Source organism: Canis lupus, chromosome X (assembly GCF_011100685.1).
Source record: "Canis lupus familiaris isolate Mischka breed German Shepherd chromosome X, alternate assembly UU_Cfam_GSD_1.0, whole genome shotgun sequence".
Taxonomy (NCBI): Eukaryota; Metazoa; Chordata; class Mammalia; order Carnivora; family Canidae; genus Canis; species Canis lupus.
This window is the reverse complement of record NC_049260.1, coordinates 5,342,742-5,631,099: the sequence shown is the minus strand read 5'-3', so window position 1 is coordinate 5,631,099 and position 288,358 is coordinate 5,342,742. Positions and strand designations below refer to the sequence as shown.

At 42.9% G+C, this 288,358-nt stretch overlaps 1 protein-coding gene across 1 annotated transcript; it reads left to right on the top strand.

Moving 5' to 3' along the window:
* Positions 1-70,435: 70,435 nt before the first annotated feature.
* ANOS1 (anosmin 1) lies at positions 70,436-257,120 on the top strand. The gene is made up of 14 exons (XM_038586781.1): positions 70,436-70,642; positions 106,350-106,397; positions 176,219-176,281; positions 196,666-196,888; positions 204,846-205,030; positions 207,405-207,534; positions 219,819-220,024; positions 223,010-223,154; positions 232,791-232,937; positions 245,942-246,036; positions 249,539-249,710; positions 249,869-250,083; positions 251,980-252,121; positions 253,131-257,120. The coding sequence occupies exons 1-14, from the start codon at positions 70,436-70,438 to the stop codon at positions 253,187-253,189; spliced, it is 2,037 nt and encodes a 678-aa protein (XP_038442709.1). The 3' UTR covers positions 253,190-257,120.
* The last annotated feature ends 31,238 nt before the right edge of the window (positions 257,121-288,358 follow it).

The window sequence follows — 288,358 nt, the reverse complement described above, 5'->3', positions numbered from 1 at the left end:
AACCCCCAGTGCCCGTCACCCATTCACTCCCACCCCCCGCCCTCCTCCCCTTCTACCACCCCTAGTTCGTTTCCCAGAGTTAGCAGTCTTTACGTTCTGTCTCCCTTTCTGATATTTCCCACACATTTCTTCTCCCTTCCCTTATATTCCCTTTCACTATTATTTATATTCCCCAAATGAATGAGAACATATAATGTTTGTCCTTCTCCGACTGACTTACTTCACTCAGCATAATACCCTCCAGTTCCATCCACGCTGAAGCAAATGGTGGGTATTTGTCATTTCAAATAGCTGAGTAATATTCCATTGTATACATAAACCACATCTTCTTTATCCACTCATCTTTCGATGGACACCGAGGCTCCTTCCACAGTTTGGCTATTGTGGCCATTGCTGCTAGAAACATCGGGGTGCAGGTGTCCTGGCGTTTCATTGCATCTGTATCTTTGGGGTAAATCCCCAACAGTGCAATTGCTGGGTCGTAGGGCAGGTCTATTTTTAACTCTTTGAGGAACCTCCACACAGTTTTCCAGAGTGGCTGCACCATTCACATTCCCACCAACAGTGTAAGAGGGTTCCCTTTTCTCCGCATCCTCTCCAACATTTGTGGTTTCCTGCCTTGTTAATTTTCCCCATTCTCACTGGTGTGAGGTGGTATCTCATTGTAGTTTTGATTTGTATTTCCCTGATGGCAAGTGATGCAGAGCATTTTCTCATATGCATGTTGGCCATGTCTATGTCTTCCTCTGTGAGATTTCTGTTCATGTCTTTTGCCCATTTCATGATTGGATTGTTTGTTTCTTTGGTGTTGAGTTTAATAACCTACAGAATGGGAGAAGATATTTGCAAATGACATATCAGATAAAGGGCTAGTTTCCAAGATCTATAAAGAACTTATTAAACTCAACACCAAAGAAACAAACAATCCAATCATGAAATGGATTTGATAAGTTATTGTTGGATTTGATTTGCTAACACTTTGTTGGGATTTTTGCACCTGTGTTCATCAGAGATATTGACTTGTCAGTCCCTTTTTTTAAATAGTGTCTTTATCTGGCTTTGGTGTCAGGATAACAATAGCCTCATAGAATAAATTTGGAAGCTTTCTTTTCTTTACTATTTTTCTCAAACTAGTCCAAAAAATAAGATCCAAAAAATCCTATTTTGGGAGTTAGTTTGAGAAAAATAGGTGTTAACTCTTTTTTAAAATGCTTGGTAGGGATCCCTGGGTGGCGCAGTGGTTTGGCGCCTGCCTTTGGCCCAGGGCACGATCCTGGAGACCCAGGATCGAATCCCACATCGGGCTCCTGGTGCATGGAGCCTGCTTCTCCCTCTGCCTGTGTCTCTGCCTCTCTCTCTCTCTGTGACTATCATAAATAAATAAAAATTAAAAAAAAATGTTTGGTAGAATTCACCTGTGAAGCCATCTGGTCCTAGACTTGTTTATTGGGAGTTTTCTGATTATCACTGGAATTTCCTTGCTGGTAATCAGTCTGTTCGAATTTCCTGTTTATTCCTGATTCAGTTTTAGGAAGTTATATGTTTCTAGGAATTTATCCATTTCGTCTAGGTTTTTCAATTTGCTGGCATATATAATTTTTCATAATATTCTATTATAATCATTTGTATTAAAATTTTTAAAGATTTTATTTTTTTATTTGACAGAGAGGGAGAGAGTACAGGTAGGCAGAGTGGCAGGTAGAGGGAGAGGGAGAAGCAGGCTGAGCAGGTACCCTGATGCAAGGCTTGATCCCAGGACCCTGGGATCATGACCTGAGCCCAAAGACCAGCACTTAACTGACAGAGCCATCCAGGTGCCCTAATCCTATGCATTTCTGTGGTTTTGGTTATTATTTCTCCTCTTGCATTTCTGATTTTATTTATTTGAATCCTCTCTCTCTTTTTGTTGAGTCTGGGTAAAGATTTCTCAATTTTGTGGATCCTTTCAAAGAATCCCCTCTTCGTTTCATTGATATGTTCTATTGTTTTTTTAGTTTCTATTTCATCTATTTCTGCTCTGATCTTTATTATTTCTTTCCTTCTACTGTTTTTGAGGGGATGTTTTGTTCTTTTTTTTTTTTTTTCTTAAGGTGTAAGTCTGGGTTGTTTATTTGCAAGTCTTCTTGCTTTTTGAGGTAGGCCTGAAACTTCCTTGTTAAACTTCCCACTTAAAACAGAATTTGCTGCATCCCAGAGATTTAGGGCCATTATGTTTCCATTTTCAGTTGCCTGCATGTATTTTTTGATTTGCTCTCTAATCTCTTGGTTGATTCAGTCATTATTAGTAGCATGTTTAGCAGCATGTTACCTCCATGTGTTTGTGTTCTTTCTAGATTTTTTCTTGTGAAAATTGCTATTTCTTTTTGTTAGATTGACACCTTTTTGGTCATGTAGCATCTGTCTTTGTCTCTTGTTATAGTTTTTGTTTTAAAGTCTATTTTGTACTGTGTAAGTATACAACTTTGGCTTTCTTTTCAATTGATCATTGCTTAAGTTTGAACTCATTCTAAAAACACTAAATTGGGATGCCTAGGTGGCTCAGGGGTTGAACGTCCGCCTTCGGCCCAGGGTGTGGTCCTGGAGTCCCAGGATTGAGTCCCACATCGGGCTCCCTGCATGGAGCCTGCTTCTCCCTCTGCCTGTGTCTCTGCCTCTCTCTCTCTCTCTTTCTGTGTTTCTCATGAATAAGTAAATAAAATATTTTTTTTTAAATTTTTTAAAAATAAAAAAATAACACTAAATTTTTACTTCTACCCGCCCCCCCCCAGGTTTTAGGTATATGATGTCATCCTTTTATTTTGTGAATCTCCAAACTTATTTTTATAGATATACTTAATTTTAGTGTTTTTATGCTTCCAACTTTTCTTACTCCTGCTTATATTCTTTCTTTGCTTTCCACTCAAAGAATCCCCCTTCAGCATTTCTTATAAGGCTGGTATAGTGTGATGAATTCCTGTAACTTGTATTTATTTACAAAACTCTTTATTTCTCCTATTCTGAATGAAAGTCTTGCTAGATAGAGTAGTCTTGTTTGCAGATTTTTTTTCTTTTAGTATTTTGAATCTATCATGCCACTCTGGCTTGCAAAGTTTCAGCTAAAAAAATCAGTTGATAACTTTATAGGATTTTCCTTCTATATAAATGTTTTCTTTCCTCTTGTTGCTTTAAAAATTCTTTGTCACTACTTTGTTGTCACTACTCTGTTGTTTTAATTACTTGTATCTTGGTGTGGACCTCCTTGGGCTGATTTTGTTGGGGAGTCTCTGTGTGTACTGGATCTGGATTTCTGTCTCCTTCTTCAGATTCAGGAAGTTTTGTGCTATCATTTCTTCAAATAATTTTTCTTCTTTTTCTCTCTCTTCTCCTGGGATTCCTTTAATGTTATTATGTTTGATGGTATCATTGAATTCCCTTAATCTATTTTCATTTTTTAATTCTTTTTTCTTTTTTCTGTTCACCTTGGTTGCTTTCTGTTACTCTGTCCTCCAGGTTGCTGAGCTGTTCTTCTGCTTCCTCTAGTCTAGTTTTTATTCCCTTTAGTGTATTATTAATTTGACTTGTTGAGTTCTCCTCTGATTGGTTCTTTCTTATGTTTTCTATCTCATTGTTGAGGGTTTCACTAAGATCCCCCACTCTTCTTCTTTAAAGTAATGACCATTACTTTAAATTCTCTATCAGGCTTATTACTCATCTCCATTTTGTTTAGATCTCTGGCTGTAATTTTGTCCTGTCCTTTCATTTGGGACAAATGTCTCTGTCTCTTCATTTTGCCTAACTCTCTGTCTGCTTGTATGTGTTAGGAAAGTCAGCTCTATATCCTGCTGTTGATAGTAGTGTCCTTATGCAGAAGAGATACTGTAGTGCCCTGCAGTGCAATGTCCCCTATCCACCAGAACCTGGTGCTTCAGGGGTATCTTTATATATGTTGCATGCCACCTACTATTGTGGTTGAGCTGTGTTTGTCTTTGGCCCAGTCGTCTACAATATCTCTCTTTGCCTGTTGGGGGCAAGGTTTGGTTCCTGTGTTGTTAGTAGGCCTGTCTGAGGCCACCTTGGGGTTGAGTTGAGTCAGACCAGGCATTCATCTGAGATGTAGTAGCACCAAACTGCATGGTGCTTTCTCTGTGTTGTCTCTTGAGAAGCTCTTTGGTAAACAGGACCTGCATCTAGAACAGCTTCCTGCCCCAACCCACTGCTGGGGCCTCAGTCAAACTGGCATGTGTGGTTATCTTCCATTCTCCTTGGGGCAGCAGTCACTTTGGAGTTATTCTGGCACCTGTCAGGACTGCTTCTATAATGTCAGGCTTATGGTGCTACTTTGGATGGACTCTTACCAAGAGAGACACCATCATATTTAAATGGTGATGACAAGATGCCAGTGGAGAGGGGATGTGGATAATACAGCAGGGATAGGGAGGAGCTAATGATCAGAGCTAGGATGCTAAAGAGGTAGCTATTGAGGACTAAGGTTCATGGCAGTAAACATATTTATAAAAAGACAATGAAAGCAAAGTGTCCTGTTGTAGGTAGATTTTGAGGCAAGATGAAAAAGTGATTCTAACTATATCTTCTATTATTTTCATAAGCAGTGTTAAGTCATCTGCTTATGAAAGGGTGAGTGGGGAGGTCCCATGGCTGGTATGCTTGAGGGGAATGAAGTTCCTTGTCGAAGGTGGGAGAAAGAAGCAGGTAGAAAAGTGGAAAGGGTTGCAGGCAGGGCTCTGCATCCAGACGTGAGTCCAAATCCTCAGATGAACCTTCTATTATTCTCTCCCAGGTGGTTTTCACTTTCATTCATTCATGAAAATGAATGTCTATGGTGGGCCCATTGTGTGCTGGGCTATGAGCTGAGGATATAAGATCAATAGAACACCATCCTTGCTCTCAGGGCGATGTTAAAAAAAAAGAAGAAGATCATTGTGATGCCTTGTAGGAAGAGAGAAACCAGAGCCCCACCCAGAGAGGCATACACACACAGGGGAGTTTGAGACATTCTTTTACACTTTGCATGCACACCCTCCACACCCAGCTGGGGGGAGCCTTGCTGCCATTCTCCACATCTTCCCTACTCTCTCCTTCTTTAGGTATTAAAAATTGCATCCATTTCAAGATGCCTAACACAAACCTTCATGTGTCTTTCCTCTCATTAAGCACCTGGTGCATTGCTTTTCAATGAAGCATTCTTTATCACAAGGGAGATGAGGCAGAGAATGCTCAGGAGAGCTGGATTCCAAGGCAAGCAAAAACCAACAAAGGAAATCATCTAAGTCAACTGCTTATACGTCATCATTTCTGCCTGACATTTTCTTATCAAAAATAAATGATCCTAAATCTATTATGATGACAAAAACTGGAACAAGCATCAGAAAAACTAGAGGCAAAATCTATCCTGAAAATAATCACTTAATTCTCATATCCTCCCATCAAAGAACATTCAACACTTCTACTCAAAACAGAATGTCAAATCAATTAAGTGAATTGATCACCCCTTTCCAGTACTGTTTCATGAATAATGGAGCTGTATCTTAAATCAAAAGATCGTTTTCTATTCCAGGCTCACAGGGTAAAACCATTATACATAATGGATCAAATTAATTGAATTATTACCTGTAAAGTTACCAGTAATGGCTTGCACAGAGTTAGCTATAATCATTGTCAGTGGGATTAATTGTACTAATTCTATGTTCATTTTCCAAAGAAGCTATACAACATTGCTTCTTGGGATATTCAGCAAATGCATAGAGAATTAGAACCATATTTGGCAGATTGCTCCAAACTCTGTCCTGATTAGATATTCAAAAATTCACATATAGCAGCAGAAGTTTATGTCTTTTACAAGTTGAAGTGTCCAAAGTCATATTCTTACAAATCTTATACATACATTAGCCCCATCTCGAGGTTTTATTTCTTGTTATGATTGAATATCAGTCGAGATGAGGAATTTTTAAACTGAGTGAATTCCCATCAATTTGCAAAATATTCTGCAACCTATTAAGCCAGATGGAAGAATCACAGAGTCTCCTTGACCAAAAAAAGGTGAGAAAGGAAGAAGGGTAGGTTTATTTTAGAAATGGATACGTCTTTCTGAAGTTTAAGTAGATGGAACAAGAGAAGAGTGAAAAAGCTTCCTTAATCTGAAATCTTAATAACTGATATATGGCTGCAAGACCTTTACATTCTTAATACATTGCTTTAACAAAATTTGTAAAACCCAATTTCCTTGTTTATTTCGTATGCAACAAGTATTATCAGGCACCAGTTGCATGCTTAGTACTAGTGTAGGAATAGAGGGTAGAGAGACAAAGTTCCTCCCTCATTATAGTGTGTGTCTTGGGACAAGATGGAACATGTATAGGGGAGAGTGGTTTGGGCATTAGAGAGCCATACATGGGGCTCTGTGGGCTGTGTCATATCATGGCCACCAGTAATTTCTCTTCTGGCTGCCAGTATGCTCTTTGTGGACTGTGAGCTACCAGCCAGCCCCAGCTGACTATTCTAAATTGATCTCACTCAATGTTCGTTTGTTTTTGTTGCAAACACTTGACTGTATATCTTTATTTCTAAAACGCTTCTTTATTTTATTTCCCTTGCAAATTACCAGTTTTACTGTTGGTGTATTAACTTTATCTGCCCAGCTCACTTTCTTCTAAGAATAGGATCCCATCTTCTTTTCAGAATTTCTCCCCAGTGCCCCAGTGGAAAGCACTGTAATACACAAGGTCTGAACCATCTCACTATAGGTGGTGTGTGGCCCAGATCTGGCATTAATGGAGCCCATCATTCTGGCCACAGCCAGTAGTTTAGGGATGGCAGTATAATCCCAACCAAGCCTATCAGCAGTCTCTGCTTTCCATCCAAAAAAGTAAGAAAATTGCAGGTGTCTGAGTTCAGAGTGCTGGAAATCCTTGATACATTTCTCCCAGCTGCTAGTGAGAAGTCTGCATAACCTAGGACAGAACATTCAATATGTCCTAGAGAGAACAGCCATGTTACACTCTAAATACTCTGTATTCTGCACCCTTACCAGTTATTTTTGTCCTAAAAGTCTGCCTTACTTTTATAACACTTAGCAGTATCTGAAATTGTATTAGTTTTCTCCTTCCTTATTGACCTTTTTCTCCCTCTGAAATGCAAGCGCTATATGACATCAGGGATCTTTTGTTTTCTTTCTTTGTCCACCTACCCTTGACACCTAAAACTATGTGTGTTTCTTTACAATAATTCAGGATATTCTAAGGAAGGAAAGAAGCCAGTTCCATGATGTTTCTATACTTGATTATTGTAATATTAAAAGTAGATTTACTTTAATTTATGGTAGGTTAAGTCTATCTCATTCATTGCTGCTGGCAATGTACAATGATACAATCACTTTGGACAACAGCCAGTTTCTAATAAAATTAATACATTTCCATGGGACCCAGAAATTCCACTTGTGTGTATGTAGTGAAAATAAAAGAGTGCTCATGTCTGCAAAAAGTTTTATGAAAGATGTTCATAATGGCTTCATTAATAATAGCCTCAAATTAAAAAAGACCCAAATGTCCATCAATAATAGAATTGATAAACACTTTTTGGAATATTCATGCAGTGGAATACCACTTGGCCATAAGAACAAACTACAGAGAAGCATAACAACATAGGTGAATCTCTAAGTTATTATGTGGAGCTCAGGAACCCAGACACAAAAATTGCATACTGTAGGATTACATTTACAGGGAGTTCGGGAGTAGGCAGATAGATGTCAGAATGGCAACTCCTGGGGGTGGAGGGCAGGGTGGGCCAGTAGCTGGGAGGGGCAGGAAGAAACTTGCTAAGTCATGAAACTCTAGTAAATTCAGACTTGCATTTTACTGTATGAAAACTATTCATTAATATATAAAACACAGTAGGGAAGAAATGAAGATCTGTTATGTGTATTCTATCTCCCCACGTGCAAAAATCAGCTCTAGGCTAGTCTGTTTAACTGAGCTCAGCAGAGAGAAACCTCAATCATAGTGGCTTCTTTTTGAAGCCTCCCTGTCCTCTGTCATGGGCAAAGCTTGAGACTATGATGTTAGAATCAACTCATGGGGCCTTCTTAGAGCTCTTGAGCCATTATCCTTTCTAAAACCTGAAAATCTTTTCTGGAAAGTAGTGAATCTTTAGATACCATGTGCCAGGTGATTTAAACACATAAGCTCCAATTCTCAGAACATCCCTGAATGTTGGAATGATTAGTTCCACTTTCTCCATATGAAATTTCTAAGGAAATACTTGCCCTGGGTGATCCAGCAAAGGGGAAGAATGCCATATTCTAGTGGAGGAGGCTTTACCCCCAATTTCAGAGAAAGCACATCCATTTTAATTCAGAGTCCACAAAAAAAAAAAAAAAAAAAAATGACATACCTAGTCCATAGAATGGTTTGTAGGAATGATACATCCAGTATCCCTGAGACATGGAGGAACCAGAAGAACGGGAATTTACTTTATAATTTCATCTAGAGGAGACATGCTCTAGACTGTGGATTTTCCTTTGTCCAATTTTGGTAGTCAAATATATATGTATAAACTAGTCAAAGTAAAGGAGACATCAAAGGTGAATGCATTAACTGTTCAACGATCATTATTCCTATATGGATGAGTCCTCTTTCAGGGACACTTGGGTGGCTTAGTGGTTGAGCATCTGCCTTCAGCTCAGGGTGTGATCCCGGGGTCCTGGGATCGAGTCCCACATTGGGCTCTCCATGGGGAGTCTGCTTTTCCCTCTACCTATACCTCTGCCTCTCTCTCTGTGTCTCTCATAAATAAATAAATCTTTTTTTTTAAAAAAAGAATCTTCTTTCATTATGATGGGTTATAGTAACTCTTTTTTTTTTCTTTTTTTAGAGAGGGGAAGAGAGAGATCAAGGAGCAGCAGAGGGAGAGGGAGAGAGAGAATCTCAAGCAGGTTCTATTCTGTGTACAGCATGGAGCCCGATGCAGGACTTGGTCTCACAACCCTGAGATCATGACCTGAGCCAAACCTGAGTCAGATACTTAAGTGACTGAGCCACTCAGGCACCCCAACATTCTTTTTTTAATTATTATGATTGAGGTAAAGTATGTATCAATGCAATTGATTCTTGAACAATATGGGTTTGAACTGCATGAGTCCAGTTACACACAGATTTTTTTCAATAAATATGGTACAGTTCTGTAACTATTTTCTCTTCCTTTTAATTTTCTCAATATTTTTAGCTTACTTTATTATAAGAATGCAATACATAACAAATATACAAAGTATGTATTAATCAAACTTTATATCGTTAAGGCTTCTGGTCAACAGTAGGCTATTGGTAGGTAAGTTTTTGGGGAGCCAAAAGTTATACTTGGATTTTTGACTCTGCAGAGCATTGGTGCCTCTAACCCCTACATCGTTCAAGGTCAACCATATACCAATTTAACCATTTTGAAGTGCACAATTTGTGACATTAATTATATTCACCCTGTTGTTCAGCTGTCATCACTGTTTCTAAAATTTTTGCATCAACCCACATAGAAACTGTGTACCATTAAGCAATAATTTGCCATTTCCCAGCCCTAATAACCTTTAATCTAGTTCCTGTCTCTGTGGAGAGGAACAGCTATTTTTAATGTGATTTATGGGAGTTAACTAATTTCTTAGAAATAAAGGTTCGCTTTAAAACCCTTGGTTTGAGATGCTAAAATTAGGGTCTTATTGCTTCCCTCTCTGTCACCATAGACATTTTGACAAATAACTGAATTACTATGTCATAAAACACTAACATTTCCAGGAGAGAAAATAACATCTTTTCTCATCTTAAAGGGTTGTTATTTCCCTGGTAGAGAGACACTGTTGTGTCATGTATGTATGTGAGTGAGTGAGTTGAGTGTGTGTGTGTTTATGTGCGTGCATTATAGGTATACACAGTAGAAGGAATTATCTTTGGTTTAGAGATCTAGCAGATTTTTTGGTATATAAAAATACCAGAAAAACGATTTCTTTGCCAAATTCTAACGTTACAAGTAATTGTGGACAAGACGACACCCACCTAGTCATTGGCACTAAGCTATAAATAAGCAGTATTCTTCATTCTACAGCAAGCATACAGCGAGAAGTCCTCATTATCCTCATTTCGCACAGTGAGAGGGACAGGCATCACCCTGTTATCTTCAGCTACTCTTAACAAACGGGCTGGCATCTCACAGAGAAGCAGAAATAAGATTTTTTAAAACTCTCACTTCTTGGAAGTCCATAATCCATTTCCAGTATTTAAAGATGCAACAATTTAACTCTTTTTACCTGAGACAGAGTCCTGATGTTTAGAACCAAAGCTAAAGGCAATAATCTCATGACAAAGGAGAGTAGCCTCATTAAAGCAAATCTCTCTGCTTCAAGATTTCATTCTTTAGACAGTTTGTGTTGCATATTAATGATGCCATTTTGGATTTCCTGTTTTGCTCATGTATCTGACTACATATTTTCGTGGCAGATTGACAATGGTATGATTTGGGTGTGCTGACTTGCCCCAGGGAGCAAGGAGATTAATTTATAAAAAGACACTAACATAGGGTTGATTTCTCCTTGTTGTCAGAAATGCTCTCCGTGTAGTTTCTTTTTCTCATTGTTATCTCTGTCGTTTTCATCTTTTTATCAACATACCCTTATCACAAACGTTCTTTTGTGTAAAGTAGGCAAGCTGTCAACATTTCCTCATCTATTGGTTTGAATACGAAAAGGTCTTTCTAATATTCCAAGATTATTTCAAACTCTTGTACCTTTGGCTAATTTAAACTTAGTATTATTGCAACTGAATGTGACTAGTTATTGCATCAAATCTCAATAATCATGTTAAATGTAAGATTCATTCATCTCTCCCAACCTCTGTCCTTTCTAGTCATGCCTCAGGGGGTCACCTCAAGTGGGGAACTTATTTGCTGCGTTTAGTATTTAACAAAGCAGTTGAATGCGCATTGAATTCAGGCCTCTAGAGAGGAGTTTATTCATCCTTTGCCAAACAATAGCCTTCCCTTTTAAGGACAAAGAGCATTACTAAATATTTCTTGGCCTTCCCACAGTGTGTGCAGGGTTACTCTCTGTGGAAATAAGATGTGAGTATAAGGACATATATAATCTCCAAATGGGAAACTTTGAATTACAGAAGTGTGTTAAGATGGACAATATATATATATGTAGTTTTTGCAGGCCTTAAAAATATCTAGTCAGTATTCCTTATGTTTTCAGAATATGGATTGGTTTCTAGAAATGCTGTATCCCTTGAAATTTTCATGAAGGCAGCTGTACCGTAAAGGGAGGTATTCTGGGGGAGAGGAGAGAATTAGTTCCCATGGGCAGTTGATGTTGCCTGGTACTGTTCTCCCATAACGAAACATTGTTTGGAGGGCCAACTAGTAAGTGAGGCAAGGATGTCTCTTATTAGCACTAGCAGCTGTAATCGACCTGATTTGGGAAGAATAACATCACCTGTAACGAAAATCATACTGGTTCATTCGGAAAGGAAGATTGAAAATGAGCCAGTAGAGTATCGTCAAATAGGGTTTGCAGAGAAATGAAAATATGACCCTTTAGTGAAGGAAAGAGCTTTCCAAAGGTCCCTTTCTTTGACAACATCAGAATTCAGGACTTAGTGACAGTAAAGCAGGAGAGCTAGGTTCTGGTCTCACGGAGACGAAGAATGAAATCTCGCGGACAAAGGAGAGTGAGTAAAGCAATAGAAGTTTATTATGCAAAGTTACAGAAAAAGTTCTCAGGAGTGAGAGGGGTCCTGACAGGGTTGCCCACGTTGGCCTCTGCTGACAGTCTTTTATTTAAAACCGACCAGGGTGGCCTTATCATTTTTGTGATGTCCTGGTTTGAGTAAGGACTGGTGATACCATCTTTCATGACTTTCTGTTGGGTCTGGTTATTCTTTGTTGGTCACAGGTGACTGTCATAAAAAATATATCTTCCCCATCCATACCTAAGGCAGGATGGTCTGGTTTGTTCCCTTACCTCTGGGTTTCCTTACACCTCAGCATTTTGGGAATTTTCTTTATGAACCTGATTCCATGGCCTCCTACCTATCTCTCCCCTACTTAGCCCTACCTGTCTCTTACTCAACAGCATGGGAGCCTGGTGGATGGATGTCTCCTTTAAGCTCTTCCTATGGAATACTATCATATTAAGGCATGATGGGAATTAGGAAATAGAAGCCAGGGGGAGTATGCCAACTTCAAGGGACCACCAGAGGTCAGAATCTAGTCTCAGCCACACATGCTAGTGAAGGACTTGTCAAGTGCTATTAGAGACTCCATTGAATTGTATGTAGTAGAAGAAAGAACAAAGTGAGTAGCACTTCACAAGACCAGAAGACATCTACAGCTCCATTGCTGTCCGCTATGAACCCTGTTCACATGGCCATTGTCATCCACATCCACCCAAACAAGGATGGGTAGATGGTGGAAATTTTCTCATTTCTGAGCAGAGGTACATAAAATAAAGAATGGGAATTGCTGCTGATTATCACTTCTCCTTTTTTACTCATCATACCAACATAAGTAACCTTTTCTCCATGTGCTAATGCCTGGTATGAAATGTACCCAATCAATTTTAACCGTATTTGTGCTTCAAATAAAGGTTGAGTTGAGATAGGCTATCTGTAATCATCCAACTACTCTGGAAGCCATTGGGCAAACAAGATATAAATAAATGTTTGTTAAGTGATTCAGTATGCATTTACTGACCACTAAATCATTGGACTAGAAGTTCTTTAAAAGCGAGACATATCTACTGTTTGATATTGTATCTCTAGTACCTTGCATTAGGGCACCATAATATGTTCATTATGGGAGTATTGGTTGAGTATAAATAACATGTTCTTGTGTATCTGATAGAAAAATAAGTAAATGAATGCTATTCTCAAGGAACCCTCAGTGTGTGTGTGGGCGGGAAGAGGGGTAGGTAACCAGCCTCATATAGTTAATAACATATCTGTACTATAAAAGATTATGGTTTATAAATGGCAAACAACAGAAATAGGAGGAAGGCTTAATTCAACATTGGGGAGTCGAGACTGTACATGATTAGGCATGAATTTGAAGGGTGAATAGAAGTTCATCGATGAGAGGAGAGAGAGAAGGCAGATTTCCAGGGAGAGCAACTACATGGAAACCTGAGTGCGAATGGTTTGCTCAGGGAACCGTGATATGTCTATCATAGCTTGAGCCCAGGATTTGCAAATTGTAGCAGTTCCATATTGAATAAAATTGCAGAATATGATCAGAATTTTAATTTTCCTAGGGCTTCATCCTTTTTATTCTGTAAGATTCCATTATATCATATGTGGGGAGAGCCCTGATTTAGGGAGCCAACTATGGCTGTAATACAGATGAGTCATAACCAGTATCTGTAGTAGAGTATGGGAATTATTTGGGGGATGAAACAATTGTACCAAAAAATATTTTGGAAATAGAATTAACCAGACCATGTAATCTATGATTGATGAAGTGAAGTAGAGGGAGGGGTCTAAGTTGACAGGAGTTTCTTTTTCACTCTAGGATATTTTTGCCCTTCATTTACCTGTATATCTATACCATCCCTGGAAATGCAGGTTAATTATGGTGAAAAGACTAGGGGATTGTAGTAACTAACAGCCAGTGGTTGATACACCCAGTCAGAGTTTGTTGAGAAAATACTACTTACAGTTATGCCAAAGTCTTAGCCCAATGAAATATGTCCCATGAGTGAGTAGAAGATTTTTAATGAGTCAAGAAGGATCTTCTAGAAAACCGGGCAAAGAAATAGTTGAAGTTTTGATTAGAGAACTAATTTCAGAAGTCCTAGATAATTTTAACAGCCAGGCCATCTTTTCACCTAGAAGATTGATCAGTATATTGTCGTAACAGTATACAACGTATAATTTATCTAACTCTGGAAAGAAAGGAGATCTAGTTGTCCTGAAGAGTGTAGGATGAGGTATGGTTCTTGCTAACAAGGCTAGGAAATGGACAATAGGACAGACCCAATTTGTGGAACATGTCCAGCAGAAGAAAGATGGCATATTAAAAGTTACAAATACCTTAGTAACACAAAGGCCATGCTCACAAGACACAAGGAAACTGTAAGAAATGAAACATAAAACATAAGACGGTAAAATCTAGAAAACAGTTGACTTATGATTGGAATGTAGAGGTATTTCTCATGGAGTAGGAGGATGTAGGTTGTGTCCTAAGGAGACACATCAGATTTCTTTCTTTCTTTCTTTCTTTCTTTCTTTCTTTCTTTCTTTCTTTCTTTCTTTCTTTCTTTCTTTCTTTCTTTCTTTCTTTCTTCTTTCTTCTTTCTTTCTTTCTTTCCTTTCTTTCTTCTTTCTTTCTTTCTTTCTTTCTTTCTTTCTTTCTTCTTTCTTCTCTTTCTTCTTTTTTTCACATCAGATTTCTTGAAAAAGGGAGACATAGCACAGACACACACACGTGCCTATGTGTGTATATACATATGTGTATATATAATTTGTAAATGCATATTCTACAATTACACTTTTTTGGAATTTTACATTCCATTAAAGAAGAGCATGTCATCTTTTTTGTTTATTCATATAAGACCTATTTCATTATATTTCTTTTTCCTTTAAATGCTTGAGAAAACTGAGATAAATTTGTATGGTTTAATTAGCACTATACATGAGTATATGGTCTTGTGTTTTTTTTTTGTTTTGTTTTGTTTTTTGTTTTTTTTTTTGTCATTTTAATGACCAGTTTCACTCTGATAGTCTTCTTGGGTTACAAGGATACAAGCCTCAAGGACTATTTCACGTGTAGTGAAATATTTGGCCAGAGAGTATTAAAAATTTTGAAATTGATTTTTAAATTCTAATGTCATATATCATTTAGCTACAGAAAAGCATTATCATTATTAGCTACCTTATTCTAATGAAAAGCAAACCTACCAAAATATTTTGGTGAAGTAAAATTGCAATGATACCAGTTTTATGTTGAGCAGTTAAAAGATTATTGTGTTAATCAAGTGCAGTAAATTGTGATTTTTATAGCTGTTTAGCTAATATGTTTAAAGAGATCTGGGATACTTCATAGGACAGCTTTTCAGAAGAAATATTAAATTTAGAAAAATTTGAAAATGTCACATAAATTGAGGGGGAGGGGCACCTGGGTGCCTCAGGGGTTGAGTGTCTGCCTTCAGCTCAAAGTGTGATCCTGGGGTCCTGGGATCAAGTCCCACATCGGGCTCCCTGCAGGGAGCCTGCTTCTCTCCCTCTGCCTCTCTGTGTCTCTCATGAATAAATAAATCTTTAAAAAAAATAAATTGAGGGGTAAAATCATACAACCCCATAGACAAATAAATTGACTTAAAAATTCCAATTTATAAGGTGCAACTTTAAATTTTAGAAAATCAAGAGCAAAGATATTACCTAATAAAAACATGATGCAGTTCTCATCTGTCTCTTGTGAAACCTGGTCTAAAACAAGACTCTTACTCTGGGGTGGAAAAGGGTCTATAGGGGAATTTTGAGGCCTTAAATTATATGCAAATTTTGTGTCCTTGTGTTAGAAAAATGTCCAAGCCTGAATGGATGTTTAAATATTTATTCAGTATATGTTTTCTTTCTGCCTCTGTCTCCCCATCACCTCACACTGACTTCAAAATATACTGGAATTCAGTTGTTGTTGAATTAGCGGATGGAATGGCTAAAACTGGGAATTAAAGAAATAGAGTCCAAGTTTATAAGAAATAGGATTATGTCATTTGTTAAAGAAGATATTTAGCAACAGGGGAGGTGATTTAGGGACTGGAAAATTTGCAGAGCACCAGATAAGAATGGAAGCAATAGGGTGTTTTAAATAATGCATGTATGTAAGTTTATGACTTGATGGATTTTCATGACTGTGAACTTGCACATGCAGCCACCACTCAGATGAGCTAGCAGAACATGGTCATCTACACAGACCCTTCCTCATGCTCACTCCATGTCACTGACCCCCTCCCTTCACAAAGGTAACATCAAAATTGACTTCTGACACTAGAAGTGACTTTTCTTTGTTTCTCATTTTGCATTCAAAGAGAGCAGCATACAATATGATCTCTTTGTGTTTCTCTTCTTTCCTTTGAAGCTAAGTTTGTGAGATTTCTTCTGTGTCACGGCTTATGACAACACTTCCTTGATTCCATTACTGTACTATAGCCTGTTGTCTTAATCATGCCACCATTTATCCATTCCACTGCTGTTGGGCATTTGTGTTATTTCTCTGCTTTTCTCTTATACAAATGATGCTTCTCTGAAAATTCTTTCTTTGTTGATTTCTTTTTTTGTTGAAGTGAAAATTCATATAGCATAAAATTAACCATTTTAAAGTGTACAATCCGGTGGCATTTTGTACATTCACAACAGTGTGCAACCATCACCACCCTGTAGTTCTAAAACATTTTCATCATCCCAAATGTTCAACATATCCTTCTGCATCTTTTTGCTAGCAGTATGCATTCATTTCTGTATATTTCTGTTCAGTGTACATGGAAGTATAATTGTTGGTCATAGCTATGTATGACAATAATAAAATTCCCATATAGCTTAGATATTTTATGGAATAATACTCTCTGGGTTTAAAAATAAAATTGTTCATGGGGCACCTGGGTGGTTAAGTGTCTGCCTTTGGCTCAGCTCATGATCCGGGGTCCTGGGCTTAAGGCCTGCATTGGGCTTCCTGCTGAGCGGGCAGTCTGCTTCTCTCTCTCCCTCCACCTCTCCCCACCGCTCATTCTCTCTTTCTCTCTCAGATAAATAAATAAAATAGTCTTAAAAAATAGTATTGTTCATTATAGACCACTTGGAAATCTTATAAAGTTTTTATAAATTAAAAACTAAAAATCTTCTGTAATGCTCATATCCAGAGAGAGCCACTAATACTGTTTTGGGGTGTCCTAGTTAGTTTTTTTTTTTTTGTGCATGTTTCACTTACAGTTTTTAAACCATTTCCTTGTACTTCACAGTGAATTTTGCTGTATAGCTATTCCTTTGGAAAATATTTTTGATGATTGAATAGTTATACCATTATACATATATAATATGGTTTGTTATTTTTGGACTTGCTGGTCAATTTTATACTTTCTCTGTTTGAAATATCAATGATGTGAATCAGTGTGCACCTGTGTTTGTGGGTGTATATCTCTAATTGTTTTCTTAGAATGATTTCATAGAGATGGAATCTCCAGGATGAAGAGTATCACCAAACTTACAGTGCTGTTTGGTATTTATTTCCACATTGCCCACTAGAAGGATGTATCGGTTTGTGTGTCATATTAACAGTAGATGGAACCTGGGAAACACCATTTCCCCATCTGGACTATGCTGGTGGATTAATAAAAATTCTGTGGCAATTTGGCTAACATAGGTCATACTGGGAATTATGTGTCTCCTAAAATACACCAGCCAGATTGTTGATGCAGAAATGCATCACTTTCCAGTAGTAGAGATGAGAACAGGAAGTTTAAAATATATTAGAACAGTTCAGAAGAAATATCGTGCTGAACTGTTTGTCAGTGGAAATGTTTGTTAGCCTAGGGGTGAATGGAACATTGTAGAATTGTCTCCTATGCCCCCATTCTCATCTAAAACATTTACTAGCATTTTACTATCGATGCCAATATTCATGCTGTGCCCATAGCTCATTAGCTATTATTTAAAATATAACTGCCTCAAAGAGTGTACAGTTTAGTAGGGCGATCTAACTTTAAGCCCATAAAAGGGTTATAGAATATTGCAGAAAATAAAAAAGAGTTCAGGATCACAATAGTAGCATTTTCATGAGGTCTTCTATCATAATAATCACATGAGTTCCCAGGGCCAATGACTATCATGACAAAGGAGGACAAATGGGATCGACAAGGAAGGAAGGGAAGGGGAAGGGGAGTATACAATGTCACGATTTGGTGCATGATGCATAAATTGTGAAAGCATTACCCCCTCCCTAGATAATACATCAAACACCTCACATATATTCCCACCTTCCTCCCTTCCTTTTTTTTTTTTTTTTTTTTTTTGTGAGGACAGTTGTTTTACTTTCTTAGCAAACTTCAATTATACAACTATAGTCACCATGTTATGTATTAGCTTCTCACATCTTATTCATTTCATACCTGAAAGTTTGTACTCTTTACCAACATCTCCTTTTTTCCATCCCTCAACTCCTGGCAACTACTTTTCTACTCTGTTTCAATGAGTCAGCTTCCCCCCCCCCCCCCTTTTTAGAATCCACATATAGGTGAGATCATGCAGTATTTGGCTTTCTCTGTCTGCTTCTCCAAAAGGCAGGAGTGCCTTCTTTTTTAAGTTGCATAAACCAAGAACTTTGGAGAAATGCAATTAAACCTTTGTTCCCTTGGATCTAAGGATTGACTTAAAAAAAAAAAAAAGTTTGTTTATTTATTTGAGAGAGGGACAGAGCTCCTGCAAGCAGGAGCTGAAGGGCAGAGGAAGAAGCAGATTCCCTCCCTATTCAGCAGGTAGCCTGACATGGTACTTGAGGTACTCGATCCCATGCCCCTGAGATCGTGACCTGAGGTGAAGGCAGATGCTCCAGGATTGACTTCTTTTAAGATCTAAATTCTGGCAGTTGATGACGGGTTAGGAAGAGAAGGAACACATTGACGTTAACAAGTTAAGAGCACATTAGTTTATAAGATTGCTCTTCTCTTGTGGGCCAGATCTCAGGTAATGGTGAGAAGGAAAAAGATGGGATGCAGAGGGAAGTAAACTTTTGAGGCATAGTGTGGCTAGGTGATTGTGAGGTAGACACAATGGACAACAATAAAATGAGCCATCGGGGAAGCTAACGTTCAAGGGTCAGGAAGAACAGTAATGATGCAGAGACAAAAATATACCTTTTACTGATGTAATGATTTTGCCTGTGCTTACCATGGTCATCACCATGATTGCCCCTGAAATGTGTAAAAGTTCCCCTGTGAAGAGAACAGAAGGGAGGTAGTACTATGCCAAATATTTATAGGTCTTTGCAAATTTGCGTGTGTGCACCTGTTAGGGAAATTATGGTAGAGTATAAAATACATTTGCATGTGCACAGCAACTAGGTAAATTATGAAATGCATCAGAGAACAGGTACAATAGAGTTCAAAATGCTACTTCTCGGGCCCCTGGGAGGTTCAGTGGTTGAGCGTCTGTCTGCCTTTGGCTCAGGTCATGATCCCGGGGTCCCTCTGCCTATGACTCTCTTTCTGTTATGAATAAGTAAATAAAATCTTTAAAAAATTTTTTTTAAAATGCTACTTGTCACCCTCCCCTCTTCCCTGCTAAAAGCTTTACTGGTCATCTTTAGGGTAGCAACTATTTATTCAGAAAATTAATAAAGGAGAGAAAAATGTCACATTTATCCTGACTTCCCTGGCTGGATTGTACTTTATAATAACCAGGTAGTCAGTGGTAGAAAGTTATTCTTTGCAGAGAGTCACATGAATAAATGAAGGAAGAATAGTAGAATTAGAATGTCTTGCTTTGCCACCTCTAATGATACCATACATCAAGACAATTATCATCATTGGCTACTGAAACTGTCAGGTGAGAGATCGACAGAGTGCTTTCACGTGGCTTCATCAGTGACCCCTCCAGAGTGGCAGGTCAATCTTATCAATATTCCATGTGCCTCCTGCTGGGATGCAACAAGGAGTACCTAGCACCCCCAAGGAAATATTCTTGCCAAAGAAATTAACCGTGTATCTAATCAAGTTTCTAGAGCTATTCAGCCTTTCTATACAGATACATGCAATAAGGGAGCATGTTAAAAATTACTGCGAGAATATCAACCTTAGGGCAGCTCCGTGGCTCAGCAGTTTAGCACCACCTTCAGCCCAGGGTGTGATCCTGGAGACCCAGGATCGAGTCTCGAGTCGGGCTCCCTGCATGGAGCCTGCTTCTCCCTCCACCTGTGTCTCTGACTCTCTCTCTCTCTCTGTGTCTCTCATAAATAAATAAATAAAATCTTAAAACAAAACAAAACACAAGTTAAGGCATGAAATATTTTTTTTAAAAAAAGAATATCAACCTTCAACACCTAGAATGTGGGACACTTTGTAGGAAAAATGACTCCGATTCTTAAAGAAATAAATGACACAGGAAAGAAAAAGACTGAGGGAGCTCTCACAGATGGAAAGAAATGCAGGGTCAATCATAGGAATCCTGACTCAAAGTAGCTGCAAAAATCTCATCTTCTTGCAGAAAGTCAAGAAAAAAAAATGATCATGACATATTAAATAATACCATGAAATAGCCATTAATTTTGTTTGGTGTGATACTTGTAGTTTAAAGTCCTTTAAACTACAATTTTTTAAAAAGATTTTATTTGTTCACGAGAGACACAGAAAGAGAGGCAGAGACACAGGCAGAGGAAGGAGAAGCAGGCTCCATGCAAGGAGCCTGACATGGGACTTGATCCTGGGAATCCGGGATCAGGCCCTGAGTTCTAGACAGATACTCAACCACTGAGCCACCCAGTCCCATGTAAAGTCCTTAATTATTAGAGATATATGCTGAAGAAGTTCCAGGCAAATGATGATGCCTTGACTAACTGTTCCACTTTGCCTGGGACTGAGTGGATTTCTGAGATATAGGGTTTTTGCACTAACATCGGGACAGTCCAGAGCAAGTAGGGACAGTGGGGCACTTGATGCCTGAGAGTCCTTTTAAAATGTTTCACCAAAAGGGCGCCTGAGTGGCTCAGTCAGTTGGCCATCTACCTTTGGCTCGGGTTGTGATTGGGGGTCTTGGGATCAAGCCCCACATTGGGCTCCCTGCCTCTTTGGGGAACCTGGTTCTCCCTCTCCCTCTGCCACTCCTCCTGCTTGTGCTCTCTCAAATAAATGAATAAAATCCTAAAAAATAATAATAATAAAATAAAATGTTTTCACCAAAGGAAAAATATGTGGGGAGGGTCTGGGAAAATGTTCATGATAGAACTGCAGTGAATACCTAGCAGTTTATCATCATCCTAGGCTGTCTATTTTAGGTTATGTTTGAGAATTTCTGTTATGCTAAAAGTAATAAAAATAATAATGACCTTCACTTTTAGTAGTGTTTTGGAATTTGAAGGCTGTGTTTTCTCTATTTTCTCATTATCTGGGGAATCAGATGGTCAAAATGAGAAGGAATCTGGGGAATTTGTAGGTATGGTGAAGGCCACTCAAAGTTTGTGTTATGGTGAGAACTTTTGGCAGAGAAGTGTAAAACTGGGGTGATTTTCTCCTAGCTAAATCCTATGTATTCAAACCCACTGAAGACACCATGGAAAGGCCTCTTTTACCAGTTAGACAACAGCAAGCTGAAGAAAGAATTTATTTTCAGAGAACATTATTTGTATCTGAGACTTGGCGTGGGCACTTACTGGAAATACAGGGCCAATATGCTGATACAGCATCTTTCGTGAAGGAGTGCTATCAACAGCAAATTAATTCTGTGGTGCTGGATCTGAAGCAGGCAGCAAACGGATATTTCTGAGCAACAGAATTGTATCTTTTGAGTTCAAATGGCAATTGAATGGCACAAGGGGAATTTTGAAAGGAAAGAGACCCTTGCCAGAGAACCTGATGTTTGATAAGTGTTTAGATTATACATCCTGAAAGAGGCAGCCCAATGCCAGGTTCCCAATGTCATGTTAAAGAGGTACCATACAACAGTGGCAGGAGATTACCATCAGCCCCAAGTATCCTGTTTCTCATTGGATATAAGTTGACACTCTATTACTTACTTAAATAAAGAGAATGTGAGAAGAGCAAAAGGAAACAAAGCAACAATGCCTAAAAATGACAGAAGCAAGTTAAGGAAGTCTGGAGGAGACCCCTCGGCCTGCTCCCCAGGCGGCCCCGCAAAGGAGGCCCGACCATGACCATGCCCTGTGTTCGCAGACCCACATCATCCAGAGGCCTTGTGCACCCAAGCAGGCTTGTGAAAGGGCTCAGTTGCAGGAGCACACTCCAGGTCACCCATCGCTGCCTACCAGTCTTCTTGGAATTCTGTCCTTCCAGCTTGCATCTGAAAATCTACACACTGACCCAGGCCCCACATCCATTTCAGGTGCAGGAAACCACAAAACATCACATCAGAACAGGGCAGCAGAGCAGAGTAGTGACTTGAGCTTTGTATCTGAGCTGCCAGTGGTACCCCGGGAGAGGAAGTGCTGGGATTCCGGATCACTTAGGGGAATAGCCAGCTTTGCTGTATTTTGCTGACCAGAGACTCTTTCAAAGTCCATTGAATGGGATGAAATATAACCCTTTATTCATGATGGCATGCAGGTGAGAGCAGCCGGGTTTTTGCTTTTGGGAGCTCTCCGTTTAATACAAAGTATCATTTGTTCAAAAAGCTCCGAAAGCAGGTTCTGCCTTCTGAAGGTCAGTTTGCAGAGTTGGGGGATTTAAGTATTCACCGCCCATCACCAGGGCGGTCTGGGACGTGCACAATTCCCAGACAAGTGCCAGCAACTGTGGAGAAGCTTGCAGGGAGGAAACACCAACCAACCTATCATTCATCACCACCACCATCATCATCATCATCATCATCATCATGACTAGAAGAAATCAATGCCTGGAGGCTCCATGCCAGAACTACAAATAAATAGGGACCTCAAAATGGAAGGAATCCAGGACCAGCTCTGTCCAAGCAAATGACAGAGCATAGTGAAAGGATGTGAGTTTGGAGCTGGAGTAGGATGGAGAACCGGAAAGAGGACAGTGGGTGGCAGTGGGCTATGGTACCCTTCCTCTCAGGCCAGCTGACTTCCTGGAGGGCCTCGCTGGGCTCCCAGAGCAAGCATGATTGCAGAGGAGGAGACTTCCATCCTTGGCACCCTTCTTCAAGACTCCTCTGCTCAGCTGGACTCTGCATTCCTTTAAGAAGGAGAACATTGGGGCGCCTGGGTGGCTCAGTTGGTTAAGCGTCTGCCTTTGGCTCATATCATGATCCCAGGACCCTGGGATCGAACCCCCACATCAGGCTCCCTGCTCAGCGGAGAATCTGCTTTACCCCTCCCCTCTGCCTGCTGCTCTGCCTACTTGTGCCATCTCTCTCTGTGTCAAATAAATAAAATAAAAAACTTAAAAACAATAAAAGGAAGAGGTGGGTCAGTAAATACTTCTTAAAAAAAAAAAGAATGTATACCCAAAAGCAGCATGCAGGATTAGGTAATATCTATGGGAATTGTGAAAACACACTATTTACTGAAATCCCAAGATTCACCCTTTATTTGCTCTGTGACCCAAGTCACGAAACTTCCTCGTAAACATATGAGGATAATACAGTAAAATTTACAAGTTCTTTTGTAGACTAAATGAGATAGTAAAGCACAGACCTCTATGTGCTAAAATATCCTTTTATTATTAGTTTTTTAAAAAAATTATTTATTCACGAGACAGAGAGAGAGAGAAAGAGAGAGGCAGAGACACAGGCAAAGGGAGAAGCAGGCCCCACGCAGGGAGCCCAACATGGGACTCCATCCCAGGTCTCCAGGATCACGCCCCAGGCTGAAGGTGGCACCAAACTGCTGAGCCATCCAGGCTGCCCATCCTTTTATTAGTTAATATAGATAATATATAAAATAACATAGACAATATATAAAATAATATATAAAATCTAGTCTTAAAGGAAGAGATCATGAATATAGAACTGTCTTCCCAAAAAAGGTGTGACTTGCTAATATTTGATAAGGCAGCAAAGTATAGAAAGAAGAGTCTCCAAAGCTAAAAAAAACAAAACAAAAAACAAACCCTAATTTCCTTAGGGCCAGCCTCTCTGTGGAAGGATTCATACACAATATACTTATTTTAAGGAGGATCCCAACTAACCAGCAGTAGTAGCTAGAGTCATCATTGATTGTTGTCATTGTTTTAATGAGCCTCCTCTGTGTGATATGTAGTCCGTGAGTGAATTTCACTAGCTCTTTTCATTCTTGAGAACTAGGTAGCTGAAATTATATGTTTTTAGACAGAAACAGTCTAGGCACTGAGATTTTTTGGAAAGAACAGCTCGTGAGGTCTGACTGGCTTCACAGATACAAAACTTTTCAGTCAACTCTGACATCCACAGAGTGTATACAATTTTTTTTTTTTTTTGGTATCAGTTATGGAATATGTGGTCCTTTCATAAATGCATGGGTAGTTTTCATGGAATATATAAATGCTGCAAATAATCATCTGCATGTTGGTTTATTGGGCTCAGGTAAAATTGCACAGTTTTTTTATTTAAAGGGAAAAGACAAGCCATAATGTGCTAATATTATATGCTGGTTTGGCAATTTTACTATTTATTTATTTTTCTTCATTTTCCCTTTGACTCTCTGTCAATAGAAACTTAGGCAATCTACCTATACGGTACTGCCTTAATAAATAAGAAAAAAATTAAGAATTGTGCACTACTTTTGAAGTGAACTATATAGGAAAATTAGTTACATACCTAAAGTATAGACAGAATTCCTGATTTAAACATCTGTACCTATTGTCAATACTGATTTTAAAGTCCCCCAGTCCACGCTGGTTACTATAGAAACACCCAATTTTCCTTCTGCTTGGGGATATCTGGGAATTAAAGGATGAAGATAGTGCCATCTTGTGTTGCATTTCTTAAACATTATTCAGCTGCCCTAGAGGAAAATGGAAATAAATCTTCAAATTTCCAGCCCTTGGGTTTCACTAAGTAAGGAAAGCTCTTAGATAAATGCCTTCCTCTGTTCTTCAAAGGAAGAAGATTATAAATATATTTTAAATTCATTTAATGAATATTTAAATTAAAAATCCAAGAAGCATCTGTGTGATCATTTCTCTTTATACAGAAGAATTACTTTTCAAGTCTGGCAACGCAGGATTTTTTCACCTTTATCTCACTGCATCAAAATATTACTTAGTTACTCCAGTAACTTGGGAATTCTTATTTAAAAGCTGTCAATGCTATGACTAGTATATATGGATTTGAAAAGTTGATGTTTAAAATGCTTTGGGGGCTGCTAGAGTAGAAAAGGCAGGAGGACCTGGCACAGGAAGGGATCTATCTCTGCCCATCTGTCTGGAGCTCCATATGGTGTTAGGGAATTGGGTCAGCCTTGTACACGGGTGATCTTCAGACATTTTTTCTTGAATATTCCCAAGAGAATCTTGCCAACGTGTACAACTTACAGCACACTTCAGTTACATGTTAAATTTTACATCATTTTAACTAAGATGGAAGGGATTAAATTTCTAGCATGCTGTGGAAATAAGCGTCTGAGCAAAAAACTGGAATGCATCATGCATCACTCTTTTAAACGTGTGTGATGTAATCTATTACTACAGAAATTGGATACCTATTATAATTAATTTTAAAACCCTGAAAAAGATCTTCTTTAATGGGGTAATTTTTAAGATTTTATTTATTTATTTGAGAGAGAGAGCACATGAGCAGGAGGAAGGGCAGAGGGAGAGGACAGGGACATGATCCCAGGACCCCAAGGTCATGACCTGAGCTGAAACAGATGCTTAACTGACTAAGCCACCCAGATGCCTCTAATGGGGAAATTTTACATCATTTGTTTCCCTCTTTGAATTTTAGGTTTTTTTTTTTCACTCTCCTCAGAGAACTTTATCTTAAAGTAATATTTGATGCTTGAAAATCTCTTACTGATAACTTATTTTACTTTCTGCTGTAGCCTGTGTCCCCTCAGAATCCCTATGTTGAGATATTGTTAACCCCCAATGTGATGGTATTTTGGAGATGGGTTTTGGGAAGTGCTTAGGTTATGAGGATGAAGCCCTCATCAGTGCCCTTTAAGCTGCCTTGTCCTGCTACCGTGTGAGGACACAGCTACAAACCAGGAAGAGGTCCCTTACCTGACCATGCTGGCAACCTGATCTGGGACTTGCAGCTCCAGAACTGTGAGAAATAAATTTCCAATGTTTATAAGCTATCCAGCCTATGGTATGTTGTTATAGCAGCCTGAACCAATTTAAGACAATTATCTGAAACAAAACTGTAAATTATTTTAAATATTACTTTAAAAAAATGTCTTGGAACCGTAAGATTCTAAGAGTTTTTTTTTTTTTTTTTAAGATTCTATTTATTTATGAGAGATACAGAGAGAGAGGCAGAGACATAGGCAGAGGGAGAAGCAGGCTCCCTGCTGGGAGCCCATTATGGGACTCAATCCAAAGACCCTGGGATCACAAACTGAGATGAGCCAAAGGCAGATGCTCAACCACAGAGCCACCCAGGCATCCTTAAGAGTTTTAAAAATTTCCTCTAACTTGTGTTATTATTACACTTATTATTGTTACATAATTAAAGCAACATAAATGGACATTGTTTAATTAAGACATAATTAAATGTAACTAAAATGCAAATATCAATAGTTGTTAAAATAAAATTTATTTAAATGAATCCCTTAATAAATGGAGTTTTTCCCCACGTGATTTAAATTTATTTGTATATCCGTATATAAAGGTTTCTCAGCTTTCATACTATCAACCTCTGGGGCCAGGTAATTCATTGCAGGGCATAGGGAGCTGCTCTAGGCATTGGGGTTTTTTAGCAGCATCTCTAGCCTCTTCCACTAGATGTCAGTAGTACATACCCATTTGTGACATCCGAAATTGCCACTAGAGATTGCCAGATCTCCCCTGGGGAGTATGCCCCCTACCAAGAACCCCTGCTGACTATTCAATTATGTCATCCTTCAATTTTGTGAAAACAAACAGTTGGAAACATTGATTTTCAAAAGGATTCATTACCCATGACTATAATCATTCATTTTCTCAAATTCTCATCATTAAACCAAAAGTAGTTATAACAAGACTTATAAAATGGTCATTAATTTTACCTGCTTTTTTCCTTAGAGGTCTTTTAACCTCAATAAATACAGAATTGAGAACAGTCTGTATTGTTGAATTATAAAAAAAAACCTTTCCCAATGCTTTATTTTTTTTTAAATAAAAATGTGCCTTACATATGTTCTTGTCAAAACCTTGGATCATGTATAAGGCTTTCTGAGTAAATGGAAATTTCCACCATGTAATGTAATTAGCAAATCAGCCCTCTTTTCAAAGTAATCAACCATACTGACTTCCTTTCTGTCAAAACACTCAAATGAAATAGTTCAATTCAAATAAATGAGTTAATATGTGTTTCAAAGAACATCATAAGACCTACTAAGGAATAAATTACTGTAGACATTTGTAAGACTGATTACCAAAAGCAGTAAAGAGCTAATATAATGAATTTATCCATTTTTATTATAGGTTATATAAACAAGAATAAATCTATATCCTGTTACTCATTATTTAATTTGCAGTAATGCAATATGATGTGTTGTATAAAATTGCCAGTTCTTATTAAGCAAAGGATATGATAAATGACATAATATTCTTTTGGTAAATATATGTGCTGGTGTTAGGCTTTTAGGAATAATTAATTAAGAACAATCTATAAAAATTCAGACATAACTCCATTAATTCCGTTAGACGTCATGGTCTTATTTTCCTCTTTATTTAATGAGAGATGAAGGGCCCAAAACTAAGAATCACTACAGCCACCTGTATGCTTTATGTCTTATTAATGAAAAGTAGTATATTTATAAGATGATATTAACATTAGCATTTTATAAGATGAAATATGATAGGATTGACTGTAATTAAAGTAAATACAATATCCCTTGTTTTGGTAAAGTAGGTTTCTACTTGTATTGGATAACACGTCAAATCTCAAAGAAATTCCATAGAATTCTTTTTATTATTGGACAGGTATTATTAATTAAAAGTAATGTGAAAATTATGTACACCCAGATACCTGCCAGTTGCATTTAATAAAATCAGGATCACTTTAAAAAAAATTTTGTTATTTCAGAGAGAGAGAGAACAAGTAGGGGGAGCGTCAGAGGATGAGGGAGAAGGAGGCAACCCACTGAGCGGGGGTGGCTTGATCCTAGGACTCTGGGATCATTACTGGAGGAGAAGGTAGATGCTTAACTGAGCCACCCAGGCACCCCTATAATCAGGATTAGTAATCTGTATTGATTTAGCTGCTTGAAGATGTTCTTCTTTCCAATTCATGGCACCATTGGACTGTGTGTTTGAAAGTCTCTGAAAAGAATTGTTTACATTGTGATACATGGGAAAAATAACTTCTCATTAAACATTTTAAAATAATTTTCTCTTTGCTTTGTTACCAGACTTTCTGGAAAGGCCAGAAAGTGAGGTTGTTAAGGAAAACTGACATCAGTGTCACACTACTCACCTACAACATATCTCCTTTGGAACATTAGGCAGGGCCAAGATTCCTCATTTCTAGCCTTGCTTCTGTCCCCAAATGGGGGCAGAGTATGATCAGAGCCCAGATTTTAATGTTTCGCTTTCCAATCAACATTTTACATTCACTTCCAACTTCCAAAATTTGTTGAAATGTATACTACTGTCTCTTCCCCATTCTGTTTGTCATTATGGGTGAATACATTGATGTAAAGGCCTTCGTTGTGAGCTTTCAACATGCGAGACATGTGTGTGGTTAATCCATCATGGACAAGCAGACCTCTTCATCTTTCCAACCCTCAAAATTTAGATCTGATTTAACAAGCTGGTTGATTTCATTATTAAGTCCTCTTCACTGCATTTACAATGGAGAATTTGACTTTTACAGTATCACCAACCAAAGCTTTTAAGTTTCTTGCCTATTCTATTAGAGTAGCTTGACAGCATGTAGTAATTCTTGAAATTGCTTTAAGTTCCTCCAAGTAAAGTCTTATCACTTGTGTAAGGAGCTACCAGCAAACTCTTCTTTTGCCTATTAGGTCAGGGGTTGGCAAAGGAGCTGAAGGTCAAATCCAGCTAGCCTCCTGTTTTTATAGTTTTACTGTGACACAGTCACACCCATTCCTCTCTGTGCTGTCTGTCTGTGGCTGTTTTGGAGCTACAAAGGCAGCATTAGGTAGATGTGGAGACTGTATGACAACAAGGCTGAAAAGATTTACTATCTGCCTCTTCACAAAAAATATTTGCTGGTTACTGCCTGATAATTCTACATGGTGCTGCTTGTTTGCTGGCTTAGTCTGTGCCAACCTGGATAAATTCTATGTAGGAGACTTCAGATGCTACCATTCCGGCTTTGGAAGATCTTTCTGACTCTCATATATTTACCATGCTGTATTCTAGCTATGCACATTAACATGTGTCTGGCATATGCAAGTGAGTCTTTCGTTTTGCAGCTGATCAAAGATTTGCTTTGATCAAGGGGATTTTCCACCCAAGTCCTCCTTGAGTTAACAACAAATAGTACTATTGACTTGTATCCTATTAGTATTTTGTTATTTATAAGAAATATTTATTCATTGTCTTCTGATGCTTGCTCTTTTATTTTTTTTAAAAGATTTTACTTATTTATTCATGAGAGACACAGAGAGAGACAGAGAGACAGAGAGAGAGAGGCAGAGGGAGAAGCAGGCTTCATGCAGGGAGCCTGATGTGGGACTCGATCCCGGGTCTCCAGGATCAGGCCCTGGGCTGAAGGCAGTGCTAAACCGCTGAGCCACCCGGGCTACCCATAATGCTTGCTCTTTTAAGGACATGTACAATTTGTACTTATCACTAACCTTGCCAGATTCAACAAATAAAAATATAGGATGCCTACTTGAAGTTGAATTTCAGATAAACACCAGATAATTTTTTGGTAAAAGTATGTTTCATGAAAACATAATTCAAATTTAATGGCGTGTCTTATGTTTTACCTGACAACCACATTTGTGATTTAAACTTATAGCATAATGTTCACTATACTTCAGTAATCATGTTTTTTAAAAAATACCCCCTAATTATCCCAAATATAAAAAGTAAGAATAAATAAGTGTATAGTATGTACGTTTTCTAGGGTGGTAGAGCTCTGGGCACATACCTCAAAGACAAGAAGTTGACTTGAACTAAAATACTGAAAACCCCATTTTCACAAATGCGTGCTGTTGTGTCAATTGATGCCAAACATGGAAGAAACAGGTTTACACAGATAGTAAGTAGTTGAGTCCTTATTGGGCGGGATTTAGGCTATAACCCAGATTGGTTAAATATTCCCCACGCTAAGGCAAACCAAGGAAGGAGCCCATACCCTGGAGTCAGGAAATTAATCTAGAATCTAGCATGGGGTAGGTGCTCCGTGAATAATTGTTGAATGGTGTCTGAATAGTAAACACTCATGGAAGCAAAATCAAGGTGTAGGAGTGTGCCGAAATTGGCACAATGTATAAAGAACTACTGGGTCTCAGCCATGATGATTGCATGCACATTTCTGCCAGCACCACTTGGGTTCCTATCTCGCTAAGTTTTTTTTATCCCCTTCCTAAATCTATTCAACACAGTTTCTTCTCAGGTAACTCTCCAAGACTTTGGGTTTCAACTAGATGTTAGCAAAAGGTTTTTAAATATATATCTTTAATTTTTTATTCATTAATGGTAGCATTGATAATGCCTCACTCACAAGAATCATATATTCTATAAATTGTACTTTGAAATATCTTGCATGGGGCTCTACTTAGCAACCCTGCTTGATGTTTACTTCTAAGACTATTCATTTGGTAAATATCTAATTAAACTTGTTGTAAGTACAAAGGAAATAAGGGTTAGTTGGTCACCGGTGTTTACATTAGATTCCTTGAAAGCAAACTTTGATGTTTAAGTGGCGGAGTGAGGTTATAACAGAAGGTTCCTAATGATATTGAGATGATTCACAAGCTCATCACTGACTTTTCTCTCCTCTTCCACTTTTCTCAGCCCTTCAGCTACCTACCCTTCCAGCATGGGGGACTTATTTATCTTTCATAAGCTGCATGAGACACCTTTATCTTTATACTGAATCTAGGCCTTTCACAAATTATAGGTTTTGGTTATATATATTATCCTTAGAGTCAAAATAAATGATTATGGATATTTCTAATGACAGTTATTCATGGAATCAGCTCAATAATGGAGGGCTGTGTTGGTTTCATTGAGGCTCTGTTTTGTTTATATTGGAATAATTTTGTGACATAATAATATATCAAATAGGATGCTCTAGAGGGTGATTTTAGGGAACTAAGGCCAAAAGCTGTCCCAAGGGCTTACATGCAGTTTTAATAATATTCAGCCAAACACATAATCAGATGTTTCTCATATATTTTCAAAAGTCCCATATGGTTTGAAATGCCTGCCAGATTTCTCTGTTTTGATAAACAGAATGACATTTATTTAAACAGTTCTGAAAAATATCTTCGTTGTCTATACTCAGGAGACTTAATGAAGTCTCTGTTTGAGGCAATGAAATGCCACATTGCCTGGACCTATCCTATTGATAATTCTGATTTTATACCTCATATGTCATTCTAGGGAGCCCCAAAGGGTACTACTCTTTACCAATTTAAGGGTTTTAAGCCAAGAATGGTTGATAGCAAGTGTCTGTGACCTCAGTGAATTGGCATTGATTTTTTTTTAAGTGATTTGTTATTTGTTGCCCATGAAATGTGGTACACTCTAAAGAGGTTGTTAGTTTAACCACGTGACATATAATATATTTATCATAAACTCCAATTAATAGAAGTCCAAACAGAATGACGGGAATGAATTGACTAGGAAAATTACTGAACTCTTGAGGCATTGTTAGGTTATGTTGATATATTTCTTACATCGGCTCTATGGGTCACTGCACCTAGTTATTTAGATAGCAAGGAACTTTAATGGAAGTGAAAGTCCCTGTCCTTGAAAATTCGGCTGTTTTTGTTTTGTTTTGCATTTTCTCTGTCAACCTTCCCCATCTTTGAGGTTTGCTTTGACAGCTCTGAAGTTTGGGTTATACATAGTAATATACACAAAGTAAGGAAATAATTAGGTTGTGTGATACGTTTTCATCCTGAAAACTACAGCTTTAAAATATTACTATAGTTTTCCCCAGTCCTTGCCTGCTGACTGCCGGTTAACTAGACCTTGGGAGCAGAGGGGTAGGGAAGTGCCCATGCTAGCACCTACAGCTCTGCTTCTTCTATTGTCCCACATTAGGATGAAGTACAGCTGAACAAAGGGTATTTCCCCATGCTATCAATAAAGTATGGAAAAGGCTTTTGATTTCAAACAAAGCACTGAATACTTAGAATTGTGGGCTGTTGCCAACTACTGAAGGAAGTCTACACTTCAATTACTCTCATAGAAACGTGGGCAAGAAATATCATGGTATCAGAATGTCCAGGACTTGGAAAATGTGGATTTATCCGCCTAAGGCCAAGAACAATCCAGAGAATAAGCTCTGGTTGGCACCTCACAGAATGTATTTCCATGTTGAGTTATTGTGCCAGGAGTTTCCAAGATTTTGAAAGTGTACCCTTTGTTCTTTGTGGCTTCACTTTTGTGAAATTGGATGCTTGCAAGCTTCATTTCAGCATTTGGCTTCCGTATTTTCATCTATACCACTTTGAATGATAATGTTTAAATCATGTTAGTGAGTCTTTAATGAGAAGCTTCATAATAATAAAAGTATTTATTTTACCTTATACCAATACTTATACCAATCAAGTTGCTACCTTTTTTATTAACTCTTAAAGATTATTCTGGTGGCACCTGAGTGGCTCAGTGGTTGTGCATCTCCCTTTGGCTCAGGTCATGATCTCGGGGTCCTGGAATGGAGTCCTACATCAGGCTCCCTGCGGGGAACCTGCTTCTCCCTCTGCCTAAGTCTCTGCCCCTCTCTCTGTGTCCCTCATGAATAAATAAATAAATAATCTTAAAAAAAGATTATGCTGGAACTTTCCTTTTCAATATTCAAAATATCTTTTCAAAAGTATCATGGTATGTTTTGATACAAAGAGTGTGCATTAGGTAGTTTTTGGTAATTACTAAAATTAAGACTTATCTCAAGATTATTTCTGCATTCATACAATAAAGCAAATTTCAAAAATAGACCTAACTGTATTTTCAAATAACTACTGGCAAGTCCATCTGCTAACAGAGATCGAAATTTTCTATTTTAAAACCACAGAATAAAATACCATTTTTAATTTGAGATTGTCTAGGGCATTAAAAGGAGAGGAGGAGAGTGTGTTGATTTTGGTCGCATTAGAGGAGCTGCAAATATTGGAGCTAAAAATTTGTAATAGAAAGATTTGATATCTTAAAAAAAGAAAGATTTGATATCTGACTCAAGTACTCTGCTGTTGGGGATCCCTGGGTGGCTCAGTGGTTTAGTGCCTGCCTTTGGCCTGGGGCGTGATCCTGGAGTCCCGGGATTGAGTTCCACATCGGGCTCCCTGCATGGAGCCTGCTTCTCCCTCTGCCTGTGTGTCTGCCCCCCCCCCCAATCTCTCTCTCTCTGTGTCTCTCATTAATAATAATAATAATAATAATAATAAGTACTCTGCTGTTAACAGATCAGAGACCTGAGTCTAGGATTGGGGATAGGGGGAGTTTTCTGATTTCCCCTGGAATGAAGAGACAGAAAGGGCTTTCAGGTGATGCCTATTAATCAGCCCACTCCAGTCTGACAGGTGCACTGTTGTTGCTTGCATGGCCTTCGTTTGTTTCAGTTCCCTGGCCACTGAAAAGCTGTGATACTGCTTGGGAGAAATTCATAAGTTAGCTTACACTTAAAGTAAGAATGTTAGTTGGTCTAGATTTTGCAGAGTTGGAAAAAATTAATTTTGACTAATTTCATAAGAAGGGAAGACCAGATCTGTAAAAAAAAAAAAAAAAAAAGGAGCCTTTATTATGCAAATGCAACTCTCAGAAACAAATGAAAAAATAACAATATGAAATAATGTTAAAGAAAAAGGTAGGAAGTAATTCAGATAATCTCCATATTTGAACACATTATTTTCTTAAAAAGATTTATTTATTAATTTTGAAGAGAGAGAGAGAGCGCAGGGGGACGGGCAGAGGGAGAGGGAGAGAGATACAAGCTGAAGCAGACTCTGCAGTGAGCACAGAGCCCAATGCAGGTCTCCATCTCATGACTCTGAGATCAGGACCTCAGCAGAAACCAAGAGCTGGACACTGAAATGACTGTGCCACCCAGGTGCCCCATGAACACATTATTTTTTATACTAAAACATCTGACTACATTGCTGAACTCAAAATACCTGAATATGTTGCATAGAAAAAGGTTTTGCAAATCTTATGAAAATGAATAGCCAAATAGAATTTTCTGCTCACATTTTTTACTTATCTTCATAATAAATTTTTGTTTTGTAATGTGAGTAACAGATTCATTGTTCACATTGTCCAAGATACTTGACTTTTTTTTTTTTTTAAAGATTTTATTCATTTATTCTTGAGAGTCGCAGAGAGAGAGGTAGAGACATAGGCATAGGGAGAAGCAGGATCCCTGTGGGAAGCCCGATGCTGGACTCAATCCCAGGACCCTGGGATCATGACCTGAGCCAAAGGCCACTGAGGCACCCAGGCATCCCAAAGGTACTTGACTTTTAAGAAATCTTCCCAACACTGATGGGGTAGTGCATGGTCTTCACTATTCTCTAGCAAAGACTGGTCTTACTTTATGCCTGGAAACACTGAACTATAACCCCAACAGGTATGCATGAAAGACATAATGAGTTAACACTCCTTGTATTTTCCAATAAACTTTTCCAAACTAGAATATACATACATATATATTTATAAGCAGAATTGAATTTTAAAGCAAGCACAGAGGAGAAATATATAAAAGTACTGGATATATTATTACCTTTTAAAATAGCCTTACTTGGGATCCCTGGGTGGCGCAGCGGTTTGGCACCTGCCTTTGGCCCAGGGCATGATCCTGGAGACCCGGGATCGAATCCCACATCGGGCTCCTGGTGCATGGAGCCTGCTTCTCCCTCTGCCTATGTCTCTGCCTCTCTGTCTCTCTGTGACTATCATAAATAAAAGAAATTTAAAAAAAAATAAAAAAATAAAATAGCCTTACTTGAAAAGACCATCATTCTATGGCAAATGGACCCACTTGATCCTATAGTAACTATGAGTTGGGTGTATCCCATTACCATCAGCAAGCCAGCTTTAAGGCAACAAGACAGAAGACCCAGGTCACCTCTGGAGTTCTTGTGGCCAACTTAAGTGGAAACAACCAGCAGGAAATCACTAGACTTTTCTGAAGAAGAAATGGCAAAGGTCTTCCAGTTGGTACCTTTCAGTCCTTTTTGCTTGGAAACAGCTATAGATCATATATCTTTTGTAGGAAAATGAATCTAGAGTGTACTTTGAAAGAGAGCTGGGCAATTAACAAGTGGCAACATCAACCCCTAGAATTTATCTAGTTTTTTATTGAGCAACATTTAATAGAAATTGTGTAAGTATACCGTATAAAACAGAGGCAAGCAGAGGACTGGATGTTTCTAGTCCATGCAAACCCATCGTTCCCTAGTAAAACCCCTGAAAAACACCTGCCCAACTACCTGCTGGTTTATTACAGTCCCTGCATCATCGCAGCATATCCAAATGGTTATGATTACTGATAAATATTGTTCGTATTAAGATCTGAAGATAAGCCTGACTTTCTTTACTTAATTAAATATGGTAATAAGCATGTTACATAAATTAATGGACTTTTTTGCATGTAAACTTTTCTTGTAATAGCCCCTTGAAGAGTAAGAACTTGAAAAGAATGATAATTCAGTGTCTTTGCAGCTAAAAGGATTTTAATGGTATTTCTTGACATTTTTTTGGCTTGCAAGTGGGCCACGTCACTGAATGCAATGTGCACAGGGACATTTACTTGTCATAGCATCTTTGACAAGTGAAATTCCCCCATTAGACTATAAATAAAAACAGCTGTGCAATCTCAGGCAAGTTGCATAAACTGAAGATGTATTGAATTTAAAAATGAAACAGTTATTGTGGAATTAAACTCCTTCAGCTTTTAAATACCATTATAGACAATTTAATAATGCATTTTAGACTAACAGTGGCTTTTCACAAAAAAAAGTAAAATAAAATAATAAAACAAATAGAGCCCAGCGGCTTCCAATTTCACCTTAGAAAATTGTTTTTGTTGTGAATCCTTCCCAATTATTGTTATGAAACAAAATGCAAAACCAAAAAATATACATAGAAATTCCATTGATAAGATTATTAAATTACATATTTGATTAGAGCTGTTTTAAATTTAGATCATAAATCAAGTGAGATTGAGAATACATCAACTGAAAAGCTAAGTTTGAAAATGTTAAACAGTCTCTCATCATTTAAATAGAAGCCATTTGTTATTCAGAGCTCTCTACTGATGCCGTAAATATTTTATAAATGATAACATACCAGCTTACTCTCTTGAGAGCTGAGCAAAACTCTCTTAAAAATCTGGGTGAAGTAAGTGTCATTCATTCAAGTACAACGTAGAACTAGAGAGAAGTCATTAGAACAGTTTTAAAAAATTGTATGTGGTAGAGGAAGGAGAAATCCTCCAATCTGGTAAACGGGTCCTGCAAACTAATATATAGTTTTCTAATAAAGACCAGAAGGATATAGTCCATGACATCATAAATTCATGGGACTTTTAAGATTAAATTAGTCTGGCCAGGCTTCTCCATGTAGCAGAAACTCCAAGACACTTCATTATCTTGCCTAAGGTTGCAGAGCTAGTTAGCAGCAGACTCTGCTATACCTGATTGGTTTTACTGTAATATCAGAATATATACATTTTAATGTGAAAGTTTCCCAAAATTTTTATTGATCTACCTACAAATGATATAGTTGGATTCCTGAAGATATCTCAAATTTCTTTTGTTGTTTGGTTTTTACTCTAGTTGTGTTTCCTTTGTCTAATTGACCCTTTACACTGAGTAGTCCCTGGTACTGTGGGAATGCTAAGTAGGAATGGGTACTTGTGCATGTTTCTGATAGAGGAGAAGTTACAGGAACTCTGGAGCATATCCACAGAGAAGAATGCTTTCTCATTTTGCCCCCAAAGTGCAGCTTCTGGTGCAATCCATAAAAATAGTCGAACATTGCTTTCAGAGATTTTCTGAGGCAGCTGATGGTCATTGTTTTCTCTCTTACTGACGTTGAAGATCATGAAAGTAGATCTCAGTCTCCTGCGTATTTCACACAACACCCATCCCTGTGCAAATGTCCCTTTGACCCTATCTAGTTGAGCCTCATGTGTACATCCCTCAGCTGTGAGAAAATTGGCCAAGAGGAGGCAAAATTCATCCTTCACCTAGACGAATGGTTGGGTTGTGCTGATAAATTATCCCTGCATTATAAATGTCTGTAGGTTTCTATATGCAAAGGTAAAATTAAATCCAGCCACAAAACTACATACATACTTTGAGCCAAAAAAATATATAAATGAAGCAGAGATTTTCCTTTTGTTTTCATATAAAGACGAAATTGTTTAGGTAATTCTGGTGATGGCACAAAATTGACACTTTGAAGCTCTTGGGCATTTGACCTGGAGAATACACATAAGGGAAGAATTAAAGAGTACTAATGCATCACTTCTCTTTTTAATTGTCTTGTCAAGCATTCTAGAAACATTTATCAGCTTCATCTTTATGATCAAGATTGATTTTCACCAAAGCCTTCAGGTAGATGAAGTAGATATAATTGTTCTTTTTTTTTTCATTCATGTTTACTGAGGGCTGCAGCAGGCAATGAGGACATTCAGAGAGGAGTCTTGTCCCTAGTTACTGAAGTCCGTTAAAACCAGGAACATGGTATTTGACATCTCTTAAACCGTAAAAAGGTGACAAATACTCCTTTTGATCATTCTTTTGGTGTCCTACAAGCTCATGGATTCAGCCTCTGCTAGTTATCTAAACAAACCACTTGGTTCTGGACACAAGTATCATCAGACATAATCTAATGGCATAGGCCAGATGGATTAAGAGGGAGGATCATTAACAGTGTTCTAAGATCAGTGTGATTCAAGCTCATATGAAGCTCAGGAGATGAGATGTCACGAGAAATATATTCTTTAAAAAGAACATCTGTTGGGAAAGGCAAGAGAGACCACTCTTAAAAGGAGATGAATTTAAAATATATTTTCTCTGCATATAGAAACCATTTGTGGGACCATTACCTATCTATAGAAATGGGAAAATGTTTAAAACTAATTTTTAAAAATTGTATTTAATAGTAATATGGAAAACTGAGAGTAGGGTGAGGAGCAGATTTGTTTTTAGAGTTGTTTTTTTCTTCTTCCTAAAATGAGAGGGACTGTCACTGCCAATCTGAAAGCTAATGCTGGAAATAATTCAGAGTTATCCAGGGACACCTTTGTTCTTGCTAGGAGTTGACATTTACAGATTTGCAGAAGGTCATCTTGTCCCTTAGGCCAGAAGACAGCATAACATTAATTTCCCTACTTAATTAAATCAACTCCAAAGGAACAAGTGATCCAGGACTGTTGCCTAAAAATTATTACCCAGTTTGGAAGAGTAATGGAGTAAACAAGAGAACATTATTTGTTAATGTCAGTGAAATAATAAGATTGTGATTTTTGTTCCCAGAAGACATCATTACCTAATAACACTCAGTGCTGCGTTTCCAGCATCAAGGTAGGAAGCTTATGCTAAGGTCAGTAGACTAGGTTAAAAACATTTAATTGTTATATGCTGCCTGATGTAGTTGCAACTTTCTTTATCATCAGTGTTTTTGGAAACCTTCTTTATATGTGAAATGAGGTTCAGATTAAAAAAAAATACAAACCTCTCTGCTATATGGAATTACTCTTTTGGTTGGTCAAGGGTTTTGGGCCATACTATGGTTTTAAAAGTTCATTCTCATCATCAACTTGACCAGATGTTTTTTCCCATTCACTTAAACTGTATTTTAAAAGCTTCTGATTAATTCAGAATTAAGTAGTGATTGTCTATCACTTCTAAACATACGACTTACTTGGTCCTTCAGAAATGAAAGGTTTTGGGTTTTTGATTGTTTACTTGTTTGGGGGGAGTATGTTTATGTGTGTGTGTGTGAGAGAGAGACAGACAGACAGAGACAGAGAGAGGGAGACAGCACACGTTATCTGTGGCAAGATGTGTGAGATATTGTCTACCAGGGAAGTTCATTAAGGAATCAGCACCCGGCGTTTTAACTGGGGAGTTGATTACTTAGGCACTCCCTGCCTAGCATGTACCAAAATTTCAGACTCTCAGAAGGAGAGCAGGTGTTCACCATAAAACACATTCTTGGTACCAACAATTTAGCATGGTGAGCCATTCTTACTAGAGAATAGTGACACTATTCCTGAACTCCCAAGTTCCCAGATGCCAACCAAGGAGAGCTCTAGGAGAGCTATCTCATGTCAACTATGTTAATAATACTTCTCTGCAGAACCATCATGTCCCTTATGTCTGACTCCTGCTTATACATACCTCCATATCTGTCCCCTTTCATGGACTCTTAGGCTTCATCCATAGGCACCACTTCCATTCTCTAAGAGTACTGTATTCTTTCCTACCTGTTCACTGCCTCATACTCCTTCTTCTAGATGTGATGTTGTGGAGATGGCTTATACCTTGGTAAGCCAATCCAAAATAAAATACCACGCAGCCACACAAACATGAGTGAGTCAACACAAGGCCAGTGTTCTTGAACATTGATGTTTGGAACATTGATGTTTTTGGGCATAAATGTCATGTGTTGTTTTTGAAACAGGTATGCTCTCATACAGGTTTTACTATCACTCCATTTCCTAGATGATGCCATTAGGATTTCCTTCTGAAGCTTGTTTCATTTTCTTCTCATCATTCTTCTAAAAGGATGAACTAAATTGTGGTTATATAATAACCAATTATTGCTAGAAAATATACATTTTATATATTTCTTTTGATTAAGGAGATTTACACTTCCTAAATTGCTACCATCTTTAGGGTTTTTTTCCCCTTATAATGTGAAATTCAAACATTAGATTGTTTTTGTTATAGTAACTCATCTCTTCATGGAATACTCATCATTTATCCTCAGTGATAAATCTCAAAGCATAACAGAGTGACAAGTGTTGGTAATGATGTGAAGAATTTAGAACCCTCAAACACAGCCAGTAGGGATGTAAGATGGAGCAGCTGCCTTGGAAAACACTTTGGCAGTTGCTCAAAAAGTTAAACACAGAGTTACCATGTGACTCAGCAGTTCCCCTCCTAGATATATACCCAAGAGAATTAAAAACATTTGTTCACAAAGAAACTTGAATGTGAATGTTTGAAGCAGCATATTCCTCCTAGACAAAAAGTGGAAACAACCCAAATGTCTATGAACTGATGAACAGAGGAACGGAATGTGGCCTATTTATACAAGGATATATTATTCACCCATAAAAAGGAATCAAATATGGTTTCATGCTTCAATACCAATGAACTTTGAAAACATTATGCTAAGTTTAAAAAGCCAGCCATAAAGCTTGCATGTTATATGACTCTACTTACATTAAATATCCAGAATTGGCAAATCTGTGGAGACAGAAGGTAGATTTGTGGTTGTCAGGGGCTGGGAGGAGGAGATGGAGAGTGCTAATTGGTACAGGGTTTCTCTTTCGAGTGATGACGGTATTCTGGAATTAGAGTAGTGAGGGTTGCACAGTCTTGTGAATGGAGTAAAATCACTGAACTGAACGCTTTAACATGGAAGATTTTATTGTGTATCAATTATGTCTCAAAAAAATGGGAAAAAAATCAAATCATGAATTTCCATTTGGAGATAAAGTAGAAACTGTCTTAAGTCTCTCTGTGAAGTCCTTTAAAGAACTTTACGAACAGAGGGCCTAATGAAAATTTTACAGAGAAATGAGAACTGGAAATCAGTGTCAACCCCACTTAATTCCAACAGTCATGTGATTGTTTGAAGAATCGTTTGATACAGCAATTAGTATTTCAATTGTCAGAGGCCCCAGTCATGGCTAACAATGCATGGTAATGTATAGTTAGTGATCTTGATAAAGTAAATAGCTTTCTTCATGTGAGTCTTCAATATGCTTTGAAATATCACAGATTTTTTTCACAGATGCATGAAATAGCAGGAGGCAAAGACATATTGAGGGCATTTGGAAATTCTCACTTTCTCCTATCACTCCACCAATAAAAGTAAAAAATGTGAATGATGATGTATGGGTAAAGCTCATGTCTTTCTCTGTCCTTACACTCAATTGAAATGCTGTTACATTTTTCACTCTTGTTAGCTTTGGTAGCTTGTGATCGAGCCAAAAACAATTGCTCAGACAGAGGAATTACTTTAAGCAATGCCATAGTTAAAATTGCATTTCCAGTTACTGCTTTTTCAAGTTTGATGATATTGTTAGACCGTGAGGCTATTTCCTCAGTGTTTATTATGCTACTTGAAGAAATATAATCATCCTTCCATATTTTTCCATGCTTGTGCCATTATTATTTTTTTCTTTACTTTATTTACAGTTCATGCTTAAGATTCTTTCTCTTTTGTGCTGTGCTATTTGATAAAGTGAGATAGCAACAGACTACTTCAGCAATAACAGGGGAGCAGTTGGAATACTTTGAATGCATAACCAGAGTACTGGTAGAATAAATTAAATGTCCAGAAATGATGACAGTTTTTAAATGATCCTTTTATTGGGGGTTTCTATTTTTATTAACATGTTACAAAATTAGACATGCCCATTACAGGAAAGTAAGAAGAAATATTTATTCATCTACTTAAGGAAAATTACTAAATATCTACCATCTGGCAGACTCAGGGAATAGGAGGTTGAATAAGGCACACAAAAGAACTCTTAATTATGGAGGCGTCTGCTACATGCCAGAGGGGGCCCTCCATCTGGTCAGTGGGTGCGCCCTGGTTCCCCGAAGCAGATGAACAGGGACTTCCCCTTACTTTCTTTCTATAGCTCAAAGATCCCACAGTTTTACTTGACCCAAGAGTGAAACTGTGCATAGGTACCAGGAGCACAAATTGTAAAAACTTATTGTATGGTCCATGTTTATTAATTATAATCCCATAAAACTGTAAATCAATGACCAAAAAACCAGGAAATATGAATTACTTGGGAATTTGGGAATACTTCAAAAGAAATCTGAATCAAAGCATAAATCAACATATTAAGGATGGGATTAGATCATAGTTCCACCTCCCACAAAATCCTTTACAGTAAAAGACAAGGTAAAAAATTATTCTAAAATGGTAAGAAATTCTAGAAGACAAACATCAAAGACAAGATACATGTACAATCTGGAGAGCCACTGCACACAGCTTTGGATTGCTTCACATAAATAACAAGAACAAAACTTTCATTTCTTGCTCTGTGTCCATTACGGAGTTACTAGCATCGTTCTGGGGAGAGGATGGGGAGAGCAGGACACCATTTGTCCACCATTCATGATAGAGGAAGGTGTGGGTACTTAACTCATTGGAATATTCCATAGGATCAGCATTTAATGGCCATAGACCTAGCATTTAAGGTCTGTTGTCTCGGTTGATTCTTCTAACGGCCTGCAAATGAAATATTATTAGTATCTGAGATGTGAAAACAGATGGATAGAGAGCTAAGTATTTTGCCTGAGAATGAAGAGCGAGTAATTGGTAAAGATGGATGGTTGAAGGGCACCTGGGAGGCTCAATTGGTTAAGCATCTGCCTTCAGCTCAGGTCATGATCTAAGGGTCCTGGGATGGAGCCCTGCTTGGGGCTCCCTGCTCAGCAGAGAGTCTGCTTCTCCCTCCCCCTGTTCTTGTGCTCTCACTCACTCACTATCTCTCTTTCTCCCTCTCAAACAAATAAATAAAATCTTTAAAAAAAAAGATGGACATGATTGATATTTAATCATCATGACCGATCTATCTTTGTGTGTACTACACTTTCTTTCATCTATGTATGGCAAACACCTACTAATTCATGTAAGACCTAGGTCAAAGATTTTATATGTCACCTTTTCGTTTGGTTCTCAAACAGACTTGTTTTCCTGTCTGTCATGGTTCCATCCCTCTCACACCACATATGGTGGCTATTTACTTACCAGTTACCCTCAGAGGAGACATTCTGTTCATATTCATGGTTTTATTCCTGGAACCTGGCATACTCCCAGGCATACAGGAGGTGCTCAATAAACATTTGCTAAACAAATGGTGGTCAATTAGAGGAATAAATGTTGAATAAACATGAATTCTTCATTCTCTGTTTTTCTGCAAATACTAGAATTAAGTTTACCTCGTTAAAACATTGCCTTGAAATTTATTCAAACTCCCCATTTTTCTATGAATTAACCAGAAACCCTTTGATTTTAGATTTTCTCTAATTAACGAGTGATGTCTCTTGTGAGTTATATCATTTCAAAATCAGTGCAGAGAGTTGGTGTCTGCTTGCGGTGTGAAGCTCATCCTGCTTCCTGTATAGTCCTTACACATTTGCATCAGTGTCCACTGTGCAAAGTAAGTGAAATCACCTTCTCTTGCCTCCAAGTATGCCTGATTCAACAGGTCACTTGGTGATTATCTTCTACCTGGGATCAAGATAAAACATGTGCCAGAGAAAGATGTCTCCTAGAGACTCTCGAGACGGGCTAGTTATACATAAACAAATAAATTACCAGAGCAAATGCCCCGACCTTTTAGAAAGAGATTTGTTAAATGGGTTGAGAGTGAAGAAAATCGATTCTTGTTGAACTGATGAATGTCCCTTCTAGATAGTTTACGTTGCCATTAAAGCATGAAGTTGCCATTTTTCTTTATCTGTCAGCTACTTATTTCCTGCATGAACTCTTCAGGCTTTCTAAATCATATCTGTTGGTCACTTGCCAAATGCTTGGCTGTTGGGTACATATGGAATAAATTATCCAATGAAAAACATCTTGAAAATGTCCAGCTATTTTATCAAGTGCACCTGTACATCTTAAAATGACTATAAAGAAACGTCTACCTAGCACATTGGACACAAGATACAAAGATCTCACATAGGACAATAGTAACTAAAGTTTGGAATGATAACTCAACTTAAGAAACTTCAGTAGTTGGAGAGGGGTAAGTCCTCAGACCGAGTCTTGAAATTCTAATAGATGGCAGGCAGTATACATATGCACATTGGCGTTATTCTTCATTTTAGGATAGAAGGAAGGGGAGTCATAGAGGGGATGGCATACCCAGCAGGAGAAGGAACATTTCCCTAGCCATGAGGAAGGCTTGCCGATCTGAGTTTTACAAACCTGTGTTAAGTGTTTTCCTGTAGAATCCTTGTCAAGGCTGCCTGTTTGGTGAAAGCTGTGTCCTCAGGCCCAACATAATGGCAGGATATTAAACATTTATTGAATAAATGTATTTCATTGCTAGTTCGTACCTTTGCACCTCCATTTAGGATCATTATTTCCTGCACACCTCTCTCATCAATACCCCTGTAGGGATTATCTGCATATTTTAAGAGGAAAGCCTTCTTTCCCGGGGTATACTCTTGGAACCTCCCTTGCAGCCGCCATGGGGAAAATCTCTCCATCTTGTCTTTGCTCTCTAACTTGCATGTTGGAAACCTTTATGACACTCTTGGTACACTGCCTTGGTATGCTTGACAGCCTGTGCTTCTTCCATTTTGTGTGTCTGTTTGGATTCCTAGGGTCTATCACCCAGTTTTGTTCAATAAATACCAATGGATGAGCGGGTGAACGAGCGAATGAAGATAAGATATCCTTTATTGCCTTTTCTCATTGAAGTACATCCTTGTTCTATGTCTCTGCCAAAGAAGTGCAAGTTCACTGTTTAGCAAAACTAAACAAGGTCTTACCACGTGGTAAATGTGATCCAGCAGTTGTGCTCCTTGCTATTTACCTAAATGAACTGTTAAATTGTATTCTCACAAAAGCATGTATGCAAATGCTTAAGCAGCTTTATTCATAATTGGCAAAGCTTGGAAAGAACCAAGCTATCCTGCGATGGGTGAATGGATAAACTGTGGTACATCCAGACCGTGGTTGCCAGGGGTTAGGTTATAGGGAGGAGGGGGATGAATCAATAGAGCAGTTAGGAGTTTTAGGGCAGTGAAGCCACTCTATATGATACTATAATGGTGGATACTTCATTATAATTTTGCCAAAACCCATAGAACATACACACGGTAACACATGTACCACTCTGGTGGGGGGTGTTAATAGAAAGGCTGGGCATGTGTTGAGGGAGGCATATGGAGTCTCTGTGTACTTTCCACTCAATTTTGCTACTAACCTGAAACAATTCTAAAAAATAAGGTCTACTGAAACAAAAATGTGGAGAACCCAATTAAATGTAAATTTCAGATAAACAACAAACACGTTTTTAGTGTAAATATGTCCCATGCAGTATGCGTGGTGTGCATGTGCATACAGAAGCACCTTAGCTACTGCTACCTTTCATTTATCTCATTTGAGAACTTGGGGCCCCTGGCTGGCTCAGTCTGAAGAGCATATGACTCTTGATCTCGGGGTTGTGAGTTCAAGCCCCATGTTGGGTATAGACGTTACTTAAAAATAATTAAATTAAATCTTTAAAAAATGAGAGAGAACTTCCATACCATGAAGTTCACCTATGGTGAAGTATGCAGTTTACTGAGTTTTAGTGTCCTCACAGAGGCATTCAGCCATCACCCTCTGTAATTCCAGGGTTATTTTGGTACACGCATGAGCAATCACTCCACATTTCTTCCTGCCAGCCCCTGGCAACCACTGTTCTGCTCTCCTTACCTGTGGATTTGGGGCTGGTTGCTATTTGAGGACCCCTGGGAACTTTGGGAGTCTCTGCTTCCATGTCCCCTCATGCACACACAAGCAGGTCATTCCCAAGGGCAAAGGGAGGCTCTCTATTCTGGAGTTTCTGCAGAACTCATTTTTGGAATTGAAATAACTCTGAAGGCCCTGGCTTTGAATCTCACATTGATATCGTGGCACTGTCTCTTCAAATAATCCATGAATTTTCACTGTGTAAAACATGCACTGCTCAGTCTGGGACTTTAAGGAAATCGATGAATCACGATACTGACCCATCACATTTTATTTCTAGCCTCGTTGGTGTATACAGTAAATCATAGTTTATATTCTTTTCTGAATATTGTGTAGTTACAGACTAGAAAAAGGTATACTTTTTCTCCTTCCTTCCTTCCTTCCTTCCTTCCTTCCTTCCTTCCTTCCTTCCTTCCTTCTTCTGGCCCTCTGGCCCTCTGTCCTTCCCTTCCTTCCTTCTCTGTCTCTTTCTATTGGATCTTGTAATTCTGAAAAGAGGAACCAGGAAATTAAAAGAGTTTGCATTGAAACGCCTTGACGTAGCGTGATTCAAGAAAATGTCCTTGGGCACAATCCTGATGAAGACCCAGGTGGGTCCCCCTCACTCTGTCATGAAGGCCCGGCAGCTCCGACACCTGTGTGCCTATTCTTTCTTTTGGCAGAGCATGAAAAGCTTGGCTGCAATCAATCACTGCATAGCCTGAGACATTGAGGATCAGATAAGTTTTATGATAGAAGCATATTTAGGCAGTGATGAAGAAATGTGCTTTTTATTCTAAATGTATCACATCTGGATTATACTTTGCCAAAGTACAGTAATGTTATAATTAAGAATGAATTTGAGTTCTTACAGAATTCAAAACTAACAAGAACCATGATTAAAAACAGATGAGAGTGACAGTTCACTAAAAAAGCTAGCACTTTTATTTATTTTAAAACTATCGTTAAGAAAAAGGCTGTGGCCACAGTCAAATACTCTGCAGTTAGAATCAAATGCTTTTCCTTAACGCTGTTCCTGCCTCTGGTCTGTTCAGAGGGCTTTAGGAGCATCTTACGTTGGGCAGCCTGGGTGGCTCAGCGGTTTAGCACCATCTTTGGCCTGTGGTGTGATCCTGGAGACCTGGGATCAAGTTCCATGTTGGGCTCCCTGCATGGAGCCTGCTTCTCCCTTCTCTGCCTCTCTCTCTGTGTGTCTCTCATGAATAAATAAATAAATAAAATCTTAAAAAAAAAGAGTATCTTGCATTGAGGAGATGTTCCTATCTGTAGATGAGTAAGCTATGCACTCGTTGGAGGTGTCTGGCTGGCTTGCTCAGTGGAGCATGTGACTCTTGATCTTGGGGTTGTGGGCTTGAGCCCCATGTTTACTGTAGAGATTACTTAAAAAATATTTCTAAAAATGCCCTCTGTGATGAAATACAGTGTATTAGTGGCCTGCAAAAAACTTCAGGAACTCCCTTTTTTCTTTAAAGAACTGTTTGTGAATTTTATATGCTTGAGGACAGTTAGAGTAACCTCATCAACTTGGAGCAATGTAAGGATGCAATAACATCAAATGTTTGACCAGATAACTTCCTCGCGGAAGCTGTGTAACAGTCCTGGGGCTGCACATGGGAGTATCTGACCTACAGACGTGGTGGGGGAGTGTCTAAACCACTGTAAGACAGCAAAGTACTTGTGGCCACATCACTACGAGGAAGTGCTATGTGCAGTTGTGACAAATCATGCTGGCCTGTGCCACAGAGTGTTGATGCCCCAGTATGGGGCGCTGGAGTCCATTAACAGAGGCAGATGCTGCTGTGCAGAGTAAACCAAGCCATATGGTCGCTCACTCACTAAGCAGCAGCATGGTGGCCTCTGCCAGTTTGGCTTGCCACCCTTCCACAGATTGGCCAGTGAGGAGACAGGAGCCCAAATGGATTCAGACAGGAACAGGCAGCAAAAGGAAGGTCAGCATGGTAGCAGCTGTCCACAACTCTAGTCTCATTGGACAACACAAAACCAAGAGGGCCAGGTGACAGATGTCATGAGCTGTGGGTGGCTGCACATGGGGAGACAAAGGAGAGATGACCATAAAGTGGGACTGGGAAATGCCTGACAGCAGCTCGCCACCCAGCCTTATCTCCCCTGGCTCCAGAAGGAATCATAGGATATTCCATCAAGCCATGGGTCAGGGAGTGGTCAAGCTTTGCCTGTGTGGCCCATGAGGAGACATGCAAAGTGCCAGGACACCACAGTGGAGGAGGCTTTTCCCTACAGATAATTGATCGGTGTCAGAGGAGGGGATGTATGCCTCCACGGTCCATGCTGCACTGTGTGGGTCCTCCTTAATCTATCAGAAGCATTTGAATTAGTAATTCTACGAGATCTTCTGAAGCCAGCATTGGCTAAGGGGGTGTTAAGTTTGCACGGAGATCTGTGCTAGTGAAAGCTGGGGCCAGAACTCATGGAATCTTGGTTATCTCTCTTGGCTGTTCATTCAGGTCTGCTGATGGTAACACCCTGGACAATAGGGTAGAATAGTTCCTTCGTCTTCCATCCCCTCCCTCTCCTGTTCTGTCATCCTGTATCCATTTCTGTGTTTGTCCATTAAACACCAGCACCCTGAAGCATGCCTGGAACCTCAGGGGAATGACCTTCCCCATAGGTGCCTGAGTCCTGAGTACTTCTCTTTTCCTTATAAACATCCATCAGCCGTTGTTGGCTGTTGCAGGATGCCCAAGACTGAGTAGAAGGCAGTGATGGAAGATGTGGTTTCTAGAGGTTTGGTCGGCCAGGTGCCTGCCCTGAGATCCCACCACAAGCTCCCTCCACTTGGGATTCACATGTGGCTATGCAGCTTCAGCTTTTCTGTGTTACCAACCAGGTGGATTTTTCTTCATTCATAGACTTGTGGGTTGCCAGAATTCTTGTGCTGTCATATTGTAATGTGGAAAGTGCAGTGTGCATAATTTTTAATATTTTCAGTTCATTCATTTCATCATTAAATGAGCATTTATCAGGTAACTATTACATTCCAGGCATTGAGCTGGATGATGAGGACACAGAGATAAATTTAATGTGTCTCTTTATATAATTAAAATCTCATGATAAATTACTTTGCCATATGTGGCTGTGATTCTCCTGTACATCTGATTATAGCTCTTGTCTACAGTGGGTGATTTATAGTGCATCTCTCATATGCTAATGAAGAAAACCTATAAAACTAGAGCTTATCGGCTAAACCTATTGAGCTGCTAAGTTACTTGGTTTTATTATGTGGTTAGTCATGAGCATATCATTGTTCACTGCCTTGCTTCACTCTCTGACCTGACTTCCAAGTCATCTGCTAAAAAAGCAGAAGAAATAGAATTGTGTATTTCCAGATCTACTAGGAAAACAGAAACTACTACTCTCAGCATTTAAACCAGTGGGAATTTAATTCAGGAAGGTGGTAGAAGGGAATAGAAGTACTAAACAGCTAATATGGGATGGTAAAGCAAAGCAGAGAATGACCTCTACGAGCCACTATCACTCCTAGTGGAAGGAATGAAGGAGGCAGTGATCTCCAGTTGCAGGGCCTTCCTGTAAAATGATCCAGGGGCACTTATGAGTACCTCCCATTGGCCAAACCCAGCTGAAAGCCTGAGCATAGGAGAACCTGGGACCAGCTTTCGGGAATCAGCCCTAGGAGTGGTGAGGTAAGATGGTGCCATAGACTAGACTGAATGTGTCCCCCCAGAATCCATACATTGAAACCTGACTTCCAATGTGACGGTATTTGGAGCTGGAGTCTTTGGGAGGTGATCAGGTCATGGGTGTGGAGCCCTCAGGAATGGGATTAGTGCCTTATGAGAGAGACCCCAAAGAGTTCCCTCACCCCTTTTGCCATTTGAGGACCCAGAGAGAAGACAGCCATCAGGGAACCAGAAAGTGGTCCTCACCAGACACCAAATCTTCTGATGCCTTGATTTTAGACTTCCAGCTGCCAGAACTGTGAGAAATAAATGTTTATTATTTAAGCCCGACCCAGTCGATGGTAAGTCTGTCATAGCAGCCAGAACAGACTAAGATAGGTGGGTACAAGCAATGGAACAAATGGACCAAGATTTCTGCCCTTGTGGAGCTTATGTTTTAGGGAGACTTAATAAACAGTAGGCACTATATATTGTTATAGTTATGTTTTACATTATTATTATACTCTACATAATGATAAATGTATGCTGCAATTTTTTAATCTTTAAAAGGGTGGTGAGTCCCATGGGAGAAAAAAGTACAGCAGAGGAAAGGGATCAAGAGTATCAGCATGGGGGTAGTTCCCAGCTTTAGACATGGGGGCAAGGTAGGCTTAGCTGAGGAGTTGCACCTGAGCCAAGAATAAACAGGTGATACACTGGTTTTGTAAAATGCTCCCACCAGTGGGTTTTAGGTGGAAGAAACGCAAGAACAAAGATCCTAAGGGTAAGCAAGCTGGGAATGTTCCAGATTCTTTTTTTTTTAAGTTTATTCATTCATTCATTCATTCATTCATTCATTCATTTATTCATGAGAGACACAGAGGGAGAGGCAGAGACACAGACAGAGGGAGAAGCAGGCTTCCTGTGGAGAGCCCGATGTGGGACTCAATCCCAGGACTTCGGGATCATGCCCTGAGCAGAAGGCAGACACTCAACTACTGAGCTACCCAGGTGCTCCCCAGATTCATTTAAAAAAAAAAAAAAAGTCTGAAAAGGTAAAGCAAGATCAGGTCAGAAAGGGGAGGAGCACCAGGTAACACGCCATGGAGAGAAGTATGGGCAGTTGTAAAGTAGAATCATAACCTCAATTTGGTCCAAAGGATGTAAATCCCATAAATATAACAGCAGGGTATATGAATTACACAGTCATTTCATCTGTAAACATGAAAATTTGTCTAATAGTCTGTTAATACTTCCTGAGTTCTTGTTCTGTGTCAACAGTGGCACGTGGTTACACAAAACCCTGCTTTCATGGAGCTTACATTCTCATTGAAGAGATACAGAACAAACAAGTAAATAAAACAGATGTACCAATAAATAATACAACCTCAGGCAGAGATAAGTGTTAGGAAGAAAAATGAAGCAGGATTTAGGACTGATGGGTGTTGAGAGTATATATATTACTAGAAATGGAGAAGTCAGAAGAACCCGATAAGAACATTTTTCTCTGCTTACACAATCCATTTTATAACTTTCTTTTGGTTGTGCTGATGATAGGGAAATGACAACCTACTCATATACCATGTTTTATATATTGAGACTTTTGAGGAAATGTGCCATTTCTCGTTGCATGACATTCAAAATGCAATACTCATGAAGATTAAGGGTGCCTCTGTTGTGGTTTGCAGAATTATTTTCCCTGGGGCAAAGACTGAGACGGTGACATTTAAGCAGAGAAATGGAGGGGAAGGGAAGAAGCCGTATAAAAATGTCTTTGGTGTGGGCAAGAGCATTGCTAATCCACTGACGGAGGAACAGGCTTGAACTCAGCAAGAAGAGCATTGGGGCTGGAATGGACAGGACAAGGAGAAGGCAGGATCAAAGAGGATGAAACAGATCAGGAATAGCTGTGCGGGCCACGGAAGAGAGACTGGATTTAATCTGCAGTGATGGAAAGCCGTGGAAGGGTGGGTGTGGAGGGGAGGGGAGCGCCATCATCTCCTTTGCTCGCTCTGCTGACATTGACCAATAGTGTGAAGGTCAAGTGCGAAGAAGAAGGACCCTCTAGACAGTGACTGAAGTAGTAAACAGGAAAGAGCAGTGTCAGAGATCTGTGCAAAACAATATGGTTAAAAACTAGGGCCATGGTACACAGATAAGAGGCAGACCAAGTGGTTTGGGGACATTAAGAATGCTATTTGTCCTTTTAGTTGTTGTTGTTGTTGGTTTTTTTTAAAGGATTTTATCTATTTTGAGAGAGTGTGAGAGAACACAAGTAAAGGAGCAGCAGAGGGAGAGGGAGAAGCAGAACCCCCATTGAGCAGGGAACCAGATGCAGGCTTGATCCCAGCACCCTGAGATCACGACTGAGCCACCTAGTCCTTTTAGTTTTCTTGATTGTTTCCCTCAAGTGCGGAAGCTTTTTATTGTGAAATATTTCCAATAGTTTATTTTGCCTCAGGAGACATATCTACAAAAATGTTGCTCTGGTTGATGTCAGAGGAATTACTACCTGTGCTCTCTAATAGGATTTTTATGGTTTCAAGTCTCACATTTAGGTCTTTAATCCTTTTTGAGTTTATTTTTGTGTGCGGTGTATGAAAGTGATCCAGGTGAATTCTTTTGCATGTAGCTGTCCAGTTTTCCCAACATCATTTGTTGAAGAGACTGTCTTTTTCCCAGTGGATATTCATGCCTCCTTTGTTGAAGGTTAATTGACCATATAGTTGTGGATTTATTTCTGGGTTTTCTATTCTGTTCCATTGATCTAGTGTCTGCTTTTGTACCAGTACCATACTGTTTTGATTATTATGGCTTTGTAATATAACTTGAAGTCTAGAACTGTGATACCTCCAGTTTTGTTTTTCTTTTTCAAGATTGCTTTGTTATTTGGGGTCTTTTGTGGTTCCATACAAATTTTCGGTTTGTTTGTTCTAGTTCTATGAAAATTGTTATTGGTATTTTGTTATAGTTACATTAAATCTGTAGATTAATTAGGGTAGTATAGACATTTTAGCAATATTTTTTCTTCTGATTCATGAACATGGAATGTCTTTCCTTTTTTTTTTCATCATCTTGAATTTCTTTTATCAGTGTTTTATAGTTTTCAGACTACAGGTCTTTCACCTCTTTGATTTAGTTTATTCCTACTTTATTGTTTTTCTTGTGGTTGGAAATGGGATTGTTTTTTAAATTTTACTTTCTACGCTTTGTTATTAGTGTATAGGAATGCTACAGATTTCTGTACTTTGATTTTGTATCCTGTGACGTTACTGATTTCATTTATCACTTCTAGTAGTTTTTTAATGGGATCTTTATAGTTTTCTACATATAATATGTAAAAGGCAGCCTACTGAATGGGAGAAGATATTTGCAAATGACATATCTGGCAAAGGGTTAGTATCCAAAATATATTAAGAACTTATACAACTCAACACCAAAACCTCCCACTAATAATCCAATTAAAAATGGACAGAAAACATGAACAGACATTTCTCCAAAGAAGACCTATAGATGGCCAACAGACACATGAAAAGATGCTTATCATTATTCATTATCAGGGAAATGCAAATCAAAATTACTATGAGATATTACCTCACACCTGTCAGAATGGCTAGAATCAACAACACAAGAAACAAGTATTGTTGAGCTTGTGGAGAATAAGGAACCCTGTGGGAATGCAAACTGGTACAGGCACTGTGGGAAAACAGGATGGAGTTTCCTCAAAAAGTTAAAAATATAACTACCCTATCATCCAGCAATCACACTACTAGGTATGTATCCAAAGAATACAAGAACACTAATTCGAAGGGATATATGTGGGGGCACCTGGGTGGCTCAGTCAGGTAAGTGACTGATTTTGGCTCAGGGTTCTGGGATCAAGCTCTGCATTGGGCTCCTTGCTCAGCAGGGAGTCGGCTTCTCCCTTTCTCTCTGTCCTTCCCTCTGCTCATGGGTGTTCTCTCAAATAAACTCTTAAAAAACAAACAAAAAAACACAAAAGGACACATGCACCCCTATGTTTATTACAGCATCATTTACAATAGCCAAGGTATGGAAGCAGACCAATTATCCATCAATTGATGAATGGATAAAGAAGATATGATAGATAGATATCATATATACATATGATAGATAGATAGATAGATATAAAAATGGAATAATATTCAGCCATAAAAAAGAATGAAATTTTGCCATTTGCAATGATGTAGATGGCGATAGAGTATGATGCTAAGGGAAATAAGTCTGAGACTGACAGATACCATATGATTTTACTCATATGTGGAGTTTAAGAAACAAAACAAATGAACAAAGGAAAGAGAGAGAGAGATATAAACCAAGAAGCTGGCTCTTAACTATAAGAGAACACACTGATAGTTACTAGAGGGGATGTTGGGGTGGGGGGAGAATGGGTGAAATAGGTGATGGGAATTAACAGTACACTTATAACAAGCACTGAGTAATGTATGGAATTGTTGAATCACTGTATTGTACACCTGAAAGTAACAGGACACTGTATGTTAACTCTACTGGAATTAAAAATAAAACTAAAAAAATTGTAAAACAAACAAACAGGCAGAACCAGAAGAAGAAGAAAGAAGAATGTCATTTGCCCAACAGTTGGTCTGTGTTTTATACCAAGGGTTGGCAAAAGGCCCAGGTAGTGAATATATTAAGCTTGGTGGATCATAAGGTTTCTGTTACAACTACTCAAGCGTGTCCTGTAGTGTGAAAGCAGCCGTGGATAATATGCAAATGTATGGTAGTGGCTGTGTTCCAATAAAACTTTATTTACAGAAACAGGGAACAGGCAGGATATTTGGCGCTCAGGTTATAATTTGCTGACCCCTGTTTTAGACTCCTTGGTCACCTGTAAAATTTTGTGACCTCTGCGCCACAGATAAAATTGTGGCCATATGTGCTGGCCATCTGCCTGTCCAGGGGTCCATGTTTCTAGACATTTTAAGCTGGTCAGCAACCTCTCCTCTTGACTTCTGACTTGTAGTCACTTAATCTTCTAACTAATGTGATCCTTTTGAGTAGTTCACTGGGTTAATACCATTTTTCTTAGTGTTTGCTTTTTACTTACAAATCTTTTACTTCTGTGTAAGATTTTAATGGTAGCCTTTCAACTTCACGTCATTACAAAGAATGCCATGGGTGAATTTATTCTCCCTTTTCTTTTGTTTCATCTTACCACTAAATCCTTTTGTTCACTTTTGGTGTCTGGAAGGATGGTTTAATGCAAAATGCACGGGACTTTGGAGTAGTGGGAGTTGGATTTGGATAACAATTCTGCACTTACCCACTGTGTGCATTGGGCAAATTGCTGAATTTCTCTGAGCCTTCATTTCTTTATCTGCATGGCTCAGAAAAAGATACTTCTTTTGCAGTCTAATTAATATTAAACGATAATCCTAAAGTACCAGGCAATAAAACAACGTAAGACTTCTTTCTTAACAAAAATGAAGTCAAATGAGAGGGTGCTAAACCCCATGGAAAATGCTAAGATTTGTGAAACCTCCAGTTAATACTTTCCTACTATATATTTTCATAAAGTTTCAGTGGCTTTTTAATTTAACTGTATTTGAACATTATGCAAATAAGGCAAATAAAGTGCTAGTAAATATTTAGAAAAGATAATAAACTACTTGATTATTCTTTGGGAATACAACATACAGAGCAGGAAAACCACATCTTCTAAATTTTTCTTTAAATGTCATACTGGGGCCTCTGGGTGGTGCTATCAGTTCAGCGTCTAAGTTCTTGTTTCAGCTCAGGTTGTGATCTCAGGATCATGGGATTTGGCTCCTCGCTCAACACAAAGTCTGCTTAGACCCTCTCTCCCTCTGCCTCTCCCACCTTCATGCATGTACTCAGTTTCTCTCTCAAATAAATAAAGAAATATATTTTTTAAAAATGTCATACAAATTTGGGGCACCTGGGTGGCTCAAAGAGTTGGGTGTCCAACTCTTCAATTCAGCTTCAATTCATGATCTCAGGGTCGTGGGATAAAGCTTCAAGCTGGGCATGGGGGCTGCTTGGGATTTTCTCTCTCCTTCTTCCTCTGCTCCTCCCCATCCTCCACTGCCACTTGCACACACTCTCTCTCTAAAAAAAAAAAAAAAAAAAAAAAAAAAGTTGTGCCAATTTATGGGGCTCAACAGAAAAAGTGAATAGCTCTGTAAGAACAGAGGTTTTTATTTTTTAAAAATATTTTATTTATTTATTTTAGAGAGTGAGAGAGAGAGAGCTGGGGGAGGGGTGAAGGGGAAGGGAGAAGCACAGCAGATTTTGCACTGAGCCTGGACCCTGATGTGAGTCTCTATCTCACAACCTGAGATGATGACCTGAGCCAAAACCAAGAGTTAATTAATAGCTCAACCAACTGAGCCACCCAGGTGCCCCAAATTAGTATGACATTTTTAAAAAAAAAGATTTCTTTATTTGAGAGAGAGAGAGAGAGAGAGAGTAAGCATGAGTTGGGGGGAGAGGGAGAAGCAGACTCCCTCTGGAGCAGGGAGCCTGACACAGGGCTCAATCACAGGACCCTGGGACCAAGACCTTAGACAGTGGCAGATGCTTAACCAGCTGAGCCCCCCAGGTGTCCCAGAGATTTTTAATACAGCAAAAAAGGTATAAGTCATCAAACTCAAAACATTTTAAACCATCTCCTAGTACTTCTAAAATAGATAGAAAGGCAGGTCTTGCATTTTGTAGCTATAACCATATACATTTAATCTCATAAAAAGCACCATGGATTTTATTTTATGCTTTCCTAGTGGGTCATGTTAATGTGCATAAAAGTCCTACAAACCGAGCTAATAATGATCCCTCAACATCTTTATGTCCTTAGTTTCATTACTTTATTTTGAACCAACAGTTTATTTTTCACTTAAATTTCACATTTGCTAGGCTAGTCATTTAGCACAAAAAAATAAAAATCAATACAGTCAATGTAATTGTAAAGTCTGGGATGATGGTTCTAGCATTGCCTTTAAAATATCTTCTGGAAATCTTCTAAGACTAGAAATAAATAATGGCAGCATATTCAACCAAGAGACAGAAAATCCATCTAAGTTGTAGCCAGGTTGGCAGTAGGAGTAATACTTGACCACAGAGTAGAGCTGAAGAGTGCTTGAATGCCACGTTACATAGTGCAGCCCCAGTATAAGGATTTCAAAGAGAATAAATCTCTTAAGTTGTTTTTCTAGCTTTTGCTTTATTTTACAGAGATTTTCCTTCCATTCTTCATTCTAAACAGGATTTTAGCATCCCATGACAAATGTGGGCTCTTTCCTTATATTTTCTCCTGTCTTTGTGGAAGATACCAGAGTATAGGCAAATTAAGCTGGCCACAGAATAAAAGCAGACAGCAGGTACAAGACAGCCATCTTTCCTTGAACATGGTCATGGCCATTAGTCACTCCTGGTGAGTTTTCTGAATTGTCGGTACTACGTATGTTGGTTCTGCCTACAGCAGGGGAAATTGCCAACTCCCTCAGAGTCTGGGAAGGGAAGCAAATGAGAAACAAAGAAACCTATTGAACTCTACTTCCCTTTTACCTGGCAGAAGAGAAGGCAAGTGGTTGGAGAAGCAATGCTATCTTCATTCCTAACCCCAAGGCAGACTCCTTCTGGTAACAGAGGTGAAGATGCCAGTAAATTAAGTGTGTTGGTAGGAGGCTGAGGAAGCGTTAGGTGGGAGTGAGGTTGTAGCATGGGAGCTGTCTACAGCCTTCCTGGGAGGGGGAGTGGGGGAGGCTTTTATCTTTACAAGAAGAAGTCTCATTGAGGCCATTTGAAAAGGGAGTGGAGTGAAGGTAGAGTAGGGGTGGAGATCCAGAAGTGCAAACCAGAAGAAATGGAAAACTTTCATATTGGTTAATTTTAAATTAAAAACATCACCCAGAGCATCATTAAAAAATACCATCTCTTGCTCTTTTTTGTGTGATTATAGGTATATTGCTGCTTTAACTGAAGAACATGTTTATTTGTTTGGTTTTTCTCAGAATTAAAGTATTACTGGGATATTGTAACATGAGAATTGGTTACATAGTGGTTTTCAAGGGGAGCACTTTTGTCCCTTGAAGGGAACACTTGGCAATGTCTGGAGACATTTTTGGTTTTCCCACTGGCACGCTGCTGAACATCTACAGTGCACAAGACAGTTTCCACAACAAAGGATGATCTGTCCAAAATGTCAGTGGTGTTGATGTTCAGAAATGGTGAGTTTCTCACCATATTCATCAAATTCTCATGATTTTTCTCAAAAACATAGTTAGAATTTAGGGACAAATATTGTTCTTGATTCTCAACTGTGCTGGTATCTGAATCAACTAGATGCTTTTAAAAATACTGATTCCTAAGCCACTCCAGACAATGAAGATGTGCCAGGCCCTGGGCATCTGCATTTTATATTATAGTTGTCACCAGTATTGAGCAGCACTGGTTCAAATGATATAACACAGGAAACCAAAACCACCTATAGCTGATCTATCTTATCTGCATGGAAAGTATTGGCAAATAAAATGATATAGTTCTCCCACTTAAATGAGAATGTAACAGATATCAGTACCCCATGGCTTCCTATGTGGTTGCTGACATTTTGGTAAATATTTTCTTTCACTTAGATAAGGAAAAATGTGCTTTAAAATAATATTCCTGCTCTTAGATAGTTCTGGAAGAGAGCAAAAATATTTTATTTCTTCATTTTGATATGTTGGTAGCGATGGTTAACTTCTAAGTCCATTTCTTTATAGTGAACATTTCAGTGACTTAGAGATACAACATCATCATCACTGATTTATAGAGTATTGCACGGTATTAGTGTGCTAGACTGTAAGTCTAAATGTAAGACCATTATTATTTCCCTATCTAGAAAAACTGAGACATAAAACCCTATGCATTAATGATGTAAAAATAACCTTTAGGATAGTTAGTTGTGGTTTAGGTTTAAGCATTCTGATTTTTGATTTGTTTATTAGTTTATGTACTTCCTTTTCCATTAACTAATGTAGTGAAAGTGTGCAAGTGTTGTGTGTGTGTGTTTTTTTTTTTGTTGTTGTTGTTGTTATTACGAGGTTAGAAAAAGAAGCAGAAGTTCGTATGTTAGGATTCTCCAGAGAAACAGAACCATTAGAAAATAGATAGATAGATAGATAGATAGATAGATAGATAGATAGACAGATAAAGAGACATAAGAGGAGGTTTATTATAGGAATTGACTCATGTAATGATGGAGGCTGGGAAGTGCCACAGTCTGCCATCAGGAAGCTAGAGAACTGTGAAAGCCAGTGGTGTAATTAGGTCCAAGTACAAAGACATAAGAAGTGGGGGGCAGGTAATGTAAGTCCTGGTCTGAATCTGAAAACCCAAGAACCAGGAGTGCTGATGTCTGAGAGCAGAAGACGGAAGTTTCAGCTCAAGCAGAGAGAGAGAGAGAGAAAATACCCTTCCTCTGCCTTTTTGTTCTAATTAGGCTCTCAGTGGATTGGATGATATCCACCCATATTTGTGAGAGCCATCTTTACTGGGTCTACTCACTCAAATGCTAATCTCTTCTGGAAACATTGTTATAGACACACCCAGAAATAACATTTTGCCAGCCTTCTGGGTATCCCTTTGCCTGGTCATGTTGGCACATAAAGTTAACCATCACAGTTCATTTATCATATTAATAAATCACCTTCCAGTAGCATGAAAAAGATCATTTTTTCCCTCAACTCACCCAGTAGTCTTACCTAAAAAGAGTCTTTTCTAAAACTCACCCAAGTAATTGAAAAGGTAGGTAAGTCTAACAAACATAGAGAAAACAATTCAATAATGTAAAAGTAGCCCCCAAACCTCAAATGGCTGATGGAGCTAAAGATTGAGCTTAGGTTAGGTTATATCTGGTATAGATACAGGTTAGGAACATAGCTTTCCCTAATATTACATTACTCAAAACCTGCCCCAAATCCATGGATCTGTACTAACGAAGGTTCAGGCTTGTGATGCTCTTTTAATCCTTCCGTCGTCTGTCATCTCATAACCCCTCTTGTTTACCTTCATGCTTGCTCCCCATGTGATCTCATTCAGCCCAGGGGTTTAAATATCATCTGTAGATGATGATCCTCAAATCTTCATCTGTCAGGAGAGTGAAGAGCTGACAATCAAAGTGTCCCCTATCAGTAGGCAGCCACGGGCCCATAGAAACCATATTCCTGACAGTGGATTCCACATGCTGGTTCTTTAAACCATTGAGTTCTTCTGTTTCCCAGTAAGCTGGCATCCGCTCTCCTCACTTCGTACCTTCTAGCCTTCTAGTCTTTCTGAGAGTGACCTGTTGTTTTACTAGGGATTCGAAACATTTCATTCTCAAGGTCAACAGTGGAACACTACCTTCTGTTCCTTATTATTCCCAAGAATAACATTCAATTACTAAATCCTATTCTTCTCTGACTTCACACCCAGAAAAAAGAATTGCTTTTCGACTCATTCTTTCAACAAATAATTCATTTCATATTGCTATAGAAGCCTTGGTCCCTGAATTGTTGCTCAAATGAACACGTCGTGTCTGGCACTGTTATTTTTACTTCATTATATTTTTTAATTAAATTTCAGGAACATAGAGTTGGATACATTATAATTCCTGGTTCATCACATTTTCAACATTGTTCCAAATATGGCCCATTTTACATGTTCAACTAGCTATTTAATTCGTTATTGTCAATATTGTAATGGATAGCAGCCGATCCCATTACTGGCAACAAAAGCTAGGTCTTTTATAACCAACCAGTCCTCCTGCTTTGTCTACCATGACCCTGCAATCTTTGTCAATTATTTCCTTTTCTTTAAAAAATATATTTATTGCATATATATGCTCACTAGTAAATATATTTTTTATTCCTGTTACTTTTCACCTTGTGACAAGGATATCCTGCCATAAGTACCCTGTTGGCAATTGTTTTCACTTTTTGGTCTATGACTAAGGTTGATCTTTAACACATACATCTCAGTAATTATTCTGACAACTGTATACTGTTTTATTATGCGAATACATCAGTTTATTCATCTGCTCTCCCACAGATAGACGTTTTGTTGGTTTCAAGGTCTTGCTAACATGAGCTGTCCTGTAATGAACGTGCTTGCCCATGGTTTGTACAGTACACATGCAGTAGCTTCCCTTGGGTTGTGTGAAAGTGTCATTGAGGAATCACCAGCCATGGGATTGGTCAGTTGTTTAGAAATGATGCCTGACCCTTTTCCAGAGTCATGGCATCAGCTTATGCTCTACCCGCCAATGTATTAAAGCTGCTGTGGAGCCTCCCACTCTCAAGGTTGTATCATGATCAGACTTTAAAGCCTGTACTCTGGTCTTATTTTAAGTATTCCTTTACTGACCACCAGTGATGCCTAATATTTCTTCATACATCTTTTAGAATATGTGTTTCCTCATCTGTCCATGCCTACTCAGAGCTTTTGCTTCTTTTTCTGATGATATCTGTTTGTGCTATGTTTTCCTATTGATTTGTAGGAATTAGTGCGCTAGTCTTCATTCTAACGTTTTGAGAGTTGTGTGTATTGTGAAAATATGTTCTACTCTGTAATGAGTTCTTTAAGAAGTTTCCGATGAACAGTATGTCTTAATTTTTTTCTTAATTTTAATATAACTAAATAGAACCATGTTTTGTTTTTGTTTTTTAGTTAATGCATTCTGTGTTGTATTTAAGAAATCTTTCCCTAGCCCTGGATTCATCTTTGATCTGACTCTGATTTGTTCGCTTATGTAACATAATGGTTTGAGCCCTTCCTTCCTTAATTCCCTGGGCCTCATTCAGGTTTTGCTGGGGGGCATATCAGTCTTGCCTTCTGAAACTCTTAGTTTGAAGTTGCTTCACCGCAGACTGAACTTCAGGCCTCATTCCAGCTGTCCGAATCTGGGGGCAAATACTGGGGCTGCCTTCCAGCCCTTGGCTGCCCCTTGTAGACAGCTGTTAACTGGGCTTGCTCCATTCAGTCAGACAAATTGCATGCTGGGAAGCAGAGAGCAGAGCATGGGGTGAAGAATTTCCATTTGTTTCAGGTTTTCCATAATTCCAGGTAACTCTTATGCTCTTAGTGAACTTCCATATCATACTTTCAAAAACTTTGTGTAAACAAAGGAACAAATTATTACTGCATAAAATACGTTGAACTCAGAAGCATTATACATTAAGTGCAAAACCAGACCCAAAACTTCATCCCTTTTGATTCATTTATAGAACATTCTGGAAGAGAGAAAAATAGAAGGACAAAAATCAGCTCAGAGGCTTGGGGTGAGGGCAGGAGATTGAGGCAGGCATGAGAAAACTATCTGAAAACAGAATATTCTATATCACAATTGTCTTGGTGGTTATACAACTGCTTATTTGTTAAGCCTCATCAATTATCCCTTTAAAATTTGTGAATTTTATTTTGTATCAGTTAATTGTACTTTATATTTACCCGAGAGCTGACTAAAAAAGAGTTAAATAAGAAAAACAAATGCATAATTTAATTCTTCACAATGTAGTTTTATGTAGCAAACACTGATTGAGTCTTAAAGAACATGTTTAAAATCAGGTAGAGGGTTTGACCAGGTGTCAAAAAATGACTCTGGTGTTCACATCTGCTGTGTGAGTTCTTTTGGATAATATTCTAGGCTTAAATGCTTATCTTGAATTCTCTGGAGAAGCAGATGGTGTTGCCCTGGGCATTTTAATCTGTCATCATTTGTATATCACCAATCCCATTTTTGTCTCATAAGCTGTTTTGATAAATCATTTTGGAAAGTGGATTTGGTTTTCGTGTTCAGAAACTAATGTCTACTTAGAAGTCACTTAAAAATCATTTTTACCTTTTTTTCCTTTAATGGGAATATACTCTTCTAAACTATAGGATGATTGCCTAAATGCAGTGGTTCTCAGCTGGGAGTAGTTTTGCCCCCTCCCCCAAGGGGACACATGGTTATACCTGGAGATAAAACAGATTGTTGAGGTGGGTGAGATGCTCATGGCTTCCAGTGGATGGAACCCAGCTAATCTCCCATGGCACAGGACAGTTCCCCACTGCAAATCACCCAGCCCAAAATGTCAGTAGGTTGTGAAACCCTGCTATAAAGTTTATACTAAATAGAAGAGTAATTAAAAACCAAAACAGGGGATCCCTGGGTGGCTCAGCGGTTTAGCACCTGCCTTTGGCCCAGGGCACGATCCTGGAGTCCTGGGATCGAGTCCCACATCGGGCTCCCTGCATGGAGCCTGCTTCTCCCTCCTCCTGTGTCTCTGCCTCTCTCTCTCTCTCTCTCTCTCTGTCTATCATCAATAAATAAAAAAATAAATCTTTAAAAAAAAACTTATTCATTCACTTCTTAATGCTGTATCTATCTTGCCTGGTTTGAGCACTCATTACTTATTGAAGGACTGTACCTAGTCCTTTTGAAATATCACCTGAAAATAATCTGGCCAGTTAGTTTCCACTAAGATGTCTATTTTACAAGGGGAAGATAATAGAGATGTAAAAAAGTGAAGGGATTTGCATAGGAGACACATCCCTTGGGGCACTCAGTCCGTGAAGCAGCGTGACTCTTAGTTTCAGCTCATGTTGTGATTTCAGGGTCGTTGGGATGTCAGGTTCTGTGCTCATTGTGGAGTCTGCCTGAGATTCTCTGTCCCTCTTCTTCTCCCTCTGCCCCTCCCACTTGTTCTCTCTCTCTGTCTCTCTCAAATTAATAAATCTTAAAAATAAAAAGGAGACACATCCATTTTGCTGCAACTCAGACTTCAATACTGGGTTGATTCAAATTGATATTCTTCACCCTTTCTAGTCCTTGAACAGTATTATTTCTCATAATCACTTACTATCTGAGTAGGTAATTATGATAAAGTCATAACTGGAAAATTTTTGTGGATATAAACCTCTAGGGCAAAAAGTGTTCGGTATTAAATTAACAATAAAAATGTGCACCTACGTCTTTGAAAACAGAAAAGGCCTTATTTACATGTCTTCCATTGTGCATAATGCCAGGAAATAGTAATTCATGTAGGGATACCTTACTAATGTGAAAGAGTTAGCCAGCTCTCCAGTTATCCCTCTTGTTGTGATTCACTGGCTTACTACATATCGCTGATGCAGGTACATGTCAGCCTGTATGATTGCTCTCAACTGAACATTTTTCCTAGGACATCCCTCACATTATGAATATCAAGATGTTGAAAATAGGGGTGCCTGGCTGGCTCAGTTGGTTAAGCATCTGCCTTTGGTTCAGGTCATGATCTCAGGCTCCTGGGGGAGGAGTCTGCTTCTCCCTTTGCCCTCTGCTCCCAACTCATGCTTGCTCTGGCTCTCTAATGCTCTCTCAAATAAATAAATAAAATCTTAAAAAAAGAGTTGTTGAAAATAAATTTCTCACAGGTGAATGTTAGCCAACTATCATCATCCAGAATGGTAGCTTCTGATTATTTGCAGAAGCAAAAGGGATTGAATACATGTCCCTTCTTTCCTTTAAGTTCTTTTTGAGCAGAGAAGTTGTACCGTGTCATTGACTACTTTGTCTACATGGTGCAATATCCAGAAGGGCCATAAGAAAAGTATTCCCACTAGGAATCCCATTAAGCAACGGGACAATTCCATTTACCATCTTCGATATCTGACTGTTGTCCATCTGTGTCTCAGGGAAGCACAGACTGCTGAGGGAACAGAGCAAAGTGAGCTCCTGGCCTTGGCATTCCTTCTCTGGAACTCTAAGTCAACATTTTGTGCCAAAGGGAGAGTGAGTGTGTGAAGAGGGGTGGGCATTGCGAAGTATAGAAGCACCTGGAGAGAGGAGGGAAGGGATTGATATTTGCTTTCTGACTCCCTGAAATGACCAAACTCAGTTGGAGGGCAAAATATTCTCCAGCCGGAGCGAGTTAGCCACTGCAGGAAATCCCAGGAGTAAACCAAAACTTTCTGTTTTTGTTCTGTGTTGGTCCTATGGGATGCTTCCCAACCACCCCCCTCCCGCCCCTGACCCAGTGGATTCGGAAGAGGAGTGTTAGTTCACGTGTTAGTTGCACTCATTGGTCTATTCACACTGTGTCTGGGTATCACGGTGCTTCTCTCTTGTCTTAAATGTATTTACCTTAATCTCTTGACTCTTGGTTCATCTTGTCTAAAGTGGACCGTGAGCATTGAAAGCCTCTTCTCCCCTCACCCCCAAACACTGTAGATAAAGCCTGCCAACTTTCTCTGCATTAGTTTCCCCTGGTGGTGAATTTTATTCACATAGTCTCATATTTTGGTGAATCTTAAGAAGCAAGCGATGTGTAAGCTGCAAAGGTGTTCTGAACCGAAGCTTCTTCAGATATAGCTCACACACACTCGGCCCTTGTCATTCACTGTTTTAGGGAATAGGTTGAAAACTGTTTAAAAGCATAGAAAAAATTCATTTGAAGACTACTACGCTCATTTCCGTAACTTATTTCAGTGTGATTGCATTGATGCAGGAAAGCCTGCCTGTGTTTCAGTCCACACTATTAATTGTGAACACTGCAGGATCATCCTAGTCAGATTCATGCTCTAGAGTTGACAATGTAGTCCTAAGATTAGCTTATCACAGATGAGGGACTCTGTGGCCGCATTTTATGAATATGGCCAGCATGTGGCGCTGTTTCCTGTTAAAAGCTGCCTTTGTAACTTTTCAGAGCTCTCCAAACCTATGGCATTTACAGTGGTCAATGTAAATTTCAATGCAGTTGAAACATCAAAGAAAAACCCACTTAAGTCTTTACACAGAATAGAATTTCAGTATTTCTGAAGAGCACCTGTAGATTTCTTTTCATGTTTAGGAACGAACAGAATAAAAGTACGATTGTTTATTAAAACTTTGTTTTAGAAAAGCTTTAAAAAGTGTGATTTTACAAAATTTTAAATACGAATTTCACTGAAAAATGCATTATTTATTTCATATGAAAACTAGACCAGTCATTAAGAGGGAAATCAGTTTTTTAAGTTATATTATTTTTAGACTTAGTAAAAATTGTATAATTTCGATTTCTTTTAATGTACTTATAATTCTCAAATTATATGTTGGGAGCAAACCAGTAATATTTTGGTTATGTGAAGAACTGGAAATCCACAAGTTACTTTTTATGTTTTAAATAGTTTCCTGCATTTGACTATTAAGTAGTACTTATTTTTTGGCTATATGTATGTTTTTCAGTAGCCACAGTTAGATGAGATGATGTTGGGATGAGGCTAAAATCAGTTCATTGCCTGGTTACTGGGACAAGTGGTCAGTTTTACTGGCTTTGAACATCCTTTGAAAACACTGGGTTTCTAAAACCCAGCATTCCTGGCATGGTCCAGCAGCCATTATGCTCAGGAAGACACTAAAATCAACAGAGGTCATTAAATGTGCTATAGCTAAAAATTAGGAGGGAAAAAGCATTCACAGTTGAAATAGCACAGTCACCATACAGTTGCTCCCTGAAACATGAAAATGCATATTGATACATTATGTTCTTTAGTAGTTCTTTTAATTTTAGTAATTATTGCAGTGATAAAATAAAACTTCAGTGGTGAGATCAGCTAGAATAGGTTCTTACATGCCTGCAGAACAGGTGCCAAATTTAATACTAATAGGTTGATGGTGACTTTGGGGGAAGTGAGACAAAAGAGCAGGGAGACCAGCTCCTGAAAAGAATTAGTCGGTTGAAATCATGTTTTTCGACAATCCTTTGTATATTTTGCCCAGAAAAGTTTTAGATTTCATTAAACTACTTTTCAGTGCACAAAAGTAATAGCAGTTTTCTGAAGCTTCTTAATAAAATCTTAGTAAATATCAAGGTGATTAATAAAATTGATACCTTTAAACCTGTAAATGCAGCAACTGAATTTTTATAATCTCACTGAAGAGGACAATGTGTCATATGCTTAACTTATCCCCAAATAGGATATTGACATTGCACAATGATTTAAAAAAAAAAAAAAAGCGGATGATTGCAAATGAATGTGAGTGTCCTTTTCTACAAAGTACAATATTTTCAATGGCCCTAATGCAAAAAGTTATCATTTATATTTTTAGAACTTTATTTATTTATTTATTCATGAGAGACACAGAGAGAGGCAGAGACATACACAGAAGGAGAGGCAGGCTCCCTGTGGGGAGCCCAATGCAGGGACTTGATCCCAGGACCCCAGGCCTATGCCTTGAGCTGAAGGCAGAGATATTCAACCATTGAGCCACCCAGGCATCCCAAAAAGTTATCATTTTCATTTGTAGAAGGATGACATTGGTTGTCGGGAACTAGAGCAGTAAGAAGTACCATAGAGGTTCATCCCATTCTTGCCTGAAATCCTATTACAAAAGATGGAAATCTGATATTTATCCATTCAGTTGTTAACTGCATCCCATGCTCCCCATCTCAGCATTTTTTGCCTCTTAAGGGCTCTGAATATTCCCTGGATCATGCAATTCCAAGCTAAGCAGAAAGGATAAAGGCTGGAGAAGGATAGCATAGTTAAAAAGAGTCCAGAAGGGCAGCCCTGGTGGCTCAGCTGTTTAGCGCCGCCTTCAGCCCAGGGTGTGGTCCTGGGGACCCCGGATCGAGTCCCACATCAGGCTCCCTGCATGGCATGGAGCCTGCTTCTCCCTCTGCCTGTGTCTCTGCTTCTCTCTGTCTCTCATGAATAATAATAATAATATCAAAAAAGAGTCCAGAAGAGTCTTCTTCCCAAAATTTTGAGAACTTAGTCTGCACATGTAGTTGTGAGAATGAGTCAAGGCTCTAGCAGGGGGACATTTCTTGGTTTTCTCAAATTTTCTTTTCCAGAAGTCAATTGCAGTTTCTGAGACTAAGTGCATGTTATTATGTCATCAAATGAAGGCAATTAAATTCATATGTGAGTGGGTTGTTTTCTAAATCAATTATCTGTAAAACCTGTCCCTGGTTCACAGGCAATAGGAACATTAGGTGTAGTTTAAAAGTTGAGATTCCAGCACCCTACCCCAGATACGGCTGAGCTGGAATCTCTGAACGTGGAGTCCTGAAGTGTATTTAGCAAGCTTCCCAGAGGGTTCTTACTCTCTGCTTAAAAATAAACAAACAACCCAAAAAACAAAAAGGGAAAGGAAGAAGAAACTCATATTCTAAATAAATTGCAAGGAAGAACATAGCTAACTTCGTGGAAACTGTGAACGAGGGCCTTATTTTGTGTGTTTCTTCTAGAACCTGACCAAGGTGGGCCATACAGTTTGGTCTTTGTTCACATAGATAGAAATGAGTCAGTTAAGACCCTTTTCCATTGTCCTTGCTGGATGGGTGTTTTGTCTATTTGAAGTCAAAGTGAAGTCAATATAAGGTTCATTTCTTCTCCAGACTAAATTCAGACCATGGGGTTCAAGTTGACATTGAAGAAAGGCTTGCTAGCTCTTTGTTACCAGTGCACCTGGACAATTGTCACCCACCCATTTATCTACCATTCCTTCTATACACTTAGAGTTCTCTTATCATGTGGTGGATCTTCATGACCTTTGAGAGCTTAGCCAGTCCTGTCAAAAGTTAGGGAGCTTCCATGAGCCAACTTGCAGGGTGAACTACATCATAAACTGGACACATGTAAGCAGAAAAAAACCCTTAGATTTCAGCTGTTACTCTGATGTGACCGAGATGTTTTCTTTTTAAAAGTTACTTTAAACCAAAATTAACATAAATAACATAAAAAAGGCCAGCAATTGCTAAAACAGGAAAGCAATATGACCGCAAGTATGATTTTAACATATGCATAAGGTGGCCCTATATGTTTAAATCTCAAGCTTTCTGTTCAACCGACTAGATGTTCTCTTTTGTGGTTTATTAGAAAATGCATTTATTCATGGAAATGAATATGCTGTGGAACCCATATAAGTAGCACACACACTGCTTTAAAAAAATACAGTGATCGCTTTGAACATTTAAAGGCTGTTTTTAAAAGCTCAGCATGCTTGTTCTTACGATTTCACTTTCTAGAGTATAAGTTTCATGATACGACATGCAAAGTTATAAATCAAAGATACCATAAGAAAATGTAGGCATGCGTTATATCCTTACCTTCACCAACACTAGGTATTTGCTTAACTTTAAAACTTAAATGCAATGGAAAGCTCTGATACAGCTTTTGGAAATGTTTTTAGTCATTTCCAGTGAAAGTGATAAGATTTAAAAGACAATTTCTGTATTCAGACATCACTCCTCCATTCACTGCTATGAGGCCATATCACCTTCCAGCTTGGGGTCACCATGGTTAGCTTCTTTGCTCAACTCAGTATTACCTGTTTAACATACTTTAAAAAGATTTCCGTTCACAATTCTGAGCATCTTTTAAACTATTGAGCTCATGCCTAAATTTTTTTTATGTCTTTTGCTCAAGTGCAGTATTGTGACACATAGAGCTGGCTGCATTAACTCAACCCTTGTTCAAAATTAAAAATCAAGATGGTGACAGAACATAAAATCAAATGTGGGTCCTTCTAGATGGCCTCCGTATGGTGGTACGGGTTGCACACTCCTGAAGCCAGTTCTTCCTACAGAACCGTTTGAATGAGCCCACTCTGATTTTTAAAAATTCATTGAGAAACACACTAAGCAAAGAATTCTGTTTGGCCTTGCTGACTTAATTATGTGAGGAAATATACATAGAAGATGATATGTATTGAAAAAGAACCATAGGTGTAATAGGATAACTGTAGATGGTTGTTGTCATTATAATTTAACAGGAAGACCTTAAAACCACAGAGTGGAAAATGTGTGGAAGAATGGGGATGTGGGAGGGGTTGGAAATTGGAAGGAGCCTAAGTTCTATGTGAAGAAGAATCCCACTTTGTGATGTATCTCCGGGCAGGTTGATTGCATCTAGACATTAGCTGTGCTTGGCTGTGTGCTTGTGGAGCTACTAGGTTTTGGAACACATAAGTGCCATTGGGTATGAGAATGTGGAGAGGTCAGGACACAGGAGTATCAGGTGGTCAGCACCCGAATATGAGTGTGCGTGGGTCTTTGTGGTAAAGAAATAACCCCTTGCGTCAGGCACGGCCTTCAGGATCACAGCTCTGTCTCGGGCCTCCTAGCTCCTTGCTGTCACTTCCCAGTGGAGCTCCGGGAAGCATCACCTTTGTTATGGGCGGTGTATTGCAGGTGCTGCCACAGCTCCTTCGTGGCACAGCCCCCTCTAGGGACGGGGAACATAGGTGGCAGAGAGCATGGGATAAGATTGGAAGAGATGGTGGGGCTGAATCTTGAGGCCTGGGGCAGATACAAGGGGAAAAGTTGGAGGAAGATTTCTGTTTTGAGTAACTCACCCTGGGAGACTAATGTTTACCAGAAGAACCGACACCCAGGGAAACCAGGGGTGTCTACCTAAGAAATGTCACCTGCCATGTACTCAGATCGGTTTCCAGGTAGTATTAGGGAATGAAGGGCGGAAGGAGGAAGGAAGGAAGGCGGGAGGGAGGGAGGAAGATGTCAGTCAAATGTGCTTGCCTGGCTTCTGACTCGTCTTATAACCGTTTCAGTTGTTCCTTAGCTCCTTCCACTACTTGGGAAAAAAGGCAATTAAAATATGCGAAAGTACGAGCGAAGCTTGCACCCGGGGAGGAAGCCTACGACGTGCAGGCGCTGCGGCCTTCCGTGGGTGGGCAGGTGGGACGCCCTTGGGGGCCCCGAGGCCCTCCTTTCCAAGAGGGCACCTACATGCCAGGCCCGGGCTCGCTCACACCTGAGCTTTACCTGGATGGCGGGGCGGGGGGCGGATGCGGACTGTGGGGGCGCCAGCGTGGGAGACCGGCCACCCAGAGTGGGGCGCCCCGAGGGGACCGGCGGGCGCCGCCCTGCCTTGCAGCGCGGGGGCTCGCGGCCCCTCGGACCTGCCCACGGCCCTCGGCCGGCCCCCCTGTCACTCACTTTCCTTGCAGCCAATGGCGCGGCCGCCTGTCACCCTCACCCCGCCCCCGAGGCCGGCGGGGAGGAGGTTGGCGCGGCGGGCGCGGGGCTGGAGTTGAATGATTGAACTTTCCAGCGGAGTTGCGGCGGCCGCGAGGTTCCCGGCAGTGCGGCCCCGGCGCGGAGCTGGGAGCCTCGGCCAGCGCCCGGCGCCGCGCCCCCGACCCGCAGCCATGGTGCCCGGGGCGCCCGGCGCGGCCCTGAGCCTCTGCCTCTGGCTGGCGGCCTCCGGGGGCTGCCTGGCTGCCGGCCCCGGCGCGGCGGCCGCTCGGCGGCTGGACGAGTCCCTGTCGGCCGGGAGCGTCCAGCGCGCCCGCTGCGCCTCCAGGTGCCTGAGCTTGCAGATCACGCGCATCTCCGCCTTCTTCCAGCACTTCCAGGTACGGGAACCGCCGCCCCCGGGGCCGCGGGGCCGCGCGCCCAAACTTCTCGCCCGGCTTGGCCGGCGGGTCCCGCTTTCCTGCCGCGTGCGTTTTGCAGCCGGGGCGCTCGAACCCCTCCGTTCCGGCCGCCCCCTTGCTCCCGGGAGGAAAAGGAAACCCGCAGCATCTTTCCGTAACTGCCCCCCGCAGCGGGAACGCGGGGCGCTCGCCCTCCGGGCCGAGGCGGGCCGGCTCTGCGGGTGCCGGCGCGCGGCTGTGCGCGTCTTACTTTCCCCGGACTTCCGCGCGCGGGACGCCCCGCAAGGTCCCGGGTGCCGCCAGCACGGAGAGCGAGGCCGGCGAGGCGCGCCCAGCTGCGCCCCGGGACCCGCGCCACCCGCCCAGCCCCGCAGGTGCCCGCGGCCGACACCTTTGTCTCTGCTGAGCGGCGCTTTCGCGTTCGGCGGGCCCGGAGCAAGCGGCGCACCCTCGGAGCCCCAGGCGGGTCCTGGGGCCAAGTGGTGTCTTCCAGAACGTGTGCGTTGGGGAGGGGGCTGCTGGTAGCTGTGCGCGCCCCAGCTCGGAGCCCCGGAGCCTGTAGGTCTACTCAGTGGATGGTGTGGACAGTCAGGGAACGGATGCAGGGATCGGGGCTTACAGGGCCGTGTGTGGATGGATGCTCCGACAAGCGCCCTGGGGTCAGTGACCCCCCCCCCCCCCGCCCCAGCCCGAGTTGGTCCTTGCAGCTTGCAGGTGGGAGAGCGTGTGTGTGAACCGAGGAGGTTTAGGGGGACGCACACGCGGAGCCTGTGGATTACCGGCCCGGTTGAGGGGAGCTCAGCGGCCAGGCTCCCCGCGGGTCTGGCGTGGGAACCCGCGATGCCGGGGACGCATTCACGCGGCTTGCGGATTCTGCGGAGGCGCGGCCGGTTGCCTTTCCCAGCGGGTCTCTGAAATCGTCCACGCAGACGCCTTATTTCTCTCGAGTGCCATCGTTCTCTACCTGGCCCTCTCGCCTCTATGCTTAGCGGCTCACCTGTTCCAAGACGCTAACTCACTTCTGGCCGCAGGGAAAACTGCGGAGGCTAGATGGGGACCCAGGACTCTTTGGCAGGTTCTTAAGATAAGCCCTTTGACCTTAGAACTAAACTGGACGCCCCTCCAGCCTGGGCAGGTTAAAGGGGCTTTCCCAGGGGCCCTGGGAACTGAGCTGTGAGAGGAGGCGACTGTAGCGACAGACCCTCCCTGTAGCCTTCGGGGTGTTCATCCTGGCCTTAGAGCTAATGAAACCTGGCGCCCAGGGGCACCAGGACTCAAAGTCGGGGTCTTCAGAAACTGCCCCAGCCCGCCGAGTTTGCGTGTGCCTGAGCGCGCGTTCTCAAGGAAGCAACACGTTAGTGGGCTTCGGAGAAACGGGCACCCTCTGCGGTCCTCCGGATTCCTCCGGGAAGGGGGAAAGCGAGTGCTGCCGTCCTGAACTGAAATTACGCGGACATCCTGGAGAGGGCTCCTCCCCAGCCACCAGGTTTCAAAACCGCCGCCCCTGCCCTGCCCTGCCCTGCCCTGCCCTGCCCTGCAAGTCACTCTCCTGAGAAGATGCTACACTATTGTTGAATCCACGACAAAACCCAACAGAGCAACCCATTGCTGGAGAGAAAGAGTATCTCTTCTTCCTTTCTTCTCTTCTTTCTCTCTCTTCTTTTTCTTTCTAATTGAATTGTCAGTTGCTGTAATTTATTTGTTTTACAGTTTAAGCGGCTAAAGAAGCAGTTTAGATCAAGCCAATTCCCATGAAAGGCTTTTCTTGTGGTCTCCTGGCATGATTTCTCTTCGGAAGAAAAACTGCTGACAGAGTACACATTGCCAGACAACCCTGATTACATTTTAATTAGCTGGGGTGGGATACGCTGCAAATTACTGTTAGGACTTAATAACTGCTGTTTTTGCCATCAATGGCCCAGCCATTTGTGGAGGTTTAACCCTAACCTGGTAATGCCTATCTGATTTACCTAAATTGCAGGGATTATGCTTTCTTAAGATTTGAAAAGGCAGCAACACACTCTCCTTCTAAATCCTCCAGCCTCCCTGTCCCTCCCCCTTGTTAAATAATTGGGAGATGATGGAGGAGTCAGGCTGCTGCCAGCTCCTTGCTGGGCACGTGGTATCTATTAACAGCAAAGGCCAAGGCTGGAGGAAGCCTGTGGAAGAGCCCCTTCTATCAGGGTCACCCCACCCCCTGGTGCAAATGAGCCCAAGCAGAAGGCTGTTTCTGGAGCAGGTGGCCATTTTCAACTTCTTTTACACAGTTTTAGGCATCTTTTTAAGGATGGAAGAAGGCTTATCTCCATCCTTGAGGCTAGCGAAGTGTGCAGATTCTTAGGTGTGACAGCGGCCAGGGCTCAGCTATGGAGACCCCAACCTACGCGCTCGTGGTGTAGATGGAGACTTGAAGCCGCTAGGGGCAGTGCCCTAGAGTAGCAGGTCTGCAGAGGCAGGTGGAACCTAATTGTCTCTGTCCCAATTCCACATGCTCTCTAGCCTCCCAGCCCTGCAGTGATGAGGCTGTAGGGATACAGGTAGATAGATGGTGCCCACCTGGTGCCTTTGCTTCTGCAGTGCTGGGCAGGCTTCACCTGTCCACTGTGCAGCCATCAACTGGGTCCCAAGGGACTCAATACTAATGCATGGGGATGGCAGTGGTGATGGGGGAATTCCTGAAATATTTGGCACAGCCCCTGACATGGAAAACTTCAGAATTTCATACTAAAGGGAGATAGGTGGGTGAACTGCATCAGGTTGCTACTAAATGCTGGCCTCATTCATGAAAAGAAACAGTACAAGTTAGCACCTCACAGGATATCCATTCCTGGCTCTGCGTGCAGGGCATTTGGCACATTGCCATTTCAAGTTTGCCCATATCATATACACAATGTTGTTAAAATCCCACGAACAGAGACAGTAGGGAAGGACATCTTCTGTCTGTGGAACAAAGATGAGATCTGGGCTGTGGGGTATGGAGCAGGGATGTGGGCTTTGCAGCCAGGCAGGTGTGCTCTGCATCAGCTTTGCCACTTTGTAGATGGGTAGCTGGGGCAGACCACCTTCTTGAACTTCCAGCCTCCCATGGGACAGAGGTACCTACCTGGCAAGGTGGAGATCATAGACCATGTTGGGGATAATGAAAGTGATGGTAGCAACGGAGCAAACACTGATTGGAAGATTAGTAAGTACAGCCTCTGTACTAGGTGTCCTACAAGTCCTGTTTCATTGAACCCCACAGCAGCCATATAAGGAAGGTACTATTTGTTTCCTAATTGATAAGCAAACAGAGATGCTGAGAACATAGGTTACTCACACAACTAATAGACAGTGGAGTTGGGTCCCGAATGACAGTGGCTACCGGTTTTTGGTTTTGTTCTTATTTTTGAGTTTTATTGGTTAATTGGTTTATTTACTTCAAGACTAACTACCTAATAATTCTTGGGACTCAGTGCAAAATGAAAATGTATAGTCCATTCTTTCAAATAGCAAGAAAAAAAAGAGTTAAAGGTGCTTTTCCTTCTTCTGTGGCTCTTTCCATTTGTCATGGTGCTTCAGATTTGCTATTCCGTGCTGTTCTCAGTAAAGGAAAATTTAAAAATTAAGTTTTTGGTATGGATTTTGCACTTCATCTTTATATTATTCAGTGCCGGTTTTACGTGCAAACCTCAGAGCATTTCACTTGTATGCAGAATCACCAGCATTTCACACTTTGTATTTCCTGGCTCATGCCTGGAGAGTGCCAGATGCATACATGCTTGCTCAGCCATAACACTTGCTTGGTACTCTCTTCTGCAAGCTTCTAGACCATTGCATTGTACTTTGTTTTAGATGTTGTCCTCAGAAAGTTGAGCCAGGGGTCTCTCTCTCTCTCCCCTACTGTTCAAATGACAGCCAGTGGCAACTGCCAAGTCTACTGCAGCCTCCTTACTGGATGCAAGTACATACCTGTACCAGGGATGGGCTTGCTCCCTGAAAGTCTTGGACTCTGGCTGCCCACCCACCAAACACATGGTGTTGCTTCCGGCATGAGTTGAGGGCAGCCACCACTGTATTCTGGGATGCTGTGGCTCTTGCATGCATCAACCCTCCTTGGACCTTTGTCCATGTCCCTGCAGGGTCCAGAGTGTGACAGTCATTTTGGGGCAAGAAGTAGGAAGGGAGAAGCTGGGTGAAGACTGGGGTGCCAGGGGCAAAGGAGTGGGTAGTTGAGAACTTTTCCTGAGGAAGTGAAGGAACAGTGGGAGGCAGGATCATGTGTGATCTGAGGCTCCAAACCTCCAGAACAAGCTCCAGTATTCCATCAGACTTCTCATATGAAACATGAACTCAGGATAAAAACACTGAGATTTCAATATGGTGACCCCAGAGCATTAAGCCCCAGGTACTGTCCCTTTGAGCATGGACCACATGCATTGATCATATGTCCAGGAAGCGGCCCTGGTGTGGGTTTTTGTATTTCAAAGGTGCAGAACACTTGGGAAGGCTTAAGCCCACTTGCCATGGAGGTTCTTCCTAGAGTTTTCCACAGCATCAGAGCTTATGATGTTGACCAGCGTTCACTTGGAAAGAAACTCTACACTTGTTTTTTCAACTTCCTTAGGATATTAAAGAAGAAGGAAAGGAGGGAAGACTGTGTCTGAAATAAATTCCTCTTCAGCGAATCTCATTTAACTTAAGAGTGACTCCCTCTCTTATGCTAGTTGGGATATTCCTAGAGGAGCCCACTGTTGTCTCCCTTGGTCCTGTGCATTATGGCAAGCATGGAGCTCAGTCTCAGAGCCTTAACGATAGAGTCATTTCACTAAGTATTAGAAGACTTAGAACCTGCGCTTTCCGTGCTCTAGAGAATAGGACTTGGGAACAAATAGTAGCCCATGTGCAGCAGAGGAGGGGGGAGTGTGTCTGTTTCTTTGCCAGAACTCGGCCCTGCTTGGGGAAACAGTGGACCTTCGTGTTGGAAGATAAGTAGCAGGTTGCTGGCAGCCTTGGCCCCATGGGTCTAGAATTTTATTAGTGGTAAGAGATTCTTGTTTAATGGGACATTATTCACCCTATAAAGTACCACTGATAGGCTCGCTTAGGTAGCTGATTAGAGAGATCAGAAGCTTTTCCTAGCAGTAATTGGAAGCTGTTTGTTTTGGCAGAAGGGAGAACTAAGCTGGTGATTAGCTCATTCTACTTAGAGGACCAGCTTCTCCTCCAAGAAAAAGTAAATAAACAATTAGGGCATCAAAAACCCTTAGCTGCCACGAATCAGCCCTAGGCTCACTAACATTTGGAGGAGCACTTTTGTGGTGAATATACCCAGCCCTGGTGTGTCACTTTGCCCTGCAGTGAGTTGAAGTTACACGCCAGAATGGCCAGGCATTTAGAGAGTCTCCAGAAGGAAAGCCATTCTCAGCTTTGGCCCTTCTATTTCCTGGTCTGAGTCCCTGGGTCTCTGGCTGTGTTTCTAAGAATTTCTGAACTTAACCAAAACTAAACAGGAAGCTATTCATGGCAAATTTTTGTGTTTTTTAATTTTTTTAAAAAATATTTTATTTATTTATTCATGAGAGACACAGAGAGGCAGAGGGAGAAGCAGGCTCTCTGAGGGGAGCCTAATGCAGGCCTAGATCCCAGGGCCCTGGGGATTGTGACCTGAGGCGAAGGCAGACGCTCAACCACTGAGCCACTCAGATGGCCCAGGTTTTGTGTTTTTTTAATGTAGTGTTTCTCTTGAATGTGATGTAAAAGTCGATCTTCTTGTATTGTAGAACATTTTAGAAACACATTAAAAAACACTTATTAACTTGTTCATTCCTTTGTGTACTATGTCATTAAAGACGCATATATATGCTTTTATATATGTTTATATTGTATATATTTATATATGTTTGTGCGTATTTCATACAATATCCTATATGCGTGAATGTGGTTGAGGGCCTAACTTAGACTTAAAAGTTAATGTTGGTGTGTTTCCACATAAAAAACTGAATCACAAATTAGGAGGTTATTTTTTCTTTGAAATGGGTTCACCAGATTGCATTGTATAACCTGTCCTTGTATGTTTCTGTGACTGGGTATAAAAGTAGGGTTAGGGGGCACCTAGCTGGCGCAGTGGGTAGAGCCTGTGACTCTTGATCTCAGGGTTGTGAGTTTGAGCCCCACGATGGGTGTAGAGATCAATTAAAAATGAAAAATAAAAAAACCTTTAAAGCAACTGTAGGGTTAGAGAAACTTATGAAAGGGTTAGTGGGCTCAGCTTGTATTAGTTCAGACATGGAGAGGTTCTTTTGCATCACTTGGCAATGCTTTATAGAATTCTCTCACACAATTTTGAAGGTGGGGGCTTGGGACAACAATCAGTGCAATATATTGATATTATCAAAATACATTTTACATATGAAAAACGGGAGCCGGAAGATGGCCAGTGCCCCATCGCCATGCCCTGGTGCGGAGCACTGCAGGACTTACTTTGGAAGACCTGTTGAGCTCCAGACCTTTCACGTTCCAGCGCTGGCTGCCTCGCACATTTCTGTTTCACTTATTCTGGACTCCGTGTTGTGGAAGTGTGTAGTCAATCAGCATATGGCATTTATTAAGTATGACCTAGTTTTTCCTCTTTACATTAATCAAAGATACCCCTAACTCTTTCAAGCTTCAGATCAGCAGGAGGTCGCCCGCATTACGGAGCAGACTGATAAAGCCGCTTCCTGACCTCTTAGTTAACCGTGTACCATCATCTTAGGAGAATGTGTAACTTCTTCTGGATTCTCTGAAATATTGGAACTGGGTCATAGACACCTATTCCTTCTCAGTAGATGCTTTTGGTGACCTTCTGTCCCTCACCTCCCTAACCCCCAGCTCCTGTCTCAGCTGCTAATGGCTTCCAGCTGCTCCTCGCTTAGAGCACAGCCTTCTGCCCATGGGCATCATCTTGCCAGCAAGGCAACAACCCTCCTCCCTCCTTGGGGGCGAATCTTGCCATGGTCTCTGTGCTGGCAGCTATGGGAGGCTAGCTCCCTGCTGGAATAACTCTTGGGTGCAGTTTGTGCTCCAGAGCATTGCCTGGGAGCAGGCTTCCGCGGGCCTCCAGCTGAGATCCCTTCCCTGCCTCGCTCGTTCTCCTGCTTCCTTCTCTCTCTTGGCTTCCCCCAATTTATCACATATGCAGGAAGCCCCTTTGCAGCCTCTGCTTTGAGGGCACCCGATCTCAGACACCTACCTTCAGAGATACCTGATCGAACTCTATACAATTGTTTTTAAGATTGCACAACTTGGTGCTTTTAGAAATGACTCATTCAAGCACATACAGATGGTAGATAGAAGCAGGGAAAGAGAACCAGCTTTCACAACTCTCAGCTCAGACTTTTTCCCACTACCCCTTTAAAAAAACAATCTTGAGATTTTACACAAGGTAAAAAAAAAAACCTTCTAAATGAAGAAGCACTTAGAGTCGGAACATTTTGTTATTTGCATTTAGTTTATGTCTCCTGATGATTTCGGTACAAAGATTTCAAATCTTGAGCCTGATAGGTAAGCGCATCATGCTCCCTCATTGGCCATGTGAAGTGTACGCACTGTTTAAGCAAGCTTGAAATAGTTACGTGGCTGTTGGACGATCAGTGGGGTAAGGGAACATTGTTAACCACAGTACCCCCTGCAGGTCTAGGAAGATGAAAAGCAGGACCAATTAGTGCAGCTATTTACCAACTTTGGATTTACTCAGTGAGCAACCAGGGAACCACATCCCCCTAGGACCCAGAATAGGCTCTATATCCTTAGATTTCATATGGTGAGTGGAAGCATTGGTTCCACACGGTGAGTGGAGGCATTTTTCCTGGTGGTGGAGAAGGTTGGATGAAAGTAGTAATCCTTCGGGTGCCTGGGTGGCTTAGTCGGTTAAGCATCTGCCTTTGGCTCGGGTCATGATCCCTGGTCCTGGGATTGAGCCCCATGTAGGGCTCCCTGCTTGGCCAGGAGTCTGCTTCTCTCTCTCCCTGCTCATGCTCTCTCTCTTGCTATGTCTTTCTGTTAGATAAATTAATAAAATCTTTTTAAAAAGTAGTAATTCCTTGATAGTAATTAAGTAAAGAAAGGAATATGGGAACAGTGTTGTGGCTCATTTTAATGTAAATAACAGACTATGTAGATGCTCATTTTGTTTCTCCCTTAAAAAAAAAAGTTCCATTTATTTCAGCTAATATTGAACAGGATGGGTTGCAGTAGTTTCAAAGATGAGATTGTAAGATCCCTGCTCATGAGGATCTTACTGTCTAGTAGGGGCTAAGACTTGTAAACAGACAGCTTTGGTCCACACATGACTGCAAGGATAGTTATTGGTGTAAGATCTCTGAGGAAGGAGCTTATCCCTATTGAGGAGAGTGTCCAGGTGACAGTTGAGCTGAACCTCAGATATTGGGTTATTCTAATCCAGAGCAACCAACATGAGTAAATGTGGACTTTGGTCTGTCTGTTGGGGACTCTAAGTGTCCGTAATGGACCTGATAGGGTGACAGGCCCTCAGCTAGCAGCCAGGGTTTAGAACTTGTCCCTGGGAGCTGTAACAAAGCTCACGTCCTTTGTTCTACAGATCAGGTTAAAAACATGCGCAGGCCATTACACTTAGAGGTGTGTGTACAGCTCTTCTTGCTGGTTCTTGCTGCTCTGGTTGAGCCATAGGCTACACTACTGGCAGCTCTGCTGCTCTTCATTTGATCTTTATGGAGATCTTGCCAGCACCCCTAAGAAAGAGCCCCCCAGATGAGCATAAGAAGGTGGAAGGAGGCTGCCCATTCCATCTCCTTGCCATCATGCTTATAACAGGACCCTGGTCTGAACTTGGGGTGGACCCAAAGTAAGAAACTCTCCTGAACTACTGAGCCACAGGTTAAAATGTATTTAGCATTGCATTTTATAGTGTCTTGGTGTTGACAAAGTAGTTTCACATAAAATATCTGTTTGACCTCCACAGCAACTCTGTGAGGTCAGGAGTGTTATTTTTCTTTTACAGATAAGGAAATTGAAGGTCTGGAAGTGAGGTAACCAAGGCTTTATAGCAGAACCTCAAGCACTAATTGTCATATTCCCAAATATTTATACTAAATGACCCTGCTTCTCAGGATGTTAACAGTGAGAGAAGACAGAGTGGAAATATCAACTGTAATGTAATTGAGAATCATGGAGTATTTAGGGGAAATATTGCTACATTTCTCATTGGCTCTGGAGGTACCGCTGCATCACAGAGTGGAACAGTTGTGGATAATTGGAAGATTAATGGAATGATAGAAAAAGCCTTAAAAAATACCAGCCCATCTACACCCATCTCTTGTCCATTTAACCATCCAAATATTTCTTCCAACCAATAAAAATCTGTCAAACATAGTCATCTTTCAAATATCTTAGGTTCTAGGGGACCTAGCATAAGTGAGATGTACTTCCTACCCTCATAAACTTTATTGTCTGCTAGAGAGAGAGAGAAATGTTGAAGCAAACAGTTGTAAAGAATTTTCAAGTGAAGAAAGAAACTATTATAATCGCACATTATTTAAAATCTTCCTTTATGATGGGACACCTGGGTGGCTCAGCGGTTGAGCATCTCCCTTGGGCTCAGGGCGTGATTCTGGGGTTCTGGGATTGAGTCCCGCATTGGGCTCCCTGTGGGGAGCCTGCTTCTCTCTCTGCGTATGTCTCTGCTTCTCTCTCTGTGTCTCTCATGAATAAATAAAGAAAATCTTTACGACCCAGCAATTGCACTACTGGGTATTTACCCCAAAGGTACTGATGTAGTGAAACGCCAGGACACGTGCACCCCAATGTTCATAGCATCAATGTCCTCAATAGCCAAACTGGAAGGAGCCACAATGTCCTTTGACAGATGAATGGATAAAGAAGATGTGGTCTATATACACAATGGAATATGACTCAGCCATCAGAAGAGACGAATACTCACCATTTGTTTTGACAAATGGAAACAGTGGATGGAACTGGAGGGTATTATGCTGAGTCAAGTAAGTCCATCGGAGGAGGACAATCATCATATGGTTTCACTCAAATGGGGAATAGAAGAAACAGTAAAAGGGATTATAAGGGAAAGGAGGAGACCTGAGTGGGAAAAAATTAGAGAGGGAGACAAACCATGAGAGACTCCTAACTCTGGGAAATGAACAAAGGGTTGTGGAAGGGGAGGTGGGTTGGGGGATGGGGTCACTGGGTGAGGAACACTGAGGAGGGCACTTGATGGGATGAACACTGGCTGTTATACTATATGCTGGCAAATTGAATTTAAATTTTTAAAAATGTAAAAAAAAATCTTAAAATCTTCATACATGATGGTTTAATGCACAATCATAGTTTCTTAGATGAAGAGTTGTTTTTCTTCTAGAAATGGATTTTGTTTCTGTCCACCACCACTTTCACTTGTCTAGCAAACAGCAGAGTGTTACTGTGATCCTTGCAGAAATGTTTTGGGAACGGCCAGGCTCCTTAATGTGGTGGAGGCTGGTTTGCTCTCTGAGAGTAACAGAAGTCTTGGGACTTCAGCCTTGCTCTTGCTTCTTGGCTGCCATTGCACTTCTGTATGGTGGTGGGGTACATTTGGAGTATTCGCAAGTGGTAATTGTAGCTCATATGTATGTGACAGCTACTCTCAAGAACTCAGTGTGCCTTCTGTGCTTGCTCTCTTTCCATTTGTTTTGGTTCTGGGAGTATGTTTATACTTTATGATCCTTTCCAGCATCTGTGTAAGATATAAAAATTGGACAGTGAGGAGGGCTGCACATGAAAAGAACATGGTGACAAATTGGGGTTCTTTCATACACCAAGTGCTCAAATCTATCCTGAGGGTAATCTGAGAATAGCCTATCAAGAGGGAAGGAAGAAAACTAAAAAAAGAACTAAAAAAAACAAAAACAAAAACAAAAACCTTTAAAATCACATTGTATTTACATTTTTGTTTTAAATTATAACATTTATCACTTAATAAGTTTTTTACTGTCCAAGTTATTAATATCCTGTCAACTGGAGAAAATATTATGTTACTGTGACCTCAGAAATAGATAATTTTGTTTTTCATATTGCCTTCTTTCTTTGAAAGGTAAGGTGAATAAGTTGTTAGCACTTAAATCGTATAATGTATGGTGATCCAAATCTTTATCTTTGGGAAGTGCATTTTCCTACTTGGTATGCACAGGATCTCAAAATGCATGTTTCCCGGGATCCCTGGGTGGCGCAGCGGTTTGGCGCCTGCCTTTGGCCCAGGGCGCGATCCTGGAGACCCGGGATCGAATCCCACATCGGGCTCCCGGTGCATGGAGCCTGCTTCTCCCTCTGCCTATGTCTCTGCCTCTCTCTCTCTCTCTGTGACTATCATAAATAAATAAAAATTAAAAAAAAATTAAATCAAAATGCATGTTTCCCTTAATTTACTATCTAATCATCACTGATGGTTTTAAAATTTTCATACTTAATGTCTGTTATGTCCAAAGAAGTGATCATAGTATGAGTCTAAAAATAAAATATAAAAGAGTCCCTTTAATGAAACAAGAAACATTAATTTTGCAAAGTAATTCGTCACTTTCCAAAAATGTCATTAATCACACCAGCGCGTGGGACCAGAGAAATGTTGGGACATCATTTACTTATGAACTTCAGAGATGTCTTTTTCCTTATTTTTACACCTTTTTTCAAACCACTATAATATTATAATGCATTAATAATTCATATGTTTGAAACACATGAAATTATTTTTGGTGTTCCTCACTCCCTCTAATGCAAGTGACGTGCTTATCTAAAAACAAACCAGATGGGTTACATTCTTAGTTGGGAGGTTACTTACTGACAGCTCCTCTAAAAGAAAGGCTGAAACAGTTAAGAAAGTCTAAATGCAAACAAAAATAACGCTTTGAGGTTAAAGGTGATTTTACCTATTCACTGTGTTCCTGTTGGGTTAGTGTAAGTGGTTCATGCAATGTAAGTGAATCGACTCTTGTTTAATTTTCTGGTAACACATAATTGAGAGAGACAGCCCTTTTTAGACTTAAATAAATGTCTGTGCTCCCGTGTTTAAATGCCTACACAACTGGAAGTAATGGCACTCCTTCGAAATGTATACTGTTACACTTTGTGGACGGCAAAGATTGACAAAGGGACATGCAAATGTAAACTGCCAGGAGAGATTTAAAAGAGGGTACGCACCTTATATTAATATGTTGTCCTGTGCCCAGGGCCAGTTTCCCAAGTGCTGTTCTAAGAAACCAAAAATGCCAAGGAACTTGGCATTTCAGGGCCATTAGCTTGCTTTCCAGCAGGAGCAGATCCTTGCAGGATGCAAATACCAAGACCCTCTACAATCATGAGGGAATAATAATAATAATAACGGGACGCCTGGGTGGCTCAGCGGTTGAGCATCTGCCTTCGGCTAAGGGCATGATTCCACGGTCCCAAGATCGAGTCCCACATCGGGCTCCCTGCATGGAACCTGCCTCTCCCTCTGCCTCTGTCTCTGCCTGCCTCTCTCTCTGTGTCTCTTATGAATAAATAAATAAAATCTTTAAAAATAATAATAATATGCCCCACATTTAGAGATGTGGAAATGTTTTCCGACAAACCTCCACACAGTTTCTTTTTGAGTTAACTCAGATTCCCTCCACCTATTCTTCACAGCAAAGCTGCTTATTTTTAGTTGGCATCCCTTGCTTGATGGCCGTTTCCCCCAGTGGGCAGTGTCTTACACACGATAGAGGAACAACCTCTTATGAAGAAGACCACCCCAGCCGTGTGGAGATCCGGTGGTGGCCAGGCCCCTGGGTTGAAAACCAGTCTTGCCTGACAGGCCTGCTATATAGGTGACTCAAGAAAAGGGAAAATTAGAGATTGCATCATAGCACAAACTTGGGGCTTGCTTTCTAGAGTTGAAGTCTGTTAATGATAAGAATGCCAAGTTTACACAGAAGTTACTGATTCCTTTTTTTAAAACAGAATTATTTATTTATTTGAGACACCAACCAAGCATTTGTGGTGGGGGCAGGGTAGAGGCAGAGAGAGAGAATCTCAAGCAGACTCTGCACCTGGCCTGGATCCTGATGCAGGGCTCAATCCCACTATCCCAGCTGAAACCAAGTCGGATACCTAACCAACTGTGCTACCTAGATGCTCCTCATTACTTTCTGAAAGAAGGAGAAAAACTTGGAGGTAGGTTGAAAGCAGTCATTGTTTGAAAGTGGGCATTTTGTTTCCTATTTTCTCTTCCATGTTTTGGGCTCTTGCAGCTCATTGGAACCAAGAACATTGCCCTTATAGTCTAACTTATGTACCCTACAGTTCCTTTCTTCTTTCCTGGGCCAGAGTGGGCCCTCAGCAGAGATTTGGTGGATCTCCCTCCAGCACTTCTTTGAATAGAAATGCAATCTCTCTTTCTGTTTCCCTCCCCTCTTTTTATTTTGACACTTGGCTGTACCATTTTGAAAGCAGTACAGCCAAACTCATTTGCTCATCATTCCAGAAATGGCCTACATCTGGGAAGTTATTTTCCCATTGGGCCAGAATCTGAAAGAAAGTAGGGAACATCTTTCCTGTGTTGTTGTTGTGTCCACATTTTTGTATCCGGGATTATGAGATCATGTCCTCACAGCTGCAGAGAAATTAAAAAAATTCTGGACAGAATGTATTCACTTGTTAAATATCACTCTGATCGTAGGATAACATATTTAGAGGTGAGACTATTTTACAACAGACTTCCATTTGTATTTTGATCCTTCTGTTATTCAGGAGCCGTGGACTTGTATAATATCCTTTAACACATTTTTAGTAGGGCAAGATTTGTATAGCCTAGTCCCATTATTTACTCCACAATTTCATAAAAACAAAACAAAACAGGAGACTCCTGTTTTGAACAGTTATATGAAATTAGGGCTAAAATATTATTTTAGGGGTGCCTGGCTGGCTCAGTTGGTAGAACATGCGTGACTCTTGATCTTAGGGTTGTAAATTTTAGCTTCGCGTTGGGTGTAGAGATTACTTAAAAATCTTTTTAAAAAGTTTTTATTTGCATACATGTGTCTGTATGTGTATTTCCATATGTGCCTAGTTTAAGGTTTCTCAATCCTGACGCTATTGATATTTTGGGGAGAATCATTCTTTGTTGTGGGGCTGTTTTGTGCATTTTAGAAGTTTAGTACATACCCTTTCTTGTGTTTACCCACCGGGGGCCAGTAATATCCCTCCCACCTGAGTCATGAAAAAAAAATCTATATAGGTATATCTCCAAACACTGGAATCAATACATGCCACAGGGCAAAAATCACTCCTGTTGAAAGTCACTGGTGTAATTTTAACTCTTTCTGCTTTACATTTCTCTTAATTTGTGTGTCTCTAGTTCAGTATCTGTAGCTAAATATGGGTATCTATACCTAAACACACACATACATGTATGTATACATGAATCTTTTATCACACATTCATGTGCCCTGTTTGAAGGATTAAACTCTAATGCAGAAACTAACAATTTGATTGCATTAACCATGTTCTGTTTCCCTTATAATTTGGGAGTTGGAAAGGTGTTCATTGATGTCTCCATTTGAGAATTTAGAAAAGACACTTGTTTTTATGAAATGCAATTAGAAAAAAAATGCTTTGCTTCCATTCAATGGCAGACATTCTTTTGAAAAGTAACAGTTGCATCTTTAATAACGCTGATTCTACACTGAATTTCACTCCAGAAACCAATATTGCACTGTATGTTAACTACTTACGATTAAAAAAAAAAAAAAAAAACCCGATTCTGAGAATATAACCTAGCATTTGTGGATGTGATCCTTTAAGAAAACGTGGGGCTTATTTTCCAGTCATGAGCAGACTGAAGTTGGTCATGTTGCATCTTTTCCTTCAAATACCCGCTAATTAAAAATTTTTTAATTTTGTGAGCTTGTCCTAAAGTCTGACTTTCTTGGAACTTCTTCACAAGTAAACGGCCTTTTTTTTTTTTTTTTTTTTAAGAGGTTCTGTCTCTGAACTTTCTTTCAGACCATTTCCCTGCTATTTGCTCAAATTTCCTCACTTAGAACATGGTGGCAGTGAATGGGTAGAACTGATTCACCACGCTACACTACGATGGAGTTGAACCAGAGCAGAACTTCTCATGAGGTAGCTCCCCAGAAGTCTTGGCTATTGTGGTTTAGATGAGTTAGGCACCGAATGAGAGTGCCTGGTGCTGAAAATTTGGGGCCTCAAAAATGAACATGTGTACCCTCGATCCTTGACACCTCATAGTCTGGTCTGTGAGCAAAAAAAATAAAAAAGGAAGTAATTTTAACAACCTGAGGCTGAAGACCTCAACAGACACTTCACCAGAGGAAAGTATACAGGTAGCAAACAAGCATGTGAAAAGAAGCCCCGTGTCATATGTCATTGGGAAAACACACATTAAAACCAGGATGAGATACCACTCCACGCCTGTCAGAATGACCCAGATCTGGAATTTGGACAGCAGCAAACACTGGTGAGGATGTGGAGCAACAGAAATTCTCATTTGCTGCTGGAAGGAATGCAAAATGGTGCAGCCACTTTGGAGGACAGCTTGGCCATTTATGTTAAAAAAACAACAACAACAAACAAAAACAAAAACATAAGAAACAGCAAGCCCAAAAAGGGAATCATTTGCCTTCCAGGACAGCAAACCAAGACTTAATTACAATTTCAATGTATCCCAGGACTGTGAGCTTTTAATAGAGGACCTGAAATTTCCTCATCAGCTCTAGTGAGGTAATCTACATGATAAAAACTCTCCTATTCCCTTCCCCACAAAAGGAGGATGTAATTATCCTTTCTTCTCCTTCCATAATAACTTCCTGCTCTACCCTTTTCCTATGAAAACCTTCCATTTTGTGTGATACCTCAGAGCATCTCTCTTACCAGGTGGGATGCTGCTTAGGTTCATGAATTGCTTAATAAAGCCAATTAGATCTTTACATTTACTTTGTCAAATTTAATTTTTTAGCACAACACTAAACACACTCATTTGATCCAGCAATTGAGCTCCTAGGTATTTACCCAAATGAATTGAAGATTTCTATTTATAAAAACTTGTGCATGGATGTTTATACACCTTTATTCATAATTACCAAAATTTGGAAGCAAACAGAATGCCTTCAGTAGGTAAATGGAGAAATAAACTGTGGACCATCCAGACAATGGAATATGATTCATCACTAAAAAAGTAATGAGCTACTAAGCCACAAAAAGACATGGAGGAAACTTAAATGCCTATTATTAAGTGACAAGCCAATCTGAAAAGACTTAATACACAATGATTCCAACTATGTGACATTCTTGAAAAAGCAAAATTCAGGAGACAATGAACAGATAAGTGTTTGTCAGGTTGGGGTAAGAAGAAGGAATTGGGTGAGCACAGAGGATTTAGGGCAGTGAAAGCACTTACATGATATTGTAATGGTGGATCCTCTGGTGGGGGTGTTATTAATAATGAGGGAGGCTGTGCAGGGGGCAGAGGATGTATGGGAAATCTCTGCACCTTTCTTGTAATTTTAGTATGAACCTAAAACTGCTCTAAAAAATTAAGATTTATTTTTAAATTTTTAAATTAAAAATTTAAAATTTTTAAATTTAATTTTTTAATTGCAAAAGCTTACCCTTTGAAATTTGTTTAAGAGTGCTTACTTCTGTGGATAAAGAATGAAATTCAGATGTCTTATATGCGTTCATTGGTTACAGATTTCCTATTCCCTTATGATCCATAAGAATAGATTCAGTAGAATTTTTAATTGAAATTTGAAATCCTGGATAAGTATTGTGTTAGGAGAAAAGAGCATTGAATTCTAGGTCATCTATTCTAATATGAAAACATACCTGACTTCCCAGATGCTGGGTGCTTAAAATTCTGCAGATAACACATTTTTCTTGGAATTGATTTTTTTTTTTTTTTTTTTTTTGCAAAATGCAGCGTTTTCTTGGGGTTATTGCTCTTCCTCTTGTATCACATTTAATTCATCATGTTTTCTCAAGTGGTCTCTCATTAAAGCATGCTATCTTTTGAAGTTCATATTAAAATAACCCAGAATCATGATGAATGGCTTAGAATATCATATAAGTCAGAATATAATTGACTACAAGGTGCTTTATTTTAGTTTGATTAATTATTCTGCACTCTCTAATGAATAACACATAAGTTAGCACAATGAAAAAGCATATATCACAAGTAAACAATGTGACAAAAATCTGACTTAAAGTCAATTAGAATGGGAAAAACATGTAGTTCTAGTATTTTTTTCTCTCTGCTTAGATTTTCCCCACTACAAATTAAAGTTGACTAAACTAAATCCTGAATCTTCCGGCCTATAAGTGTATATCAAGGTGGTAGATTTTGCTTTAGTATTAGAGTAAGTACTTCTGGGACTTAATGTATTCTAAAACATGTCAATAAACTCTTCTGTAGGAATGCAAATGGAAAAAAAATCATTCTCTTTTATGAGGCGTTGTATGTTTGTGCAAGTAGAAATTTTCAAATGGTTCTAGTTGTAATAGCAATAGAATGCAACTCCTGCTATCTGGAAACATCTTCTCTCTGGCTGCTGTTAATACTTGTGAGTAATTAGCTTGATAACTTAAAATTAATCCTCTCCTGGTCAACATGCCAGAAACCAGGCAGTAATGTTCCTTGTGGGAACTGCTTATTAAGAACAACAGATCACACCTGTCAAGCTTCACAGCTGTCAAGCATCTATTTTGAAAAATAGTAGGGAGACTTGAGAGTACCTTTAAACTCCTCTTTCTTTTTGTCCTATTCTCCTGAGCAATAAATAACTTCTTCCTAGAGTTGCTTCCTATGAAGATGCCCATAGATGGAGGTGAGGCCAAACAGGACTGGAGGCCAACTGGCCACATCTGTGTTGGATGTCATCACCTTGAGCAATCTGTGCAGACACAGACTTGACCTGATTTAAAATTGTACACGTGTCTGTGTACACACATATCCAAATGTCAGTTTGTTGTAGGATGCAGAATGTTGTCTTTTTCAGTAACTGGAAAGCTGTGAGACACCTAAAAGCTGGATGAAGTACTCCATTTACTTAGCAAACTTGGGGAGAAAAAGAAAGAAGCATTTGGAGTGATATTTCTTGGAATCATGGGTAGCAAACTAAGATGAATTATTTTCCCTTCCCATTGAGGTTCTGCAGCTTTAGTGAAGGTCACAATCACCCGGCAGAGCTTTCAGCACACAGCTTACTGTACCTGCCTCCAGAATTTCTGATTCTGCAGGTTTGGAGTGAGACCGTAGAATTTGCATGTCGGACAAGCTTCCAGCCAGTGTCCTCACTTTGAGAACCATGGCTATAGACTTCTCCATGCACTAGGTTTCTCTCTAGTGGCTCTCTCTGCTCAATAAGATGTGCCAGGTTCTCACATTCAGCCCTTCCATTCTTGGACTCTTGGCCCCTTCATTCTTCTCATCTGCCTTCCTTCATCCAAGGTTATATTGACTTTATTAAGGTCTAGCTTATGATCCTATGAAGAGTCAGAGGTGGCTCCCTTGGTAGAAATGTTATTGAGGACACACTCAGTTTTACTATATAAGGGAGAGGGTTGGAATAGCTGTTGGCTGCTTTCTCTTTTGAAACCTAGGTTATGGTTCTAATTTGTTGATGGGGGAAGGAGGCCATTAATGCCTCCTCTGACCATATGTGTTCAGGGATGCAGGTCTAGGATGAAGAATCCTTAAGGGGAGACTTAAAGAGGATAGTTGGTAAGTAGTCAGGGTCCAATTTTGAAAGGAAGTAAAGGACATAAAGTTGAGGGTATGGACAGTAGAAAAAACATGGTTAAGAATAGGCTTATTACCTTGGGCGAGAACCATCTCATTGTGAATGTGTGCTTGTTCCACACTTACTTAAGTGGACCTGGACTGTTTGATCCAAAACAGTCTGCATTATGCTTAACAAATGCTACCTTTTTTTTTTTTTTTAAAGATTTTTAATCTATTTATTCATGAGAGACACATACAGACAGAGAGAGAGAGAGAGAGAGAGAGAGAGGCAGAAGCAGGCTCCATGCAGGAAGCCTGACTCGGGACCCGATCCCGGGTCTCCAGGATCACGCCCTGGGATCATGCCCTGGGCCGAAGGCAGGCACCAAACCGCTGAGCCACCCAGGGATCCCCAACAAATGCTACCTTATGATGCAAACATATGCTCTAAGAATTAAGTACTTTATGTAAAGACAGACAAGGGACAAGTTGTTGTCAGCAAGATGGAGAGACAGATGGATCAGAGTGAGACACTGTGCTCTGACATATGCCTGTGGCAGGGAGTCCAAAGTTAAAGAGTAAACACTGATAGTAATTTTTGAAGCCCGTGGGAAATGTGCATGAAAATACTAAGTCAGGGATTCTCAACTGAGGTGCAGGTTGGGGTGTGGTTCAAACAACATAGCATTTGCCCCATGGCTTTAATTTATTTTTGTCACTGGTATGGTTTGAATTGTGTCCTCTTACTTCCCAAATCCGTAAGTTGATGATCTAATCTTCAGTACCTCAGAAAATGACCTTATTAGTAAAAAGAATTGCTGCAGATAGAATCAGTCAAGATGAGGTCATATCTGAGCAGGGTGAGCCCTCAATGCAATGTGACTGGGTCCTTATAAAAAGGGGAAACTTGGACACAGACGTGCATAGATGTGAGGCCATGAGTAGAGACCCATGAAGATTAGACTGGCTCCCATAAGCCAAGGAAATGTGGGAAGTTAAGAAAGGCATGGAATGGATCCCTCCCCCTCCACCGAGCCCTCAACGAGAACATGGCCATATCGACATCTTGATTAAAGATCTCTAGACTCTAGAATTATGACAGTCAATTTCTGTTGTCTAAACCACCTAGTTTGTGGTACTTTGTCGTAGCAGCCCTAGGAAACTTATAGTCACTATATTTCATTTTGAATTTTAAATAATATTAAGAATAGTGTGGCATTGTGATTTATTTATTTATGTATATTTGGTAGTTCAGGTGACCAAAATATATTTCTCATCTGTTTGGTCTTCATCCACTGGTTCCTGGCTCCAAACCCTTGAAATTTCCTGTGACAGGAGTGATAGAGGTATTTTCTGTTTTGTTAATGAAGTGACTGTTGGAAAGCCCTTAAGTAAAGTAAGGATGGGGGCCAGTTGCTAGTGGCACCATCCTGTGAATAGAGAGTTGGAACTTTCAACCCTCCCCCTACATCCAGGAAGGGGAGAGGTGCTGAAGATTGAATCAGTCACCAGTGGCCAATGGTTTAATCAATCATACCTATGTAATGAAGCCTCCGGAAAAACCCCAAAGAGGAGAGTTTAGAGAGCTTCTGAGTTTGTGAACACATGGAGGTGAAGAGCCTGGAGAGGACATGAAAGATCCATCTCCTTTCCCCATACCTTGCCCTAAGTATGTCTTCTATCTGGTTGTTCCTGAATTACAACCTTTTATTAAAAGACAGTCATCTGGTAAAATGTTTCTCTGAGTTCTGTGAGCTGCTCTAGAAAACTAATCAAACCCAAGGAAGGGGTTTTTGGAAACTTAGTCTTTAGCATGATGGTCAGAAGCACAGGTAATAATCTGGACTTGGAGGACTGAGCCCTTTACCTGTGGAATCTGATGCTAGCTCTGAGTGGACAGTGTCAGAATTGATTTAATTCTCCAACACCCAGCTGGTGTCTGAGAACTCAGTGGTGTGTGGGGGAAACCCACACTCCATCCCACACTGGCATTGGGGCAGGAACTCAAAAGAAATAGTATTCAGTGTTACTGGATTTTCATGTTCCCCAAAAGGGGGGTGATGGGTAATGAGTTTAATTTAGTGCAGCACTGCATTGAAGACCTGTACTGATTTTATAATTTATGAGGATATTGTGTCTTTGGAAAGACCTGAAACAACGAAATAATGTAGAAATTCATAAGATTGATCTTCCTCATAAGCAATTGAGAAAACCATTTTCTTTCTTATTATATCAAAACTTGAGGGTTCTTAGAATTCTGACTTCTCCATAGTTACTTACATGAGCCACCCAGGACTCTAGACCTCCCCGAGACCTTCTAAATTATTAACAGTCCCCACTTTTGTGTAAATCGTTCATTTTGATGGACTTTGCATCTTGCCAGCTAGACTACCACTTTGACTTCAGATGATCACAAATGGTCTTCATAAACATCTCCGTGACCATCTACAAAAACACTCATCACTTTAGAAAAGAAGAAATTGATTTTTTTGAAAGCTTGCTATTTATGATGTGACCTGGAATGTGAAATAGGTTCTTGTGACTCCACATTAGGCATGCTTTCTGTTAGAATATTCTTATTTGTTTGAATCAGCAAAGTGTTGCACATTTTTAGCCTTCCTGGGTTTGATCTACACAGGGAGAACGTTGGTCTCTGTTAACTCCTAAAATTCTCACAATGACCTAAAATGTTCCTCAGAATCTTGTGTTACCAATGTTGCTGATGGCTTTCACATACCATTCAAATCTACGATGATGAATGGCCCTGTGTGTCCAGAGAGTCCTGGGTGGGGTAGTTTTGGGGTTTAGTGCTATCATTGGATGCTTAGATCCTCTTTCCCAACCCATTCTGTACTTTCTTTCTCCTCATACATTGGTGAGCATTTTTCAGAAAAATTCCCCATATCACATTCACTTCCAAGATGTGGGTTGTTTACATCATCATCTTGGTCCTACCACTCTGAGTATTATGGAACTTGATAATGTCTATGTGGTCTTCCTTCTTCATACTCACACGAGGTGGATCCTGTGTTGCCCCATCCAGTTTTGACTTTTTTTTTTTTTTTTTTAGGTATTATAAATGTTTTGGAGAGAGAGATGAGAGGATTTTGTTAATTAGAGAATAGGGTATTAGCAAGCAGAAAGTCTGAACTTTAAACTCCTCACTCCTTTACTCTTCATGCATTTGAGAGGTTTTAGTAGGGGTTCAAGGATGGAAAACTCAGAACAGTGTAACATGTCACCGAGATGCTGAAACTCTTTCCCTTGGAAAGTTCCTTGTATTATAAGACAATTACATGTCATTAACGAGTTAGATTTGTCTTTTTTTTCAGCAAGAAGATGGATTAAATGACCCTCAAAGATCGTCAGTGATTTGTAATTATATGGTATCGTCTGATTTGTAATTACATGGTATACAGTTTACAAACATTTTGAGTGGGTATTTAGAAACACATTTGGAGTCCCTTTTCTTGTCCTGGTTGTGTTTAGAGAACAGGCGTGGCCATGTTTGGATTGATCTTCTACTTTGACAGAGAGGAATTGACAGCTGTGCCCACCGATGCAAATGCTTGGCGTAGAGGTGACCATTAGTCATAATGTAGAAGGTCTCAGAGAGGCCTGGAATCCTTCTACATGGTTCAGCCGTTTACCTGTGGAGAAGTCAGAGTTCTCCCTCAAAACATCTGATGTAATAATGAGTTTTCAGTTGCTATGAGTAAGGGCAGCATATGCACGCTACCAGGTAGGACAGCGTTGAAGCCTGATGTAATTCAGAGAGCTTATGTGGCTTTGAATTTTGCTAGAATTTCCCTTGATGAACTTTCCACTTTGTTCATGTTTAAAGCATCCTACAATAAAAACACAGCAGCAGCAGCAGCAACAATCAAGGAAAGAAAAGACCAGAGGCCTCCTAAACATTGCTGGTCACTAAAGGTTCAAGTACACTTGAGCGCATTGTAAATTTGCGTCCCATCATTGTCTTTCCAGAGTACTGTAGCAAAGGATGTAATTAAGAATTGTATAAAATTATGTGTTTAAATTGCTTTTCCACATTGCTCTTGCATTTTTTCCTGCTTTGATAATGATTTTAATTCTTATTCACAGGAATTTTGGAATGGTGCTGACATGTTTTTTTACTAAAAGGATTTCTGTGGTTTCTTTCAATTGTTTGGTTCACAGCCTCACAACAGAGTTGCTTTTAAATGCACAAATGAAAAATAGCCGCCAATAACAAGTTAAAACATATTGAAACAACGCTATGGTTTTCTTTGGTGAATACTTTCAAGAGAATACAATTCTCTTAGTTTAGGGAAAAGTGTATCGACCTGAAATGAAGTTGTCACACATCCTAAGCTAGCTTGGCCCACTGAGGAAGAATTTGTGGGGACTTAATGAGATCTGTTTTTGGGCAAGAATGTTCAGTAGCTCACCTGCTGTTTCCTGTTCCACCTTCATCTTCTCCACTGGAAGGGCTCACTTCTGTGCAGTGCTTCTGCCCTGCCACCGCATGGTTCATTTCTTCAACACCCTCACCTTTTTCAAGTAATATGCTTCATATCTACTTGGCTTTATTGTAACTTGGCTTCTTCCAAAAGCCTCTTAATTAGAGAAAACCCTTTCTTTCCTGATGGACATATATGGGAAGGTGATTAGTTTTCACACATTGTGTTATTCGTGGAGCATATTCTAAGCTTCTGAGATCTGAGCTCAGGCTTGATTGGGTGATGTTCCCGGATCAGCCCCTAAAGGACTAGCATGGGGCAGGAGTTGGGCTGTCATGCATTTGCAGCCACAGCCCCAAGTGGCTACCACAGTGTGATCTGGAGCGGGGGATGCCTTGGAGGTTGTTCTGACAGGGACGAGGAGGTTGGGCCTTTGTACCACAGCACTGACTGGTTACTCGATATGGGCTTCTCCCTGGAGTGTGGTGTAGGTTGGTAGCCTCTCTTCAACCAGGTACAGTTTCCAGGTGGGGAGAGGCAGAGTTTACCTATGAACTGTCAGCACTCAACACTCTCAGTAGGAAAGTGCATTTTAGCCATGGGCGCGTGGAGATACCTGGGTAGTGCCTGACAGGATTCGCTACAGACAATTTCTCTTTTGTGTAACAAGATTCTCCCTTTGGGGTCGAAACAGTCCCAGCTATTGGCACACCAGGGATGTATCATCCACCCGAACTCTTCTCCTTTACATATTTTAAACTTTATTTTCCCACTCTGACCATAAACACTTAGCATTTTCATGCTTTTATTTGCTTTCTACAACTGTTCTGTTCTACAACTGCTGTGTATCTTTCATCACTAGACTTTCATTCCGTAATCTCTCAAAGTTCAGGCACTCTGTTGTCCTGGTGTTTACCACATGTGTTACATTATAAGAAACATTTGGGGGCATCTGTGTCTAGAGATTCCAGGGTCAGATCTAGATCTACTGAGTCCTTCCTGCAGAGAACCTCATTGTCTAACTGATTCCCCAGGTGATTCTTTGAACCATCAGGTTTGGAAGCACTGTTACACTGGCTAGTCCTCTTTTAATTTCCTGTGAAGTCTTATCTAGAATCCATGATGCATCTTTGTAAGAATTTTTGTTTTTGTTAGTGGCTTTATTTATTTATTTATTTATTTATTTATTTATTTATTTATTTATTATCTCTTTGGGATTCTCTGGCTATAAATTTCTAACTCTGAATCCATCAATCCCTAAGGCTGCCTACTTGGATGTGTCATTTCAGTGGTGGGTAGTGCTAGAGAAAGTCGTACAATCTGGGGCACCTGGGTGGCTCAGTCAGTTGGACATCTGACTTTGGCTCAGGTCATGATCCCTGGGTTGTCCTGGGATAAGGCTCTGCCTCAGGCTCTGTGTTTGGTAGGGAGTCTGCTTGTTCCTCTGCCCCTCTTCCTGCTAATGTGTGCTCTCTCTCTTTCTCTCTCTCTCTCTCAAATAATTTTTTTTTTTTTAAAGAAAATCACACAATCATGGAATGGTGTTACTATGAATCCCCATAGCTCTCAACCTTAGATATATGTCTGTACCATCCACCAGTCCTGCCAGGAGAGTTCAACTTGCTTCAACTCCCACATTCCTTTAGCAACTAAACCAGATGTTCATTGCTCCCTTCCAAACCCCACCCCCTACTCATCATCTCACTTCTTTTGGAAAATTACCTCAGTTCCAATTTCATTGAGAAAAACAAATAGAGCAAGAAGCACTTTCCATCACAATTCATGTCACTAGAAGTTCTGTGCGCACATTCCATGTTAGAGGTCATCGAAACTCACATTGAGTTTATTTTTTTGTGGTCTGGGTAGACCTCCATATTGCTGCTGTAAATACCCCCCTCCTTATAACCACTCACTCTCTATAACATACTGATCAGTTTAAGAAGTCATTCACTAATCATTTCCTGAATGCAGATTAGGGAAAGCAGGGGCAGCCCAGCCCCCAAAAGAGTTACTATCAAATTGTGTTGGTATAGAGAAGAAAGGGGCTTGATAGAGAGCCAGCATAAGTCTATAGAGGAGATTTTAATGAATCTAAGAAGTCACGGGTGAAACATCCATTTTTATGCAACATTAAGAAATAAAAAAAATTATAACAAAATCATGATACAGACTCAATGATTTTTTTTAAGCTTTTATTTATTTGAGAGAGAGAGAGAGAGCAAGCATGAGTGGGGAGAGGGCTAAAGGGAGAGTGGGAAGCACACTTCCCACTGAGCAGGGAACCCGAGTGGGTCTCCATCCTAGGACCCTGAGATCATGACCCAAACCAAAGGCAGACGCTTAACCGACTGAGCCACCCAGGTGCCCCATTGATGGTCTTTGATAAAAGAAGAATCATTTGGTCTCACTAATATCCTGTTGTTTTCTAATACCTTCTATCTGGCCTGGGAGGTTTGGTGATTTCTTAATGTGTTTATTTGCATTTGGTGACTCCTTTTGTTCATATATCAGTAATCATGTGACACAGCTTCATCTACTGTGCCATATTGCTTGCTTACATCCTGTCAGGTATTGGTTATTAGTTTCAAGAAAATATGAAAGTTTAGTCTTGTGGCAGTGAGTGTTTGGCACACTTCATTCTTTGCATTTCTGTGTACACTGTAATTTTCCCCTTCAATGCCAAATCATTGTCTAATTATATTAATCACATTTTACATGGCAGTTAAACCCAACATATGTAGAAGCAACCATGTACACAACTCAGTTTAGTTTAATTGATGACAGCATTCATAGCTATGACCAAGGTCACGTGTGTGAAATGTTGACCACTGTGTCATGACTGCTGCCTGGCCAGTAGTCATGGTGTCACATCCACCACAGTTGGGGAAAGATGTACCCTGACTGCAGAGACAATCAGGTTGTGGGTCTCAGTGAAGCACAGTGTCTCACAGCTTTGCCCAAGGTTGTTGAAAGGACATGTCCTATGTCCAGAAAAGTGGGTCCTGGGCATTAATCTTGTTTGTGGAACTCATTGCTCGTCTCACTTCTGCCAGTCTTTCTTTCTGTGCTTTGACTCTAATTACTGTGGATTACAGCAGGTGTAGCTGGGATACTCAAATGTTAGTGGGGACCCCATATCCCAGATTGGACAGTACTGGTGGTTGCCATGGAGACTGAGCTGAAGCTATATAACTGAACATAGCATCCAAGGTTCAGACACTGTTACCTCTGCATTCAGACACCTGCTAAAGACCACTGATATGCAGCCCACTGATCTGATGACAGCCCTCATGCCAGTGGCTTTTGTATGCTTGGGCTGCAGTGATCATAATTGGTGCAGATGTGCCTGTGCCTTTTGAGGTCAAAAACAAAATCTGCTTTTATATGAAAATATGATCTTATATTATTTTGTATTTAAAAGAGTCTTTAAATCTCATGTTTATGCTCAGAGACCCAATAAGCCATTTACCCCAGACTTTTTGGACTCTTTCTCTCTTTCTTCCCTATTCCATCCACTTCTCCCCTACTGCTCCTCATTTTCTCCTCTTCCCAGTTTTGTCTTTCTCAACATCACTCAGACACAAATTATTAAAGTCAGAAAAGCTTCAAAGTAGGTGTGGCTGACTATGATGCCTACCTTAGGGAGCAGGTGGTCTTTCCTACACAGCCCAACACCTCTGCCCTGCTGGAGTGGCCACTTTATTTCCACAAGCATGTGTTTACTTTCTAGACAAATCGATATAGTGACTGGTGAGAAGTTTCTGGAATTGGAGGAACTCACAATTAATTGACATGTGAAGTAAACATTTCAGAGTAATGAATGGGAAGCAGTGAAGGAGAGTGACATTTATAGACACATTTTTTTTAATTATTCAGGTTTCCCATCAACAATGCTTTAGATCTTCGATTTATTGCAGTCACTCTCTTCTCATGCTTCCCTTACTTTGTCAAATGAGTCATTTACTAAATTTTAGCTATTATCTTTAATGCTCCCTCTAAACTTACTGAAGGCTAGATTTATTTCAGCACAAATCATTCATTTCGTCTCGAAATCTTCTAGGGTTTTATGTAATAATGTTGAGATGATACACCTTACTAGAGTTACTTCCTGAAGATATACATTATAATACCAAATATGGCTTAGGGAATACATATCTGAAATCATAAATGTGGCAAGAGTGATTTAGTAATTAGCATGCTCTCATGGAGGAGATTCAAGTTGGTAAGCTATTGGTTGAGATGTCCTAAGAGAAGCCAAAACTTCTGATCCTATCGTGGGTCCCACCCTTCTCATAGGGACATTAAGGAGTAAAAGTTCTGGGGGCACCTGGGTGGCTCAATGGTTGAGTGTCTGCCTTTGGCACAGGTCGTGATCCCTGTCAAGTCCCACATTGGGCTCCCCACAAGGAGCCTGCTTCTCCCTCTGCCTATGTCTCTGCCTCTCTCTCTATGTGTGTGTGTGTGTCTCATGAATAAATAAATACAATCTTTAAAAAAAAAACAGTAAAAATTCTGTCTTGATCTAATGCTCTCCCACATATAGAACTCATTAGAATATTCCTTGTCAAAATTCATAGTAAAATGTTAATAAAATGTAATGTTTTCCCATATGGCATAGTCTGGCACTTGCTGTTCTATAAATTTTCTTTAGATAACTTTAATTATGTGCATCTGTAAAAAGATAATTAACATGACTATTTCTAAAATAATTTGTATTTGATCCTGGATGCAAGTTTTTGTTCCATTTTTGATATTGCTATGCTGAATCTCTTGAACTCTATAGGAAACAAAATAATGAACCTACTTCCTAAATATTCCTCTCAGAGAAGGTGAAAAATTTGTCTGGCTCAGTCTACTTATTTCATTCTTTTCAGGCCCTTATGATCTAATGATTAAAGTGTAAATTATATGACTCCCTATTCCATTCCATTATATATTGAATTAGTAATGTTTGATAAGGTTGTCAGGGAGCCAATGGTAAGCCAGAGATACAGATAGACTCTAACATGTTCTCATGAAGTAAAAAGAACATAAATACATTTATATGTGTCCATCATGGTAGAGTGTTTTGGAAGACAAGGGCAAGGAGCTTGCAAGAGTGTGTGTAATGGGATCTGTGATAGCGGGTAGTGGTCAGGGAAAGCTTCCCAGAAGCAGTGGCATTTGCAGTGACCTGAAGGATACATGGGATTGGTATGGTGGAGGCACGAGTTCTGGGTGGAAGGGACAGTACTTGGAAAGGTTCTTATTCCCAAGCAAGCCGTTGGGCATGAAGAAGTGAAACGACAGTGTGGCCAGGCGTGCATTCCAGTGCTGGGCACAGGGAAGGGCTGGGCATCTGGAGAGAGGTACACGTGTATGGCCGAATGTTCTACAGGATTCAGTTCAATGTGATGTATTTGTAGAACCCAGAGAGAATTTTTTGACAGAGTGGAGGATGAAAGGCCATTTATTTACTGAGGGTGATCCATAACATTTGAAAGAAATCCTACTTATGAACAACCGACATAAACACAAAGCTTTCTTTTTTTCAACTCCTTTGAAGTCGATTGCATTTTTTAGAGTACTTTCAGGTTCACAGCAAAGCTGAGTAGAAGGTACAGTGTTCTGTAGACTGGCTGCCCCCACAGATGCATAGCCTCCCCTATTATGGACATCCCTCACTCGTCCATTTGCTGTGTCTGTGAACCTGCAGTGACACGCCGTTATCCCCCATGTTCATAGTTGATGACAGGGTTCCCTCCTGGTGGTATACATTCTATGGGTTTTGACAAATGATAAAGATGTGTACTCGCCATTATTATATGAGAATAATTCCACTGCCTTAAAAATCCTCTGTGTTCCATCTCTTATCCTCACCCCACCTCCGCCCTGCCTGCCAGTGATCTTTCTACCATCTCCTACTTTTGCCTTTTTGGGAGTATTTTATATTTGGAATCATATAGCATGGAGCCTTTTCAGATTAGCTTCTCTCACTTAGTGGTATACATAGAAACGTCCTGAGAAATATTTTGAATGAAGTCTGTAGACGAGATGATAACTAGCAAAGATTCATTTAAAAAAACATTTCAAGCCACAGAAATGCCTTATCTCAATGTCCTATCTATCTTTTAGCTGCTGTTGAATACGTGAGAAAGTCCCAAGTATATTGACAGTAGAAAAGCACATCCTTATAATAACAAATGAAATCGAGTGTATTATTCCAAGTTCCAAATTAATAGGAAGATATTCTGGATTAAAATGAATTCCTGAATTTTAACCCATACCTTCATTTTGTTTTTTAAATTTTTTTATTAAAGTTTTGTAATCTCTACACCCAACATGGGGCTGGAATTCACCGTTCTGAGATCAAGAGTCGCAGGGTCTTCAGCTAACCCTGCCAGGCGCCCCTCTGTACCTTCATATAAAAAAACCTTACATTTAATATGAGAGCAAAATTGTCAACTGAAAGTCGCAGCTGATTATTTGTAGCTTTATAGGGTTGAATAGTAAACATTTGGTCTGTCGAGGGTTTTCTGGGATAGTTTCACTTTCCTATCCTGCAATTGGACAATAGTGTTGTGTTTACAAAACTGCATATTTATCAGTCCTTGTTCTATTTCTACACCTGGTTATGTTAAAGAAAATAGGAGGGATCTGTTCTAATTCTCTTTTCTTTTTTCAAATGGTTGTATATAGATAGCTACTTTTCATTTATCTTTATCCTTTCCTTTTGGGTTGTCTTTGAGTGAATGAAGTGTTTTCTTTGCTTGAGGCTTTTGAAGAATTATTTTTCTTTAAGGAAAAAAAATCAAAAAGCTAGAAATGGAGAGACTTTGAAAATGTCATTGAAATAATGTCCGGGTGCAGTTGATTGAACTTATATAAACTCTTTGAAAGATGGATTGATGAGCATTCATGTTTGATCTAGTTAAACCAATAAAATACAGGATGTAATCTTTATATAATTACAAAAGTCCCACTGTCTGATCCTACCTGGAGGTTACAATAATGATTGAACAGACAAACGCCTTTCTTGTCTGATGTACTTTGACTCTTTATCTTTGCTGGCTTTAAGCCAGAACAAGACTGGGTTGCAAATACTGTATTTTATTTTTGTTGTCAAGTGGCTTAACTGGTGAAGGCTATTGTAATCTAAGAACTTCCCCTGGGGTGGGATGTTGAAATGTGCTGGATGCTTGTATTTTTCCATTACTCTTCTGCTCAAAGAGCATTACAGGTAAGCAACATAGGTGGATGGTGCAGTGTGTGTGCACCTGGCTGAAACACAGTAGCTGGAGTTAATCAGGGGGTTTACCAACATCCTTGATGCCATTAGGCAGTGTTCTTAGAAGTTCTTTGTAGAGATAAATAGTATGGCAAATGCTGATTGATAAAGGGAAAAGCAAAGAACAGCTGCAAAACCTTGACATGGCTGGGGGGGATTGTTTTAAGAAAAACAGGAAACCTAAAACCCAAAAAGGAAATGCAGACAGACCTATCTATGTACCTGTGTGTGTGCATGTGTGTTTATAGAAAATTTCTGCATGGAGAAAACTTCATGAATAAATTCAAAAGGCAAACGGTCACTGGAAAATTTTTCCAATACTTATTATAGACAAATGATTATTAAATATAATTGGTACTCATAGCTGCTACAATGGATTAAGGTTAAACAATCCAGAAGAGAAATTGTAAAATGCACAGACAGTTCACTCTAAAGGAAATGAAACTGAAAATAATACCTTTGCTCACTCATCATATTGACAAACGTGGCAAGATTTTTACCATCCAAGGAGAAAAGCATCCCTCTTCTGAGCTTCACTAATAAGATTGGATGGGGTTATACATAGGAACCGGGAGATTTTAAGTACAGGATTACTCCCCCACTCCTGAAAACAATCATCATGGCAAACAAAGTAACATCAGTCATAATGGACTTTTTTCATACATCTAACTGTGCCAAACATTTTGCTAAATATTTTACGTGGATTATGTTTTTAATCCTCCCAAGCATTCTAGGACATGCTGTCTTCAGTAACAACAAAAAACTATTACCACCGTACTAATCTTTCATGCTTGTTTGCTATTGCCCCAAATATTTCTGTATAATGACAGCTTTTCATTTTATGATTAGTGGGAAATTTTGCTTAAAACAAAAATGCTGGGCAGCCTGGTGGCTCAGCGGTTTAGCTCTGCCTTTAGCCCGGGGCCTGATCCTGGGGACCTGGGATCGAGTCCCACATCAGGCTTCCTGCATGGAGCCTGCCTCTCCCTCTGCCTGTGTCTCTACCCCTCCCCCCATATCTCTCATGAATAAATACATAAAATCTTCTTTAAAAAATGCTTTGGTTGAGGAAATGCATTGACGTTAATCCCCCCACCCAAATTGTAAACAGTTTCGGAGAGGCTCTACAGCTATTGGTTTGACAGGTGTAGGAGCACTGGGTTTCAGCATTGGGCTGGTGAGTAGATGGTGTATTTGCTGGGCAGCTGAAGGGAATCTCTGCTCCATTCTTGGCATTTTGTTGTTGAGGTTTGACCATTTTACCTACAGTCAGAGGAAACAAAAGGCTTCTAAGCAAGGTGTGCCAGGTACACGACTTCTTCTAGCCTCTATTTTTTTTAACCCTCTGACATTTACTACATAACAAATTTTATTTGTAGCAATAAGTCCAAATCCACTATAATCTGCTTTCTATCTATTTACCCACCCTCATTTCCTGTTCTCTGCTCCAACCCATCAATCTGATCTACTGCTTCCTGAACCTATGAGTCTCAGGACCATCCTAAGCAATTCTTAACTCCTTCTTCTGAGATCCTAACTCTGGAGATTCCTGCAAAAAACAAAACAAAACAAAACAAACAAACAAACAAACAAAAAAAAACAAAAAACAAAACACCGTAAAGCTCATCCTTGTTTAACAGAACCTTTACTCATTGTGGTGTCACAACTATGTTTAACTGTTTGCTTCATGGCTATAGATATCTTACTTGCCTTCTATGAGTCTCAGTTCCTTAACTGTAAAATGAGTAAATGAAGTTTATGTCCTCACGTGGGATGTGTGCGTGGGCTTAATGTGACAGACACCAAAGCAAGTGCGGCAGTGTAGATGCGGCCAATACCATATAATAATATTGATTGATAATAATCATGTCAAAGGGGTATCAACTCATCAGTAATACTTTATCAGCCACTTACTATGTGGCAGGCAGCAATTGCCATATCTGCTTTGCTACCGTAGGCTGCCTCTGATGGGAGCTAGTCCATTCACTAGTGTGATGCATTTAAGCAATGAGGAAAAAGAAGCCCAGTCTCCTAGACCATACTCTAGCTGAGGAGCTGACTTAAATAAATGTATCCCAGGATGCCTGGGTGGCTTGGTGGTTGAGCATCTGCCTTCAGCTCAGGGCATGATCCTCGGGTCAGGGAATTGAGTCCTGTATCAGGCTCCAGGTGAGGACCCTGCTTCTCCCTCTGCCTATGTCTCTGTCTCTCTCTGTGTGTCTCTCATGAATAAATAAAATCTTAAAAAAAAAAATAAAGAAATGTACCCCATCCTCTCTTGCCTTCGGATCTCTGTCTTGAGCACTGCAGCAAATACAGAGGCAGTTAGGGCACCCTGTATCCTCCACGGGTCCTGCCTGTGTGTCCAGGAAAACTTGACTTGGGAGGGACTGAGATAGAAGCCGGGTGGTATCAGGGTCCCCAGCACAAGGAGCAGGACCTTCTGACCTGATGCAAGGAGGGTGAAGGTCCTTAGACCATAACCCTGGTAAATAGGTTGTGTTAGTTCGGAAACTGGCCTTGGCCCAGGCTCCATGATCCAAGTTCATTCATTTCAGCCCTGAGTCCCTTTGGAAGGACCGTCACTGCTCACTGGGGAAGGACCATGGAGCACTGAGGTTGGGGCCAGGATGTGCTCTGACAGGCGTGGTTCTTGCAAGTTCCAGCAGGAGCCCTCCCAGCATGGGGCAAGGAGGAGGGGAACCTCCCCAGCGAGATGTTGAGGTGGTCCTCATGTAGGAAGTTCTCCAGAGCTGCCCCAGATGCTGCTCTCAGCTTTTCCGTAATGTGATTCTCCTTTGCTTTTTGCGGTCATCATCCAGTTTATGTATGACCATCTCTGAGTCTGCGTGACCCCCCTGTGAACTTTTAGTTTATCACTAAACTAATCCTTTGATGATTCTCAATCTGCACATAATGCTTTCTTTCTCGCAGCATTTCTACTAACACTTCATTCCTGGTACTTAAACCATGGCCACTATTTGTCCAGTTTTGACCTATACCCAGTCTAATTATTTCCCTAAGATAAATAAACCCTGCCCCAAATCATGCTTAATCTCATCCCAGGCTGCTCATGTCCTTCACAAGCTTCAGTCCTGCTTGTGTGGCCAATGAACATTGAGATGTAGTGAGAGAGGAGAGGGTCTACTGAGGATGTGCAGAGGTCAGTAGGGGGATGGTCAGGTTGATACCAGATTTGCTGAAACTGTAGGTATGGGTTGTGATTTGGGGGATGTAAGGCTGCAATGGAGAGTTAGGGCCGTGTGATAGATTTAATAGCTAAAGCTTTTAACATGGGGCTGCGGCCTTTTAGTCCTACTGAGCCAGTAGGATGAAGCTTTCTGCTCCTATACAGTTGAGATTGGTTCATTGGGAATCTTATATTATGAAGATATGTTATTGAAAGTGGGGTGTATTGAGATAGATTATTGGAAGCAGAATACAAAAAATTGTGATATGTCCATAGAAGGAAACCAGACAAAAAAGAAGTATTGATATTGAAAATCAAGTGTTGATTTTCAATGCAATATAGGCAGAGCAAAACACTATACCATTTAACAAAATGTGAAACATGATGCCATGTAGAAGAATCCAGACACAAAAGACCACATATTATACAATTCCATTTACATGGAATTTCCAGAATCAGTCAATCTACAGAGAAGGAAAGTAGATCATGGTTGCCAGGGGCTTGAGGGAGGGAGTGGCAGAGTGGCTGCTAATGAAGACAAGTTTCTTTCTGGGTTGTTGAAGATGTGCAGAAATTAGATAGTGGTGATGTTTGCACAGCCTCGTGAATATACTCCTTAGTATTTAGAATATACTTCTTAGTACAAACCATTGGTGTGTATACTTTATTTTTTTAATTTTTTAAAAAAATTTATTTATTTATTCATGAGAGACCCGGGGGGAGGGAGGGAGAGAGAGAGAGAGAGAGAGGGAGAAGCAGGCTCCATGCAGGGAGCCTGATGTGGGACTCAATCCTGGGTCTCCAGGATGACGCCCTAGGCTGAAGGCGGCGCTAAACCACTGAGCCACCGCGGCTGCCCGGTGTGTACACTTTAAATGAATGCACTTCATGTATATGGATTATATCTCAGTGAATTTGTTATAAAAATATTTTTTAAAGATGTATTGGTTTAATTTTCTCTGAACAGATAACACTCATTCTATGGATAGAATATGATGTTCTCAAAATGCAAAGTTGAGAGTTTCAGACAGAGGAGACGGGTTATTTATTTATATATTTTAAAAATTTTATTTATTTATTCATGAGGGACACTGAGAGAGGCAGGGACACAGGCAGAGGGAGAAGCAGACTCCCTGTGTGCCCACAGTCCGATGAAGGACTCGATCCCAGGACTCCGGGATCATGACCTGAGCTGAAGGCAGACATTCAACCACTGAGCTGCCCAGGCATCTCAACACATTACTTTATATCATACTGAACTGTGCACTTCAAAGAACTGGAGGCCATGGCATCTAAATTGTGGGTTGATGGCTTTTACTATATCTACCAACCACCCCAGCCTAGCACACTATGATGTAATATATCCCAGCCAAAGGAGAAGTCGTGACCAAGATGTTAGTCATGTGGAATGAGAGGTTTCCAAGCAGAAGTGCTAATGTTAGACACAATAAACCATAGTTGTGATGTTTGTTCCATACTGAGAGAATATCAGGCCATGCTAAATGATGTATGTGTATTATTTCCTTATGCCACTGACCTCATGCATGAGATATTGTTCTGTTTTACAAGATGGATAAAGTGTAAGGTATAAGGATAGTTAAGTCCCTTGTCCACAGTTACACATCCAGTAGTAACAGGGAAAGAGAGCCTTCTCAGATCTGACCTGCAAGCTCAAACCCTTATTCCTGTGAACTGGTCGAGATGAAAAGTCTCTGACTTGTAAATTTATCAAAACTGCTTACTACAGGAGAAATGTCTAGTGTTCATTTTCCTGCTGTATTTCATAGCTCAGCACACTGGGAGAGGACACTTTTCCTTTTAGACAGCTTGAAATCTTTATTATTTTATATGTCTTTGTGTCTGTCATGAAGTCAAGGGCAAAATTGGACATACATTAGAAACACATTTTCTATTTTGGGAAGAGAACATCAGGATTGCAAAATTGGTCTTTTGTTAATGATGATATTGAAAAATGACATTCACAGTACGTGTTATCAGTTAGAAAATTATTTAATGAACCAATATTTCTTTTTTTCTTTTTGCAGAACAATGGTTCCCTGGTTTGGTGCCAGAATCACAAGCAATGTTCTAAGGTATGTTCCCTACAACTGTGTCAGTATTTTTAAAAACTTAATTTTGGAATAATTATAGAGTCACAGGAAGTTTCAAAGACTGCAGAGGAATTACATGTGTTCTTCATCCAGTTTCCACCGACAGTTACACTTTACATGTTTGTAATACAATGTCAAAAGCAGAAAATTGACATTAGTACAATGTATGTACATCATTCTAGGACATTTCATCACATGTAGATTCAATTAGTGTAGCCACCACCGTAATCAAGATACATATATCAGTTTTTCTCTATCCCATCTTATTTCTGTCTCTGTAATTTTTTTTAATATATTTTTTTAATTTTTTATTTATTTGTGATAGTCACAGAGAGAGAGAGAGAGAGAATGAGGCAGAGACACAGGCAGAGGGAGAAGCAGGCTCCATGCACCGGGAGCCCGATGTGGGATTCGATCCCGGGTCTCCAGGATCGCGCCCTGGGCCAAAGGCAGGCGCCAAACCGCTGCGCCACCCAGGGATCCCTGTAATTTTTTTAATCCAAAAACATTTTAGGAGAAAACACATTCTGGTTACTTTCAGGCCCACCCCCTGATTTCCACGGAGAGGAGAGGGCTGGAGGTTGAATCAATCACCAACGGCCAATGATTTAATCAATTATGCCCAGTTAATGAAACCTCCATTTAAAACAAAACAGAAAAGGAGGTGGTTCAGAGAGCTTCCAGGGTGTTAAACACATGCAGAGGTAGATTCGGGGACAGATGGTGTCCCTGGAAACTCCTCGCCATGTCCCCCTGCCTGGTCCTGAGCATCTCTTCCCATACCTGTTCCTGAGCTAACATCATTTTATAATAAACCTGTCTAAACTGATTTAGTAAGTAAACTGTTGCTCATGTGTTCTGGTGAGCCACCCTAGTGAATGAATGGAAGCTAACGAGGGGGTCGATTGGATCCACCCATCTACAGCAGGTCCTGTAGAAACATGGGTTGTTGCAGAAGCATGGGTTGTTGCAGAAGCATGGGCAACAACCGGGACTTGTGATTGGCCTTGAAATGGGGAGGGGGGCATGGGAGCGGGGTGGGGACAAGCTTGTAGGCCCAGCCCTTTAGCCATGGGATCTGACAGTGTTGCAAGGTACATGGTGTCAAAATGGACTTAATTTGTAGGACACTCAGCTAATGTTGCAGAACTGGTGAATATTTGCAGAAAATGCGCCCAGTCATCCACATGCAAATTGGAATTGCTTGTAGAACTTCCAGAATTACTGGTTAAATAATTTGACTCTTTAAATTATAAGGTCTGTTTCCCATTTTTAGGTGGTACTTGCTGTGTACACACACTCAAAAGGTGTCTTTATATTCATTGATACATTTGATAGCATACATTTTACCTCAACCCTAAAGCATTGCAATTTTTTAAAAAAGGGTATGTATATCCTTTTATATATATATATCCTTATATTTATATATATATATCCATATATATGTATATATATATTTGTAACATGTAATATATAAATGAATAAAGTTTACCATTGGCTAAAAATATTGGCAACTTTGGGATCATAATAATATTTCATGAGATTTATTTCATCAACATTGCTGTTAGACCTAAAATTGAAACAGTCCTTTATTTTATAACTAAAACTTTATCTGAGCAACACATAATACTGAAATAGCATATTTATGGAGAACATTATTATTTTGAGAGGTCTTTCAAACATTATTTCACAGTAAATGATTTTAGAATAACATTTCTAAACCAAAAACTTTATTATAATGATCCATTCCAATATGCATGCATGCATTATGTCATCTAGCACACATGCATATTAGTAAAAATAGAACAGAGTTCTTAGGTAAATGTGAAATAATTTGGTGAAAGTAAGCTTTGCTTAGCTCTGACTTGCTAATTAAATCTTGAGCAGAATGAAATGTCAGGTTTATGGTACTTTTACTCTTTTTATGTAATAACATAAACATTTGTTTTGATAAGACATTTCCTAGGATCTATTATACTAATTGTTCTTCAGCTAGAATGTTGAAGAACTTGTTTATGTCACCATTAAAGGAAAGTGTGTGTGTGTGTGTATGTGTGTATATATACACACACACACACACACACACACACACACACACATACAGAGAGGAAAGGAGAGAAAGAGAGAATGCCATGAGGCTGATGAAATTTCCTAAGTAGTGTTTCTGTGCAGTTTTATATTAGTTGAGTATTATGTGAATTACCAGTATTATCTCTTATTTAAGTAACCCTTTTCTCCTTATTCCATTAAGAAATTAATTCTTTTTTATCCATTTAAAAGAACTTTGCATAGAAAAGTTTCATTTGAACTATGTTTTTCAGTATCCTAATTAAAGAACCCACCCCACCCCCTACTGGGCCTGCAGATTGTTAAACCATATCTTCTTATTGAATGATCAAGGCTGACATGAGAGACTGAATTTCACAAGAAAAGAAATAATTCCTTTTGCCTAAAAGCAAGAATGCGTTAATAAGTCTCAGCTAACGCCAACAGAAACTTTGGAATATAGTACAAAGCTGACATAAGTTAAAGGGTTGTCTTGAGTCTGAATCTTGGGGAATGAATCTTACATGTTAATCAAAGTTTATATCCTTTGGGTGTCATCACCACTGGATACATTTGCAGATAATTATACTTTGCATTTCTTTTGAGATTTGTAGAGCCTATATAAGTTTTTTGGTCTTAATCTTTAGGTTAATGAGGTGAAACGTGAGTGATAGAAACTCCATTTTACAGATGGGGACATTCAGGCACATAAGTATTTGGTAACAGTCCTGGAATCACTCAGCAGAGGGGTAGTAGGGTGCCAAAGTTTGGAACACTACCTTCTGCATTGTGTTGCTCAGAGGTGAACAACTTGAAAACCCGCTTTGAAAAAATATTGAGATAGGTGAGTACAAAATAAGACCTGGAAGTAATGATGATATAACTTCCTGAATATATTTGAAAAGATAAGGATCGCATAATTTTATGGAAACCACACACACTCATCATTTCTGGTTACCATCTACAAATATGATCTCTTCCTCCGATCTAACTGCCCTCCCACCTGCTCCTTGTCCAGTGTGCCATCATCTCTTGTCTGGACCATTCATGAGCATCATGTCGTGTCTCCCAGTTGCTGCTTTTGCTTCAAATAGTGTAGTCTCCCCAGGGCTCTGGGAAAGACCCTCTAAACTTATAAGTTGAGTCATACTGCTACCTTACGCCATTTAATATCTTTCCATCTTGTTCAGACCAAAACATTGGCCCTATGTCTCCACCTTTCTCTCCAACTTGACATCCTCCTAATTTTATCCCTTTGAGGCTGTTCTCTGCACCCAGAGCTCTCCTTCCTCAGACACCCAGTTCACCACCTGCTCTCATTACATCTCAGCACATGTGCACCTTCTCAGCCTTGCTTTCTCAGATCACTCCCTCCCTGCTTTACACGCTTCATTTACACCATGATGTAACATTTGGAGAGCCATTGCTTTATTCTTTCAGACTCTGTCTCCTTTACCAGAAAGTAAACTCTTTGTGGGCATCGACTCTGTCTTCTTTGTTCACTGTGGAGTCCTTTACTGTCATAGCTTAGAATGCTGTTTGACACCTACTAGTTGCTCAACATATATTTGTGATGAATGAAGAAATGAATAAATGAAATCTATATATTACATTTTATTCATGCCCCTGGAGCACATCTTTACTGCATTATCTTTATGAAAAAAGTCATATATAATCCATTTTGTATCTGTGTAACTTTGCAAGATTATTTATTATTCGTTCAGAAAATCTGCACCTTTGTCCTATATTCTGTTCTCCATAATGAAATCAGCACTACAAACACAAAAGTCTTTAGCACCACTCAACTCCTAGATCATATAGAGTAGTGACTTAGTGTCTTTGTAGATTTAGGCAGTGGTTCTCAACGTGGGGTGAGTTTGCTCCCAAGGAGACATTTAGCAATGGCTGGAGACATTTTTGGTTGTCACAGCTGGTGATAGAAAGCCACAGACATCAGATGGGTAGAGGTCAGGGATGCTGATAAACAATCTACAATGCACAGGACAGCCCTGCACAGCAGGAGTTATCTGGTCAAGTGTTCATCATGCTAAGGATGAGAACCCTGGTCCATACAATTTAGGTGTTATAAAATAAATTAGAAACACTGTTCTATCTTCACTAAAAATAATAATAATAAAAATTAAAAAATTAAAAAAACCCACAGTTCTATTCTAAGCAGTTTTACTTCCTTATATGACAGAAAATAAATGTATGATTTCCTGGGCATGTGGTATGTGTGGAGCGCTGTCAGGGGCTTGGTACCTATATGAATTCTAATTCTCTGCATATAAAGTAGGTGAGTGATGCTCTTTGCCTCCTAATCCAGTTTCTTTTCTACTAATCAAAACCTGGTTCCTCACCTGAGCATATTACCACCTAGAATTAAGCATCTGCATAATTTGCAGCAAAGAGCAAAGCTCTTTCCCAAAGCTTTTTTGCTGCTAAATATGGCCATCTAATTTATTTCTAGCCCATTAAATATACTTGGAATGATTGTGAAGGACTTTTGAAATGCCTCTCTAAAGGGAAGTGAGTTAGCTAGAAAATGTACTCATTGGCTCTTCCACTTTTCTGTCCTCTGCTGCATAGGATGCAGGGGCTCCAGCAGCTGTCTTGGTCCATGAGTTTAGCCTTAAAGGTGGAGGCAAGTCTGAGAATAACCAATAAGATATTTAGAAGCCATCTGGGTCTTTGATACCGTGGAGCTGCCATTACAAGTCCTGGACTTCTAAAATTATTTGCACATGAAAGACAGATAACTTCCTATGTTAAAGTCATTGGTTTTTTTGTTTTTGTTTTTATATTTTGTTGTTGTTCTATGAAGATGGACTTGTATGTTAGTGAACCTAGTCTTGATTTTGTAATTGGCATGATTATCTCTTTTTCACAGATACTTACTTAGGAATGTTCGATGATCTTGGTACAGTGTCACTCGGCTACTAAGTACTAGCAACTACCAGAGATGGAATTTGAACTGAGTTGTGATGGAATCAGAAGCCAGTTGTGATGCAATCAGAAGCCAGTGGTTTTCCCATTATATACCCCACACATTTGAAGTCTTAGAGAACCATAAAAATATTACAAGAGATCCTTTGCTCAGGGCAGCAGTTGATTGCCCTGGTGCTTTGGGTTTTTTTCCGAACCATTCTCATGGCTACTGTGAAATGTGTAGCTTCCTGGAAACATTGTGGCCCAACTCTAGGGCAAGAATCCTACCTTCTTCTTCCTTTTACATCTTCATTGTCCAATGCTAAGGTAACAAGATCCTGTCTAAAGATGACCCACTCAGCGGATTCAGCTCCATTCAGGGATACATGACAAAAGCCTAGAAAAAAGAATTCCTTAGAAATTCCTCCATTTGGGTGATTGTTCACTTTGAGAGGGACAAATAGCTCAGGGGAACATGATTTGCTATTGGGCATTCCAAAATAGTTTGCAAAATTGACGTCTGAGCTCAGTGTCAGGCTAGGACAATTTTGGGCAAACCTTCTAAATATATCAAATCTACCAAAAATGACACCTTTTAGAATAACTTACTTTCAGAACTTCACTTTTAGTAGTAACTAGATAATAAGATCACCTGGTAGACAAACCATAAGAGAATCTTAACTCTAGGAAATAAATGGAGGGTCGCTGGAGGGGAGGGGGATGAGAATGGGGTAACTAGGAGATAGGCATTAAGGATGGCAGGTGATGAAATGAGCACTGGGTATTATATGCAACTGACAAATCACTAAATTCTCCCCCTGGAAATAATAATACACTATATGTTAAATAACTTGAATTTAAATGAAATCTAAACAAAAAATAATATCATATGTTTCTAATTAAGACCATAAACATATGCCATTGGCATAAAAGAGAAGAAAAACATTTTTATATTCTACCTAAATAATCTTTATAATCAATTTTTATCTTAATGTTTTCATCCAAGCAATCTTAAATACGTTTTGGGATAAATACTACTTTGGTGCTATAAAAACCTAATAAAATGTCCTAATAAAAAATTCATTTTTGACAATGTACATAAGAACTTCTTTTAATTAATCTGTCTCTTAAATAACACATTTTTCTATACCAAATATGTGAATTTCCTAATTTTTTTCCCATAGACTGTAATGGGATGGCTGTTCAGGACTTTCATTTATGTTTTTATTGTAATATTTTCTTGAAATACATTTCTTTTTATTTTTAATTTTTTTGAAATACATTTCATTTACTTGTTCTAATAGAGCTTAATTATTTCAGTTGCAACAAATACTCATTGAGCATGTCCTATGTCCCAGGCCCTCGTGATTAAGTAATATAACAGCACATTTGGTCTTTACTCTTACTTTTTACCTTTTTGGCTTGCTGAGCAAATCCCCCTTTAAAAATCTTCATTCCTTTTAAAAAATTGGCACAGGATCCCTTAAGAGTCCCCAGTATTGTGTTGACAGGCACATAACGCACCTTTTCCTTCTTTCACCGGCGAGGCTATTTGTACGTTTTTAGAATCCATCCTTTCTCTGCTCTTTGCTGATCCCATAATTCTTTCCCAATTATAGCTCTCCCCTCTTTCTACCACCTGGATTTTCCTCTGAATTCATGCATTAACTGGTTATTATGTAAGTGAGCATGTTCCTTTCAGATTCTGCTTGTTCCTCTGAGGTTTTACACCCCGTAACTCAGGACTCACCTGAATGGAAATATTTGAGTACAAAGGACAGAACTATTTGAGTGAACCCCTGACTTCTAGATTTTAGACTGTGGTCAGAGTTAGATGGATGGAGGTGAGGGAAGGTGAATGATGCACACCACTGGGATCACTGTAGGAAGGATGGACAGAAGAATTCTGAATCCAGGATTTTAGGAATATTCCACGGTAATTCTTTCATAATGCAGATAGGGAATCTGCTCCTAGCACACAGATGTATCCTGCCAAAGGCGAACTCCACTTCAGTGGAAGGCCTTAATCCCAGAACCTATTTTCCATTTGGCATGATTTCTCTGAAGACCAGGGATGATTTTGAAGCATTTGCCAGGGGGCTTGAATTGGTGGGCAGGACACCCTGGTATTTTGTCTCATTATGAACCATTCTATCATGTCGAGAATATCTTTTTTTCTTTCATTTCATGTTAAAGATTTTATTTATTTATATATTTATTCATTCATTCATTAATTCATTTATTTGAGAGAGTGATTGTGAACAGGAGTAGGGGGGTGCAGAGGGAGAGAAAGAAGCAGGCTCCCCACTGAGCAGAGAGCCCAATGTGGGGCTCCATCCCAGGACCCTGGGATCTTGACCTGAGCCAAATGTAGATGCCTAACCAACTGAGCCACCCAGTCGCCTTGAGAATATCTTTTTTTCTTAATGGCTTCTTTTTTTTTTTTTAATGCAACATTCCTTTTTTTTTTTTTTTTTTTTAAAGGTTTTACTTATTTATTTGACACAGAGAGAAAAAGCCAGAGAGCATAGGCAGGGGGAATGGCAGAAGGAGAAGGGGAAGGAGATGGAAAAGCAGGCCCCTTGCTGAGCAGAGAGCCTGATTCTGGCTTGATTCCAAGACAGGATCATGACCTGAACTGAAGGCAGATGCTTTACCAGCTGAGCCACCCAGGGACCCCTCAAGGTGTGACATTCTATTAAACACAGTACAATGATACTGTGATTTGTAATACATACATATTTAGTCTTTGTTCCCATTTCTGGCACAGAGCTCCTAAAAGCCTTGACATTTCCTAAGTGGAGAGCACAGTAAAGATGTCTTTTGTTATATTAATGAGGTGACATTTGGAAAGCCCCTGAGAATGAAGGCTGTTTGCCAGTGGAGCCAACCACATGGCCATAGAGTTTTGGAACTTCTGGTTCCACCCCCATATGTCCAGGGAGGGGAGATGGGCAGGACTTAAGTCTTCAGTGGCCAGTGATTTACTTGATCACGTCTAGGTAATGAAGCCTCCTTAAAAACGCAAAAGGAGGGTTTTGGAGGGCTTCTAGGTTGATGAACACATTGGGGTGCTGGGAGAGTGGTGCCCTGGAGAGGACGTGGAAGCCCCATGTTCTTGCCCCAGTCCTGGCCCTGTGCATCTCTTCCATCTAGCTGTGTCTGACTTAAACCCCTACTGGTGATGTAGTAATCACCATGTTTCTCTGAGTTCTGTGAGCCACTCCAGGAAATGACTTGAACTCAAGGAGGGGCTTGTGGGAATCTCTGATTTCTAGCCAGTGGTCAGAATCACAGATGGCAAGCTGAGGCAGTAGGAGGACCAGAGTCTTACAGGACTTAACTGTGGGATCCGATGCCATCTCCAGGTAGGTGGTGTCAGAATGGGGCAGAATGGCTTTTTGGTGTAGGGAAGCTCATTCTCCACACACACATTGTAATTAGGGTCTAATACTTGATGTCAGGGGTCAGCAGAAAAGGCCAGATAGTAAATATTTTCATCTTTTGTAGCTCCTAAGGTTTCTGTGGCAACTATCACCTCTGCCATTGTACGCATGAAATCAGTGATCGATAATACATAAACAAATGAGTGTGGCTGTGTTCCAATAAAACTTTATTTATGGACGCTGAAATTTGAATTTCATGTCATTTTCACATATCATGAAATTTTATTTTTTCCTAACCATTTAAAAATGTAAAAACAATTCTTAGCTCACCAGCTGTACAAAAACAGGTGCCAGGCTGCATTTGGCCATTTGTGATAGTTTGCCAATCTGTTCTATGCCATTGCATTCACGTATGCAAAACCAAACTTAAACAAAACAATAAAATGCTTTCTTCTCTCAGCACAAAGACATATCTTGATGTATTCAAACTCAAACAAAAATGGACAGTTTCTAACATCATTTATGGAACATTGTTGGTTGGTGTGTGAGGATTTTTGAATGAGTGCATGATAAACAATAGTAAGAAAACGTCAAAGACATCATAGTTTTTGAAAATTCAGTGTTAAAATGGGATTATTAGAGCCAGCAAAAATTGTGAGGGACTTCAAAATGAGCAAAACAAAAACGACTTCAGAATGGATGTCCTCTGTTAGACCCTTCCAGGTTATCTCCATTGTTCCTTGTCTTTGAGCTATTTTCTTAGTCTGCAAATGGAAGAAAGCTGATAATAATGCAGATGATTCTGGTCCATGGAAATGCAAATGAATTGTGACCAGCGGAATGCAATTGATGCTCGCCCATGAATAGACCATTTTGCATCTATCTGTAAATCCGGTCCAGCATGTCTAGTTGTATGTGAATATATTTATAGTTACATTTCCTGGAATTCTCCTTCGAACCAAATGTGACATATTATTGGTCCTTGGAATATTTCCTGGTTTAAATCTAATCATCGACACATGTTCAGTTTGTGTTTGCACGAGGGTCATGCATTTACTTTATAAAAGATTCATCTTTTCACACTATGCTGTGTTGCTCTGTACCTAGGTATGGCACTCCGGGTGACAGCCCACCTGTCTGTGGGAAGCATGGTGCTCATCCTTCTCCTTTTGGGTGTTATAACTCACTCTCTTGCCGTGTTTCCCATTTGGTTTTGAGAGCGTGTGTTGAAAAGCAGTAATTTAGGGCCTGTCTTGGTGCTTTAGCGTGCTGCTTTCATCTCAGTGGGAGTTCACTTCTTACAAGGGCTCCAACTCCAAATTCTTCATCATGTTCCAGGTTTATTCAGAGCCAAATTTAGAGGTGAGGAATATTGGTTTTGCTTGTATGACCATTTGAACATCTGGACGGCTTCATTTGACATCTGTGAAATTTATTGGATAAGGGTCAAACCTCTGAAACACAGTGGAATGTGGCCATTGAAGGTTTTTGTTTTGTGTTAGATGCTTTCCATCATTTATGTGGTGAATCCATAGAGCCCAAGGAAAACATATCTTAAGGAGGAAAATGAGAAACTCAGGCACACATGGAGATGCACTGTGTCTGAATATCCAAGAACATCCTTTACTTTGCAACTCTAATAAACAGTGGATGAAAATTTCAGGTGTTTTATATAGTTTACAACATTTAAAGCCTATAGTAATACTGATGTCCTATAGTTTTCTCTGACTTTATACAATCAACTTCAAAGACAAAGTTGATGTATATTGAGCATCTCTTGCCTAACACACTGGTATCTCTTGGGAATTACCCACTATTTCAAATTTTTTTTTTTTTTTTTTTTTTTTTTTTTATTTATGATAGTCACCCAGAGAGAGAGAGAGAGGCAGAGACACAGGCAGAGGGAGAAGCAGGCTCCATGCACCGGGAGCCCGACGTGGGATTCGATCCCGGGTCTCCAGGATCACGCCCTGGGCCAAAGGCAGGCGCCAAACTGCTGCGCCACCCAGGGATCCCTACCCACTATTTCATACGCAAAGCCACCATTGGCAGTGATTGTCAAAGAAGTGTAGCTTTGTATCCCTGGAACAGATAGCTTCTTATCGAAAACTTCCAAGTGGTATGATGAGTTCCCTTTATTGTGGTACCAGTGCTATTTACATGAGTAAAAATCATGACATTCTTTCTTTTTTTTTTTTAAGATTTTATTTATTTATTCATGAGAGACACACAGAGAGAGGCAGAGACACAGAGAGAGGGAGAAGCAGGCTCCCTGCAGGGAGACTGATGCGGGACTCATCTCAGGACCCCCAGATCATGCCCTGAGCCCAAGGCAGATGCTCAAGCACTGAGTCACCCAGGTGCCCCCATGACATTAATTCTCAGGAGAGAATCAATAGGATGTCATGATGTGGGAAGAGAAGAGAGGCTCATTCTACCATTTCCTTAAACCAGTGGTAGAATTACGATGTACATGGAATGCATATGAGAAGAAATTGGTAGGTGCTTGAAGGTTGGGCTGGTGTTCTCTTGAAAACGCAGTCTGTACCTGTGACATGATATTAGCACGGTTAATACAGATTGTTGAATGTAAACTTGACTGACACTCTTACCACCTTATGCCAGAAAATGGCATGATTTTAGGTTCCCAAAGGTGAGCTTACCAAGAGATGTGAAGCCCCTTTTAAGGGATACTTGAGTCCTTGAACTTCACAGGCTAAATGCAGATAGGAATCAGTTGACCAACAAGTTTAGGTTAGGGCTCCTTGTGCAACCTTATTGTCAAGTACTCTGTCCAGTGTTGCTCTGAGGGAACATGCACAGGGATGCCACCTCTGATGTAAAGGCAGAGATGGAAAAAAAAGAGAGAGAGAGAAAGGTGAGAGAATACGAAGCAAACAAAAATAACTTATAAATGGGGTAAGTAAGCATCCAGAGTCAAAACTCCATTTCTTAAATGGTGAGGAAGCAGAGCTTAGCTGTGTGAGAAAGGCTGAAGGCTTCCAGCAGCGTCCCTGGTAGCGATAATGCAGGTGGGTCGAGGAGTTAATGGTTGAAACAATTAAGAGATTTGTGCCCCCTTCCGTCTGCCCCAGCCTCCTGGAATGCGAGCTCCCAGTTCTAATTGCCGCCTCCAGCATTGAAGGCAGCCTGAACTGGTGTCACCGATTTGCTTCTCCTCACATGTCATTCTTATGGTAAGTGTTTTCTGCCCTCATGCTGGGAACTTTTATCAAACATATTAGCGTGCTTTTGGGTGATCATTAGCCTGCAGTAGCTGGAACATTCCAGGCTTTTTTTTAACCTAGAAACTAGCCTGAAAGAACATGCAAAGCCTCCTGCTAGACTCAGAGCACAATCAACGTGTAAGGAAAAGAACAGGTTCTTATTTAGATTTAAATCCAACATGTGACATGTTAATAGCCCAATGTGTTTCCGATTTTCCATATCAATTTTTACGGGTGTGAAAGCCTCTTCCACCTGCCGGAAACTTCAAAGCAGAGACCCGTGGAAGGGAAAAAGCCACCTCTGTGTAAGTCCTTATTCGCACCCTTGCCTACTCTCTATTAATTTCTCCTCCTGTCCGATGAAAGAAGATGCCAACGAAATCTCTTACTTGGTTCACAATTGAAGAAGGGTTCCTGAAAGCTGGCTTTAGAAAGGGAATCTGTTTGAACATATGAAAAACATCTCAGTCAGGATGCATTACATGGTGATTATGGTCTGACAGATGTGTTGAGCTGTAATGTATTCATCAGAGGACACAGAGAGCATGGATGAGCGCCGATTGCTTGAAGATGTTGGGGTGTGATCTGGTGGCCTGCAGAAAGCACCAACAGTGGTGACTCTCAGGTTTTAGACAGGAAGCAGACGTTTGCGGGCATCATACACATGATCGTCCTTTGTTGCCCTACCTGCCCCAAGAAGGGTCCTTGTCAAAATATTCTCGGGGGGGGGGGGGGTAGGGGATGGGGCAAACACTCAATGGGATTTAGCCTGTCAGCATTTGCTTAGCTATGTTCATAATTTGGACTCTATCCAATAGGTAATCCTTGACTGGAGGGTCAAGTCTAGTTGTTTTACCTACTTATACACAGGATTTCCTCTCAGAAAATGTGACTTGTTGCTGGTGCATCATTTGCCTTGGAAACATGATTTCTTTATGTTTTTAAGGGAACAGTCGTTACAAGAAAATAAATCTGGGTTTTATTTATTTTTTTTAAGTGTATTTTTTTGTAATCTCTACACTCCACGTGGGGCTCAAACTCACGACCCTGAGATCAAGAGTCTCGTGTTCTACCAACTGTGCCGGCTAGGTGCCTGAAATCTAGGTTTCAGTTTCAACTCTGTTTATTACTAGTGAACAAGTATACACTCTTGCTATCTAACTTGCCTGAAAAAAAAAATAGGCTAATTTTTGCAAACTAATTTTCCTTTCTCAAAAGTTCTTATCTTTTATTTATTTGATTCAGGAGAACTTTCATCACCTTATAAATAATGACACCCAACTACAACTACCTTGGTATATTCATTTTGCAACTAGTTTAGGTCAGTGTGCTCCCTTGTAAGATTGATTGCTCAAAGCATGATGTTCTTTGGGTGATTCGAAGTGTGTGTGTGATGACTAAGCTGGACACATGTTTTAAGTTCTTTTTCATCCTAGAAATAAATTATTGTGGTCATACTATATGATATATAGAACTGAGGCACACCTTCTATTTTCTTCTGGGTTGAAAGAGAAAAATATTTTTTTTGTAAGGAAGATCTTTGTCAAGTACTCCCTTCGATGCATGTCTATGCAGAGGTTGCATTACCTTTTTACTCAAACATCTTTGTTAGGATCTTTAATTTTCACAGTGGATATTGAGCTAACAAAAGTCTGCTGGCTATGAAATGACAGTGACATGTTAACAAAGCCGCTCTACTCCTGAAACTCGCCAAGGAGCAGCGTATCAAACTTGCTGTAGTCTCGTGCCACCGGAAGTCACCAGGTGGTGACAGGGAGAAACAATCTTTACATATGCCTGCTGGATACATAGTTTCCACATGCTCTGCAATCTATGTCTTGATTATAGAACTAAACTTTCTACTTTCCCATCTCAAAACTGTTCTTTAATGAATGGTTTTTATTGAATGCATATTGTTGTAGTGCAGCCTATGTAGTATTTTCAGAAACTGTCTCCGACAGTTTCTGAGGCTCAGCCAGTCTGAGGCTCAGAGACCCCAGCCTTTGGGACTACCCTGAGGAACTCGCAGACATTGGTCTGTTATTCTATGGCTTCCTTAGAAGGAAACTTTAGAAAGCATTCATTGTGTTTGCATCATCAATACTCATTATGTTTTCCCTAGAAATTGGTAGGGTTTGGTAGAGTTTTTTTTTTTTCCCCTCTTGTGGATACTGTGTACCTTAACCAATAGTGTTTTCCCCTTGAGTTGGCTGTTAGAAAGCTAAAAGATAAATAAAATACCCTATCTTTAACAAGGGTACCGAAATTAATCACATATATTTTGGAAACTAGCATTTTCCTGACTCTACTTGTTTATTGTCTCTGTTTTTCTTTCCCTTCATCTTGGTTTTCTCACACACCTAAGATTTGTGTTTTGGCTGTATCTTATGGATCTTGGTCAATTGTTTTTAAATGCCTTTAAGAGTGAAAATAGCCATAGAAAAATTCATAAACCCATTAAACAACAACTAGAAGGTTGCCATATTGAGGCCAAAACATGCCTGATGAGTCCTTTGGTTTCTGGGACCATTTCATCCACAATTTCATAGTTAGCCAAGATGAGGTGACAAGACACCTGTATTCATGACAACAATCTTTCCACTGGGCAGTGATGATTATGGCATCATACTTGGAAAAGGAGCAGTGATTGCCACTTGTCAATTAGGTAATGGCTGTAACTGGGCAAAAGGAACAAGAAAAAGCAATTTAAATGATGAACCCAGGGGGAGGGCAGCATAAACGTGTTCTGATGGGAAATGAGGTAAGTGGAGCAAAGGTGGAAAGCTTTTGTTTGTGTGCACCCTTTGGAACCAAAGGGCTTTGGCCCTGTCTTCACAGATCTTAAGTCATAAATAGCAGAGGTCAAAGAATAGTCTTTAAAACTACACAATAAAGAAAGGACTTCTCTCAACTGGCTCTTTTCAGAGCATAGCTACCAATGTGGGTGAGTTCATTTTCTGTTTGTGTGGAGGAAAAAAATGACTTAAAGTGTGGACTTTGTAAAGATGTCTTTCTTTCTGTCTTCTTTCCATTATTATTAGTAGTAATTCTTTATGTTGATTTCTATGCAGAGCTTTCTCAATCTGCCATAGGCTATGGGAGTCCATACTGAAAATTTTAAACATAGAGAAATATATGTTGATAAACTGGGTTTTCAGCTTCTTTAACTACAGTGGAAACTCCAGTCAAGTGATAGTGGGGATCATGATGTGATTTTCATGATGGCAAGAGCTCAGTGCACGTCCACGCATCTCTTCGCTTTGGAAGACAGGTTGGGGATAAGGCAGAGACGAACAGGAGAAATTTGCTGGTGGTTAGAAAAATGGGATTACATGGCATTGCCTTATTAAACAATATGCATTTCAAGTGATTACAAGTGACTAATTCTGCATCAAGTTGCACAGAAGGAACACCGTTTACCGGAAGAACTCTGAAAGCGGCTGGGGCCAGGACAGGCCTTGCACTGTGCAAGCAAAGATCACTTTAAGAGTTCGGCCGCCCACAGATGTGGCCGATTCAGCCTTTTGCAGACTTTTCTCATGTGCCTTGATGGCAGCATTGTTGAGAGTAAAAGGGGAGCTGCCCAGCGCCGCCTGGGGACACAGCTCGTCTTGGGCTCTGCTTGCTGATGAAGGTAGGGCTTTGATGCCCGTACAGCTCCCAGTTCTCACAGCTGAAAGGTTGAACTTGGGCGGTTGCAGATCAATGAGCTGCGTTTCCCAAGAGAAAGTGCACAATGGCTCCAGGACTATTAAGCTGTGAAGATTCATGCCTTCGCGTTTGGGAGTGTGTGTTCAGCAACTTTTCCTTGGGGAGGGGAGGGGGGCATGTGAGCTTTGGCTTTTTACATCCAACTGTATGCACATTTTCCCTTTTTGTATGAGGAAATAATGCCTGCACTAAGGATAACCCTCCCCTCCTCCTAAATCCTTCCACAAAAAGATACTGATTAAGGCTGGCATTCTGAAGAACTAAATGCTTCTTTAACTTTGCTTTATCTGCTTCAATGAGCACAGTGTACCGAGTCCGGGGAATTCACATTACGGCCGCGAGCAGCCCTCCCTATTCTCTAGGGCTCTTTGGGCACAGAAATAATCCCTTCCTAGGATCTTTTGAGAAAGCAACTCAACTATGCAGGCTAATCAACTGTAAATCGTGGCCAACTCGAAAGTATTGCATGAAGTAGCATCGAAAAGTGTTCTGATCACCAAAGAGCCCTGTTGCTCCGTCTCTCTAAACAAGGATAGTCGTTCCAAGACCCAGGACAAATTCAAGGCAGACACTTCTTTGCTGTATTTTAAAGCTCCGGAATGCTCCCCTCCTGATCCCATCCCCACCTTTGTCCTATGCGCTCTGTGTATGTTTCCCTATTTCGTTTCTTTGTCATTTTGAGACAAAAAGGCAACGAAACTCCTTAGAACTTTTGTTTTCCCAGTGGTAATGGAGAATATATAAGGAAAAGTGAATTCTGATGGAATGTTAAATTGCATCCATTGGGAAGCTTTTCTGTGGTGCTTCTAAACCATTTCCTGCCCAATCCTGATGCAATATCTGGAAGAAAGAAATCACACCTCCATGCGTGTGTGCGGCTGTGCTGATATCCCCTGATGTTATAACGTTAGCTGTCATTCTGCTGAAAGGCTGTGTCTTGATCGAGACTAAGGCACTACTAGTTTCCTGCAGTCTCCTTGGCTGGCAGGATAATGTCAGTGATGCATGTATAATAGCATAAATCCAGTATTAAGACACTTAAAGAAGAGAATTGAAGCATCTCTTCCTGAATTACCAGAATCTAACAGAAATGGGACTGTGGCATTTGCTCTCTGATATTTGGAAGGTAGGGTGAGAAGTCTGATTTTGGCCAGCAAAGTGTCCCTTCGTTCCCTGCTGTGTTCCTCTTGCTCTTCCTTCATCCACATATACATAAACCGCTGCCGTATTTCTATTCATATGGGTCATTTCTGGTTGATGGTCCTCTAGAAACTCTTGGAGTTACCGTGTCTTACTTTGAGCACAGTTCTGCTGTTGGTGTGAAAGATGGTGAGTGGCATGGTGGAGAGTCTGGTCTTTGGCATCCAGGGCACACAGTGTGGCTCATGAGCTCCATTGATGGGGTCTGAGTTGCTTATTTGCCCTCACCAAACCTCTGTCTCTCCCTGGATTCTCAGTATTAATTAAAAACGTGAATATTCACTCCATTACTTGAGCTAAAAGCCTCAGAATCCCCCTTCGTGCCTTCTCCTCCCTTGTGTCCATCTTTCTGTAAAGTCTTTGACATTCATCTCTCAGACCATTTTGCATCCCCTCTGCTGTAGCTCAAGCATGCATCGTCCCAGAAATACAGTAACTTATTGAAATTAAATTGAACAAACTTAGCAATTAAGAACAAGAAAAATAAATTTTATTTTACCTTCACGTATTCCTTCTTTGATGTTCTAAACTTCTTTATGTAATGTAGATCTGAGTTCTTGACCTATATCATTTTTCTTCTCTCTAAAGAACTTTTTGACATTTCTTGCAAGGTAGGTCTACTGGCAACACAGTCCCTCAATTTCTATTTGTGTGAGAAAGCCTTGATTTCTCCTTATCTTTCAAAACTGAATTTCACAGGTACAGAATTCTAGTTGGTGGGGTTTTTTGCCCTCAAAGGTTTAAATCTTTTTATCTGCTCTCCTTGCTGGCACAGTTTCTGAGGAGAAGTTGGTTGTAATTCTTATCTTTGTTCCAATATAGGTAAAGTATTTTTTTCTCTCGCGGTATTCTCAGGATTTTTAAAAATCTTTGATTTTCTGTACTTTGAGAGGGAGATGCCAAGGTGTAGAGTGTTTTGTCCTGCCTGTTGTTCACGGAGCTTCCTGGATCCATAGGTTGGTGTCTGATATGATTTTTTCCTCAGCCGTGTCCTTATTGACCAGCATGTCCATCACAAAGGTGTTCTTCCTCTCTGTTAACAGGGTTTTCTTTTGTTTGTGTGTTGTTTTTGTTGTATCTCTAGCAGGATTTCTTTTTGGTTCTTTCTTGGGATTTTCATCTCTCTCCTGAACATCTATATGTTCTTTCATGTTGTCTGCTTTTTCCATTAGACTCTTTAGCATTATGAATCATAGTTGTTTTAAACTCTTGGTCAGGTAATTCCTGCATCCCTGCCATATCCTGTTCTGATGCTTGCTTTTCCTTTCAGATAGTGTTTTTTGCCTTTCAGTATGCCTGGTAATTTTTTCTTGATAGCTGGATGCGACCCACCAGGTAAAAAGGAACTGCTGTAAATTGGCTCTTAGTAGCGTGGTGGGGAGGTGTGTGTGGAGGCTTAAGTGTTCAACAGATTAGGTCTTAGTCTTTTACTGAGCCTGTGCTCTGGGCTGTGAACTTCAAAAGTTCTCCTCCGTTACATTGACAGAATGGCTAAAGCCAGTTGGCTTTCCCAGATCACGTAGGCCCTGATAATACTCCATCAGGGAAGGGTCTGCTTAACTGGGCTCCCAGAAGGCAGGCACTGCCAAGAACAGGCCAATCTGGCATATTTCAAAGTGGCTCTTTTTCCCCTTTGCCTGGCAAACTCTTGCGAGGATCTTTCTCCAATATTTGCTTGATAATCTGGTTGGGTTCTTACAGGTAAATTTCACAACATCGTGGGGCTTCCTTATCACTGGGTCCCCCTGAAGTTTTTAACTCCCAGATTCCTCATAATCGGCCTCCAGCAATTTGCCAATCACATTTCAGGTTTTCTTATGCCAGGACAGGTTCCTGAGATGCGTTCTGCTCTCGGTAAGCCACGATTCTCTGTGTGCATCTGTCCTTCTCTCCCATCTTGGGAGGAACACTTCCTTCTGTGTTCTCCCTTGTGTTGTGGATCTGAAAAGACTCATTTTTTCAAGTCTGTTTGGCTTTTTATTTGCAGTTAAGATAGAGTTATGACTTTCATGTTCCTTATGCGTGGTGCTGGAAGCCGGTGTGTCCATTTCGTGGATTTCTGCTGTGAGAGTCTTTTCCGTTACTGGTCAGATTGAATGTCTCTTCTGTGCAGCCTTTCCTGACCTTTATTTATATTTCTTCAGTCCTAGGACCAATTCATCATTCTCTGCTGTGTGCTAACAAGATGCTGTGTTTACATTTCACAGTCATTGTCCGTCTTGTAGGGTTTTGTTTCTGTGTGTTTGCACGTGGAACCTCATTACCAGTGTCCCCCTTTATTGTACTTTGTTTATCCTTCTTAGCTCACTTTACATTTGTCAGGCTTTAATTATGTACCATCCATGTGCCTGACCCGATGCTTGCGGAGAGTTCAGTAGGATGAGGGGATGGGGTGTGGGTTAGATAAAAATTTACTAGTCTGAATCAGAATTCTGAAATTCTGTGCTCTCAGAAAAACCCTGTGATCAGTATGAGTCTCTCACGTCCTTGACTTACATGAGTGGTAATTTGACATTTTTATTATTTTTAGATTCCCTCTGAAATGTGTTGATAGCAACTTTGGCTTGATCTTCAGTTATGAAGTTAATATCTTTCATTTGCTTGAGATTTACAGTTTGCAGACATCTTCACATAAATTAATACCATTTGCTTTTTAAAGCATCTTTCTGAGAAGGGAAGGGAAAATATTAACTTCCTTTGGCTGTTGTGCCAGATACGATGTAGAGAATAGCCTTTTGAAAGTCCCATGGCTAGTCAGATGTGGGGACGGTGAAATGGACCCCAGTGTCCATGGTAACTTTGAAAACGGGGGTGTAGGGGAGCCTGGAGGACAGGATCCTGACTTTATGCTAGTTGAAAAAAATGTGGGAAGGGAGAAATTTGAGGCTATGGTGATCCCCGCTTTTGGTAGTTTGGCTATAAAGAGAAGAGAATGAAGAAGACAGGATGTTGAGAGGCTGGATAATTTCTCAAATAGTGGATTTTGCTATATTCCCTGGAGGGCTTATAAATAAATATTCCTCTTCATATCATACTAGTTTGTATTGATACTGGTTTTCATTGCTCCATATAAAATTACTAGGTGAGTAGACTTGTCTAGACAGGGAATAGATTCTGTAGCTTGGCCTGCTGGCTAGGACTTGGCATTTGTGCTAATTTTGATGGGGTTAAAGAAAAAAAGACCCTTGGGATGGCTCTTAAAACTTCTCCTCCCACTGGCACTTGCTACTTCTCACTTCACAGCCCATTGGCCACACAAGTCACAGTTCCCCGAGTGACATCAATGAGACAGAGAACTGTATATAGTTCTGGTCATGGGCCATCCTCTTCTAGACAGGACATTTGGGATCAGCATGTAGTCTGCCTTGTAGGAAAATCACTTAGAATGATAAAATATTAGTTTTAATAGACATTTTTCAGATCTGCTCACATAATGCCAGTAATAGGATAAATTTTTACTTATTTGTATCTTCAGAATCTCAAATGAAAATGAACAGGTAGGAGAAGTGATTTTAGCATCATACCTGAGTCCTTGCATATTTAGCTGTAATGGAAAACAGTGCCCTGTTGCACTTTCATGGCTGCGAAACTACTCTGAGAAAGGAGAGCTTAGTGCAACTCAATTGGATGAAATACTGTAAATTTTTTAATGTGTGAAATTTCGGGCCATGTTTATTTAACAAAAGCTATATGCATCATGCTCTGCTGAAAATCCTTTTTCTATCAGTTTAAATTTTAAATTATTTTACATTATTCTGCTTATTGTCTTGGCATTATCCCAGGGATGCCACTGGGCAGTTCTCTGGCTTGGGCTGAATCTTTCCTTCCTTACACTACTTTCTTTTCCAGTCAAGAAATCTTATAAAGATGCATACATGTGAGATTTGCATTTTAGGTGACTAGTCGAGGATCTGCCAGGTTTATTTATTTGACATTTAATGACTGTTTTTGCCACGAGAGACTACAAATTACTGGTGTCATGTCATACAACATAGTACAATGGACATTTGTGTCAAGACCCCAGCTTTGGGGGTCACTCGTTTAGACCAGATTTTTTTTTTAACTTTAAAATGCATCCCCTGGAGATCTTGTCCAAATGTAGATTAATATTCAGCAGGTCTGGGTGTGGCTCAAGGTTTTGTATTTCTAAGTTTCTGGGTTTGCTGGTCTGTGGACTGTGTTTTGCATAGCAAGAGTCTAACCCACTAAGTTGAGAATATTGCAGCTCATGGTGGGGGCCGGTAGCATCACATCTAGAATAATTTTGCTAATTAGTGGCAACCGTTACTACATGTGGTTGAGTGAAATTTCCATTTTACTGTGTTACTATAGCTTTTTTTTTTTGCTCCTAATGGACATTAGTCTGTGCCCCAAGCCATTAGTTAATTTTATTTCACCACAAACTAAAATTCATTCAGACAAGCTGAGTTCCAGAAACTTTTATTGCCATTATTTTAAAAGGAGATACTGTGTCTAAGAGACAAGTTCCTTTTATGTTGAGGGAAAGAGTCTCTCATTGTCAGCAGTCTGCTCATCGACCAGAAAAGCTTCTTTGACGTGACTACAAGACAAATGGAACACTTTACACCGTAGGGTGGCATGGGCACAAGGCAGAGGAAGGGAGTGAGTTTAAGCATCATATCCACAGCTCGCCACGGGGAGGGAAGCGTCGGCTCTTTGCTCGTGTTGTGTTCTTTCCTTCGTACTGCTTCAGCCTGAGCAGAGGTGCATGCCGCTGGGCCAGTTTTTAGGGCTGCTTGTTTTCTGTTAGCGGGGTGCACTGTGAGATGAAACCAAGGTGTTTCCTGCTGTTCTCCTGCCCCGATGCAAAGGTGACCGTAGGTGTGAAGTGTACATGTTTACGTGTGTGTGTGCCCCGTGGCTAGCAGAGCTGCATAACCGTGCTGTTCATCTTTTCTTTTAGCCATGATAAAATATACAGAATATTAAAAAGTTCCTCTTTTAGGGGCGCCTGGCTGGCTCCATTCTTGATCTCACAGTCATGAGCTTGAGCTCATGTTGTGCATAGAGCTTACTTAAAAAAAAATAGTTACCATTTTAATCACCTTTAAGTACACATTTCAGTGGTAGAAGTACGTTCACACTGTTGTGTGAGCCTCCTCCCCATCCATCTGCACAACATTCGCATCATCCCAGACAGAAACTCTGTCCCACTGCTCACTCCGTCTCCCCCCAGCCCTTGACAGCCACCCTCCTACTTCCTGACTCTATGAACTATTCTACACTAGGTCCTCCATGTAAGTGCAGTCATATAGGTTTTGTCCTTTTAGCCTGGCTTATTTCACTTAGCACAGTGCATATCTTTTTTTTTTTTTTTTTTAAAGATTTTATTTATTTGAGAGAGAGAGAGCGAGAGTGAGAGCATAAGCAGGGGAGGGACAGAGGAGAGAGAGAAGCAGACACACCACCGAGCAGGGAGCCCAATGTGCAGCTCGATCCCAGGACCCCGGGATCCTGACCTGAGCTGAAGGCAGATGCTTAGCCAACTGAGCCACCCAGGCCCCCCAGCATAGTGCACATCTTTTATTTTTTTATTTTTATTTTTTTTAAAGATTTTATTTATTTATTCATGATAGTCACACAGAGAGAGAGAGAGAGGCAGAGACACAGGCAGAGGGAGAAGCAGGCTCCATGCAGGGAGCCCGATGTGGGATTCGATCCCGGGTCTCCAGGATCGCGCCCTGGGCCAAAGGCAGGCGCCAAACTACTGCGCCACCCAGGGATCCCAGTGCACATCTTTTAAAGCCAGGTTTTTATTCAGTTAATTATTATTTTGACTTTCAACTGTTGGAGAGTGTCATCATGCAATCTCTAGGACCCTTGAGCTAAGTACCCCATGAATCAGTGTTTTTGAACCATTTGTCCGTTGGAAAAGCCCTTGAACCTTGCAGATGCCTGACAGTTTTTGTTTCACATTAAAGTGAGTTGTTTATTTTGTTCTTTTGGTCACTGTTCACTCAGAGGCGCATTTTCCCTCCAGATTATATGACCCATGGAGTCCCAGTTGCTCCCAGAGTTAAGTGGTGTGTTTCCGATGTGGACTTTCATCTACTTTGGTGTTTACGTGTCTGTCTCCTTAGATAGATGGGAGTCTTCCTGAGATGAATGATTGTGGTTCCAGCCTCTCGGGCTCCTGGGAGCTCCTGGAAGGGTGGGTGGGGCGATCTCATTCTTTTCTGTGTCTTCCAGAGCCAAGATCGGCCACTCAGTAAAGTGTGATTGAGGCTTGGAGAATGTGTGATGGGAAGAATAGATGTGTTGGTATGCTCTGAAAGATGTCCTTTCAGTTTTTACAATAACCCAAGAAGTGGCTATGATTTTTCTCATTTTACAGTTTCGAAAGCTGGGTTCAGATGGAATGAGGCTTGTCCAGGTTTCCTGAAATTGGCTGCTTGTGGGCAAAATGGCAGGACTCTATCTCCAGAGCCCACACTCTTTCTCTGTACTTTAAATGACTTTCCCCGGCATCAGAATCTGTTAGTGGATTCACCCTGCAAGAAGTTGGAGGGGAAATACAGACTTTCACTGTAGTTCACCATCATGAGTATTGTTTCTTTCCAGCAGTATCTTGTCTAGTTTTTGGAACGTAGATCTGGAAAGACAGACATCTATGTCTGTTAGGCACTGGGGTTCAGTTGCCTTTGTGATTCCAGGGAGACTGTTTGTCTGAGATGCAATATTCCCTTTGAACTTGGACTCATTTTTGAACTCTCAAGGCATTTACAGGATTCCCTAACCTACCACAGTTATCTCGTTTTGACAGTTGTTTTTACTCCCTGAACTTTTCAAAGTATCCGATAAACCCTCGGAACCACACCCGCAAGGGCCTGGGGTTGGCTCAGAGTCCAGCGATAGGAATGAGGGGCGACCCGAGCAGGTCAGCAGTAGAGCTTGCGAGGTCAGGGCACTGCTGCTGCCCAAGAACAATCCGGACCTGCTCCTGCTGCCCGAGAACAATCGGACCTGCTCCTGCGTGGTGTGAGTGCTTAGTGGGGAGAGGCCTGCAGCCAGCGCGAACAGCTTGGGGTGGTTACGGCTGTTACTTCTTCCTTTGCTTCTGGACCTGCTGCTGGTACATATCTCTCTGTCTCATTATTCCCTCCCTGGGTGGCAGGTATGGATAGGAAACCCCTGTGGTGGGGTTTTTTTGTTTGTTTGTTTCCTTTTATTATTAATTTTGTACCTTTTAACACACTGCCAGGTTTGGATCGCCCTCACTGCTGTGAGTTGAAGACAGCAAATAATTATATGTAAAGAAATCGAAAGCTTAATTGTTCAACCTATCCTTAGCCCTTTCAGAAAAAAACATCCTGAACGTCCCTACGTATTTGTCAACAGTCTAGATTATATTATATAACAGTCTAGATAATAATCTTTTTATAAAATAAGTATCTTTTATTTTATAAATATCTTATTTTTTATTTATTTTATTTTAAGATTTATCCATTTATTTATGATAGACAGAGAGAGAAAGAGAGAGGCAGAGACATAGGAGGAGGGAGAAGCAGGCTCCATGCCGGGAGCCCGACGTGGGACTCGATCCCGGGACTCCAGGATCGCGCCCTGGGCCAAAGGCAGGCGCTAAACCGCTGAGCCACCCAGGGATCCCCCTATAAATATCTTTTAATTTAAATTAGATAAAATTTAAAATTCACTTCCTTAGTTGCACTGGTGCAGTGGTTTTCAACCAGAAATAATTTGGCTGCTTCCGGGGGACATTCAGCAACGTCTGGGGACATGTTTGGTTGTCCTACCTGAGAGGAGGAGGTGCTGCTGGCAGCTGGGGGGTGGAGACCAGGGATGCTGCTGCCCACCTGACACTGTACAGGATGCCACACAGAGTGGCCTTTGACCCAAAATATCAGTAGTGCTGAGGCTGTAGGAACTCCACGCTAGCACTGTGTCCACACGAGGCTGGAGGCTGCGATGCTGGGCGGCACCTACCCAGACCGCCCCGTGCTCACCGCCCATGGTTGCGTGGGACCACACGCCCACGGTGAAGGCGCAGGCACAGCCAGTGAGGAGGAGCGCGAGTGGGGAAGGGAGTTTCTTATCCCGTTGGTTTTTGGAATGAGCTGCTGTAGACTCTAGATTCCTTCCCCATCCACTGTGTGTCTGAGACCACCCCCCCCCCACCCCCCCACCCCCCCCCACCCCCCCCCACCCCCGTTCTCACTGAAGTCATGTTCTAGCCACGTTGGCGCTGGTCCCCATCGTTGGACAGGCACTTTACCATCATGTGCCTCGCTGAATTTCTGCAGAACTCTAGAACATGTAAGCTCTCCATTTCACAGACTTACAAGATTGAGAGGGTAGGTGATTGATTTACTCGGGCTTCTCACTACGTGAAGGAACTAACGGATTCAAAAAGGAAGGCGACTTCACGATGCCCACGCTACGCGAGTGGAGCCCGGGCTCCCGGCTTGGGAGTGCATGCCCATCACACTGTCTTCACTGCTTTCTTTGGCAAAGTTTTGAAGGATTCAAGCAGTCAGTGTACAACAGTAGAAACAGGTCAACTCTTAGAACCCAAAATGGTTTTTATATCTTCAGCTTTCCATGCCACTCTCAGTGGGAAAGCAAGATATGAAGAAAACGGGATTCTTTGTCCTTTGTTGAGTAAGTCTGAGACAGTTGTGGGTCTTCCCAAATTGACAGATGATGTTTCCCTAAATACCTTTCCTCTGGAAGATCTCATGAAAGAAGAGAAGACCTCCTTCCCCCTCCCTTGCCCTTTTTCAACAGAATTAATGGACAAATGGTACAACACTTAACAATAAGTATCAGCTCATTTGATTTGTTTTATTGTTTTTTTTTTGAAAGCTTTGATTTATTTAAGAGAGAAAGAAAGAACATGAGTTGGGGGTCAGGGTAGGTGTAGGGACAGAGGGAGAGGTTCATCTGCCGAGCAGGGAGCCTGATGTGGGACTCAGCCCCAGGACCCTGGGATCATCATGAGCCACCCAGGTGCCCCTCATTTTAGTTTTCACATTTGGAAAGGCCATTCCTCTAAACTAATTCGTGCAAATAAAGATAACATAACACATGTGCCATCTGTAGCTTGTACTTTCAAAACAAAAACAAAACTTTAAACACTTGTAGTTAGGCTGTCTCAACTGAAGGAAAGCTCTTGGAGAGGAAATCAAAATGTATTAATGTTAAACCACATACGTGGAACTCAGTACTCAACTTTAGCTACTTTGCCATTGGAGTTAAATAAAAAACTAGTCAGTCAAAACAGCATTTTGGTTACAACAGCAAGGAATATCAATTAGGACACCCAAGGACAGACTCCTCTTAATTATATCTGAACGGGACTGTGGACATGGAAATGTTTGGTTGAAGAGACCGAGGGACGGGCTTGCTGTATTTAAGCATCTTGATGGTTGCATTCCACCAAAGGCTAACAGCCTTGGCTATTTTCAGCTCCACCTTCACACAGAGCCTGCTGTTGTCATTAATTTCTCGAGACTATTAGGCATACGGGTGGACTGTCTCTGCACAGCACCCCGGAGGGAATTATTTCTGCAGAAGTGGTTACTGTGCCTTTCTTGGAGAGCCTGTGTCTCTGCTTTGAGAGTTGCAGGCAACATATGATCAACTTATGTATTTATGTATTACCACATGTTTTGGCCTAAAAATGATGCCTGTGAAAATGTGGAATACATTATGCTACAAAATACTTGGGAGCTTCTCTTTCTCTCTTAAGTTTGGAAAGGAAATTTGTGTTAGTCAAGGGGTGCCAAATTCACAGCTTTGGGGTTTTGAAAAGTTCCTTTCTTGACTAGGATGCATGGTAGTCCCAGCATGCTAGACTCCATTTCTGGACTTCCTTCTGTGGCCCACATATGCATTTCAGATCAGTTCTGGGAAGAATGGCTCCAGGATCAAGAGGGGGCTGAGGGAATGGGGATTTGCTCTCCCGTTACGTGGAGCTGACAGGGCAGAGGTGGCCTGGCAGGGAGGTTAAAATGTACGGATATTGCCGTTTGCCTGAGAAAATCTATTTGGCATTTCTCTATTGCTCCTGAGCTTCCATGCACGTTTCAGGGCAGGTCAGGGATTTCCATGTGTGGGTTATGAGTTTCATGTGAATGGGGCATGTGCATTTTATTAGGAACTCCTCAGGCTTAGAGCTTCATGCTCCTCATTTGACCTATCTATGTCTTTAAGACCTTAAGAAGAAGTACATGAGGCCCCACCAGCACTCAGTGAGTAACATTTATCTCAAGGCATGATTTTGGGAACTTGTTGATTTTATAAGTCTGATTTTACTGGATCCCAGAAATGCTAATATAACAAAACAAAGTAGCATTTTTTTCCTATGTCTTTTTTTTTTTTTTTTTTAAGATTTATTTATTCATTAGAGACATAGAGAGAGAGAGAGAGAGGCAGAGACAGGCAGAGGGAGAAGCAGGCTCCATGCAGGGAGCCCGATGTGGGACTCGATCCCAGGTCTCCAGGATCCCGGGCTGGGCTGAAGGCAGCGCTAAACTGCTGAGCCACTGGGGCTGCCCTCCTATGTCTTTTTTTTTTTTTTTTTTAAGGTTTTTGCTTCTTTATTCATGAGAGACACAGAGAGAGGCAGGGACACAGGCAGAGGGAGAAGCGGGCTCCCTGTGGGGAGTACGATGTGGAACTTGATCCCAGGACCCCAGGATCACGACCTGAACCAAAGGCAGACACTCAACCACTGAGCCACCCAGGTATCTCATTTTTTTTTCCTATTTCTAAACAAAAATTAACAAGAGAGTAACTTTTTATGAAACATAAACTTGGTTGAGACTTTGAGGACGTGCTTTTGGAACCCTTGCAACAGAGTCGTGCATTGATTCTGTGTCTCGATTTTCTGCCACATAGAAGTGAAGGGGCCCTACACATTCTTCCTGTGTTAAAAAAAAAAAAAAAAAAATCCAGACCATGAGTTTCTTGTTAGAAAGTAGAGAGATGAGCCAAACGGTCCTTACATTTGGCTTGTGGGGCCCTTCTTGGAAGCTTGTGAAGTTTCCTTTCCTGCTGGTGTTTGGAACTCGAAGAGAAGCTCAGCATAGAAGCTAGTTGACACCTTGGGCTGAGAGACAGCAAGGCAAATCTGGAAGGAAGAACGTGGTGTGGGTGGGAAGTTGCTCCTTGTTGGGGCCCACCTGCCCGGAAAGTGTCAACTCATTACAACCCCCTCAGCTCTCTCTGTACCCCTGCTGCCAGCTTCTGCACACATCTGCACATTTGACCCGTCCATCTCCTTGCACGGTGAGTCCACTCAGCCTGCGACGTGAGTGAAGCATTGATTCTGTAGCCATTTGGGGAAACTTACCTGATGCCATCCTTTAAAAATACAAGTTAACTTTCTTTTACTTTTTAAGGCAGAATGGGACTCACTACCCATTTATTAAAAGTTTCACAATCCTGGTGTGGAGGACAGTTTGGCAGGAGAGGTTGCCGTGTGCGGAGTCCTTCCGAGCAACCTTGTTGCCCGTGTCATCCTGGGTCCTGGGGGCTCACATATCAGCAGGCCTTCCTGAGCCCTTGAAACAACCACGTACTGTTTTTGACAGCATTTGGAAAACCTCTTCAGCTCTGCCTGACAGAGACTCTCCTTTTGCATGAAGCTTGTAATAATGGTGAACAGAAATGGGTAAAACTGCCAAGTTTCATTGTTCTGGACGTTTTTGAAGCGTCATCCTGTTGTATGAAAGCCCTTGTCGCTCTGTGGAAAAGAACAACAAAACATCACTCCTCATGACATCAATGAATAGAGAACAGAGCCAAATTTGGTGTTACATGCCACTTTTAAAAATACATTAGATTAGTGGGAGTTAGCTACGCACAAAGCTTTGAGTAGGGTTTACTGAATTCTCGCTAAAAAGATGGATTGATGGTGGGACAGTAACAATTTTAAAACATGGGTTTTATCTTAAAACTGGGTTACCACACCTTTATAGTTTTAAGTTAAAAGACATCTAAAGGGGCACTTAGGTGGCTCAGCAATTGAGCATCTGCCTTTGGCTCAGATCGTGATCTCGGGGTCCTGGGATCAAGTCCTATATCGGGCTTCCCCATAGGGAGCCTGCTTCTCCCTTTGCCTATCTATGTCTCTGCCTCTCTCTGTGTGTGTCTCTTATGAGTAAATAAATAAAATCATAAAAAAATAAATAAAATACATGTAAAATAACAAATGATTATAATGTAAGAAATAATTGCACGGTTCTGTTTTATACCATAGTATCCTTGCAGAAAGTTGAATAGTGCAGTGATACTCATAGTAATACTGACTTTGTACGTACTACCTAGATAGCATTGTGATTTCTTTCTTGGTTCTCTTATTTTACTAGATCTTAGTTGCCCTAGGGCAATGAAGAAAATGCCCTTTTACTCTTGTCTCCTGCTCTGTGAGATCATCTACTGTCTAATTGATTAGTTTTGCTGTTACCACCAGGATATCACTGGTGTTTAGGGTGAAGACCCCAGTTGATGAATTAACAGATTTGCAGATCCCTTCCTTGGCCAGTGAAGTGGGGAGGGTGTCTCGGTCTCAATTCTTCATCCAGGGGACAGGAGATAAGCCCCTCTGCCCACTGCTCCTGGCTCTCTGAAATGTAGCGGAGCTTGTTAGCAATGAATGACTCATGCTGGGAGCAAATGCACCCCTGGCCCCGACAGAGATTATAACACTGACCTCCGGTCACTTGACAAGAGAACTCTGTGGCGTGGCTCGACTTCCCACTGCTTCAAGCCAAGCCTAAATAGACTGTTCACGGAGAACTGGGCTGACAGATTAGGAATTTATATGCACAGATAGGGGCACGAGCAGCAGGATGTCTTCCCTGTAAGGCTCTCCAGGCAGTTTATATGCAGTGACCATTGAGAACTGACATTTTCCTAGTATAAAAGTAGGTCTGTAAACTCTCATGGCGTGACGGGGTGGGCTCAAGATTTAATTCTTTCTAATGTCAGGGCAGCCCTGTGAAGTAAACAGGGCTGTGGGGTGTGTGTGTGTGTGTGTGTGTGTGTAGCCATCTATGTCTGTGACTTCTCAGGGAAAGTGATTTTTGAATGTGATTTAAGAAAACTGATTTCTCTCACTGAATTTTTTTGTGAATGGTATTCTGTATACACAGTATTTATACACAAAATATGTAGCATCACAATACAAAATAAAATGAATATTGCTTTATTTGACAAAAGGTTGGTTTTTAGCAAGTATGGAGAAGTATTTCCTAAGACATACAACATACGTGACTCATGATGAGTTTGGACATTTGGTCGAGTTTACATTCCTGCTCAGCACTTCAGCACTGAGGCTTCAGAATGATGTTCTCTCTCTCTCTTCTCTCTCTCTCTCTCTCTCTCTCACTCAACCAGCAGGAAATTACTATGCAGAAGACTAATTTAGCACTGTGTCCCTCAGCAACAAGCAGAAAGGAAATGTAATTTGCACCTTTCTACAAATACCCTGTTATCTGATTTGCACATGTCTTGACCCACTTTTCTGGAAAAATATATTTGAAGTTGAATATTTAAATAAAGCAAATTTGTTTCATAGAGATGAAAACATCTTTCTGAAAAGTAAATCATTTGACTAATTATAAATACCTCATGGGATGAAATGGCAACGGTAGTGAGAACCTTGTATTTCACCTCTCTCTTCTGGAAGTGAGATTCTCTCGTAGTAGAACAGGTACTTTGATAATTATGTAATGAATGACAAATATTATGAGAAGGACTTTTCCTCTACCAGTGATGAAATGAACGAGGAGATGGTAAATACTTAGTAAATGAATGAATTCCAATGTCATATTTCTCATGCTTACTTTGAAAAAATTAATTCATTTATTCATTGATTTAAAATATTCATTTTCAACCTCTTATGTACTGTACCCTTTTTAAAAAAAGGTTTTATTTATGTATTAGAGAGAGACAGCATGAGCAGGAGGAGGCAGAGGGAGGAGAAGCAGACTCCCTGATGAACAGGGAGCCTGACATGGGGCTTGATTTTAGGACCCTGGGGTCATGACCTGAGCCAAAGGCAGACAGTTAACTGACTGAGCCACCCAGGTGCCCCTGTCCCATGCCCATTCTATGGAAGTTTGGCATAGAGGCATAGACTTTGTGTCCATGGAACAGAACGGGTATTATAGATGCTGAAGGAAGAAAAAGAAAGCAAGGCAGCCATTTCAAAAATGAATAGACATGCATCAAATATTTTGAAAAAAGAGTGCTATAATAGGAAAGATAAGAGAATGATTATTTTCTGAGGATGAAATTTCTCTGAAATTTTGAGGAGTAGGCTTAAGAACTTTCTAGGCAAAGGGAATAGCATGTGCAAAGGCACCGGGGCAGGAAAGAATTCTATATCTTTACAGAATTTTAAAAAGCTACCTTGGCGACTGAGACTTGGAAAGTTAGGCAGGGGCCTGACCTCCACAGGGTGTCAGAGGAGCAAGGATTCTATACTCTGTGTGAAGGATGAAGTGTAACAGGAGAAGCCACTGAGGAGTCATAAGTAAAGGGGGTATGACCTGGCACAAATTCTATTTGGGGAAGATTAACAGAGCTGAGAATGGAAATTGAGTGCATGTGTGCAAATTCAGGCAGAAACATGAGACTATGGGGAAGGCGGGGTGAAATAAGTGGATTTGGATTTTAAATCAGGAAGAATTGGCCAGGCTTGGACAGGGGGGTGTGAGGGGAGGGAAGCCTCCATATTCCAATGCCTGCGTTTCTTGGGAAGCTTGGGAGAAGCATGGATCAGTTACTGAGGTGAAGGGGAGGAGTGGAGGAGCTTGGATTTTCCTGGTGGGGAGGAGAGCTACACCAAAATTTCCCCATGGGCATGATAAATTTCAGCCTGTGAGATAATCAGGGGGAGCTCTTAGATAGTCAGTTGGGGAACTGGGATCTCTAGTTCAGAAACACTCAGGACTAGAGATGCAAATTGGAGTGATCCATGGTTGCATGATGTTCATGGCCACCTAGGAAAACCCTTGGGTAAGGCCAGTATTTGTTGAGAGTGTTTGTAATCACTTCCCTCCTGGGTATTTAACAAGCATTGTTGTGTTGATGAGGATTGGCATTTAGTGGAGCGTTGGCATAGGTGAGAAAGCAAAATGGTGGACAGAGTGGTGCAGCCAACTGGCAGAGGCTGGGGCAGCGCGGCATCCAGTTAGGACTCTTCCTCTTTGCAACCACTGTGTGGCCATAGCCACTCCCTTCATCTCCTGCCTTTTTCTTCCCCAAAACGAAGACTCTAAAAATCAAATTTTACTTTGCAGCCTCATGAAGTGTCAACCACATAGGGAAATCATGATTTAAGTACCTTTCGTAGCGCGTTATAGGTGCTGTCCTGGTAGATGCTTCGTAAACTCACAGGAAGAAGGAAGCGATGAGCCCAGATGCTGGTGACTGGGGGACCGTTCCTGATGTGGTTTCACTCCACAGGCACTTTCACCCCCCAATTTACACACAGGATGAATATCCTACTTTTAGCAAAGAAGTCATGGTAACAGTTGTAGTACCTATTTCCAGGGGGCATTTCTGGATCCGGAAAAGAGAAATGTTTTCTGTAATCTCTTCTTTCATTGATTATCTATTTGGTAAGCTACCCGTATGTCCCATGCATTTTTATGATACTGAATAATATATGCAAATAGGCATTTTTACCAGTTTTGCTAGTAAAATCATTAAAATAATGGTTTCTTGTGTACTTTAAAACAATTCTTTTTTTTTTTAAAAGATTTATTAATTTGAGAGAGAGACAGCAGAGAGCACACAGAGGGAGAGGAGCAGATTCCCATTGAGCAGGGAGCCCAATATGGGGTTTGATCCCAGGACCCAGGATCATGACCTGAGCCGAAGGCAGACACTTCACTGACTGAGCCACCCAGGCACCCCTAAAACAATTCAATATAGAATTCTGGTTTTCTTTAGCATCTACCGAGTCACCTCAGTCTACATACCTACTTTGAGTCGACATCAGTTTCAACATAGTTTTTTTTGTACTGATGATAGGTTTCTTTTTGGAGGTGTCATCTTAAATCCAGTGCCATATGTTTGGGAGTATTAGATCTTAGATCTTTTAAATTAATAGACTTATGGGTGTTGTTGTTTTTTTCAGTAGTTTCAGATTGACAGAAAAATTGAGCAGAAGATAGAGTGAGCTCCCATATACTCCCTTCCCCGGCACAGTGTCCCTTCATTAACATCTTGCCTTAGTGTGGTCCAATAGTTACAAATGATGAGCCAATGGTAATACATTATTGCCTAATAAAGTCCTAGTTTACCTTACCCTTGACTCTTGGTGCTGTACATTCCATGAATTTGGACAAATGTGTAACATCATGTATCCACTGTTACGATATCCCGCACCACAGTTCCCTGCCCTAAAACCCCCTGACCTCTACCTACTTACCCTCTCTTCTTGCAAACTCCTGACAACCACTGATCTTTCTGCTGTCTCCATGAGTGGCTATGCATTTTCACCCTCATTTTGCTTTTTTCCCTTGGTTCTCTGTGTAGCTACAATGAAAGAACTTGCTGTTATACCTTTGACGGATGAGGGCACTGCCGAGTGCCCCCTCAGCTTCCCACACACAGATTCACACATCTCCAATTACTGAGAGGTGGCCTTTCCTCCACTGACCTTCAGGGGAAAAGGCTGTCAGGAGACAGAGAAAAGGCACAGAAAAGCAAGGACAGGAGTGAAAAAGACAGTGCCATGTGACTTCGGACTTCTTCTGGGTCCAGAGACTTGATTTCTATACCTGCCGCCACCCCCCCGCCCCCAACTTTACTGAGATGTCATTGACATGTCACATTGTGGACGTTTAAGTATACAGCGTGGTGATTTGATCCATAGAATATATATCGTGAAATGTTTACCACAATAAGATGAGTTAACACATAGTTACTATACTTGTGGGTGTGGTGAGGGTATTTGAGATGGGTTATCTTAGCTGCCTTCAAGTATGCAATACAGCATTATTAAGTATAGTCATCATGCTGAATCCCCAGAACTCATAGCTGGAAGTATGTGCCCTTGGACCACCTTTCCCCGTGTTCCCTCCACACCCCTCACCCCAGCTAGATCTTTTTTTTTTTTTCTTCTTTTAATAAGTAGTCTTCATGCCCAGCATGGAGTCCAACGCAGGGCCTGAACTCAGAACCCTGAGATCAAGACCTGAACTGAGATCAATACTCAGATGCTTGACCAACTGAGCCACCTAGGCACCCCACCCCAGCTACCTCTTTTTAATGCCATGATGCTCCTGCCTCAACCCAAAGGTGTTGAATCAAACAATTTGGTTGTAGACAGGACAATGGAAGGCTCCCACAAAGCTGATTCACCTTTCCTGGGTTGATGTTGTTCTAGAAGCTGACACCCTGTACTTTGGATGATATTATCAATTCGGCAACTATGGACAGAGTGGTTCTTCTTGTTATTGTTGCTATAGCTTAATAGACCTAATGGACTCCTGGCAGTTGTAAGCACTTTGCAGGTATTAACTCACTTGGACCCTATGACGATCCAGTGAAGTAGTTACTGTTCTTTTCCTTGTTCTACGTAGGGGGAATTCTAAGAAAGACAGAGTCTGAACCCAGGACCCCTGGCTCTGCAATCCATGCTCTGACCTTCCAACCCTCCCCAGTTCCTTCATAACTCAGTCTTGCCCTTCCAATCCAGACCAGATTGGGGGGCGGGGGGCGGGCCTTCAAGAAAATGGCTGGTTCTCTCTAGTCTTTAGCAACTAAATTCCTTAACTTGCTCCCTGTCCCCCAGAAGAAACCCAGCACTTCCCTGATTATGTTCTGTGTCGGCCTGGCCTCATAGTGCAATAACATGGACGAGGGTGGTGACCTTTGCTCCCATCAACTCTTAGCTTCCTGCTTGACGTGTGAGCCCTGTCCTGCAGTCCCACTCATTCTCCAGAACTCTCATTTTCTATTTGAAAAGTGAAATGATTGGATGAGAAGCTCTCCTGAGGTTTTCTAGAAGATGAGGGATGACATTCTAAAACTTCCATGACATTATAGAGGAGTTTCATTAGTGCAGTACTGGGGAGGCTTGATTCTCTTGTAAAGTAAGTGTGAACTCATTTTTCTCCTCACTGTGGGCTTGAGTTTTGTTCACTATGTGCTAGAATTTTAAGGGTCAATTTCAGCAATGCTAAGCACAGGATGGCGTGGGGCTGGGTGAAAGAGTGTGGACACAGTTTATAATTTCCAAGCACACAAAGTTCTGTGCTATTCAGCCCAAGGGCATTGGTGATGGTTGAGATTTCTGTTCTTTGCACGAGTCCAGTTGGCCTAGAGTAGGATGTATTTTTGCCCCAGATGGCTCCTGCCGTTGGCACCCGGCGTGTTTGTTTGGGGTGGGGAGTGCGAGGGTGGTTTGCTGGCATGAGGTGATGCTGTCAGCTGTTGGGCATCTCTGGACCTCATCCCAGGGCATATAAGGTGAATTGAGTGGGGTGAGAGTTGAATTTTCCAGATATCAAGAAGTCTGGAGACTGCCCTCAAAGGGCACTTACCACAAGTGATGAAAATCTCCATGTTCTGGAGACATACCATCATTTCATTCAGTACGAAACCAGTTTTTCCTCTTTTGCTTCTTGGACATTGGAGAATACTGAGTGTTTCCTCTTAAGGATCTTACCATGTCGTAGATACTATGTTCCACATTTGGAATATAGAGATTCAGCCTTCCTAAATTACGCTGTGGCCAACTGTAATGATGCAACAAGACGCTTAAAGTTAAAAATTGAAAAATTTTTGACTCCAGTGTGTATGAGAGAGAGAGAGAGAGAGAGAGAGAGAGAGAGAGATTAACAGAATTTCCCCTTGGGTCACAGTAGAAGCATTATTTAATTTTTTATCAAAACATATATGATACAGGCAAATATCACCTAATACTGGTAAGTTTGAGAGTCACTGAAAAATGAACATTCCCAACCCTTCCCAAATTCCTTTACTTCCTTGCATCTACATTTTAATCTTTAAAATTTGTTAAATTTGAGGGCACCTGGGTGGAGCATATGACTCTTGATCTTGGGATCTTGAGTTTGAGCCCTACATTGGGTGTAGAGATGACTTAAAATATTTTTTTAAAAATAAAATTTGTTAAATATGAACAAATAGTGCTAAGTATGTCTTAGAGTATACAATGAGTTTGAAATTTTGGATCTTTTTGTTTGTGCTTTCCTGTCTGACTGCTTTCCCTCCTTCCCTCCTGCCCTCCCTTCTTTCCTTCCTTCCATTTCTCTGACTCTCTTTATGTTTCTGTCTTTCTCTGTTGTTGTCACTTTTTGTGGAATGTGTATGAGTTGGGATGAAAGGAATGTGTTTTCAGTTTTAAGGAGTATCATCAAAAGTCATCAGCTTTGCCAGAATGAGCGCGGTAAATATTGCCACAATTACCTGCTTTGATGTTTTGAAGGTCAAATTAAGTGACCATTTTCTAATACTAGTAACTCCTATAAGAGGACAATGTTTTTTAATAAACATCTACACGAATTGGGTCCCCAATATTTCAGTACCTAAAATATCCACATCCTTCTTGAGTAGGTTTAAGAAGGAGATAATTTGAAGTTCTAAACTCCCAATAGTTGGGGCACCTGGGTGGGTCAGTCAGTTAAGCATCTGCCTTCAGCTCAGGTCATGATCTTAGGCTCCCTGCTTAGTGGGGAGTCTGCTTCTCCCTCTGCCCCTAACCTTTGCTCATGCATGTACCCAATCTCTGTCTGAAATAAATGAATAAGATCTTTGAAAAAAAAAAAAAAACTCCAATAGTTGTCCTAATGAGTACATTGTATAAAAAAATGCTGCTTCCATAATAAAGGCAATACACCCCTTCAAAAATACGGCTGGTTCATTCAGTGGAGTGTGTGCCTCTTGAGCTCAGGGTTGTGAATTACACCTCACACCAGGTAGACAGATTACTTAAAAATAAAATCTTAAAAAAATATGTGTACAATGGAAATAGAAAAAAATGTCACCCATCATTGCACTATTCCAATATTGACATTTGGTGGCATCTCTTTTTCAGTCTTCTCCTACGAATGGGGAACTGTTGTTAGGAGAACTTCTCACTGGTGCTTGAGGCTCTTGTGGAACTGAGACAAGTTCACGTGTTGGGCACTGCTCTCTGTGGGGCCAGCTCTGGGAACCAGCATGGTTCTTCTGCATTTGTGAATCTGTACTCTGGTTTAAGGAAGAGCTTTATCGTCATGCTCATGTTTGTAGTATCAGGGTGGACTCCTGGATTCTTACTTTATAGAGAACAGGAAAATGGGAAGAAGAACAGATTTCAGTCTGTACTGTTACAACAGTGGGGAAAGAGCCCTCAGCATACAACGAGGCTCAACACCAAATCCAGTGAGGGTGAGTGGGGGTGTGTAGCCAAAGAGCAGGAGGGGGGTCAGTGGAAGCAGAATGACTAAGAGCAAACACCAGCCCTGAAGGGCGTTCCTGGCTACACCCACTTGACAGGATTCTTGCTGAAGGCTGGCCGGGGACTGGACGTCACCTGGGGGAGGCTGGGGATGAGGAATTGGATCAGATATTAAAGGTGACCAGATGGCCTGGATGAGGGGTCTGCTAAATGGATTCAGCTGGATTCTTGCTAAAACGGGGCTCTTGAGAACAGGCCCCACGATGAGCCAAGGTCAGAAAAGAGCTCAGAGGAGACTGACTACAGTTTGGTCCAGGAGAGAGTCTTGGTTCACCTCACTGCACTGCCATCCATCGCCGTGTTATCACCTTCAGTTTGTCACTGCCATGGCCAGCGACAGCCTCTTCAGCCACACTCTGGTGTCCTTTGGACTCATGCTTGTTAAGTTTTGAGCCCTTAGGAAATTTCTAGCACAGCAGGATGTTGCTGGCTCATCGTATTGCTTTGCCCCACACCTACGAGTGGGCATCCCTCCAAGGGGCCCAGGGAACATGCCCCTCTTCGGTTCATGTTGCTGTCGCTGTGGTGTCTACAAGAAAGCGCAGTGTGAGACAACATGTCTAAAAATACTTGCCTGTGTGGTCCTGTGAAAATGTGTCCCCAACGTGATAGAAGTCGAGTTCCACACAAAGGTAGATGGGGCTGGAGAACAGGATGTGAACAAGTCTGTGAGAGCAGCAGAGATGGAGGCCAGCACCTCTTTCCCTGTGGTCCTCAGGACCTGTGAGAACTTACCGTTCAGGAGAGCTTCTCCAGACACACCATGAGGTGCCTCTGGCGGCAGCGGTCTTTCTGCTCAGCTTACACCCTAATTGGTTTTGAGGTTGTAAATTAAGGTAATTTGGGTAAAGTGACTCTTTTTATAAATGAAGCCCAATTGAAAAGGTAAATGGGCATGTGTGTGTGCATGCACACGAGTTTAATATCTAGTGGCTACAATTTCTGTATTGTCTGGGAGATTACTAATAACTACTTAAAAAAAATCACAGCAAAAAAATTTTTTTTTTTACAAAATAAGTAAATCACAGCAGAATGTTTGCTGGGAAAGTGCCCCACAAATCCCATCGTGGGTGCAGAAATACCTGGTAATGATGTAGGTGTTCTCCTTCCCCAAACCAGAGCTCTGTTTTACTTGTTTCCTGAGTCCTGTCTCTCTGTGCTCGATGGTCTCACATCCTCATATTTCCCATATGAAATTGGAACTCTGAGTCATGCTAGTTTATGGCCATGTAGTTATGCAAATATTGATAGATTTAAATGCTTTATACACATACTTGCACATTGCCAATTGCAGGGGGAAGAGTCCCAAGTCAAATAATCCATCATACAAAATCAGTAATGTGGATACCAAAGTTTGAACAATGCAAGTATTTAAAAAAATTTCCCACAATACTTGGCATCAGGAATTAGGATACTGCATTTATTTTTTAGCAAAAGAGAACCCCTCACTTAAAGATTATAATAGGGTCTGGTGCAAAACGAGAATGAAGGCACTTTTAAAAATTAAGAACTCCAAGATGATGCAGGCCAAGCATGAAACCACGGGTGGTGTCTTCCAAACACAGAGCCCTGTGTTGACTGCAGAGACTGTACACTCATGAAGCCAGCCCTGCCTAAAATATTGACTGGCTATTTACAGAAAAAATCCTGTGATCCCAGCTTTACCTGCAGAGCTGAGAGTGGGGTCTTGAGCTTTGGGGACCTCTGCTCACCCTAGAAACACAGATGCGTCTGCCTTGAACATAATCAAAAGCTACTGGTACACAAGGTTTGTATGATTCACAGAGAACCAGGATTGGGTTGGCTCTTCTTTCTTGTTTGCCTTCATTGATTTTTTTCTTAGCTCAGCATGCCCTGTACGTTGCCTTCCATCTGCTCCATTTCTGATTACTGCTTTCAGCTATCCCATACCTTTCCGAGACCATCTTTTCTTTTGCTGATGCGTGGTGCCGTGGAAAGTGAATGTCCTTGCCCACCAGCTGCAGAGGGCAGGTCAAAGCATGGATGAATCTTGTTTGTCCTGCTCTCTGAGCAGTGCTGCTGATGGTGATGGTGGCCAGTTGTGTCCAAGACTGAGCCATCCCCTGCGGTTGGGATACCTGGACACGTGGGGGGCACGAGGACGGTGGCTCTTTATTATTTTCACTATGTCCGCAAGGCACTCCTGGTCTGTGCCAGCTTTTCATCTTACGATCATGTTGTTGAAAACCGACCTCTGTGCTTCAGAGCCAAAATGTAACATGAAGACAGAGTTTGGGATAAAGAACAATAGCTTTATTGCTTTGCCGGGCAAAGGAGGCTACAGCAGGCCATGGCCTTCAGCAAACTGCAAGGCTTCTTGGAGGAAGGGGCTGAGGATTTTATAGGGAAATACAGAATCTAGCTGATTTCGACAGGAATTGTGTGTGTGTTGCCAGCCTCTTTCATCCTGTTTTCAGGGTGGTACCGGGTTCTTCAAACAAAAGACTAGGAAGGAGGACAGGACGTTTGTGGAAGAGGAAAAAAAAGGTTACCTTAAGATTTTAAGTGATCTCTATACCCAGTGTGGAGCTCCAACGTGAAACCCCGAAATCAAGATTGCACGCTCCTGGAGGCGCCTGGGTGGCTCAGTTGGTGAAGGGTCTGCCTTCAGCTCAGGTCATGATCTCAAGGTATGGGATCGAGCCCCACATCGGGCTCCCTGCGATCTCAGGGTATGGGATCGAGCCCCACATCGGGCTCCCTGCTCAGTGCGGAGTCTGCTTCTCCCTCTGCCTCTGTGTGCAGTCTCTCTCTCTCTCTGAACTAAATACAATCTTCAAACAAACAAAACAAAGGATTTCATACTCTACCGACAGAGCCAGCCAGACGCCCCTAAGAGACTACTTTAAAATCAAGTTTTGCTGAAGCATTAGTGGAGCCATTTTTATTTTTGTTCAGTCTTATGCTTTTTAAGTGGTTTCACTCAGAGCTAATCCTTGATTAAAATCAAATAAGTAATAGAGGGACACCTGGGTGGCTCAGCAGTTGATCGTCTGCTTTCAGCTCAGGGCGTGATCCTGGGGTCCTGAGATCGAGTCTCACATCAGGCTCCCCATAGGGAGCCTGCATCTCCCTCTGTTTCTGCCTCTGTGTGTCTCTCATGAATAAATAAATAAAATCTTTTAAAAAGTAATAGAAACCCCAAATGTCTACTGTTTTGCCTGAATTATGCCGTCCCTCTGGTTTATATGTTGAAACCTTAACCCCCAGCACCTCAGCATGTGACTGTTTGGACTCAGGGTCACTTACGGGGTAACTGAGGTAGATCAGGTCATTAGGATGAGCCCTGATCCCATAGGACTGGGGTCCTTATAAGAAGAGATGGTGAGGACAGACACAGAGAGGGACGACTGCATGAGGACATAGGGAGGAGACAGTGTCTACTCCCTAAGGATGGAGGCCTGGAATAAGTCCTTCCCCCTTGGACCTTGGGAGGAACCAGCCCCTGATGGTGCACTTTCAGCCTCCGGAACTGAGACAAAGTACATTTCTGATGTTGACGCTGTCCAGTCTGTGGCTCTTTGTCATGGAAGCCCTAGGAAATGACATAGCTATCTAGTTCTGTACAGTTTCTCACCTGGCTGGTCTGTACACTGCTATAATCTGTCACAAATTCCTTAAGGATGCTTTAGCTTGTGGGGCGCCTGGGTAGTGCAGTCAGTTAAGTGTCTAACCCTTGATGTTGGCTCTGGACGTGATCTCAGAGTTGTGAGATCCGGTCCCATGTTGGGTTCCACACTCAGTGCAGGATCTGCTTGAGACTCTCTCTCTCCTGCTGCCTCTCCTGCTCGTTCTCTCTTTCTCAAATAAAAACATAAATCTTTATTTTTATTTATTTATTTTTAGATTTGAATTATTTTTTCATGAGAGAGACACAGAGAGAGGCAGAGACATAGGGAGAGGGAGAAAGAGGCTTCCCCTGGGGAGCCTGATGCAGGACTTGATCCCAGGACCCTGGGAACACGACCTGAGCCAAAGGCAGATGCTCAACCACTGAGCCACCCAGGCGTCCCAAAAAAGAAATATTTTTTAAAAAGAATAAAAGTGCTTTTAATTTGCACTACAGCATATTTCTTGTCTCTTCTGTGTACTCTTCAGCTTCCTGAACTGCCTGGCACGTATTACTCTCTGGGCCATTAGAGTGTTTATGATGCATGTATAGTGAAGGCCTCCAATTTTAGAGACACTCTCCACCTCTGCTGCATCGTGTATACACATGGAGTCGAAGCACAATTTGTGTACAAGATTGGAATAAAAAAAAAGATTGGAATACAGTGGTGGGTTGAGATATATACGGGTCACTGTTTTCTACAGCATTCTGGTGCATCACCATTTTACCCGCAAAACCAAAGGGGAGGACGCAGACATCTCCTGGTGTCATGTTAGGGCTTTTGAAGGTGTTCCCCAGACTGATTCCTTGAAGGAGATTGGGTCGTGTCCACAGTCATCCCGTTTGCTGGGTTTGTTGGGGTCCCGTCTCAAACGAGAATGCTCCTGAGAACAAGTATTAAATCAGTTCATACATTCCTGGAAGAAGTCCCTTCACCCGTCCAACAGATATTCATTGAACTATTACTGAATATCTTAGGCTCTGGGGATACACCAGACAACCTTTAAGCAGTGCCCAATCTTATGGTGTAAAACAGACAAGAAAGAGGAAATTAAAACAGAACCTGAAAATTGGCAGGAGTAAATGGACAGGGCAAATAATGGAAGCACCCCAGGACCCTGGGATGGGGTTGGCACTGACGCCCAAGGATGAGTTAGCTCGTTCAAGCAGCGGGAGGGCGAGGGCTTTGCCAGCATTCCAGGACAGTGGGTAGCGTGTCACAAGAAAACAGAACGGCCCAGGACACCTTTGAGGCATTAGAGCTAACAGCACAGTCCTCATGAGTTCCCAGTGTTTTCAAGGCGTGTGATACCAACTGCACATTCGAAGGTGGTAGCCCAGCGTGGCTGGAGCGTGCAGCTGCCCGAGGTGGTGAGTGTCTGGAGCAGGGCCCCTCCCTCGCACAGGGCTCTGTGAACCGCTGAGTCCGAACTTCGTGGTGGGCAGGTCCGTCCCAGGCGTGAAGGTGCTGGCTTCCGTGGGCAGAGTAGCTGCGAAGAGTGAGTCGGGAAGCCAGGCATTGAGGTCCAAGGTGCTCACAGCCACCCAGGTGGGACAGCATAGTGGCCTGCATGAGGAAGTGGCCCAACAGACAGAAATGGATGGATCCAGAGCCTGTTCCAAAGGTTTAGGGCCATCAAGGTTCTTAGCAGCTGGGCGAACAGGGTATGACCCACTGTTCTGAAACGTAGTAAAGAGAGCTGGATGCCTTCAGTATCACTGCGCAGGGCTGGGGGGCATCACTTTGTCCCCCATATACTGATGGGGAAAGGGCAGAGAAAGGCTGCACGTGGCGTTTTGGCAAGCCATTCTGTCTCCCCGGCCACTGCTGTTGGCCGGTGCTGCTGGATCCCTGCCACAGAGGGGGCAGCAGTAGGCTTGCTCTGGACCAGGAAGGCTTTCCCCGCAGGCTGGGCACTTGCGGGGATGCAACACGATGTCCCGTGAGGTGCTGCAAATCTGCAAGCAGGGGCTGGGGTGGATGTGGCAGGCAGAAACCCGAGAGGCCTCTCTCAATTTTCTGATGCCTTAATTCTCCTCCCTTCACCTCCTCCCGACATTCATCAAGTGCTGGTCCTGGCGAGGCAGGTGCTGGCACCTCTGCTAACGGAGCGGGGTATTGACTCTGGGGTTCTGCGGCCCGGAGGGTCAGCGTCACAGCTCCGCTTATTCCGCTCGTGTTCCTGGTGTTGGACTGGATGACATCCCCTGAAATAAAGCATCTTTTCTACTTTATCATAGCCCGTGAACTGCCTACAAGAGAGGAACTTGCTTTCTAAGGGCCAGAGCCCTGTTCTTCTGATGGTATTGAAACTGCTTTATGAGATAAAAAGAAAACAATTTTGAGGTCTGAGACTCTTTCCAGAGGTCAGAATTCTGCTAATGATTTCCGTTGATTTTAATAAACATTTGATGAGCACCCGCTGCCTTCTCAGTTCCAGGTTTCTGCTGTACTGTGGGGAGGAGGTGATGAATTAGACCAGGGCTTGGCACATTCTTTCTCAAAAGAACCAGCTAACAAGGATTTGGGACTTTTGTGGGATGTAGTGACTTGCGCTGCTGCTCGGCTTGCTTACTGATAGCCTGCAAGCTGCTGTAGACAATGTGGAAACGAACGGCTCTGTGTGCCAGTAAAGTCTTGTTTTTGCTGCTGATGCTTGATTGTTAGGTAGTTGTCACACAGTACAGAAATTATTCTTAAGATTTTTTTTTCAACCACTTTTAAAGGAACCCCTATGGTTTGATTGCGGGCAGTACAAGAACAGGTGTCAGGCTGGTTTGGCCTCCAGTGACCTTAGTTTGCCAGACTCTGAATGACACACACAGCCCCTGATTTTAAGAAGCTTATGGGCTATTCTAGAGGGATAAATAGATGGGTAAGTCATGTCGCCACCTGTGAAGTGAGAGTGGTAGTCATGGGACAGAGATCACAAAACAGGCCTCGGGCTGTTTGCTACTGAACATATGTGCAAGGTTTAATTCCTAAAAATCGGCTCCAGTTCCTACACTTGACGAATTCAGTGGAGATAAAAGCAAGAATCAGGGAATGCAATATCTTGTTTATTTGCTAAAAAAGGACTTTTTTGTGTTCCCATCCTGGCAAGTTCTTAGCAAAAGATCAGAAGTACTTTTTGTTGCTGAGATGAATATCTCTTCGGATAAATGGAATAAAAATAGACCTCTAACAAGACCACAGTTTGTTTATTTTTTATGGTGTTATGTTTCCTACGAGTATAGCACAGATTTATTTTGAGGAGGAAAGGGGGTTGTGTTTAATTTCACTGAATGCCTTTTGATAATAAATATGGTTTGTGAATACTGAACCAGTCAGCGATGCAGACCAAGGGAAGACAAGACACGGGGTCCGGCTCCAAGGACCAGGGGTATGGGCTGGGTGGCAGGGGTATGAGCTCCGGCTGAGGCTGTAAGGCTTGGAGTTGAAAGTTAGGTCAGAGACATGGTCCGAGGCTGAAGCCGACGTGTAAAGCCATGAATTTCATCCCATTCAGGATCAGTACCAAAAGATTTAGCTGGAAGATTCCCTGAGGGCTACAGCCATGTCTATTTTGGTCACCACTGAATCCTTAGCACCTGGCACCATGCTTGTCACTCAGTAAAATTCAGCTGGAAACCGAAGATGTTGGTCTCATGTCTACAGCCGTGTGTCATGCCAGCTCATTCTCTACCAGTGCACTGAATATTTATTGCATACCTACTGGGTGCCAAAGCTGTTATGGGCTCCGGTGATACCAAAATGAAAAAGTAGACGCGTTCCAGGTCCTCATGGAGCTACCTTCTAGTGCAGGCAATGCATAAAAAACACAAGAATCAAGTTTAAATATGGTGGTTGGTGTAAAGAGCCAGGGAAAAAAAACTAAGCCAGGTAAGAGGGGGTGGGATGGAGTTGGGAAAAAGAGAGTTCCTTCTGCAAAAGACAGCTGCTAAAGGTCCTGCATACTTGCACATGTAGCAGTGATGTGGAGGGAGTGAGGGAGACAGTGTGGGTATATTGGGAAGCATTTTGAAGGTGGTGCCAACATGACCTGCCACTTTACTTTACTTCCTGGGGTAGGCAATAAGAATTCATGTGAGCACTTCCTTTCAATCCAGGAGAGCATCTAAGCATCATGTACACCTGTTCATGGATGGCCATCAGCTTAGCTCTGTTTCTCCTGTCTTCCACCTCGAAATCACTGAACTTAAAACGGGTACAATGAAGAGATAAAGTCATGAGAAAAATGAGCGTGAAAGAAACAAAATAGTGTGAATTATACCAGTGGTTCTAAATGGGATGGAGACTGGCTGAATCCAGTTGGGCAAAGGACTGATTATGCACTCACAGTTTGGAGGACCTTTTAGAATTGAGGGTGTTGACTTTGCTTTGGTGAGATGCTGCCCTTTAGTGAAACATGCCATGAGAAAGAGCCTTATGAGCATCTCAATATTGCTACTATGAAGACACTCTTGAATCCATTCCATTTTAGAATGTGGTTTTTCTGAACTTCAGAAGAAAAATTCTTTTTAGTATTTTTTTTAAAGATTTTATTTATTTGAAAAAGAGAGAGAGAGAGAGACCACAAGCGGGGGGGGGGGGGGGGGGAGTGGCAAAGGGAGCCAGACTTCCCATTGACCTGGATCCCAGGACCCTAGAATTATGATCTGAGTCAAAGACATACACTTAGTATTTGTGCCAGAAAGAGTTGTTTCCCCAGACTACTTCCTTGCGTTCAACTTATGTGTGCTTGAGTTGTGCAGACTGATCAAGTTCTTTTTCTGCTGGGTAGTAGAAAGCTCAGTGCAGTATTCATGGCCTCTGTTCAATGAATGGTAAAGCCCCTGAAGAGTATAATTTTGTATCATTGGTTTGTCTTATTTCTTTTCATTAACTTCCAGGTTAGGTTATTTTTTTATAATTATGTGTGTCACTGTAGATCATTCCTACAGATGTAAGCCAAAGACTAAATGTACACCAGGCCAGAGCCAATGACCTCCCATTCTCTTGAGCTGCTGTCCAAAGGGCATGTCCAATGGGGAAATTTCACCCTGAGACGGGACCTCTGATCCCTGTGATCACTAATTGTGGTGGAAACTGTAGGAATAGAAATGGAACTCCAGCAAACCTACTAGTTAGATGGGAGTTTGCTTCATGTAGATACGATAGCGGTCTGCCTAGGTTTGTATGCACGACTTCCCACCTTTGAATGTTTTATTGTGTGACCTTGTGGGAGCCAGTGGAGAAACCTCAATTTGGGAAATTGTTTTCTTGATTTAATACCATTTTAAATGGTTTTTAGGGCACCCGCTCGAGAATTCCATAAAGCAGAGACCCGTCCCTCACACACACTCCTGTTCTAAATCAGGCAAAAACGACAAATTTGATGATACTCGGCTGCCTATTAGCTGAGAATATTGCTCTGAAATAGAGCTTGTCTTTAATTTTCCTCAAATAATGTTTTCCTCATCGATGAGGTGGTGGTTCCATTACTTTGCCACTCTCTGGCTAATTTTATTTAACATTTTCTACCCAGTTCTTCAGGGCTTTAACGTATTCTGTTCTCCTTTTCATGCACCCGGTGGTATTGGAGAGTCCTGGGAGGCTATTTGCATTGGTTTTAAGAGAGAGGGCATGGGAAGGCCGTCTGCTTTTGATGAGGGAACGTGTTTTGCGGCCCGAGAGGTGCAGGGCCTCCAAGCAGCATCTCTGAGCTCCCGGGCTGCTGGGACGGAGCCTTGCTTTCTGCTGCTCGGCTGCCCGGGTTCCCAGGGTCTCCCGCGCGCCCCATTCCTTCCCAGTATCTCTCTAGTCTGCAGACACTGTGTGCTTTCTTTCAGGTGTCACTGCGGATCAAAGCCACCCAAAGGACATTTGCATGAGAATCTGTAGAATGATTAATTAGCAATGGGCATTAGTAATTTTTCTTTAAGGCTTTGAAATGTCTTTCATTGATAAACTAGTTCTGTTAAGCCTTGACTCCTTTTCAAATGGTTTTCACCCAGTATTCCTTCTGTGACTACAAATTGGATTTCTCCCCCGTCTACACCTCTCCTATTTCTTTGATTCTGCAGCATGCTTACGAGTGGTTAAAAGGACAGCCTCCTGAGGGTGATATCATTATCGGCCTGTTTTACGGGAGTGTATCTTCGAGCATCTCTCTCTCTCTCTTTTTTTAAAATCATTCCTACAGTTGTTCTATTTGCCCCATTTTGTAGCTCTAAATTCTGACCATGCTCTTCCCTTAGATGCAAATAGACTATGATTTGGCAACGTCTGATTCTCACTTGCCTTTTCTTGATTATCCGAAAAGCCTTTTGGGGTGTGTTCATAAAGGGCACATGGGAGGTACATCAGCGGACACTGTCTCAGCAGGCTGTGAGGCAGCAACGTTAGCAGAACGCGGGGTTCTGTGGTCACCTGCCCCTGCCTGCAGAACTCCCAGGGCAGACCCCGCACACCTGGAGCCTCTGCACAAGGCCATCGCACTGCCTCTGGAGCAGTGGCAGCTTCCCCAGGCAGCTGTCCTGGGCAGCAGGTAAACCTAACAGTGGCCAAGCCTGGGCAACGGTAAAGCCTTTGCCAATATGTGACTGAGGTGTGTAGAACGAAAACTTATGTAATTAAGAGAAATGAATAAAAATTCATTAAGCTTACCAATTTCATACGTGAATGCATTGCGAGGACATCCGTCTGGGCCTTGGGGGGCTTCACAAGGATGGAGGAGCCCTGAATTTTCAGTGTGATCAGCTCCCTGGGAAATCTGCTTCGGCCCCTATGGGAGAACCCTCTGTGGCCTGCTGCCCCGAGAGGAGGTGCCCTGCAAGTGGTGGAGCTTGTGCCGGCAACACTGAAGGTGACTGACCATTCCCGTTTGTGAGAATTTTAAATTGTGGTACTTGGTCTTGTGAAGACCGAGGGTGATGGCACGTAATCCTGCGTGAACCCGTGAGTACCTCCTCCTCATGCCCAGTCTCCCTCCGGTTACCTCGATGAACAAAGGCAAAAGGCTTGGCCTCGTGGGTACAGGAGAAGAGGCCAGGAGGACTCTGGCAAAAGCTGGGGAGGAGGAGGAGGAGGAGGAGGAGGGAATCTGTGGCAGGTGTGTTCTCTGTGCGTCAGGAAGGCACCGCCACTGCGGGTGAACGCGTGGGACCCACAGAGGCTGGTGGTGCGGTGCTGAGACGCGTCTTCAGTCCTCCTCTGGTCACAAACAGGACGTGTTGCCTTGAGTTCATCGCATACGGATGGGCCACGGAATGCTCAGCAGAAGATGGGATTCTTCAGCCTCTCCGCTCTTTCTTCTGGCTTCTCCGTACTCTGTTTGCTTTGTCTCAACCTGGTCCCAACGATTCCATCGGTCTCTGCCTCTTACCGTTAGACACACGCGGATGGTTGCGGTTCTGTACTCTAGGAAATGTCTTGGGATTTCAGGACAGACCCTTTGTGGATACTCCAGGTGCTGAGGGGATTAGGTGTCATTCCTGGAAGAGGAGTGGTCTAGGGCCGGGTAGCACCTGTCCGCTGGTCCTCACGTCCTTAAAGCTTTCTCTGTTGGAGCCAGTGTAACGGCGGGTCTGGTGACGCGTCGGACGCTAACGCGGGACAGGGCCATCTCTTGGTTGGTTCTTCATGCTAAAGATCAAATACCCGGGGTGTGTGTGTGTGTGTGTGTGTGTGTGTCCATTTTCATTCACTGAACATCTAGAGTGCCTTCTTCTGTGTGGTGTCTCTTAGAATGCCGTATGTCCTCACATCTATACCATCACTTTTAGAGAAAGAAGAGATATACAAGAAATTAAAAAGGAGCTTATATGCTAATGAATCTGGACTTCGTAGAGAATCATTGGAGTATTTTAAAGATAATGTTGTTACTTAATATAAGTAGAGTAACATTTCTATGGTCCCTTGGTTTCATGAAGTGACAATAATTGGTCAAAATATAAAGAATATATTTAACTATTAATGAATTCTCATTCTTCACCTTGGCTTAGGTAAATAGCAAACTTAAAAATTTGCTTGTTTTGAAAAGAAAATTGCCTATTTTGAATTATACTTATTTTAGACTCTAGAACTCTTGCCAAGTTACTTCTTTTGAATGTTTAGTGGATGCTTCTTTTTAGCAGGTGATCTAATTAAATTTGTTTTCTTTGTTATGAAATTATCTTTATAAAATTATTGTACTTTAATATACTACTTGGCCCACTTTAGAAGCATGCAAATTATTTTCCACTATGAAGGTTAATCTGAGAACCATTTTAATTGGCTCGTCTGTCAGTTTGTGACATTATTACAACCTGATGAGCTTCCCTAGGTTTCAGATGCTTTGTGGGAAGTTTTGGTATTTGTTCCTCAAATTAGATGGCTGAGCTGAATAGGATAGGTCACAGTGTTGAAATGTAGTAAAATCAAAATGTATTTGGGTCAAAAGAGTATAAAGGAGAGAATTTTGATAATGTGATAATTCATTCTTTCCTCTGTCATTCATCTTAGTGGAAGTCTTAGGTCTTTTGTCAAGGAGGTTGAACACAGTAATTCTATTTGTTGACTGCTTATAACTAACAGAGAAAGTATCTCTAAAATAACTTCTAGCTGGAAACATTCTGTTCACTAAGAAAGCTAACAGATTTGACTTTTTTTGCATGAATATTCCAAAAGTCCCACAGAAATATTACTCAAAAAGCGATGTTGATTTGTGGAAATACTCTGTAAACCCTAAAGTTATTTTCAGATGTTAGTAAGAATTGTTATTGGTTTTACTTCTTTTCTTTCACCCTTTGAACTCTTACGGTGAGTTACTCCTGTTCCCACCTACTCGTAGCCCTCTGGCAGAATTTCAGTCTGGCTTCTGTTGGGAAATCCCTATCATGGGGACAGGGGTTCAGATTCAGAATCAGTAGGACTGCTCTGACTGCTCTTCCCCCGGTGGTGATGGTTGTGAGCTTATTTAGGGTCTTACCCTGTCGCCCTGGTTCTTAATGGGGAGGAAGGGGAGGTTTAGCCCTCCTCCCATCCCTCTGGGGGCATTTGGCAATGTTTTGAGACCTCGCTGCTCACAGGTGGGGAGGCAGATACTACTGGCATTTAGTGGGGAGAGGCTGAGGATGTTGCTCACACCACGGAACACACAGGACAGCCTCCCCGAACAAAGATTTATCCAACCCCAGATGTCAGTAGTGCTGAGGCTGAGAAACCCTGCCTGTTTTGACAAGATGAATAGTGTGTTTCTTACAGTGGCCTGCTCAGATCACCTTTTGAGGTGGAACAGTTTTCTCTGCAGACGGCGGATTGTGCTACATGGGGATCAAGCCCTCAACCCTGGTCTCATTAGAGCCTGAAAATGCTGTATGAAATATTCTCTTAAAAGTACGATTCTATTTTCAAGCTTCCCTTCTTGGCAGGCAGGGGTAGACTTTACTAATAATTGCAACCTAAAAAAGATAAAAAGCTTTCTTTCTATTGTAGCGAAGCATAGAAGGAAGATGGGTGTTGGTGCTTACATTTGTGTGCATAGTGAGGAATAGGACATCCTTTCAACGTAGCAAAGTACCTGAGAACCCTAGCAGGATCACTGGGCCTACAAAATGCACATTCCTGGGCCTGGAGATGTCTTTCTTGATTGTCTCGTGCTTATTACTGTTGTTTTCTGAACTCACCAGCATTTCCTTTGCTCACTCTTATTAACAACAACAACAACAACAACAAAATAGAATTTGTGATAGACGTGGTCATTTTGCTCTTCTTTCCCAGGAGAAGATTCTCCTAAGGCTTAAATGCTGTAGATACAGCTAGAGATATTCTTGCCTCTTTCGAAAAAGTAAATTATGGAGGCCTATTTTCCAGAATCAGAGGCCACCTGTATGTCTCTATGCAGCCTTCGAGTCCCAACCCTCAATCTTACTGTATAAGAAGAAGAAACTTACACAAGACTTACACATGACAGGTAGACCCAAATTTCTGGATTTACAAAGAGTTTGAGCTTATGTCTCTTTACTTACAAGTGAAAGATAAGATGAATTGCAAAACAAATGGTAAAAACAAAAGAGCTTAAGGACAAGATATTTAGAAGATGAGAAATATGAAAAAAGGAAGCAATAGTAAAAACACTGAGTGCAATCCCACAAATCTACCACTCTTTTGGTTAGGCAAGGTCATTGATTAAAATAAAGCCAACTGAAATGTCCAGGTGTCTTGCATTGAGATTCTGAGGGTCCACACAGGAAGCCTTTCTTTAGGAAGGCCAGCAGTCGAAATTTTTGTCAATTCACGCCGAAACATTGGCAGAAAGTCTTTCTGGTTCACCCTTCTGATTCAGGCAGGCATGGACATTCGTTGTGCAAACATTGTATGTTTGCAATGACTTCTTCTGGACATGTTGACTCCCCTCTGTCAACGTGAGGATGCACACAGCTCCCTGTTACTACTGTCTCATTGCACTTCTGGGGGAACTTTGAATGGTCTGTGGAGGAGCATGCATTTGAAATTGAGATCCCTTTGTGGTAAAAGCATTTCATTTCAAAATTATACGTGGGAAGTCCTAGTATAATGTTAAGGCCAAAAGGTACTCTACAGAGTGCTATTCTCATCAACCTAAATCTTAAAAAGAAGCAGAATAGAATAAAAATATAACTTAGAACAGGAGGGCCCAATTTATTAGTGCAACATCTGATTTAAGCCTAAAATTGTAGCCACCAGTATCTTGGGTTGTTACATCATTTTGCCAAATTGACATATTCGATCAAGGTCTATGATTACGAGATGCAGACACACCATTTTCCCCCCACCCAGTATATAAGCATGTTAGGAATCCATAAATGGGAGTGCCAATTCCTGCATTGGGTATGTGTAGAATTTATTTTAAAAGATTGATGGACTAATTGCATCCATCTTGCTGAAAGGAAAAACAAAAGGATCGCAAGAAGTAAGTTTAATGAGAAGATGAATGTTAAGGATTGCTATTTTATTTCATTGAACACTGCTGAGAGCCTCTTCTTTCCTCATTCCAAACATCTGATTATTCCCCCCTTACCAAAGATGAGCTATTTAGTTTGCAATGTATTGCTTTTATTTGCGGTGTGTATGTGTGCGTGTGTGTGCGTGCGTGTGTGTGCATGTGCATATGTGTGTCTGTGTCCAATTATGTTTGCAATGACTCTTCAGATTCATAAAATTTTTTATTTCTTATTGCTTTATCCCCTGAAAAATTCCTTACTCCTTGGGCATTCCATCTGTCTGACTACGCTACTTAGTTTCATAATTTAAAAATGCTTCTTCTTCTGCATGTAGGCTAAGCTTCTGAAGTAAATATCTAATCTTAGAACAGCATCAGAGAAGGAAGTATAATCCTGTAACAACGAGAAAGCATTGTTGTGTCAATTATAATTATATTAGAAAACCCTGTGTTTTCGAACTATTGATGTGAATCATAGTCACTGATTTAAGTTTTTAGGGGCCATCTCTACCCGTGGTTTCCTTCTGGAGCAGCAATCGTCATGGTAGCTTACAGAAATGATCGGCATTAATCATGTGCTCTAAAGCTTTTCCTCGTGGAGACTGTCTTAGATAGAATGAGCCCTTTATCAAGCTTGAATAGCAATGTCTGCTAATAGTGCAACAGGTTTCCCGTATCGAGAAGATTTCATTCCTGAATTCTCTGATTTTATTGCAAGTGGGGGAAAAAAGACCTAAGAAATATATCTTCAGTATTTCCAATTCCGTCTTTTGCAGGTTTTGTTTGTTGATTAAGAAGTCTGAGCAAAAGGCTGTGCTTTGTTTTCTTTTTTTCCTCTGTAAAGCAACAAGTGACCTCCTGCAAGAGGGAGAGAGCTCTGTCCCTCGTGGCTTAGTGGGATTGCTTGCAGGGTCTCAGGGTGCAGGGCCTCGGGGCGCAGGGCCTCGGGCAGCGCTCCCCCTGCTTCCCGGGACTGCGGAGGGGGGTGTGCGAGAAAAGCTGCCTCCTCGCTCCCCTGCCTCGCCCTCCCTCCCGTTGGAGGACCTCTGCTTGAAGACAAACAGATGCCCGGCTGCCAAATGCAGGACTTAACCTGACCCTCGGCTGGGCTCACAAAGGAGGGCTTTTAGGTCCCCAGGGAAACAGCCCCTGCATTTTATGGCGCCGTGAAATTCGGAGTGAAAAGCCCCAGCCCCTGCTTAGCCATGCGAGGCGGCCGTGCTGGGTGTGCTGGGTGCCGGGAGGGAAGTGGGGAGCGGCGGAGGGACAGGGACAAAGTTCCGCAGCCACAAAGGCGGCCTTCCCCCTCCTTTGATTGTTAGGTGGTCTGTAAAACTCCTGAGGACTAGTTGAGCCGGGGCACAAGAGCATTTTGTCGCTGGTTCCCTGGCCTTCTGGGTGGGGCTGGGCTGGGCGCAGTGACCGAGTCGGGGTCCTCTGGGTGCCCCTGCTCTTGCTCCTTAAGCCAACAGCCCCCGCACCTTCATGTCCAAAATAAAGAAATAAAAGTGAGAGGAGCTCATCACGTCACAGGAAGGACTGACTTGCCTTGTTGGACAGATCTTGAGTCTCTAAAGATACTTAGGACTCTGTTTTCTACAGAGGATGCCATTCTCATGGTTTACTTTGTCCGCTCTTTGGGGGCAGATCTTTGCAGGAGTCCATCACATTTCATACTTGAACTTAAACACATTCGGTACACATTGCTCCTATTTTGAATAAACACACGGAGACCCTCCTAGTATATCAGCAACTGGAGGAAGAACATGGCACAGCATATAAAAGTGCCCTGAGCGCCAGTAGGAACGAGGGGGGTGTGGTTGGCGGCCAGGGACGCGGCTGCTTTCCCATCACTGGGTGGCAGTGTCTTGGTTGAGCTTGGCTACCATGTTACCCTGTGGATTCAAGGTGTTCAAGGTCACTCTCATGAAGTGACACGTGGACCGAGCAAAGTGCATTGGGAAGCAAGTAATAACACGTGAAGGAAATACTCTATACTTTTGCTTCTGTGTGTCACTGGCCAGTTAGACTGTTCTATGTACTTGTCCTGAATCACAGAAGCTGCCTATTTAGATTTATGGGGTTGGTACATCTCACCTAAATTTCTTGAATAATGTGTGAGTGAGACAGTTTTTAAGCTCCCCCCGGATGGAAGAAAGCAGTCGGTAATGACATCGGCTATGTTGGAAGCGCCACACATGGCTCTCGTAATATAGTTGTGTCCACACGTACGTCGTCTTCAAGGTCATGCAGTCTTCCCGAGGGAATGTTACCATTTCATCCAGCAGACCTCTCCGTGCTGTCTTTATGAGGCCATTAAAGGATTGCTTCTACAAATGGTGCTGCATGTCTAGAGGAACGGAAGCTAGATCACTTGTCTCTGATAAAGGGAACATAAATTTCTTCAGTAACAGAGTCATTTTCTTTCTTCTGTATTTCAACATCATGCCTGCTATGCTTCTGGAAACACATTCAGTAATTACTCTAAGGATCGCGAAGATCCCATCTTCCATGTGCCCACAAGCTAAAGTTTACTCTGAGTAGCCTGTGGGTGTTAGAAATCTTGTCTCTCATCTCAGCACAGCAGAAACCTTTCGGGTGGCTCTACACTGCGGAAGTTTACAGCTTTATTTTCATATTTCAGAAGATCAGATCTGACAGGAGCATAATCTTCTACCTTCTTTTGCTACTCTTTCTTTTTCTTGCTCAGTCCTCTACTTTCTGTCTGCACAGGGCCTCACCCAGAGAGCTTTGCCCAGCTCCACGGCTGGGTCAGGCTGCTCTGTCTGTGCATCTCTCCACTCTTCCGTGGCCTTGACCACTGTGTTGTAATGGTGTCACTAATTCTGTCCTCTGTATACTTGAGGTTGAAGCGGACAGAATGTCTATGTGTACACGTGCTCCCCGTGTCTCTCAGAGTCCCGGACACGTAGACGTGGCTCAGTAAACGTATATGCAGGAGAGGGAGGGAGGGAAGGAAGTAACAAAGTGGAAGGAGAATATTACTTTGCTTACTTACGTTTGTTTACTCCAAACTGAAGAGATCCCAGGGCTGGAGATGGACATTAGTGACATAGTGGACAGAGAGGCTGTACCTACATTCTTTGTATTTTTGATAGCGTAAGCATTAAATCTGAATGTGCATCTAGCATCTTAGACTCTTGTATTGACAATGAAGAAAACCAACCACTCTAGGTACATATAAACTGGGAGGAATTTAAACAGGGGATGAGGTGCTTCCCAAATGATTGGAAGTGTTGACGGAATGATTGGCTGTATGCCCAGCCTCCAGAAATGACTCCAGAGCGGTATAGAGCTGACCGTCTTGCTCACTTGGAGGCTCCTCTGGAATGTCTACCTCAGGGTTAAGAATCTTCCCCTGATGAAGCCTGTCTAGACCTGCAAGAAGACGAGGATGACAGTAGATATAGTGAACAGGGGACAGGTGAGGAAATACCTTCTGCTTCATTTCTGCCTCCAAGTGCTGCATGAATGCATTAATTAGCATAGCCTAATTGATTCAGAATCTCAGGGGCAAGGTCATCTGGGAAATGCAGTTTTTATTTCCTCTCATGCAGTAAAAAGAGAGAGTAATGGATGTTGAATGCACGCCTTTTGCTTTTTCTAACACTGAGTTCGTCATCCCCAATATGGTGGCCGCTAGCCACATATGGCTCTCTAAATTTAAATGAATTAAAATTAGTAAAACTAACTATTTAGTTTTTAGTCACATTGGCCACATTTTAAGCACTAATAGCCTTAACGGCTGACGGTTACCATATTGGACAGTGTACATATAGAGCATTTTCACCATTGCAGTATGTTGGATAGGACTGCTCCACATGATGCGAGCTGCCTTTTCTTCCAGATTTTTTGGTTCAGCAGATGAATGAGTGGGTAAAGGAGTCGAGAGAGTAAGCACAGAGTTAATTAAGTGGTGTTGAATTAGCAGAATTAAGCACAAAACAACAAAACAAGAACTCTGTGGTTAGATTCTTAACTATCTGTTTCAGGTCAATGGAGTTGACGAGAAAGCCGTATGTGCATTGCCTACAGTGTAAAGAAGGCCATTCTAGGCCCTGTGCAAAATTTCCTGAAAGACTGGGAGCATTAAACAAACTTCTCTCTGAGCCATACGTACTGAATTTGCACTTGCTGCTAGTTGTGATTCGGTTCACAAGTAGCTTTAATTGTCATCTTATTATAGTGGCATTCTATTGGACCCAGGAAACTCACTATCAGTCCTTTGAGGGGAAAGGAAGAACAAAATTAAATATCCAGATGAGATTTGTGTGAGTTCTGAGTTTGGGTTAAAGGTCAGATAGGTTCTATATAAATAGGATTTCCCACCCATAGCTAACATACACCCTCTATGACAGTGTTTTATTTTCAGCTTCTGGAAAGTTATGAATATTGTGACTCACTCATTAATTTTGAGCAGACCTACCACATAACGCCAAGTTGAATGGGTTTGTTCAGGGATGCGCTAATGTCTTAGAGGCGCTTTTATGTTGACAAAGCTGGGGTGATTTGATCTGGCAAGGGAGACAGGAAGCATGAAAGTCCTTATGAGTTTCGGTTCCCTAGTCCTTTCAAGAGCGCACCATGCCTTCCTTGAGCTTGACATGTCAGACAACCAAACCACACAGATAAGATATTAAGCTGTCAATGTTACAGACTGCTTCTATCTGAAAAGGATTAGTGTTGACACTCTTGCTGATTTATCCAACTAAGGACTTGCTTCATTTTTAGGTTGTCTCTTAGAACCTACTACAATCACTCACCTCTCAGACAAACAGATTTAATTTCTCGGAAATAATAAGCTGACAGTGTGTATCTACCTATGCCGTTCTTATATACTGCAGATAGAAGCAATCTTATTAACCCGCAGCACATAGAAGTTATTGGAAAGTAGCTCTCTGAGATTTCACAGAGGAGGAGCAAATAGAAAACTCCATTCCTCCTCCTGTCACATATGCAATGTTTTTAAGGCCAATAGCCCAGGGAAAAGGGACACCAGGCCACCCAACTTGGGAATACGATTGACACGGTTCTCCAACACTACCAATTACATGATTTCTTAGGAATTGTGTGTTGTTAAGAAAACGTATAGAAAAAATACATACGAAGATAAGGATCAACGCTAGACTTGCATAAGCTTTTAAATGTAGCATGAAGTGATGGAAATCCTAATCTCCATTCAACTTGAAGCATGTCAAGGAGGAGTTCTTTAACCTGGGGGCTCAGCAGTGTCAAAAGCATGCTGTGCAGATTAAATTCTGGCTTTCACTCAGGAGATGAGGTCTGGCTGTTTAAGCCTGAAAGGATGCTGGGCCTGGTGATTCCAGGCTATGCAAAATCTGATCTAGTGAAAGCTTGTGATTCTGGGTGCGCAAGGTGGTTCAGCCTCTAGGATCTGACTAATGGCTGGTATAGGTTTCTTGAGTTATTGTGATTACGTGGGGGTCAGTATTGAGAAAAATGAGTGGTTGATTGGATGGTCTGCCAGAGGACACAGATGTCTATGATCAAAGTATAATTTAAAAGTGTGTGTGTGCATGTGTGTGTTTGTACTTTCTGGGTTTAGAATGACACATAGAGATAATATTTTCTAGCTATTGTTGAATTTTTGAGCACTCTGATTGCATATAAATGTTTTATTTCCCCGGTGGAAATGCTAATGTGTCAGGTACGTCTTTGGGCCATCTGCTTCTTCAATAAATAAATTTTGTACCAAGGGTCAGTTCTTAAGTGTCTTCAGGAGAAAGTTCATGTTCGCATGTCACCTTCCTAATTTGAGGGAAGAGCACCCACCCCTCGTTACTTCCCTGCCTTGGCCAAGCACCAACATCAGTTTTCTCTCATTGGACTTGTAATAAACACGGCTTCTGCTGATTTTGGAATTTATGTGTGAATCTAGGCAGGATGTGCAAATACTACTGGAAGCTAATAATTATTCAGGACATGACATTGAGTGACTCACAACTGCAAACAAATAGATTGTACTCATTTCCTATTTTTATTGTGAGAAATCTTTTCCTCTGATGTTGTAAGAAGGGTTTGTTGAGTACAAAGGAGGGAGGGACACTTTCAGGGGCGTGAACTTGTTTCCTGTGTTTTGTAATTAAAAACCAAGACAAGGTGAAGATGACGGGTCATGACAAAACCACCTGGATGAACAGAAGACCTCCAGGGTGACACTAGCATCCCTGTCTTCTTATTGTAGGATTCCTGAGGCTGTGGTTAAGCCACCAGTTTATAGTACCTATTGGGTCTAACTGTACAGAGCCTAGAAGATTCTTCAACAGTACTGTAGGAAGAACTGCCATCCAGTCACTACAGGTGTCAGACCTGAAGCATTTGTCTGTACATGTCCACTTTTCCTGGTTTAAATCAGTCCACTGATACCCACTTTATGATTTTCCATAGATCTGTGTTCATAATAGCTTTTTAATAATGTTGGATGAAGAAAATTTGTGATTTTGAGATTTCAAGGAATTTTAAGATAATGTATTTTTAAAATAGTTTTTTTTTTTTTTTTTAAAGATTTATTTATTTAATTGAGAGAGAGAGAGGGAGAGGAGGGGGAGGAGCAAAAGGAAGGAATCTTGAAGCAGACTCCCGCCTCTGCCTGGCTCAATCCCATGACCCGTGAGATCGTGAAACTGAGCCAAAACCAAGAGTCAGACGCACAACTGGCTGAGCCACCCAGGTGTTCCTACTTTATGTATTTTTAATGTTTGACTTATTATTAAAAATTCAGAAAAATTATGAGTAAAAGGACTTCCACATACTATTTCTCTAGATCAGAGTGCAGCAAATGTTCTATGAAAGACGAGTAAATATTTTTTGGTTTCTTGGACATAAGGCCTGTCACAACCAGTCAACTCAGCTATGGTAGCACAGAAGCAACCAGAGGGAGTGTATAATATACGTGAATGGGCGTGACTGTGTTCCAATAAATTGTCTTTACCAAAGCAGATGGTGTGCCAGATTTGGTCTCTGGTTTCTAGTTGCTGACCTCAATCTAGATTTACGAATCGTTAACTTTTTTGTGCCTGTCATAGTTGCTTTATCACATCCTATGTATCCATAGAAAAAAAAATTATATGTGTGCATGCCCTTGTAATTGTTATTTTGTTTCCAACCATTTAGGAACGAGTTGCAGGTATTATGACTCTTTTACCCCCAAATTCTTCAGCATGCATCTCTTCCATGACTGCTGTGGAATTACCAAATTCAGGGAAATTCACGTTGATGGAACACTTTTATTCCATATATAGCGTTCTTTTACATGTTCCTGTTGGTGCCAGTAGCGTCTTTTGTAGCATTGTTTCATCTGATTCGGGATCTGGCGGGCCGTCTTGCTTTGCACTGGATTGTTGCGTATCTTTAGTCCCCTTGAGTTTGGAAGCATTTCTTATTCCTTGTTGTTTGTTTCCAACATTGGTATCTTTTTTAAAGACTAGAGGCTTGTTGCTTTGTACAAGGAGCCTCATTCTGGATTTTTATTTTTTTTGTTTCCTTGTGGTTCAGTTCAGGTTTTGCCTTTTGGGCAGGAGTCCTGCCTTGAGAATGCTGTGTTTCTCCCATTCCTGGAGATGTCACTTTATGACTTAGTTAAAATATTCTCTGCCTGGTTTCTCCACTGTAAAGTGGTGACTTTCTCTTTGTAATTAATATCTTTTTGATTTGAGAAATAACCATGGGAGTATTATTTGAAGCTGCACTGGTCTGCTGAAATTCCTTAGTGGAAGATGAGGCAAAAAATCTGGATGCTAAGAAAGCATGTGTGGTCTTCAGTGAACCAGAATTCCATGACCTGTCTCAGGAGGCTTCATAATACACACAAGGACATGGTTAGGTGAGGAAGAGCTACAATGAGAGAGTAGTTTTCTGGTAAGAACTACCTTGATTAATCTCATTGTTCCGCTTCAGTTGTTTTTTGTTTATTTCTAAACACTTTCACTGAAATTAAAAGAGCTCCTGATGTTAGAGTTCCCTTTATTGTGAGAAATAGTTGCGATAAAAGGAGGCCCAGATTCGTAGATAAACATCATGGTGGGAGAGGAATTATCCTTTGATCGTTTCAGAGAAAGTTGATTTGTGATATGAAATGTCTGAGGCGTAACATTGTTGTGCAGGGTTGGCATGCTGATCCTCTGTGGTTTAGGCTCTGATGATTGTTCAACTGTACTTCCATAGGATGTCTGCCAAAAGATTTCATTATTTTGGCAAGACACAGCGCACTTTTCGACACACAGGATTGTAACAATTTCTATACCAATTTAGAGCTGGAGGGAGTCCATGAATACTTCTAAAGGCAGTAGGGTGCACATATTTTAGGGAATATATTGAAAAAAATCCACTTCCATCTAAAAACCAGATCTATAGTTTCCCAGAGAAATTGCTGCCATTAATTTAGGAAACAGAAATGGTCTTTGGAAACTTTTGTTGACAGCATTGTTATATGCTTTGAATATATAACTGTATGAAATGAGAAGTTGGATTTGTGTGTGTGTGTGTGTGTGTGTGTGTGTGTGTGTGAGAAACTTAAAGCTTATTCCTTATATCCAGGCAACAATGCAGATAAAAATTAAATGTAAATTATTATTTGCTTTCTTGTTATTCAACAGAAAGTTTTTTTTGTGAAGGTATACTATATGTGCTACAAAATGCGCACTACCCTAGTGTCAGATTTTTCCTTCTGATCCCACCTTCTGACCACACACAAGACTAATGCCACCCAACCCAAACCTAGTTGTTGGGATTTTGAGGGAAAAAAAATTGGTACTTTTCTAATTCCACCTAAAAGAAAAAAAGGTAGATATCAGGGAAATATGAGAGAACTGAAATAAGTTCTTTTTATGGGTCTTCTAGAAATGGAAGGCAACCAGATTCACCGAGTACCTATCTTGTGTAGGTATTTTAGAAGGTTGTCTTTATAAAATTTATTTCAAAATGATTGTCTTTGGCAAATATTATTCCATTCTTTTATGTGGCAGAAACCTATGGTTCAGAGAGGTTAAAATAAACTGGAATGGGGGGAAAAACATTTAGCAGGTTAATCCGACTTCAAGGATCCACGGTCTATGTCTTGTCCTCAGACCTGCCAAAAATCATGCACTTCTGTGCCCTTGTGTGTCTTATTCATCTACTGAAGACCTCTCAAACTCCGCCATCAGAACTGCATCTAGAAGGGCACATGCATCTGATCACTTTTTCACTGGGAAAACTCTCCCTGGAACAGCTGTGCTACTCCTGACCATCGTCTTGTATGTCCACATCCAAATTCTTACATCCTTATGCTGAACAGTGAAATTGCATGGCCTGTGTCCAATTATAGATGGGGCCATGGACCAAAATCGTGCTACCCAGCCAATTGCCTCTATGAAGATGTGTTAGTTCCTGAATATGGAGGATGTAGGGTTGGGATAAATGTCATCAGAGAATCCTTGCATCTCTAAGATTCTATGTTTCCATGTTGTAGCCCCTGCAACATTCTTTGGGACCTTCATCAATTGATTATTTCCTATTTCTCCTCCATCTTCAGTTAGACCTCCTCCACCTGATCCTTTCCTTCTCTTCACCAACATGTTCGACATTTATTTCCTTTTGCACTTGTGGCCTAGATTTTTGCTTATAAATAAACATGACTTATTTATGTAACCTTTCTAGGCAGTATAGAATTGGCAGCATTTTGTGTGTGTGTGTGTGTGTGTGTGTGTGTGGTTCGCAGATTTAGCAGACCCATCACCTAGCATGTACCATGGTAATTAAATTCTGCAGATATCTATAAAAGCAATGAATGAATGAATGATGTAGAGAGAACGAACAGAGTTTGTAAATGCTCATCATTCTTCAACCTTTCTCCAGAACTACATGTCCACAGTTCCAGTAGCGTGTTGGGCATCCCTTCCATGTATTTCATGTTAGAGTCTTGATTGCTCAGCTTTTCCTATGTTTGTTTATTCCCCACGCTCCATCTTAGAGACACCAAGAGTTCCTTTCAGATCAAGGTTAGAAGTTTTGGTGTGTTTTCCTGTTCTCATTTGTCGCTCATTCCTACCTTTCACAGCAAACCAGCAACTGTGTCCATGAGCTTGCAGCTCTATGTTGCCTTTCCTAGGCTCATGTTCCTTTTCCTTTTATCCAGTGTCCTCTACTACCTAGATGGCATCTCAACCCTATACGTGGTAGACAGAAGCTTTGGAGAACATTGTAAAAACTTCTACTCCAGTTTCATTTTGCTGCAATACCTCACCTCTGTAATCTAACTCCTATTCCAACTCTCTTAGGGCTCCTGGACCCAGTTCCGATGTGGGGGGTTCCCCCCTCCCACATCACCAAGCAATTCCTGGATATCAGCAGCATGTTTGAGAATTCAACTCAATTCTGATGTTATCTATAGGGAGATGGCATCAGATTCCACCAAACCTATGAGATTGCCCACCTTGTGCCCAACTTCATAGGCCCATGTCAAATCCAGACCAGTGATAGATTGGAAGTTCCCACGACTCCCTCCTAGGGTTCCATCAATTTCCTAGAGCAGCTTACAGAATCCAGGGCAACACATTAACCAGTTTATTAAAAGATACGATAGGATACGAGTTAACAGGCAAGTGAAAAGATATATAGTGTGGAGTCCCCAACAAAGGAGCTTCTGTCCTCGTGGAGCTTGGGGCCCAGCTCTGTGGCACATGGAAGTGTTCTGGTTGCCCAAGCATGAAAAATGTCTGAAAGGATAAAAAAAATAGTCCCCTTGTGGATTTTTTTTGAATTGTGTGTGTATATATATACACACACACATATATACGTATAAAGTATATATATGTATAAATCTTTACGTGCATGTGTGTATATGTATATAGTTATATAACTATATATAACTATAACTATATATATATATCTAAAGTAATCTCCACATCCAACATGGGGCTTGTACTCATGACCCTGCAATCAAGAATCATAGGTACTTTAACTCATCCAGCCAGGTGCTCCAGTCCTGTTGTGTTTTTATGGAGGCTTTATTACCTAGCCGTGAGTGACCACATATTAGCTGACTCAATCTCTAGCCCCTCTCTGCTCCACAGAAGTCAGGGGGTAGTACTGAGATTTCCTTTTTTTTTTTTTTTTTTTTTTTTTTTTTTTTTTTTTTTTTTTTTTTTTTTTTTTTTTTTTTTTTTTAGTACTGAGATTTCCAATCTTCTAATCACATGATTGGTCCTCCTGTCAATCAGCCTCTGTCCTGCGATGGGGGTGGAGGTGGGTCCTAAAGTCACCTTTCTTAATAACAAGACACCCATTTCACCTTTATGACTACTCTGATGCATTTTCAGGAACCATGGATGAAGATTAAATATATTTGAGAAATGTGTTTTGGTCATCTGAATGACCAAATATATATATATATTTTTTCAAATATATATTTTTTATAAATCATTATATTGCACCAAGACCCAAGTTATCTTAAACACAAAGTGAGGCAAATACCTCAATGTTTTAGGACTATCGTTGGCTCCTCATTGAGTTCCAAGGGGCCCTGTTTCTAGCCTTGTATTTTACAGCATCTTCTCTTTTAGCTATCACACATCACATCCTCCACATATACCATCCTGGCCCCAGATCTGCTAAAATTGGTCAAGTCCCACTCCTCCTCCTAAGTTAATTCATGAGTCCTCAATTCTATGCAGTCCTCTCCAATTATCCCATATGGAAATACATATCACTTTTACAGTGTCTTATGGCACATTATTCTTCTCTTGGTTATTTTATGCCGCATCACTTTAGACTTAGTCACATGGTTTCTCCCATGGAGATTATAAATTAATTTAGGGCAGAATGACTGCCAATTTCCCCCCACCTTGAGACTAGATGAATACATCGCACATGGGAAATACTCATTTTTACTTGTTGATTTGGCAGATGTTAATTTGAATAGGTTGGAATGTACGGGATGCTGGTTGCTTTGTTTTAATGGGTTCTATTTATTTAATATAATGTAATTATGGGTTCTGTTTCCTCGATTCTTGGACATGTGTGAAAATTTGAATTTTATAGTAACCTTTTGTGCTTCAGAATTTATTATAATTGCTATTTAGGTAATAGAATTTCCTTTTCTGGTAATGCAATATAAGGTAATAGAATTTCCTCTTACAGAAGTGTTTGGCTAATGTAAGGTATGGAATTTTGTGCTAATCCATCTGGATGGTACCAAAGCGGTATCAGTAATTTCCCTCTTTGTCAGTGCTTTGGCTCCTAAGAGTGGGATCCCTTCGTCTGTGATATGAAACACACAGTCTTAATAGTTATGATTTCATTAAGTACCTTCATTTGTAACACCTAGGGCATTCTGGAGCTGAATCCTTTCTGGGATCATTATAATTCGGTAATCTTCTAGATTTGCGAAGTACTTTTCAGTGTCCAAATCCTTTTCACATACATTACCTTATTAAGCCTTGTAGCACGTGGCATAAACAGCACAGCGGTCTGTAATGGAAAGAACATTCCTTTGAGTGTGCCAGAGTATGAGTCCAACTTCTAGTTCCTGAAATCTCAACCATAGTCACTTGCTTGGTTTACTCAGCCTCTCTACACTGCAGTTTCTCTCTCTAAAATGAAGGAATAACAGTATCTAATTTTACATACTTGCATAGATCTGTTGTTAGAGGTTCATTGAACAAATAATTTTAAAAGTGTTTTAGAAATCCATAAATGTTATGACACTCTTTGGCATCCAATAAAATGTTTAATATGAAGGACTGTATTCTCATATTTGAATTAGCAAATAGAGGCTAAATAATCTACATGATTTTCTCACAGGTGTAGGTTAGAGAACATGGCAGAGATAGGGCTCAAACCCAGGCTTCGTGTGCCTCTGTTCTGCACCATCTGCGCTGCCACAGTGCATGGGATGTTCCTGAGAATCTTTTCTGTCATTTCCATGCTCAGTCCCACAGGTCTTGTGAAGGATGAGGAACGGTTAGCAGATACAGGCCCTCCCTAGGATGAGTCAGTTGGAGATAGTGTCACGTAATTACAACTTGTAGCATTTGTAAGATGTGAGCATCCTTGAGGGAAAGCTGCATGGTTGCAGAGGGGGAGTCAGTGCATGTTGTGTGGATACCAGTGGTCAAAACAGGTGGTTTGAAGTTGCTGGTGGTTGGAGTGGAGGACAGACTAGACTCCCTTTAAGGAAGGTGTACAGTAACCCAGTGGAAGTCGAGGGATCTTGTGTTTGGGGAACAGGAAAAAGACCAGCTTCGTGGAAAGTAATTCATGAGCAATTAAAGAGGCTGGGGAGGCAGGATTTGCTGATTGACCAGATGTTTTGAATGTAAACCATATACTTTGGGCTTAATTTGGTAATTATTGTCTAATTTTATCAGAGAACTCACATTATCAAAACCATGTCTTAGAAGGATGAATGTGACCAAAACATGTAGAATTGTGGCATAATTAGAAGTGACAGTTTTGAGTTAGCCTTTACTCCTCTGTCCCGGGCAAGTTGTTGTTTCCTAGATCAACTCTGTTATTATGGCTAATCCACTGTATTTCTGTTGCCCTTTTTTTTTTTTTTTTAAAGAAATTTCTCAACCTCAGCACTGTGAACATTTGGAGCCAGATAATTTTTTATCATGTTGGGGGGGGGGGGGGCTAGCCTGTGCATTGTATGACATTCAAGCAACATGCCTGGCCTCTGCCTGCTAGAAACCGGTACGTCTCTCCTCTGTTGTTTCCAACAACCATCTCCAGAAATCACCAAAGGGCATCACTGAGAGGGCAAAATCACTTCCATTTCAAACCACTTACTTAGAGCAATTAAAATAATTTATCTAATATCTTCTGCTATAAATAAATTGCAGAAAATTACCTACACAGCATTATGCAATACATTTAATGAACAGTTGGAAAGGTTTACATAAAGTCAGCATCACTGGCTTCTCTGAAGTTTGGAGAGCTGGGCAATTCTGGATAAGAACTGAAAGGCAGTGAAGAGCAGTTGTGTCCTGGACATTGGGTGAGCTCTCCAGTTTACTGGTCTTCCTGCCACTCCCATTGTTCATAACTTACCCTCCTTCACTCTTACTCATTATCTGCTTGGCCCCTGGCAAAATACTTCCCCACTCAAATATGGGTGAGCCAGCTCCAGGAACTGCTTATAAAAACAATAAATTTATTTAACAGATGTTTATTGAGGGGCTACTATACATTAAGAATATCGTAGTAAATGTCCCAGAGTTTCAGTGCTCGTGTGTCTTACATTTTAATAGAATATTGTATGTACATGTTTGACATTGTGTATTTTGTAGTATAAATGTAATACAGAAGTATCATCTAAGGAAATGATATTGCAAATACAATTTTCTAGATTAAGTGAAAAATAATAGTGTCTATAATCCAAAGGATAATTTATGTGATTAGCTCCGTCAACCAATTTTAAAAATTTTCTCTCAAATTTTAAGTTTTCTTCATTTGGCTTAAGCAGTTACATGGGAAGGAATCATTTCAAAGAGTTGATCATCCTAAAATCTGAAAGCTTAAAACACTTGCTAAATTCAGTTACCGTTTTGTTTGTTCTGTAATTTGATCAGGGCATGTATAGTTGTGATATGTAGTAAATTCCAAAGCAGTTGTCTGCTTGTAGTGTTGTTTTTCTCATGGAAATAAGATTTGAGTCTGCCCTCTTTTGACAAAACTTTTTTTTCTTTTAAATCTGGAGAAACAGGATGCTTTTTCTTCTTGTTTGAAGTATGAGAGAAATGGTAGGTTTTTGTTTTCTGTTTTTTGTTTTTTTTTTAAATCTCCCTCCCCCTTTGGCGTTTATTGCAATCATTTTACCTGGCTGAGAGCACTACAAAGAAATAGAGCTTTGGCAAATTGGTCCTGCAAAGATTTACTCCAATTTCTACATCCAGACTTCTTTTGTCAGATAGTTTTCACAGAGGATTATTAAAGGAAAATGTTGGCTGTCATTAATAACATTTTGTGATGTATCTTTAGACACTGATGATTACTGGTTATTGGAAATGAGGCAAGCATGCAATTGAAATAGAACTTTAAATGAATTGCATATACTGATGCTGGACTCGGCATATAGAGATGCTGGATTAACAAGAAGACAAGTACGTTATATGTTGCTTCCATTAGCATTTCACAAGCGTGCCTAGTTTTGTAAATGATATTTGTTTTACATAAGGTATTTGTTCCATAGACTGTCAGGAATAGGATTATGTGGAATTGTGGAGATATCAAAGGAGTGAAACTTTTTAATGCACCAATGTTTATAGTTGAGACAATGCAACTAAGCACATGTGTTCAAAATTACATTTTCAGCAGTGATCCAAAGCAAGAATGGTGTAATTATTTTGAGACATGGTTAGCCACATTGCATTGAGCAGTTTTACATGGAATGGATGTTTGTTGGATGTTTCCTAAATAAAATGATAAAGACAACTTAGTTTGTAAGTAGCTGAACTTGTGTCCCTGGAAAATCCCCACATCTTATGGAGGGGTCCTCTCACATCATAGGACACGTCCCCACCTGAACAAAATCTCAAGGTATTCTGGAGAGTGCCATTTATTCACTTCAAATGGTCTTGAGAAGGAATTAGGTCTAGATACACTTATTAAGTGACCATTAAACTTTTTTTGGCTAGAAGCCAATGTCTTAAATACCGAGAAGTCTGAGGATAAGGAATCAGACATACCTTTAGGAAACAAAACTAACTCTTGACAGAACTCATAAAATATGTAAGAGAGACAAGTTTTTTTTTTTAAGATTTTATTTATTTATTTGAGAGAGAGCTCCCATGAGCAGAGACAGAGGGAGAGGGAGAAGCAGGCTCACTGATGAGTGCAAGGCCCCATGCAGAGCTGTCCTAGGACCCTGAGATCATGACCTGAGATCATTGAGCCACCCAGGTGCCCTGGGAGACAAGGTTTTAAGTGATTTCGTTGTTGTTAGAAAAATAGTATTCTTTTTAGAATTGTTATATTGACAAAAAACTGTGCATTTGTTTTAATATGCTTAGGACAGGTGAACACCAGGAAACTTGGGACAAGCTTGTGTAAGTATTGGAAGAGGTCAAATTTTTTAAATTAAAATAACTAAAAATGAATTGTTCATCTGCAACATTAAAGAATATAAAATCTGAGATGTTCTTATAAGAAATAGATTTGATGATTTTTTTAATGAAAAATAAGAGAAAATGTGGGCTCTTTTTTTTTTTTAGAGAGCGAGAGAGTGCTAATTTGCAATGGGGGCAGAGGGAGAGTGAGAGAGAATCTTAAGCAGACTCCACTTTTAGGGCAGAGCCTGATGTGGGACTTGATCTCTCAACCCTGAGATCATGATCTGACCTGAAATCAACAATTGGTCCACCCTATGTACTGAGCCACTCAGACGGTCCTATGGACTCTTTTTTTCCCCCAGCAAATTCTATAGCTTCCCCAGCTTTATCGACATAGGATTTACAACCTGTACAGCTTTCAGTGGTATGATATGATGATTTGATACACATATATATTGGGAAATGTTTACCACAATAAGGCAGTTCTTTTTTAAAGTGTAGTAAGCATCAGAATTTCCTAGAGAATTTGCTAACAGAGATTCCTGGGTTCTGATCCCAGAGATTCTGTTTCTAGGTCTAGGGGTGGGCCAGGAGTTTGCATTTCTGATAAACTGCAAGGTGGTGTTCATATTATCAGTCATCGATCACACTTTGAGCAGCATTGCTCTGACAGATTGGTGGTTGACACATGGACAGTAGAGTCTTACAGTTTAAACTGTATCTTTATTTTAAAACAGAGGGGGAGGTGACTACCAAGTAGAGTGAAAAACAGTATCCATATATATCCTGAATTCTAGAGTATACTTACCTGGAATTTAACTGAGAAGTTTGATCCTTACTGGAAAATTTACAAATAATGAAATAAAAATCATATAGATAAAATAATAATGACCTGATAGGAGCCAGGGATATGCCAATGTTTAGAGAATGACATAAAACATAAAATTGAGAATCAAGTCTCCATTCACATTAATGGACTGTATTTTATATAATATATATAGTACATGTAGTATATATAGTGTTATAGGATAGATATGTGCGTGTGTGTGTGTGTGTGTAGTTCCATGGTGTACTAGTATAGTATATATAATGTATGCAGTATATATGTAGTATACATAGCACTATATTGTACGTATTATTATACTAGTATTATATATAGTACTAAATGTAGTAATAAACTATTGTATACTTTATTCAACGATATTCTTTATTATTCTTTATATACATTTAATATATAATATGTATTGATATATACTATAAATATTATTACTATTAGCATTATGATTATTATTGAACAGTGGAGCCTGGTTATTATCTTTGATTAGTTCATATGTATGGTAATTCATTTTATTTTATTTTTTTTATTTTATTTTTTTTTGGTAATTCATTTTAAACATATATTCAGACTTTATTCTCAATTCTGAAAGTCTCATGTCAGAGAGTTCATTCAATATATTTAGGTTGATTCAATATATTCTAGTATTTATTTCATAAATATTTATGTTAAGATACATTCAGTATATTTTAATAGAGTAATTAAACTGGATGCATGTAAATGCTGTTAGGTCCATTGAGCTAAAGATACTAGTTAACAATCATATGTTATAGATAGATATTTAGTACAATGCAACTTCACCCAGTCACCTGCAGGAGAATATACAGACAATACTCCTGTGTTACCATTTGTAAAGCAAGTTCACGTTAAAGTTTATGAAAAAACAAAATTCTTCTGTGACAGCAACTGTTAGAAAACATTTCTTTTTTTTTTTTCTTAAGATTGTATTTTTAAGTAATCTTGACACCCAGTGTGGGGCTCAAAGGCACAACCCTGAGATGAAGAGCTATGTGCTCTGCCAATCAGCCTGCCACGCAGCCCTAGAAAACATTTCTTACTGAATAAAAAAATTTCTCGTCTGAACTGTTCAGCCTGATGGTGAATGTCACTGCTTTTTCTACACATCCCCTCCAAACCATGCAACTTCTCATTTTCGGTTATGTTGAAATACACATTTTTTGTTTCTGTCCTATCGTGCCGCTCTTCCTCAGATTCCTATTATACCCCATTCAAATGATCCCCCAAGTAGCTGGGTTTCCTAAACTAATTAGCAAAAGTAAGGAGTGCAGATTCTTTTCCTTTTGGCCCTGTTTCTTATCTGTTTATTGATTTACTTTTATTGTTAATCTCTCCTAGTGTCTGGAGCCCTGCAAGGAGTCCTGGGACCTGCGGAAGCAGCAGTGCCAGAGCTTCTGTGAGGTAAGACAGCTCTGGTGCAAGCCCAGAGGTGCTCATGTCATGTCCTCAATCTGACAGTGCTCTGCTGGATCATTGACATAAAAGGGCACCTGCATTCCTCTGTAGGTTGGGAAGTTCAGTTTACATCAGGGATGGGTGTGTGTGTGTATGTGTGTGTTGTGAATTTGTATAAAAAAGAAAAACATCATTGAGCCTTCTTAAAATATAGTTACCTACTGCTTCCATTATTGGTTAATCAGAGAGAAAAAAATTATTACCTATGTGTAGGGACTAGAACCTTTTTATTTTTGTTTATTTTATTTATTAAAAATATTTTATTTACTTATTCATGAGAGACACACAGAGAGAGGCAAAGACATAGGCAGAAAGAGAAGCAGGCTCCCTGCGGGCGGGGAGCCTGATATGGGATTCTGTCCCAGGACCCCGGGACTACGACCTGAGTGGAAGGCAGATGCTCAACCACTGAACCACCCAGGCGTCCCTAGGACCTTTTTTTTTTTTTTTTTTTTTTTTTATTATAGTCACACAGAGAGAGAGAGAGAGAGAGAGAGAGGCAGAGACACAGGCAGAGGGAGAAGCAGGCTCCATGCAGGGAGCCCAACGTGGGATTCGATCCCGGGTCTCCAGGATCGCGCCCTGGGCCAAAGGCAGGCACCAAACCGCTGCGCCACCCAGGGATCCCCCTAGAACCTTTTTAAAGGTACAAACTATTGATGTCCTCTCCTGACTTTCCAACATGACTTTTCTATGAGTAATTGCCCCCGTGATGTTGGAAGTTTTCATGCTGTTAGGGGGAGGCCACCCATTTGATTGGGAGTGGGGTTCTCAACATTTTCATCTCATCATTCACCCTTTGGGCCCCCATATCCTGGTCAGAAGACTTGCTTGCTTTAACTGTATGGGAGGCTTCTTACTTGCCCTGTGCTTGGAGGTGGAGAATAAAGGGTGTTACTGTCCTGGACACGTGCTGTCTGAAATCCTCAGTCGGGCTGAGGAGGGGAAGAGCCGCTTTGCTGGACTGTGTCCTCCAGAGCAGATCAGGGCTGGGATATGCTCAGATGCAGCCAGGAGGACGTGGAGCCAGGCTGACCGCCTGGTGACCTCCCATAGAAAGGAGGGTGGGAAAGTCCATGAGGCCCGGTGGGGAACGGCGCTCCAAGGGCCCACCGTGGCAATCACAGAAGCTCTGTTGAGGGTCATGGGGAGTGAGCCAGAAAGGATGCCCTGTGGTACCGGAGTGCAACGATGGTACGGGGCTTCTCTGAAGGGAACTGGAGACCGATAGGAACTGCAGACGTCTGTGACCCTGCCTTTCCCCTGCGTGGAGCACTCATGGGATCCTGCCGCCTGCGTTTCACCATGGAAGGCACACAGATTCTATTCGGAGAATATGAATGTGGAATTAGGATAACAGTATCTCCATCCATCTTGTGCATAAAATATCTCCGCAGTCCTCACATCATTGGCCTTCCCAGTAACACGGAGCTAAGCAAAGGCATGTAGTAAGTCCGTGGGAGTTAGGCTTGGAAGCCGTGAAGGACTGGGGAATTGGAGCTCGTCAAGTCCAGTGGCTCCCCCCACTCCAGGTAGAGAGACCAAGCCTAAAACCCCCACGTGTGTCACCTTTCCCTGCATCCCGGTGCTGCTGTGGCTGGGCTTCCCTGGGACAACTCTGCGAGGTCATGGTGTTATCGAGTTCTTGTAGAAAAGGGTTCAGTGTGGTTTTAGACAGTGGAGAGGAGGAAGTGTTTCTCAACACTAATGTGATCAATATGTGGTCTTTCTAATCTCCCTTGTATTTCGCTTTGAAAGTTCTGCTCAGCATTTTGTGATGGGCTGGAATTTTGGCGATTTGCAGACTCTTCCATACTGATGTCTGTGTTGCCAGAAGCGCTTCGGACCTGAAGATTACTGTCAGTGAAGTCTTTGGATGCGTTTTGTAATTGTGGACATTAAAACGCCTCGAATAATAACACAGGACTGGCAGATACTCCAAGTTACTTAGCCAGTTGCTCTGCAAGGGTGCTCACAGCTAAGCTAACGATTCGGTGTTAACTCCTGTAAGACGAGAACCTTTCTAAGTCTTGGTGTCCAGCCCTTTCTGGATGGTGGCAGAGTAACATCAATCGTGCTTTGTGTCCTCCCTCATAGGAGCTGACATATTATCCACCCATTTTCTCAAAACATTTCGACTTCTTCGGGGAGTCGGTCCAAACTTTTCCAGAAAACATAGGCTGACCTGGCATTAAATGTAGCATATCTTTATATTAGTTCTCTATTGCTGCATAACAAATTACCCCCAAGCTTAGTGGCTTAAAACAACACACATTTCTTATCTCATAGTCTCTGTGGGTCAGGAGTTTGGACATGACTTAAATGCACACTTTGCTCCAAGGTCCCACAGTGCTGTAATCAGGTGTTGGCCGGGCTGCTTCCTCATCTGGGGGCTCAGCTGCTTCTGCTGACACTCTGCTTCCAAGCTCATTGCAGTTATTGGCACAGTTCGTTTCCTTGCGGTTATAGGGCTGAGGTCCCATTCTCTCGAGGGCTGGGGGCAATTCTCAGCACTTGCAAGTTCCCTGCAGTTCCTTGCCCTATACACCCCCACCCTGCAGGCAGATCACAACATGGCTATTGACTTTTCAAAGCTAGAAGGAGAATCTTGATCTCCAGTCTGCTGAGACCAAGCCTTCTATAACAACATATTCTCGAGAGTGACACCCCTTCCCTTTTGCCATATTCTGATATTCTGCTGGTTAGAAGCAAGTCACAGCCGCCCCCTCCTCACCCCCTGACACAGCAAAGAGAGGTGATGAAGTCAGGGGAGATTGTGACTCATTGGGGCTCCCTGTGTGTCTACTACAAAAAGGAAAGAAAAAGAAGTGGATCAGGCCCCTTAAGGCATAGAACAGAGCAGAGTCATCAGACATACAAGAAAACAGATGAATTGATGCAGTGTCTTGTATGCCCTACAGCGTGCCCTCCTACTTCTATTTTGCGCTTTGTGCTATATGCAAACGGTACGTCCATAGGAATGAAAAGATGCTGTGGTAAGATCTTAAGGGACAAGGTGTACCATGTTGTTTGCTTCATAAACATGTGATCCCTTAATATCAGTGAGTCTGGGTTGACGTTGTGACATCTTCTCCCCAAGAAGAAAGATGGAATTGGAGGTCATCGGAAACCTCGTTCCCTGGAAATTCCAAACGTGCTAGCACACTTCTGTAATAGCTCTTGTCTCAGAGATAACCATGAACGAAACCCAGCTTATTAAAATGGGCCTCGTGTGCAAACTGTGGTTTCTGCTCTGGCAGGAGAGGTTAATTGGAACTGCAGAGGCGGGACAGATAGAGGCCAGCTAATGTGACCCCTTTGTGGGCAGACCTCAGCTCAGTGGTCAGACCACTCAAGCCTCCCTGTTGCATTTCCTTCCTTTCAGCATTCTGAAAACCCTGCCTTGTTCCTTTCTGTTTGGCCATAATGTCTCCCTGTCCCGTTGGTGTAGACTGAATCCTGAAGGACTGGCCCTGTTTCGTCATTTCGGAGGCTGATCATTGACTGAGGCAGACCGGATACGATCCTGTTCTTCCTCTCACTTGTCTCATGACGTGCTATGAGTGCCTGTAGGGTTCCTATTTCCATGAACCTAGTAAGTGTTCCCTTTGTAAACATCTAGACCCAGAAGCACTCTGGAATTTATTCATCAACAAGTGGAACAGCTGAACTGTTAGATCTGTTTGACCCGGTGGGTTTATCTGTAAGACACTCTGAGCTTTGCTGGTCTTCTAAGGCATGGTTTGCAAACCACGGCCCGCGGAGCAAAGCCAGTCGGGCTTCTAAGTTTTTCTAAGTAAGGTTTTATGGGAACGCGCCGCACCATAAGTTTGCTTGGATGCCGTCAGACGCAGCCTTCGTGCTACAGCAGCAGAGCTGAGACGTCCTGGCGGAGCCCAAGGTCCGTGAAGCTCAGACTACTTACCGTGTTTTCAAACTCCTGCTCTGAAAAACAGAAGAGCAGTCATCATCCCGGCACAAAGCAGCCTAGCGCTTCAGAATGTCGGTACTTCTTGATCTGTGTTACCAGCACCTGGTTCTAAACAAGGCGTTACTGTTCTTGGTATTTTAGTCATAAAATAAATTGTCTTCCACGGAAGAGATTTTTTGGAGGCGTGTTACTCATCATGTACCTAGAATTGGTTCATGGCTTCCTCGCACACTGATCTCTCTAACGTCTCATTTGATTATTTATACAATTCTGCTTTAACTACTTTGGGGCTGCTGTCAGAGTTCAAGATGTTGTTCCTTAAATGAGAAACTTAAATGTGTTAGAGTAGCTATCTTGCAGGATTCCTTGTGTGGATCAAAGCAATAATTTTTGCTGTGTGTTTTTGGAGTATGTTGGGCTGTGACAGATACGTAGACAGGTCATGCTTTATTGTTTCAGCTTATTAATTAAACATTATCTCCATCTTATTATTTTTTTAAAAATTGAAAAAACCATAGCAAACCATTTTTCTTCCTGACCATAAAATGCACATTTCTTTCCATATAAATGTTCCTTTCTTACATTTGTAGGGATGTAAATTATCAAGCAAAGTATTCTTTTTCTTTCTTAATGGTATAAAATAATTTTGTTTTAATTGCTATTGTCTTTGTTTTGATGAAACGTGATACATGGTAGTTAGAGTGACCTCCTTGCTGGAGGACACACCTCTCATCTTTACTTCTGATGTTTCTGATTTTGTGACATCCCCACCCTAGTAGGAACTCACCGGGACGTCCGCATTGACAATGCGAAGTGCACAGGAGGGTCACAGAGAGCTGAGACCTCCTCTGGGTCAGGGATCTGCTAGTGGGAGAGGTATCCTGGGCTTGCAGTAAAGCTGTTCTTGGACCAGCCTGGATTCTGATAGGTCTGGTTCTTGTCACAGTGAAAATAGGTATAGGAAGGAGGCTTTCACTCGACCACAGATAGAAAGAAATGAATTAATCCTGTTTTTTTTTTTTTTTTTTTTTTGCTTTTCAACATGTTTTCTTATTTGATTATTATATTTGATTTTCATAATGATTCTTAGAAGCTAGGTCTGAATTTTATTCAGTGAACTTAATGAGCAACAGGGCTGACATACAACAATGTGAAATGGTTTTATCTGCCCAAGATTGCATATTTAATTGGTAAAGGTGGAAGATCTGGGATGGAGCTGGTGGTCCACCGCTTTTCCATGTACTCTGCCCCAGGCACGTCCTCCTAACGCTGCTTTGTGTCCCAGCCTACAACAGAGTGGAGGATGAAGTTGTACTTCTCCCCAGCAGGAAATAAATTAGAGCCTCTTTCTCATGTAAAGTTGTTGGCCAACCATCTGTGCTTAAACACCCTTGAACAAGAAGGGAGCTTTGATTATGCAAAATAATAGTTCGTGAAAGGTACATCTAGGAACTGCAGGAAGAACAAAGCTCCTTACTGCTTTGGATGTACTCCTGAAAACACACATCAGAAACTAAAGTGGTTACGATTTGTCATGCTCCTATGGGAAGCTCCTTGCACTCAAAACTTGTTACCCTTCCAGTGCTCCAAAACCCAGGTCTATGTCTTAAAATGTAGGGTGTTAAGTACATGCATCCCTTCAGGAATGGAAGCGGTACCCTCTCCCATCTGGGACATCTATAAGAGAGTTAAAGGTACTGGAAGAAACGAGTGAGTGTTGAATTAGAGAATGATATCCTATGCCCAGGTGTGTGTGTGTGTGGGGGGGGGGGCACAGGAATCAGAGCCAGGTGCATTGGAGGGTGTCATGTGGAGTTTGTGCACGGTTTCTTCTGAAAGCTCCACGTTCCTTGGTGAAATCCGGTGTGTAGCCAGGAGTGATTATGAGATGCGGTGGAGGCTGGGGTGGCTGGCATGTAGCACGTTTTCAAGAAATGCTAGTTTTTAGTATTATAAATAGTCAAGTTTTATTTTTACAAATGATGAACTTTACCTTTACCTTTTCATAATGCAAATATTGAAAATGTAAAGGTATTATATTTCTGGAATGGGATCTCTGGGCGGGGGTGGAAAGAGCACACTCTGTCCCAGTTTCCTTTTCAATGTAGGGGATGGCGGGAGTCAGGGAATGGAAACATTTCAAGGAATGCTCGTGAAGTTTTACAATTGTTGTGAGAGTTCCTTTACCCGTCATCTTACAAGGAAGCTATTATCCTCATTATATCAAATTTTATAGTCCTGGAAAATGAGAAAATCAAGAATATTGAGTGACATTTTAGGGTTGTTCAGTAGTTTATGTTGTCTTGATGGGACATGTTCTCCATAGAATGTAGGCCCCCCCATTTTTTTGAAATAGACTCAATTTTTAATTGCATTTTTATATGATGCTGGGGGAATATAGAATTATGTGAGATTCAGTTAGAGGAGAATTAATGAGTTTTGAAAATTGATAAGAGGCCGAGGCTGGAGATTATTCTGAATGATTTAAAGACCTATCTTGTTTGAAAAGAGGGGCAGAGTAGATAGAGTTAAGGGAATAGCCTGAAAATTCTAAGAGCATCAAATTTAAGGAAAATATAAAAGATGCATGAAAAGCACTTAACCAGTGTCTGAACATGAGAAACATTGAATAAATATTAGCCATTTTCACTATGAAGGGGAGGGCAAGGTTAACACTTGAATTCTGTGATAGGTCAGGGAGGTGGCACTTAAAAGGAATTTTGTCATTACGAGGTGACCAGAAGCCTGTCAGAGGGTTTCACTGGAAGAGGAGCCATCCATCCGTAGAACTCTGAGTTGTAGAATAAGGTATATGGGAGGAAGTGTAGACCGAATGCCCACGACTATTTATGCTTGAGTTCGTTCTCTGAGACCGTCTGGGTGGAAGAAGGGGAGACAAGGGGCTGTGGCCAGGGGCTCACAGTCTGAGGACGTGATTTTGTGTACCTTTGCTCTGGGAGGACTTGAATGCATTCACGTGCAGTTGCCTACCCCGCCTCCCAGGATGGCCCTGAGCAGTGCTTTTCAGATTCCATGGTGCACACAGATCACCTGGGCATCTTCTAGAAGTGCATGTTCTGATTGAGTGGGTGTGTGCTGTGGGCACCCGGCATCTGCATGTCCAACAGGTGGCTCTGAGGCTGCGGGACCAGGGGCTGCACTGGTGCAGCAGGGATGTAGGTGTCCCTCTAAGATAGCTGTGTATAAATTCGTTTTATTTTCCTGTCTGCTTTGAAGATTTTCTTTCTATATCTGGTTTTAAGCATTGGTAAATTTTGACTGAGTAGCCTTTATATTTCTTCTGCTTGGGGGTCATGGAGATACTTCTAATTGTAATTCTGATTGGGCTTCTAGTTTTAATCAGATTTTTTATATATCAGCAATATCTTTTCTCTCTCTCTTATTTATTTATTTATTTATTTATTTATTTATTTATTTATTTATTTATTTATTGAAAGAGAGCATGAGTGGGGGGAGCAGAGAGAGAGAGAGAGAACCTCAAGCAGACTGCATGCCCAACACAAAGCCCAGCTTGGGGCTTGATCTCATGACCCTGAGATCATGACCTGAGTCAAAATCAAAAGTCGGATGCTTCAAGGACTGAGCCACCTGGGTGCCCCTATGTAGAAGCCAATATTTTTTCTATCCCATTCTCTGTTTCCTCTCCTTCTGGGACTCTAATTGTATGTGATAAACTTTGTATTATGGCCTGGGTCACTGAGTCTCTGATGATGTTTTTTTTCTTCATCTTTCCCCTTCTCTTCTTTATCTTGATAATTTTTATCATTGTGTCTTCAAGTTGCCGTCAAGTGATCTTTTTCTTTCTATGGTGTCTAACATCTTTAAGATGCCATCAGGCATAGTTTTCACTTCTTCATTTTTACTTCTGGAAGTGTCATGCAGGTCTTTCTCCTACATTCCTGGACAGACAAAGCAGATTTATAATGACTTTTAAAATGTTATTTTCTTTATAAATAAAAAAAATGTTCTGTATCATATTACGTAAGTTTCCTTCTATTCTTGGTGTACCAGTGGGATTAACCTGAAATGAATATGGGGTTTATTAACTGCATTTTCTCCATTTATTTAAATGATAATTTGGTCTTTTACTTTAGTCTATTCATCTAGTGACTAAGATCGATAGATTTTCTAATGTTGATCCGTCCTTGAATTCCTGAAATAAATCCTAGTTAGAGATCCTATGTTGTTCTTTTGTTGGTTCTATTTGTTAATAGTATTTTTAGGTGTGTGTGTGTGTGTGTGTCTCTATTTGTGTAGGTGTGTATATAGGTGCCTGTATATATATTTTCATAAGTAACTTATGATTTACTTTTTCCCATTATCTTGGTCATTTTTGATATCAGAATTATATTAGCTTTTGTGAAATGGATTCTTGAAAGCTTTGTAGAACTTTCTTATAAAGCCAACATTTGAAATTTTGGTGTAGAATTGAGTTTACTAATTTTTTCAATTTCTGTTCTTTTATAATTCAAGTAGTTTCTTAGAAAAACTGTTTATCTTTTTTTTTTTTTTTTTTTTTGGCTTCCACATTATAGGTTTAAGATTGTAAGTAGCATTATGTTATTAAAGATAGTGTCTTCAAATCAATAAATAAATAAATAAATAAATAAATAAAATGTTCTTTTCTGCTAACTCCATCACCTCATTTCTGCTTTTGTTTCTTTAGATTTCTTTTTTTCTATTTCTTTTTCCTTTTGGACTTGTGAGGGGAGAGGAGGTGGTCTTGTGGGACTGAGCCTTTCCCTGTGGGATCTGAAGCTGTTTCCAGGTAGATAGTGTCAGTAATGAGTTGAATTGTAGGACACCCCACTTGTATGGGGAACCTCCCTACCAGCAGTGAAATTGGGGGTGCAAACTTTTCTAGTTTGTAAAAAGGTAAAGTCTGTATTTTTTCTAAAGTATGCTTCTACTTGTAACTTGGATGGGTGTGATGGTTTTGCAGAGTTAGGCAATGTTTGCAAAATTCTTTGAGATGAAAGCCTGTTTAGAAACTTAAAAATAGGGATCCCTGGGTGGCATAGCGGTTTAGCGCCTGCCTTTGGCCCAGGGCGCAATCCTGGAGACCCGCGATCGAATCCCACGTCGGGCCCCCGGTGCATGGAGCCCGCTTCTCTCTCTGCCTATGTCTCTGCCTCTCTCTCTCTCTCTCTGTGACTATCATAAATAAATAAAAATTTAAAAAAATATTAGAAACTTAAAAATATAAGTCAAAGAGTGAACAACTACATTTCACAACTTTAGAATTTGTTCCTCTCTTTTTCCTTTTCTTCTTTTTTTTTTAATTTTAAGGAGGCTCTTTGCCCAACGTGGGGCTTGAACTCATGATCCTGAGATTAAGAGTTGCATGTTCTACCAAGTGAGCCAGGCAGGCACCTCTAGAATTTGTTTCTCTTTAAGAGAAATTATTTATATGAGGCTTTTAGGCAATCCATTATTAACCTATACTGTTTCCCATTGCTTTGTAGAATTTCTAGAACTATGTTTAAAAAATCGGGTATGAGGAATCCCTGGGTGGTTCAGCGATTTAGCGTCTGCCTTTGGCCCAGGGTATGATCCTGGAGTCCCGGGATTGAGGCCCCCGGTAGGCTCCCCTTAGGGAGCCTGCTTCTCCCTCTGCCTGTGTCTCTCATGAATAAATAAATAAAATCTTAAAAAAAAAAATTCAGGTACTCATCTTAGTGGCTAACACTAATTTCAACTTTTATATGTGCTAAAACCTGTGCTAATTGTTTACATACTTAATACTTAGGGTAATATTACACAGTAATCGTAATTATCCCCCTTTTATGTTTGAAGACACTGAGACTTGTAGAATTAATTTTGCCTCCAAATCATACAGCTCCTACCTGACTGATGTATTTGCTAGTCCTTCATTCTAGAATATTCCTTTGTCTTTCACATCATGTAACTCATCCTAAATATAGATGGCTTTTTTTTTTTTTAAGATTTTTAATTTATTCATTATAGAGAGAGCGCAAGCAGAGGGAGCAGCAGAGGGGGAGGGAGAAGGAGAGTGCCCACTGAGCAGGGAGCCTGATGCATTGACTCGATCCCAGGACCTTGAGATTATGACCTGAGCCAAAGGCAGACGCTTAAGCATCTGAGCCACCCAGGTGCCCCAATAACTTATGTTTTTAAAGAGCTTTCTCTTTGACAGTAGTTCTGATCAGATGGCTTAGAGAAATTCTGGAATATTCATATTTGAAGACTCCTTATTAACGAATGTCTTTGCCTTAAACCTTAACCAAAAAAGCACATTATTCTTTGTACATTTTCATTATATAGTGTTAACAAGCTTAGTTGCAAACAGCTTACTTAAGCTGTTAAAAAAAAAAAGAAATAGCTTTCTCTTGGTTTAATCCTTTTTAAAGGCTTATTTACTATTACTTCTTTTACTAAAGTCGAGTTGACACAATGTTCTATTGGTTTCAGGTGTAACTGAGTGATTCAGCTTCGGTGCACCTTCGCTGCTCCCCATAAGTGTAGCCAGCGCCCATCTGTCAGCCTACAACACTATTACAATACCACTGACTATTCCCTACACTCTTTTACCCCCCGACTGTCCATTCCATTAGTCTAATCCTCTTTGACCTCATGTGTACTTCCATTACTTTCTGTGTCTGCCTTGTTTTAATACAGATTAAACTGTTTAATGACTGCCCGCTCACTAGCAAACATATACACTGTAATCATAGCAGAGCATCATTTTCATACTTTCTTTTTCATCATTTGATTCCTAGTACCTAGAATGGCAGTTTGGCTTATCAATTAGTATATAAATCCTTCCATGGGCTGATTATTTCATGTGCATGCCTGGTCACTCTGGGTAACAAAACGCAGGCAGAAGGGGAGAGAAGGAAATGATAGTTTAACTGGAGGATCCTTGCTGTCCCTGACTCTCTGGAAGTTTTTGAATTTCTGGAATCAAATGTGTGCCTCATGATCTTCCAGAGATCTTCCAGCAACATTCTGGAGTGTTTCTCCCAGTGGAGCCATCCTGACCATTGATATTTCCATACACGGTGACACATTTGCCTTCAAAAATAAAGAAAAGCAGGTCAAGGAAGAGGAAGTTGAGATACATAAGATGACTTAATTTGACAAAACATATGTATTCATTGGAAGTGACTTCCCTAATATGCATATTTCTGATTGTCTCCTATTTTGTATTATTCATGGCCAAGGTGTATAATTTGCCCTGGGAAACAAATTAATTGTAATCCCATCTAACAAATTGGTGTGTATAATTGAGTTTCCAGGCAAATTATAATTGCATGTCCACGAATAAATTACAAACATTTGAATTGACAATGCTTTTTTCTATTTCATGCATACTTAGTACTTAGGTTCCTTCTTTGAAAGATGCAACTGGAAGTTTTAGTTGTTTTTTTTAACACTCACTATAATGTTTTTTATTATTTTATAGAAACTATATATGCACATTAAAAACTTAACAATCAACAGGCGAGTAAAACCAAACCATTACTCCAAATTCTACTACCCAGAATAGCCATGGTTACCTGTGCTAAAGAGTTTCCATAGCAAACCTAAGACTGCTCTCTTTAGAAATTCCGAATTAAGAGGTGGGCCCTTGCCCAGTAGGCAGGAACTTCGATTTGGGGAGGGTTCATACCATTCCCTGGCTGGTAATTGGTGCTCAGTGTTCTTGCAGGATTGGTACAAGCAGTGTGGCTTATGATGGACACCTGTTCCCTCCTGGGAGTCTGGATTTTTGGTCCATGCTAGGCAGCAGGTGACCAGCCTCAGTAAAAACTCTGGACACAGAGTGTCTCCTGAACTTCCCTGGTGACAGCATTGCACATGTGTTGTCTCAAGTCCTGATGTGAGAAACCAAGCACATCCTGTGTGATGGCACCATGATAGGACTCTCGGAAGCTTATGCCTGGTTTGCTCCGGACTATAAACTGTGCACGTTTTCCCTGTTCCGGATTTGGCTGTAGTAGATCACAGCCCAGAGTGGGACTATATGCTGAGTTCTGTGAGTCCCCCTGGTGAATCACCACCTGACCTGGGAATGCTCTTGGGGACCCTGATATATTACTATTAAGCAGACATCTTATCTGGCATTTCTTTTTTTTTTTTTTTTTTTTTTAATCTGGCATTTCTGTGCATGCTAGTTTTTAATGCTTGAAGTTTAATATTTTTTGAGTGTCATAGAAGAATAAGAAACTGCTAAATTTCAGGGAGAGAAAGATTATGAAAAATATTATGAGATCAAAAGCATTATTTCAAAAATTTTATATTTGTTTTATTATATACTGATGCCCTAAAAATTAAGTTCATTGTAAGTTACCTATATATTCCTCATACATATCCTATCGACCAATTTTTCTAACATTATTATTTCCTAATTTTTAGTTTTATTATATTATTCTTCCTTAACTATAATTCCTACTTTATTCAATTTTAGTTCTATATTTATGTAGATGATAAAATGATTGAGTATTTTATGGTAATTTCTTTACACTTTGCTTCTAAATTTGATCATATTTTGGGGCACCTGGCTGGCTCAGTCAGTGGACCATGTGACTCTTGATTTCAGGGTTATGAGTTCAAACCCCATGCTGGGTATAGAGATTACTTACAAATCTTTAAAAAAAAATTTTTTTTGACCGTATCTTAGTTTTTAATGGAGTCCATAAATACCATTTTCTTTAAAAATGTTCACAGCAAACTTTGCCTACCATTATATATGAAGTCCAAATTGGATTGCACAGTCTTTTCTCACATAACATATAAATGTGTGTGTTGTTTTCTTTGGGTGCTATTTTTTAAAAGATTTTATTTATTCATGAGAGAGAGAGAGAGAGAGAGAGAGAGAGAGACTGGCAGAGACATAGGCCGAGGGAGAAGCAGGCTCCATGCAGGGAGCTTGATGTGGGACTTGATCCTGGGTCTCCAGGATCAGGCCCTGGGCTGAAGTCGGGGCTAAACCGCTGAGCCACCCAGGTTGCCCATCTTTTGGGTACTATTATAGTAGCCCATTTATTCTTGTTTCCTGTTTATCTGTAGAATGGCTGAATTTGGCATTGCATCACTTTGCAAGAAAGGCTCATGGGTGCTATATTCTATGAGTTTTTCTGTATTTCAGAATGTTTCTGTCACATATACATTTAAATAACAGCTTATATATGATTTTATATATAATATATTTTTTTATTTTACTTATTATTATATAGTCATTGTATTGGCTTTACACATTAGATTTTTTTTTTAATTTTTATTTATTTATGATAGTTACAGAGAGAGAGAGAGGCAGAGACACAGGCAGAGGGAGAAGCAGGCTCCATGCACCGGGAGCCCGATGTGGGATTCGATCCCGGGTCTCCAGGATCGCGCCCTGGGCCAAAGGCAGGCGCCAAACCGCTGCGCCACCCAGGGATCCCTACACATTAGATTTTGTAGGGAGGTACTAATTGGGGGGAAACTATATTTCCTCCATTATAATCAACCTGCCTTTTCAACCTGGATGCCTGAAAAATTATATTTTTATCCTTGAAATTCAATAGCACAAGCAATATTTCAGTGTTGCTTGTTTTTAATCAATATTCCTGGATGAGATTCCTGCCCTTTTGATTTACATATATATAATTTACATATATATGTGTGTGTGTGTATATATATATATATATGATTTCCATACATGCATTTATAGAAGAACCTATCTGCAATGTGTTCCCTCTATTCCTTGATATTTCAAGAGTTAGATGCTCACAGGTGATCCTAATAGGAAAGCCAGTTGAGAGCCAGTGGTTTAGCTCTTTTCTTAGTTTACCCAGAGATACCTTGTGGCCTTTAGAAATCCGCTGGCTGTAATAGTGGCCCACACCCTTACCTGTTCTGTGATTTGGGATAAATTATAATCTCCCTGAGCTTGTTTCCTCATTTGTACAATGGAAATAATAATGGTTATGGGGATTGGGGAGGAATAAGTGAGATGAGCAAGCAAAGCACCTGGAAGAGGGATTCTGTATTCATGGTGGCATTTGCTTATTGGCTGCAGCAGGAAAAAAAAACCCTGCCCCGGCTCTGGCTCTTTGGAAAGGCTGCTATATTTGATGCATGATACAGTTCTGTTGAATTGAATTAAATACCAAGTGCAATGTTCTCTCCATATCTGAGGCCTCATATATATATAGGATTTCTAACATACTAAGTTTGCGAATTGAATGTTTTTATATTCATCATTCCATGATTACTGCATAAATTATTTTATTGTATAGTACCTTGCATTTTATACCAAACAAAACAAAGATGATAACATCTTTTACAGAAACATCCAAGAACTGTTAACCTACTATTGTAAGGATTTCACTTTATTTTTATCATTTGCCAGGCACGTTGAGATTAGCATATTGCCTAGATAAGGCACTAAGAAACACATTTTAGTTTTTACGCTAAGAATTGGGATGTAGGAGAGATTCCTAAGAATTAACTAATATATAATATTCCATAAAATATTAAGGATCTTTCACCTAATCCCAAGAGTGTTTTCATTTACTATAGTACTTTGCCTTATCCAGCCCTTCTTTGAGTTCACGATGACAACCATGAGATAGTAACTATTCTAGAAAAATACATCATCTTTGAAGAGTATTCTGTTCTGAGTTTTCTATAGGGAAAGAGCAGAAGAAACAATGGACAAAAATTAATGAGCATAGTAACCATGACTTTTCCAAATTTTCAGTTGGAGCCACTGACTAGCAAACATTGCCATTTGTGTGATTAGTGCAATGATTCATATGAATAGTTTTATAAAGCAGTTGTAGTTACATTAATTTTACAATGAATAGTTTGCCTAAATAGCTTGATAGAATTTCATAAAGAAGAAATACCACATTTCGCACATATATCCGTGTTACCGCAGATGGTTTTCATTTACCATGAAGTTGATGGGCATTATACTCCTAATGATTTGGATGACTTGTATCTTTTCTAAATTTTTTACATCCCTCTTGATGAGTCTACCAATAATTAACTAGTAATATCACAAGAAATAGTAGGTGCTTATTGGTCAGAAGTGTATTTATTGACACTGAATGATCTTTGTTCACAGGATTTACAACTGGCCATTAGTGGACCAATTTACACATTTTCTCTATATCTAGAGTATTAATATTCACACATCATTTTCACTGACTTGCACTCATTTTGATCCTTTATTCCATTCAACTAGTACATTCTTAATAAGCTACGCTTAAAGGCATAGTGAGAGACCTGCATACACATACCATAAATTCTCCAATTTATATTCAGACCATTAATAGTTTTCAACCTCATCCAAGATAATTATCTGAGATTATTGATAGAGAACATCAAAATTTGCCTTCAGTAGAAATAAACAATGGAACAGTTAAATAGAATTCTTCTGTAAGATTGTTGTATCAAATCCATGTATTTGTAAGATGATCTTCAAAACTTAGACTTTTTTCTTTCTTATAAAGGCCAGCAGGGCAGCATTCCCCCTGTGGAGATTTCAGTGCTTACTCTGACGGTAGCACATTGGAGACTTGTGGATGATCACCGTAGAAGAAGCAGAGCCAACTTTCTGTCTTTGGATCTTAAAACATTTTTGTCAGAGTAACAGAAGAATTTGGAAATGTTAAACAGTAAACTTGTAGCATGGGAAAAGAAAAGAGATACCAATTACTCTACTCCTATTGAGCACCCATTGTGGGCCAACTCTGCATAATAGCGCTTACTCCTTTGTATGCAGCGTCTCATGTAATATTCATAACGCTATTTGTACTATTTCAGGCTCATGGACCAGTCTAGAAAGCTCTGGTGCAAAGATGAACCTTTTTTGTTCCCACATTTGTTTCCATGGTTCTCAAAACAATCACAGGCACACACACACACACACACACACACAATCACGTTTTTGAATCCATACCAAAAAGGAGAAATATTAAATAAATAGAACACCTCTGACATCAACCAGGAGATCTAAATTATCTAAATTATTGTCCTAATTATGATCGTTCTTATGTTCACTGGGAGAAAATGTTTCCGATCTGGGTCGGCCCCTGTTTTTGTTTTTAATTCTGCCCCATTTGCTCCCTAAGTAAATTATGAAGATGAGGAGATGCCACCGTTGTTTTCCTGTCCCTCACAGTTCGAGGGTGTGGCGCTTGGCACACAGATGATGAGAGCAACACGAGCAGGGAGCCCGTACCTCGTTATCTGAGTCCCCATTCATCCCTGGGTTCCTCTGTGAAGCTTGCATGGAGCTGATGTGATTATGCCGTGGTGCGAACTAAGCCACGGCGATTTCCCAGTTAACAAGCAGTAAACACTTGCCAGATTTAATAAAACTATTTCTACTTGGAAATTTCAGCCCATGTGGGCCAACTGATTTTGGTAACCAAGGTCTTTCAGTGCGCTGTGATGTATACAGTTTGTTGAGAGAGAAAGGCTGGCAAACACTCCATCATCATTCTTACAGGTCCCTTCACGGACTTTGATTCCAAAGTTAGGGTTGGACCTACATTTAGAAATTCAAAAGCCAACAAAGTAAAACACATCTAGTACCAGGCAGGAAAAATGAACTGAGAAACGGAGGAAGGGAGAAAAGCCTGAAGAATCGACTCTTTCACTGTTACAAACTTTCTAAAAAATTAACTTGCTACCAATGTGTGGGACTTCGGTATTGAAACCACAGCCTTCCTTCTAAGGTTTACCTGGAAAGTTCTTAGATTCAGACAGTACTTCGACTAGGAGTTAATCATTTATTTGACGTCCACGATTGTAATTTAAACTTTGAGGTTATGCTACGTCTAGCTAGTGTTTAGGTCTCCCCCTTTTTGTTAATTGGAGTGTGAGCTCTTCCCTTCTGCTTAATGGTCATGTGGTATTGCCACCTCAAAGAACATGACAGTTTATGCTGTCACTGCACCTGTCCCACGGGATACACACATGTCTCGCTCTTACATAGGTTTTTGTTTAATTGTGGTATAAAATACACATAATGTAGGGACGCCTGGATGGCTCAGTGGTTGAGCGTCTGCCTCCAGCTCAGGGCAAGATCCCAGGGTCCTGGGATCGAGTCCTACATCAACCTCCCTATGGGGAGCCTGCTTCTCCCTCTGCCTGTGTCTCTGTCTCTCTCTCCCTGTGTCTCTCATGAATCAATAAACTCTTAAAAAAATACACGCAATATAGCATTTATCATCCTAAGTCATGTACAGGTTTTCAGCTTTTATTTTTTAAGATTTATTTGTTTTAGAAAAAAGCACATGACCTGGGGGATGGGCAAAGCACGAGGGAGAAGCAAGCTCCCCGCCAGCATAGAGCCTGACATGGAGCACGACCCCAGGGCCCTGAGATCATACCTGGAGCTGAAACCAGGAGTTGGACATTTAACTAATTGAGCCCCTCAGCCACCCTGTATGCAAATTTTTAAAAAAGATTTTATTTATTCATGAGAGACACAGAGAGAGACAGGCAGAGACACAGGCAGAGGGAGAAGTAGGCTCCTGATGCAGGACTTGATCTCAGGACCCCAGGATCATGCCCTGAGCCAAAGGCAGACACACAACCACTGAGCCACCCAGGGGCCCCTGTATGCAGATTTTTTTCTTTTTTCTTTTTTTTTTTTAAGATTTTATTTATTTATTCATGAGAGACCAGAGAGAGAGGCAGAGACACAGGCAGAGGGAGAAGCAGGCTCCATGCAGGAAGCCCGACGTGGGACTCGATCCCAAGTCTCCAGGATCAGGCCCTGGGCTGAAGTCGGCGCTAAACCGCTGAGCCACCCGGGCTGCCCTGTATGCAGATTTTTAATGCAACAGTGTTTGGGGAATGAACCAGGAGCAGCACCATGGAACAATTTGCGCTGGTGTCAGAGTTACCCAGGGTTACTGGGATAGGTCCTTGTCCTGATGTTACCACGTTTGGGGTTTTTCATGATATTTCTGGTCACCATCAACATGAGAAATAACAGGAGATCATTAACCGTCTTTTTGGAAACAAGGTAGAAACATTCCTTTCTCTCCTCCTCACTCCTTACAGCAGGGACTTTGATGATGGGGAGGGTTTTTTCATTCCTTTTTAACCCTCTGTTGTTAACACACCTCTACCATGGTGTGAGATACTTCTGGCTACTAGTCCTCAATATTCGCTAACATTCTCCCGCCAGGCTACCTGGGGATGGCCTGTCTGCCTAGAGGGTCATAAGCGTCAGCGAGGAGCAGCGGGCAGCAGGCTGGCAGGCGTCACCAGATGTCACCAGATGGTAGAGAGCCATACTCAGTCATTATGAGAAGCAGCAGGCAGCGCATGGGCAGCCTTACAAGTGTAGCGGGTGCTGTCAGGTGTTCCCCAGGTGTGACCAGGTGCTGGAGAGCCGCATTCGGTCACCCACCAGCAGGCGTTACCAGGTGCTGCGGCATGAGTCACGGTTAGTCATCAGCGTGGAGCAGCAGGCGGCCTGGGGCACTCAGCCGCACGAGGCTCGGATCCCGCCCCTGGTCTGGGTTCACCCGCGCTACCATTCTTATTTCTAGAAGAAGTCAAACAATAAACAACGTGGCCTCCTTGAAGATCTCCTGCTTCCGGTGTCAAGAGCCGCCAGGCCCTCCCCGGAGCCACTCTCAGACACGGGTGTCCGCGTCGCCCGGGGCACGCTGAGTTGTCTCAGCCCCTGACAGTTCAGGCTTCGTGCACGGGGAGGGGCAGCTCAGGGGCCTCCGGGCGGGGTGTGAGCCGTGCTCCGCGCCACCCGGCTTCCCGGTCCCTGGGCTCCGCCACCACCGAGGCCTGTGGCGTTGCCTGCGTCCCGCAGCTGAGGGAAGCGGGGTGTGGGGGCGCCATACCCACGGCCTGCAGGCCTGGCTCACAAAGCAAAGCTCCGCGACCACGAGGCACCGCTGCAGAGGGGACAACGGGCGGCTGGGAATCTGCCAGGCTGGACAGGTGTGCTGCAGGTGAAAGCGGGTGTAGGGGGCTCGGTTGGGATGTGGGTAGCAATCTTGGCAACCAGCTGTCCAGGCCAAAGGAGGGGTAGGCTGAAAGTTAGGATGATAGTGAGGGCCCTGGCAGCCGTCCTCCGCCAGGCGAAGGGACGCCGCAGCGTGAGGCCATTTCCCTCTGTCCCTGGGGGTGGGGCTGCTTTTAGGATCCTCAGCAGCTCCCTACTTGTGCGGCAGAAAGAAGCCCATATCCTCCGATTGCTTCTTATGTTCTAGTGGCAACCAAATGCTGTCCTGAACCTGTGTTCCCAAGGAGAAAGATGCATTTGATAGCTAGTTCTTTCCGTTACTCACACTCTTTCCATAATGCGACTCTAAATAAATCCAGGAATACCTGTTCTCACTAGTTGCAAAGCTCAGTGACCACAGAGCTCAGCGACCAATCAGTTTGATTGATTCTGGGTTCAACTGAAATATCATCAGCTAGAGGCTATTCAGAACCTGGCTGTGTCACAGGTAACGACGATTCATCTTTTTCACTGCGTAGTTTATTGATAATTCCGTATTGATAGGTGGTTGCATCTGCACATTAGCTCTAGAAACCGGATATTCTTAAAATATGTTCAGTTAAGGGAGGCTAAGATTACTTTTTGATAAGATATCAGCAAATATTACTGCTGTGAGGATTGCAAAGTTCCCGGAGGCCTACAGCTAAGGCCTTGTGATTAGCATTTAACACGTAAACAGAATGACTCATTAAAGAATTAAAATCTGTGTATGTCTACAGTAGTCCAAAGGGGGCCCTCAAATCGTAGAGACGCTTCATGAATATTTCTAATCAATTATTTGACAACTACATTTAACTCAGAATGTCATACTTTGTTGAACGTGTGTATGTATAACTGAGGAGATCTGTTGCTTGCAGGATAATGTTATAACTCATGGGTCAGATTCCTTTTAGAAATTAGCATAAAATATTAGTTCTTTAGGAGGAAAAGAAAGCAAATACATTTATTTCGTAAGACATTCCAGGGCGGGCACCTGGGTGGCTCAGTTGGTTGCGTGTCTGCCTTCGGCTCAGGTGATGATCCCAGCATCCTGGGACTGAGCCCCATACCCAGCTCCTAGCTAAGTGGGGAGTCTGCTCTCTCTGTCTGCCTCTCCTCTCGCTCATGCTCTCTCTCGCTGTCTCTCTCAATTAAAAAGAATTACATTCTGGGGAAATTTTGACCAAATAAGAATTTTTACCTTCCTTTCCAGTGTCTTGGAAATCAAGCATCATGTATCTTTAATAAGTTTTCTTTCCAGGGAGCAGTCTGGGTCAGTCGGTAGAGCATGAGACTCCTGATCTCAGGGTTGTAAGTTCGAGCCCCACGTTGAGCGTGGAGATCACTTAAAGAAACCAAAATCCTTAAAAAATAAGTGAAATTTTCCTCTTCTCTCTTTAGCCTCTCTTCCCCAAGAAGAACTATGAATGCCTGACAAGCTGTGAGTTCCTCAAGTACATCCTGTTGGTGAAGCAGGGCGACTGCCCAGCCCCGGAGAAAGCCAGTGGGTTTGCCGCCGCCTGTGTGGAAAGTTGTGAAGCTGACAACGAGTGCTCTGGGGTTAAGAAGTGTTGTTCGAACGGGTGTGGACACACCTGTCAGGTGCCCAAGACGCTATACAAAGGTAAGGAGGAGAGCTGATGTGACGGGAACCTCACAGAGTCACTGGTGTGTGTGTGTGTGTGTGTGTGTGTGTGTGTGTGTGAGTGTGTAAGGATGTCAATCAAAGAAAGAGAAGAAAAAGGGTCAGAAAACACACTGTGACACACGGAAACTTCTGAAAATATTACTGGACCATACAGATCAGCCACGATGCACTCATTCTGGGGCGGGGCAAGTCCTTCTTATTAGAGCGAACGTTTAGGAAGGTCATCACTTCACGAACTTCCTCGTACTTTTCCGCACGGGGAGTAAGTCAAGTAAGCTGCGCCGTGGACATGGGAGCAAATTGAATTTAAATCCTTGGAAAATAGGCTGGGCGTGGGGCACCCTTGAAAAACGCATAACAAACGCATGGGTTTTGTGGTTTTCCTGTTGGCAGAATCCAAGAACAGAAGTGTCATTGTACGGACTTGAAATATTTTGATTAGCGTCTTGAGAACCCAGATGGAGGAATAGCTTTCTTCCAAAGACGGGGATGCAGTTTACCAAACAGTTTAGCAGATGTAATAGTTTACATTCATGTACAGACACTTTCTAGAGCCCTAAACTCCTTGATGCTAAGGGCTACTTCCCTCTTCTGGGAATTGTGACTCGGTTCTTTGAAAGCAAACCCATTCTGTTGTGTTACGTACAGGTTTGGGTACCATCAGAGTATCCCGGGAGACAAGATTTTGCTGGTTCTTTGGGTCTTCTATGAAGAGTGAGATAGAATCAATCACTAGGCACTATTCATTACAAGTAGAGAGAGTCATCTCTCCCTCCCTCCGTCTCTCTTTCCCTGACACCAAGTATATATTCTTCCCAAATATAGGTCAGTTATTTTTAAACCGTATAAAAGAGTATTGCCAGCAGTGCCAGTGTTGAGTGATGTGCTGTTTTCAGAAGTCTGTTCTTACTATCACAACGGCTCTAGTCTCCCAGAACTCACGTCCCTGCCCATTTCCTCTGGCGCTCACTTGGAATTACTGTCTCTCGAATCTGTACAGTCCTCCCAGTTTTCCTTGTATTTGCATAGGGTCTTGGGAAACCTGGCATAAATATTACGACTCAAATTCAAAATAATTGCCCCTTCCCCGTCTTATCAGGTGACATGTCTTAATGGATTTAAAGTTTTACTGTTTTCATGCCTCTCATAAACTACATAAAATCACTTTTGCAAAACAACAGCATTTAATTTTTCTAAAGTCTACTATTAAGAAGCCTTTTCTGTTATTCTAGATCACTTACTATTTAAGTATTCACATTTACCATAAAAATAAGATGCTTTTAGAATGACTGTTGAAAACCCATTTGTAAAAACCCTTAGTGTTTTAAAAGGAGGGTGTTTTAAAGAGGCCATATAAATTAAAACATGCTTTTTATTTAAAAGCATTGAAGAGTCCGTATGAATTTCAAATATGTCTGGTTCACCAACACTAAGGGAAATATTCTACAAAGGGCCAGCGTAAATGATTAATTATTAAAAGAGACTCACGTTTTAAACCTATGCTTAACTAAATATGATGAATTTTTTTAAAAGTGCTGAAGTCCCTCTTCTATAAAGTAGCTCTTAACTTGGGTTTTTTGCAGAGACAGGTGATTCTTGGAGAGCTAACCAGGAATAGAATAAACAGACTCTTGACCTGACGGTGACTTTTGCCTAGTGAGCCTAGGACAATATTACTGTTATTTTGAAAATATATATAAGTCCATGTAGGTATTTCCCCCTTGCTCTGTTGAGCAGTCCCTGAAGGAAGGCTGGCTTCCACATTGCTGGGGGGGTGGGGGGGGTTCTGACATGCCACCAGGTAAGAACATGTGAGCCACAAGGGCTCCCCACAGCCTGCTGTGATGCTTTCTGTGACTGTCTTCGCTGATTAGGCACCTGGACTGTCTAATCACATCCCTGACCAGGACTCACACTGCTTGCTCACTCTCAGGAGAGGACAGTGGTGCTGAGTTGTACCTAGCACTTGGCTTTGCAAGGACAAACACACGCAGCCAGACAGTCTGCATGCAAATCACCTTTGCCAGTCTGTAGAGTACCTGCCATCAGGGTCCTGCTCGCCTGGGCTTTGTCTTCTTACTGACCTGAACCAAGTGGGGGAGATCACCTTGCCCTCCTCTTTTCTGCTCGTGCTAGGTCTTTGCCATCTTTTCCCTCAGGGAGCAGCACCCCGTCATGGGTTGGGATGGGCTGGTCCTACTCCCAGTCCACAAGTGCTGGAGTTGAGGCTATAAGCCGTTGCTCAGGTGATTTTTGGTAGCTGGTAGTAGAAATACATGTGACCTTAGCTCCCAGCTGGGCCAGCTCAACTATTATTTTCATTTTGTTTGTTTGTTTTTTTAAGATTTTATTTATTTATTCATGAGAGACAGAGCGAGAGGCAGAGACATAGGCAGAGGGAGTAGCAGGCTCCGTCCGAGGAGCCCAATGTGGGACTTGATCTTGGATCCTGGGATCATGCCCTGAGCTGAAGGCAGATGCCCAACCGCTGAGCCACCCAGGCATCCCTATTTTCATTTTGAGTCTATCCAACTATCATAATGGACCACAAATTATTGTATTAATATAGTAGAGATCAATCAAAAGATGGATCAATATCAAATATTTTAATGTGATAAAATCACTTATTTGTCATCGGGTAGAGGGGATAGCATCAGTCTGATAGCAGCCCCTATCTGGTCCAGTAGTGCCCTATCAGGGTAGTCATGCACATAATGCTCATTTGTGCATAAATAATTATCTCAGCTTCTGTAGTAAATTGATAGGTGTCAACTTCCATCCTGTTTTTTCCTTTATTGTGTATGAGGTTAAGCATTTATATAAATATATGTATACCTGAGCTGATTTGATTTGCAACTGCTGATTCTCATCATTGAGTTTTCTATTATTATATTTTCTGAATTTTTTAAATCACTAAGTTTCATATATGTATATATTTTAAAGATTTTATTTATTTAGTAATTAATGAGAGATACACAAAGAGAGGCAAAAACATAGGTAGAGGGAGAAGCAGGCTCCCTGTGGGGAATCCAGTGCGGTACTTGATCCTGGAACCCTGGGATCATGACCTGAGCCAAAGGCAGATGCTGAACCACTGAGCTATCCAGGTGCCCCAGTTAAACATTTATGTATTTATTTTTCTTTCTTTCTTTCTTTCTTTCTTTCTTTCTTTCTTTCTTTCTTTCTTTCTTTCTTTCTTTCTTTCTTTCTTTTCTTTCTTTCTTTCTTCATGAGAGACACAGAGAGAGGCAGAGACACAGGCAGAGGGAGAAGCAGGCTCCCCACAGTGAGCCTATTGCAGTACTTGATCCTAGGACTCTGTGATGACTTGAGCTGGAGGCATGTGCTCAACCACTGGCACCCAGGTGCCCCTAAACATTTTTAAAATACAGAAACATAAGTGTTCTGTTTAGCCTCCTTTGTTTGTGGTAGGGAAGATGGTGGACATACTTGATGTTATGGCTTCTAAAGCTTTAGATGCTGCAAAATTGAGGGTTTTTTTAAAAAGATATATTTATTTGTTTGAGAGAGAGAGAGAGAGTGAGTTGGGACAAGGGGCAGAGGGAGATGGAGAGAGAGAGTCCTAAGGAGACTCCATGCTGAGTGTAGAGCCTGACGGAGCTGATCTTACCACCTTGAGATCATGACCTGAGCTGAAGTCAAGAGTCAGATGCCTAACTGTGCCACTCAGTTGCCTCAAACTTGAGCACTTAAAAATAATGCATATTTTGAAAAGATGTTCAACGGAATGCATTATATTTGAGCATTTAATTTGGTCTATGCTGTTAAGAATTATCCTTAGCTGATGCCTCTGGAGTTTAAAACAAAGGAAAACAACAATTTTTTTTCACTTTGCCCTTCAAATACAATTGTTAAGGGCATCCTGGAAGGCTTGCAAATGTTAATGTGGGTAAATGCTACCCAAGGTGCCAGTTTCCTGTAATGCAAAACTTAGTGTAGTTGAGGAAAGTTTAAAAGTCTGATTCTCCACAGGTAAAAAAAAAAGGATTAAGTATCCAGGCACTCGTTTTCCCTTTGCTGCTCCCTCTGACCTATTTCAAGGCCAGTTTACAGCTGAGTTAGGCTCTCTTCCCTCCCGAAGATGATATGATTTATTTTACTGCCCAAACTTCTGCTTCTCCTGACTCCTCCAGCAATGGCACTTGGTTAGGCAGGGCAGGAGAAAAGCTGAAATTGTTTTCCAAATGTAAGGATTGAGATGAATCTGTGGTATCCCTCTTTTCCCTTTACCGTGCATAAGCTGAAACTAATCACATATCAGTTTGTTTTCAAACAAATTGGATGATCCAATGATGGTATAGACTTAATATTTCCATGAATAGCTTCGTATGTGAAATATTGAAACTTAAAGTCTTTAGAGATGGACTAGTCCACTATTCACAAATCAATTTTTTGACATTTAGACTCCTGACAGAAATGTTTTTACAAGGAACAATCAAGTTGATTTGATTTGCAACTGCTGATTCTCATCATTGAGTTTTCTATTATATTTTCTGAATTTTTTTAATCACTGATTTTCACCACAATACTTCTGATGCTTTAAAGAAAATACACCTATATTGCCACACATTGTGGGATGTTGTAACATTTTTGACAGAATAGTGTGGATTTCAGGTGACTCATGTGTTCAAAAATAATTTAAAGTAGAAAAAGTCCAGTCATTTACATAATAAAGAACACGCTGAGGAGACATGCATTCTGCACATCTGGCTACACAAGTAGGGTGCTGGGTGAGCTACCTAGGACTGTGCAGAAGACCTGGGAGTGGGGGTTAGAGGTTCTGGGGGCTGGGGGGCCAAGCCCCATCTGCACACAATTACAGCTGAGTGCTGGAGTTACTTCCAATCAAGAGAGCCAGCTGACCCTAATGCAAAGCAGATGGACCATTTCTCAACATGCAAATCGTAAGATTGTTGTACATAATAATTGAAGAGTTTGTTAAATGAAGAAATGCGAACTGACATCGCTCTGATGCTCATTATGTTCAATTAAGGCTCTTGGCTGTTGAATGATATTCAACATTAAAACCTTATAGCAAGGGGATTCGGATGCTTGCTTTGCTGCTGATGAGTTCAGGTCACTTCAGCGGCTGCACTATTTACTGGAGATGCATTTATTCTAGAGGAATATACGTAGGAGAGCCAAGGAGAAACTTGTCTCAGAGAATGTGCTTTAGGATTTCAAAGAACTAACCAGCCATCTTCTCTTTACTGTGCACAAAAGAAACCATGTGAATCACAAAATGTTCTCAGCGGCCGCCCTCTCCACATACCCCCTTGGCCACCCTCTTCACATACCCCCTCGGTAGAAAGTGTGTCTAGTACCCGCCTGGAATGCAAACATGATACAAAGCAATCATTTTGTCGAGATTGGGTTTTCCTCTCTCTGAGCACACTTTGGTACTTTTTCCTTGACCTAAGTCTTCAGAGACCTACTTCGGGATAAAAACCCACCGGCAAACTTTGGGATTACCATCCTCTCAGGAATTGTCAGGAACTGGTCTTTTGTTTAAAACGAGGAAAGTTCTCTCAATGCAATAAAACTATTCATTCCATCTTGTAAATTCACTAATTGAGTTTTATTGTATTTTTATTTCATATTTACTTTTTAAAAACGTAAGAGTAAGCAAATACCCGTGCTAAGTTTTCTCCCTTCCCTAAAACGAGTCCCTCCAGCAGAGAGGGGTTGACCCCGTTGGTGCAAAGATTGTGTCACTGTGTCTCTATCGTCCGACTTCTGCAGATACATTCTTGAGGGTGGAATGGGACAGTGGGTTAGGCTGTTCTTCAGCAGACATTTACTGAGCATTTCTTGTTGTAGAATGTGCTCTCCTGGGCCACTGTGAGGTGTGGGAATGAAGGAGACCTGTTCCTTGAGGGCTGGGGGTACAACTTCATGGGGAAGATGGACGTCATCCAGTGAGCTTCTGTAGTAGGAGTTCAGTGCACATTTTTGACAGTTACAGGCTAGGCTTTGAAGAGGGGGCAGGAGAATGGAAGCTTTATTTCCAACTGCGAGGTGTAGGGTAAGTAGCTCTGAGGGCTGGCATTCAGACTGAGTCTGGAAGTATTCATGTGTCTGTAGTCAGAAAAGAGGAGGAAAGATACTTCAGACTGAAAAGAAATAGTAGTAGTAGGAAGTACCTGGCCGTGCGTTCCTAGAAAAGCTCTGTTTAAAAAGTAGGTTGTGTGACATATATGTAAAACATACCAGAGATAACCGGCAAGATGGCTGGTAGTAGATCATAAAGATGGGTGCCTGGGATGCCTTGACATGATGCACATGACGTGCTACTTGTTCATTCCACAGAAAATGGGATGCAGTGGAATAGTCAGAGAAGGTAGAGGAGACCCTCTGTCCTGTACTTAGGGGAATAATCATCACAAAACACTGTGAAGAGGGAATCAGAAAGATGTGCAGAGCTATGAAAACTGCCTCTTTTCTCGACTTTTCTCAGTGGCTCTTCCTCATTCAAAATGTAGAACGAAGCAGAAAACTCGGAGAGAAAAGCTGAGATCGGGTCATTGCTCCAGGCAACTTAATCTAACCCCAGACTCAATTACTTGATGTTCAGAATGTAGGCAATTAACCCTTCACCCACAGCACAAACTCACAGCGAGGATCAGTTGAGATACTAAGGTTATGGTACAGGGCAACGTACAGAGACAACCCATCAGCAAATCAAAACAGAGACTGCCGTGGGTATGGGAAATGTGTTTTCTAGAAAGTATTTTGCAGAACTCACTGACCTTTGATCTGATTTATTTGGTGCTATTTTAAAATTCTACAGTTCCACCCACCTAAATGTATAGGGACTCTAAAGCTTCCCCCAACAAGACTTAGTGTGAATTAAGATCAAAATGAAAATCAGAGTTGATAGTCAGTGACATCACTCACATGCGTCAGACATTGTCTACATTTTGTATTTGCACGGTTTTCAATTTCCTTTGAAATTGAACGCCAAAAAACTGGTGTTCGAAGTTCTGATGGCATCGAACATCATGGGGCCAGGGACTCTAACTAATCCAGTTGGTTTTACATAGCTTACGAGTACAGAACTTTGTTTGAAACTTCCCTTTCCATAATGGCTGTGATTTTGAACTCTGGTTCTTAAATCTGTCAGTCGCCAGACCACTTGCATGCGCTGTAGGGGTAGAAAGAAATCAGAATGATTAACTACTTTAAAATGAGACACCTGTGAGGGACTTTTGCAGCAGGGCGGCCGCTCGTGCCAAAACCAAACACTATAAATTCATCATTTTCCAATTTTAAACCATAAGCCTATAGGAGAGAGCCCAGCAATCAATTGGGGAATGCGAGAGATCTACACTTTGGAAATCATTCTTATAAGGTCTGACCACATGAGAGCATTTAGCCTTATAATTTTTCCCTGAAAAGGCAAATTTTCTGAGATGGGAGAGGTGAGCAAATCAGGGAACCATGTTAGAATGACCTTAGACTGTATTGGTAGAAGCAGAGCGTGGTAAATGGGAGCAGGGTCTTCAAAGTCTTCATGACTGTGGCCTCATGCGAATTCCTTGGGAACCTCCAGTGACGTAGCTCGGTAACATTGTTTATTCAGAATAATGCACATGAAAGAATTGCTCTCCCATTGATTGGGGAGAAAAATACTCGTTCAGAATCAGGAACCGATTTAGGGCCTCTTGTAAAAATGGGAAAGTGAGAAGCAAAGGAGGTAATGCTATGGAGATGCGGCGGGCTGACCTCTGCGTCAGAAGGTTTTAAACACGGAACCCGGACAGAGCGAAGCCACTTTTCTGGAGGGAAGTGAGCATCACTTGTCATTACCTGAGATTTGTCTTTTCTAAAGATTTGTCTTTTCTTCCTCAGCTTTCCCTGCATGCACCTGCATCCCTCGCTAACGGTTTTCGTGGCCACGGTCCTGTTTCAGGTGTCCCCCTGAAGCCCAGGAAGGAGTTGCGATTTACAGAACTGCAGTCCGGACAGCTGGAGATTAAGTGGTCCTCGAAATTCAATATTTCCATTGAGCCCGTGATCTACGTGGTACAGAGAAGGTGGAATTACGGGATCCATCCTAGCGAGGACGATGCCACACAGTGGCAGACAGTAGCCCAGGTGAGCGCTTCCTGGACCCCCCCCCCCACTTCGGTGACATCTGTCTACCACCCACCCGCAGGTACAGAGTGAACTCGCCGTGCCTCAGCCCGAATACCTGGCTACCGAAATGACTTAGTCAGCCGTGGACATCATAGCATGCTGTCTGCAGAAGACATGTGTCTATGAGCTCCGTAGATGTGACCCGGTGCGACCAGTAACCTGAGTGTTGGCTTTCTTTGCTCAAAAGACATGTGCAAGGGAGATTTTCTGAGTGTTCACATTTATTTCCTCCAAGAAGTATATTTCCTTGAGATAAACCTAAAACCCACCCAAGTAGGAGAAATGCAACTGTGTTAGGACTAGCTCATCTGAACCATTCCTGTTTCTCCTGCGTCGAAGCCTTCGCTCTACACAGGGACTGGGGTGGCGCGCAGTGAGATTCCTCTCTTGCACGGCCGTGGTGGGAGGGAGCCAGCAGACCCTCAATCATTGCTAAGTGCTTCCTCCGTCCTGGTCAACTGATACCCCACCTGGACGGCAGCACTCCCGGGGTTTATCTGAGCTCCGCTGCTTCCTCTGCTGTCTCGCTGATGAGAAAAGCAAAATATTTTCTTTCTTTTTAAGAGCTGTTAAATGGACTACCAGCTGTAAGAAACCTACACGGTTCTAGAGAAAGAACAAATTTTCAATGTGAACCTGCCTCATGCCCTCAGCAACTGCAGTGCCTTTTCCACATGTGTCTGCGGGCAGAAATTCTGACCCGGCGTCCATCAGGTCGTGTTGCTCCAAGGACGAGATTCCCATTGTGCCTTTCAGTAAATACAAAATAAATTTCAGCGGGCAGGTGTTTGTACAGGGAATTTGGCTCTTTCCTAATAGTAGTATATCAAAGAAGATAAACACTAAAATAATTTAGAGACACCCCCCCCCCCCGCCGTAAGTAAATGAACAATTTGATGTACAAGAAACAAATTAGTGGCAAAAAAGAAAACAAAAACAAAACTGGTCAAATAAATTTTGTAATTCTATTTCATACTTATTCTCTCAAAAAAAGTTTGCTTTCATAAAACATAAAGATGTCTGGCATACAGCCTAAAAGACTCTTTGATTTATGTGGTGTGCTTCCTTAATGGTATAATCTCACTTGTAAATTTTCCAAATTACTTAAAGACTTATGAAAGTAACTGACAATAAAATCAGCTCTTAAAAAAAAAACACATCAGGTCTTTTATCCCTTCTCTTCTGGAGAGAGGAAAGATCTTCAGTTAATCTTATTATCTTTGCTAGTTCACGTCTTTGTCTTCCTCCCACCTTCCTTTCTTTGCTAAATGCTGTGGGAATCACACTGAGTTCAGTTTTTGTAAACTCAAGGCTAGTAAACGTTGACGTCCGTGCAAGAGTCCCCTCCTGTTCCACCAAATGAGGTAGAAAACCATGTTGGAGAGTCCAGAGCCTTCCCTTGTAGATAGTAAAGCAAAGGTGACACCCCTTTTCAAGAGGTTATTGGGGACTGGGGTGTGGGAGGGTTCAGTTCCATCCTCCTGGCCTGCATTCATCACTGGGCGCAGGCTGAGTCCGCAGTGGCCGTAGACGAGGTGCCATACGTGGCCTTGTGGCCCTTGTCATCGGTGCAGGCGATTGCGGGTCTGCCGCAGGGTGGCGGAGAAAGAGCCACACTTCCCCTCAGCCTGATGAAGGGGGAGAGCTTAGTCCTGCCTTGTGCCTCCAGCAGGAGACGCAGCCCGTCTAGCACCTTCCCCAGTGTCCAGTGTTTTTCCCTTTGGACATTTTCTGGGACAGAGATATGTCAACACACCTCCCCTTGGACGAACATGACCGGGACCTTGCAGGTCTTAACCCGATTTACACAAATAAGGAAGAGAGGCTTGGGTTCAGTGTAATTCTAGAAGTTGTTAGTACTCCTTAAAGCGCATGGGTCCTCATAGCGACTTCCAAGACTGTATTTGGCAGGCACGCTAGAGAGGCATTTTCTTTCTATAATCGAAAGATGATTTCATTTTCTTGCCTATAATGTCATGATTAGCTCATGCGTATATTCGAATGCTCAGATGTGTAATTGAGGGATGAAACCCCTCGTGGCTTTAATGCTACATTAAATCACCAGACTTAAGTAGCCCAGGCACGTTCATCGCGTTGGCTCCAGAGATCTTTAACTGTTTGGGGTGAAATCTCTAGAAGTGGAATGAAGCACTTAAAACGTCCTAGAAATTCCTCGAGCCCTGACAGCTTTTCTGCCAACCGCGCTCGATGGCCACACTCCTGCACAAGGGCACAGGGAGGCCAGGGCGGCGTTGGGCCGGCTGCCGATGTGGTGTGCTCTGAAGGCGGACCCAACCGACCCGTCTCTCTGCCCTGTGACATTTCTCCTCAGACCACAGATGAGCGGGTCCAGCTGACCGACATACGACCCAGCAGGTGGTATCAGTTCCGAGTGGCAGCCGTCAACGTGCATGGCACCCGAGGCTTCACGGCCCCCAGCAAACACTTCCGCTCCTCCAAAGGTCAGTCCTGCTCTCCTGACCCCATGCTCTCCTTCCTCCCGGGAGCACCTGGGATGCGGAGCCGTGGTGTCCCCGTGTTCATATTTATGGTTGGTCAGCAGGTGGCTTTGCTGTTCTTTGTGAACGGGGCCAGATGTGTGAGGATGTACGATTAAGAACATCCTTGGGCCTTTTACCTTCAAAACATCACCCGAGATGATATAATGGGGTTTCCTCCACTTTGAAGTGGTGGTTTCCCATCAATCTTTGCCTCAAGATACTGTGGCGTAGTCACCATTCAATTAAGTTTTGGAGAGAAGGGTTTAGTTTGAGCTACTTCGGATGGTGCAGCTTTTCTTCAAACGGTGTTTGCATACAGTGTGTATTAATCTCTGGTGCTTCAAAACATCCAGAATCGAAACCGTGAGTCACCTATGTCATTGCCATTATTTTGTTCATTTTTTTAAAGATTTTATTTATTTATTCATGAGAGACACACACACACACACAGAGGCAGAGACACAGGCAGAGGGAGGAGAAGCAGGCTCCATGCAGGGAGCCCAATGCGGGACTCCATCCCTGGACTCCAGGATCACGCCCTGGGCCGAAGGCAGACGCTCAACCACGGAACCACCCGGGTGTCCCTTGTTCCGTTCTTATTTCATTTGCTATTAGGAAAGTCTCTGGGATCCAACAAATACTAATGATGTGACATCTCAGGTAAGTTTAGTGTGTGGTAGTGGCAGGATGGACCTGGTTTAGATGCCAGTAATGCCTCCGTGTGTGTTTCTCCGGCTGTGCCTCCTTGGCTGTACACCTTCACCGCTCACTGTACATCTGCCACAAGATCCCGTTTCACAGATCGCGGCTAGTGAGCTGATTCACTTCCTAACCAACTATGGGAACGTTTGGAGTGGCTGCTATAACTTGTGATTTCTGTTGTGTGATTGGGGAAATGTCTACGTCGCAGCCAGTCTGTGCATTTCTCTCTATGTAATATTGCCTGCCTCTTTGTCTAAGTCATCGTTGGTCTTAGAAGTGGAAAGCTTGCAACCAAAATAAGTTAGTATTTGGATTCTGTTACACCGTATGCTGTGCGCTGTTAACTTTATTTTAAAAGACCTTTTAAGAAAGAAAGGGAAGCTGCATTTTTCCCTCCTTTGAGGCAAATCCACTAAGGAAGTTTAAAACTGCAATCATAGACATCAAACCTCGTCTTGAGGCTGTGTCTCCAATTGGTCTGATGATTTAGAGAGGCAAAGGAAATAATTAACAGTGGGTTCAGAGGCAAGGATCAATAAGAGGCTTGAGAACTCTTCACCTTGGGTTTCATGGTTCAAATGCGATCCAGGCACGTCGAGGTCAAAATACGTTACCATCTGTGCGGTTGCCTGCAGGTTGCCTGGGCTGGTGCTTCCAGGTCAGGGCTGCAGATAGAGAGCAGCCGGTAGCAGCTTCCAGCCTTTGGAGACAGATGTGGGGTACCTTCAGTGGTTGGGTGGGATCTGGGCAGAGCTCTGCTGGCAGCCCCCAGTGCCAGCACCTCAGAGGCATCCATTCTGAGCATGTAAGCCAGGCCATGCTGTCCCAGGATGCCCCCTGGATATCTGAGCACCTCAACAGTCTGCAATTCCAGCTGCACCCCTCAGATTTAAATAGGCTTTCGCTGAATGAGAATGCACCATGTTGGGGAGGCATGGCATTCACCATTACACTGTTGTTCTCGTCCCTGATTTTCCAGACACACCCAACACTGAGCGTTCCAGAGACACCGTCCTTGCAGTTCTGGCAAGCCAGAAATGTCTGCCCAGAATTCATAGTAGATTCTACTCTTTTCCCAGTGAAAATGCATCACAGAATTATGGAAATGTAACAGATCCACTAAATGGTTGAACACAATTCCTCTAGGATTTGTGTAAAGGACACTTGCCCATTTCCAAGATGGCACCACATCTTCCCTCACCTACTCAGATCTCCTCAAACGGAGAAAGTGCCTTAATGGGAAAATGGTTTATAACAACCTGACTGAAATATAATTATCATACCGTTAAATTCATTCCTCCGAAGAGTATAGTCCAATCATTTGTACTATTTATGGAGGTGTGCATCACCATCGTCCACTTTAGAACCCTCCAAGAGCCTCCATGCCTTACTGGGGAAACTTTAAGGTAGAAACAAAGTTAGTTCTGAATCTTCACCTTCTCATCACTCAAGTTTCATTCGCTTTTGTATTAAAGAAACATTTGTTGAGCTCCTATATGTGTCAGGCTCTGGTCTAGGCACAGGGGATAATAAATGAAGGAAAGGTGAAAAATGTGTGCTTTGGTGGAGCACACATACTCACACACACTCTTCTGCCAATTGGGGTTTTGAGGAAACAGTAAACAAGGTTAATAAGTAAAATACTCTTGTAGGATAGGTAGTGACAGCTGATGTTTGGGGTATTTTGGTTTTAGTTATAGGGAGAGTGGACAGAGGTTTTGCAGAGAGAGAGGTGTTTGTGCAAAGGAGGTGAATCAGCCTTGTACCAATTTGAAAGAAGAGCATTGCAGTTACTGGAAATAATTGGTACAAAGGTCCTGTGGCAGGAGTTAATTTGCAGTGTTCATGGAACAGCAGAAGAGCCTGAGGGTTGGTTGAGCAGCAAAACAGGGCAGGGGAGCTGGAGATGAAGCCTGAGAAGCAGAAAGGAAGTGGGTTTGTTGGGTTTTCATAGCCACTGTAAAGAGCATGGATTTTACGCTCTGTTAGGTATGGGAGCAGCTGGGGGATGCAGAGCAAAGAACATGATGTGACTGAGATTTTAGTGGGGCCTCCCCAACTGTTGTGCAAAGAGGAGATGAGAGAGAGGAGGACAGAGAATCAGGGATGCCGGGGTCGTGGACCTGGGGAGGGGGTCACTGCAGCCTTCCTGGTAGAAGATGATGGTCACTTGGACGCAGCAAGGAGGGAGCCCCCCGGGGGACACAGCTGATGGCACCTGAGAAGGTGCCCGTGCCTCGCAGGAAATGCATAGGATACAGAGTGATTTCGGGATACGCAGAGTTCCAGAGGGGTAGTCGCTTCCCAGTCACTGGGATTGCTGTTTCAGGCCCCGTTCTGCAAACAGCCTTCTTCCTTCAGCAACAGCTGAAGGACGTGCTGGTAAGGTCGCTGTTGAGAAGCACGAGTGGATAAGCTTTTGAAGCCGAAGACACAAAAACAGCTTGGTTTCTACCTTAACGTCCTCCCAGGAACGCACGAAGAATCTTACTGGGGGTGATGGAACCATTGTAAAAGTGGGTGACATGGGTTGCCCATCTCAGAAAATCCTAAACGTCATCGCATTGTTCGTTTAATGTGAGTTTTACAACATACAATTTAAGTTCCCCTAAAGTCATTTAAACAATTTTCCCCCCCCATTAAGACCCCTTTCTCCATTGATGAGATTAAGTAAGCGGGAAAGATGTGGCGCCATCGTACCAAGGGCCGAGCATCCTTTGGACAGGCCCTGGAGGCCGTCTGCAGCCACTGAGCTGAACTGTGCTGGTCCCGTGATTCCGAGGTGCATCTTCAGTGAACCCGCAGTAGAACCTGTTCCGAATTCTGCAGAAGCACTTGCAGTCTCGAAAGCGTGAGAGCCACAGTCTAGAATGTTCCTCACGATGAGATGTACGGAAGTATGGATAAAGGGCGTATTTGTCAAAGCAGGAAATAGGACATTTTACCAGAGGCTGCTACGGTTCCAAAAACGGTGCATTTTCATTTAATAAAAGCCCATTTATTCCTGGTGTGCTCCAGAACTGAAACTGTACCGTTGTAAGTCCTCTAGTGGTTTAAAATGGCTTTGAGAAAGAATGATTGCCTCTAAAATAATAGTCTGTGCAAAGGGTAAGTAATTTCTAGTGTATTTGAGTTGGGTGGAGGGCCAGCCTCAGTAATTTAAGTCTGGGTCAAGGGAAGAGGAAGGGATTTTTCTCCATCTACAATAAACACTTCTGAAAATAAAAGGAAAATTAAATGGAGAAAGAAAAAAAGAACTTGATAAAATGGGTTTCGTTTATGCTTTCTGCCTGGTATTCATTGGCCATAATCCTGATTTTTGTGGAAAAGCCCAAATTCTTGTCATTCTCTTCTTAACGGTTATGTTTAAATACAGAATTACTGTGGTTTGCCAGAATGGATTGGCTATTGACTAAGCTAATTTCCTTTTAACTCCTGTCTTTTCCCATAACTAAATCCTAACCCCTCAGAATGATGATTTTTACAGAAAATTCTGAGTTATGCATAGATTGGTAACTCAGGTTCATGTTTTCCTCCTCCCGGTGAATACCAGTCTTGTTGTTGGCCCCTCCCTATCTCCCCTGGAAGAGATGCATGATTATAAAATGGACAGAATCAATCAATAATTCCTCCTGGCAGCAGGAAGCTGCAAATAGCAGTTGGGATAATTTCTGTATTTACTTATTTAAATTTTCTACTACCTTCCCCCCAGTATTAAGATGGATAATTGGCTTCAGCTCTAAAAATTAAAATTACAAATTATTCAGTATCCTAATATCTTTGTTTTTTTTTGTTTTGTTTTGTTTTGTTTTTTGTTTTTTGTTTTCTATGTTTTGTTTTGTCTCGTTATTTGGAGTAGAACTGGTAGTGCTTCTCCACAGAGAATTAGCTTCCTAGGTCGCTGCTAGGATGAAGCATCTTTCTAGCTCCCAAGCTGCCAGATTGTAGGGTCTACCCCAATTCTTCTATCCTGTTGCATGGAGAATAAACCATAGGAGGCGTGGTGTGTAGAACCCTGAGGTGTTGCTAGGCCTGTCCCATGTGTGCACAAGGATGTGGGAACATGCCCTGTTAGCAGGTGACCTAGACACACAGACAGTTCCTACAGCGATGGGGCTTCCCCAGAGGCCCAGGCATGTGAAAGCTTTGAGTGGGGGTGGCTTTCTTCGGAGGAAATCCAGGAAACCGGGTGGGTAGGAGGAAGAAAAGGTGCGTTCTCATGTTGGTTGTCACCGGGGCAACCAGAACTCCTTCCCACGAGGACACCGTCACGGGACTCCGGCTGTTTCCTGGCGCATCTGTCCTGCACATGGGCACAGCCTCCTGAGGGCCCAGGTGAAGGCTCAGGCGACAGGCTGGCACTTAGAAGTTGAACTGTGTGTCCTGAGATTGTACAGTTGCAGGGACTGGGGGGTCTACCAGGCTTTTGCTCCAGACCCATAGGATTCCTATTACGGGGGCGTCTCGTACATTTTCAGTTGGGGTTTAAAATCAGTATATTAACAGTTCCATGGAAGGAATGCCCGCGTTAGCAGGTTCCCGGTCTCCTTCCTGTGCCCGACGCCGGTGGTAGCCGGAGACAGGCATGCCTTTCAGCCTCACTTGGCCTCTCCCCTGATGCCACCCTATGCCAGCACCCGGCAAGTGTCACGTTACGTAAGAAAGCTACCAATTTCTAACTGACAGAGTCCCCAGACTTGTGAGTAAACCACTAGGAGGGACAGTTGTACTTACAGAAAATGAAATTTTTGGGTTCCCTGCTATGTTTGCTTATAATTGCAGCAAATTGGTGTTTCACCTTGCCTTGAGCATGTCGGTATGAATCGAAGGGGCAAAAACTCTGTGTGCTTCACGTGCCCAGTGTTGGAAGTATGTATGGCTAAGGCCGAGTATCTCTGCCAAAATGCTCTTTTACTAGCTTGCCGAACTTGGGAAAGAGTGCTTCTGCCCCTTGGCATGACTTCTGCGCCTCAACATGGATAGTGACAGAAGGAAGGCTTCTAATTTTGTAGAGGGTACAAAAGCAAAACCTGATTTTATTTTGATTTCTTTTTTTTTTTTTTTTTTTTTTTTGCGTGTTGCCAAGAGCAAGCAGACATTTATTTGGATGTTTGCAGTTAGTCAATATCAGTTTAAGGTTCTGGAATAGCAAACACTAAAGGGAACTTAGAAGGAAAAATGTTAAAATCCGCCTTCTGTTGTCATTCAGCTAATGCATTATCTTTTAGTTATGATATTCATTTCCCTCCACATTCACGTCCTTTCCTGCATCCTTCTGCTCTATTTTCCCATGTGTACAGGATGCATTTAAAAGAAAAATCAGGGCAGCCCAGGTGGGTCGGCGGTTTAGTGCTGCCTTTAGCCCAGGGTGTGATCCTGGAGACCTGGGATCGAGTCCCATGTCGGGCTCCCTGCATGGAGCCTGCTTCCCCCCTCTGCCTGTGTCTCTGCCTCTCTCTCTGTCTCTCATGAATAAATAAATAAATAATTTTTTAAAAATCAGGGGATCCCTAGGTGCCTCAGCGGTTTAGCACTGCCTTCGGCCCAGGGCGTGATCCTGGAGACCGGGGATCTAGTCCCACGTCGGGCTCCCTGCATGAAGCCTGCTTCTCCCTCTGCCTGTGTCTCTGCCTCTCTCTTTGTCTCTCTCTCTCTCTCTCTCTCTCTCTCATGAATAAAGAAAATCTTTTAAAAAAGGAAAGAAAGAAAAATCAGCAGACAGCATTGCTTTCCAAGCGCCTAAGTATCACCCCGGATGTTATTCCATACCTTACAGAGTGTTAGTAAAAGGAGAACAGACATCACCGGGAGTAATAAAGTTCCCTGCTGCTCCGCGGGGACCCATGACTCTATGCGGCTCCGCAGCTGCTCCGTGTGTGCCATTTCCACTGGGCACGACTCCCCGGTGCATGTGTCTTGAAACTATTTAAGAGTTGGAAACGTGCCTGCCGTGTAGCTTCTGCAGCTTTTCAGAGGCTCATGAGTTGTGTCTCTAGATACTGCAGGGTGATTTCTTTTCCTCTCTTTAAAAAAAACAAAACAAAACAAAACAAAACAAAAAAACGAGGAAAGGAAAATTATCCTGACTGCTGAGTCTGGAAAGGAAAAGAAAAGCCAAATATTAGAACCAACCTTTCAATTTGGTTTTCGGTTGCAAAATGCATGAGTGCTTTTACCATTGCTTTAAAAATGTAACTCCACTTGATCACTATTACTTAGCTTAAGAGATATTTCTGTAGTGTGTGTCAGTGGGAGGTTTGATCTCTGGATACCATTTGGGGAAATCAAGTAAGTAATAAAAGTAACATCTATTTTCTTAGAACATATGTTGTTCCTCTATATGCGCAAGTCTGAGTATATATGTGTATGTGCATGTGATTACTTATCAGCTCTTTTCTGCTGATAAGCACGCTACCATTCACTTGTGGCATTACCCACCAAAGGTAAGAATGAAACCTTAAATCTCTATGCGAAACCCAAATGTTCCACCTTCCGTGGCTGGAAGCATCACATGTGATCGTGAATAAAAGGAACTATTTTTGTCCAACACTAACATTAGATAAATTCATGCTAAAGGATTAATACAGCTTGAACTGGAAAGTGTATGTAAGTAGAAAAAGCTACCACAGCCTTCCTCTGCCGGTTATCTTTGGAAGAGTGCTTCCTTCTGCTTTCGGAGATGGGTTTCTGCAGATAATTGGGGAGAACACAGAGGGAGTAGAAAGCAGCAGAAAGGGAATCAAGGTGGAGGAGAAATCCTCTGATTTAAGCTTCAGAGGGAGGGCTTGGAGAGCATTGGTCTTGTGATAAGACTCTGACCTTTCACTCTCTGCTCTAGAACGTAAATCTCCCACGCTCAATCTCCTCATCTGTAAAATGGCAACAAAAGTCCAACATTTACCCCACAAAGTATAACCATGCCTTGATAACATTAGAGATCGTGCTCATGTCATGTTTCAAAAGCTAATGGTAGTGCTGCTTTTGAAAGACTGGCTCAGGGGTTGGCAGTGTATGGCCCGTGGTCCAAATTTGGCTTGCTGCCTGCTTTTACAGATAAAGTTTTATTGGCACACAGCTCATTTGTTGGCATATTTTCCATGGTGGCTTTTGAGCTACAGGTGCAGAGTTAGGTAGTTGCTTGCCACAGAGCTCGCATGGTCTGCAAATCCTGAAGTGTTCACTCTCTGCCCCTGACTCAAAAAGCTTGTCAGTTCCTGCACTAGGTTATTAAAAGATGAACATGTTCCCCACAGAAGAGCTTTCCGTGTTTTCTTTTTGTAGGTACACTGGCCCATAGTAGCGATGGATGTGTAACATACGTAGAGATAGGGCCACCTGGGTGGCTCAGCGGTTGAGCATCTGCCTTCGGCTCAGGGCGTGATCCCGGGGTCCTGGGATCGAGTCTCACATCGGGCTTCCTGTATGGAATCTGCTTCTCCCTCTGCCTGTGTCTCTGCCTCTCTCTCTGTGTCTCTCATGAATAAATAAATAAAATCTTAAAAAAAGACATAGGTAGAGATGAGGCATGTGTGGGCGTGTATTTTAGAGCCTTGACGATGCCCTCTTTCTGCCTTCCTTTCCATTCTCCCGACTCTACTGCCCCCCATTACTTCAATGACCTTGGACAAGTTGCTTTACCTCTCTAACCGAAAGCATTTACCAGTTTTTTTTTTAAGTGCCAAGTAAATAAATGATAGAATGCGTTAGGGCTTTATTAAAATGTAGAGTCTTTATATATATATATATATTTTTTTTTCACATGCAGACTTCCAAGTAGACATTTCAAAATTTGAATGCAATTAAGACATCATGCAAACGAAAAGAAAAGATTCTGTGTGATTCAGCAAAGGGAATATATTTTCCTTTGCAATGGAACGAGCCATCACACAAAGCAGGGAATGGCTTGACTATGGGAATTTTAGGATTGAAAATGAAATCCTTCAGATTAGACAGATGGGATAGGCTGCCTCTCACCTGACGTCTACAGCAAATAAATGGAGAAATGAATATTTGGTTGACAGAGGAGAATCAGGAGACCAGAAAGTCTCTGCAATTGCCTTTTGCTTCATAACTGAACAGTGATTATTTGGGGGGCATCTCATCCTGGTAATGGAAGTACACCATCTTGATAGCGTCAATTGTTGAGAATAATGTAAAGGTAATGTCAGATAATGTAAAGCAAAAATTACTAATTCACATATTTGAAAGCATTATTTCCTCATACGTTGTTCTCAGGAATTATGTTGTTGTGTGTTTCATAATGTTCCATAAAGGAGATGATGTTATTCTGGATTTTGATGATCACATCCAAGTTATGATCAAGTTTTCTGGGGCAGTGAGTAAGAATGTACTGAATGGAGTAGATGAAGACACTGGTGAAATACCTAATATCATTACACTTGGATTTCTTGAGAAGAGGAGATGATTTTGAGCTCTTCCCGTGCACCTAGAATAACTTGAGAATTCACGTAACTTTATTTTCCGTACACAGACTTTCAGGTGCATCACTGAAAACATGTACAGCTGTGATCGTCTTTACATATTGAAATTATTTCCTTGTCTTGAAGTGATGATTAGCCTGCAAACTAGTTTCCCTCTCCAAAAACTCTGTAGCTCCTTTTTCTAGGTTACAGATGGAGTCGTACAATAGAGGAAGGAGGGTTGCTTTGAGTCTCTTATTTCAAGCCAGAAAGAGCCCCCCTTTGGTTTTCCAGTTCCCTTTATGGTCTTGTCACGATTCACCCATTTCAGTTGATGGGGTCGAAAACTGGAACTGAAATATCAGATTAAAGTCAACGTTTAGGAAAACTGTCATCTATTCACCTATTCATTTAGCATCTATTTCCTGAGTGCCTACCATGTGCTACGCACTCTTCTCCATGCTGGGAATACAGAAGTGAACAAAACAAAACAAAAAAATCTTCCTCCTCTCGTGGAGCTTTCATTATTGAGGGTAGAGCCAGATAGCAAATAAGGTACATAATAAGTGAGTTAACTGGTCATAAGGGCTGTGGAGAACAAGGAAGCAGGAGAAATCATGGTGAAAACTTTCTCGGGCGGGAGGAAAGAGCTGGTAGCTCTTTTGAATGGGGTGGCATCTGGTAGACCCCCAGCAGGTGAGGCGCCCGCCACGGGGAGCTGCGGGGGCAAGCGGTAGGCAGACCGTGGGGACGTCTCAGCCTGGTGGTTGGCCTCTCCACGGCCTAGTAGGCAATGATGGGACTTGAGCAGAGGGCCTGGTGGGCCTGGGAAAGCATTTGGGAGGCAACGCGAGGCCCCAGTCTGCAGGACCTGGGGGACTGCTAATGCTTGGACCCTGAGCCGGGAAGCCTCAAGCGGGAGCGACGGACCCGGTGTGGGCACTACTGGGAGAGGCTCCGGAGGCCTCAGCACGGGCAGGGTTGAGGGGAGGCCCCTGCCACACTGCGGGAAAGGTGGCGGTGCCCGCGGCATCACGCGGTTGACCGCGGTGCGCTGAAGTCCGCCAGCAGGTGTTGCCGAAGGGCTCCGAGGGACGCTGTGACCTCAGGTGTCCCGTCTGGCTAAGCTCTGGCCAAGCGGAAGGAAGGAGTTTGCTCCTGAGCTGCGCTGACGACCAGGGCTGAGTCGGACGCCTCCTGCCTGGGGTGGCTCGGAGGCCCCGAGCGGAGCTGACCGTCCAGGCTCCCGTGAGCACATGCACCTGAGAGTCAGCGGAACAGAGCCCTTGGGTAAAGCTGTGACCGGACCAGAGCCCCAGGAGGTGCGAGGACACGAGGGGGCAGGGCTGGGGGGCGGCCCGCGCAGACGGCGGCGTGCGGTGAGCCAGCCGGGGAGGCCGAGCAGGAGCCGCACTGGGAGCAGAGTCGTGTCAGGTGGAGGCCGTGACTCAGAGCGCAGGCGGCCCAGCGGTGTCCCTGCGTCCACGTGCATGACCGGAGGGGGCTCCCCGGCGCTCCCCAGGCCCAGGCTGAGGCAAACCAGCGTTTTCCAGCTGACCCAGAACCCAGGGGCGCTCACACCTCTTGCTTTGTTGCCACCAGGTGCGGTGCTTTTCAAGTTCCGGCCTGCGGTAGATCATCTGCTTCAGAATTGTGTGTTTTACATAGAAAATATTTGACATAAAACCTACAAATACATATTTATGCAAATATATGAAATTTATACATATGGGGCCCCACGGGGACTCACTGAGTCAGCGTATCCCAGTGTATGTCTCGGGCGCTCCCAGAAGTTTCCTGAAGTTGACTGTCTCAGGACCACCTGATCAACAGTATCACGAACTGTGCTTTGGGTTAGCCACTCACCTGAAAAAGTGACTACGAAATGTTCTCATTTTTAAAGATTGAGCAATCAACCAGACCTGCGCTCCTTCCTTACATATCCAAGAAAAGCAAGAGATTTTTAAAAGTGATTCATGTTTTCATCATCCCCAAACCACACACAATCCCGACAGTAAAAACATGGGTATTTTTCCCTTGGTCTGCTTCATTTCTATCAAGTTAGCTATAACCTCTTTCCACTTCTGATGCAGATGGTATTATAAATATTCGAATTATTGACAGCATTTTTCTGGGAAAGCGTCTTCAAAACGAAACCATCTGTAAATAATTTGTGGTGAGCGGCATCTACACTTGCTCACTTTATGGCAGAGAATGAAGGAAAGGCCGTCTAGCTCATGCATGTTTAGTCATCTTCATATATATATACATATATATATACATGGAGATTTGTAGAGTAATAATTCCAGAGCCTAGTCTGTCTCTTGACAGCTGAGAAGGTTTTGGTTTATGTGACAAGCCAGAAATGGTGAAATTACAAAAATGGATGTCATCCGTATGCCATCCAATTTGCAATGTAGAGTAAGAAAAAAAAAATGCTTTATTTTTGCTGATCTCCGTTTTTCACTCTTCCTGAAGCAAGGATCAAAAGCTACACGACCAGTAAGATGAAAACAATTACTCGGGTGAGCTGGACTTCTTTCTTTTTCTGCCCAGAGTTTTCAAAGCCAGGTCTACTCTGCTGACCTTTTTAATGCCAACCAGCCTAAGTGGAATCCTACCATGTTTGTTTGTTTTTTTAAAAAAGATTTTATTTATTTGAGAGAGAGCATATGTGAGCGGGGAGGGGCAAAAGGAGAGGGAGAAAGAATTTCAAGCAGACTTCGTGCTGAGTGCAGAGGCCAACTCGGGCTGGATCTCATGATTGTGGGATCACACCCTGAGCCAAAACCGAGAGTCAAACGCTTAACTGACACAGGTGCTCCAATTATACCATATTTCATAAAAATTTATCAATTGAGGTACAGTGAAAATTTAGCTGGGTTATAGTGGTATATAGAGCCTTCTGGATTACAAATGTGGCCCAAACGAATCTATCTTCCTGTTTTGTGCCCTGTATTTTCATTTGAGGCTTACAGAAGAGACTGTATTTGTTTTCAGCTTCTCTGCATGTAAAGGGCAGTGCTCATGTGTTGACAGTGTAGTTACTAGACATCCAAGGACATGGCTTTTGTTGTCACCTTGGTACTTGAGTATATGGTGTGTCTTTCTCCTGGATTTCAGATCCATCCGCACCCCCAGCTCCGGCCAACCTCCGACTTGCAAATTCCACCGTAAACAGTGACAACACTGTGACCGTGGCTATTGTTTGGGATCTCCCTGAGGAACCAGACATCCCCGTGCATCACTACAAGGTGTTTTGGAGCTGGACGGTCAACAGCAAATCCCTCGTCCCAACAAAAAAGAAGCGGAGAAAGACTACGGATGGGGTAAGTGGGTACGAGAAGCAAGAGTGGAGTCTTCTTGCAAAGTGTATTTGAACTCAAGGCCGCAGATCCCAGGGGTGGCCTCTGGTGAGCTAAGAGAAGGAATGGGTGAAGGAAAACTTCCCATCCCTCTCGCTTGCGCTGAGGAAGTGCAGAGAGTGGAGGTCCATTCCAGAAGTTTTGCCTTTGACATTTTAGGTGAAAATAGCTGCAGGTAGCCCGTTGACCTACTCATCTCCAAATGGCAGGCACGATGCCAGAAAGGAGAGGAACAGAAATCATTTTTGTCTTGATGCCCTGTCATAGAAAATCACGTAATTCAAAATGTCCCTAGCATCTAGATCTTCTTTGGTTTTGGTTGAGATCCTTGTAAATCAATGAGCAATGTTCATGGCTTTTCTGTCGCAGGGGATTTCCTTCTGTAAGCTAATCAGCTTAGAAAATGCATGTTTGACAATATATTGCTCTCATTGATTAAAAGAACTTGGAATGGTTTATTTTCCAGATGCCAAGAAATAAAGTCTTCACTGAACCATTTTCTGAAATGAGATTGCTATGATCGTGAACATTTGGCATTGCATGAATTTCTTAGTGCACAAAAAGAAGTTACTCGGTTTCTTTTATTGTTGTTAGAAAACTTACATAAACAACTTCCCCCTAATTTATAAAGCTGAATTCCATAAAAAAATAAATATTTGAAAATGTCTTACAAAAAGGATGGTAAGCCTTTTTTTTTTTTTTTTTTTTTTGGCAGTGAAGATTCTAATTGCTGTGCCATTTAGAATTCTAAAACATGTCTCCAAAAGTCTGTAACCTTGATATTTAGCTGATGCCTATTTTGGTTTATTTTTAAGAAACTTTCTGACATTTCCATCTTTTATTTTTAAGGACTTCACCATAAGTGATAATTGGCAACGCGTGGTTGGCACATAGGAAGATTTAAAGGAGCTTAAATTGTGGGACCCATAAGGGGTAGGAAGCAAAATGGTAATAGTGCCTGCACACCACACACACACACACACACACACACACACGCACATACATGCACATACATGCACACACATACACCATCAATCAGCAAACAGCATCATGGGTTACTAGGAAACTGCAATGTATTTCTTTCCAGTGTCAATTAGATAAATAAAACGTGAACTGCAAAGTTAATTGACACCGTTAATAGGACAGGGTAGCCAAAATTGTAGGTCACTATTTAAATTTTTGGATCCACCATAGGCAAGCTATAGGTCATGTGGATCACTAAATTCTCAATGTCAAAATCTCACCAGTTGAGATTAGGATTAGAAACTGGAGAAATCGGGCAGCCCGGGTGGCTCAGCAGTTAGCGCCGCTTGGAGACCCCGGATTGAGTCCCATGTCAGGCTCCCTGCATGGAGCCTGCATCTCCCTCTGCCTGTGTCTCTGCCTCTCTCTCTCTCTCTCTCTCTCTGTCTCTCATGAAAAAATACATAAAATCTTTAAAAAAAATGGAGAAATCGAAGAGAACATGAGAAATTATAAAATTTTCTTTTTAGGGATCAGTGAGTCCCCATTTACTAAGAGATTTACTAATATCCTTGGTAAATAGGAGAGAGGGGATCTTCAAGGGGATGCTTTTTCAAAAGTAAGTTTTCTTTTAGTTTGGAGACAGCAGTTTGGGGAGAGTGATAATCCAACAGGAAACCCTAAGTAAAAGCAATGATTGGTAGTTTATGCAAACACACTACAGGTTAAAGGATGTAAAACGTCCACCAGGAGACCCCAAGAGGGTTTTCCTCCGGCAGCACCCGGTGCAGAGCACTGTCCCTCCTCCCCTCGAAGACCCAACCGTGGCCTGGAGTCTGCCTCTCTCTGACTTGCGGTTGTGCCGTCAGCCTTCCAGAGCCAAACAGCCGGAGATGGCTGCATTCTGATCGTTCATCCCTCAAAAGCCCGAATCCCATAGCAGCGCCATCCAGAATTTACAGTGAGCCTTATGGTCGCGGTTCTGGAATGCCCACGGAAAGCATGTTCTCGCGCCGAAAAGAGATCTCACAAGGCCCGAGAGTGTGATCAGAATGTTGGTAACAGGTGACGGTGGAATTGAAACACAGGAGTTCCTTAGGTGTTGCAGTGCCAGTGGGACACTCCCTGTCCCGTGTCACTGTCAGTACCACCCTGTAGTTTCTGGGCAAGCCTTACAGCCATCACATGCGTCAAAGACACCCAACTTTATTTTTCTTTCATTATTTTCATTTTTCTTCAGTTTCTTAGGAAACTAAGCTGGTTTCCCGTAACCCTAGAAAAAGCACCTGACTCAGGGTTATCAGACGTGTGCTCCTGTCTCGAGGCCACTATCAGACACCTGGCTCGCTCTGATGTGTCACTGGATCTCTCAGCCTGTAGTAGAATTCCTGTCTGGCCTCCAGCCATTAGGCAAAGAGGTCGTTTTGACTTGCTTCACTTAATGCTGCACGTCACACAGAGAAACCTGGATGAGTGCTTGACACTAACAATAACGATGACCAAAAAAAATCTTAAAACATTTTCTTAGGATGATTCTCCTCACTACTTTTGATTGAAATTTACTCATAGGACATTTAAAAGAAATATTTTAAATATGCAGTTAGTGCCAATTCATAATTTTTCCAGGTATGCCAACATGAGCTCGGTCAGTTTACGACCAACGCATCTCTCTTCTCTGTGAGATGGTGTCTAGAATGGGAGGGGACGGAATTATTCAGTTGTATAGTATCAGGGAGGATCCAGTCATTGGATGAGGAACAAGTTCCAAAAAATATGTGTGGTCATTCTATAAAATTTATTTTGATGCATGGTAAAAGAGGATTTTCGGATCCTAAAGACAAAGAGAATTGTGTGATCTTAGAAAACTGAGGGCAGAGCCAAGTAGGGGGTGACGTGCCGCTGCATGAGGACCGTGTGGCTTTGTGACGAAGAGGAGAGGCAGGGCAGGCGTGTAACGGGCGTGGTGAATTTTGTCTTCCTCTGCAGTCCCAGAATTCGGTGATCCTGGACAGACTCCAGCCAGACTCCAGCTACACCGTGGAGCTGCAGGCCGTGGCGTACTGGGGGCAGACGCGCCTGAAGGGGGCCAAGGCCTCCCTGCACTTCACGCCGGCGCACGCCGCCAGCCACAGTAAGTGCCGAGTCCTTGTCCTCCGGTGGGTGGTAAAGCTGGGGCTCGCCTAAGAGAGAGAGACAGACAGATAGAGAGACAGAGAGAGTGAGCTTGAGCCTTTCCCCCGGCAGTCGTGACCTGGGAGACCCTGCTGGCCGTGAGCCTCCAGTGCTGGGTGAGATGACCTCTGGAACTACTGTGTGTCACACACTTCCACCTTTCAATTTTTTATCTGTTGAATATGCACTACTTTGGTGTCATAATGGAAGCTTAACAAGAAAACTTCCCACTCCTGCACATGGGGCAGGGGACACACCCGTTCTAACTGGCATTCCACAGCGGCCCCAGTCACTTCTGGAAAGGCTACTTCATATTCCACGGAGTTAATTATTCCCATATTGATTTCCCTTGTCTCCAGTTTTCCTAAACTAGTATGTTTGCCGCAGACCGTGCAAAGCAAAAGGAGGGTCTTTACATGGCACCCCCATCTGAGCCAGAAAATAAGTCGCTTTCTTATTCCTGGCTTTGTTCACAAGAGGGGCCGGGCCGGTGAGAGCCGCAGAGGAGAAGCGCCTGGCGAGGCTTCCGGAACGGGGCAGATGAAAGGAGCGTGTGATGTTGATTCCCTAGGAGGAGAGCCCCGTGGCGTCTGCCTTTCATCAGGGCCCGGTGCAGAGGGTAGAGCAATGGGCTCGAAGCTTGTCTGAATTTAGGAAAGGCGAGCCTCGCTCTGCAGACTTAGGCGCAGTCATTGCTTGTAATTATCTTGTACCACCTGCAAAAAATAGGATCGGAATGAGCAGGTCTGTTTGAAATGACGCGTTCAAAAACGTTCCAGAAACAGAGCTTCCTACCTGCTTGAGAAACCGTCTCTTTGGAGATTAAATGTATTTGAAACAGTCTTCTCTTTCTCTGTATAACTCTGGGCACGATACAACTGTTACCGAAAAATTCTCATGAAAAAAAATTTTTTTTAACTTTTCTGTATGTTTAGAAACTTAGACTGATTTTTCAATCCTGTCATCCATCCGTTCCTCAACCTGAAATGTACGGCTACGAATTATGCCAGCACTGCGTCTAATATGGGGGGATACTTACTGTGTTACTCTTATACTATGAACACGCCGCACTATATAGTGTGCCTATGTACTGTGTAGCCCAAGTATACACGATCTAGTCCATTTGCATGTATATTTGTGTATATGTGCGTATACATGGACACATGCACATACACATACATACACAACATACACAAATAGATGTGCATATGCACACACATACACGTAAGCATGCATATGCATGCACGGTACAGGATGCATATGCATGCACACACATGTACACAGATACGCAGGCATATGCATGCATGTACACATGTACAGGATGCGTAAGCAGACACACATGTCCACAGATACACATGCACGCATGCACACGTGTACAGGATGCATAAGGATGCACATGTCTGTACACATACCCATGCACACACATACGTACACAGAGCCACCTGCATATGCACACACGCACACATCTGCATACACAGAGACACCCGCATATGCACACATGCACATGGACGCACACACTCTGCAACACTGGATGCATGTGATCTCTGCCTAATGTGGAGTGTGGACGATGAACATGTAGACGCGATCACACAAGCATTAGTCCGCCGCGGAGGCAGCAGCAGCTAAGGTGGCGGTGCGGCCCGAGGGCCCGGAGCAGCGAGGCGTCGGCGGACGCAGGGCACGGGCACGGGTATGGAGTGTGCGGCCGGCTCCGGGCCCTCGGGCCTCCGGGTGCTGCGGCTCCTCGCTCTTCGCCGAGGCGCCCGTGTCCGCCGGCACGTACCGTGGGCCGTGGGCCCAGTGGCCGCCGTGCTCCGGCCATTCGCACGTCCCCCCGCCGTGAGAGGGCCTCCTGAGGGGCCTGTGTCTGCGCTCCTGCTTCGCCTCGCCCTTCGGGGACGGCGCAAACCACGTCCCTGCCCCGTTGCCACCCGCTGTGGGGTTGCAGACGCCGCATTTGGGTGGATCCCCACAGCCCCGAGCCCCGAACCCCGAACGGGAGGCAGAGCTGCGGACCTCAGCCTGCCACGGTGGGGGGGGGGCGCACGGAGCTGCTGCTCCCGGGACCCCCCAGGGGGGCTCCTGCTCCTGCTCCTCCCGCCCTTGTTGCCGCTTGCTCCTGGCCCCGCCCACTTGCTCCTGGCCCCGCCCACCCCGGCCCTGCCACCTCGTAGGCCTCGCCCACTCCTGGCCTCGCTGGTCATGGGCCGTCCCACTCATGATACCCCCTGTCCATGGTTCCGCCTACTCAGTGTTTGTCCTCTTCATGGTCCCTCCCTCCCATGCTTATCCCCAATCTTGGTTCCGCCTACTCATGTTCTCATGGCCCCTCCGGATCGTGGTTCCTCCCACTCATGGTTCCCGGGTACTCATGGTTCCGTCTACTCATTTACTCACTTCCTCATGGTCCCTCCCGTTTTTGGTTCCTCTGGCACATGGTTTCCCCTAATCATGGTTCCGCCTACTCCTGTTCTCTCCTCCTTGGCCCCTCCTGCCCCTGGTCCAGACCACTCACGGTCCGTCCCGCTCATGATCCCTCCTGCTCATGATCTTCCCGGACCATGGTTCCGCCTTCTGTTTGCTCCTTCTCATGGTCCCTCCCGCCCTGGGTCCCTCCCACTTATGGTTCTTCATACTCATGATTCCACCTCATGCTTTCACTTCCTCATGGTCCCTCCCCCTCATAGTTCCTACTGCTCATGCTTCCCCCCTAATCATGGTTCTGCCTATTCGTGTTCTCCCAAAGTCCCTCCTGCTCTTGGTTTCCCCCACTCGTGGTTCCGCCTACTCATGTTCTCACTTCCTCATGGTTTTTCAGGCCCCTGGTCCCTCCTGCACATGGTTCCACCTACTCATGTTCTCTCCTCATGGTCCCTCCCGCCCTTGGTCCTCCCGCTCATGGTTCCCCATACTCACGGTTCCACCTCATGTTCTCACTTCCTCATGATCCCTCCCCCTCATAGTCCCTCCAGCTTATGGTTCCCCCTTAATCATGGTTCCGCCTACTCATGTACTCATTCTTCATGTTCCCTCCCGCCCCCCCTTCCCTCTCACTCGTGGTCTCTCCCACTCATGGTTCCACCCCCTCATGGCCCCTCCCGCTCATGGTCCTTCCCGTCCCTGGTCCCTCTCGCTCATGGTTCCCCCCTAATCATGGTTCAACCCAGTCATGTTCTCTGGTGCCTCCCGCCCCTGGTCCCCGACCGTTCACGGTCAGTCCCGCTCATCCTTCCAGACCATGGTTCTGCCTCCCTGTTTGCTCCTCCTCATGGCCCCTCCTGCCCTTTGGTCCTCCCGCTCATGGTCCCCATACTCATGGTTCCACCTCATGTTCTCAATTCCTCATGGTCCCTCCCCCTAATGGTTCCCCCTAATCATGGTTCTGCCTACTCATGTTCTCTCCTCCCAGAGTCCCTCCCACTCTTGGCTCCCCCCTACTCATGGTTCCTCCCGCACATGGTTTCCCCCCCCAATCATGGTTCCGCCTACTCATGCTCTCTCCTCCTCATGGCCCCTCCCACTCCTGGTCCCTCCCGCTCATGGTCCTTCCTGCCCCTGTTCGCTCTCACTCCTGGTCTTTCCCACTCATGGTTCCCCCTAATCATGGTTCCGCCCACTCATGTTCTCCTCCTTATGGTCCCGACCGCCCCCAGTCCCGACCGCTCCTTGTCCCTCTCGCTCGTGATCTCTCCGACTCATGGTGCTTCCTGCCCCTGGTCCCTCCCGCTCATGGTTCCATCCTACTCATGGTTCTGCCCAGTCATGTTCTCTGGTGCCTCCCGCCCCTGGTCCCTCCTACTCATGGTTCTCCCTATTCATGGTTCCGCCCAGTCATGTTCTCCGGCCCCTCCCGCTCGTGCTCCCTCCCGCCCCTGGTCCCTTCCGCTCATGGTTCCCCCTAATCACGGTTCCACCCACTTATGTTCTCTCTTCCTCATGGTCCTTCCGCCCCTGGTCCCGCCCTCCTGGTCCTTCCTTGTCATTGTCCTGGGACCCTACCGACGGCCTCTCCTATGCCTGCTCTCTCCTGCCCTTGGTCCCTCCTGCTCATGGTTCCCCCCACTCATGGTTCCACCTCCTCCTGGCCCCTCCCGCCCCTGGTCCTCCCACTCATGGTTCCCCATGGTTCTCTCCTCCCACTCATGGTTCCCCCCACTCATGGTTCCACCTCCTCATGGCCCCTCCCGCCCCTGGTCCTCCCACTCATGGTTCCCCCCCACTCATGGTTCCACCCAGTCACATTCTCTCCTCCTCATGGTCCCTCCCACTCATGGTTCCCCCCCACTCATGGTTCCACCTCCTCATGGCCCCTCCCGCCCCTGGTCCTCCCACTCATGGTTCCCCCCACTCATGGTTCCGCCCAGTCACGTTCTCTCCTCCTCATGGTCCCTCCCGCTCATGGTTCCCCCCTCATGTTTCCACCTCTTCAAGGCCCCTCCCACCCCTGGTCCTCTCGCTCATGGTTCCCCCCACTCATGGTTCCGCCCAGTCACATTCTCTCCTCCTCATGGTCCCTCCCGTTCATGGCCCGCCCCCGCCATGTTTCCACCTCGTCATGGCCCCTCCCGCCCCTGGTCCCTCCCGCTCATGGTTCCCCCCCTCATGGTTCCACCTCGTCAAGGCCCCTCCCACCCCTGGTCCTCCCACTCATGGTTCCCCCCCTCATGGTTCCACCTCATCAAGGCCCCTCCCGCTCATGGTTCCCCCCCCCACTTATGGTTCCCTCCCACTCATGGTTCCACCCAGTCACGTTCTCTCCTCCTCATGGTCCCTCCCGCTCATGGTTCCCCCCACTCATGGTTCCACCTTCTCATGGCCCCTCCCGCCCCTGGTCCTCCCACTCATGGTTCCCCCCACTGATGGTTCCACCCAGTCACGTTCTCTCCTCATGGTCCCTCCCGCTCATGGTTCCCCCCCCTCATGGTTCCACCTCTTCCTGGCCCCTCCCGCCCCTGGTCCTCCCACTCATGGTTCCCCCCCACTCATGGTTCCGCCCAGTCACGTTCTCTCCTCCTCATGGTCCCTCCCGCTCATGGTTCCCCCCTCATGTTTCCACCTCTTCAAGGCCCCTCCCACCCCTGGTCCTCTAGCTCATGGTTCCCCCCACTCATGGTTCCGCCCAGTCACATTCTCTCCTCCTCATGGTCCCTCCCGTTCATGGTCCGCCCCCCCCCCCCCATGTTTCCACCTCGTCATGGCCCCTCCCGCCCCTGGTCCCTCCCGCTCATGGTTCCCCCCCTCATGGTTCCACCTCGTCAAGGCCCCTCCCGCCCCTGGTCCTCCCACTCATGGTTCCCCCCCTCATGGTTCCACCTCATCAAGGCCCCTCCCGCCCCTGGTCCCTCCCGCTCATGGTTCCCCCCCTCATGGTTCCACCTCGTCAAGGCCCCTCCCGCCCCTGGTCCCTCCCGCTCATGGTTCCCCCCCTCATGGTTCCACCTCGTCAAGGCCCCTCCCGCCCCTGGTCCCCGCCCCTCGTCCCGGTCCCTCCCATTGTCCTGGGACCGTAGGGACGCCGTCCTGCACCTGGTCCCACACAGACGGAGCTGCCGCGGGGCTGTGCAGCCCGGTGGGGCTTTGTTCCAGGGCCTCGGCCGAGAAGCGAGCGCATGGGGTCGGTGGGGCGGCCGGCGGCCGAGCTTGGCGCCCGCGTGTAGGGGAGGAGCGTGGAGCTGCGTCGCCTGAAGCCGAGTGCAGGGCGGCCTCGTCCCTTCGAGGCGGCCACGGGTCTCCTGGCCGGAGCCGGGTCGCTGCTCTGTAACGCCAGGCAGACGCGTCCGTCCTTCCGCCCGCGCGGGCCCTCCCGAGGCCGGAGACCGCCCCTGCACGCCGGGAAGAGCGTGTCCAGGAGGCAGGCGGGCGCAGGCACGCTCGGGGCACCGCCAGCCGCCCGCAGCTCCCCGTCGGGCCGGTGCTGAGCAGAGCGGCACTTTCTGCTCCGTCATCTTTGATCGTCACACGATGTCTCATCTGACCGATGGAGTCAGGGCAGCGGGCGCTGGGGGCTCAGCGGTGGAGCGTCTGCCTCGGGCTCTGCCGTGGTCCGGGTGGCGCCGGGGATCCAGTCCCCTGCCGGGCTCCCTGCTCCCGGGGAGTCGGCCTCTCCCTGCCTCTGCCCCTGCTTGCGCTCTCCCCCTCCCACACTCTCTTTCTCTTTTATTTATTTATTTTTATATAAATTTTTATTTATTCATGATAGTCACACAGAGAGAGACAGAGAGGCAGAGACACAGGCAGAGGGAGAAGCAGGCTCCATGCACCGGGAGCCCGACGTGGGACTCGATCCCGGGTCTCCAGGATCGCGCCCTGGGCCAAAGGCAGGCGCCAAACCGCTGCACCACCCAGGGATCCCTCTCTTTCTCTTTCAAATGAACAAACAAAATCTTTTTTAGAAGTCAACAACACTTACACCTAAGGGCCACCGGAGTCAGGACTAGCCGAAGCCTCTCATGTGGCTTCACAGAGGTGATGGAGGGAGCTAATACGTGAGGAGAGCAAAGCACCGGTGACAGCGCACACCCTTTGGGTCCCGGCTGTGCTGGGAAGACTCGGGCTTCGCAGCGGATTAGGCCCCGCGGACCTGCGCCTTGTCAGGCTCTCGGTGCCGCACTGGGCTGCGGTCTCATCAGAGCAGCCGCTCGCCTCTTACGGGACCTGCGCCTTGTCAGGCTCTCGGGTGCCCACGCTGGGCTGCGGTCTCATCAGAGCTGCCGCTCGCCTCTTTCATGGACCTGCGCCTTGTCAGGCTCTCGGGTGCCCGTGCTGGGCTGTGGTCTCATCAGAGCAGCCACTTGCCTCTTACGGGACCTGCACGTTGTCAGGCTCTCGGGTGCCCGCACTGGGCTGCGGTCTCAGAGCAGCCGCTCGCCTCTTACGGGACCTGCGCCTTGTCAGGCTCTCGGTGCCGCACTGAGCTGTGGTCTCATCAGAGCAGCCGCTCAGCCTCTTATGCGCACCTGCTCCTTGCCAGGCTCTCGGGTGCCCTGCGCTGGGCTGTGGTCTCATCAGAGCAGCCGCTCAGCCTCTTATGCACACCTGCTCCTTGTCAGGCTCTCGGGTGCCCGCGCTGGGCTGCGGTCTCATCAGAGCATCCGCTGCCTCTTACAAGGACGCTGTGTATTCATCACAGACCAACCAGAAGTAAATGATCACAGCTTCGTCGTGCAGGCAAAGGACATGACCTTTCAGGGGCAAGAGGGGGGGGTGCCCGCCAGCATGTGAATCACTTTCTGAATTACATTTCTCCAGGCCTGCGGGCTCCTCAGCGTCTCTGCAGCCACAGGCTGAACGTTCATTACGTTCTATAAACGCGCCCCTCGAAGGACGAGCGACATAGCAGCCTTGGCTGGAAAGGCAGCTTGGTTTTCTGGAGGTCGGAGGAGCATCTGCAGGGCTGTCGCAGGGCCGATGCTTCACATTGCTGCCTGCACCTTGGGTGTTCCTCGAGCTCTGCAGACGACACTTGGCATGCAGACAGATACACGCAGAACCTCTTAATCTATAAAGTTTATCAGTTTTGACATTTGGAAAAATAGCCTACTCTCTCCGTTCTCTTACCTTTGGGACTTTATTGCACGTTTATTTACCACTCAAAGTGCAGGGCTCCCCCTTACTGCGAGGGCCACGCTCCTAGGCCTGAGGCTTGAGCCCCTCTGTCCTTTCCATGCAGCGAGCGTCTGCAGCACTACACATTCATGCATTTCAGCCCTGACACACAGAAAACTACATCCAACGTGTATGGAATGAAAAATAGTTTCTGCGGGACATCCCAGGAAATACGAAAATAAAATTTGCATAGAGATTAAACGTAGTATCTAAACCTTATCTTGAGTATCCGCTGGCGAATTCTCAAAGCCACAGATCTTTCAAGGGATTATTGGAAGCACACATGGGCTTGTGAAAATCTCAGTCCTTAGGCAGCCAGTTAACGCGTGCTTGAGGTGTGCACAGCAGGAGTTCATGGCGAACTCAGGAGAGCGATGACTTTGGGATGAGAGCCTAAGAGGGGGACACCCCCCGGGTGTGGATGGTGTCAAAGGGGGACACCCCCCAGTGTGGATGGTGTCAGTGGGGAACACCCCCTGGCATGGATGGTGTCAGAGGGGGACCCAGGCCATGGCTGCAGTCGAGCTCCCGGAGAGGCCAAGCAGGCCTGCACACAGCAGTGTGCACACAGCAGCGGGGTTCCCCCGGGCCCCCCGGGACCCACCCGAGTCCCCTGCGGAGCCAGGTTCTCCCCTTGGCGCAGCTCCTGGAGAAGAGCCCAGTGGCTCCAGAGCCAAGGGACTCATATGCTCCAGTCAGCGCTCCCCCCCCGCCCCCCACAGGGCTGAGTGCCAGGGTCCTGAATCCAGATGTGCTCACCCCACACGGTGCCTTCCCTAGGCTCCCAGCGCTCATGCTCTGGCGGCAGCAGCCAAGCCCAGGGAACAAGACCCAACGCTGGGAAACCACGGGTGTAGTGAGGCTGTTTGCTTCTGTGCCTCCCGGGACATCGTCCCCGAGGACAGCAGCTGGGGCCCCTGCAGAGGTCAGGGGTCGTCAGGGCTCGGACAGGGGGCAGCACTGCAAGCTGCACTGACAGAGCCTGGCGCGCGCTGACCAGGGACCCAGCAGGTGTCAGGAACTGGGAATGGCATGAAGGGGACAGGCACAGCCACGTGAGGGCCGCACGACACAAACCACAGTAGAGGCAGAGCCAGATGGTGACGGGAGGTGGCCTCGGCCAAGCGCGAGGATTTCAAGTTTGGATTCCTGGGTTCAGGGGAATGCTTCCTGGTGTTTTCTCTGAGTGCAGCTCTTCTCTGCGTCCCGTTGCATGTGGGGACATGTGAGGGGTGGGGTCGTCTGAATCCCGTTTACAGTCCTTGTTGCAGTAAGTGTGCGGTGGAGACAGAGTTACAGTGACGGTGGGGAGAGCAGCACCGAGTCCGCAGACGACTCAGCCTCGCCGTCCCTAGAGCATCGCCTTGCCTACTACAAATGTCCTATCCTCTCTGCTAACTCGTTGCCACAGACACTCTTAGGCGATTCCTCCAGAGAACAGGCAACAGTGGGCTGGGAGCCACAAACACGTCCCTACCCCCCACTGTGCTCCCTCGTCTACCGACGCGCGGGATCACCTGCACCCGCGTGCCGCTTTCGCAAGAGCCCCGGGCCCAAGAGCTTCGTCTCTGTGGCCCCGGGCTCGCTGCCGGGCACCTAGGAGGTCTCACCGGGGACTGACAGGAAAGAACGAGTGAGCGCGTGAACGAAGGCAGCCTTCAGGCCTAAAGCCTCATCTGAAGTATCATCGAGGTGCATTTGCTGATGTGATACTTCAGGTGCGAGTCAACACAGCAAAGTGCCCATTTAGGGGACCTTGTGGCGGCTGGGGGCGTAGAACTGCCGGCACGTCATGCAAAGCTCTGTGGTTTCCAGGCCACGTGGTATCTTCATATCATTTCGTTTACTCTCTTCACAACTTTTTTAAAAAACCTATCATGAGAAACCGTATCCGTACGTCTGGTTTAACCCAGAGCCTCCCCGAAGGGTGAATGTGTACTGATTGCCCGTTACCTTGACCAGCGAATCACAATGTCGTACTTTGTTGCAGAAGAGCACGTCGGAAAATCCAGAAAGAGCCCGACGCACATACAGCCCCCTTTCCAGAGACGACGGCCCGCTCGCCTCCTGGAAATCGGAGCCCCCTTCTATCAAGACAACCAACTGCAGGTGAAGGTCTACTGGAAAAAGACCGAAGGTGCGCACACGCTCTCCTCGCTGGCAGCTGCCTTAAGTAGCCCGCTGACCCCGCGCTGCTAGTGCGAACTCAAGGTCGCGCCACGGGGTTGACTTGTTTTTTTTTTTTTAAGATTTATTTATTTTAGAGATAACATGGGGGGAGGCAGAGCGGGAGGGAGAGAGAACGAATGTTGAGCAGACATCGTGCTGAGTGCGGAGCCCAGTGCCCTGTCGGATCCCACAACCCTGAGATCACGACCCGAGGCAAAACCGAGAGTCAGATGCGCGACCGACAGATGCACGCAGGCGCCCGCCACGGTGTTAATATTAAGGAAAATATCACCCGAACGAGACACTTAAAACACTTCGGTCCTCTCGTGGTTGCAGTTAAATGTCTTGCTGTTGTGCACTGTGAGGGGCCCGGCCCTTGTTTTCCAGGAGCCAGTCATCGGTCAGCGCGTGGCATCCTGTCACCTCAGGGATGTCGGCCTGTCTTCACAGGCACGCTGCTGCTGTGGCCTCTGGGGCACATATCACCCCCGACGAGCGGGGGCCTTTCGGTCGTTAGAGCGCCCAGAGCTTTGGAAGACAGAGCTTTGCGCCAGCTGACATTCCCACGGGCAGGGCACGACCATCCTGGGGCGCCCCCCACCCGCTCCCCGCCTTGCGGAACTCCCATCTTCCTGAGCTTGCTGCCTCTTGACAGCCGTGCGTTGTCTGAACGTGCGTCTTCGCCCCGCGGGCTGTCCTGCAAGCGTCCCTTACGCATCGAGGGTATGAGTCACCTGCGGGGTCCCTGTGTGACCAACACTTGCCTTCCTTCCTTCCTTCTCAGTGGCTCTCAGGTCTAGAGGGGGTCGATTCATCATCTTGTCTCCTTTAGGTGACCGCTCCCTGGGCCCCGGTGGAGAGTCTTTGCTTCTCCAGGGTCACACGGGTCCTCCCGTCGTCCCCTAGAAGGCAGTGTTGCACCTTTCTCTCTCGGGCTGACTTCCGCCTGGAGCTGACTTTAGTTATAGGGGTCACTGTCCTTTTATTCTTGTTTCCCTCCCGATCTCCAGCTGACAGAGCATCATTATGTAAAAAGCACTCTTTCCTGGGGCGCCCGGGTGGCTCAGCTGGCTGAGCATCTGACTCTGGATTTTGGCTCAGGCCATGATCTCAGGGTTTGGGATCAAGCCTTGCATCAGGCTCTGCACTCACCAGGGCGTCTGCTCCAGACCTTCTCTTCCTGTGTCTGGCCCTCCCCACCTGTGCTCACTCTCTCTCTCTCAAGAAAATACGTATTTTTTTTTAATTTTATAATTTAAAAATTATAAAAATGACTCTTTCGCCCAAGCTCTGGTCTGCTACCCTGGCCCTAAATCAACAGTGCACGGGCAGGTTACCTTTTTAACTTTCTGTGGCCTCTTATCTATTTTTCCAACTCTCTGGCATTACAACACTGCCTTAACCACCGTAGATTTGTAAATATCTTAAATCACAATCCTTCAGTTTTTTACTTCATTTTCAAATCCTCTAGACTCTTCTTGGCCCCTTGTAGTTTTACATCAGTGTGTGCATTAGTTTGTCAATTTCCACAAAAACCTCCCGAGATCTTTGTTGAAATGACAATCAGCCTCTCTGGTCATGACTAGAGAATTCGCATCTTCAAATATGCACACTTATGTGTCAGTTTATTCGGGTTTTTAAGATTCTCTCTCAGCAGTGATTTACAATATATAAGGCAGAGGCATTGTACGATTTCATATCAATTTTCTAAAGTGTCTTTGATTATTTTGATCCCATTACGTACACGCACATGTTTTCTCAGTTTTATTTTCTGACTCTGGTTGTCACAGACATAAATACAGCCTCTCTTTATGCCTGGATGGTGGAGCCAGCTCTGTTGTCATGTTACCTTGCTCGTGACATTCCGTGCGATAGTCCTTTCCCACTTGTCTGTAAAAGCAACCATGTGGCATGTAAATAATGCAAAGGTTATATTTTCCGCTCCAGACCTCTGACATTTCACGTGGCTCTCTTGCCTCAACGCTGGCTGTGGCGTTCAGCACAGGGTGGAGCGGGAGTGATCACTGCAGACGTGATGTGTTTTTATTTTTGACGCCTTCATTTCTGTTTCTTCAAAGCCGAATTAAACAGAAGCACTAGTTTCTGTCCTTCTTGGTTACTTGATCATTTACTAGTGATTCCAACTAATTATATGGAAACAAGGTAATGGTATTGATGGCTGAGAAAAGTCACCGTGGTGGACATCTGCAGGGAGTCACTATATGTAAAACACTGCACGCTTGCCAACTACTCTTTGAACCCCAATAACATAGAGTTTAAGAATACAGTCTTTAGTTTTTTTGAAGATTTTATTTATATATTCATGAGAGACACAGAGAGAGGCAGAGACGCAGGCAGAGAGGGAGAAGCGGGCGCCCGATGCGGGACTCGATCCTGGATCCCGGGATCATGCCCTGAGCCACCCGGCGTCCTAGAATACAGTCTTTAAAAGGAGATGAATTTGGTTTCAAAGCCCAGGCGAACCGCTCACCAAGTGTGTGATGTCGGGCAAGTCCCTCCCCACTCACACATCAGTGTCTCATCTGTAAAATGGCAATAGCGTGTCCATCTCACAGGGGCGGGGGGTGAAGTAATGGGATCTTTATGCGCGTGTGGATGGATACAAGCGTGTGCCAGTGTACACAGTTTTATATCCATGTGCGAATATCTGCTGCTCCTATTTTCCCAGCTGTATGGAGACAGAACTGACCCAGACCATCGCGCAGGTGCGCAACGTGATGGTTTCATACACCGAGCTCCTATGAAACGATTGGCGCAACAGGCCGCTGAGCACTTTATACCGGGCGTGCTAGGGGCCAGCTTTCTGCAGACACCCTTTAGCAGACGAACAAAATGCCGTGTGGATCTTTTTTCTTTTTTAAAGATTGTATTCATTTACTTGAGAATGAGAGAGAGCACGAGTGAGGAGAGGGGCAGAGGGAGAAGCAGACTCGCCCCTGAGCCGGGAGCCTGATGACACGGGACTCGATCCCAGGACCCTGAGGTCATGACCTGAGCCGAAGGCAGACACTCAACCGACAGAGCCACCCAGGCGCCCTGTCCCCTGCTACTCTGAGCTAGTGTTCTTATCATGGATATGCATTGATTTTTATCGAATATTCTTCCTGAATGTAATGAGAAGATCAATGACTTTTTCTCTCTTATTCTGTTAACATGATGAACTAAAGGGAAAATGATAGACTACCTCGTAGGCGTGCTGTGGGGCTTGGGTGGGAGCATGCGTACCGACGGTGGGGACGGCGTCTGGTAATCACCCCATAGGCGTCAGGGCTCTTACAGGGTTTCCTGCAGGTGGAAGGGTGACCGAAGCATAGAAGAGATGGGACTTTAAGAAGGACGGTGAGTGCCTCGTAGCTCTAGGACTGACCCTGTTCTCCTCCTCTGCAGACAACGGTGTAGGAACCTTTGGCAAACGTTCAAGGATTGAGTTTGCAGTATAGACGCGGTTAAGTCTAGGTACTGAGTTTGGCACCTGAAATGGGATGAACCATCGCTGCCCTCGCTCAGCAGCAGGAAATGGTCAGTGTTCCCACAGGGTGAGACTGCAGGGCGGGACGACCAAGGTCATGATGGTCTCAAAGATCGTGTGCGTGCGTGCGCGAGTGTACACGTACATGCGCTGCACATACACGTCACGGTCGGCCTAGAGCCCCGAGCCCAGCAGGGAGTTCTGTGGGAGAAACAGGAGCCACGGTTGGTGCAGTTACTGGGCCGTCGGGGTCTGCAGGTGGACGTCGACTCGCAGCAGATCCCACGGCCGCTGAGGTCCTGAGAACGCTCACGCTCTACCTCGAGTTTTGTCTTTTTTCCCCAAAAGCCCCCTGGGCTACATTACATCCACACACCATTTCCCCTTTGATTTTAAATCTGAAAGCCAAACGAGCATATCCCACCCGGAGCTTCGCGGGGCCAGAGCCTCCGAGGAGGAGACCGGGAGCTCGGGGGCCCAGCGCTCACCACGGCGGCGGCGCGTGCTCCACACATGCTCTAGATTGTTCTCCCCCCTGAAGCGTGTTAGGCAGGCCCCGTGTGACCTGCAGAACCCAAACCACGGTTCCCCCAGAACTTTCTGAAGCAAGTGCTGTTCATAATTATCACAAACCTAGGAAAGGAGGTGCCTTTTAAGTCAACACACAGTCCTCATGCGAATTCTGCTCAGAATGTGAATACGGCATCTCTTCCTGTCCCGGAGCAGGACGCTTTGGCTGCCTTTTGTAAACTTTTTGACTCTGTAAAAACCCTCCATTGTGTGCACCCTATGCAACGTGGTAAGACCCATTTCAAGTGGTGATAAAAAGTCTGTGACACAAGTAGCTGAATTGATTATTGACTTGTAACTAATGTCCACCAGCGGATACACTGATTTGAAACCTAAAAAAAAAAAAAAAAAACACACACACACAAAACCCGAACGCTTGTGACAAATGAGAGTAGACGAGAATCTTGTTCACTGATCGAGACAAAATTATAAGTAGAAATTGGTTTCGAGATATGTCACATTTCCTAAAAAGCGAGGGTGGCCAGCATGTTGGTTTTGGCTGAGCTAGGAGCTCAAAAGCACCAATCTGTTCATTTCCCTTGAAATTTTCCAAAGAGAGAGCTTCAAGTTTTTTGTTATTATTTTGACACAGCATATAATTCTGTAGAGAAATGACTCAAACATCATATAATAGGCCAACTTAGTGTATATGGTAGCTGGGGTATAATAGTGAAGGCTCTGGAAAGAAGTAAGTATCCTCAACACTGATTTTGTAGAACCATCATTCTTCTAAAAGGTACAGTTCATTTAATTAATTAGTAATTTCATTATTCTTAGCTCATGTAATTAATTAGTGATTTTATTATTCTGCAGACATCAGTTCACTTTTACTGTGTGACAGCAGAATCCACAATTGATTCTTTTAAGCTTTCGGGTTTAGACTTAGTGTTTGCGCTCCAAAAATATTTAAAAATTAGCTCAGAGAGAGAGAGAGAGAGAAAATACTTTGAGGAGAAATGCCTTCTGCGTAGTAGGTGTTCAAAATTACTCTTTTTACAAAATTGTCCAAAATCAGAAAATCTGTCTGACCAAAGCATTTTTTTTGACAAATATAAAGAGACCAAGGCACTACTTCCTGAAAGGAAGTCATTTAACTAACATTTATTGACGACCTACTACGTACCAGGTGGTATTTCTGTCGTTTGAGATGCCGCGAAGATCAGAAACTGCTGCCCTAGGGAGCTGGCATTTTCTGATGCCCTTGCCGGTGTGCGTGCCCCGCCACCAGCGTTGTGACTTTCTGTCCTTTGCTAGGCAGCGGCGCTCCAAGATGGCCTTTCTCCGAGCTCTGATTTCAATCACCCCAGAATTTAGAGATTAACATTTAATTTAAAAATTTGCGGCCCTGGGGTGCCCGGGTGGCACAGTCACTTGGGTGTCCAACTCTTGGTTTGGCCTCACGTCACGATCTAAGGGTCCTAGGACCGAGCACCATGTCCGGCTCTATGCTCAGCGGGAGTCTGCTCGAGGGGGTCTCCCTCTCCTCCTTCAGCTTCACCCACTCATGCTCTCTAAGATCAATAAATCCTAAAACATTTATTTCTTGTAGCCTTTAATTATGCCAGACACTGTGAGTTAGATGTATTTTATAAACAAAAAAACATCTCCTTTTTGAAGCATAGTTGAAGCGTCCTGAAAGTAAATTTCAACATTTAAAAATACTTCTCAAGGACTTACTGACTTATTTGCAGAAGGAAAAACTTAAGTTCAAGAACCAGAGCAGCACAAGGCATTTAGCCTAGAATTTTCATATGTGTCCCCTTAGCAAACATTTGATTGAATGATGCTGTTTTTAATATTCTAGCTAATGCTGGGATCCTGAGGTCCTAAGTACAGACTTGAGGGATTTTCGTAATTGTCAAGATGACGCTAAAGACAAGATATTTGTATAAATGAGTTACGTGGACACAGTTTAGCTAGCATAGCATAGCGTGGGTGTTTTACGCTCTGGGGATCTTTTTTTTTTTTTTTTTTTTATGATAGTCATACAGAGAGAGAGAGAGAGAGAGGCAGAGACACAGGCAGAGGGAGAAGCAGGCTCCATGCACAGGGAGCCCGACGTGGGATTCGATCCCGGGTCTCCAGGATCGCGCCCTGGGCCAAAGGCAGGCGCCAAACCGCTGTGCCACCCAGGGATCCCCCGCTCTGGGGATCTTGAGAAATAACCAGTATCATTAACAGACAGTGTTCTGTACTCTCAGGGGTACAGTTTAGCGATTCAGCAATTCTGTAGGGACGTGAATCGGTGCTTCCGTATTTTATTTTCATCCCAGCGCGGTTAACGTGCACTGTCATAGTAGTGTCTGACGACAGTATAGTGATCCTACAAGTCTGTGTACTCCTCAGTGCTCGTGATGGGTGCGCTCTGCATCCCCGTCACCGAGTTAACCGCCTCCCCCGCTGCCCCCCTCTGGTAACCACCAGTTTTCCTCCGTAAAGAGCCTGTTTCATGGTTTGTCTCTGTCTCTTTCCCTGTACTTGTTACTTTTGTTCCTTAAATTCCACATATGAGTGAAATCCTATGGTATTTGTCCTTCTCTGACCGACTCTTCCACCAGTGCTGTTGCAGATGGCAAGATTTCATTCTTTTTTCTAGCTGAGTAATATTCCACGGTATATACACACATTCCACATCTTCTTTATCCATTCATCAGCTGACGGACACTTGGGCTGCTTCCATAACTGGGCTATTTTAAATAATGCTGCTGTAAACATAGGGGTGCGTACAGTTTTCCGAGTTAGTGTTTTTCTGTTCTTTGGGTAAACGCCTAGTACTGGAATTACTGGATCACGGGGTAGGTAGTTTTATTTTTAAATTTTTGAACAACCTCCATACTGTTCTCCATAGTGGCTACAGCACTTTGCGTTCCCACCAACACCGCATGAGGGTTCCTTTTTGTCCACATCCTCGCCAACACTGGTCTCCTCTGTTCTTTAGCCATTCTGACAGCCATTCTCTTTAATTTAGAGGTGACGGGAGACGTGGTATTTCATAGTTTTGATTTGCATTTCCCTGGTGTTGAGCATCTTTTCATGTGTCTGTTGGCATCTGTATGTCTTCTTTGGAGAAATGTCTGTTCATATCTTCTGCACATTTTTTAATTGGGTTTTTTGGGTTTTTGGTGTTCAGTTGTATCCGTTCTTTATATATTTTGGATACTAACCCTTTACTGGATATGTCATTTGTAAATATTCTGTCCTGGGCAGCCCAGGTGGCCCAGCGGTTTAGCTCTGCCTTCAGCCCAGAGCATGATCCTGGAGACCCAGGATCGAGTCCCACGTCAGGCTCCCTGCATGGAGCCTGCTTCTCCCTCTGCCTGGGTCTCTGCCTCTCTCTCTCTCTCTCTCGTCTCTTGTGAATAAATAAATAATCTTTTTTTAAAGATTTTTTCAAAAAAAATAAATAAATAGATAAATAGATAGATAAATAAATAAATAAATATCCTGTCTCATTCGGGATATCCATAGCCTGTCTTTCGGTTGTTGATTATTTCCTGCACTGTACAAAAGGTTTTATTTTGATGAAGTCCCAATAATTTATTTTTGCTTTTGTTTCCCCCGTCTCAGGAGACTTATCTAGAAAAATGTTGCTAGGGCTCATGTCAGAGACATTACTGTCTGTGCTCCCTTGGAGGATTTTTATGGTTACAGGTCTCACAGTGAGGTCTTTAGTCCATTTTGAGTTTATAGTGGTGTAAGATGTAAGAAGGGGGTCCTGGTTTATTCTTCTGTGTGTACCTGTTCAGTTCTCCCAAAACCATCTGTTGGAGAGATGTTTTCATTAATTACTCTTGCCTCCTTTGGGAAAGATTAATGACCATATAATCACGGGTTTATTTCTGGGTTCCCTCCATTCTGTTCCACTGATTTACGTGTGTGTTTTAACGGCCGTACCATACCATCTTGATGACTACAGCTTTGTAGGGTATCTTGACATCTGGGATTTTGATACCTCCCATTTTGTTCCTCTTCTTCAAGATTGCTTTGGCTCTTCAGAGTCTTTTGCGGCTCCATATAAATGTTAGGATTGTTTGTTCTAGCTCTATGAAAAATGCTGTTGCTATTTGGATAGGGATTGCATTGAATGCGTAGGTTGCTTTGGGTAGAATGGGCATTTTAATAATACTTGTTCCTCCAACCCACGAGCAGGGAATATCCTTCCATCTCGTTGTGTCATCTGTAGTTTTTTTCTTTCTTTTGAGTAAGCTCCATGCCCAACTCGGGACTTGACCCTGATATCAGAAGTCCCATGCTCTGCCATCCAGGCACCCCTTCAGTTTCTCTCATCAATGTTTTATCGTTTTCAGAGTACATGTCTTTTACTTTCTTGATTAAGCTTATTGCTAGGTATTTTATTATTTTTAGTGCAATTGTAAATGGAGTTGTTTTCTTAATTTCTCTGCTATGGCAGTCTTGGTGTATAGAGATGCAACAGATCTCTGGATATTGGTTTGGTATCTTCTGATTTTATAGAATTAATCAGTTTTATTAGTTCTGGGGGGGGGAATTTTAGGCTTATCTATATACAGTATCATGTCGTCTGCAAATAGTGAAAGCTTTACTTCTTCCTTCCCAGCGTGGATGTGTTTTATTTCTTTTTCTTGTCTGATTGCCGTGGCTTTGACTTCCACTATTATGCTGAATAACAGTGGGGAGAGTGGACATCCTTGTCTTAGTTCTGAGCATAGGAGAAAAGCTCCGTTTTTCACCATTGAGTGTAACATTGGCTGTGGGTTTTTCATAGATGGCCTTTATTATGCTGAGGTGTATTCCCTCTAAACCTACTTTGTTGAGGGTTTTTATCACGAACGGATGTTGTACTTTGTCAAATGCTTTTTTTACATCTCTTGAAATGATCATGTGGCTTTTGTCCTTCCTCTTGTTGATGCGATATATCTCATTGATTGACTTGCAAATACTGAACCACCCGTGTATCCCAGGAATAAATCCTACTTGATGATGGAGAATGCTTTTGTGAATGTACTGCTGGATTGGATTTGCTGATATTTTGCTGAAGATTTTTGCATCCATCTTCATCAGGGATTTTGGCCTATCGTCCCTTTTTTTGTAGTGTCTTTATCTGGCTTTGGTAACAGGGTAATGCTGGCATTATACAACGAATTTGGAAGCTTTCCTTCTACTCTTTGGAATAGTTTGAGAAGAACAGGTGTTAACTCTTCTTTAAATGTTTGGTAGAATTTGCCTCTGAAGCCACCTGGTCCTGGACTTGTGTTTGTTGGGAGTTTGATTATTATTACTGATTCAGTTTCCTTTCTGATAATCAATCTGTTCAAATTTTGTATTTCTTCCGGATTTAGTTTTAGGAGGTATGTTTCTAGGAACTTATCCACTTCTTCTAGGCTGTCCAGTTTGTTGGCATATAATTTTTCATAATATTCTCTTATAATCCTTTCTATCAGTGGTGTTGGTTGTTATTATTCCTCTTTCACATATGATTTTATTTGAATCCTCTCTCTTTTTTATGAATCTGGCTAAAGGTATATCAATTTGGTTGATATTTTCAAAGAACCAGCTCCCGGATTCATTGCTCTGTTCTATTGTTCTTTTAGTTTCTGTTTCATGTATTTCTGCTCTAATCGTTTTTATTTCCTTCCTTCCTTCTGCTGGTTTGGGTTTTCTTTGTTCTTCTTGTTCTAGCTTCTTTAGGTATAAGGTTAGAGCTTTTTCTTGCTTCTTGAAGTAGGCCTGTATTACTGTAAGCTTCTTAGAACAGCTTTTAATGCATTCCAAAGATTTTGAGCCGTGTGTTTTCATTTTCATTTGTCTCCATGTATTTTTGGTTTCCTCTTTGATTTCACAGGTGACCAGATTATTATTTAGTAGTACGTTATGTAACCTCCATATATTTGTGTTCTTTCTGGATTTTTTTTTCTTGTGGTTGATTTTAGTTTCATAATGATATAGTTGAAGAGCTGCACAGTAGGACTTCAATCTTTTTGAATTTGTTGAGACTTGTTTTGTGGCCTAACGTGGGATCTACTGTGGAAAATGCCCCACATGCACTTGAAAAGAATGTATTCTGCTTGAGGATGGAATGTTCTAAATCTCTCAGATTCATCTGGTCCAATGTGTCATTCAGAGCCTCTGTTTCTTTGTTGATTTTCTGTTTGCGTGGTCTGTCCATTGATGTAAGTGGGATGTTAAAGTCCCCTATTATTATTGTATTATTATCAATTAGTTCCTTCTGGTTTGTTATTAAGTGCTTTATGTATTTGTGTGCTCCCTTGTGGGTGCCTAAGTAACCACAATGCTTATATCTTTGTTGGATTGTTTCCTTTATGGTAACATAGTGTCTCCCTTTGTCTGTTACTGTCTTTGGTTTAAAGTGTGTTTTGTCATATAAGTATTGCTACTCAGCTTTTTTTTTTTTTCACTTCCATTTGCATGATAAATGCCTTTCCATCTCCTCACATTCAATGTGCAGGTGTCTTTAGGTCTGAAATAAGTCTTTTGCAGACAGCATATGGATGGGTCTTGCTTTTTTTAAAATTCAGCCTGTCACCCTGTTTCTTTTGATTGGGACATTTAGTCCATTTACATTCACAGTGATTATTGATAGACAGGTATGTACTTACTGCAATTTGGCTATTTGTTTTACAATTGTTTTTGTAGTTCTTTTTTTTTCCCTTTTGCCCTCTTCTCTACATCTCCTCTTAAAAGCAGTGGCCTTACAATGGGTCCTATAGTGCCCTGCTGTGCACTGTCTCCTGTTCCCCAGGACCCAGCAGTTCAGGGGTGTCCCTTGTGTGTGTCGTGTGCGCCCTACTGTTGTGGCTGAGCTGCGTTGGCCTTCCGTCCAGTCATCTGCAAGGGCTCTCTCTGCCTGTTGTGAGCTGCAGTGTTAATGGGCCGGTCTGGGGCATGTTGGCCTTGAGGTGGGTGCGACCAGCATTCTCCAGAGCTGCAGGAGCACAGAACTAGGGGCCACTGTCTGTGTTGTCCCCTGAGCGGCTTGTGTTGGTGGCGGGGTCTGCAGTCCATGTGGGTTCCCAGCCCACTGCTAGGGCTGCAGTCAAACTGCCTGTTTTCCCCTCTTCCCAGCGACAGGCATCACTTTGGGGTGATGGGCATTTGGGGTTACCAGGGTTTGTGAGGCCTCCTGCAGGAGGGACATGTGGCTTCAGGGCGTGAGCCTGCAGCACAGCAGCACTGTCAGCGAGCTAGGTGGAGAGTATTTGTGCTGCACTGGTCGGGCAGGTGTCTGTGAATCCGCAGGGGGAGGGGGCGGTGCCTGCCACTTGGAGAAATTTCCCAAAGATCCCTGCCTCTCCAGCACACATTCCAAGATTAATAAACATGTCTCCCTGCGGTGTAGCTCAGGCATTTTTTCGATGCCTGCTTCTGTGCTGCAGAATCTCGCGGGGCTATTTGTGGTGTTGTCTCTCTAAGGGTGGGGACTTGGGAACTCAGTTTTCTCTTACCCCCTAGCTCTGCAGAGTCCCGCCCACTGGTTTTTAAGTTCCAGGTGTTAAGCCCCAGTGACTGTAAGAGCTTGTGATGTTGTGCCCATCTGGTGTTCAAAGCCAGATGTTGTGGGGCTTTGTGTGCCCTGTGTGGGTCCGCAGTGCCTTGGGGGCTGCAGTGAGGGTCCCCTCCTCCCTCTGTGGGGGCCCCACCCCATCTCCACCTTCTCCCCCCTCTGCCGTGGCCTCTGGTCTACATGTAGCTGTGGAGAGCCTGTCCAGCCTGCGTTCAGGTGGCTCTGGGTTATGGACACCGCCCCCTGCAGGGTGGTCTTGCTTATCCACGTGATGACGTGAGCTGGTGATGCTCCTACTGCGCCGGCCTCCCTGGAAGTGCGGGGATGGATGCAGTATCCACAGAGCTGGTCTGTGCAGACATGACGGGCCCCGGACTCGGACCAGGCAGCCTCCAGAGCTCGGGGGGCTGGGGCCGAAAGGGGGCGAGCAGGTGTCGCAGTCCGTGCCTCCTCTCAGGAAAACAGCCGTGCTGGACATGGGCCCCGGCTTCCTGGAGTCCCCGGTCCTCAGGGGCCCACCGGAGACCATGTACCGCTCCATGGCGGCAAACCCGACTCCATCCCGAGTGGGGAGCGCCCGCCCCACAGTGGGCAGGAGTCTGCCCCCTGGGGCCAGACTCCGCCCAGTGTGGTGGCCCTGAGCCACCGGCAGCTCTGCGTTTAAGTTGATTTCCGTGCACTCAGAATTTATCCTATACAGTATTTCAGGAGCTTCACAGGCACGAATGGCTAGGGCCAGCACGTGCGCAAGGTTGTGTCGGGTGGTGCTGGCCAGATGGCCTGCCGCAGCCATCCACACTGCCCACGCCAACCTGCAGGCTTGTCCCCGCAATCCACACTGGCCACAGCCACCGACACTGCTCACGCCAGCCACCAGGCTTCGTCCTCATCTTCACTGAGGGTCAGATCCCCAGGGGAGGAGCCAGCCACTCTAGCCACACCTGTCCCCTTTGGCGATGCACCTGCCCCCTTACCTTCTGTGTTGTTCTGTGGCCAGAGTACCTTCCAGCATGAGGTATAGGCTGCCTCCGGGCCTCACGTGTGGCCAACGCAGCCGTGTTGGGTCCAGGCCCCCGAGAGCACTGCTGTGTGTGGCGGTGCCCAGAAGAGTGGTGCTTGAGGCCAGCGCGTGACTTCACGCAGCGACTTGGCACCCGTGTAGGCTGTAGATTCCTTCCCTGGGAAAGGATCCCACCGCCTCTGGTGTGCACGGTGGGGCGTCTAGCAGGGGCTCCCTGCTCAGGCCCCCATGGGGATGGGGGGGCTGCGAGCCGCCCAGCCCAGGCCCATGCACTCACAGCAGGCCCCCTGCTGCACCCGGGCCGCCCGTGGCACCTGCCCTGGCCCTGGGGGAGGAGGGGCGGGGGCGGGAGGCTGCCAAGCGTCGAGCTTGTGTGCCCTGGCCTTGCAGATCCCAGCGTCAGCCGCTACCACGTGCACTGGCTCCCGGAGGCCTGCGCCCACAACCGGAGCTCCGCGCCAGGGACCGCTGCTGCCATCACCCAGGTGAGAGGTGACGGGCTCGGGTGGGAAAGGCGCGGACAGACGTGCAGGGGTCTGACACTCGGATGCCTGGTTCCCAGAAATCGGGCGTCGACTAAATGCGAGGCGCGGAAGCAGAGGCGTCCTCCACCCCCAGGCCCTTCTCGCCACGCTTCCCGAGCTTGGGCCCCCGTGGGCCGGGCAGCTCCCCCAATGCAAGGGCCAGCGGTTCCGGGGTGCCCAGGGCAGCGCACGGTTGCCTTGCGGGGGCTCGGGGGCTCCTCCGGGCTGGACGACAGCTCTGAATTATGTTCTCAATCTCGGCAGCGCAGCCTAAGGGAACGGTGCCCTGGGAGCCTCTGTGGGGCCCTGATGCTCGCTCAGCACCTTGTGGCCGGGGCATGGCAGCTCTTCCCTCTGCCAGACACGGTGCACCACCTTTTTTGTTTGTTTGTTTTTTTTAACATTTTATTTATTTATGCATGAGAGACACACACAGAGAGAGAGAGAGGCAGAGACACAGGCAGAGGGAGAAGCAGGCTCCATGCCGGGAGCCCGACGCGGGACTCGATCCCGGGTCCCCAGGATCACGCTCTGGGCTGAAGGTGGCGCTAAACCGCTGAGCCACTGGGGCTGCCCAACACGTTTTTGATTCTTACTTTGAAGAGAACAGTAACCCCTTGGGGATGGTAACTCCATCAGCACTACTCCCTGAATTCTTTCAAATACTTGAGGTTCACGCGTGAATTAGAGAGTAGTGTCAACGGGCCAACAAAAAATGGTTTCGAGGGCAGAGAATCCTGCACAGTGTTGACGCCCGTGACGTGTGTGTGATGCAGCAGGACGGTCTCAAATATGCGAAGGCATGGCCCCAGCTGTCTAGTACGCTGACACATGATCTGTAAGTACATTTTTCTTTTGAGTATTTTCTAAAGCAACAAGTACAGTATTTTTAGAATCCTATCTGATCACATAACTCAGAGATAGTAAGATAAAACAAGTCAGTGGGTCCGCAGAAATACACTTTTTTACTGGATTTGACTTGTCTCAACTCATGCTCACCAACGCTGTTCCTTTTATTTTTCCACATGCTGTTTCCAAAGTTTGGAGACTTCATTAAAAAAAGAAAAAAGAGGGGATCCCTGGGTGGCTCAGCGGTTTAGCACCTGCCTTTGGCCCAGGGCGCGATCCTGGGGTCCCAGGATTGAGTCCCGCGTCGGGCTCCCAGCATGGAGCCTGCTTCTCCCTCGGCCTGTGTCTCTGCCTCTCTCTCTCTCTCTTTCTATGTCTATCATAAATAAATAAATCTTTAAAAAAAGAAAGAAAAGAAAAAGAAAAACAGAAAAAGAAACATTTTTGAAAAGGAAACCTACTCGAAAAGCACAGAAAAAAAGGAACAGAAGCAGGGTTTATTAAATTTTTTGTGGGCAGGGGTGAGGCTCCTAGTAGTTTTACCTGTGCATGCCTTGAAATCATATGAAATCTGGCTCATTTTTCAGGGGCCCAGCCAACCTTTGGCTATCATCTTTAGAAACTCTAATAAGGTGAACATGTATGATGCGTCCCATAAACCTTTTTTTTTTAAGATTTTTTATTCATTTATTCATGAGAGACACACAGAGAGAGGTGGAGACACAGGCTGAGGGAGAAGCAGGCCCCAAGCAGGGAGCCCCATGAGGGACTCGATCCCAGGACCTCAGGACCACGCCCTGGGCTGAAGGCAGATGCTAAACCACTGAGCCACCCGGGCGTCCCGATGTGACCCATGGAAAGAAGAATCAGAAAGCACTCCGCCAAAGGCTTAGACCTTGCTGATCTGCATTTTTAAACGACTTTCAGACCCATTTACTTTCTTTTTCTCTTGTTTTTTTTTATTGGGGTTTGATGTGCCAACATATAACACCCAGTGCTCATCCCGTCAGGTGCCCCCCGAGTGCCCGTCACCCCATCGCCCCGCCCCCCCCCCCCCCCCCCCTTGTTCGTTTTCCAGAGTTAGGAGTCTCTCATGGTCCGTCTCCCTCTCTGGTATTTCCCACTCACGTTCTCGCCTTTCCCCTATACTCCCTTGCACTATTTCTGTATCCGGACCCACTTCTTTTCAAGCCCCGATGAGCACCAGCTACTTTACCTCTTGCTACAGATGGCCGCGCTCCCGGCCACGCGAACGCATTCTTGGAGCAGCTGCCAGGCGGTGCCCTTCGGGGCTCACGTGGGGTTGCAGTCTCTTCCCACGCAAAGTGCACATTCACTCCTGCGGGGCAGCACGCCGTCACCCAAGGGGACGCAGCAGGCCTGTGGCTCCCTGCTCGCACGCGGGTGGGCCCACTGCCCTGGCTCTGCTCCCCGCCTGGCACCTGGGTAAAGGGCCAGCAGCTCCCCCTGGTGCATTCTCGCGCCTCCCACTTCCACCGCGTGGCTCCCCGTGCACATCTGGAGGACTCCCAGTCTGCCAACCGCAGGGCTCCCCAGTGCACGTCCACACGGCTCCCACTCCACTAATCGCAGGGCTCCCCCATGCACATCTGCGTGACTCCCACTCCCCCAACCGCAGGGCTCCCCAGTGCATGTCCACAGGGCTCCCCTGTGTGTGTCTACACGGCTCCCACTCCATTAACCACAGAGCTCCCCAATGCACAAACCACAGAGCAGCTCCGCATGGCACGTCCACACGGCTCCCAGTCCACTAACCACAGAGCTCCCCAGTGCGCATCCCCACGGCTCCCGCTTGCGACTTCAGTGACCGGCGGAGTGTGCGGGCCTCGGCTTTTGCTGTAGTCCTCGGCCTGCTCCCCACCTCACGCACCCACGCTGCTGTCCGGCAGGGCCCCGTCCTGCACCCAGGGTGCCCGGGACAGAGGCGCCGTCTGCACCTTTCACACAAGTGGGTCAGGCTTGGATACGGACCCCACACAGGGGAAGCAGGGCCGGTGAACGGAAAGGAAGCCTAGCTGCCCCGTCCTATGGCCCCGGCGGCAGTTCCCACGTTGCGCGTTGTGCCCCAGCCCCCTTCCTCCTTCCGCCCGCGCTCCGGGCCTCCCCGTGGCCGCGGTGCCTCGCCGGGACCAACAGCGGCCCTCCGGGACGAGGAGAGCGTGTGGTGCCAAGCATGGTCCTCCTTTTTCAAAAGGCAGACTCACCCGGGGGCTAAGCCCGTGTCCCACTCACCCGGGGCTAAGCCCGTGTCCCACTCACCCGGGGCTAAGCCCGTGTCCCACTCACCCGGGGGCTAGGCCCGTGTCCCACTCACACAGGGGCAGTTTTGTGCCACCCCCCGCGTGGCCTGGCCACTGGGACATGTGCCTGGACGCTCAGCGTCCTGGTCCAGAGCCCGTGCCCACAGCCGGGGGGGGGGGGGGTGCTCAGGCCCGTAGCTCCTCACCACCTGCAGCGTGGCTCTGGTTCTCCGGAAAGCCACGCCGCACACGCCGCACCCGGGAAAGTGTCCCGGTGGGAACAGCGTGTCCCCTGCCAACGTGCAAGCCCCGGGGAGACTCGCTGCGAGCACGTGCTCTTTCTCTCGCTCTAGGAAAACTATATAATTCTTCAAGATCTAGCATTTTCCTGCAAATACAAGGTGACGGTCCAGCCGACCGGGCCCACGGGCCGCCTGAAGGCCGAGACGGGCTTCTTCACGACGCCGCCCTGCTCTGCCCTGAAGGGGAAGAGCCCCAAGCCCGGGAGCTGCGCCGGCGACGCAGGTACCCAAGGACTTGTAGGTGCAGCCGGGGGTCCCCGTGTCCCTCCCGCGGGTTCGCCCCGCGGCCACACTGGGGGCCCGTGCCCTGCGCCCCGGGCCGGCGGTCGGGGTGGGGCCCCGGGGCCAGGGAGCGGCCTCAGCGCCTCCTGCGCCCCCCAGGTCCCCCGCCCAAGGTGCTGGCCAAGCCCGAGAACCTGTCCGCCTCGTTCGTGCTGCACGGGGCCAACGTCACGGCGCACTTCTCCTGGAGGGTGGCCCGCGGCGCGCAGCGGCCGCCCACCGGCTTCCAGGTGACCTGGGCCGAGGTGACCTCCGAGAGCAGGCACAACAGCCTGCCCAACAGCATCATCTCCCGCTCGCAGATCCTGCCGTCGGTACGTGCCCGCCGCCCTGCTCCGGGCCCTGCTGCGTCGGGGGCTCGGGCCACAGAGCCCCCCACGGAATGTGCTCCCCCCGGGACTCCCCCCAGCCCCCCATGGAGTCCCCCTCCACGGGGTAGTTCCCCAACTCCCCCCACGGAGCACCCCACGGAATGCGCCCCCCCGGAGGCCCCTCCACGGAGCTCCCCACGGAGCTCTTCCCCCCAGAGCTGCTCCCTCCACGGAGTGCCCCCCACGGAGCCCCCCCATGGAATGCTCCCCCAGCCCCCCACGGAGTGCCCCCCACGGAGCCCCCCCATGGAATGCTCCCCCCAGAGCTCCCTCCCGGAGCCCCCCCCACAGAGTGCGCCCCCCAGAACTACCCCCACGGAGCACCCACCCCCCAGCTCCCCCCATGGACCCTCCCACAAAGCCCCCCCAGCCCCCGTCCCCCCGCTACCGCAGACACTGACACATGGCAGGGCTGCTGTTGCAGGCTACACCCGCAGTCTCCCCAGTCGCCCCGTGAACCCCACGTCCCTCTGGTCCAAGCCCGGAGCTGGGGGAAGGACGGCCACAAGGGGCCTGTTGTGTCCCCCCTTCCCCCCATGGATTTGGGCGCCGGCCCATAGCGAGCTGGCCTGTCTTCCAGGCCGCTTAATTCCTTGGCTTCAAAAAACGCCCATGTGTGTGCCTTCACCCTCCCTCAAAATGCCCTTAGGGTATCCAACTCTGGCTCCAGAGGAAGAAAGACAGAAAGGGAAAAAAAACCCTTAAGTCCGGAAGGACAAATTCCTTGGAATTAGAAAGTACTTATTCTATGAATGTATTAGGTTTTATTGAATTTTGAGAAGAATGTGTTGGCATAAAAATAAACATTTTCAGCTATGGGCATTGACAGATATTGTGTTTTAAGGAAAACAGTTGGCTCGTTCACTGAAATTCGGATTATCAAGAATTCCCATCACAAGATGTGCAGATGAAAACTCTAAACCATGGGAAAGTCCTGCGTTAAGGACTAAAAACTGAAATCCCGACGGCGCCTGAGAACTGGCCCCTCGGCACCGCCTCGCTCTGCCAAGGGGCCCGGGCGGCCCGGCGCAGCACACGGCCACACGTGCGGCCCCACACTCACTCCCGCAGCTCTCCCTGCTCACACCTGTTCTCCAGGCGCTCACCCCTGCAGCTCTGCGCTCACACCTGTTCTCCGGGTGCTCACCCCTGCAGCTCTGCGCTCACACCTGTTCTCCGGGTGCTCACCCCTGCAGCTCTGTGCTCACCCCTGCAGCTCTGCGCTCCCCTGCAGCTCTGTGCTCACACCTGTTCTTGGGGCGCTCACCCCTGTAGCTCTGTGCTCACCCCTGAAGCTCTGCGCTCACACCTGTTCTCCGGGTGCTCACCCCTGCAGCTCTGTGCTCACCCCTGCAGCTCTGCGCTCACACCTGTTCTCTAGGCTCCTGCTGCTCTCCACGCACTTGCACCTGCTTTCCACGTGCTTACACGGGCTTTCCATGTGTTCTCACCTGCTACTCTGCATGCTCATACCTACTACTCTGCGTGCTCACACCTGCTGCTGTCCATGTGCTCACACTTCCTGCTCTCCACGCGCTCACACCTGCGACTCTATGCACACTTACACCTACTTGCCACGTGCTCCCCTGCTACTCTCCCTGTACTCAAGCCTGTTCTCTATGCACTCACACCTCCTACCCTCTGCAAGCTCACACCTATTATGCTCCGTGTGGCCACACCTGCTGTCCACACACTCAGTCTATACTCTCCACATGCTCACACCTGCTTTCCACATGCTCACACCTGGTCTCCACCGGGTAGTCACTCAGAGGATGTGTGCCCCTGTGCCTGTTGTTTCTGAAAGGTCACTGACGAGCATTTTTCTGTGTGACGCCCCAGGACCATAACGTCCTAACAGTGCCCAACCTGAGGCCGTCCACGCTGTACCGGCTGGAAGTGCAGGTGCTGACCGCGGGTGGCGAAGGGCCGGCCACCATCAAAACCTTCTGGACGCCCGACCTCACGCTGCCCTCAGGACACAGTGAGTGTGGGACCCACAGAGCCCATCATCTGCGTGCAACGCTAAGATCGCTGTGTTATCCCAGAGAACGGAGTTCTCTCAGCCTGAAAGCCTTCCTGCCCCGCGTCTCCCCGGGCTGGGTTTTGCTCAGCCCCCGTTAGCATGACCCTGTGGTTGGTGCTTCACTGTTCCCTCCCTGCAGTTTCCCTCCCCTCCCTTCCTCTGGTTTTCTGCACCTATCATGCTTTTTCCGTATCTTTCACACCATAAATACACACGAGGAAAAAAATCTGCAAACTCGTATGAGTCTCAATTATCTTAAAAATTGAGATTTTCAAATATGACGATAGAGGAAATATTTTGCTAAGGATTATTTTCTTATGGCACATATTTTCCTGTAATACATTACACGGATTTTCTTCGTAATATGACCTAAATCAATCTACTAGATTTACTGCTACGCCAAGTAAAGTCTTTAAAAAAAAATTATCACCCACTGTTTCAAAACAACGGGGCTCTGGCAGATTTTTAAATTATGTGCTTCATCTTTTTCAAGCTTACGCACATAAAGCAGTGACTAAAGGTTTACGTGTCGATAAGAAAACTGAGAAGCGAGCTTGGTTTTACACTGACACTTGCACAAACACATCCGCGCCCATAACTTCCGATGCCTAGAATTGCAACAAAACAGGCCTCACGTGGGCAAGTGTGGCGACCCCGATCTTCGTCAGGGTCGGCTGCATGCTTGCCTGGTGCTCCCCCTCTGACACCGGGATTCATGGGAGTCCCAGTGAAGTGTTCCCCTCCGCGGAGCTAGAAGGAGCTAGAAGGCCGTGGCTGGCCTGGGTCGCTGTGATGCAGGGAAGGAGCCTGTCCCGTTCCTGGGCGTGGGGGGGGGGGGGAGCCCGATTCAGAGCAGGAGAGACGGGCTGCGGGAGGGAGGCTCGCGGGTCTGATGCGCTCGCTCACTGCCAGGCGCTGCCTTCTGTGGCGCCACATGACTGACACGTAACGTCCTGTCCCCGCTCAGGACCGCATCTTAAGCACCGGCATCCTCCTCACTACAAGCCTTCCCCAGAAAGATACTAAACGGTTCAAAAAGATGTCTGAGAATGTACGAACGAGCAAGCTGCTTGAGCCTCCAGGTCCAGCCGCGCTGCTCCGGAGGCAGCAGGTGCCCACGCACCCTCCCTCTCCCGTGTAACCTTGTACCCTCCGTCCCTCTGCCCATCTCGACGCATGTGGAAACAGTCCCAGACGGCCCGTGGAGGTGGACGCACGCGTTCCCTGGAATGGAGGAGACGAAGACGGGGCCCATCTAGCTGGAAACCTGAATGTCCGCGGAGGAGTCTCGGTGGAATGAGTGCAGAGATGAGATCTCTCTGAATTTGGAGCCGCAAATTCTCAGAACGAATCAGTGTGACAGATACACAACTAATACACATACTAAGCATAACGTTCATCAATAAAACATTTTTAAATTAAATGATTGCTTTGATTCGCAAAATCAAATAAGATGGTGCAGTTTTTAAGGCCCGTTTACTCACATCTCTCCTAAGATGAGTTATAGCATGTGTGATTTTTTTTTAACCTCAGATCCGTAGCAGTTAACTTCCACGTACGAATGTGCGCACCTGCAGCCCCCCCGAGCCACACGCACACACAGGCACATGAGCGTCACGTGCGTGAGCTGTGCTTTACGAGAACCTTCCAAAGTGAATCGGCTGCCACGCACAGTCTGCCTTGGAGAAATTAGAATGCTTTTCCGGGGATACATTTGAATACTTCGTCCCATAAAATGAGAGCTTCCTGATGCGCATTCTTATTTATGTTTTCCTTTTTTCCTCCATGCAGAAAAGACCTGCTGGTATGCTTTGTTTTACCACGTCACATATCTCAAAATTTACAAAACCTCCTGCTTAACATGAGAGAATTCCAACTATTGAATATTTTGAGATCTTTCCTAAGGTTTGCCTTTTCCTCAAGTAAGCTATTTGTATGCGAGAATGTTCTCGGTGATGCAGACAAGAGGCTCCGGGTGATAGAGGACCGCTACTTCCCTGCCTTTACCGTCTCGAGTCCATTCTGCCGGACTGCTGGGCTCCCAACGACCCTTCGCGGCGTGGACACGGGTGGGAACGCATCGTCAGTGCGTGGTGCTGCTGGAAACCCACCACCGTTAGCTTAACCCAGTCTTTTCTTGAGAGAATACCCAGAGGTGTGGTTTGAAATATGCATCCATGTGTGTCTGTGTCCATACGTGTGTGTGAGATCCACACAGACACATCGCACACGCCGAGGGTGACTCACTGCGGACGTTCTCTTCACAGCTCAGCAGTGGTGCAGACACCCGGGTCTCCTAAAGGGAAGGGCCACGTAGTTTCCCCGTCAGTGTTGACTCTGTGAGGAAACAGCAATTTATCGACATTTCAGCGTCTCAAAGGAACGGCTGCTCCCTCCTTTCGTTGTGCACCTAAGTCAATCTGGGAAGTGTTGGGGACCGTCCTCTTGGGTCGTGATGGTGGCCCCGGGCCCTTGCCCTGTGGTGGCTCCTGGAAGCGTGGGGATGTGGCGACTGCTCCTGGCAGGGACAGCTCTGGGTCCGTCGAGTCCACCGGTGTCTGAGGCGACCGCGCCATACAACGGAGACGGGGTATTTGTATTAGCCTGTGGATGCGTCTCTAGGAAAGGCGGTCTGGACGCGTGGATGCGCGGTAACAGGCAGTGAAACCCGCCTCCTGTGTAGCAGAGACGTAAAATGCCGATGAGCGCAATGTTCTACAGCTTCGTACACTTCGTGACACTCGTCGGAAACGCCAGCGTGGACGTGCACGTGGCTTCCGAATGCTTTGCTGCAGCTGCTGACGCGGTCGGGACGGACTCAGCACAACGTGCTGCGACGCCCCCCACCAGCTCCCAGAGTTACGCGTTTGTCACCCAGAGAACGGGAAGCTCCCCTCGTTTCGACAGCCCGACACCTGACCCAACAGCACCGGTATCTTCGCAGAAACTATGATTTATGCCAGTGCTGCGAGCGGCATCTCAATTTCAAATTCTCAAATTCTCACAAATTAGGATGTCTAATGTTGGCTATAGCATTCTGTTTTACCTTATTTTGCCGTGAGCAAATCCAGTATTTGTGCCAGAAAATTCTTATACTGTTGTATAGTTCAAAATGCAGGAGTGTATACATAGATACGAAATATTATTAAATTATTATGTAAGTTTAATTTTATAAAGTTTAATTATATGTCTTTCGTCTGAGGAATAGACAACGAGCAAATATATTTTTAGTTTGGATGAAGGTTTTGAACTTACAAAATTGAAAGTAGCTCCTGTGAGTATCTAATTTTACTATAACAAAATTTTAATTTCATTCACATTATTGGAAGAAAAATGCTATTAATTATGGTTAAGGAAACGTGAGTTTCTTTTATGAATTTCAGTAATCCTCAATAATATGCAAATTGGCCAAGATATAATTACATTTTTTAAAAATGTTAAAAATGTGAGTGTCCTCATAAAGGGTTTACAATCTACAGGGGCTTTTTTAAAAAACATAGTTCTAGTGGCTAGGTCTCTAATATATCTTACTAAAATTAAATGCATCTCTCATAGGACAAAAAATATATTCCGTGATAATATTCACTCTTAGCAATTAAGCCCACGACAAATGCCAAGTCCTGTAATTCCCGGGGGTTAGTCACTGAGGTTGCACGCGGTGTGCCTGCGGCACGTGCTCCGCTGAAGGTACCAGCTCTGCGCCCTTCCAGCTGGAGCTCTGCAGGCGACTCTTGTGAGCGAGCGTGTGCCCTCCCAAGTCCCTCCTTGTGTTACTCTGACGTTTCAGAGACGATGAAATTGATGACAGGTAGCTCTCTGAAAAGCGTATTCAGCAAAGTTCAAGTGTAAAGCTGGGTCTGTACGCTGGGAACCTCAAAGGGCCTGTACGTGATTGTGCAGAGTGGGCCTGGTCCATGGCAGCGGGGCTGGCAGGTGCGGCCGGCAGGTGGGGTGGGGGCGGCTCAGTGTGTGCAGGGAACCCCCACCCCGAATCCCAGGATGTATGTGCCCCTCAGGGGCCTGAGGCCTGGCCCCCGCCCCACCCACCACATGCCAGGAGCACTCCCCCAAGTAGTGAGAACCCACAATTCTCCACACACTGGTTATTGTCCCATCTCCCTTCCCCCCGCTTGAGAATCCCGCCCCGGACAGGCAGCGATCTGTACTAAACACGTGAGAATGTGCCGACTTAAGGCACCCCTTCCCGGGAACTGAGGAACAGCTGCAAACTTAGACATCGAAGCCCTGCGTTGTGTCTCTTGTGTCCACTGAAAGACCTGAGGGGAAGACTGAATTTTGCCGTGTGTCCGTATGACGCAGGTACGAATACTTTCTCCTTCCTGTGAGTCCACGTCACTTGTGGTAGTGCCCTTCCTTCCGCCTCGTGCCGTGGATTTACTAATGAAGTTTACCCATTCCCACGATTGCAAATAGCTCTAAATCTTATTAAACAAATCTTCCCATTGTAACCAGAACACAGAGGCTAAGTATCTGTTGCATGTACTTATAATTCACTTAAGATAATAAATGCATAAAGATGGTGACTCTTCCCTATGGTTCTGCATGGCCAGACTCCGTTTCTTACCTCTACTGAATATTTTAGCAAGTTACACAATTTACAGAGTGATTAACAGAGGTCTGTTTGTAAAGGTATTATTATTCCTTTCCTTAATTATTCCGTAGTGTGCAGATAACAGAGCAGCCACCTTCTCATCCAAGTGGCCTACGGAGATCATGTCTCTTCCTGGTCATTTCAAGTCTATATTTATTTATGTATGTAATAAAAAAAAAAGTGATTTGTGTGTGCGTCTGTCATGTTATTTAGAGAGAAGTAATCTTGTAAAAAAACATTTTGTAAAAACAAAAAAGTATTGTAAATAGCCTGATATTCTGTGACTCATTATTTTCATGTTAGAGTTTGTACATACTGATCGGTAATAAAGTATCCTTAAACCTGCCCAATGGACTAGACTCATTTATTTATTAAAAAAAAGAAAGAAACCAATTTTATTTTTCCATTTTTTCCCTGTGTTCCCAGGGAGATAGAAAAAGTCAGCATGAACGGAATTTGAGGTGTAGTCAGTGTCACCCACCGCTCTTCATGCTAATGAAAGTTTTGCGGTTTGACAATCAACCCTTGAGAGTTGTTCCATCATATTTACTTATGGCTGGTGTTTCTGGCTCTTTGGTAGAATTTTCTGAAAGACTTCTTATTTATTTATTTATTTATTTATTTATTTATTTATTTATTTATTTAGAGAATCCCAAGCAGACTTCCCACTGAGCTCAGAGCCTGAATTGATATACAACCTCCTGGCCCTCGCCAGTGGCGGGAGAGTCATGTCTTCATGTGCCCTGTAAATCATTCCTGTGACCTTCCAAAGCAAGGTCAACAACAGTGGTGCCAGAGGAGGAAGTATACTGGTCTTGACCTTGGGTGGGAGGGTCCCGGGCTCTACTGTCAGGCTCCCCAGCGCAGTGGCCAATATCGGATGATGCCAACCCTAAAGATGGTGGCTGTGGCCACCCCACCAGCCTGAGTCCTCATGCCAGCTGCCTAAGCCACTGTCACCCAGTGAAGTGACCTCAGCCCAGACTCCTCCCGCCTTCAATGCGCCCAGTCCCCGGGGCCCTGGTCCACTCCATAGTCTGACACTTCACTATCAGCGGTGTGGCCGCCATGCCTCCAACTGGTTCTTCCCTCCTCATCCTCCACCCTCCCAAGCACTCCTTCAAAACACTTCAAACCTAGCTCCTTGTCCAAGTCTTTTGCTCCACGAGCTACACTGTGGGGCCTACACGTTGTTAGGGTCAGTGGGACCCCACGTCACAGACTCCAACCCCAACAAATATTTTTTCATATTGTTTGCTTTGGGGAGAGACTTTCACACAGCTTAGGGGTCTTAAGAACATGACTTTGTTACAACTTGGACAAGACCTTTACTTAGTCCACCAGCTAACAGAACAGGTCACGTCAGGAGAGGTAGGTGCGGGTGATGGAGGAAACCTTACACAGTAGGGACTGGGTCCCTTCTTGTGCCCTAGCACGTGGACACTGCCTGTCCCTTCCATGCCTCGGCTTTCCAATTCCAAGCAAGGATTTCGCCACTTCATGGTTACCTTGGAAGTTGGGTTGACCGTGTAGGGGTGCTCTGAAAACTCCAAAGAGTGTATGTGTGCGCGTGCACACGTGTGTCTGGATTTGCCAGGTGACGGGGCTGGAACGTCAGTCCCAACGCAGAGCCCGTCGTGCCTCAAGGCCTGGCCGTATCTGCTCTGGGCCCTTCCCACATCTCAGGAGTGACACTGGGCTGCGGGGCTCGATGGGGAGACTCGGCGGCTCGAGTGACGTCTTCACAGTGACAGGATCTCAGCCAGGTGATACCGTCAGGAGCTCACGAAACCAGATGATGAGTGAAAACAATCAGAATTCAGAGGTGACGGGCAGGTGGGCGCAGGAGTGCTTGACGACGCGTGACACCGCCCAGGCTTGTCCGCATAGCAGTTAGGGTCCCATGTCCGACTCTGATGCCACCCGCGCCTTAGCCTGAGGATGGGCCCACGCTGGCGGCGATGCCCTGGGGCGTCATGTGCGACGTCGCACCCCAAAGCAGGTGAGTGAGAGCGGTGTCTGGGCCCAGCTGTCACTGTACCACCGGGTGGTATCACACTTCGATGGAAACCCACGCCCTCAGGGCCATCAATCTCTTTGGCAGAAGTCCTCTTTCCTTTTTTTTTTTTTGTTTTTTTTTTAGTAAATTGTATATTTGCATGCGATTGTAAGAAATAATAGACATTGCCAGCATTGACCTTTGTCCAGTTCTACCAACGGTGACATTTTCCATAAACGACAGTCCAACAGCAGCGGCTGGAAGTGGGCATCAGTACCGGCCACAGAGCGTCCTCTCACCTCCCTGGCTCTACCTGCACACGTGACACAATTGTATGTGATTGTAGGGTGTGTGCACGTGCCAGTGTGTTTGAAGCACAACATCTCAGAGACACCCTTACTTAAATTAATTTTGAGGAAGTATTGTGTATTTTTGCACATTTCCCTGAGGCCGAATGCCATTTGCCTTATGCTGACTTTAAGGATACGGCCGCAGGAACGATCAGCTCCATGTGCGCTCCACGCTGCCTCGAACTGCAGTCCATGGATCGTATTCTGAAGTGGCTACACGTCTGGCAAGTTTGTCCAAGAAAACCTGCCTTGTCCGATGAAACTAAATTTAAGTGTGATTAAGATCTGTAGATTTGCAAAGTCATTCCACGGACTAACAGTAATCCGGGTGCATAGCTGTGGCCCAGAGTGGCTGTGAGGAAGGAAGAAAAGGAAAGTGACCCTCGTTATTCTTTAGAATGGTAAGCGCTGCCCAAGGAGGGAAGAGATTGCAGTTTCAGATCCACGTACCACTTAGACTGAGTTTTGAATGATCCCCTCTGGTTCTTAGCATGACCCCGGGTCACTTGCTCCCCAAACTGGCTGCCGACTAGATCCCCCGGGGAGCTCTGAAGAAGGCCGGTGTCTCGGGCGCCTTCAGATCTGGGGTGAAGCGCGGACAACAGGGCTGCTCGAAAGCGTCCCCAGCTAATTCCAGAATGGGCCTGGTGCGGAGAAGCCTCTTCTGCGACGGGGGGATAGGAGTGAATGATAAATGGCATAAGCATTCCTGCTCACAGGGCAAGGACCTCAGCATCACACTGAAGCATCACCTTCCCACTGCGCCACAGTGAGGTTTCCTCGGCGTACTTTATGCTTCCCTGCGTGACACACAGACACGGGCACAGACGGTGGGCGTGCTCGTGAACACAGGCGTGTAGACACATGTAGGTACGCACAGACGTCACACACTCAGTCCTCTGGGAATTTATCGTGGGGAATACGGATAAAACACGGGTAGTCAAACACAGCGCGGACATCCTAGCGTGTTGTCAGTGGCGATTACCGTCTTTCCTGGCCCCGGTGAAATGGCTTTCTGAGGCGCAGCTTGCAGTGATTTACATGTAGTCACAGAGCCAATTAGAATCGATCTGTCACTGCACGTCCAGCAGATTGTGAGCGATCCAAAACGGATTCTGATTGACCTTTTTGTCCAGTATCTCCTTCCTCGTCTCAAACGACGACCCATCAAATGCAGCTGGGATCACTAGGAATAATGGAAGCCACCCTCATTCCTTTGTTGACCCTCTGGGGCCCTCTGGGGCTCCCACTGGGTCGATCACAAGGCCCTCTCCGGGGTTTACGAGGAAAGCAGCTACTAGGACTCAGCCCTAGAGCCAACACTTACTGAGGGCCAGCTCACGGTCGGTACCTGGCTGCCTGTGCTCTTTGCACGAGCTCATTCACATCTGCGACCATCCTAAGAGGGATGGTAGGTAGCATCCTAACACTGAGGAGAGTGAGACACAAGTTGTTATGTCAGCCCAAGATGAGGTAGCTGGCGAGTGACAAAGTCTGAAGATGAAGCCAGGCCATGAGGATCAGGCCTGGGTCCTTGTGCTCAACCACCAAAGTCTCCTGCCTGCCAGCCTGCCCTCCATAAGCTCAAGTTACAAAAGGAACGATGTAGAACGTGGCAAGTAGGACGATCCTAAGCTCCCCTTGTCCCACAGATTCGACTATATGACACGTCATATAGTAAATATGGGTAAATAACCCAGAAAGTGACCTAAAGACTCTCCACAACTAAGAGAAGAGGCCACATCAAAGAGGGTAGGAAGGGTGGAGATGCATTCAGGAACGAAACTGGTCCACAGGACTATCTGCAGTTGAGGTGTGGGGTGGGGGGACACTGAGGCACAGAGAAGGCAGAGGAGCAGAAGCCACAGCATGCACCCCAGCATGGGAGACCCACATGTGGGAAACAAATCCCCATTACATTTGGCTTCGAAAACCAGAGGAGCTTGACTCTCACGTTCTTTCCTTTGATGATTTTAAAGAGAGAGAGAGAGGGAGCGGGAGTAGCGGGAGCTGCAGGCAGAGGGAGAGGGAGAGGCAGGCTCCCCACCGAGCAGGGAGCCCGACGTGAGGCTTGATCCCAGGACCCTGAGATCATGACCTGAGCCGAAGGCAGGCACTTCACCACCTGAGCCACCAGGCACCCCGAATTCTCACATTCTGACGATGAGTGGGACTTAAACACCTGGAACTTTACACATCCGCCAGGTGGGCTCTGGGAGAGCCGGAGGGCAACAGGAAACTCTGTCTCTGCCCATAAACAGGCAACACAACAAACAACACTGTTGAGTAGAACACAGAAGCAGCAGTTTGACAAACACCTGCAGGATACGGGAGGGAGATGTGTTTACTCTCAGAGCATAAGACAGAAGGGCACAGATCGTTGGGAGACTTCTCCAAGAACAAAGGAGCCGGTGGGCACCATTCCCACCACTAAACCAGCCCTACGAGAAATGTTAAAGGTGTAGTCTTGAATGGACAGGAAAGGCCGTTAGCAGTAGGAAAGTAGGTGCATGAATGCAGTAAAATTAAGGATATCTATAAAAATCAGTCAAGGGATTCACAAAACAAAAGGATAGAAACTGTGACATCACATGGGTGTCTGGGTGGCTCAGTCAGTTGCGTGTCTGACTCTTCATTTTGGCTCAGGTCATGATCTCAGGGTTGTGAGATCGACCCCGGCACTGGGCATGATGCCTGTTTAGGATTCTCTCTCTTCGTCTCCCTTGGCCCCTTCTCTCCCCCTACTCCCACTCTCTCTCTCAAAAAAATAAAAAATTAAAAAATAATAAAAATAAAATTTTAAAGTGTGACACCATATACTTAAAACATGGAGGGTAGGACCACAGAATGGGTATAAACATAAGCAACCACCTACATAATGTAGGCTGCTATATGCTCAAGATGTTATCTATAAAGCTAAGGGTAATCACAAATCGAAAACCACTAACAGATACACAAAAAATAAAAAGAAATGAATCCACAAGTGTCACTACAGAAAGCCAATAACTGTGAGAGAAGAGAGCAAGAAAAGAAAGGGACACCGAAAACTATAAAAACAACCATAAAGCAATTTTTAAAAATGCAAAAACTATCATAAATAATCTCACCTTACAACTAAAGGAGTTAGATAAAGAACAAAGAAAACCCAAAGCCAACAGAAGGAAGAAAATAATAAGGATTACAGCAAAAATAAACAAAATAGAAACTAAGAAAACAACAAGAAGAAGAACCATAGGCCAATATCTCAGGATTTCTGATAAACATAGGATGCAAAAGTCCTCAACAAAATATTAGCAACAAAATCTACTCTGCCTCTCTCTGTCTCTCATTAATAAATAAATAAAATCTTAAAAACAAAAGGTGTGTGTGTGTGGGGGGGGGGCGATCCCTGGATGGCTCAGCAGTTTAGCGCCTGCCTTCAGCCCAGGGTGTGATCCTGGAGTCCCGGGATCAAGTCCCACGTCGGGCTCCCTGCATGGAGCCTGCTTCTCCCCCTGCCTGTGTCTCTGCCTCTCTCTCTCTCTCTCTCTCTCTCATGAATAAATAAAATCTTAAAAAAAAAAAGCAAAAAAGCAAAAATAAAATATTAGCAACAAAATCCAACAATACATTAAAAATTTTGTTCACCATGCCCAAGTGGGATTTATTCCTGAGATTCAAGAGAGGTTCAATATTCACAAATTAATCATATAAAAACAAAGGAAGTATAAAAACCTTATGATCATTTCAATAGCTGTAGAAAAAGCATTTGACAAAATACAACATCCATTTAGGATAAAACCAGTAGGTTTAGAGGGAACACACCTCAATATAATAAAAGTCATCTATGAAAAACATAGCTAACGTTACACTCAGTGGTGAAGAACTGAGAGCTTTTCTCCTAAGATCAGGAACAAGACAAGGATGTCCACTCTCACTATTTTTATTCGACAAAGTACTGGAAGTCCTAGCCACTGCACTCAGACAGGAAAAAGAAATAAAAGGTATCTAGATTGGTAAGGAAGAAGTGAAAAAAATTTTTAAGATGATTTATTTGAGAGAGACAGAAAGAGATCAAGAGAGGGAAAGCAAGGGATCCCTAGGTGGCTCAGCTGTGCCTGCCTTTGGCCCAGGGCGTGATCCTGGAGACCTGGGATCGAGTCCCGTGTCGGGCTCCCTGGGTGGAGCCTGCTTCTTCCCTCTGCCTGTGTCTCTGCCTCTCTCTCTCTCTCTGTCTTTCATGTAAATAATTTTTTAAAAAAAAATCTTTAAAAAGGGGGGAGCATCCCAGGTGGCTCAGCAGTTTAGTGCCACCTTCGGCCCAGGGCGTGATCCTGGAGATCTGGGATCGAGTCCCACGTCAGGCTCTCTGCATCTCTCTGTGTCTCTCATGGATAAATCAATAAAATCTTTAAAAATAAGTAAATAAACGAGAGGGAGAGCACAAGGTGGGGAGGAGGAGCAGAGGGAGAGAGAGAGAATCCCTAGCAGACTCCCCACTGAGCACAGAGCCTGATGCAGGGCTTGATCTCACGGCCCTGAGATCATAACCTGAGCCAAAATCAAGAGTGGGATGTGTAACGAACTGAGCCACCTCGGTGCTCAGGGAAAAAGTAAAACTTTCACTCTCTGCAGATGACATGATACTATACAGAGAAAACTCTAAAGAATCCTCCAATAAAATACTAGAAGTAATGAAAGAATTCAGTAACGTTGCATGATTCAAACTCAATATACAGAAATCCATTTCATTTCTCTACATTAATAATGAAGGCGCAGAAAGAGAAATCATGAAAACAGTCCCATTTGCAGTTGCATCAAAAATATAAAATCCCTAGGAATAAACTTAAGCCAGGAAGTGATGGTTTGTACTCTAAAAACTATAAAACACTGATTAAAGAAATTGAAGATGACACAAACAAATGGAAAGATATTCCACGCTCACGGACTGGAAGAACAAATACTATTAAAATAGCCATACTACCCAAAGCAATCTGCAGATTTAATGAAAATCCTATCAGAATACCAGCAGCATTTTTCAGAGTTCAAACAATCTTAGGATTTTTATGAAACCACAGAAGACCCTGAATTGCCAAAGCCATCTTGAAAAAGAACAGGGGCACCTGGGTGGCTCAGTCAGTGGAGCGTTGGCCTTCAGCTCAGGTCATGATCCCAGGGTCCTGGGAGTGAGCTCTGCCCTGGGCTCCCTGCCCAGCAGGGAGTCTGCTTCTCCCTCTCCTTCTGCTGCTCCCCCTTCTTGTGCTCTCTCTTTCTCTGTCAAATAAATAAAATCTTAAAAAAAAAAAAAAAGGAACAAACCAGGTGGAATCACAATCCCAGATTTCAAGTATTTTATGAAGCTGTAGTAACCATAACAATGTGATACTAGCACAGACACAGATGCACAGATCAGCAGAATAGAACAGAGAGCCCAGAAATAAACCGACAATTATATAGTCATTAATCTTTGACAAAAGAGACAAAAACGTGCAATGGGAAAAAGACAATCTCTTCAACAAATGTTGTTGGAAAACTGCACAGCTACATGCAGAAGAATGAATAAGACCTTATAACCCACACAAAATACACTCAAAGTGGATTAAGAATCTAAATATAAGATCTGAAACTGTAAAACTCCATGAACAGAGCACAGGCAATAATCTTTCTGACACGGGCTGCAGCAGCATATTTCTAGAAATAGTGTCCTGAGGCAAGGGAAACAAAAGCAAAAATAAACTATTGGGACAACATCAAAATAGAAATCTTCTGCACAGCAAAGGAAACCATCAACAAAACTAAAATCGAAAAGAGTGGGAGAAGATATTTGCAAATGACATCTCTGATAGAGGGTTAGTATCCAAAATATATAAACATATAATTGAACATCAAAAAATCCCCCAAGTAATCCAATTAGAAATGAGAAGACAAGAACAGACATTTCCTCAAAGAAAACCTACAGATGGCCAACAGACACATGAAAAGATGCGCGACGTCACTCATCATCAGCGAAATGCAAATCAAAACCGTGAAGAGCTATCACCCCACACCTGTCAGAATGGCTAAAATCAACAAAAGAGGAAACAACAGGTGTTGGCGAGTATGTGGAGAAAAAAGGAGCCCTCGCGCGCTGTTGGTGGGAATGCAAACTGGTGCCGCCGCCATGGAGGGCGGTGTGGGGGGTCCTTAGAAAAAATAAAAATGGAGCTGCCATCTGATCCAGTGATTCCACTACTGGGTATCTATCCAAAGAATACAAAAACACTGATTTGGAAAGGTATACGCACCTCTGCCTCTAACGCAGCGTTATCTACAATTGCCGAATTACGGGAACCAGCCAAGCGTCCGCTGATAGGCTGCACGGAGGACGAAGATGCCGACTCTATATGCAATGGAATATTAGTCACCATAACAAAGAATGAAATCTTGCCATTTGCAGAGACATGGATGGATCTAGAGGATATAATGCTAAGTAAAATAAGTCAGTCCCAGACAAATGTCATATGATTTCAGTCATATGTGGAGTTTGAAAAATATAACAAATGAACACAAGAAATAGATGAACCAAAACAACAGACTCTTAGCTCTAGAGAGCAAACTGGTGGTTCCTCCAGGGGAGTGGCGGGGGGATGGAGGAGCAGGTGACGGGGAAGAAGAGCACACTGGGAAGGGCACTGAGTCCTGTACAGAATTGTTGAATCACCAAACTGCACACCTGAGACCAATATGACACAGCACGTTGACTACACTGGAATTGAAACTTTAAAACAAGGCACTACTATGTAGCCTGTAAGTGAGCACAGTTGTGTGTGTGTAACACTGACGTGCGTGTAACACTATGGATCCATGGACGAAATGTGCAGGATTCTGAGTGGATACGATACTAAGCGCATTTATTTGTGTTTAGGGGGAGCTCAAGTTCCACGTCCGTGTGACTGGCTGCGAAGACAAGTCTGCTTGGTTGACACCGTTATGTTGTTGGGGTCACAGCTCACGGACCCCATGCGCTCCGGGCGGCACTCAGAGCTGCTGAACTGACTCCCGCGGGGCCTCCCGCCGTCTCCAGTCTCCGCGCACAACCGAACAGCCCCACTTGGCCCACGACCTAGCTTTTCTCGAAGTAGGACTTGGCCATGTGCACTGAGGCCGATGTGGGAAACGCTGAACATCTCCTACAGAATCTTCCCCTGTTTTCTCTCCTCCGTCCCTTATGCAGATGGGTCAGAAATCGTAATTGTTATTTTACGTAGGACGTTATCCTTACTCTAGTTTCTGGGTATATTTGGGAGACCCTAGGACTTTTGAGGACTTAGTCAAGACTTGAAGAAAAGCGCGGTGTGTAGATACACCCCCGTTTGGGCTGCGGTGATGCAGCGCGCCCGGTTGGCTACGATTTGCGTGGTCCGCACTTGTTACTGCTTCCTGTCAAAAGGCCCATCGGATGGTAAATTAGGAAGTTGAGGCTGGAGGGCTTACGAAGCCAACTGCTCAGCAGCCCCTTTTGCAGGTGGGACTTTTGCATTGGACACCCCCAAGCCCTGGTCCGCCCGACAGTAGGAGGGGACGGTGCGCGGGGCTCCGGGCTGCGCCGAGCGCTCCTGCCCAGCGGCTCCACTCAGCCTGCGAGGTGAGAGATGCATTTGGGGAACATTTCACGTGGGCAAATCTTTCTCAGTTTTGCTTTTTTTTTTTTTTTTTTTTTACTCTACCTGTACAGAGATTAGTGGTTACTGTCAAATGATGAATGTAAATACCATTAATTATTAATTAAGGACCCCACGCCCGACAGGCAGGAGCTCAATCCCCAGCCGGGCCCACGTGGGACAGAGCCACCGGGCCCAGCCGTGTGCTCCCGGGGGGGGGCACCCAGGGATGCATCTGACAATTCCGTGTGCTCACTCATCCAGGAATTATTCCCCAAGAAGAATAAGAATAACACTTTTTTTTTTTTTTTTTTTTTGAGAAAGCCAAAGTCTGTGCCTCACCTTTACGGATACACTTCACCCATCTATTTGAAATTTGTACAGATTCCCCGTTACCTTGCTTAAACTCTGGTGTTAGCGATTCCACGGCCTTCCAGACCTTCCTTTCCAACAGAGGGAATTGGAGAACTAGAGGGGACTAGTGACCTCTCTCTCTCCCCCCGACCCCCATTCGGTTCCCTCTCTCTCCCTCTGCAGCAAAGCCTTTGGTGCTTGGCTGCCATAAAGTCTGCAAAGACAGCCTGTGTCCTCGACTCCCCAGATCCAGAACACCTGAAGGGAGGCCAATCCTGGGGTCTGTTTCCTTGTCTGGTCCTCACCCTCCTGGGGGCTGCCTGCGGGCTGGCAGCGGGGCTCCCCCCCCCCCTCCACGCCTGTGCCAGCCGTGGGGCGCTGAGGGCTCCTCAGGCCGCCTTACTCTTGCCATCTCACTGCCTGGCTGCTCCACTGAATGGCTCCAGTATCTACACTGGGCCCATCCAAATAATCCAGGATAATTGCCCTATTGTCAAGTCAGCTGATGAGCAACCTTAATCCTTTTTTTTAAAGATTTTATTTATTTATTCATGAGAGGCACACAGAGAGAGGCAGAGACACAGGCAGAAGGAGAAGCAGGCTCCCTGCAGGGAGCCCGACGTGGGACTTGATCCCGGGACCCCAGGATTGTGCCCTGGCCCGAAGGCGACGCTCAACCACCAAGCCACCCAGGTGCCTCGAGCAAGCTTAATCCTATCTTCAATTTCAATTTTCCCTTGCTACATGAGGTGGCATTCACAGATTCCAGGGATTCGGATGTGGGCGTGCCCTTCACTAGAACCAGAATATGTTCTCAGATGAAATCATTCACATAGTAGACAAACATAAACTTGATATAAAAATTTCCCATTTCTTACTCCCTAGCTCAGCTACTGGGAGCTGATCATTACTGACGTTCCCTATACCCCCGTTATCTTCCCTGTTATGCTTCTACAGAGTGAAACCTCCTCTATTTTTTATGACAATTCAATCACACCACATGCATTATTCTCCAACCTGCCTTCTTGTCTATTAATGTCTTATTGATCTTTTCACAACCACACACATAAATCCAGCCATTCTTTGTAATTAGAATGTTACTGATTGGAAAACCATAAACTATATAACCATTTACATATGGATGGAGTCTGACACCCCCAATTTGTCACTATGTTCTTATTCATATATATGTCTTTGTACATATGTCTGTGTTCATGGACAGATGCCCATCCCACAATGTGTGTATATGTTACTATGTGTCTTTATATTTAAATATACATGTATTTATAAACTATACATTTATTTAAAATTATATTTAAATATGAATACATATATATATATATCTCCTTATACACATATCTGTACATAGATATGCAGATATTTTTGGAATGGACATTTAAAACAGATTCCAGAATATGTGCAATTTATTTTAGAAGTTGATACAGTCCTGCCACTATTTTCTGTGACATCCCATTTCCCCACCTCTGTGTCAACACTATCTAGTGTAACTTTTCCAAAATGTCCATATGTTGGCTAACAAATAATATCTAAGGTTGCTTCCTTTTTATTTCCTATCTTAGAAGAGAGTGCCAGCAATTATGGATCTATTCTCTGGCGATTTATTGTTTATGTCCAGTTGTGCTATGTGCCAACTGTTTTTCCCTGTTTACAATTTTTTACATAGAAATAAAGGAAGCAAACCTGGCACTGTGCAAACAGTCTCTACAAGGACCAGCACCACTCCGAAGTGACTCCTGCTCTGGGGAGAGGGGAACATAAGCACACACATCATCCAAATGTGGCCTAAGGAGTGGGCTGGGGAGATACTGGGTCTGACCACAGGCCTTGCCCAAAAACAAGAGCTTCTCTGGGGATAAAACAGGGAATGTGCCTTGCATTTGGTGCTATTGCATCTCTGACAAATGCTCAGTCTAACTCAATTTGAGCCCAAGACAGGCCCAGACTGGCCCATGAACAACACAGGGACCAAATGACCTACCACGGGTAGAGAGCCATTGCAGATGCCTGGACTATAGGTAAAAGTGGCTCAGCCACTAACGAGGGTGCATGCAACATGCCTAGGAGAAGCACCTGGTTCTGGTGAACAGGGGACACTGCACTGCAGGGCACAGGACCTCTTCTACACAAGGACACTGTCATCAAGAGCAGGAGATGTAGCTGACTTTCCTAACGCAGAAGCAGACCTAGAGAGGCAGACAAAATGAGGACGTGGAGGATTTTGTCCCACATGAAAGAACAGGACAACATCACAGCAAAAGAACCAAACAGAGGTAAGTAATATGCCTGCGAGAGAATTTAAAGTTATGGTCAAACAAATATTCACTGGATGTGACAAAAGAGTGGAGGATCCCAGTGAGAAATTCAATGAAGAGGCAGAAAACAAACCCAATCAGAGATGAAGGACTCAGTAACTGGAAGAGAAATACATGAGATGGAATGAACAGGCAAGTAGAGGAAGCAGAAGAAAGAAGCAGCAACCTGGAGGACAGGGTGATGGGAAGTCATCACACTGAATGTCAGAAATAAGTAAGAGTTCTGAAAAATGAGAACAGACTCAGGGAACACGGTGACAGCATTAAGCATAATAACATTTGCATTACAAGGATCATAGAATTAGTAGAGCAAGGGAAGGAGGCAGAAAATGTATTTGAAGAAATAATACCTGAAAGCTTCCTGAATCTGGGGAAAGACACAGAAATCTAGATCAAGGCAGCATGGAGAGCCCCCAACAAAGCCAACCCAAAGACGTCCACACCAAGACACACAGCAATTAAATGGCAGAGCAGTGATGAGGACAGAACTTCTAAAGCATCAAGAGAAAAGAAAACACTTATGTAGAAAGTAAACCCGATAAAGCTATCAGTGGATTTTTTCGAGGAAATATACAGTCAAGAAAGGGCTCATGATATATTCCAAGTACTGAAAGAAAAAAACCTTGCACCCAAGAATACTATATCCAGCAAGGCTATCATTCAGAGTAGAATGAGAGATAAGAGGGTTTCGCAGACAAACAAAAGTTAAGGGAATTCATGACCACTAAAGCAATCTTACAAGAAATGTTAATGGGAACTCTTTGATTGGAAAGGAAAGAACATAAGTAGGAGTAAGAAAAGTCGGAAGCACAAAAGCAGTAAAATTAAGTATATAGATAAAAACCAGTCAAGGGATTAATAAAATAAAAGAATGTAAAGTATGACATCCTATACCTAACACATGGGAGGAGTGGAGTAAAGAATGGATTAAAACCTACCAATCAGGGGCAGGCCGGTGGCTCAGCAGTTTAGTGCCACCTTTGGCCCAGGGTGTGATCCTGGAGACCGGGGATCGAGTCCCATGTCAGGTTCTCTGCATGGACCCTGCTTGTCCCTCTGCCTGTCTCTCTCTCTCTTCTTCTCTCTCTCTCTCATAAATAAATAAAATCTTAAAAAAATAAAATCAAATAAAACCTACCCATTAGCCTCAGCAATCAGATAACACAAAGAAATAAAGGGCTTCAAAATCGGCAAGGAAGAAGTCAAACTTTCACTATTTGCAGATGACCTGAAAACCCAAAAAGACCACAAAAAACTGCTAGAATTGATACAAAAATTTATTAAAGTCACAGGATACAAAATCAATGTAAAAAAAATCTGTTGCATTTCTAACACCAATAATGGACCAGCAGAAAGAGAAATTAAGAAACCAGTCTCATTTACAACTGTATGCAAAACAATGGGGTACTTGGGAATAAACCTAATCAAAGACTTGAAGACCTAAACTCTGAAAACTATAAAATACTGGTGAAAGAAATTGAAGATGACACAAACATATGGAAAGACATTCCATGCTCGCAGATCGGGAGAACAATCTATTAATCTGTTAATATGTCCACATTACCCAAAGCAATCTGCAACTTTAAAGCAATTCCAATCAAAATACTAACAGCATTTTTCACAGAACTAGAACAAAAACTCCTACAATTTTTATGAAACCACAAAAGACCCCAAATAGCCAAAGCAACCTTGAGAAAGAAGAACAAAATTGGAGGTATCACAATTCAGATTCAAGATATACTGCAAAGCTGTCGTCATCAAAACAGTATGGTACTGGCACAAAGATAGACACAAAGATCAATGGGAACAGGATAGAAACCCCAAAAATGAACTCACAATTATATGGTCAATTAATCTTTGACAAAGCAGGAAAGAATACCCAGGGGTAAAAAGGCAGTCTCTTCAACAAACGGTATTGGGGAAACAGAACAGCTACAGGCAAAAGAATGAACTTGACCACTTACACCACCCACAAACATAAACTCAAAATGGATGAAAGACCTAAATGTAAGATCTGAAACCATAAAAACCCTAGAGGAGAGTACAAGCAATAATTTCTCTGACGTCAGCTGGAGCTACATTTTCCTAGATGTGTCTTTTGAGGCAAGGAAACAAAAGCAAAAATAAACTATTGGAACTGCATCAAAATAAAAAGCTTCTGCACAACAAAGGAAACCATCCACAAAACTAAAAGACAACTTACTGGATGGAACAAGATATTTGCAAATGACATATCTGCTGAAGGGTTAGTATCCAAAATATATAGAGAACGTAAACAACTCAACACCCAAAACCAGATAATCCTATTACAAATGGGCAGAACGTGATGAGACATTTCTCCAAAAAAGACATCCCGAGGGCCAACAGACACATGGAAAGATGCTCAATGTCACTCAACATCAAAGAAATGCAAAACTACGAGTTCTCACACCTGTCAGAATGGCTAAAATCAACCACACAAGAAACAAATGTTGGCGAGGATGTGGAGAAAAAGGAACCCTGTGCACTGTTGGTGGGAATATAAACTAGTACAGCCACTTTACAACAACAGTATGGAGGTTCCTGAAAAAACTAAAGACAGAGCTGCCATATGATCCAGTAATTCCACTATTGGATATTTGCCTAGGGAAAACAAAACAAAACAAAAAACCCCTCTAATTCGAAAAAGCTTTATGCACCTTATGTTTACTACAGCATTATTTTCAACAGCCTAGACATGGAAGCAAGTAAATGCCCACCAGTGGATGAATGGATAAGGAAAATGTGGTGTGTATACACACAATGGAATATTACATAGTTATAAAAAAAAAAGGTAAGATTGTGCCATTTGAGACAACAAAGATGGACTTAGTGGCCGTTATGCTAAGTGGTACAAATTAGACTGAGAAAGATAAATACTATAATATTTCATTCATAAATGGAATCTTTTAAAACAGGAATAAAAAGCAAAATGCATAATCAGAACTCTACTACAGAGAACTGATGGATATGGGGTGCGTTTGGACAAAATCAGTGAAGGAGAGACGTAGTACAGGCCTCCAGTTCTGAAATGAGTGAGTCACAAGAATAAAAAGCAGATCATAAGGAATACAGTAAACCATCCTGTGATAGTGATGTAATGGGGCAGACAGTAGCTACACTTGTGGTGAACGCAGCACAATGTACACACTTGTCACATCACTAAGCTGTACTTGAAGCTAATGTAGCATCGTGCGTCAACTATATTCTAATTAAAAAAAAATAAAATGGGCCCGTTCCAAGTGCCAGGGATTAGAATGGGGATGCAGGTCAAATTCAGGTGGAGGCATTGGGGAGTAGATGTGTGAGTGATGTAATGGGACTGCAGATTTGGGGTATTTTTGTAGCAAGAGTGGAAGGGAACCTTCAGACAAAAGGAGTACCTGTGGTTTGTTTGGGGGAGGGTTGATTGGATAATTTAACTAAATATCTGAAAGATATTTCTCTATTTCTTCAGCCCCTTTGCAATTTCAAATGAGGCAGGATGGATGTGGGTGACTATTCTAAAGTAGCTACGGCCCATTTTTATAAAGTGAACGCAACTCTATGTTTAGACTAGTTTCCCCATCTGACATGGGGCACCCCTTGTGTCTGAAATAGATAGGGCATGATTAGAGGCAGTTCTTTTGGTGATTTCAGAAAATCCCAGAGCAGGAGGTTAGGAACTGTTTCTTATACATTACAAAGAACACCAGGGAGGCTCCTCTGAACCATAAATCTAGTAGCTTCACGGAGAGGGGCTGAAACCCTGGGGAAGCTGGGCTTGGCTTTCACAGACTCCAGCAAGCACAACGGTGGGCTCCCATCACTTGTTGTTCACTTATTCCAACTCGTAGAGATTTCAGGACCTTGCATCTTCAGTTTGATGGTATTTATTACTCTGCAAATTATCAGCATGCATGACTGTATTCATGTACTATTTCCTTGTAAAACCAACAACTAAGAAAAAGAATGAGGGGCAGCCCTGGTGGTGCAGCGGTTTAGCACTGCCTGTGGCATAGGGCGTGATCCTGGAGACCCAGGATCGAGTCCCATGTCGGGCTTTCTGCATGGAGTCTGCTTCTCCCTCTGCCTGTCTCTCTCTCTCTCTCTGTGTCTCTATGAATAAATAAATTTTAAAAAATCTAAAAGAAAAAAAAAGAATGAGGTTAACATATTATAAGGCAAATATATTTTCCATGTATTTTTATGTATAAATGATGCATACTCATTTTTATTCTCATTAAAACATATATTATTTCTAATATCCAACTGTCTTGCCCATTATGATGGGTTAGTAATACAATTAATGATTATTTCAATGCGTAATATGTACGCAGGGAAGGCTCGTAGCTCATCATATTGTATGTGAATTCACGTATCAGATAATGCTCTTGATGACACTTCAGATCTGGCAGGTGGTTGCTTGTCTGAAGATGGTCACTGTATGGACCCCATAAAATGGCCTCAAAATGAGAAGTCTGTACTAGGATTAAACAGGAGAAGAGATAGCTATGCTCTTATCTGGCTCTCTAGGACTTGATTTATGGATGAATATTTTCAATCCACGATTTTTTTACAGGACAATTTTAAACTACATGTCGATATGTGTGGGCTAGATTAGTTAAACGTACATGAAATAATCGTGGAATCTACTTAACTGTGCGTATGTCACATCATGCTAAAAGTTGGCAGTTAAGGAAAAGCCTGCTCTGGGCTCCTCCATGCTGTACAAACTCCCAGCCTACCCTCAGGATATCTTGCATTCCAAGCACATGACACATCCCATTTGTCATGTGAGGAGTCAACACCACGCCAACTGTCATGAATCAATACATCTTAATCACTCTCTGAATTACTCAGGTAGACATAAATATCAGTGTAAGTTCCCGTACTTTCTTCCTACATCCAAAAGGGTTGTTTTATGAATCCCACCCTCTGCTGAAGACCATCAGATGTGTCAACAACCACTGGAGTACAGCCAGACTGGGGCTGTCTGTGGAATTACCTCCAGAAGGGAATTATAAAAACAAACAAACAAAAAAACTTCTTTTACACTTCGTAATCCACTTTGTGGATGGAAGGACACTTCTTGGGGCATCAAGAAAGGAAGTACACTTTTGTAGCATTTTCTTTTCCACGGTGTATATCAACTGCAGTATATGGACATGAGAGTTATCTAGGGTGGGCCTTACTCTGGTTACACAATCCTCCAGCCACTTACACAAGGAAATAAGCATTCAAGAAATGTTTAATGAATTAATAAATGTAAGATGAATCAAGGATTTATGAGGAGATAAAAGAGGTTTGGCCTGAATTCTTACATAACCCACACTGGGATTCCAACGTTCAAGATGGCAGCCACCAGCATCCACCCTGGGGAGTGGGAGCTGGTTATCGCTGAGCTTGGTGCTGGGACGTAGTGAGGTGTCTCCTCCATCTGATATTCAAACACACCACACAGCAGCAAAAACCTTTGCTGTGTGCAGAAAGCTGTTCCTTGGTCATCTTTTTCTTCTTCTATCCTGAACCGCTATGGAGAGCCTACTAAGGAGAGAGATTTCTTAGTGACTCCCAAGGAGACCAATAAAGATTTAAGAATGACAGAGCCCACTGCTCTCTCCCTCTGCTGTCCCCACTGCCTCTTCAGGGTGGAACTGGTGCCACATGTGTCCAGCAACATTTGAGGGAAGGGACCCTGATTTTCTCTGTGGCCCAAGAAAAGCAGAGGAAGCAATGAAGACAGAGAACAAAAATCATGTTAATTTGAAGGTAGACATTGGAGGTTAAAGATCAGGAGACAGACTACAGGAAAAGTAATGAGAGTTTATTGTGAATGACAAGGTTTAATTTCTCTCTTCTCAGTTTTTCAGTGTTCATAAAGTTGTAGAAATATATAATATTTACCTAGTTATCTGTGTATCTCTATATATCTATACCTCTCTCTATATTTATACCCTTAAACCTACCTATCTGTATACAAATATCTCCATGTCTTCTTTTAAAAAACTAAATTTGCTACAGGACTGCTTTGACAAGGATTGATTTACACTGTCTCAGTCTTTTATTGTTAATAATATAGCAGATATATCTGTAAATATCTATCTACACACACAGTCTTTTTTTTTTAAACTAAATCTTCCAGAAGGTTGTTTTGATAAACATTAGACAAAAATGAAGAGGAGTAAAATACTGGTTTCTGGAAAACTATACCCTTTCTCCATGAGTGGCATGTTTATTCGACTGCTATCTGTACACTGCAGTAACTTATTTTGCAATTCATTGTTTAACTCGAAAACCAGCCACAATAAACAATCCTGATACCTTGTTTGACTGAAGGACTCAATGTTTTTCATTTATCACTGTAAAACCAAGGACAGTTTTATAAGTTCTTTGGACATGGTGGTTACATGCAGAATAATTTGTCCTGAGTAGAAATAAATCCTCGCTAGTTTTTCGCTGCAAGTGCTCTATTGTTTAAATATACTAATTTTACTTTTGAAGCAATGATAGATACAGATACAAGCTACCCAACCAAACACAAAGATTGGAATTATGTGCCAAGGGAATTCACAGCATTAAAAACTCCCAACTTCTTTTTGCTGGCTTTTTTTTTTTTTTCTTTTACTTCATGAGAGACACACACACAGAGGCAGAGACACAGGCAGAGAGGGAAGCAGGCTTCATGCAGGGAGCCTGATGTGGGACTTGATCCCAGGACTCCAGGATCACGCCCTGGGCTGAAGGCAGGTGCTTAACCGTTAAGCCACCCAGGCGTCTCTTTCTGCTGGCTTTTATGTAAGGAGAAGGCATTGGTTCTATTTTCCTGCAAAATTTCCTGGAATGACTTACAACACCATCATTGCCAATCCATCACATAGAACCTGTGTTGCTTTCACCTCTCAGTTCTTGGGAGCGTCCACATTAGAACCATGTCGATGGCAGCATCGGATTGCACAGTGAGGGCAGGCATGTGCAAACAAGTGCTACCAGGTGACGTGCCCTAAGGGTGTCATCTGAGATGGACTACGAGTCCCGCCTCGGAAGACGGCCTGCTTATAGCAATAGCTCTATTTTAAGCAATGCTTTGTAGTCCAACCCATCTTATTTAACCTTCATCAAATGGGTGTATGCAACACCAAAAGGTCCCGATAACTATCTAAGTGCTCTGTTGATGGAAGCCACCTGATGTTCTGATAACTGCCCTTAATGACTTCAGTAAATTTCACTTTGAAATCCTTGGTCAACCCCAAGCCCCTGATCAATCATACAGAAACACAAGCTGTCAAAGGCAAATGCTGGCCACATACTGGGAAAGTGAGATGTCCTTCTTGAGTGTCTTTCAAATCCTGATTTTGGCAGGCATACATTTTGGGTCTATGTCTATGAACAGATTTTTTTTTTCATACTCAGAACATAAAACTTAGTAATGCATAAAAGCCTTCTGAGGTATCCTGATGTTGTTTAGCAAGTTGACATGAATCTATGCCAGACGTCGGCTGAAACTGGCTGGTATCAGCCAAGGATTCTTAGACTCTAAGAACACATCTATTAAACACATCGTGTGGTTTCTCTCCTAGATAGCAACATGAAGTAATAATTAATAAAATGAACATCTCTTGCCATGTCTTCTTGTGCAAAATTTAAACACATATTGTAAGGATGGTCATTTAAGTTTTTTTAAAGAAACAATTATAAATGTGATTCTTTGTGTAAAAAATAAGGTAATCTATCTGAAATAATTTACACCTCTAGGTTTTTTTTTTCCCTTTTTAAGATTTTCTTTCTTTATTCATGAGAGACTCAGAGGCAGAGGCAGAGACACAGGCAGAGGGAGAAGCAGGCTCCCTGTGGGGAACCTGATGTGGGACTCAATCCCAGGACCCCAGTATCACAACCTAAGCCAAAGGCAGATGGTCAACCACTGAGCCCCCCAGGCCTTTATGCATTTTGGGGGAACTTATTATTAACTGTAAATAATATATATATTATATATGACATATATAATATATATGCAATTCCTATATAATAATCTATATATAAGATTCATATATACATATTAAATTTTAGGAAAACAAATATTATATTGAGGTACCATGGGATAGCTAACATTTCTCACTATGTTCATTGGCTATTGGTCAAGGGAGAATGCAAGTAGAGTCTATCAGCTTCCCTTACTAACCAGCAGTCACTATGACCAACAAGATGGTTGAACACTAAAAAAAAAAAAAAAAAAAAAAAAAAAAAAGATGGTTGAACACTAAGGGAGCACTGATTCATATGTCAATATATGTCACTTGAAAGATGCCAGAAAATTGATGTTTCTTGCAGTTTTTTTGTTGTCGTTGTTTCATCTGTACACCTTTAAAATACTATACTGAAATTTTTTTTTCAGCAAGTGCTTCATGCTGTATTTAAATGTCTGGCATAAAACCATGATCTCTTTTTCATGGCAAATCCAACCTCCTTCATGTGATTGAATACTTAGAAGTTCTCTGCAGCTACAGAAAGGACAGGACACCCAAGCTGGGATTCCTAGGGTTGTCTCGTGTTTAGGGAATGTTTCAGGCAGAAGGAGTTATTGTTTGATCAGTTTTTAAATAAAATATCTAGGAATAAACTTAACCAGGAGGTGAAAGACCTGTACTCTGAAAACTATAAAACACTGATGAAAGAAATTGGAGATGACAAAAACACATGGAAAGACATTCCATCCTCGCAGATTAGAAGAACAAATATTGTTAAAATGTTCATAGTACCCAAAGCAATCTACATATTTAGTGCAATCCCCATCAAACTCCCACCAGCACTTTTCACAGAACTAGAATAAACAAACCTCAGATATGTATGGAACCACAAAAAAACCCAACAGCTAAAGTAATCCTGGGAAAAGAGAAAAAAACTGGTGGTATCACAATCTCAGATTTCAAGATATTCTACAAAGCAGTAGTCATCAAAACAGTATGGCATGGGCACAAAAGTAGACATGCAGAATAGAGAGCTCAGAAATAAACCCACCATTACAAGGTCAATTAATCTATAACAAAGGAGGCAAGGATGTCCAGTGGGAAAAAGTCTCCTCAACAAATGGTGTTGGGTAAACTGAACAGCTACATGCAAAAGAATGAATGGGACCACTTTTTTTTTTTTTAAGATTTTATTTATTTATTCATGAGAGACATAGAGAGAGGGACAAAGACATGAGCAGAGGGAGAAGCAGGCTTCCTATGGGGAGCCTGATGCAGGACTTGATCCAGACCTCAGGATCACGACCTGAGCCAAAGGCAGACGCTCAACCACTGAGCCACTCAGGGGCCTCAGAACCACTTTCTTACACCACACACAAAGATAAACTCAAAATAGATTAAAGAGTTAAATGTCAATCTTGAAACCATAAAAATCTTAGGAGAGCACAGGCAGTACTTCCCTGATGCTGGCTATAGCAATATATGTTCTCCTGAGGCAAGGGAAACAAAAGCAAAAATAAACTATTGGGACTACAGCAAAATAAAAAATTTCTGCACAGTAAAGGAAATCATCAACAAAATTAAAGACAATGTACTGAATGGGACAAGATATTTGCAAATGACATATCCAATAAACGTTAGTATCCTAAATATATAAAGAGCTAATGCAACAGAATACCCAGAAAACAAATGATCCAATTAAAAAATGGGCAGAAGACATGAACAGACATTTCTCCAAGTAAGACCTATAGATGGCCAACAGTCACACGGAAAGATGCTCAACATCACTCATCATCAGGAAATGCAAATCAAAACCACAATGAGATATCCCCTCACACCTGTCAGAAGGGCTAAAATCAAAAACACAAGAAACAGGTGTTGGTGAGGATGTGGCAAAAAGGGAGTACTTGTGCACTGTTGCTGGGAATGCAAGCTGTGGAGCCTCTGGAAAACACTGTGGAGGTTCCTCCAAGTTAAAAATAGAACTACCCTATACTTCAGCAATGGCACTACAGGTATTTACCCAAAGAGCATAAAAACACTAATTTGGGGATCCCTGGGTGGCGCAGCGGTTTAGCGCCTGCCTTTGGCCCAGGGCACGATCCTGGAAACCCGGGATCAAATCCCACATCGGGCTCCCGGTGCATGGAGCCTGCTTCTCCCTCTGCCTGTGTCTCTGCCTCTCTCTCTCTCTCTCTGTGTGACTATCATAAATGAATAAAAATTAAAAAAAAAAAAATCTGGATTCTCTAAAAAAAAAAAAAAAAAAAAAAAAAAAACACTAATTTGAAGATATATGCCCTCCTACGTTTATTGCAGTGTTATCTACAACAGCCAAGCTCTGGAAGCAGCCTGTGTGCACTGATGGATGACTGGCTAAAGAGGAAATGGTGTGGGAGGGGATGGAGCTGAGTGGCAGGCAGAGCACAGGCCTCACATGTGTGAGGCCCTGGGTTTGGTCCTGTCACTTCCAGGCCTGACTTTCTTCTCAGCTTTGTTACACAAATCAGCATACTATTTGTTTTAATTGGAGAGAAGATATTATGGTGAATGAAAATATGGTCAGGTGTCAAACATAAACATATAAAAGCCTTCTTGCTGCCCATCATAATCACATTCATTTATTATTTGCTGGCAATTATGAAGGTTTCTTTTTTGTTTGTATAAACTCTAATTTTTATTACGTTTTTAAAATTTTTTATGGTTTTATTTATTTGAGAGAGAGAGCACAAGCGAGGTGATGGTCAGAGGGAGAAACAGGCTCCCCGCTCAACAGGGAGCCCAATGTGGGACTCGAACTCGGGACCCTGGGATCATGACTTGAGCCAAAGGCAGACACCTAACCAACTGAACCACCCAGGCACCCCTAACGTTTTTAAAAGTTTTTTTCAAGTTTATTATTTAAGTAATCTCTACACATGATGTAGAGCTTAAACTCACAACCCTGAGATCAAGAGTCACATGTGCTTCCGACTAAACCATCCAGGGGCCCCTCAAGGTATCAGGGATATATATATATATATATAATTTTTTTTTTTGGTATCAGGGATTTTTAAAATTAGTATTTCATTACAGTTGTGTCAGTGTTAGTTCACTAATTTTTGCCAGGACTATTACTGATCAAGCAAATAAATGCAGCAGTCATTTGAAGGGAAAAAAATATATATACACACACACATATGCTTATTTATATTTATATGATGGAATATTTTATATACAATGGAGTATTACTTGGCCATAAGAATAAAATCTTGCCATTTCCAACAACCTGGATTTAGCTGGAGGGTATGATACTCAGTGAAACAGGGTGCCCGGGTGGTTCGGTTGGTTAAGCGTGTCCTATCACTCAGGTCATGATCGTGGGGTCCTGGGATCCAGGCCCATGTCGGGCTCCCTGCTCAGAGAGGAGTGTACTCCTCCCACCTCTGCTGTTACCTCTGCTTGTGTTCTCTGGCTCTTGCTCTCCATCAAATAGACAAATCAAATCTTTAAAAAAATACTAAGTGAAGTAAGTCAGGGAATATGATTTCACTCACATATGCAATTTAAGAAAGAAAACAAAAGAATAAAGGAGAAAAGAGACAAATAAAAAATGAGACTCTTAACCATAGAGGACAAACTGGTGGTTCCTGGAGGGGATTGGATGGGGGACGGGTGCAATAGGTGATGGGGATGAAGAGCACACTTATGATGAGCACAGTCACGTACAGCATTGTTGAATCACTATATTGTACACCTGAAATGAACATAACACTGTGTGTTAACAAACATAAATAAAACTAGTGCTTTAAAAAAATTTTTATACTGGGATGCCTACATAGCTTAGCGGTTAAGTGCCGGCCTTTGGCCCAGGGCGTGATCCTGGAGGCCCAGGATCGAGTCCCACGTGGGGCTCCCTGCACGGAGACTGCTTCTCCCTCTGCCTCTGTGTGTGTGTGTGTGTGTGTGTGTGTGTGTGTCTCATGAATAAATAAGTAAAATCTTTAAAATAAATTTAAAAAAATTTTTATCCATTTATTTCATATTAGTTCAAGTATCAAAGGGATCAGAATTTTAAATGTGTATTTTTTATATATATACAATAATAGACTGGAAATATCTGGCTTTGCTGATATATAAAATCCAGAATAATATTTTAAAAGAACCCTATCGTGCACTGAAAAAAATGTAATAAAAAAAGGATTTGATTTGAAGTTATTTCTACTACAAAGGGAATAATATTCACCTTATTGAGATGTATCACAGTGCTAAGAATTGAGCAAAACTTCGCAGTTTAGCATGAGGAGGACAGAGCATGCAGCTCCAGATGGAAGTATTTATTATCAGGCTTCCTAAAACACACTATCTTGTGCCTGATGCCAAATGATTAACAGATGCACTCTCTCTCCTTAAAAAAATACTCATGTAGACCAAATATGCTGCAAACAGGACATAAATTACACTTTTAAAAACAATACTAACCAAAAAAACAAACAAGAAACTCCAAAAGGGCGAATCTTCATCAGGAGTGAAGAGAGAGTGCAGCAGGAGTCATGGTCTAAGTTCGAAAGCACTCTGCGGAATCCCAGCGCGGATTTCACCATCAGTCACGGTGCCACTTTCCGCTTTCTGCTACCAACCGGGAAGGGACAAGAAAAAGTTGCCCGCCAAGTGCCAAGGCTGTGGCCATACGACACAAAACAGTAGTGAGTAAAAGCAGTGGGAAGAGGGAGCACGTCTTAATACTGCCTTTTAGGGTTTATAGGCTTGCCCTCTTCGAGTACGTGGTTAAGTGCCATGGTTTTCTTGACATTCTCTGCTCCTGTTCATTTCCCACAAGTATTCTATTCTATTTATTTATTTATTTATTTATTTATTTATTTATTTATTTATTTATTTATCTATCTATCTATTTATTTATTTTTAAAAGATTTTATTTATTTATTCATGATAGAGAGAGGCAGAGGGAGAAGCAGGCTCCATGCAGGGATCCCCACGTGGGACTCGATCCTGGGCCTCCAGGATCACGCCCTGGGCCAAAGGCAGGCGCTGAACCACTGAGCCACCCAGGGATCCCCTCCCACAAGTTTTTTTTTTTTTTTTCCACAAGTATTTTAAATTGAAACGTTCTGAGGCACAGTGGCCTACACTGGGGGCCCGCAGACACCCTGCACGCTGTCAGGCCCACGTGCCCTCCTGCCTCCTCCATCACCGTCCTCCTCCCTTTCACCCTGGTGGTGGGAAGAAAGGAACTAGGGAGGTTCCGCTGGACTGGACTGGACAGGGGGAGCTGCGGTGCAGCAAACATGGGTTTTCAGGCTGCAGCCACGAGGGCTGGGCATAAGGGCGCCCTGGTTACCTTATTTCTACCCTGTTAAAAAAAATGCCATTTGAACTGTATCAAATTCATATACTGATTTTGAAGCATCATTTTTTCCCAATACCTATTAAGGACATGGCTCTTTCCTTTAATATGAACACAAAACTCTTGAATTTATATTTTACATATGTAATAGTATAATACACAATGTCTAGAAATACAGTTATATAGAAATGTTAGACTATACTGTATATGCACTATATATCATTAAATGAATATACAGAATGACTAAATATATATATGTATATAATATAATTATAATGTATTTTTCTTAATCATTCTGTAGTTTCTGCTATTAAGAAAGAAACGTATTTTTCCTAATTTCCCATTGGATATGGCTAGAATAGGGAGAAAATTGTTGAATATGACTAGTCTTGTTTACCTTATTAGTTTATCTTGTGAATTCTTACTTTTTTTCTTAGATATATAGTATTAGCATCTGCATACGAAGCATATCTGTGACTTTAAAAATAAATATAATGATTATTTAATTTCTTAGGTCTTTGTGTTTTAATGGGAATTTCCAAAGCAATGTTAAATATGAGTGGGGATGGTGTGCATCCCTGTCTTTTCCTTGATTTTAGTAGAAATAGTTCATCGGTTCTTTCTTTATCATGGTAACTGGTAGTAACTAGTCCATGTCATGATTACATCATTTTGTTCCAGTTCTTAGACTTTTTTTAGGAATAGCTGCCGAATTTATCAAATGCCTTTCCATCACCAGTCACCATGAATATAAACAGTTTTCTCCTTTAACGTGTTGGAACAAAAGATCTTCAGTCATGTCCATCCTGGATTAAATGTATCAGTCACCTTGAATACTTTCGACTCTTTAGACTAAAAATCTATTTAGAATGTTTGGATCTAGTTATGCATGATAATTATTCACAATTATTCTATATTTTTTTCAATTATTTTGTGCCTTAGCAAGCTTGAGCACTAAAACTATGCTACCATCATGAAAGTGGGCTGTTTTCCAACTTTTTCTATAGCCTAGAAAAGTTTTCATTTCATAGAAATGATTTATACCTTAAAGCTCAAATAAACCTCAGCTGTAAAGCCTGATGTATATTATTACATCTGAGCCCAATGTGTATTATTTTGTAACCTAGCATCTCTTTAAATTACCTTTTCAACACCTTCCTTAATTATTTGTAGATTCAGTTTTCTGCCTCTTTGGAAAGCAAGTTGGGATTTTCTTTGCAGGAAATCCACCATTCCCTTCAGAATTCTCCTATGTATTGCAATAGTAATGCAGCAAATATGCTCTTGTAATTATTTTAATCCCTTTAATGTCTGTGATCACATTGTTGCTTTTATCCATAACCTCATTCATTTTTTGTGTTCTCAAATTTTCCCTCATCCATCTTTCTAGAAATACATGTATACTTATACCAATCACAATGATTCCATAATATCATCATTTATAAATTGATTTTACATCATTATGAGTATAGATCACTGTAAATGTGTGTATATAGTTACGATATATAGAGATGCATATATCATTGTAAATAGTACACAGATGTAACTATATACAGTTAATTTCAAAGAAATAATGTTTATATCTATTTATCGTTTATGCTATTTTAGCAATTTTCATTTTAATCTTTATTCTTTTATTTTGCCTTTTTGTAGACATTCTTCATCAAGCTGAGGAGGCTTTCTCCTATTTCTACTGTATTGAGAGTTTTTATCACGCAAGAGTGTTGGGTTTTGTTGAATGCTTTCTCTGCATCTGTTATGATTATGTGATTCTTCTTTTTTAGCCTGTTGATGTGCCGGATTACACTGAGTGATTTTGGAATGTCGAACTGGACTCAATGCTGGGATGAATCGAACTTGGTCAACGATACAATTCTTCTTATGGTTTTTTGGATTTGATTTGCTAATATTTCCTTAAAGATTTTTGCATCTATGTTCATGGGAGATTATTTATCTGTAGGTTTCTTGTAATATCTCTGCCTGGTTTTGGTATTAGGGAAATGTTGGCCTCAGAATGAGTTAGGAAGTATCCTTCTGTTTCTGTCCTCTGAAAGGGATTGTAGGAAACTGGTAAGATTCCTTCATAATATTTGGTTGAATTCACCAATGAATTGATCTGGGCCTCATGCTTTCTGTTTTGGAAGGTTGTTAATTTTTTTTATTCAACGTCTCTAACAGTTTTAGGCCTATTTGGACCATCTCTTTCTTCCTGTTAAAGACACAACAGAATTGTCCTGTTTCATCTAGGTTATCACATTTGTGAGCACAGAGATGTCCATCATGTTCTTTTATTAGCTTGTCAATGTCCATAGATCTGTAATGATATCCCCTCTTTCATTTCTGACATCATTAATTTGTATTACATCTCTTTTTTTCTTAGCCTGGGTAGAAGCTTATTGCTTGTATTGATATTTTTGAAGAACCAGATTTTAGTTTCAATGGTTTTCTCTATTGATTTCATTTTGAATTTCATTGATCTCTCCATTTTTTTTCTGGTCACATTGGATTTAATTTGCTCCTCTTTTTCTAGTTTCATAATGTGAAATAGACTGTTGATTTTCAATCTTTCTTCTTCTCAGACCACAACAGAATTAATTAATATATACGTCCCATGCTATACATTTTTCTCTAAGCACTGTCTTCACTGCATCCCATGCATTTTGATAAGTTTTATTTTCATTTTTATGGAGTTCAAAATATTTTGTCATTTCTTTGACCTGTTGTGTTCTTTAGAAGTGTGTTGTTTAATCCACGTATTTTGAAATTTTCCAGTCACCTTTTTATTATTGGTTTCTAGTTTAATTCTGTTGTGATCTGAGAGGAGACCTTATGGTTTCTACTTTTTCTAAAACAGCATTAACCCATATTCAGTCTTTTCCATTTAATAATGAAGGCTTAGGTGGATGTAAATAAGTTTGTCACATGCTTTGTCACACAGGATTAACCTTCTCATTACTTGCTAGATAACTGATAGCTCTGGTATGACTTTCCTGTGGTCGAAGTGTTCTTTCATAAATTACTTGCTTAGTTGTTCAGTTCACATATGAATCCATCAATTTATAACTGATTAGGTTTTAGAGCTCATTTTGTATCATTGATATGTAGCTTTGTTCATGAAAGTGTTTTGTAAAATCTGGACATTTTAGATACAATTGGGGGATTTTTGTTTTGCAAAGTCACAATCAGCACGTAGATAAATACATACACACGTATATCTACAGATATAGGTACAACTGTAAATACAGATATAGCTATGGATAGACATAAAGAGATATTATAGAGACCTATTGATATATATGATATAGATACAGACACATAGACATACATACAGATATAAATAGAGATATAAACAGATATCCTGCCCATATGCCCTTAGCCTGTATGATTTCATCCACCCTGCTCTGGTCTGTTTTCCAGTGTCTCAGCTCCCAGCACCTGTGTCTCCTTGGCTGAGGGCCTTCTCTGGCCACCAGAGCCTACTCTGGCTGAGCACACAGGGTGCCGGATGGGCCAGGGGATTAATGCCTCCCACATGGGCCCCAGCCAATGGCTGATGGGCACTGATGGCCAACAGTGTCAGCCTCCTCTTCTCAAGGGGGTGAGAGCTCCAAAGCTTGTGTTATGCACTGCCTCCCAGACACAGTCAGGAGAATTAAACTTCAGTTGCCCACCCTGGGAACTTGCTGGAAAAAAACACCCTTTCTTAGCTTCTTCCTTTATGTTACTTCCCCTCTCTCTCACTGATGTTTCTTAAGATCACATCTCACATAAACTGCTCACATTCAAACATCAACTGTCTCAACATCAACTCCTGTAATGGACACACACGCATGCACACACATATACACACACATCATATGGTGGGAAATAAGTGTTCTCTTCTGCTGAATTCATGTCTAGGGGAGGTAATTCCATTACTTAATCTGACCAGAACATAAAGATTTGGCATGTTCTGGTAACATTCTTTGGTGGGTAATACATTTATGACAGAATTTAAGATCTGTATTCTAATTTGGATTGTAACCTATTATCTTTCATGAACTGATGGGGCATCCTGCTTGGCATGCTATGAGCAAAAAGGCTTTGCCTGGTCTGTTAAGTATGTAGCTGCAAATAGGGTCACGTTTTGTCTGATAATGTTTCTCACAGCCACAGCCAGCAGGTCTTAGATGACTTAGACCTGGCTAGAAGCTCAATCTTCTTCCTGAACAACAGTAACAAAAATCCAAGTTGGGACAGCCCAAATCAGTGCTTGAACAATGTCTGTTTTGAGCGGAAAAAAAAACCCTAGCATTGAAAGTTGGGCATATCCCATCATATGGGGTACAATTTAGCATGGATGTACATGGAGTTGCTGGTTTAAGAAAAAAAACTGACTAAAACAAAGGAAGTCAATATAACATGTGCTGCTGATTTATAGTTCTGCAATCATTTCAAATTAGATGCAGCTAATGTTGGCAAACATCCATCAGTCAGTGGTTCATAACTCTGTCCCATTCAAACTCACATAAATTGAGGGGTTCCCAGAGTATAACCTTTCTAAAGTTCTCCAATAATGGCTTAGGGTCCTGTTCTAATAAGCCGGAGTGGTCTAATAGAGGATGGTACATTATCCCTCTATCTCCCTCACCGGATCTACTCATGCAGACACTAAGTCCAGTAATGCATGAATTGCCATCAGAGATTAAATGCTTTGAAAGGAAGTAGATACAAACTGAGATGAAACCCACATTACACTATCTGGTCTTTCTCAAATGGTATTTGAAAGAATAACAAGAGCATATCTACATTAAATCATCAAAGCTTCTTTCAAGCTAATCTAGTCATCCAGTGTATGTATACAAGGTTTTCAAAAGTTCTTAATCAAGAATGATTTCAGGGGTCATGAGTTCACCTATATGTTAAACTATACACTATGACAAAGTTACTCATTGGATTTACTTGATTCAATGAAAATTAGTCAAAATTATTAATTTGCCTTACTCTTTAGGATCATGTGAGTGTTTAAAATATTTTGCTTATTCAGCTGAACAGTTTCCAATTCAGTTTGTCGTTACGGAGACAAAATCAACTGTCTTTAAATGGTGAATAGATCTAATAATGTTCCATTCTTTTTTATTTATAGAACCATGAGCATTGAAATGTTTGCTGTTGTCAATGGTTAGGTTTTGGATGATTTCTTTCTTTCTTCTCCTTTTCTTTGCTCAGCATTATTATGGTAATTGCTCCATAAGAGATGACGTAACCATGGCTTGGCTACATAACTACAACTTGCCTTACAAAAATCTGGCTAAGAGCATGAGAGCCCAAACAAAATCATCATGTGGCCTATACTCTAGGTGCCTGCACGCAAGCACGTCCCCCTGTGAGGAATGCTTCATCAGCCATTGCCCTGTTGAGCAGACACACTCAGGTGGGTTCTCACATGTACATTCTGGACCCATAGTTTGGAAATCTTGGCAGAGGAGAGGCCCATTGTGTTGGAGACAAGGGAAAATATAACAGGGAGACCAAGAAGAAAAGTAGTAAGAACTAACAAGTTCTGACAGCCAGGAGAACAACAGAGGCATGGTTGGTCAGAATGGTTTTTAACTCTTATCTCCACACTTCTGGCTCTACT

What these genes read in the sequence shown, in the direction of transcription:
- ANOS1 (XM_038586781.1), top strand. Translation starts at nt 70,436, where the DNA reads ATGGTGCCCGGGGCGCCCGGCGCGGCCCTGAGCCTCTGCCTCTGGCTG. An exon ending in ACACTTCCGCTCCTCCAAAG is followed by an intron (nt 207,535 to 219,818) that starts GTCAGTCCTGCT and finishes CCTGGATTTCAG; the next exon opens with ATCCATCCGCACCCCCAGCT. An exon ending in CCGCTGCTGCCATCACCCAG is followed by an intron (nt 246,037 to 249,538) that starts GTGAGAGGTGAC and finishes CTCTCGCTCTAG; the next exon opens with GAAAACTATATAATTCTTCA.